This window comes from Thunnus thynnus, chromosome 11 (genome assembly GCF_963924715.1).
Source record: "Thunnus thynnus chromosome 11, fThuThy2.1, whole genome shotgun sequence".
Lineage (NCBI taxonomy): Eukaryota > Metazoa > Chordata > Actinopteri > Scombriformes > Scombridae > Thunnus > Thunnus thynnus.
The window spans coordinates 7,881,230-8,118,206 of NC_089527.1; the positions used below are offsets into that span (position 1 = coordinate 7,881,230).

The 236,977-nt window shown below is 38.4% G+C and overlaps 2 protein-coding genes and 1 long non-coding RNA gene across 6 annotated transcripts; 2 read left to right on the top strand and 1 right to left on the bottom strand.

Moving 5' to 3' along the window:
- The first annotated feature begins 28,007 nt into the window (after positions 1–28,007).
- Positions 28,008–74,079, top strand: LOC137192390 (collagen alpha-2(V) chain-like). Its single transcript, XM_067603025.1, has 54 exons — positions 28,008–28,280; positions 47,188–47,412; positions 47,989–48,008; positions 48,112–48,144; positions 48,251–48,283; positions 48,671–48,724; positions 49,831–49,923; positions 50,558–50,632; positions 54,051–54,095; positions 54,215–54,268; positions 54,460–54,513; positions 55,336–55,389; positions 55,535–55,588; positions 55,860–55,913; positions 56,131–56,175; positions 57,308–57,361; positions 57,480–57,524; positions 57,807–57,860; positions 58,119–58,217; positions 58,409–58,453; positions 58,539–58,637; positions 58,735–58,788; positions 58,910–59,017; positions 59,692–59,745; positions 59,917–60,015; positions 60,141–60,194; positions 60,324–60,422; positions 60,513–60,566; positions 60,860–60,913; positions 61,007–61,060; positions 61,219–61,272; positions 61,851–61,895; positions 61,982–62,080; positions 63,268–63,375; positions 63,577–63,630; positions 63,856–63,909; positions 64,211–64,264; positions 64,394–64,447; positions 64,605–64,712; positions 64,901–64,954; positions 65,180–65,233; positions 65,725–65,886; positions 66,332–66,439; positions 66,647–66,754; positions 66,850–66,903; positions 66,984–67,091; positions 67,416–67,469; positions 67,626–67,733; positions 69,464–69,517; positions 69,671–69,778; positions 70,051–70,357; positions 70,799–70,980; positions 71,248–71,490; positions 72,460–74,079. The coding sequence occupies exons 1-54, from the start codon at positions 28,190–28,192 to the stop codon at positions 72,604–72,606; spliced, it is 4,491 nt and encodes a 1,496-aa protein (XP_067459126.1). The 5' UTR covers positions 28,008–28,189; the 3' UTR covers positions 72,607–74,079.
- A 306-nt stretch (positions 74,080–74,385) lies between these two features.
- Positions 74,386–165,165, bottom strand: LOC137192391 (PTB domain-containing engulfment adapter protein 1). Of its 4 annotated transcripts, XM_067603026.1 has the most exons (13): positions 164,841–165,165; positions 126,588–126,673; positions 98,581–98,662; positions 88,764–88,825; positions 84,594–84,665; positions 81,487–81,585; positions 81,187–81,324; positions 80,836–80,952; positions 79,568–79,654; positions 78,523–78,753; positions 78,188–78,326; positions 77,926–78,020; positions 74,386–75,241 (listed from the first exon to the last, which is right to left on the bottom strand). In XM_067603026.1, exons 3-13 carry the CDS (start codon positions 98,606–98,608, stop codon positions 75,170–75,172), a joined length of 1,140 nt encoding a protein of 379 aa, XP_067459127.1. In that variant the 5' UTR covers positions 98,609–98,662; positions 126,588–126,673; positions 164,841–165,165; the 3' UTR covers positions 74,386–75,169. The 4 variants fall into 4 exon arrangements, with proteins under 4 accessions (XP_067459127.1, XP_067459130.1, XP_067459129.1 ...); XM_067603029.1 differs by lacking the exon at positions 78,523–78,753 and having other exon boundaries at positions 164,841–165,132; XM_067603028.1 differs by lacking the exons at positions 126,588–126,673; positions 164,841–165,165 and adding an exon at positions 103,852–103,994.
- Positions 165,166–216,747: 51,582 nt separating this feature from the next.
- Positions 216,748–219,246, top strand: LOC137192087 (uncharacterized). The gene is made up of 2 exons (XR_010930508.1): positions 216,748–217,105; positions 217,804–219,246. It is a non-coding gene; the product is annotated as an uncharacterized lncRNA (long non-coding RNA).
- Positions 219,247–236,977: the final 17,731 nt, after the last annotated feature.

Sequence of the window (236,977 nt, forward strand, 5' to 3'; positions counted from 1 at the left end):
GGGTGTGTAGCTTTCAGCCAATAACAGCGCACAGGGTGAATGTGAGGTCGGGACTCGTAGCATAGCTACTAGGTTACGTGGCTGTCTCTGTCTCTCTCCTCTTTCTGCTCTGCAAAACCCAGCAATGCGGCACCTTCCCGCAGGGTTGTGCCGAGGTGTGGGCGTGTTTATTTGCGCTCTAGAACGTAACCACCGTGAAACAATCAGATAATAGTTTTGTTTATCCGATTCACGGCTTTGTTCTCTCGCCAGTGCCTCTCTCTCTCTCTCTCTCTCTCTCTCTCTCTCTCTCTCTCTCTCTCTCTCTCTCTCTCTCTCACTTGTTCAGCCAGGGAGGAGGGGCCAGCTCTGAATGTTGTGTGTGTGTTTACAAACACCAACCAATAAATCCTGTATAGTATATCTTTATAGTATAATAAATAAATCATGACTGGATTGCATAGTTACAAACAGAGGACGTTGTGTGTTTGACATCTCAAAGAGGGAATGACTTAATCCCATTTAGGATTAAAGCTTCATTGCTATTACTTCAGGCGAATAAAATTACTTCCATTATACGGCACTATTGCTTCAAGTCTTCGGAAACGTATACAGAAATAGACGGACAGGCACACAAGGGTGGATTATCAGCCGGGCAAAGCAGGCTACTGCTCTGCTGCCTCAAATTCATGCTGTGTCACTTGGTTTGTGGTCATATGTATAATTTTGTCAGAACCTTAACATCCGCATTACCTAATCGTGGGGCCCTCCCTTTCTTGTTGAGAAGATCCATGTTCTTCCATGGTGCTCATTCCCAAATAAATGCGTGTCAAAGAAATTCCTACAAGTTCACTGACACACTTTAAACCTGGGTTCAGGTAGTTTATAGGTGTAACGACACGTAGCTGGAGCTGCAGGGTAAATATACTAAAGCTGCCGCGCATCTGCTCACATGGATAGATGGCTAGATAGATAGATAGATAGATAGATAGATAGATAGATAGATAGATAGATAGATGTGCTGCTTCTAAAAGACTTCCTGTTCTGAAACAGACATATCACTCTCTCCAAATCAGATGGCCATTTATTACAGTACATGCTACCAATGTCAACACTGCATTGTCTACTACTCATTACCTGACTGTGTAGCTTAGTTGCAAAACTAAAAAAACAAAAAAAGTCAATAGTTATTGTCTGTGGAGACATTAAGTTCTCAATAGCCGGCCATTAGAGTGGAAAATCGGCCTTTTGTGGGATATAAAACCATTCCCTCACATTCACAGCAGCAAATGTAATGTTTGAGCTTCATGAAACTTTGGATTAGTTTTATTTTTTTTGGACTTCCCACCCACACTCATCAAACACCTTTTGCAGTGGAGTATACTGTATGTTAGTCTGTCTTGTGCTGTGTTTTTTTTCTACAGTATGTTTGCCTTAATTTTTGGTGTGCGGGTTCTTTCTTTCCAGACATAACAGACATCGTGTCTTTAGCCAGCACAACCTGACTTTGAGAGTTACTTTATTAAAAAATAGCTGTCCACAGTCAAATTATTTTCCAAGTCAAAATACACTTCTATATTCATCAGGCACCACTGCTCATTTAAGAAAACACAGTCTGAGTGTATTAGATGAAACATTGTTTAGAATGACGTCTTTGTTATTTTTTTTGGAGGTGATGTATTGCTAGTGAGGTTTATAGAGAGGAGATTCAGGCAGTTATATTCAGCTGTGCAGCTGCTGGCAAAGGTTATGTGTAAATTATACAGATACAGCTGGCAAAAGAGGGAACACTAGAGCAGATCATCAACCGTGTGTCAGCTCACATGTCACCGTGCTTTGCAATAGAACAAAATGTGCACGTTCAAACAAATTTCCACAGGTGCCGGATCAAAAACCTGACGGGAGGAAACAGAAATAGCATGAATAGTTCTCAATGTTTTCATTTGACTGACAAATCTCAAATGTTACCATCCTGACAACAAGAGACTGTTTTACAAAAAACATGCACACATCTAAAACAGCACGCATTCACTCTATTTTAAGAATCTCTATGAAAGCATATGAGGTCAAAGTGAATTGAAACAGAAGGAACTTGTTGCAGCAAAAGGTATATGCTGTTATGTTTTTCCTCCAGTAGAGGGCATCCTAACTTCAAATATAAAAAGACATTGCACATAATTTAAGAGTGACTTGAATATGATGTACAGTTGCTTAAAGCTTATGATGGTATACAAATACAAATAGGAAGCATAGGTATATGGAAAAATGTCTCAAATGCTGTCTCAAACTTGCTGTCAGATTGTTATTCTTATTTTCCAGTTTCATTTTCCAGTTCTCCCTATTTATTTATAGTGAGTAGTGACAGTTCAATGCCCTGTCTAGAAAGGATAACAGATTATATGTCAGACTTCATAATGGTAGCAGGAAACCCCGCTAATGTTATTAGTTTAGAGATGTTTAAATCTGCAAGACAGACATTGCACAGCTGGAGGATCTTCCAGATGGAACACTTTCCACTGTCATTGTTTGAAGAAGAAGAAAAAAAAAGACAAATTTATAACTCTCTGTTCCCATGGTAGCAGGGATGGTGCTCATTGTGTGCAGGTTTACTGCCCTCAATTCTTCTCAGTGGATGATGATGATGATGATTTTACTCTCCCCTTCTCGCCACAACACCAGTTTAATAAGATGAACGGCATCTGAGTATTATTACTATGTGAAAAATGAACGCTGAGGGACGGATTCACAGACAAAGAATGAACACAATTACTGAATCAGCTGTGCAAAAAGCTGAATATACAAAGAAACGGGTCCTTCTCACATATCACACATTTGAATGAGCTTACAGGGGATGTAATCACCTGCTTTTAGCTCGTTTCCTAATGTGACCTCAGACAGACTTCCTCAGGTGATTTTACAGGATGTTTCATTTGGCTCTGTCAGTACGTGAAGCTCGCATCTCGCAGCCCAGGGGCAAGGCTATTTGTCAAGTGATTACAGGTCTCCCAAAGGGAAATAACACTTTAAGACCACCAGTCATTCATTGGCCTCTGTTCAAACACCTCTCTTCTTCAGACAAGGTCAGTGACAATGCAGTCCTACAGTAAGGAGCGTTTTAGTGTCTCTCAGCTCGCTGTTTTGGTTTCCGGCCCCCAACTCTGCTCTCACCAAGCTTGTGTCCAGCTGCAGCAGGCAGCTCTTTTTAGTGAAAACGTTCACTTACAATATGCTACATGAAAAACAGGAGGCCAGAACAGAACTAAAGGGAGAGTAAATATTGGACTTACATTCATCTGGAGGACAGACACACAACTCCAAATTAACGCTGTTGTTGCTCTGCAGCTGTAATAGGCAAATGTTTGCTAACACTTCCATTATAATAACTTAAGAAGGTAATAATATGACTGAATAATATGAGTGTTTTCAGCTTGTTCCACTGCAACCAAACGGCCAAAAATCAATTAATGCAGCTTTTAATGTGACAGTGTTTGAGTAAGCTAAAACAGTGTGGAAGGAATTTAATAACTGATACCCCAAGTCATATTTTTATCATGCATTTGCCATATTATTAATTTAAAAATTAGTTGAGCAAGACAGAGTGTATAGCCATGCTAGTAACTCTGTGAGGTTGTGTTTATGGGCACAGCAGCACTTCGAGCCAGATGCTAACGTCAGCATGCTAACACACTCATAATAACACTAACATTTTAAGCAGGATTAACGTCAATCTTGTTCACTGTCTTAGTTTAGCATGGCAAATACACAATAGCAGATTTTATGCATATCATTGTATCGTATTGTATATTTATTGTATCTAACCATCCGTGAGAAGTAGCTAGCTCTCCAAACAGCAATATTACAAAGCAGCTTCCTCAGTGGTTACATTCTTATATAAAATGGTTCATGGCTCATGGTTCCCTGCTTCCACTGGAATTTGATGGAGGTTATTAATATATTTTGTGTACAGACTTCCTGTCCAATAAGCAAGTCACTTCTCGCTCCTCCACTTCTCTTTGTACGAACTGCCACAACTACATAGCACGACTGCATTGTCATGTGTTGCTGCAGCTCATCTAGCAGTGGGGATAGCAACCGGCAAAGCTAAAGACATGAGGTATTTAACTGCTGTACATTACTAGGCAATTTTAATCACCTAGAACAAGGGTTATTAGTCCTGTTAGTGTGCTGTTTTCAGAGTAAACAGTGTGAAAATACTCATGGGTTTTTTTGAGTTGTAGCATAACACTCATTAAACTAATTATTGACGTTCGGCAGGATGGCTTATGCAAGTGATCATTTTTAAGTGAGGAGCCAGAACATTTGCATTGCATACTCCTCTTGTAAATAAAAAACATTTCTAGTCATTAAATGTTACCATTCTTTTTATTCAGGATATTAACGTTAACTGCAGGAACTGTTCAGAACAAAGCCTTGAATATTTTTCTTTAAGGTTACAACGGTTGATCATTTATATGATGATTTGTGTAGAGTAATGCCAGTACATGAGTCTTCTGGAAAATGGCGCAGAGTGAAGCCAAAACAGACATTTTGAAGGGAAGTTGGCAGGATCAGGACCACAAATGTGCAGATGATGAAAAGCATACCCCCTGGGAGTCCAGTTCAGCAGAACTCAACATCTTAAAGGAACAGTTAAAATGAATTGTGATCTAGTACGTGAGTCCAAACTACCATGTAAGAAAGTTATCCAGTGTGCATTAGACTCTGATCTTGAGTTAGAAAAGACAGACAATGGTCTTTGTAGGTAAGAATATTATCATTTAATCAAACTAAATCACTAAAAGAACTAACTGAAGAAGAAGCTCTGTGACAATATGGACACAACCCACAACAGGCAGAGGACAGGCTCCCTCTGAGAAGTAAAAGGGGATACTGTGGTGAGAAACACAATGCTGGGAGTAGAACAGTAAAAGAGCCGTAACACGACTTATGACTAAGCAAACAACATCTGTGTTGCCCCTGCTCCCACAAAGACCCACAGGGTTTGAAGTGTCTAACAAGAGAACAACCCAGTGCTCTGTTGAATTAGGTTGTTAACAAAAGGAAACTCATGTTTCTTTCTGGAGATTTTCCAAGAGGGTGTAAAAAAATATAGCATATAGGCATTCTTGATTTTTATTTCCTTCATCTTGTTTTTTTTAATTTTTTTTTGGTGATGATAAAATACTCCCTCCCATGCTAGGCTAAAGGAAAAACAAACCGGTTTAGGGAGGATGTGTTAGTGCCAAAAATGACCCAGATCACCAAAGCAAATACCAAAAATTCCCTGTGCAGATATCTGAAAAATGCAATCCACAATACAGTCCCGCCACTGAATATAAAACCAATACTGGCCACATGATTATAATATGACTCACTTACATATTGTGAAGTTATTAGCAATTTGTTTAAACACAATTTTTAATATAAGGGCCCCAAACTGATGAAATGTAATAAAAGGTTTTCAGACAACTCGAACATATACAGTAACTCCATGTGTAAAAACAGTGTTATAATCAATTGTTGTAAAATTAAAATGGAGTGTAAAAATAAATAAAAAGCTTTATACTTTTCCTTTAATCTCCAATCAATTGGTCAAAAATTCAAAAAAGCAAAATACTTAAATAGTAAAAGTTAAATAGCAGAGTAAAATAATATGTGTAGTTTCTGTTTACAAGTGATCAGTGGTAAAAGAGCAAAATTTAAAAAAAAAAAAAAAAAAAAAAAAAAGCATTTTTACACTCCATTTTAATGATTATTTATTGATGTAATTGGTTGTATTTAGTGACTTACCTGATAACCTTTTACTGCCTTGCCTTGGTTTTGTGTCTCCACAGTTTACACTTAATACTGAAGGTTTTTAAACTTGTGACAAACAGTGAAAATACAAAATTGATATGGTCCCTTAAATTGCTCATTGTGTCTTTAAAGTATCTGCCGGAGTCAGCTCGGGCCTAACGAGAAACATTTGTCGACCTCAGTGTATTTTATGAGTGAGCTCAAATTGTAGGGGACATCGATCGCAAACGCTGAATGCCACTTTAAAGTGTAATTTTTTCCCCACATGTGAGCCATACATCAACCCGTCTGCTGCATTTTGACAGTTTTTATTAGGATTGCAGTATAAAGCCCAAACTCCTGCGTAAACACAAACCCAGACACATCTACACAGAGGCAAACACGACTTGCTGCCAGAGAAGACCTGTGTAAACAGTGTCAAACTGCCCCCCCCCCTCCCCACTATCCATCCAAATGATCTTGTGCACAGTGTGGCACAGCCTCGTATATCTGCTCTGGCTAAACAAGGAGTTAAATTACTAGTCTGTCTAGCTGCCACAAAACAGAGGAAATTGTGGAGTCTCAGAATATTGTCAAGTCAATCACATGTCAATCACCGGGAAGTGCTTTAGTGCTGAAAATTGGAAAAAAAAAAAAGGAACCAGCAAGCAGCACCAGTTTTACTTTTTCTTGTCATTGAGCTGCTATTAGATCATATGGGGGTGAAAATCTGGGGGATAAAGGAGAAGACATACGATGCTAGTCATATGTTACAATCAAACCCAGGATACACAGCTATGCACTGTTGCAATTTGGGTCACCAGCATGTCCCAAAAAAAATGGACTTTATACAACATCCTACACATGCAGCACACACCCAACACTAACCCCGACCAGTCCAGCAGCACATGTTGTTGTGGTACTGCTACATATTTGCCCCTTATGCCTTTGTACCAACACCCACTCTCCAGGGAATGTGACTCAGCAGTTAAACATAACTTTATAGGGGGTAAACTGATTCAACATTCACCAGACTGGGGGAGTCCAGGCCGTTACATCTCCAGGAAACGAGAATAATTAGCTCAACCTTTCCAGTCGAATATGGTGAGCAGATCTCAGCTCTGAGTTCACTGTCGAACCTTCACTCCCTCCCGCATGTGTGACTCGTCAGTACTTTTTTCCAGCACACAAACTTAAAGTACATTCAAAACACGTTATAGCATGAGTTGAAGCTTTACAATAAAAAAAATCTGATAGCAGTCATTTTGTTTAAAAACAGCAGCAGCAGCAGTATATTTTATAGATGCATTTTATACAAAAAAAAATGGCCTCTGATGAGGAAGTGAAAAAGACAAACAGTGCCAAGCATAGCAAGGAACTGAGAAAAAAACAAAACAAAACAAAAAACACTGGGCAACGTCAGTTTGGAGATACAGTATTATTACTGGCAGGCTGTAGAGGCGAATACAACCCTGATTCTGTGCTTTAAAGGGTGAAACACAAAATCATACATCCTGAAAACCTTGCATGCATTTAGGCCTGGAGAGAAAAGATCTGATATTATGCATTAGTCTCATCTGCTCCTTACTACTTACATTTTCTACTGTCCAGATAGAGAGTCTAGAACAGGCAGATGCTCTCAGATTACTGCCTGATGGGATTAGAGGAATATCAGAAATCTAAGAGACAGAAATGCCTTCAGATATAATGAGGCGCACATATCAAACAAGTTTTGAGAATCAGACAGAATTGTTCCTCTCGTAAACCTCGAGTCATGTGTTCCTGAGTTGTGCCAATCTTAGAGCCCCAGAACAAAAAGAAGAGAGTGTTTAAGTTGTGCTATGCAGTCTTTTTATGTAAACATGTAGCCATAAAAAGTACTAAAAACTATCTTTTTTTGTATTTACCTAATTTTTCCAAATAAAATTTTGGTATATTCCCTGGAGATAAATCCTTAAACAAACTGTTACCAAAATAAAGTGCACTCTGTTGACAAGAATCTTGCCAGACCCAGATTGAATATCCTGTTTATGATATCTTCTCGATATCCTAATTGAGAGTGGGATTTTTGTTCTTTTCTTCATACATGACTGCATAGATACTGTGATGCTGTGAAGTAAAAAGGTGATGTGAGCATACAGTATCTGCTTCTTGTAGAGTCGTTTTTCTCATACATGTTAAAGTTTAAGGATATTGGCTTGAACTAAATACCGAGGATGCATGCAGACAGTCCACATGTGTATCAACTTTAAAGTTAAAAACACTTTAACATCCAGCTTTGTTTACTTTCCACTTCCACTATACTCAAGTTGGAAAACATATCTCACATTACCTGACAGTGTCAGTATAACATGTACTGTATATTTTTTATGTTCTAGCTGTTTACGCTAAGTAAATAAACTGTACTCTGCATGTTTTTTTTTGTTTGTTTGTTTGTTTTTTTGACTGCACCATTCTATCAAATGGAAGTATTCTAAATGTGTTGTGCTTAATTTTTAAAAAAAATTCACAATATTGCTGGACATATTTGGTTTTAAACAAAGTTGCCCTGTCAGCAGGGCAGTGGCAGTGAAGAGGATAAGATGGACTGATATGTGCATTAGGGCTTTCTGTTGTGTCTGTGCACATGCATGCATATCGATGGTCAAAGAGCAAAACCTCCTATCTGAAAAATGCACTTTTTTGAGAAAACTTGTTGTTAAGGATACCCAATACATTATACATCGTTTTTGGACTATATTACTATATTATGTGGAATTGTTTACTGTATGTTTGTATGGTTATTACGGTATTTTTAACACATAATATAGTAATATAGTCCCAAAAAAGTGTATTATGTAGGCTATTGGGTATCCTTAACAAATAGCATTCTGCAAGAAAACAACAAAGTTTTTTTAGTTTTCTCAAAAAAAGGAGGTTTTGCTCTTTGGCCATCAATATGTGGGTGTGCTTATATTTGTTCACACACTGTAAATCTGCAGATGTGTATGTATGTATGTACATGTGGAGACTATTAAGGATGTACTGGTACGTGCATATCTACACGCATATATGTATTTTGATAGATTTGTGTGTGGATAAAACTGTAGATGTTTGGGGAGATACAAATGTATGTTTATCATTATTATTGCTTTCGATTAGTGAGGTAGTTTTAGAGACTGATGATTAGATTTAAAGGAGGAGGATTTGGGTATGATGTAGGAGAAATTAATAGTCCTATGCTTGGTATATTCAAGTCAATGTAACTAAATGTACCTTATAATATACTCAACAGAGGATAATGCAGGCATGGTGGCTAAATCACAACATGTCAAATAAAATGAAGAACATGGCTTTAGTCCAAACCTATCCACCAACAATTCAAATGTTGTATCATAAAATGATGATGATGATGGTAATTTTGCTGAAAAATAGATATTTAATTATGGATAACTTAATAACGACATAAACATAAAGTTTCTTTAAAAAACAGAAACTTTAAACTCATTTGTCTGCACACAAGATAAAACAACCTGCTCAACTTCTCTCTGTTTTTTTGTATCTTACAAGTCAGTACACGACAGGGAAGGTGTACTCCGTGAATTATTGGCAAGAAAGCTCGAACACATCATCAATGCCTTTACAGTTGAAAAAAGAGATGACAAGAGACACACACTCACAGATCTCTGCAGGCAGGGTCGAACACTCCCTACCTGTACCAACTACAACCCGACATGGTTGAATAAATAACTTTCTGAAGAGCTGTCATTACTCACCTATCAGCTATTTGTAACATTACTTGCCTAAGGTTAGGTTTTCTTCTCCATCACTCAGCTCTATAGCAAGGGCGAGCCATTCTGCTTTAAGGCTTCTGTATATGTACATTAAGGGGTGTCTGCACAGGCATGTAGCAGGCATGTTGCGAAGACTTTTTCAAGGCAAACAGATACTGTTATCATAGGAGTCAAGGGAGGTTTAGGTGAAAACTTTGGCCTATTTGAAATGACTTTCTATCCATTGTAAACCTATAATTTACTGGCACGCAGAGGCTGAGAAGTAGTTTTAAGTTCCCATTTCAGTTCCTCCCATCGATAAAAAATTGATTGGATGACTTTTGTCTTCATGACATTTTTGTTGTACAAAGGTATCTTTGTAACTTTCCATTGTGAAATGCTTCACATAGATTTCCAAAAACAAAGCTCTCTTTTCCTTAGGGAATTATACATCTTCTTTCCTCTTGACTCATAGACCTCAGAGTGATAAATTACTCTAGCACATTCCAGTATGGGCTGAAGGAGACCCCCACTCACCAGACACACAGAGGTGGTTTACCCATCTGTAGAAGCAACTGGATTATGAGGACCATGGATTTTTTCCCCCCTCGGCTGTGGAAAGAAAGGGCTCACACTCCATCCTAATAAAAGCGTGACATCACCAGAGTACATGCATTTGTTTTATACCTAGTGATTATTCCGGTCTTGCAGACTGTAACTTTAGGCTCCAGCTTCTTTCCTTCAACGACAGCTTTTCTCTCTTGGTTTCAGTGAAAAATTCACTAATCACGAGTCAGCTCATGGTTCAGATCTAATTTTTATTTAAACTCTGTCAGAATGGTACACTGTGTAAAAAGACATTATTGCAAAACATTGTACAGTGCCATATTTCTTTGTTCCATACATCCAGTAAAAGTGATGATGGAGGGTTGTAGTCAGATTGTTGCCTGAGGTGTAACTTTTATTACAGTATTTACAAAGAATTTGCCATATTCACATTCCCAAGGACTATGGGGTTCATTTGACCTCATCCGCAGTGCACTGTAAGGAGAGATGGTTTTATTACCAAGGCTCCATGAATGCCTAGACTTTTTCTGCCTCCGTTTGCAGAATTACTCTCTTGCTTGTGGTCACAGGGGCTTGGACGCGTTCTGCTTTTGCTATTATACCAAATACCCCTAATTGGACCAGTGTTCTGTGCATAGTATGGTTTAAAATAGAAATGAAAGGTTCAAATAGCTCATATTGCTAAGATGAAATGGAATGTTTCATTATGTAAAACCAAAATATGTCCCATCATTTAATATGAGTCAGTCATAGTTAGGCTCATACGTCGGTGGACTAGTGTTGATCTCTTGTTACAAATTAGAGAGGGTTATTTTTATGAGCATGGATAAGAACTAAATGTCTGGCTAAAAGTACATCATGCTGGCAACTTTATGTGCGTCACCTGAGAGGTCATGTGGTTTTAACATCTTAAACAGATCTCCAGGATTTATCTAAAACCAAGTTTATCTCAGGAGGTGGATGGTAGTCTGGAGAGTGAAGTCAGAGTATATGAGAATATGCTATTTATAAATGGAAGACATGAATTGGGGGCATTGCGGTTTATTTTTGGCACCCTAAACCCCTTCGGCCACCAGGTCACCCCCAAACATCTATTTTTTGTGTATCAAACATTAATGTCCTGTAGAATTGAGAGGTGACTCTGAAAAGTTTGTAGCTTGCTTCTTTGCTGATGACAACAGCTGTATTCAGTCTGTTGGATTCACAGCAGTTACTTTGTATTCCATTGGCAACGAAATGTTTTATGAGTACTAATTTGTTTTACAAACTACATTTTGAAGGAAACATAATTGCTGTCCACATTTTTGAAAGAAAGGAACAGGACTGTGACACCAGAGACATGGGTTTGCATCCTAAGAATCATGCTTTAGTTGCTATGAGTGGTTGTTGAAAGGGGGTATTGTGGGAAAACAAATAAAATATGTTCTCATTGAGCCTTTTTCTGGTACATTTTGCGGCCTGGCAGATTATTTAAACCTTAATTTAAATGTTTCCTAATTATGCTGATAAAAAACGTTATTCGGACAGCATTACCTCTGACTCTAAAAGTATATAAGTCTGTTCCAAACTAGTTGGATATACACGTAATTTGTTGCTTTCTCCATCCCTCACAGGAGTTACATTGGATTTCTCTGGCGACCGTAAGTCATGAAATAGGAAATATCCATAAAATGTCCATAAAAATGTCCAAACCTCACCTGCAGCATGTTCCATTTTTTTGCTCAAGGTCTGTAAGCACATTAAACAATCCCTACCTTACCAGTTAATGCGCGAGATACATAAATTCTAGCAGAGATCTGTAGTTATAAGGAGGTGATAACATCACAAGGAAATAATGTATTTAACTATATTGTTTGGAACATAGTGAACATATATCAGTGGTGGAGAAGATATGCTGCAGGAGTGATTTGAAAAGTAACAAGCAAGTGAAATGACTTTCGCAGGGTGTTTGGCCTCATCCTTAGGGACAGGGAGAGGAGCTCTGGCATCCAGAAGGAGCTTGGTGTAGAAAGAGAGAAACAGGAGATAGAGAGAGAAGCCAGTTGGGGTAATTACGGTATCTGATTGGATGCCCCGTGGATGCCTCCATGTGGAGGTATTCCAACAGATTCCAATGTATTTGACTGTGGCTGAAGAGTGCATACAAAGCTTACTAGCTAGAGGACATATTAAATAGCTTAACAAGCACTGCTGAAAGGTAAGAGAATTATCTTTTTCATGTGATAAGAGTGCCTCTTAACCTGAAAAACGGTGATCTGAAGAAGTGCTTTGTTGAGAAGTGTAGTTACAGACTTCCCCTGATCTATTGGTACCTTCACACCTATCATTGTTTAAACTTTCCCCGCATGGCTAAAGCCTTGATGCCTGAGGGACACAGGGGACAGTGTCAAATTAAGCTGAAAAATATGAACTCAAGTATTTCTTCATCTCTTCAAGTCAAGTCTGGGCCCCCATCAAACATCAGCAGACACAAAACATCTAAGTGTCCTGAAGTTTCTTAACAGTTTGACAGCCATGTTGCAAGTCCTGAGGACATGCAAAGTGCTTTAAGCCTGTATAAAATCTCTGCTGCACTCACAAACATTCAAGTTCAGTCCTGTTCCATGTGAAAGGCTTTTATTAGGATACTTGGAGAGGAAAAGTTAAAGGTTTGCAATTTCTGATTAAACTTTTGAAATTTCTTATGCTAAAGTTATGGAAAGATTGGGGGTCATGAAAAAGAAAAAAAACTTCCACAGAAAATTTCATGTAATTAAAGCTAGCAGTTTCCAGAATACCTTATCACTGAGAAAGGTCAGAGAGTCATCTAAATCAATCTTACAATCATGAATATCTAGCAGTTGTCAAAATGTGTTGTACCTGCTGACTAATAGAGACAGAGAGAGTGACATCCATCACTAGTGGGATAATATGTATTGCATTATGATTGTTAGTGTTCATGTTTATGATTATCATATAATATGACTAGATGCCTTTAGCCATGCTATGCTTTAGCCAAGCCATGCAGCTTTTTGACACTGTACTAAGCATGGATGTTTTATAAGAGCTGGATACCGGACCAAAATTGGCGCCCATTCAGTCCAATAAGAATTGCTCACCTGGCGCATATGTCAAAAAAATTTTCTAGCTTCCAGGTTTGCTTCTGCGTTGTGTGGCCCACTGAATATGTACAGTAGTGTTTCCCTCCTCTGGCCCCACCCATGAGTTCCCACCCATAGACTTTACATTGTGATGACGTCACAGATTTTTAAATCACTTTTCTCAGCTCGAGGACAGTTTTACAAATATAAAACCACCATGGATCAAATATTCATAATAGAAAGAGTCACAATTGACCTTGTTTGCAGTTCGGGATGTCCTGTCGACAGTTTTAGAGATGCCTCTTTTACAATGGTGGTCTATGGGGAAAATGCTTTTTGCGCCGCAGGGGGATTTTTCGCTGTAATACCATGAGTGGTCACTGGGAAAAATTGGCTGCAAGGCTGAGCAGCGGAGCCCTATGCAGCTCTTAGAATACATCCATGGTACTAAGGCACAGTGGTGCTTTGACTGAAATGCTAACGTCAGCATGCTAACATGTTCACAGTGACAATACTAATATGCTGATCTTAGTAGGCAATATTTACTCAGGTCACCAATTTAGATTAGCCTGTTAGCATTCTAACTTTAGCTAATTAGCACGAAATACGGCATAAAGTACAGCTGAATGTCATTATTTTGCAGGTATTTGGTCATACACCAAAGTATTGGACAAATTACACCTAACAATGATGCTAGATGAAAAGTCAAGGGATCAACAAAAGGACCTCGAATATCTGTAGCAAAATTCACAACAATCCATCCAGTAGTTGTCAAGATATTTTACTGAAAACCAAAAACATCAACCTCATTTTTAGAAGAAAAGTCATGGGATTACCAAAGGCATTAGTATACATTGTCTGGGAACCACGACAAACAACATTTTGTGTCAAGTCATATAGTAGATGCCAAGCTATTGCATTGAATAAGTGAAAACCATGACCTGCTGCTGCTGCCAGAGGAAAAATCAGCGGATCATTAGAATCGAACCAAAGTCATTAGGCTTCATCCTCCGAGGAACATGTTTGTCTGCACGAAGTTTCAAGGCAGTCCATCCAGTTGTTGCTTCAGTCAGGACCGAAGTGTACCAACCCATGAACTGACCAAATAAGCATTGTCATCCATGTAGCCATGACACTAGCATGGATAAAAATCACCATGGCATTATTTGTCACTTTTATTTTATTTAAAATGGGTGAAAAAGGGGGATATAAAAGATTCCATTCCAGCACAAACAATTTGTGGTATAACTATTTATTATCTTTATCTAATTGTTAAAAAAAATCCCCAATTGTTTCTCTTTACTTTCTGAAGAGAAAGTTTTTAGAAAAAGTCTCAGATTTCATATACAATCCAAATTTGGGCAAAGAGGGAAAAACCTGGGTGGAGCTGAGGTGGGACATGGATGCAGCAACCTTAGAACTGATATGACAGGCTGAGACTCCTGTCAATCAAACAAACAAAGAATCTTCCAGCTCATTCTCTTGCTGGATAAGGCTGACCTCAATATATGTGCTTGCATTTTTTGTTGCTCTATGCTCACCATTCACCACAAGCGTCACCAAATCCTCCAAATTATCAGCCAATCTTTGGGATTAACACTTTAAAATAAGCAATTTGAGTCATGGTCATGACTTAATGAATGCCATGAAAAGCGCACATGTTTGGTAAGATGCATTGTCAAATTCTCTTAAGGCTGTTGACAGTGAGCAGTGCACACACTTCATCAAAGAGTTGGATGAGCTCCTAAGAAGTAGTCATGATTCCCAGCCTGTTGCATCTTGTCTCTCTTTCAGACACAAAGATCGTCTGACTAGCCATGATCTCATGAGAACTCCATCCACAGGGACAAACCACTTTTGGAAAAAATAAGAAAGAAGAATCTGAATCATTTGAGACTTGTCCTACTTCATAATGATTTCATTACAAATGAAAATACATGAACTGCTATGTAAGTTTTGATAATTTTTACAGTTGTGAAAGTCTTTCTTTTGTTGTACCAGAAAAGATAAAAATTACATTAACTTCTATGTTGTTTATATATTAAAAACTCCACCGGATGTTTATTTGTCAGGGCTGAGAACTCATCATCATACCATTTATATGACTGACGTACGAGAACTGTCACATTCATGCCAAATACTTTTTCTTAGAATTACATACAATACAGTATATCTCTAAAAAAAGGTGCTTTGTCTGTAGTTGAAGGTGTTCTTGGCCAGCTGTAATCTGATTGGAGACATTTGAAAGGTCAACAGTGAATAAGGTTAAAGTTCAGATAATTTCCAATTAGACTGCTGTGGTAGCACTGCACGGTTTAATGTCATCACACTTCTCAAAGGAAAAGAAAGGCTCTCTGCAGTGTAAAGCAATTCTTCCAGTGATCACACGAAGACGGACTGACGTGCATATTTTTGGCTTCTTTTGATACACTGTGCAAATGTAAAAGAAAATGTAAAAGCACCTCAAGTGTAAAAGTACTGAATCAAATCTTATGCTTGTTAAACTAAAGTTTCTTAAGTTATGTTTCTGCCCACCATTTTCCCCTTCTTGTGCCTCTCAACTCCTCTGTCTGGAAAGTAAACAAATGTCTGAGTCCGGCACTCAAAGGCAGGACTTCCATCCCCCTCAAAGATAACTAGCCAATGACTCATGCTCAGTGGTCTCAGTCCTCCTCACATTTTCCACTAGGTGCAAATCATTTCCCCACAACCATGTACAACCAAATGTACATGTGGTTAGGCATTAGGCCACTCTGAAAACCTATATACCACTTATTTGCTCTGGTTGTTTCTGGTAGTACAAAGAAGAAAATCTGAAGCTACAGGGCATTAGTGCAATCTCCCATCCTGTTTGAAGCTAGCTTTAGCCTAATAAGAAAGTATTCCATAATATTTTGGGAAATACGTATTGGTTTATGAAATATTACACAATAAATTCAGATTTGGAATGAATGTATGATGTATGAGTCTTTCTCTTGCGTACATGTTGTTAATCAGGGCCAACAAAAAATCAACTAATCACCATCTTCTGACATTCACTTTAATGGATTCTGTTAACATCTAATCCATTTTGCAGACAGAAGGCAGGTTTCTTCATTATTGCTCAACTTAGCATAATAAATATATGGTTGCAATAGTGATCTACAGCATATGACTTGATATACACACAGACACGGGGGACCAAACCTCTTTTTTCCCTAATACTTTCTCCACTGAGGTAAATTTAGTTTTTCGCTATAAATTTGATCCTTCGCTTACTTCCAATTCTAGTCCTCCTACATTACTGAGGAAATCCCTTACCCAGATTCCCTGCTGTCTACCTGGAGGAGGTTGTTTGAAAGTGTGAATGATGACTATATTGTTATGGCTTTGTTTCTTCATTTGTCACTCGACATTCCTATTGGTTGCTGTGTTTGAGAAGACTGTTGGGACTTGTTCCTCGACAATCTATTTAAGAGCATTCATCACCATTAAAAAGTCAGCACCACTGTTGTCAGTAGAAATGGGAAAGGGGCAGGGAGAGTTTAAATGGACACAAATACTTGGCTTTCTCCAGTTCAGATGGGAAGTAGTTGCCTAAAACATAGTGAACATAGTGGAGTATCTTGCAAGCTAACACAATTTATTACAATTTGGTGGTGACCTAAACCGAGCTAATGAGAGACAGAATACTAGACTTACTTTCATGAGGTGCCCTGAAACACGACTCTAAATGAATGCTAATGTAACTTTGTGTCTGCTGGATGAGTTAAAAGGTAACTATTTGCTACTAGGTTCACCATAACAACTTTATAAGGTAATTATATGTGCTTTCAGCTTGTTTTTCTGCCCCCTAGAGGTTAAAAAACAAACTCATGCAGCTTTAAGGTCTCCATTTACAAATAGTTTGCAACAGCTGAAGGATTCAACAGAAAAAGGCAAGGCAAGGTTATTTGTATAGCACATTTCAATAACATGGCAATTCAAAGTGCTTTATATAAAACATAAAAGGCATCAAGACATATTGTAAAAGCAATACAAGGCTATATAAAAAGACATTTAAATACAATTAAAAAGTGTTAAATTGGGAATAAAAATAAGCTAAAATAAAATAAGACATAAACAGGAGAATAAAAGTTACAGTGCAAGAAATGACTCAAAAGCCCCAAATTTGATTTGAAAAAAGGCAGTGGCAAATAAAAAAGTCTTCAGCCTTGATTTAAAAAAGACTGAGAGATGCAGCAGACCTGCAGTTTCTGGGAGTTACCAGATATGTTCCAGATATGCAGAGCATAAAAACTGAACTCTGCTTCTCCATGTTTAGTTTCGACTCTGGGAACAGAAAGCAGACCTGTCCCAGATGATCTGAGAGGTCTGGATGGTTCATAATGTAGCAGCAGATCATAAATGTATTTTGGCCCCTAAACCATTTGGTGCTTTATAAACCAACAGTAGTATTTTAAAATCAGTTCTTTGACAGACAGGAAGCCAGTGTAAAGACCTCAGAACAAGAGTGATATGATCCACTTTTTTGGTCTTAGTGAGGATTCGAGCAGCAGCGTTCTGAATCAACTGCAGCTGTCTGATGGATTTTTTAGAGAGACCTGTAAAGACACTGTTACAGGAGTCGAGTCTGCTAAAGATAAATGCATGGACAAGTTTTTCCAAATCCTGCTAAGACATAAGTGCTTTAATTCTTGATATATTCTTCAGGTGATAGTGGGCCGACTTTGTATTTGTCTTAATGTAGCTGTTGAAATTCAGGTCTGAGTCCATGACTACACCAAGATTTCTGACTTTCAATCATTCTTCCTTGGCTCCAAAAACAATTACTTCAGTTTCATCTTTATTTAATTGAAGACAATTCTGGCACATGCAATAATTGATTTGTTCAATGCACTTACTCGGTGCTTGTATGGGATTATTTTCCCCTGGTGATATAGTTATGTAAATTTGTGTGTCGTCTGCATAATTATGGTAATATATTTTGTTGTTTTTCATAATCTGAGCTAGTGGGAGCTAGCTCAGATTATAGTGGGAGTAGGAACAAAATTAAACACTCAAACAAAACTAAATGTAAGGAGTCAAAATGAAATGCAAAACTTTACATAAGTCTAATTATAACAAGTTAAGGATGTTCCTCTCCAGGTAAGAAAATATCATTCTTTGTTAAGTACATAATTCATTTAGTTCACACTGTATTTAACTGAAAAAGTGGAGATTTTATACTGATGATTTACTTATTGCTAAGCATTCATTTGGCCTGTTTTCTCTTGGAACTTGTGCCCTTGCTTCAAAAGTTTACCAGGAAGACTGAGGAAGCAATTCATTTCTCTTTGGGTCAACTTTGGGTTCACTGCAGCACAAGGCCTTCATATGTGGGCACCAAGAAGGGCCCCTGGTGTCGGTTACAAAGTTTGCTTCACACATACCTGAAGGAAATGTGCTTCATGCTAAAAACAACATGTCCCTGCAGTCCAGATGAGTTTTGGATTACATGTTCAAAGAAGCAAATTAGTGGAGAACACAGTTTAATCCTCAATTACAGTGAGAAAATAAGAATTTAAGGGCACTAGCAAAGTGATGTTCATTTTTTCACACAGTGAAGTGTGAAACTCAAAAAATTACTTATAGCCCAATTGCCACCATTTATATTGTCGTTAAAATGAAAATAGTTATACAGTTTTTGTAATGCAATATTTATCAAGCCCTAGTGGCTCATTAATCCCATGTAAAAAATGTAGGGTAAGTACCATGAATCAGGAGGATAGATCTTTCCTGATCTGGGTGACTGATATTACCACAATATAATATTAAGATATATAATTTCTGCAGACAGGCACATGGCTGTAGTTTCAGCAAGACAGATTTACAACACATTTCTTTTAAAACAACCGTGGCTTATTATCATGAATGTTTGTTTGTGTTAGACATTACGTACCTTGTGCATGTATTTCACTCTGTTAAGGAAATCAGATTTTCTTGTTTCAAGTTGTTATTGTCTCTTTTTTACTGGCCTCAAATGTCTTCCGGGTTGGGGATTGGGGGTTGGGACTAGATTACTTTAGCAGACGAGTCAAGACCATGAAACTGCATGTTAAGAAAGAAGGGAAAGTCATCATAGCCTTGGCAGTCAGAAGCTCAAGCTTACACTGGTGTGGAGGGAGGATTGTTGAAATACAAGAAGGAGATAGCACAGGGGAGATTTTTTTTTTCCGCTGTAGGAAGTCCGTTCACAGCTTACATTGCCTTGGAGAATTCTGTCAAGGCTTTTTTCCTGTCCAATCAGGTCTTCCAGGAGTTTTACTTTCAGCAAACCAAAGCAAAGGTTTTGTGTGATTTTATGTGAAACTGGCATCAAAATAAAAATAGAAGATCGTATACCCCTGATAATCTATCCAGATGAAAACTTTCCAATCATTTACAAACTTTTATGCTTTTTTATAATCTTGCCTAAACTACTCCAACTCTGTTTACTTTGACATTAACTAGAAAACACTCCTGTTTACAACTGGTCCAAAACACAGTAGGCTCTTAACAAGTTGCAAGAGCACACATCCACATTACCCCTACTTTAGCCTCCTTTGCAATGGTTTACAATTGAATTTGGAATCAATTTTAAGATTGTACTAATCACATGCAGTATAAAATGGTTACTGGCTCAGATCCAACCTACTCTGGAATGTACTCTTAGGTCTGCCAATAAGCTTCTCCTTGAACTTCGCAGACATGCAAAGGGTAATCATGCATTTGCGTTCAGTGCTTCCAAACATTGGAACAGTCTGCCTGTTCTGCCTGAATCTATAAGAATACCCAATTCATTGTTTTACTGTTTTATATAACTTTTATAGGTCATTTTTGTTATTAGTGAACCAGCAACAGGGAGATGGCAGGAAAAACAAATAGGGGATTATGTATAACAAAGTTCTACAGCCAGACACAAAATAAGCACATTGCAGTTCATGGTTGCAGTTTAGTATGCTCATAGGATTTATGTCCCTAAAGGATGTACTCACACCTTATGATTTACATGCAGTGCCTCCATAATGGTTAGGATTTTATTAACATTAACTGTGATCTTTCCCTAACCATAACCAAGTATTTTAATTGCCTAACCAGACTTAACCAGACCTAACACAGGAAGAAAGAACTGTAAAAACATTGGCCCTTGATCTCTAAATATTATCATTCTTGGAACAAAATGTCACCCAGCCACATCAGAAGGCAAAAATGCAGCTGTTCTGCATGGCCACACTCAAAAGCAAGAGGAAAAGCCATCATATAGAGGGGTCGAGATGCAATATATATTTGAATATGGGGATAATGGTGTACACTTTCTGACAATGTCTCCTGGAAGGCATTCATAATGTTGCACTCATTTGTACACACAAAAAAAGTGACAATAGCAGTTAAATCAGGGAAGACACAAGTTAAACGTGAGTGCAGAAGCTTTATGTGATAGACTTTGGCATGGACCCCAATTGATTAGATGGATGTATAGAGATAGAGCCTAATAATTGGATAATAGTTGAGAGGTGGAGCTCAGTGTGATGACGAAATAGGATGACAGCTCTCCACACAACTGACCAATTACTGTGTGACTGTAGGTTTCAAAAAGTTGCATGAATGGATGCAGCTCCCAAGTTCAGTAGTGTGTGGAGAGAGGGGGGTTCAGATGTTTTACCATCAAACATGCACTTCTGTTAAAGCATACTGGCATTTATTAATGTCTACTATTTTTACTTTTTAATATTTAACTATTTTTTTCTTATTGATGCTCTTTTATTCTCTGTTTTAATATGTTTTATGATAATCTGGAAAAGTTATTATACTTATTATATTATACAGCACAGCTGTATCAAATATTTACAAAAATGCCAGTCATCTATAGGTTTCTTTTTATCTTTTCATGATCATTTGGCAGCATCATATACGCTGATGTGCAACATGGACGACGTCTGCTTTTTACAGTAGACTCCATGTGCGTTCCATCTGCTCCGGCATTCTTCCTGTCCAATCCAATAACTTAGTTTACAAGAAAGAACCTGGAGAAAAAGGAATTCTGTCTTGGATTAAGATGTGATCTTTGAAAATCCTGGGATGAAACAGTGCTCGTTGTAGGTTATGTTGGACGGCTACTTCGTTGGAGGACTGGAGAGCTTGCTGTTGGTGTGTAAGCTCTGACTGCTGAGTCTGTTTATTGCAGTATTTTTGCAGGCGTAGCCTTGGAGACTTAGACACTAATTATTTCCACTCTCTATTTGAGACCAAACCAAGGTTATTTGGGTCCATATGAAGAAGCCCCCCACCCCTCCATGCCTGTCAATAGCATCAGTGAACCGGATGTTTGAAAATGCAGCAGATTATTCACCTATTGCATGGTGTGTCTTTTTGAGTAAAATACATGAAAATTTAGAACAAAGACCAAAAGTTACAACTCCCATAAATGCCAACATGCAGTATTACATAGACAGTTAGTCATTTTAATTACCTGAAAACACAAGCCTGATTGTGCTTCAACATTTAAACGTGTATTCAGGTAATTAAAGTGACATATTGTCTATATTCAGCATCACTGTATCAGATATTTTGTGCTCCAGTCATCAGCTTTGGCAACAGAGAAATTTCATCATATTAGAGGAGGAGAATGTGTGAAATATGCTGTGACGCTGTTTAGGCACGGTTATAAAACTTGGGTATTGTTAGTCATGGGATAGCATTTCACTCTGCAGACAGCCCTCCTCATTACGATGAAAAAAATAAGAGCCAATAGGAGGAGTTTAAGACTCTGGAAGGAGTGAAATGAAGAATAATGCCAGTTGTTGCCATAGATGTATTAAGAGAGCTGGATACTGCCTTGCTGCCAATTTGCCCCAGTGGCCAACCATGGTACTGCAACAAAAAAATCCACTGCACCCAAAATACACTTTCCCCACAGAGCACTATCATAAAATAAACATCCGTAAAAATGTATATGGAGGTAAAGCAAATTTGAGTAAACTATAAACCCTGAAATAGAAAATGTCCTACCTGTGTGCTGTCAATAATGGAATTTCAGATCCCAACTAATATATCTGTCTACAAAGTTTTATTCCTCTGTTGGATACAATATACAGCAAAACCTACTGTCTTATCAAGTTGATTTTAGTAAGAATAACTTTGTCTTGGAAGCGTGCTTGTTTTGTCACATACATCTTGTGGTGAACTATGATCTGACTGATGGTAACGTGCACCTGGGTTGAAGATTCATCTGATTAGCAAAAATATTAGGTTACTGCATGTAAGCGTGCCATAGCTTGATCATTATATAATGTGTCATGTTGATAGTAACATTGTATCTGTTTTTACTTGTTCAGTCCAATCTTCTCCTTTTCTCTATTCCCAGTAAATTACACTTATCTATTAGTGTCCTATCCCACCATCACCCCCTCAACACATCACTAGTTCAAACCATACCCACCTGTAAGAGACAAAAACACACAGGGAAGGTACTAATGTCAAAAAAATGTATTTTCTGTTATGTTTAATATATGTTTTCCATCTGTTCGACTGTATTGTAAGAATTATTATAACTTTTAGGCACTTCGAATTAGTAGTCAGTGGTCACAGCCATCATGCATTGCACAGAAACCCATGAAAAGTTAACAATAATATTCAGGACTCAGGATGGTAGAGAGCTCCCAAGTGCAGACAGAAGGCAGGCAGATGCAGTTCATACAACACTGAACTTTGGAAAACTTGGAAGACTGAAAACTACTGACAGACTTTAGGAATTGCACACAAAAAAGTTGCCTCACTATGTTCCAGCCAGGAGTCCTGCTCATTGCAGCTCAGAGTAGACTCGCCCAAGTGATCCCAGTGCATTAGAGACCAGATTTTTATTGGAACAGATCAAATTGGAGAATGGGAGAACAGTCGGATAAAGGAAATCAGACAGGATTTTTAAAATGTCATCTGGTAAATTTCTTGGTGGTGCTATGGTGGGGCAGTTGTAATTCCTGGGTGGGCAACAGTCCCATATAGCCCCACCCTAGCACGGCCTATGCACACTGTCTTGGCTAACTATTGCTTGCTAAGGTTATTAGTAACATCTGTGCTTTTTCTACTATGACAAGCTGTGAAAAAGGCAAATTTAGCCAGTTGCTGTATAAGAGGAAAAACCTGAGTGATGTATTTTAATTCATTTTGTTTTATCATTTAACACTCTATATAGTTGTATAGAATGTATTTAAAAAGTGCGTGAATAGCCACCAATCTGACATTACATTTTTGTAGCAGGTTGACTTGTTGAAAAGGTGGGATTTCATGAAAAAAAGAGAAAAGGTCGAGGTTGGTGTCAATGTAGATGTGAATGAAAATGATTATGTCAGTAGTTAAAGCTCAAACGTTACTGTGTAAGTAAAGTTTACAGACCTTAGTGTTAGTGGTTAATCTTAGCAGGCACTAATATAAATTAGCTGTGAAAAACAGCCTCTTTAATCTCTGTAGCTAACGTTATTGTTGCCAGCTGTGAAACACATTAATGACAGCCACTGTAGCTAATTGCTCCTTTGCTAACTTAGCTAGTTTTCCTCTGGTTGGCATCATTGTACTCTTCTCAATATTATTTTCCAGTGTTACAACTGACCATAGACACAGACAGGACCCAGTCAGCATGTCCATGTCCATGTTGTTAGCACATAGGTGTTAAGGTAGGGAAGAAATATGCCATTTCTTTCTCTCCGCAAACATTACATTAGGTACATTAGGCTTTTGACATATTTTTTGCCAAGACAAATTTAAGTTTTTAGGCTAAGGAAATCAATTTAATTATGCTACTTGGGTGAAATTAGCTGAATTAAAGAGCTAAATCGATGCTTAATGGTTCAGCTGATGTGTTGTTTTGTTTATTCACCATACTTTAGATACTGTATTGTGTTATTGATGTAGCCTAGTAATAAAGAATGTAATGAAAATCAGTTTAAAACAAGACTAAGAATTTACAATCATGCTAGTGGCTCTATGAAGCTGTAGGTAAGCACAGCAGTGCTTTGAGCTAACTGCTAACATCAGCATGCTAATATGCTCTCAATGGTAATGATAGCACGGAAATGTTTAGCAGGTATAATGTTGGCCATCTTAGTCTAGTATGATTAATTTAATTAATTTTTTAAAAAAATTTCCGCTAGGTGGGGCTACGGCCCTAGTTCTGTGTATTTGGGCTGTGAGCATGCACCATACAGTGTAGCAGAGCGCCAGCTGCTGGTGGCTACTGGCTAGGCTAGCAGTTTCTAAAAGTTTTAAAAAGTGTCCTTTGGTGGCTGCTTTCACTTATAAATTACCACCACAGTACAACAACGATCAATGTACGTTTTGCCTGCCTTCCAGGGGTAAATTATATCTAATAAAAAATCTGGCAACTTATATTGGGCATAAAATTATCTGCCACAGATCAAGTTATTTTCAGATATTTGTGTCAACCAATCAGGGGCCACCAGGAAAAGCAGAACATATTACACACACAAACATACATCGGGCAGAGAAAAGTACACCCTTCAGCACACAGACAAAGACTGTAAGCAGCGCTTTTTCATTAGTCATCACGTGTTGCTGTAATTATGTATGACTTATGTGAGAGTAATAACTGAAATTTATACACAAACACGCAACAATAACAAAAACAATTTTTCATTAAAATATGTATTTCACAGTTGGAATTACAGGAGGGCAGGGCCTTTAATGGACCACACGCACCTGCATCTGAGGCTGATGGGAATGTCATTAGTTTACCAGGTGGTACGCTAACCTAAAATGGTGAACACAGTGAGCATTATACTAGCTTAGCCTCAGCATGTTTCCATTGTCATTGTGAGCATGTTAGCATGGTGACATTAGCCTTTAGCTCAAAGCATTGCTGTTCCAAAATACAGTCTCACAGAGCTGCTAGCATGGTTGTAGACTCTTGGCTGTGTCCAAAATCACACTTACATAGTGCACTACATTAACCTTCCGCCATTTTATTTGAGTGTCTGAATGCTGAGTGAGTAAAATCTGCTAACAATCCCACAATGCTCCAAATTTTATCAAAGTGAAAATGACCATTGTGCTAATGGTAATGACGCAAAATGACGATGAATAGTGAGTGTCTGAAATCTCAATCTGCTGCTCACTATTGAATAAACTATTTAGTGTCTATTATATAAGAAGGAGCGATTTCAGACACAATCTTAGTCTTGTTTAACTATAGAAATGTACATGCGCTGTAGAAATACAGATAAAGTACTAAAGAAAATTGATCTGACCAATGCTCACTTTCCATTCTGTTGACCACACTGAATCATTTAATTTAGTTTAAAAAAAATAAAAGGAGTTTTACTTTACATTCCAGTCAAGGAAGGTCATGGCCATTTGTAATGTATTAAGACAGGAAACAGAGTTGGATAACTATCTCCAAAACCCTTGAAATCTGAATCAAAGTAATTATGCTTTTTTTGTATTAATTTTAGTGTTGACAGCATAATGCAAGTAACTGACATTTGTTCATAACTCTGTGCCTTTATGTAAAAGGAAACCAAGGGTTGTAGATTGATTTGCTTCCTATCAGATAGAATAAGAGCTCACCCAAGCGGTAGTAACATCTTGTGCTCACAAAACTCTCAAATTATGAACTATATCTGGTTTAGTTTTTGTTTGCTTTTTAAGGCAAAGTATTTGCAGATTTGTTTTTTTGCAGCAAATTATGGGTGTATACAGTGTTGCTTTGGTAACATCACTCTCCTGAAAACTTAAAACAAACTCATATGCATAGTGATAGAGCTTAAATAGTCTATTTATTTTTTTATCTTTTGTTTATTTGACCAAGAATGCAAAAACAGAGAGCAGCCTTAAGGTTGGATGGTGGCTTAACACCATTTTAACAAATGCACACATGATCAAGAGAGTTTGCAGAGGCTAGTTAGTCTAATCAGATTCAGTGAATTCCCACAGTGTATTTCAGTACACTTCCTCCTTTTATGTAGTTAACATCTACATAAAAATATGTCAGTCTGCAGTGTCAACTTTATGAAATGTTCAACTCTACATAAATGTGAAGTTTCCACATGTAAATACTGTGATTGCCTTTAGCTAGGGACACTGTTTGTGAATACAAAGTAATGTTTACTTTCTGACCAGTTGCAAAACTAACTGGTATACAGACTGGCGGGGAACAAACTGTAATTTACACAAATTGATTCCCAGAGCACCTTCCCTCCCTTTGGCAACATTCTCCATAGTGACAAAATCTTTGGCAACAGCCTGCAACTGGCAGTGTTTACAGAGTCTTAATGTCTCCTTTATTCTCAGGAAATACAGCTGATGCTTCTTGTGAATCTTCAAGCAAGGAGACTCTGAATTGGCTTGCTGACTTTTGTGGGCGGGGCTAACAAGAAAACAGCTGTCTTTCTCATCAGCTCTGCTCTGGTCTCTTGAACCCCCTTCACACACACACACACACACACACACACACACACACACACACACGCACACACACCCTATGTGAGGCAAAACCAATCACCTGATGCTTTTAGCACCTTGTGAACATGGCACACAGCTGTTTCCTGTCATACTGTTCAGGGTTAGTTGTGTGTGGAAAAGCCTGGACAAGAAGACCATAGTGTCATTTTAATGAGTTGAATATGAATGAATGTTATTTTGACTGAATTGCAAATTAATTGAATATTTATTCAACTTTACGTTTGACCGTAACTTACTGCTAGGATAAGATTTGTATCCAAAGCTTGTCCCTAAACAAGACTTAAAATAACCAGTGAAAACTTGCTCTGTAGAGGATCCTTCCACTGTTTTTTTTTTCCTCTCAAAGATGAATCAATGGCTTCTTTACGAGCCCTTTCAGTGCCTTACAGGACTCAACTACTTCCTTCATGTCTTGTGGGGAAAAAAAAAGGAATGGCTTATCACTCCAGGTAGTCTCATGACGGACGCAGCACTTTTAGGCACTTAATGAACAGACTGTGAATTTCTATGGCTTTATCTTGCAACAAATTGGATTACAGTATAATGGAAGTACATGACATGTTGTCTGTCAATGCAAGAGAAAAGTTAGATTGCCTGAAAGTTATATTACGGTACTGTATGTTAGGAATATGAATGCATATTGTGTCTGTGTGCATCCTCAATGAGGTTTTAAAGTAATCTGACAAAATTAATATGAAGTCTCATCACATGTAAAACCGCCATTGTCGGCAGATTCCATGTTCTTGACATAAGTCAAGAGGTGTTGACCTCAGATTTTTCTCTAAATTTAAACACTGGATTCTCAATCATGACCACCTACACTGATGACCACCCACAGTGACTGTCACACACAGTTTCACTTTGCTTTTTATCTCTCTTCCTTTACTTTTTATTGAAGATAGTCCGGCTGAACGATGGCACTGCTTTTTTTTTAGCAAAGAGCAAAAAACTCAACAAGCAATCTCATATGACTATAATTTCTCATCGGAAGTGAATTATAAACTCTATTCTTACTTTTAATTGCCCAGTAAAAAGGGATTGTCAGCTTGCTGTGTGTCTTTCTTGGTGCCTCACAGACTGCAATAAAACAGCACTTTTATGATGTTGTATGGCAGCCGCTTCTGAAGGGAGGCAAAAAAAAAAAATCAGTGACACCTCCGAACAAGCACATTTTTTTCTTATCTGTTCCCTGGCATCTTTAACTGCGAGTCAGTTTTAAACTCTGAGATAGCTAAACAGGCAGAAAGAATCATTGGAAAGTATGAGAACTTGTGAACATGGGTGTTGTTCTCCCACAGCCACAAAAGCCTGTGAGAGGATGGTTATGGGAGAGGGCTGACAAAAGGGGGAGGAAAATTAGGCTCGCCAGCATTCTTCTCATTTAAAGCTGTAACTACACAAAAAAGCACTCACGCAGTCTGGGCTGGGTCTGCTTGCTGCTTACAAGGAGAGGCACTCTTGTATTCATGGTGGTGCAGTGATAACCTGAGCATTTTTTTTTTCTTTTCATCCCTTTTCCCTTTTGCTTTGCACACAAGGAAGGCTCATGTCTTTCTTATAGACATGATGAGATTTGTGCATTTAAGGACTTTCTTTTTTCTGGTGGTCTCCGTAGCTCAGGTTTTGATTGTAACATGTCAAGACGGGAACAGTGGTAAGTGAACTCCTCTGCTCTTTATTTTAACACCTAATTGCTGTTGGGTATAATGTGTGAAAGTAGCTAAAGATTGTCCTTTGGACTGACTGAACATTAGCTCCTAATTTTTGTTTGTTTCTTTTGTTTTCTCTGTAACAGAAGTTAGGTGTAATTGTTCAAAGTCCTTGTTTCTGCAAGTAGTTTTAATCAATTAACTACAGAAACTCTTAAGTGTGCTCTGGATTACAGGAGAAGTTATTTAAGATGAGATAGTCAGGCAGTGCTTATTTCCCATACCCTGTTTTAGATTTGTTGTGCCAAAGAGATCTCTCCTTGTACACAACCACTTAATTGTTCCTGTTTTTTGTTGGATCGCAGTTATCGACCGTATGGAACATGTAAGTCAGAGTTCTGGTGAGGATGATCCCTCACTTGGTCATTGAATACTCTGTTTAGCTTAGAGAATATTTGAAAAGAGATGAAAGTAGCTCAAGTATGGATTATCTGCAATTGGGAAACAAGCCCTGCATGTCAGGATATAGCCCCTTTGGACATCTGTCAGTGATTGCGAGTGATGTCACCCTCAGGCACTGAAAATGTGCAGAGGAGGGGAAATGAACACCTTTGCGGTTTTGCATTACTCCTGCACCGCTCCGCCACTTTGGAACATTCATTAAGTGTTACCACAACCATTTTTTTTTTCCCCCCTTCGCACTACATAGTACATCTGCAAAAAGAATTTCAGCACCAGAGCTCACGCGTCTTTGAGGGAACACAGACTGCCTGTTAATTCAGGGCAGATGTGAGGAGACATGAGGAGGAGAGATGCTGTTGGATTCTCTGAGTCACCAAGAGGGGGGTGAACTGTGGGGCTGCTGATGTCTTCAGCTGGCAACTCCAAGAGCTGGAACACCTGAGTGTTCTTGTTTTAGTTGAACTGTGCTTCCCCCATTTTTTTTTTTTTTCAGCTGGAGTGTTTGATCTCTTGTGTCGTCACAAGGAACTCTGGTGTTTCTACGTATGATGTCACGGGCAACACTGAGCATTGGAAAGTTTACAGACTCTATTGTTTATTTTTTAAAGCTGTCATTCCCTCTGGTTAATTGTTTTTTTTCATTATATCATTAACTAAAATGAGTTGGCTTTTCTTTTTAGGTCCAGTTTCACATCAAGCAGACTGCTGCATGATAGTAAGAGCACCACCCTGTGGTGAATGCGGCATAGGGCCCAAAACGGTTTCCATGCACTTAAACTGTGCTGAAGGAATTATTTCACACTAATATAGATCCTTCCATTTAACAATTTATGGCAGCACTACAATTAAATTAAATTTTCTTGAATTATATGGACATCAACCAAGCTTAAAATGTGATACTTAAGCTGACTGTGAAATAAAATACAACTTTAGCTGGCTCCATAGCTCTCTGACATAACCAGGTTGAAAGGTTTTGAGTTCTTGTTGTCTTATGCAGTCTAGGTCAAACGCTCTCAGAGGCTTTGTTATAATCTGCTTCTGCACCCTTGTCGAGGAACTGTCTCTGTCCATATTTGTTCATGTGGAACAGCACAGGGATCTTGCAGACTCCTTTTCATGGAATTGTGGTGGAGGAGACGACTGCTTTTCGACCATATAACAAAAACAGTGGAAATTTCATGGCTTTTTGTTGACCAAAAGAACATGTGGTTCACTGGTGCTTTGAGACAATGTACTTTCATGTTTGAATGACTTGTTCCACACAATTACCAGTTACTATTGTATGTAACAGTTTTGAGTGTGCAGATTTTTTAGCATCATTTTAGAGACTATTTGTGTAGCTTTGTGAATAGAAAAGATGTTAACCAACCATATGGGGCAGTAGGAATGTACATCAAGAACAGAAAGACACATTTGAAAATTTTATATCACATTGTTCATATCCAAAATAGTCCCCAAAGTTATAAAGCAAAACCTAAAGCACTCACAATGTGTGAAACATTAAGTTGCACTGAGATATAGCATATGGTTATGGCTGCAATTACCAGTTACTCCATTTCATTGGGACTTTTATATGGAAATGTGTGTTTTAAATTAGTGTGGTTGAATGTTGATGAAACATACAAGCAGATACATTCTCTCAGAAAACTTTCAACACATTATTTAAAATCTGTTCTTAAAAATAAAAAAGAAGTCAGCAAAAGCTTGTGATGGGGTTATTGGAAAGACTTCTAAGGGACCAGATTTTGGTCAAATTTAGAAAAGAAAATATGGTGCTTTGAAGAGTGAAACATGTTTTAAGCAAATGTTGAAATTTTTAGTTCGTACAGTTATACAGGTCTAGATTAAACTCATATGTCTGCACATGTGCGGAAAGTTTGCTTGCAGAAGAACATAATTGGCAAATGAGATCAAGAAGCAGTTAAAAATCTTCTCCTTGATCTCATTTCTCACAATTGGAAATAGTGACGCCAACGCAGATTACCAGATTAAATCATAGCTGACCCTTCACACAGAACCAACAACCTACATTTGAAGAAATGATATCTGGAGTAAGGTTTAGGGATGTGAACATGGAAAAAGGAAAAAAATATATATAGCAATAGATCACTGACTCCAATAACAAAAAACAGGAGTCTGTGCCCAGAGTTTTAGCCAAAGAGAGAAATCATGCCTCTGCATGCGTATGTGTGTGTGTGTGAGTTTGAACATTACTCCTCCCAGACGCTGACATAGCTGTAAAACATCTTCAAAGATGCCACTTAGCGCTTTACATCAAAGAGACTAAACACTCAGTCTTGAGTTAAACTGTACGCCGCCGTGGCTTTCAGTCTGTAAGCAGATTTACGTTTGTCTCATCATCACCAGGTTTTTGATACTGATCGCAGCCAAAACGTAAATCATCTCAAAACGTTTTTCCCTCTACGAGAGAAACACACAACCAAAAATCTGGTATTCTAAATCAACAAAACCTACATGAGGTCACTCTGTCTCTCAAATTGGTTCCAGTTGTTGTTGCCACATCACTGACATCGCAACAAATGGGCTGTTTTCTACCAAAGCTGAAACGTCCAAACATGTGAATTCAACCAGGTCCACAGACGGCTTTGATTAGAAACACATGCTGCATTTTTGAGCTATGACTTGATTACACGCCTCTTTTCTTCCAGAGTTAAGGGGGTCGGACTCACCAGATTGTACATTGTCTTGAGTTACACGTTGGAGGAAGACAACGTTTTACCAGTTATCTGATGTGTAGCGTCTGGCAATGAACCTGGGACGTCTTGGTGGCATAGACGATGGGGCTGATAGATTTTTAATGCAGTTTGTGTCTGTGTGGACTACTTCATGGGAACTACTTATAAACCAAATTATTGCAGTCAGCAAATGGAAGCTTGGGGTGGGGGGATGACTTCCAGATGTTAAAATAGTCGCTTTGGCAGTATTTGGAAAATGTATTAAAATAAAAAAGTCTTGGAAGGGGAGGAAGTTCAATGGCTGATGTAAGATATATTGTTTCAACATTGCTTTTGGGTGACATGGATAGATGAGGAGCTCACTGTCTCATGATTTGTCTAAACAATATGAGGGGATGTCATTTCTCCGTAACTTTACATTGCGCACCACTGCAGGTTCAAGTTAAACTAAGTATTTGTTTGAAGGACATGCAATTATGGCTTCTCCTGACAGGTTTCCTGTTCCTTGATTGGTACGTACTCACCAATCTGCCCTGTGATCCACTCAGCCTGTCCATGTGGGAGGATAACAGGACAGAACATAAACACAGAACGGCCCGGGTTTCCCAAGTGCTGTAATTGTCTTAATTTCATTCTAATTAGAAGTGGTGCCAGCACTGCCATTTGTAACAGTCATAGAGCAAGAGCTCTGCCATTAAATTCAAATGTGGCATGACACAACTGATCAGATAAAACTAATTTCAGTTGATTTTTGTGCTGTTCACAGGTACAAGAGTGTGTACTGTATCCCACCAATATAGAAGAAAAGGTTCCAGATTAAAGCGGCTAGGTTCAGTTTATTTGTTAAAAGTTCTACTCAGCCTGTGAAAACAGTTGTATTATGTCTTTTGTGGTTCTGGAAGAAGCTTTGAACTTTAAAAGAATACAACCCAGATGACGTCATATCTTTAATATGGTTCTTAATGAAGAGTCTATATAACAAGCTGGAGGTGTGGTTTGGAAGACGTTGGCATTTAGGAGGCAGGGAGGGTCTAAAGAAAGACGTTATTCAGTTGCATTATGGGAAAGGTTGGATGTAGGCTAGGATATTTCAGCCACTGCTACTTTAATTTTGACCATTTTTTCTTTAATCTGTCTCTTGTCAGATTGCCAACTTTACAGAAGTGGAGTGCTAATTTTTTGAGGTACCCCTTTAGTGGTTCATGTTATCTAATTTATGCACACATTATCTGTCCCAGCAATTAAAAAGAGTAATATTGTCCATCCCCAAATGCCAGGAAAACAAACATGACCATGTTGATGCTTTTGTGGAGCCCAGCCGTTGCCGGTGCTGCAGTGCAGTTTGCTTGTACAGTGATTGTTGATACAGCTGGCTGTAGTTTTTCCAGGAGATCAGGGGGACTTTTGCCCTCTGGAGCTTATCCTCTGTAGGTTGGCAGGTCTCAGTGTAATATAGCACTCTCTCTGAACATGCTTTCTATCTCTCCCCTGGTGACTATCTCAAAGGCTGCTGTAATTGTTTTAAATCTTCCAATTTCATGAGATTCCATGTCCCACATGGGAACTTTTCTCTGGCATACAGTGTTGTGGATCAGGTAGTGATTCAGTAAAATTAGATTACAGTTCCTGTTGAGTGAATCTGATAATCAAGCAAACAAGCATCTCATTGTAACAGTAGAACATATGTGTATGAGTCAGTGTTAAGCTTTAGAAAGAACTTAAAATACAGTGCTAACATACTTTTCTTTAGGTTTGATAGCACCGTAATAATCGTTAAAGCCCAAATTATCTCATATAACCTTAAAGGCACAAAATACTTGTTAGAAATGTGATAACACTCTCTGTCAGATTCTCAAACACCAGCCTTACTTGTTTAAATGCCGCAAAATGGTGACTGTCAGCCATAATTGCAGGTTGTGGTCCAACCTAAATTCTAAGTTGTAGCGAGGTTGTGTATATCACAACTGCTGAGGGTGAACAAGAGGAGCTACATGGGCGTTGGTGGGTGACAAGGGTTAGCAATGCGGCCTATATGTTTAGGCTTTTAACAACTTGTTGGACAGCTGATTGACTTGACGGTGAAATGCCTCATATAAGTGCGGTGAAGTGCCTTGAAGAGCTTTTGAATCCAGGTGGTCCTCCTCTAGTGGAGGTCAAACAGTACAGGACTTACTTTACTGCAGTCTGTTAAATAATAAAAAGGAAATTGGTATATATGCTCACAAATTATTAATCTGTAGTGACTTTCAAGTGAACCAAAAGCTAAGGGAGTTGCATTATAATCAGTTGTGCTGTATCCATTTTTTTTTTTCTTTTCCGGAAACTGGATTTTTTTTACTCAATGATGATGATGGATGCCATGACTGAGTTGGATCACATGGTTTGGAATTCCCCTGTCCATTGTCAAGACTTGTTCGCCGTGTCTAGTGTGTTTTATATTTCTTGATCAAAATGGAATAAAGTCTTAAAACTGAAAGTATCTCAGGCAAAATGAATCATTATAATGACTGTACTGTACAATTGTCAGTACAAACATGGAGATTCTCCAAGAGGCTCATGTTCAGAAGAAGAAGAAAAAAAAAGGTTTTGTAGAAGTGAGTTCCAAAGACACATAGTGCTGAAGGCTTTGCTATGAAACACTGCCAGATCTCAATCGAGGGTATGATATTTCTTGAAATGTCATCTACGATTAAACTCATATTGTGTGCAAAGCAGATACATGTACAGTATTAGCTGGCAGTAGCATCAAGTCTGGAGTCCTGTGAGGCCCAAATATATCAGATGAGAATAAGTAAGTCTAAGGAAAGTCTTGGTATTTGGAACCAGTTTCACACTGGATCATGGTCTGTCATATCAAAATAGACTTGCTCATTCAGAGTTTCTTTGTGATAGACTTAAAGCATGTCCAGTAGGAAAGTAGGGAAAGAAGGGATGCATTCTTCTGACACAATGTGAGTCTATCCTGTCTCTTACCCACTGACCGCAATGTCCAGTCAATGTTCCCGAACAAACACTTCTCACATTGAGCCAGACCAATGAGATGTGGAAATGTCTGCTTGTAGCCTGTGACTCATGGCTACCATTTAACCTCGATGATTTCACCAAATGGGTAAAACGCTACAGCCAAGAAATGGCTGAAAGAGATGGAGTGACAGTGAGCTAAAAGGGTAAACATTAAATATGAGATGATTTTGTCACATAGCACACGCATCAAGTGTACTTACTGGTCTAGCTTTTAATAGTCTACAGCACATTGTGGAAAGTTAGAAACATTTCAACAAGGAGGACAACAAATCCAAATGTTGGCATGGTAATTTACAGTCCATCAGCTTTAAAATTATATCCATATGAATAACATCAAATCCTAGTACTTTGTGTTTCTGTAAATATACTTCAGAATTAAAGTGAAGCCACATGAGTTTTCCCAAAGAAACCGTATCCTGCAGAATAGTCATGTAATTATATAGACAAACCGTTTTCCTTTCTCGCTCAGGCTTCACTTAATCAGCCACACCAACAAATCCCTCAGGTTTACACAGCTTGAACTTTGTTGTGCATCATGCCAGTCTTTATTTACCTGAGCTACATTCGAGCTCTAAGTATAGGCTTAACTTCTGTCTTCATTTCTATTTAATCTCATACTCCTCGTTTATAAGCCTTTCACTGATGTGGCCTGGTATTTAAGGGGATAAACTTTAAATGTAGGATAAGACTGGAGAGAAGGAAACTACATTTCATCATAATTTCATATCTATTAGGAGAGGAGGGGGTGGGGGGGTGAATGGGAAGAAAAGTACAGGCACAGTTGCAGATCAGAGTGGAAAGAACAGAGGGCTGACAGAGAAAGGAGGAGGAAGAGGACAGAGAGGAGTCAAGGCAGGCAAAGAGGATAAGAGCTGAACTCTATAATGACAGAAAGAAACGCAAGAGTGAGAAAGAAGGGTATAAAAACAGTGGCAGCGAGGGAAACCCAAAGGATTGTTGGGAACATGACAAGTACTTCTTTGTAGTGTCATCCTCTACCCCTTGTACATCCCAACAGACTCCAGCACAGGAAGTGCTGTCAAATTGGAATTTCCTCTGGAAAAGCACATGTTTCAGATCTGGGTTGTTCTTGTTAATGCCCATTGTGATACATGGTTAAAAGATAAACATGAGATCAGGACAATATTTCTTTAAATTATCAATTGATATATTTGAGTGTAAATATTTTCCTGCACCCATGGGCAGTTCAAATAATAACAGTGAGGTGAAAGGCAGTAAAGTAACTGTGTCATGTTGTCTGCATCAATAGCTAATTGTGCTCAAAAGGTAGAAACCATTTAAACTTTCAAAAGGTCCTCTCATTTCTTCAACTGTCGAAATTAGGTCAGCAGTCGATTTGTTAGCTCTCACAACTAAGATTGTTGCATTTTTTCTGACTGGAGTCTGCCTTTTGGGAAAACATTTCTAAGGCACACAGCTGCTGATGACATGTTGAATAAAGTATGCAACTGTTACTGATAGAAGGGAGGAGTTTCAGCAAACAAACTACAGCAGGCAACAAATTTTGCCAAGAAATAATCTTGTGCTTGGCACTGATGATATTTCAAGAATGCTCTCAAGATGCTAGTAAAGTAGAGTTTCATTGGTTGTTGCAGTTTGGGTGTTCTGCCATAATGTCACAAGGCCAGAGGTGGGAATATTCTCCTCATACTTCTCTCATTACAGAAATACAGGTTACTGTGTGAGTGTGTGGGTGTGTGTGAGAGAGAGAGGTTTGACTACAATTAAATTATAGCAGCAAAATTCAACTCACAAGAAGCATTAAAGTGATCAATTGAAATTTAGCTAAATGCAGAATATGTAACTTGTTCCTAACAGCAGCTCCTTATATAATTGTAGGATGACTTGATTGGTAACTGTGAGTGTATAAACTGTGCAAACTGGATCTTCTTTTTAGTTTCGGACATCATTGTTATTGGTTATGATAATACTTTATTCACCACTGTTACTGTTACTGGAATCTGATGACTGTGTTACACTGTCTGGACTCAGTTCAGTGACCACACTTGTTATCAGTGTAGTGTAACAGCACAGTTCTGTAAACATTACTGGAATGATGGCAAAAACTATGAATATAAGTGTCATTTTGTAAAATGTTACTGGTCTGTAAGTACAGAAATGTGCTTTTTACCCTCTTATGCTTCTTATTCTTTCTCATAGCTGCCAATATGCAAAGTTGTCTAATTGTGATATGTACTGAGTGAGATAACTTACAGTTGGAAAATAAATCATGTAACGGAGACACTGTGTCCAAACTACTTTACACATATCGATGGCTTTCATGTCCAGTAATTTCTTGTTGATTATCATTCAACATATGCGCCAATAACAATCCGTGATAAGCTAATCTTGTATCAGCACAATACCAATTTATCGATCAGGCTCTAGTGAGTTTCACAAATGTAACCTTTTCAATGGAGATCCATGCGGTCACTACTTCACCAGCCCTCAGTAACCTCACAAAGATAAAACTGCATCATAACAGTGCCCTTCTGACCTCATCACCTCTCTCTGTCTATGTCTGTCTCCAACATTTACAAAAATGCGGGTTGCAATAAACTTCAAGGGCTCCATTTAGCAATAAAGAGAAAGTGATAAATTCCGTGTGTCCCCTGGGGCTTCAGCTGAATGATGTCATCACAGAGAAGGGGCCTCACAGTGCAGACCCCCTTTCAAGATCTCTGGGCTCAGTTATCTAACCAATAATAACCACAGCTAACACTGGCTACCGGCCAGCAGAGCCACTGCACTGTTTAACCCTCAATAAGAATGAGTCTTCTACAACTTATGACAGTCCCATGTGGTTTGTACCTGTACAGAGGCAATCACTAGAAAAATGCCCAAGCTGTTATCTCTATGTGTGGTTTTAGTTAAGCTCTGCAGACGGCATATGTTGTTGTTAGAATAATGGTTGATGTGTTGACTATCCAAGCAAAGCAATGATAGATGACTCCAGCAAGAAAAACTTGATGTATTTCACCTGGAATTAAGTCATGGTTTCCATTTCAGAGATGATCCTGGAATCAAGCATATCTCTAAATGTTTTGAGGAGTTTTTGGCCTTAACATCTGCTAAGACACTGTTTTCTTTACAGATACTGTCTCTATTCTCCATAACATCGGCTTTGTTTTGGAATTTTAGGGCTGTATCCCATTTGCAAAATGTGCTTTCTCTAAATGCTTTTACGTCACATAACAATGATATTATGGCAATAATTTGGATGATGCAATTTTCTGCATTAGGAATCCTTTGCAGGGTTCTGTGGCTTTAAGCCCTTCATTCATTCTTTCAACTTAAACCTTTCACATAAAGGTTGCAGTAAAATGTTCCTGGAATAAGTCATTTTTAAAAGAACTGATTTTAGTCCAGAAATGATTCCTTATTTATTCCTTATGTGGTTAAATGTGTGGTTAGTTTAGCTTGTTTAAGGGGAGTTGGTTGTTTAGTGGTACTGAGTTGTCAGTCTTTTAACACACACTGTCTCAGACATCATAGTTCTTTCTGGACAAGATATAGCCCAGCAAACATAAATAATGTCAACTTTGTGACCCCACAAAATGCAGTCCAGTTTAAAATGTAAATATTTATGGAAAACACCCTTTGCCCGAGGGGCTGCATATATGATACAGTGAACGTCAGCATCGTGGCCTAGCAGCTGCATCATTACTCAAGCTCGAGCTTCAAGAATAACCAGATGGAGACCGAGACAAAAAGAGCAAGTGAGGAAGAAAACGAACAGTGAAATACACACTAGTGAAAATAGGTACAATAAAAAAGAAGAGAAAGAAGAGGAAAAAAATAGAGGAGTGTGGAAGGAAAGTCCAGAGGGAGGCCGTATGCTTTCATAGGGATAAGGAGAAAGAAAGGGAGATTGGAGAGCTTAACGGGGATATGAGAAAACACAGGCTAATGCGAAAGAAAAAGTGGGATTTAAAAAAGCGCCTCCGGCAGCCATTTGGTTTGAGGAGAGGATGCAGCATCCTTAAACTCCTGTAGCACAGAGGTCAAACAAAATGTGGAGGCAATAAATCTCTCTTGCCTTTGGGGTTGCTCCTCACCACTAATATAGGACACCTCATAAAACAACTCTAAGTCCATCCCCACCTGAAGAATGATAATGGTTAAGCATGTGTATCCCATATACTGGTTTGTACAATTAATGGGAAACACGTTCGATTGAGGTTCAAGTAGACACTTAAAGTTGTGACCAAATGGTGCATTTGTTGCACTCCTATGAGTTGAACTGCAACTTTGTGCATGATATCACTGGCTTCTGCAATGAGTGTGGATGTTGCTGTTGTCTTGTTTTAGACTGTGCAAAGGAAACGGTTAAAAATAAGTTGTGTTCTTGCAACCACCAACAGTAGAGCCGAGACAGAGAAACAGAGAGAGAGAGAGATTTAGTGTCAGCACCTTGGTCTGCACTTGAAAAGGCAAACAGATGTGTTCAGCGCTGATGTAACCTGCAGACGGCATGCTTGATAATGTCCTGTAGAGCACGATTTTTAAATGTTTTAAGGGCTGTTTTACCAAAATCATAAAAAACAAAGCAAAACAACCAAAAAAACATATTTTCTAACTTTTCCCAAGTATTATCCAACCATGCAGACCATTTCAGAGTAACTGTTAAGGTTTCGAGGTATCTGTCTATGAGATTCCTGTCTCCAGCCACTGTAATGGAGGTGAATGGAATTTTCTTTGTGCTGCTCCAAACATCAAAAAATGATATTTGAAAAATTCAACACCAATGTGTCTTTCCAGCAACATTGTCCCCGTTACTCAGGGGAATCCACAGAGCAGTTTATAGGGGCAATTTCTTTTTTGGAATGTAACTCCACTGAAGTAGTAGTAGTACTTTATTGATCCCCTTGGGGAAACTGATCCTCTGCATTCGCACTGAACACTTGACAGTGAGGCCTGTGGATTATCCAGAGTAAGTTGGACACAGTGAGAAAGTATGTTTTGTGTGATTTGGGTGAACTGATCCTTTATCATCTGGCCCCACACTGACTAACATGACGCAATACAATTACATGAATGAACTTTTTGGCATTAAAATAAGGTGACCCTAACAATCTAAATTCCCATAACCCTGATAACCTTATACAGAATATGCTCAACTGACCAGTGCAGCTCTCATCTAGCAAGTTGTCAGAAAGAGGCTAGACAACTGGAATTTTAATAATCAACTTTTTTTTTTTCTTTTTAAGATTTGATTGTGAATAAATTCAGAAGCTGTAATAGTTGTGGTAAGCAGTAGAACAAAGTTAAGAATGCAGATCATGTGTTTAGTAGACATGTACAACCACAATAATGCTCTTATAATTTCTTATAATTTTTATACAATGGCCGGAAAGACTAGTTTTAATTGTATTTCTCTGTGTTTCAATCACGCAGCAAGAGCATATTGTGCAGGAAACAACTTTCTTTCGAGCTCCTCTGTGTACAGACGCCACAGTTTATTCTTTCACATCTGGCTGTGTGCTCAGTTGATATAAAACACCAGGGCGCACTGACCCCTTGTATATGCTAACGCTCCGCTCTGTAAACTGGAATGTTTGACGTCACCCATTTTCCTGTGCTGTATACCTGTTTTCACGTGGACAGGCCAAATGTGAAATTGTTAATTCATATTAACACATTTTAAATAGTTTATTTTAACTTAACTTTCACTTTGCTTGCACTGATGATATGCATTTGGCATATAGCATGGAGAATCTTTTGCTGTTGCAGTAACACCATGTGTTTGATTATATGGTCAGACCATCTAAGTATTGTATATCGACTAATTCATTAGTTTAATGTTCATTTTACTTATACTAAATAGTTTTTTAGGCACATTTCTTAAAGTACAGGTTTGAGAAGTGGTGCAGCATATTGTTCACATTTAGTAAAATGTGTCAGTGTGTTATATTTAGCTTGATCAATGTGTGCTGGATCTAGCCTGAAAGGATATGAAAACCACATGTTTGACAGATGACCAAGCCTTTGTGTAAGATTTGATTTCATATCAAACAGCTACTTGGTTAAGTTAAATAGTCATTTAGGCACTTTGCTCTGGTCAAAGAGGTGATTTCACACTAATAGATAAGCAAAAAAGCTTTATATAGTTGCAGACTGTGTGAGTTTATTCATATTGTTGCAATTTTAACCCTTTATTTTTTAGGCCAATCTAATCTATTGGGTTCATAGTGTTGTATGAATCAATTATCATCTTTTCTGTTTAAACTTTGAATTGTTGTCCTGGTGTAGCAGTATACATCAGCTTTAGAGTGTCTTCAGAGTGTCAATTTGATGGTTTAGTCATGAGAGCAGTTACATTCCAAGTTTGTTGTAACAAAATGCTGTAATTGATATGTTATTTACTAAACAGTACTGCCTTCCCTAGTCAGATGTCTGCACCGTACTTAAAGGACTAGTGTGTAGAATTTAGTGGCATCTAGTGGTGACATTGCAGATTGCAACCAACTGAATACACCTCCCCTTCCCCTCCCCCTCCAAGCATGTAGGAGAATCTATGGTGGCCGCAAAACCCTAACCTTAACCCTAACCCTCTCTAGAGCCAGTGTTTGGTTTGTCCGTTGTGGGCTACTGTAGAAACATGGTGGTGCAACATGGCGGCCTCTGCTCCCTATGTAGATGTAAAAGGCTAATTCTAAGGTAATGAAACCAATGATTCTTATTTTACAGGTAATTATACACTAATTAAAACATACTTATGAATATTATAATCTATGTCTGCCAATAGAGCCCTTAAATCCTCCACACTGGTCCTTTAATGCAGAAAAGCTGAAACAACAAAGCAAACATTAAGTGCTCATGTGGTCACAATAATCCATCAATAAACCATAAGTGAGGAATAATCTACATGAAAACAACCCATGTTGTTGAATCATGAATCTTCAGCATAGGACAAGAGCATTTTTCATGGAGTTTATTCTGAGTGCATTTCATGCCTGGACAGAAAAAGATAACCTTCTTTGAACTTTGACCCTGACCCCCAGGCCAGGCCAAAGAGGGTTCGGTCTTTAGTAACTGTTGTGTTCTGTACTGTAGTGAAAGACAGTCACTGTTCACTGTTTGCATTTTCATTACAACAGCTTGTGTTTTCTAATTCCCTTATTACAGTAAATTATTCATTTTAGAGCACACCATCTGTTGTACAGCATGTTTAGTTCATGATGAGTATGCTTGCATGCTGTAAATTTCATTGTCCGTAGGGCATGAAGACACAGAACTTGTTTGATTGGTATAACTGTAAGGACTATGGAGTCTATTAAAGGATCTCTCTTTTGATGTTTGAGAAAATGTGGCCACAACCATAAATGTTTGTTTTTGCCACATTCCCACTATCGCAGCTAATTTAATCAAAGTTCATTTTGCATATTATTACATATTCACGTGATTCACTTATCGGTGTCCATGTTGGTCTGTAATTCTAAAATGATGATGAATCAAATCCAAGGCCACAGAAAGTAAGGAGTCAGTCAGCAGAATAGATAAAGAAGAAAGGAGGGGGTGTGTAATCGAGGACGACCACAATCCTCCCAGGGCTGATCATGGGAGAGGAACAACTCATAACTGTGGTTGCCTCTTTAAGGAGGACCCATTGGAGACAGGGCCTGTTGATGGAAAAGCCCAGACATGTAATCAGTAAGCTACTTATTCATTTCAACTTTCCTGGCCTGAGCTTCCTACCCCTCCCTTAAGATACAGATTTTTGTTTGTGAGAGCCAAGGTGAAGAGCGTGTTCAAACTAGAGCACTCTTTCAGATTTCAAGGCTTGTCAAGATAGTACAGCAAATCCTAAGTGCCTCAGAATATTAAACAGACAGGATGTTTTTTTCAGGTAATAAAATCCTTGTACCGTTCATTAAAACAACACACTTAATGTGACGGATAATCACGGGGAGTTGATTCACTTTGAAGCAAAACAAGGTGTTGACATGTCAGCCAAAAGGTGGGTGTCCTTGTTTTTGACCCATTACGACTCAGGTTTTGGGCCAATATGGCAAAGGTTTTGACTGATGTTTGTGGAAAGTCTGCTTTTATGGATAGCTTTATAACTGGACCAATCACAGGTTGAGCTAAAGGTCCTTTACAGAGAGAAGATTTATGTTTGGCCATGACACCAAGGGTTTTAGAGCAGGAAAGCGCAGCTGCTGCAAAGCCACCCCTCAGCAGCTGTAACTCATCTGTATCTGGCCTAGGAATCAGGCTGTACTCCTTACGGTATTAACCAAGTCAGTTGGGGCAAGTTAGCTTCACTGCAATGGACAACTCATTCAGAACAAGGATGGAAACATGTGGTTTGATTCCATAAACTTACTGTATCATCTAGTGAGCAATATCTTTCTGAAAATGAAACGACAGTGTGGCCATGGGTTTGGGGCCTGCTCTTGGACCCAGTCATCTTTTTTTTGTTTTTTTGCTAAAGGAAATGAGAGATTTAGTTTAAAGTGACTCACTGTTTCCATAAGGTCATTTTCTAACCCCCCAACTTCTGGCTGCAATAGAGTCTCCCCAAACACAGTGTGTTATGAGTATTTCCATATTAGCCAAGGAAAATCCATAAACTATCTACCTTTTTTTGCTTCCTCACATCTGCCAGCTACATCACATAGGGAGCAACAGTAGTTTTCCCAGGTTTTTCCTCACGGTTGGGTCTTTGTTATCTGGCTGATGTCTGGTGAGCTGTACAAAATGATAGCTGGAGAGCAGACATTTGAGTCATGTTGAAGAGCTCCAGACTCCATGTTTTGAACCAGTAGAGGAAACTGTCTGCCCTCTTAGCTGACTAGTGGAAAATCCAGATCAAGCCGTCACCATCAGAAGGGAGCATGCCTTTTCACCATTGTCACGATTAAACTGTGCTTTTACAGCGTCTGTGGAAAAGTGTGGAACCTGCAATGAATTAGCTGAAAGGAGGGGAAAAAGTGAACGTCCCACTCCTCCTCCTCCTCAAGGCTTGCGGTAGGGTTTTTAAGACGACTCTGAAAACCACACTTCTCTTCCAGTAAATTTCAAACTCTTCCAACACAGAGTGTTTGAAATCTCTCAAAACCCAACAGGAAAAAATGCTTTCCAGCTACAATGTGGCTAGACATCCCTGCTGTGAGGTTTGAATGTCTCTGCAATGAAAATGACTCAAGTTAGAGGCAGTTTAAGATAACGTGTATGTACGTGAATGAGATTCCAACAAGAGATAATCCAGCGTATTTGACACTAAAAACAATATTTGAACACACACACAAGAATTCAAATCCAGTCAAGGGGAACAGCTAAGCTTGTTCTTACAAAACAAAATACCACATCATTATAATTAAGATTCATTGCTGAAGTGATTATAAGTCTTATCGCAAATAAAGATAATACACTCTTGTTTTCCACAGAATACTGGTTTTCATTTTGAACAGCCAAAACTTAGACAGTGGGGCGTTACTGGCTGTTAAAAGGCAGGGATTGTAAATGCTTAGGTTTTTAGTATCGTCAAATACTTTGCAGTTGACAGAACAATGATGGCTGAGAAAGTATACCTTGAGGTGTATTGCTAGTCAGAGTGTTGATCTTAAAATCTGTAGCCCTCAGCCAGCACAGCTGGTTGAGATAGTAATGGAGATAAAGAGCCTGTGTTAAAGTCTGATAGCTGTTGTATGTCAAGGGGTCATTTGCAGTTGTAGGACTGTCTATGGTCAGACCTCTGTGTGTAGGTGAATGTGCGTTCACATGTATGTTAATTTGAGTCCGATATGGGCCAAATGGTAATATCAGAAAGCTTTGTAATTCAGTATATGTTTTCAAGATGGAAGTAATGTGTGGAAAATCAATATGAAATTGAAACAAGTAATTCAATATCTGTCTGTCATGTCATTGTCTGAGCTAGTACCGCAATCACAGTTACCCATGCTTGTGAGATTAGATGTAATGATCTTAAGTGTGTCTGATTACATGATGCATTTGTACAGCATCCAAACCTCAGGTTTTCTTTAATTAGAGGTATTTCAGAGATTCCCGATGTTGTTGTGTTACCGCAAGTTTCAGTGTAATTTAACTTTACTTTACTTTAGCTTTGTTTGATCCTGTAGCAAGAGTCTTGATGTGTCTCATCTGATTTATAGACCCTTCACTTTAACACTGCATATTAGATGTATGAATGGTATTGAAGGTAACAGCTCAGGTAGCCTTGGCTGATGATTGAATGATGTCATAACAGTATTCGTTCATTACAAATTCCATTTGCAGTGATATCCAACCATACCATTACTGTTATTGATTACTGTCCCCAATACATACACTCATACCAAACCTGATGTATTCAAGAAAGTTTAGATGATTTTATGTTATTTGTTTATGTAAAAATGGAACATTGGCCAATACATTGCTATCAGACTTTTTCTTATTTTACACTCAAATATCAACATTGGTGCCATCAAAATAATGTCTTGATCAGGCTTTAACTACACCATGATGAACTGTAGAAGAGCAGTACTGGAGTATACAGCAAGCTTAGAACACTTAGACATTCAGCCAGTAAAGTCCATGTGAAATTTACAAGAGCATCTCTCATCTTTGTTTATTCGTTTGTCTATAGTTTTTTATCTTCCTGTACATCTGTCCTTGGCAATGTGTAGAAGTATATTGAGAGCCACAGAAAACTGGATTCAAATTACCTGTATGGATCAATATACTGGCCCATAAAATTGGTTCTTATTCTCCTCATTGATTATACATTTCTTCATTTCAGTTCCTTTCATTTGGCACTTACATGAAGTGTAAACAACTGCCAAGTATTATTTGCAGCTACTCTCTGTCCCAGGCCTGTCTAACATAAATATAAGTCTGGAAGTGAGCCATGCTGTTTGTTCCATATAAGGCCTCAGTATAAGCAGATCTGCGCTTTGATCTGATTGTATCAGTTCTTTGACATTTTTCTTGAATGTTTTTGGCAGACTGTATAGGGAGGTAGAATGAAGTCAGATTTCCCCACATGTTTGAGATCATATTCTCCCACTGTAGTCCTTAATGTCGACTCTCTTAGAATATTCAAAATCATAGCTATCTGTAGTTAGGGGTATTCTCTGCTGCTCCTGTCTCCAGTAGCCGGCCAACCTGATTTACCTGCAGTCTGAAGCTCAGAGCTGCCACCTGCTGTTTGTAACAGAAACAAGTAAAGGCTTCAGAGTCGCCTCTGGAGTCCTGACAGATTTGGGTTCAGATTACAGAACCCTTACATACAGGATTCTCGCTAAAGCTAGGCACATCCCACAGCTGTTTCCTCCATTGTTGTGCTGAATGTTAACTTTTCTGTCTATTTTTTTTTCCACATATGTCACCTTTTTGCATTTGAAGAGCCTCTTCTACTTTTTTTTGTCAGTGTGCAAGGCAAGGCAAGTTTATTTGTATAGCACATTTCAACAACAAGGCGATTAAAAGTGCTTTACATAGAACATAAAGGGCATCAAGACAGAATATAAAATAACACAAGGCAATATAAAAAGACATGTGTGGGCAATATTTCTATTAGATGACACCCCACAACAGGCCTTGTTGCTGCCTCTGCATTCACTTTACTCATTTTAAAACCTTATTTTCCATAATGTGTAAAAATAAAAACATGTAGTGTGGTCACCATTTTCAGGGTTGTTGTGAACAGAAGTGTATCTATAGCTGACATTGCTGCAAATGCAACATACAACTTGCAACATTATTTTTATGGCCACTTATTTGTGAAATACTCATTAAAATATTAAACATTCAAATCAAAGTGAATAATAAGACATCTGGGAAAGACAGTTGCTTCGTAGGTGGCTGCAGGTTTTGACTTTTGAACATGAGTCAAGATTTCGAGACGCTGCGTCTGTAGGAAATGATCTCATGTCTAACGGCTGGAGGCTTTGCTTAAACAAAGGCTCGCGTTTTCCAGAATATTTTTCCTCTGAGAGTTTGTGCAGGACACAGTGAAAACTCATTTTTATGTATGCATGGCACAATTGCATATAAAAAGTGTATGTTGTTTGTGTGGGATATACTTCATAAAGCATTGTATTCTCTTTATGTTTTTATTTTTTCTCTGAGACTTTTTCATTCTCTACCAGTCTGTATGGGGAAAAATAAACATAACATGAGATTATTATCAGTTAAAAATGTATCATCATTATTTTTTAATGATGTTATGAGACCCAGCAGTGTTGACAAACAGGATACATTGACTCAGCAACTACTCCCCCTGAGGCTGCTCCAAGGATGAATAAATTGTTTAATTTCAGGCAGCATGGTGGCTTAGTAGTTAGCATTATCAACACAGAAAGAAGGATTTGGGATGAAACTCAGCTGCTTTCATTGTTTGTGTTGGGTTTTATAATAGTATTAAGAAGAATGAGCCCTTTACCTTTTGTGCAGTGCATGCTGCACGAGCCTAAACAGGAAAAAGCAAGTAAAGATTTGATGGATGAAAGTTTATTTTTTGTTTGCCTGTTGGACTGTGTATCTTTGTTTCTGCTTTGTTTTTGAAAATGCATCTAAAATTCAGCAACAGTTTCTATATTGACACATTTTCCGATACTGTCTGAGTATGAATACTAACAAAAGGTACATTTTGCTCTGTCTTGTCTGTAATTGAGGTCTCAAAAAGATCCTAATTAAGAGCAGGTTTGCTTGGCAAGGCTTCAGTGGATAATTGACACAAAGTTGATACCTCTGTGTGTTTCAGGAGATGATGTGAGCTGCACGGCAGACGGCCAGGTGTACACTAACAGGGACATCTGGAAGCCAGAGCCATGCCGGATCTGTGTTTGTGACAACGGTCAAGTCCTCTGTGATGAAATCCAGTGCGATGAGCTGACTAACTGTGAGAAGATGATCATCCCTGAGGGCGAGTGCTGCCCTATTTGTCAGAGTGATACATCCAGCACGGGCGGCGGACAAGGAACTTTTGGTGAGCAAGCAGCAGCTCTCTGTGGTCATTTGTAAGTTTGAGAAAAGAAAAATATGTCTAGGAAAGGATTTATTTTTTTTATTTGCTACTTTACATTGCAGGTAAAGGGCACAGTCGTTTGCTCAGAAGGCCTCACACACTCATAAGCAGCTCTTACAGAAACATAATTAAGAAAAAAAGCCTAACCAAGAGGGATACTGTAATGCTTAAAGTTGGAATCAATAGAAATAATAATACCATGACCATGAAAGATGTTTTAGTTTTGATAGGACCTCCTGCTGCTAGTGAAATGATTTATCTATCAGACAACAATGGACAAAATACTGCTATTATCAAGCTGTTGTACCTCAACAGACTGTAAAGTATGTGTGACATCAGGGTGATTGTGTTAACTGACAAGTATGCCTTTGTTTACGTTGACTGACCTGCATTATCATGATAAATTTCTAGAACTGCATCACTGTGCACTCAACATCCTCATTTTTCACATGGATGATTTGTGTACCTATTCTTCTCACATCCATGGTGCGATTATGATGAAATAATGTGTTCTTTTATGTTTTCTTCTCAATGCAGATGGGGGCAGAGTCTACAAGGTAGGACACAGACGTGCTATTACTTTATCATATGTTTGCTGACGTTATCACCATCACAGAGCGTGAATTTTAAAGGTCTTGTCATTTCTGTCTGTTTATTCAGGGTCAGAAGGGAGAGCCCGGGGATGTCCCAGTTGTGAGTGTTTGATCAATATACCTTTTCAACAGGCCTACAATATTAGATTAAAAAGACACAGTCTAAATGCATGATCTAACTGGTGTTCTTGATGATTCCCCTGCAGGTGACTGGTATTAGAGGCCGTCCTGGACCTACGGTGAGCAATTTAGTTGTTGACTGTAGCATCTTCTAGGATATATTGGTTGCTTGTAACCTTGTAACTTTGTAAAGCACATTGTGCTTGAAAAATGTTCTAAAAATCAACTATTATTATGACTATTTTGCTGAAAATTGCATGTTTACCAATTTTCTGTGGATGTTCAACTACCTGAATTGACACTAGATGGCATAAGAGGACAGTCACCTACTGCATAACTTCACCTTAAAAGGACATCTGCACAACTGGATAGTCCAAATCATCTTGAGTCACTGTGAAATTTAAAGCACCACTGTGACATGTATCGAAAAACATTTCATTGTTCAGATGTGACTACAATATTATTTCTCTCGGGTTTTTATTGGTTCTTTCTGTTTATTACCACAGGGACCTCCCGGTTCACCAGGAAGCAGAGGACCCCGAGGACACAAAGGAAGACCTGTAAGTCAAATCCACAGATCACCTCTGACAAAAAGCACAACTTAGACAAGATAACAAAATTTGGTGTCTGTAGATTATACTCAAGATTCCACACATTTCCAAATGATGATCCTACCTCTGACCTTTGCTTAAAGAAACGAATGCAAACTTTTAAAATCATTTTAAGTACAGGATGTGATAAACTACAGTAGTATTTATTGGGTTATAGTGAACATTAATCAGGGGCTCCAGTGTTTTCAAGATTCCAAAGTGTTATCACCTTAAACATAGTGCAATCAAGATCTTATGTCATGCTCTACCCAATTCTGTCTGTATTTCAGTTCAATGCAGCTTACATTTTGTGGTATAGAGTTTGTTAGGATCCTCATCAATTCATATGCAGACTATTGGTATTTGTTTTGATATTTTTTGTTTTAAACATATCATCATGTACAAGTACATCTATAATCCATTTGGCACTCCCTTCATGCTCTTAAAAATAGCATTCTCATGCAAGTTGACTTGACTCTTTGATTGCTGGGGTCATGAGAATGACTCCTCATTACTCATATTATGTCAAACTAGCCCAAATGGTCAAAAAATAAATAAAAAATACAGGAGCATGAAAACATTTTTTTTTCAGTTCAAGGCCAAGGGGCAATAAAAATGTCAAAATGTAATGCAATGTGGCAAGTTGATATACATGTATGATGTGCTTTGCAAGCAAAAGTTTAGCAGGTTGATGAATGAATGTGCCCTGCTTGGTGGGGTTACAATCCAGTTGAGGGCAGCATTTTGAGGGTGATTTATTGGCACATAACCACTGCTTCTCCTACTGCACACACTTTACAGCTCATGGTTCATAATCAAACAAAAATTAAGCTACATCATGTGTATCAAAGTGGAATGACACATTCCACAGTTCATGTCATTCAAAGCAAAATGTCTTTGCTGAACTAATCAATCTTTGTTTCGGCCCTCACTAAAACAAGATAATAATAAAAACTGAAAACAGAAGTATACCTAAGTGCTCTCATGGCCACATAACAATGAATAAATGTCAGCTTGAGTGTATAGCAATAAAATGGTTTCAAATGAGTGAACCAGCATCTTTCTCTGCTTTCTAGGGACAGCGGGGCTCTGCGGGTTACGATGGGGAGCCTGGTGTTCCAGGTCAGCCCGGTGAACCAGGACCTCCAGGGCATCCAACGCACCCAGGAGTAAGTTGTGCAGGGAGCCCTCCCACATGCTGAAAATACACATACTTACACCTACTTACATGTGCTAGCTTACACAGTGAGAGCAAAAAGAAGACAAATTAGCTCAAAGGACAAGTTGTCTACCAGAATTATTGCTCACACACCTTAGAAACATGAACAAACTGAAACCAACACAGCACTTTAAACTCTATTGAGATGTATTAATCCATGACCTAACCTTGCACTGATGCCAACAACCACCATTTACATTTTTGGATTCTAGGTCAATCATTTTGAAGCAAAAACCCATACCGAGACCTCAGATGGGTTTTATAGTTAGACTTTGTGACAAAGGATAGACAGAGAGCAGACAATACACACAGGGCCACATTCATTCTCAAGAGGATCAATGGTACCTGGTACCTTGAAATATTGAATCACCTTCATCTACTTGTACTTGCACTCAGTTCACATACTCACAATGGGAAAATTTTAATCAATCTCCCATTATTACACTTATCCTTAATGTGTTTTGTTGTATATAACATGATTCCAGTTTAGCTTCTGCAGTCGTCATTCATTTGCACCTATTTACCATACAAATACTGAATTAACACATTTAACCTATACTAAAGGGTCTGTGTTTCACCTGCAGGGTCTGGGAGCCCAGATGGCTGGAGGGTTTGATGAAAAATCAGGACATCCCCAGGGCATGTTAAGTGGCTCAAGGGTAAGAGGATGCATGCAAAATATGAGCAAACCTAATCTGTCACTCTTTCTTAAACCACTTGACAAAAAAGCAGACCAATGCACTATTTATCTTTTAAAATTAGGTTTGATTCTGTAATGGAAAATTCTGCGTGTAGCTGTGTCAGAGAACAGTGGCATGTTGGCAATTAAGAACAGCCCAGAGAAATAGTGTTGTACATTTTTGCACTGGTTTCAGAATACTTATTTAATACAATGCTTATTTAATCGAGGGTCTAAGGATTGAGACTGTCATTTGTTCAAACAGATTTGTGATTTTGAGCTATGTGTATGCAAAAAGACTAAAGTTGATTTGACTAGTTATTAAACTGTCAAAATCAAACATCTAAGCCAAACAATTAGCAAACCACTATCTATCTAAAGTCTACTTTAGTGGAAGTCCCCCTCCACTCAAAAAATTGTTTTGTTTTGCTCATTATCACTTAGATGTTCTGCTGCGCTGTGCAGAATGGTGTATGTTAGGATTGGGTAATATGTCAAAATTTTCCTACCAGTCCATAAACCGGCGATTGCTGATAAATTTGCTGGTCCACCTGAAAGGTGAGTCCACCGTAAGTGAGCCTGGTCAGTCAGGTTAGCCATTGTCGCTAACTTCAGGGCTAACCCCCTTCACTTTAATCAACAGGTGGCGAGCAAGACACTGGAACTTACTTGGTTTAAGGAGTTGTAGCATTCATTCACTGACAATTGCCTAGACTATACACACTTTTGCGCACGTCTCATAGTGACAGAGTCAACTTCTAGCATGTAGCTAACTAGAAAAAATGTTCTGCTAGCCGTGATGCTAGTTTTCACTATGTTAAACTGCACTGACTTGTGCTGAAAACATTAGGGATCTAAAAGTCTGCTAGCTGCAATGCTAATTAGTGCCATGTAAAATCCCATTTGATCATGATAAGTGTTAGCATATTAAAAAGAGGATCTGAAATGGGTTTGTCTGCCCAATCTGAGTTGAACATAACGAAAAATAGCTTCATGGCTAAGGGACATTTTCTCTAGTTAGCTACATGCTAGAAGTTGATTCTGTTGCTGTGAGATGTGCTCAACAGTCACAGCTATATTCACAACTATACTGCTAACGTCATACTCATATAGTAAATTAGTTAAAATTGCGCAATAAATTGCCCCTCCCCCCCAAAAATAGATCAACTCAGCCAGTTCTCTTTATACATCCATTGCCAGTCGCCGATATATTCGTCCAGTCACCCACCCAAGTATGTGCAGAGTTTGACTGTAGAAGGCTTTTTTTTCATATTCATCTGCTAAAAGTGGAAAGTTTCTCTTACCTTAAATCTGAGTTTAAAGCATGCACTGATGATTTCTGACATCAAAACGGACAACTAGTTTCGAAACCAATCATGGTCCAGTGTGCAACTTACACAAGTGTGATGTGTAAACTTGAAGCCTCCAGTGCACAAACACTGAGAATGGACTTTGCAGTGAAGTAGGAGACACCGTGTGTCCAGCAGTTAAACTTTTGAAATGAAAAAAATATTTGTATATTCATAGATTCTGGATTTTTCAATAAGGGAGAATGAGTAGATGTAATTTTTAAACTAGGTAATTAAAATGTTTTGTGGAAAAACCTTATCAAACAAAAGATATTCAAAGTAGACATATGTTGATAACAAATTGAGATCTGCTCAGCTAGTTTCTTAGTTTCGTATTGTCACCACATTTCTACTTTCACTTGATTTGATGGTTGATGGAGTCTTAAGAGGGTACTCTGTCAATGTAGTGATGCACTATAAAATCAGAGGACTTGAGAAACAGTTGAGATGCAGCAAGCACAGAGATATCCTAACTTTAGCTCCAAAAACTCTGTATCCTACACTTCCCATAATGCAACTCAAAAGCATCTGTCATTACACCTTCCACCCTTTCTCCAAACTTAATGCAAGATAACCCCGATGTCATCACCAGGGTTATTTTTTCAGACTTTAGTGCTCCCCAGAGTCCTGCCCTGGGTCGGGTACCTGACAGGTAACCTGCAAAAAAGTTGTGTAACAGGTAAAAAATATAATTATATAAATTCAGGGGTACGGGCATGGGTTAAAATTAACTAAATACAGGCAGGTAGCAGGTGGTGGAGCAAGTGGAGCCTGTCAGTGGATTACTATGAAATTTTGCTCACTGTTATAAGTCATACAAGTAAGCAATCATTATAACATTAGTATGCAATCATTGTTAAGTGTGTTTGTGTGAGAGAGAAAGCACTGTGGTATCTATGCATCTGTATGTGTGCACTGGCATGTGTGAATGTCAGTGAATGTGCAGTAATACCGTTCTTGCAGTCACAGATTATGACTGTGCAACAAGTAAAAATAAAGCACTTTAAAGTGAGTGACTGTGTAGCCTATGTGTTTAATCATGGGCCAGATTGCAGGTTTTATATGTACGGGTCCGGGTGGTCCGGATGATATGGAGATAATTGCGGGTAACAGAATGGTTTTGGTACTGAGCTTTGCGGGAGTGGGCGGATGCGGGTTTGCAAAATTGGACCCATGCAGAACTCTGGTGCTCTCCCCAGAGCTACAGAAGACATTGTACAACATTACATTATACACCTTTCACAGTCTAAACAATACTCCCTGTGACAAGTAGACTAAATTGGATGTGTAAAATCTGTGTTAGTTCTCCTTTAATCATAAACATTGAGCAGTATTGTACCTCTGGTTTTCAGCAGCCCACTCTCTTAAATGTTGGTGCTTCCCACACCTAATCAAAAGACTTTTTAAAAATCAAATGTAGAGAATGTATGATAGATGCAAAACCCTGGAACATTGTTATAAAAGGTACACAATTGAAGATCAAATTTCAATTTTGAGCATCAATATGCTGAACTTTGTGGAATATCTAACTTTTGAAACTACAACACTTTATTTTACAGTCTGTAAGTTTACCTTTACTTTAATTAGCCAGTACATTATACATGTTAATGTACAAGTATACTATTTTGGGAGAACACCATACAAGGACAGAGGAGATATGGTTTTACGTTTTAAATTGTTTTGTTCTCTTGACCTTTTAGAATGACAAACATTTTGATAAGGGTTTTAGTCTAGTAAAATGTTGGCAAAGTAACAACACATCTCCCTGAGTAGAATATTTTTGGTATGAGTGGGATTGGACCAGTAATTAAAGGACAGCTCTCTGTTCTCTGACAGCAATTTGTTCACTTTCTCCATGACAATCAATCCTCTAAATGAATCCATACTTACACTAAGTGCTTCAGAGACTGCACATCAATCTAGTACTTCCGTGTATTGTTCTCATGTTGTTGCTACAATCCCATGGGGCACGTTATATTATTTCTGGCCTTTTATGTGAATTAGGGTAATTTCTATTCATCAATTGATTTAGTATCTTGTTTGTTTTAGGGAGAAGCTGGAGCAAGAGGACCTCCTGGGCCAAATGGTTCACCTGTAAGTCCACATGTTCAACAAGATTGATGCTTCTCAGTAAAAAGCGATGGCATTTTAGTAGTTTGTTTTGCTTCCTGTTTATCTTTTTAATGTTTTGTTGTTTCCTTTGCCCCCCTAAGGGTGTGCCTGGAGGACAAGGACCTCCTGGAGATGTTGGCGATCCTGGACATATGGTATAACATCATTCTAATGTACATTCTGTGTCTATGGTTAAATCATTTTTGTATGTGAATTACATCATTTTGTTGTTAATGTACTGCTGCTTAGACAGTAGGACTGGCCTGAATATATTATTATTTTACTGTGAGAGAGTTCAGGAGGATGGGTAATTGCTGGATGTTTATGATCTGACTGTGTGTTTCAGGGTCCTTCTGGCCAAAGAGGACCTGAGGGCCCTCCAGGGAAACCAGGTGAAGATGTAAGTCACATTCTGTCTTACTTTAAGCAGACTGCAACAGGGTTATCAGCATTCAATCTCCTGTTACACATGAATACTATTGTTTCATAAAATTATAATCAGTAGGAAAGTTAGAAAAAACATCCAGCCTGGAGCGTGGGAGTGTAAATCTGTAATCATAAACTAGTATTTCACACAGTGCAGGCCTGGCTGAATTCTTGTTATTGTGAAGAGGAAAATCCTTGAGCTGCCCAGTGATTACAAGGAGTCAGATTGTATACTGACAAACTTTAACTGAACTGTCAAAGTTTAGAGCATTGTTATAATTACCTGTCATCGGTGACTTTTAAGCTCTTTGTTTTTCATGCCAAACTGACAAGAAGTTGATTATCCGTTTCATCCAATTTTTGTTCATCCAATGTTTTATAGCATTATGTTGCTGTTGTTTTCCTGTCATGGGTCTGTGAGACAAAATTGAAGACTAAATGTAGGTAAAAGTGCAGGTGTCAGGAGAAACTGAAAGCATTTGGTTCCTACAAGAATACAACATTATGTGTAATTAAGTGTCATTTCATCTCGATAGATTAAAAATGTTATGAGAAAAAAAAATAGTAGAGAACAAACTATGGAAAACAATGGACAACATAAACTTTTCATTGAGGATGGTGTACCTCTGTTTGTATGTGAGAGTCAGTTCAGATATTGCTTTTGTTTGTCAAAAATCTCCCGCAGTATAACATGCTCCAACCTTTCTCCAGAATACCAAGCATGTAGTTAGAAGCTGGTGGCCTTTATTGCAGCCCAATAAGTCTGTAATATGTAAATATGATGTTCCTCACACAGGGTGAAGCAGGCAAACCAGGAAATTCTGGAGAAGTTGGATTCCCTGGATCAGCGGTAAGCTTCTCCATTGCTATACCTTCATCATATAACTACACATACAAATTGATTATTTAACTAGATCTACTTCTTACGACTCCATGCTGTGTTTTGTTAATACATATTCTGTGGATATAACTGATAATGCTGTTAAATATTTCAGGGATCTAGAGGGTTTCCAGGTACACCCGGGCCTCCTGGACTGAAGGGTCACAGAGTGAGTATAATTCCTTTCAAATATTAATGGACATTCATGAACCAGTATTTACATATCCTAGAACATTTGTTCTTTTTCTCTGACTTAACTATAATGAAGTTGCACCACAATTACTTTATAAATGTACTTTCATTTCACAGTTTTGGTAATTTTTCTGCATGCCTTCTGAAGAAAAATGTTTTATCTTACTCAGCTCTGCAAACATAGCAGAAAGGACAACAGGGCATGTAACATTTTTCTTTTTTTTGTTGTTTTTAATTTTTGTTAACAGGGGCATGGTGGACCACCTGGCCAAAAAGGTGAATTTGGAGCTGTTGGATCCAAGGTATAAACAAAAATCAAATAAAACATATTTTCAATTCCAGTCTGTCTGCCAGTGATTACCTGATTCATTGTTGATGAAGTAATACCTGTTTGACTTAATTACATACGGTAACTGCCCTTCTATTAAGGCCTGTAAAACATTTTGCCATATATTACTGCTCTCCTCCTGCAACCAAATGACCAAACCAAACAACAAATAAGTTTTCTTTGGTTTCTAGGGTGCTACAGGGCCCCCTGGTCAAATGGGAGGACCTGGACCAATGGTAAGTAATATTCTCAAAACAGAATCATCTAATGTTGATGTAAAGTCATCATAGAGTAGAGCTAATGCTAATGAGTCTGATTGCCCCATTGGTTAGTTCAATCAATCAACCAATCAATCAGTCAATCAGTCAATCTATCAATCACTAAAACTTTATTTGTATAGCATCTTTCATACAGGCTAGTGCAGTTGAAAGTGCTTCACTACAGTAGATAAAATAGTTTAAAAAGACACAACAAAACAAAGACAAATAAAATTGAGAAGAGGGATAAAAAAAAATACATAATAATATTAATAATAATGAAGTCACAGATAATAATAAAATAAGTTAATAAAATAAAGTCTATAAAATATTCTTAATCAAAAGCCAGGCTGAGGAGGTAGGTTTTAAGTTTATGTTTAAAGATTTCAACACTTTCAGCTGCTCTCAGATCCTCAGGCAGACTGTTCCAGCAGCTCAGAGTGTAAAAGCTAAAAGTTGCCAACTAACAGCCTCGTGCCAGAGGACCTGAGGGGCTATACTGGTTCTTACACTGTAAGCATGTGAGACATATATGCTGGTGCAAGACCATGACGTGCTTTAAAAACAAGTAAAAGAGCTTTAAAATCAATACAGAAACTGACAGGCAACCAAAGTAAGGACTTTAAAAGAAGTGTAATGTGTTCTCTGCTTCTGGTTCTAGTCAGCACTCGGGCTGCAGAAAGCTCAGTATCACACATGTGAATATAGTTTATGTCCCTTTACAGTATGTTCCACTACTATGTTACCAGGACAGTAAATCGCAGCATTTGTGCTTCTGTGTACAGAAAGCTTGATTCCCACACCAATGGTTCTGATAACTCTGAATAATTGTTGTAGTTGCATGAATGAGTAAAATCAGACAGGTAGGCAGTAAGTAAAGGTGTTTATTGGTCAGCAGTGCCAGTATATTCCATCTTCCTAGTGTTAAAAGATGGAGCAGCCCATAAAGATTATGTGTTATGATTCTGATTTTGCTGTCTGCTCTTATCTTGAATGAGGCAAGGCTATATCCAGTGTACAGTTTAACCCTGTGAACTATCTTTAAACTCTGAAAGTGTAAACATTTGCAGTGAGTGGACAGCTATAATTAATCACTTTCTGTGTACGACAGGGTCCTGCTGGGATGCCAGGGGAGAGGGGACGCTCTGGACCCGGTGGTGCTGCGGTAAGCATGAAATCATTATGCATCAGAAACTTTTGCTATCATGATTCTGCATTTTTCTCTCTAATGTTGCAGGTTTTGAAAGTAATGGGTGTCTAAGCGATGAGTTTTTGTCTCTTAGGGTAAGCGCGGTCTACCTGGTAACATCGGAAAACCAGGTCCACTGGTAAGTCAGCATTGATGCTTATAATGTGCTATCCTTTTTTGTTTGTTTGTTTAATTTAGTTTTTCCACACTTCAATAAATGTGAATGCAAATTATTTGTTGATAATTACATGTCAATTTCACTCGATTGAAAAGATTAATAACTTCACAAACAGACTGATAATAAGTAATGGTATGGTAGCTGTACCCTGCTATACCTGGGTGACCAGTATGTTTGTATACTTCTATGTTGTATAAAGGCACATTTTCTTATAGTCTTATTGTTGTTATTCTTGGTTAACAGGGTCCCTTGGGTCTCAGCGGCCCACCTGGATATCCAGGAGGCCCAGGAATGAAGGCAAGTACAGTAAAACACACAATACACACAACACTCCCTTTGGTTATATGCTCAGTGTGATGGGCCCAGATAATGATTTGATTTTTAACAAATCATTTATTCACTTCTCTTCATTGTATTACTACATTATAATTATTGATTATTAACCTATTAACATTATAAGTTTTGTTTACAGAATATAAACTACACAACATACAATTAAATGTATTAGTGCCACATTTCTGTATGTTAATTGTACTTTGTGATTGTCTTCCACAGGGACAGCCTGGCCCCACTGGAGTCCGGGGTCCAGAGGGTCCACAGGGACAAAGAGGAGAGACCGGTCACCTGGGGAGAGCTGGACCAGTTGGCCTCAGGGTTAATTTCTTACTTTACTCATACTTCACACATCATACGCATCACATACTGCAGATCATGAGGGAGTTATTCATGCAGCACCTTTGATCAATCAGTTGTGTTGGAAAACCAGCCTAGGTTATTACTATACTTAACAACTCAACATGGTGTGTTTCTTTGATGATCTAATTGGTGATATTTTGTGTTCAAAGGGACCCATGGGAACAGATGGTGGCACGGGTACCAAAGGACCAGTGGTATGTACAAAGTTTTTAGTTTAAACAATATATTTACTCTTAATGTTCATGTTTACACTGAGGTTACATGGCTGACTCTCCACAGGGTAATCTTGGTCCACAAGGTCCAGGTGGCCATCTTGGACCCCCTGGCCCACCAGGACCTCAGGGAAGCACCGGTCAGCCTGGTATCAAAGGACAACTGGTATACTGGCTCTAGCTTTTCTGTGTATAATCAATTCTTGCTAAGTGAGTTTTTTGATGTGTAGAAGACTCACACTTTTTGCATGTTTGCGTAATAGGGAGATCTTGGTGTGCCAGGATTTAAAGGAGAGGCTGGACCCAAAGGAGAACCTGTAAGCAACTAAATCTACTATGCTTTGTTAATGTCTCTTGACATGGACATGTAATTGAAGTAAGGGGATAGGTAAGACTGGTTCTTAATTTGATTTTGTGGCTTGTGTGTCAATTTTGTAGGGTCCACCAGGTGCTCAGGGAGTGCTTGGACCTCAGGGTGAAGAAGGAAAGCGAGGAACTCGGGGAGATCCCGGTTCTGTTGGTCCCCCCGGTCCTGTCGGTGAAAGAGTGAGTCACCATTTTTCCTCCTACTGTAATATTCATCAGTCAGAAGGCTGTGCACCATTTTTCCTCCTGCTGTAATATTCATCAGTCAGAAGGCTGTGCACCATTTTTCCTCTTGCTGTAATATTCATCAGTCAGAGGGCTAAGCTTTAAGGACAGGGGTCATCTCAAAAATGAATTCAATAGAAAAAAGTAATCACTTTGGGAGTTAACTCACTTTTGGTAAATTGGTTTGTGAAATTGGAAATGCTCCCACTTATGTGTAAAATATGAATATATTGCCTTATGGATGATGGTAAATTAAGGCTTGGTTGGTTAGCGCTGTCACTTCACAGCAAGAAGTTCTGGGTTAAAATCTACTGATGTGGAGTTAGCATGTTCTCCTCGTGTGTGTGGGTTTCTTCTTGGAGCTCTGGTTTCCTGCCACAATCCAAAAGTTGGCTAAACTGAAGAATCTAAATTGCCCCAACACTGGCAACTGCATCTCCATGACCCTGAACAACATAAACCTCTCATAAACGTTCTTTAGAGAATCAACACAAGATTTTGATCTTTTTGTTTGGTTTGTTTGGTTTGTTTACTCCATTGATCTGGTTACATACAGGTGTAACCCAGCTTTCGTGAGAGAATAATAGTATAACTGTGATAAAGAATCTAAATCATAATCTGTTTTTCAGGGCGCTCCTGGTAACAGAGGATTCCCTGGTGCTGATGGGTTGCCAGGACCGAAGGTACAGTTATTGTTTCTAGAAATTGGTCTAATTCTGATTTTATGTTTCAAGCAAATGGGGCAAGAAATTATACGTTAACGTGGGAGAATTTGTGCTGTAGATATTTTCTTTGGAGCTCAACTTTCAGTCAACAAATTGAAATAATTATCATCTATATTTTTCTTTCTAAAGGGTGCTCAGGGAGATCGTGGAACATCTGGCCCTGGTGGGCCAAAAGGTTCTCTAGGAGACCCTGGCCGTACAGGAGAACCTGGTCTACCAGGTGCAAGGGTAACACTGAAGACCTTAGCATTTCACTTTTTAGCTACCATATCTGTCAATTCTTCTATTTATCCACTTTAATTATTTGTTCTTACCCATTTCCAATGCTTACATTTTCAATCTCCTCCCCAAAGGGTCTTACTGGTACCCCTGGAGTCCAAGGGGCAGAGGGCAAGCCAGGACCACTGGTAGGTCACAGTCCTTAATCACAGATTAGACATTGTGCATACAATGTGTTTTTGTTACAAGCATTACAAGTTAGCTGCGATGAATCATAGGGGATGGTTAAGTCAAAGTATGGTTTACTTCTTGTTTAGGGTGCCCCAGGTGAGGATGGTCGTCCAGGCCCTGCAGGGTCCATTGGAAACAGAGGTCCCGCAGGAACTATGGGAGTACCAGGCCCCAAAGGCTTCACTGTAAGGCTGCAGAGTCACTCACACTTTGCATTAATAGTCAGTCTGTTTCTCTCTTGTTTTGTTTCTAATTCAAATGTTTTACACTCAAAGGGTGACCCAGGAAAGACAGGTGAACAAGGATCTGCAGGAGTGCCAGGTCAAAGAGTGAGTATTATTTATGAATGAAAAAATTTGTTGTTTTCTTTGTTTTGCAATCAACAGGGAGTACGAGGAACAGGATGTATTAGCACAATAAAGACTTATTGATAGCATGTTCTGTCTAATTTTTTGTACTATTTTTCCCTTTCTTTGATTTCCCAATGATGTACTTAACCACAGAAGTCCTTAGGTCTTCTGAAGTTACTTAAAAACCCCACATACACCTTTTGGAAATAAGTCTACCAGTCCCTTCCAGATGTGGAATAGGCAGGTTTTTTAATTGTCATTTTTGTCTTTAGGGTCCTCCTGGGAAAGATGGAGAAGTTGGGCCTGCTGGACCCCCTGGCCCATCTGTAAGTGTCTGCTTTCTCTTTTGTTATATTCATGTCAAACATTTTTTTTACTGTTATCATAACTAACACAAAAACTAATGTCTCTTTTCAAAGGGTGTTGCAGGAGACAGAGGAGAGCAAGGCCCTCCCGGTGTAAATGGATTCCAGGTGTGTAATTGTTCTTTGCTGGTGGTAAAATGTGAGAAAGTTTATGAAAATGGACTTAGATATGAAAAGAAGAGGCAGCAATGAAAATTATTAGACCTCAATCTGTGCTACAGAAATGCTCTGATGGTTATGTTCTGACTGTTCTCTTGTGTTCTTAGGGTTTGCCTGGAAATCAAGGCCCCCCTGGAGAACCTGGAAAACCAGGTGACCAAGTAAGTACAACAAAAGCTATAAATGCTGCTTTAGACAATATTACAATTGATTTAACCTCATTCCATCCAACTTACTATCTTTAATGTTTTTTCACATTTGAAATGTCATATTAGGAGCTTGATAGGGGTCAGCATAGATGGCGCTATTAAGAGGCTACTTCCCCAAAATTATCACTGAAAAAATTGAACCTTCAACAAAATCATGATTTTATTTGGGCAGTAACTACTGGCAAAAGGCTAAGCCTTCCCTAAATTTACTGCTGGCTGTTATGCACCCTACACTGCATACTGGTAAAGTTAAAATAATGAAAACACCTGTGTCAGCAGTTCAGCGGTTGAAAAGACAGCAGCAGGTTATGTAGGCCTGAAGTTCGCGACACCTGACCATGCTCGCTTAAGGTTGACTGACCTTTAAGGTGGACAGGCTATCCTTATTTTAGTGACAATCTCAGCCGCTCCTCCGAGTTTTGCTCAGCCCCCCAACCCCACACCCCAGTCACCCCGTCTCTGACCCTTAGCCTCCCCAAGCATAATGTTCATGACCCTACGTTAATTGCTCCATTGTCTGTTTCTTTCAGGGTATTCCTGGAGAGCTTGGTGCTGTGGGTCAAATTGGACCAAGGGTAGGTGAATGACACCATGCTGACTTGCATTAATTTTCATTTTTAGTGAATCTGACTACCTGAAACTGATAGTATTTCTTCTGCAGGGTGAGCGTGGAATTCCTGGAGAGAGAGGAGAAATGGGCACAACTGGTCTGCAGGGACCTAAAGGAATCCCTGGTGCACCTGGTCCAGATGGGCCAAAGGTACTGTACAACGCCGTCACCTTTATGTGCAGTGAAAGTAAAAGGAGAATACTGAGTGCCAAATGCCGTTATCAGAAATTAAAGGCATACTATGCAGGGTTTTCCTAAAAATATATGTATAGACTCATACAAAAATAATCCTACTCAATCATCTCTTATGACCCACTAGTAGTGTGTGGCTGTATGTATCTACAGAGCCCCTGCCCTCTGCCTGTATTTTCTTTCTTTTTCTATTATTTTGCTTCAGTGTTTCCCCTACTTCTCTGTCTCTCCTCTGCTGTGTGCAGAGTGCTTCTCCTCTGCTTTCTGTGTCTATTTGACCAAGGGCGGGGCTGAGCTACACACAAACACATACACACACACAGCTATGCAGAGCAGAGAGGCCACAGCAGACAGGATGAAGTGTGTACCATGGCTACATTCACCATTCACACAAAATCTGGTACCTTCCTGCAGGTTTGTGTGGAGGTGTGGGTGTGATTATTTGTGCTTTAGAACATATTTGCCAAGAAACAAGCAGAAAATGTTTTATTTCTCTGATTCACAGTTTTGTTCTCGCTACCGCTGCTCATTCTCTTCATTCACTCTCTAGCTCGCTTGACCACCACTGCTCTCTCTCTCTTTCGCTCTGATGTTGTTGAGCCAGGGAGGAGGGGCCAAATTTGAGTGCTGTGTTTACAAAGAGCGACTGAAAAATCCTACATAGTATGCCTTTAAAGACATTTGCAAGAGGTGGAAAATACCTGCAAAAAATATAGTCCTGAAATAATTAACTGATTAATTGATGAACATGAAGAAGGAAATGCATTCAACAAGTTTGCTAGACCTCAAGGATGGAGAGAGATACTGAATACAAACATAATATTTGTTTTGTTTGATATTTTTATATCATTAATTGAATGTGCTCGGGTTTTGAACTAACAAAACAAGTTTTATGGAGCCATCAACTTATCTCTCTAAGCTCTGGAAAGTTGTTACAGTTTTTCACAGTTTTTGGACAATTTATGAACCAACAACTAATTGATTAATCAAAAGTGAATAATCATTGGTGAAGTTGAGTATATAAGTATAGTATAGTATAGGTAAAGCTAAAACAAAAAAAAGTATGTTTGATTGTATATATTCAAAACATGCTCAATACCTGTAAGATATTAAAAGCCTGCTAACTTTGGTGTTTGTCACTGAAGGGTAGCCCTGGTCCCCCTGGTGCACTTGGTGATGTGGGTCCTCCAGGTCTTCAGGGAATGCCAGGAGAGAGGGGCATCTCTGGCCCGCCTGGACCTAAAGGTGACAGAGTAAGTGAATCACAATTTTCTTTTTAATGTCAGTAATTCTTTGATATGGTTTACTTACATGTTATACTGCTAATCAACTAAATGTATCTCAGTGCACAAGGGGTTTATTTATGGGGATTTGGAGTGCTGATATGTGTTATTACTGTGTACAGTAAATAAAAAAAAACCTTACATCTTTGCTGATGTCTGTCTCTTGTATAGGGAGCAATTGGTGAGAAAGGATCAGAAGGTACACCTGGAAATGATGGAGCGAGAGTGAGTAATGTTTCTTTCACTCACTGCAAACAAATTTTGTGTTTGCTCAAGCAGGAATCAGGAAGTTCCATTTTACACTTGGAAGAAAAAAAGAGCTAAAACTGATTATGTATTAGTGCAAGCTTGAAACTTGTCACAGCTTGCTCAAAGAAATGTGTCCACTGACTTGACTGCACAACTTACTAGTAACAGTAGTGCTAAACCGGATTTCTTTACTGTCAACAGGGCGCTCCAGGTCCGCTTGGCCCGCTAGGACCCGCAGGGCCCAGTGGTGAGAAGGTAGAGTATTTTTTCTCACACATCTTAAGAGGCTGCTTGAATAATGAACACAATGAATAAAGGTTATGACTGCATAAAGTTAAAGTTATTTGGGGTGGAAGTGTTAGTTCCCATGATGCCCACTATATGCCTAAATCCTTCTGCTCATTTAATTTTCTTGGCTGCATCTGACTTTATACTCCAGCTTGTAAAGGACAGTTTTTGGCTTGCAGTGGCAAACATAAAAATACTGGATTCATGGGACAGCACAGTTTCAATGACCAGTTGCATTACTGTCAGTGAACTTGTGACATCTTTGCAGGGAGAACCTGGACCCAAAGGACCACTTGGACCTGCAGGATCCAGAGGAATGCATGTAAGTAGACCTGGCCAGTGTTTTCAGCTTGTACATTAAGTCTGTTTAGGCAATGTTTATTGTACTGCAGTAATTGAAGCATACATTATTACAGAGTGCTTTGATGTAATAATTGATCTTCAACTGCAGGGAGCAAGAGGTGACCCTGGCCCAATCGGTGCTGTTGGCTTTGCTGGACCCCCTGTAAGTCATATTTTACATTGTATATAAATTACATAATTTTCTTATGAAAACAATCCTCTCTGCTTTATTTCCTAAAACATATTTATGTCCTAAAGTGATCCTTCAAGAGGTGACGTAAAACTGATGTATTCTTTCAACTATGACTTACATTTTACAGGGTCCTGATGGTCAACCTGGAGTTAAGGGAGAGCCTGGAGAACCAGGCCAGAAAGGAGATGCTGGGTCTCCAGGACCTCAGGGCTTGGCCGGTGCTCATGGACCTCCTGTGAGTCGCAAACATATAGAAACTACATGAAATAGTTGTTCTGACACATTTTCATGATATCTTAAATGGTGTCATCAGTCAACTTTGTACTTTTAATTGGTCCATTGGTGTATGAATTCCTTCAAAAATATTTTGTGCAAATAATGCTGTATGATAAGTCATTTTATAATAACAAGTTATTTTTGTAGGGGCCCATTGGTGTTGCTGGACTGAAAGGAGGAAGAGGAACACAGGGTGCACCAGTAAGAGCATTTCATAATTACAGAAGTGTTATGTTAAGGTGATATTAGATGAAAAAGAAATGATTCCATGAGCAAAGGAAGGGTATAACTCCTGATTGTTCAATTCATCTTACCTCTGACATGTTTTTATAAAAACTTTAACCACTATATCCTAAGTCTCTACTCTTTTTTCTTTTTAACGTGTAAAGTATTATCTAAAGACATTGTGTCATTTTTTGCTCCCAGGGCCCCACTGGTTTCCCTGGATCTGCAGGAAGAGTTGGCCCACCAGGCCCAACTGTAAGTACTCAGTGTGAATAAAACACAGTTGGGATAACAGGAAGAAATATTTGTCATATGAGCTTAAAATTCACCAATGTCTTCAGTATTGTAAAGCATCGCAACTGTGCATCTGTCACCAATCATGCACCCACCTGATATGTGCAGTATGTACAAATATTTGTACTTTAAGACCTCAGTATCCTTTAAAGGATCAAAAATGGTTGTCAGATTGTCTAACAGCATCTGAAATCCCCTTTCCCATGTGTTGGTGGTAGGGAGGTGGCTGTATCTGACAATTTTTTAACTTTCCAAAACAGACAATCAATTCAACAATCACGCACACTTTACACAGTGATTGGTCAGCTGTGCAGAGGTGTATAAACAGTTTTGCTTTTATATATGATAGGACAGCACTTCATACAAACTAGTTTGTTTGAAAAATATTGAGAACTTAATGCTATTCGACTGCATACATCTATGTGTCTCATGAACATAACCATTCCTGCCAGGGTCCAGTTGGAGAACCTGGACCCCTTGGAGCCCCTGGGAAAGAGGGTCCTCGAGGTCTCCGTGGAGACCATGGGTCCCCAGGAAGACAAGGAGAGCGAGGACCAGCTGGACCACCAGGGAGCCCAGGAGACAAAGGGGACTCTGGAGAGGACGGACCCACGGTAAATTGATGTTTCAGTTACTTTTACATTGTGAAATTACATTTTAGCTGCCAGTTTAATCCTGCCTGACTTACACCAAGACAGGAAATATTTAAATTGTCATTGTGTAAACACTTGGCATTGGTTTTCATTTATATAACTATGTTTGAATTGATCAAACTCCTGCAAGTTGCTAAATATATTTAAAGTTCTAATGAAAAAAGGAGAAAGTGTTTAAATTCAACTTTAACATTTTATGTATTGATCTCAGCACTCAGTTTTTACTTGAAGTGACGTGTCATAACTATAAAGTAGAGATAAAAAAAGAGATTGGGGTACAGTATATTGATTCTTCTCAAATTGAAAACACAATTGTTTTTTCAAGTTGGGATACACAGGGGTCTCAAAGCATGACTTTAAAACTTGATTTCCTCAGTATTTTTCTACATGGTGATCTTGGTTTTAGGGTCCTGATGGTCCTCCAGGCCCAGCAGGAACTACAGGACAGAGAGGAATTGTGGGTCTTCCCGGTCAGAGAGGAGAGCGAGGGATGCCAGGTCTTCCAGGGCCAGCGGTCTGTATCATTTTCATATTTGACTGAAATCCTGACTCTCCTGTACATTGACCTTTCTTTTGAATTTAAACATAAATCATATTTCACATGTAACTTTCCCACCAGTCAATCTATTGCATATTTAATTTCAGTGCTTCTACAGTATGTAGTTGGTACTGATATAATCTGTATTTTGCTGCATTGTTAGTTGCCTGTTTTATTTTTTAGGGTCCACCAGGAAAACAGGGAGGCCCAGGTGCAGCTGGAGATAAAGGTCCCCCAGGTCCAGTTGGTGTTCCTGGTGCTAATGGACCTCGTGGGGATCCTGGTCCTGATGTAAGTATACATTTTCAAATGGTTGTGGTTCGACATCACCGCAAGTGCGTCTCTAACATCTACAGATGTCTTAATGTTTTCTGTCTGTTCCTTAGGGTCCTGCTGGATCAGATGGCCCACCAGGCAAAGATGGTGTTCTAGGACAAAGGGTAAGAGACAAAGAGACCAAAACAATGACCTGTGTCTTTCTTTACATGTTGCAAGTGACTGACAGGTGATACTTTTCCAGGGAGCAAGAGGAGATCCCGGCCCAGAGGGTTTGGCTGGTCCACAGGGACTTCCAGGCACTCCAGGTCCTGTTGGTGTACCAGGTGGTGCTGGAAGGAGAGGAGATGCTGTAAGTGGAATTTTCACCTTCTTTTTTTTTTTTTTTTTTTTTACCTCTGCTAGGGCCAGAAGTTTCTGTTCTGTGTGTCAGTTTATCTGTCTGCCCATCAGTACAATACAAGACTGTGTTGAGAGATTTACACATTTAGATGATTACATTCTTGAAGCCGAGTTGATTAAAATCCTGAGGGCATGTTGGAGCGTGAATGAATTTAATATGAAGTGATAGGAATGATGTGTTTTGTATAACAAGTACAGTTGTTGGAGAGTTTTTCCAGTGTTGGCAGAGGTCTGTGGTCCCTCAGGGCTTTCTCACAACTCTGTTCATTTGCAGGGCTCAAGAGGACCTGTTGGTCCACCTGGTTCAGCTGGAAGGCGAGGATTAGTGGTGAGTCTCCAACCAAGAATATCTTGAGTTTATGTGGAATATTATGCTAGAAGAGTCGACATATAGTAGATGCTTTGTAGATTTATTTGACTAAATGTTACAATAAAAAACTTATCCATTTTAAAACAATAAACACATGAAATGTATGTATTTCAGGGACCCCAAGGACCAAGAGGAGATAAGGGTGACTTGGGTGATCATGGAGAAAGAGGGCAGAAGGGACACCGAGGTTTCACTGGTTTGCAGGGTCTTCCAGGACCTCCAGTAAGTCAGCGTGATGCTCAATAATCTGATCAGAGCATGCTGAGTCATCTGTCTTCTGATTCATCTCAAAGTCCTTCCTAACACACTTTGTGTATATAGTGATCAAAAGTTTAAATGCAGTCACTTAACTCTTAATATCTGGTTCCTTTAACTTTTTTCAACTTACACAACTATCACATAGAATCTATGATTTGCAGAGCATTTCACATAATATTCTCAACCATGTTCCTAATGAAGGGAAACATGTTTATACTGTGTCGACTTATTCGCTGTATCAGACAAAATGTTCAACCATAGTCAACATGAAGTTACATGTAAAGTGACACAGTATGTTATAACATCGAAAGTAGCTGAGAGCTGAGAGACGCAGAGTTGTGTGAATGTAATGTGGGAAAATCTATGGAATATTATTTGTCAATATTTCAATATACTCACCTCTTCATTTTATTTCAGTGTAGCTATTAAAAGTTTAGAAACAGAAATCTATCTGACTATCACAGGTGTGATATGGATGAAAATCTCTGGTATGATATAAATGACAGACAACATTTGGAGTAGTTAACAGACTGTCTAAGATATTTTCTTATCTGTTTCAAACATCTGCAGGTGTGAACAAATGATTTGCTGCACTCTGTTGAAAAAAAAAATAGTAATAACTTTATTTGTATAGCACTTTCCAAACAAAGTTACAAAGTGCCTTACAATAAAACTGAAAGCCATAAAAACTAAGCACATTATAAAAACACAAACTGAGTAAAATGGACTAAAATGCCATGAAATACAATGAGATCACCGAAAAGCAATTTTAAACGAATGGGTTTTTAACAGTGATTTAAAAGACGAGACAGGGTTGGCAGCCTTGATCTCCTCAGGCAGGTCATTCAGATGTCTAGGAGGGTTGGTGAAATGTGATCATGTTTCCTAGACCGAGTTAAAATCCTGGCAGAGGAGTTTTGGATGAGCTGGAGGCGGGAGAGGGACTTTTTGCTGATGCCAGAGAGCGGGGAATTACAGTAGTCCAATCGACTGGTTATGAAAGCGTGTATGACAGATTCCAGGTTTTTGGCAGAAAGAAATGGTTTAATCCTTGAAATGTTTCTGAGATCAGAAAAACAGGATTGAACCACTGGATTAACATGTTTATCTTGGGTGAGGTTTTGATCAAAAATGACACCAAGGTTTCTGCAATGATGAGTTAATGAATGAGATAGTGAACCAAGACTGTTCAAATTTGGTTGTTTGCACCATCTTGACCTATGATTAATATTGCTGTCTTATCAGCTTTTACCTGCAGGTACATTTTTGTGACATCTACATGTATGATGTCATTTAAAATAAGTTTAAATAAGATTGTTTTTGTTCCTTTTGGCTGTCTTAGTTTTTTTCTTAGTATTTTCTTTTTGGATACTAGAATATTTTTTATGGTAAGCAGTGTGGAGGACAAATCACTAAAACTGGAACTTTTATTTCTATGCATCTATACAATTTCAAACACTGTATTATATAATGCAGCGTAGGAACATAAACACAGATCTGATGCTATTGTATTTAGCAACAGACTTCTCTGGTGTAGCTGCCAACCTGTTTCCTGTTTGAGTATCATACAACAGGTTATAGTCATCAAACGCAGGTGCAGTTGTGCATTGTGTGCATTCTTGGGAGACCTTTTATGTACAATGTGTAAGTCATATGTATTGAGAGAATGATACATATTTATCTCTCGCTTTTAGGGTACTACAGGTGAGCAGGGAGCTCCAGGAATCATTGGACCAAATGGCCAGAGGGTAAAATGCTTCATTTACATTTGTTTCAGGAGGAAAAACTATTTTCTGAATGTCATCTTTTGCAAAAACATCATCATATTACTATATGTTTCAGTTTCATGCCAGCATTCAGTTTGGAATTAAACTAATAGTCTTTATTGAAATATTATTCAGGGACCACCTGGGCCTATCGGACCTTCTGGAAAGGAGGGAAACATTGGACAGCCGGGGCCGATGGGACCACCTGGAACTCGTGGACTCAGTGGAGAAATTGGACCTGAGGTATTATCTCATTATACAGTGTAGTAGGAAAATTCTTGCTTACTTGTGTAGGACTAATAAAAGATTGCAGCACATTTAGTGTAAAAAAAACAGGCAGTAAGATTTTGTGTGTGTTAGGAATGGCTGTAAAAAAACACTCAGACCGTCATTAAATCATTGAACATCTTTTAAACAGATGTTTAAGGCCTATTAGATTGCTTTTGCGTCTCATTATTGTATTCATGAAAACACAAAAAACAACATAAATCTTTTTCCTATCCCTAAATCAACAGGGCCCTCCAGGAGAACCTGGACCCCCAGGACCACCTGGTTCACCAGGACCTCCCATGGCGGCTATGGATGACCTGTTTGGACCACCTCAGGATTACGACTCCGGCCCTCCTCCCCCACCAGAGTTCAGCGAGGATGAGGCTATGCCCAACAGCAACTCCACCATAATGCCAGTGGATCCCGGCGTTCAGGCCACCCTGAAGGCCCTCACCAGCCAGATCGACAGCATGAAGAGCCCAGACGGCAGCAGGAAACATCCTGCCAGGACCTGTGACGACCTGAAGAGATGCTATCCCATGAAGAAGAGTGGTAAGTCTTTGGGGAGATTTTATTGCTCCAAGCAGCCAAGTTACATAATGTTTTGCAGTAAAATTGTGTCAAGTCTTACATTTAAATTGATTGTTGCTACATTAATCTTATTGGAACAAAATATTGAATATTAGGAAAACTTGTTTTTTACTCTTTAAATGTGCTGACCAGAACTGCAACAATTAATATCAATGCATTAGGAGAGACTGTGCGGTGTGCTCTATGAATTTCAATCACATCCCTCTTCTCTGTCTTGGTCCTCTACTTTATTATAGTCTTATCTCATCTGTTATTTTTCCTGTTCCTTGTCCCAGTGCTGTCACAGATGATAAATCTAGAAACATTGTAAGGGCATGTTGCCTCTGAACTGTGAACTAAAATGGCTTCCATGTAATATTAGTGATTTATTTTCACATTCATCCTGATCTTTTTGTTATTTAGGTGAATACTGGGTGGATCCAAACCAAGGCAGTGCAGAGGATGCCATCAAAGTGCACTGCAACATGGACACCGGAGAGACCTGCATCTCTGCCAGCCCCTCCAGCATACCTCGTAAAGTGTGGTGGACCTCTTCCAGGAACAAACCTGTGTGGTTCGGAGCTGACATCAACAGAGGAACACATGTGAGTGGTTAATGCAAGGCTGTGTACAGCAAAGTTTAAGTAAGAGTAGTTTCATACCTTATAGTTGTAAAAAATATGCAGTTGTTAACTGAAACATTATGAAAACTAAAGACTGAGAAAGGTGTCCTCAAAAAGAGCCTTATATGTCAGCACAACCAAAATCTGGGTAGTGTGTGGAAGTGTATTATTAGTAGTGCATGATGAGTTCTTGATGATTCGGGTAAGCCTGTTAGACCCTGGATTAACCAGCTGTATTTGTGTTTCTAGTTCTCTTATGGCAACAAAGATCAGTCAGCAAACTCCATCACAGTCCAGATGACATTCATCCGCCTGCTCTCCAAAGAAGCATCTCAGACCATCACCTACCACTGCAAGAACTCTGTGGGCTATAAGGATGAGAAGAATGGCAACTTGAAGAAGGCTGTGCTCCTCAAAGGCTCCAACGACCTGGAGCTCAAAGCAGAAGGAAACAACCGGTTCAGATACACAGTGGTGGAGGACTCCTGCTCAGTAAGTTCCCACATCTCTTCACATTATTTATAAGCTGTATCAAAGGACAAGGAATGACCTTAAATATGCTCTATATTTTCTGTCAACAAATCCCATGAAAAGACAGAAACCAAAGTGTTCCTGTCTGTAGAACCTCAAACCAATTCATTCCTAGTGAAGACTTTAAAATGGCTCACAAATAGAACATTTTCTTTTATTTCAAAGAGGTTCAGCCATCCCCTAAAACCACTGTGCAGCTTCAAGGAACATTTTAACAAATGTTAAAGCTGCAGCAATCAATTTGTTTATAAGAACAATGGGTCAAATGACTGTGTGTATGTAAATTGGCGCTCTTAACTTAACTGTTTGGTTCACTCTCACCACTCTCATCAGCATTGTCTCCAGATGTAGCAGACAGTCTAAAAAAAAAATTAAAAAAGCAAAAAAACTCTGATTAACACATTCTATGCTTTACCTGTCCATCACCTCATAGCAGACAGATAAAGGTAGCGACTAGCTGGTGAACATACTGTCGCACAGCATTTAGCGGCTAAAAAACACCAGAGACTATAACAAGAGCTAAAGGGAGAGTGAATATTGGCCTTACTGTCGCCAGATGGCCAGAAACACAACTCCAAATTAATGGTGATGTTGCTGCATGTCTGCTGGATATGAAATAGGTGTTGATAATTCACATAATTCAGTGTGTTGGCCACAAAGACAATACTTGGTAAAAATCCATTCAAGGGATTTGTTGACGATAAGGAAATATAAAACATATGCTAAAGGTCTTAGGTTGCCATGAAAAAAAAATCCCAGATGAGATTTATTTGTCTGATGCAATAATGCTTTATAAAATATGCCTATGTGTGCGTTTGTGTGTGTGTAGTCATTAAAACACAGTTCACTATTTTATTGAGATGTAGCATTCCTTATTGTAGAGAACAATGAAGTTACTGACTGAACTTCTGTTTGTCTTCACTTTTCCAGCAAGCAAATGGCAACTGGGGCAAGACAGTGTTTGAGTACAGGACACAGAAAACAGCAAGACTTCCCATTGTGGATATTGCACCTGTGGACATTGGTGGCCCAAATCAAGAGTTTGGCATCGATATCGGGCCTGTGTGCTTCTTGTAAAATCGTCAGCAGGGATGCGTCAAGGAGAATCCTGAGACTATTGAACTGACAGCTGACGCGATCAGCCACATTGTACATACGAGTACTGAGGACTATTCTGGCCCTGTGGCAAGATATTTATTGTGCCTTTCAACCCAGTTCAAGACATCAAAGATTTGTAAGTTAGATGAATGTTTGGAATTTACATAAATTGGTAAAAAAAAAAAAAAATCAGAATCATTCCTCTGTCTTATTGTGTATGTTTGACTTCAAGCTTCCTGCGTTCTAAGCTCACTGTGGTCTAAAGATCTAATTTCACAAAACAGAGTCCAAAGAGTTACCAAAGATTTATGAATCTGAAAGCTTTAAAATGTTAATTATAACTGCTGTTTCATAGGCCCAAAACCATTCCACTGAAGCCTATCAAATGCTTTGTCCCACCACTACTCGATCTCATAGATTTGTCTATTCTTTTTTTTTTATTTTTAATGTTTGAATATAAAAAAAAAAACAAACAAACATTGTGGTGCTATTGAGGAAACTAATCTAGCCGCTGATGCGTTCACCAGCGCGTGTATTTTCTCCAGACAGTTTTGATGAACCAGTGTCTGTATCCAGTTATTTGAAACTCTGTACCGGTCATGTAGAGCATTAAAGAAACATCATGACTGTCAATTCCTCAGTGTTAGCTACCTCGTCACCGAAACTGAGAAACGATGACACTACATGTAAATCTTTGTTTCACAGGTGCTGTTTTGTAAGTAGTGTGATCCTTGTGCACTTCTCCCGGCTACGCGGTACAGGGCAGGGTTTGGGGATGCCAATAAAGATCTTTCTGTCAATGATGGAGAGACGAATGAGGTATCATGTGAGTGGTGTGTGGTGATTTGTAACTTTTTTTTTTCTCCTTCAACTGCAATATCGGACAGTTAAGGTAGCACAGAGTATTCTATTTTTATGCATGTCAGTTCCCCCCCTTTCAGTATCCTGGACTTATATGCTCTTGAAATCTTTTTTTATAACATTTTTTATAGAATACGGTGGCTGTGAGTGCCTGTTTGCTTTGTATCTCTTGCTATGCAACAAATTAAACCAAATGCCTGTTAATCCCCCAAGCTCCTGTCCTATTAATTCAGGTATAGCTAGGTCATTTCCTTTCAGTTTGTCTTTTTGCACACAAAATCTAATTTTACATACTGTAATGTGTAGATTAAAAAAAAAGCAAAACAAACAAAAAAAAACATTTATGTACTTTAAAATATTTTCACAGTTGTTTTTTAACTTGAGCTGTTGAATGTGCCTTCAAGTAATGCTATTGTGACCATTTGGTTCTTATTTGAGTATATTTATTATAGATTTGTAACTTTTGTGAGGCGTGACTGCCTGATAACACTCTAGAAGCAGAGAGGAGAAGAAGAAATGAGGAGGAGGAGGAGGCTTTCCACACTGGAAGCAGATGAATTTCATCCTTTGAAATAAACGTTGAAAATACTTCTTTCTGCCTGTTCTTTGTTGAGATGAGTTCATTTGGTCCTTGATAAAACTTTTTTTTCATCATAGCGGAATATTTTCAGCCTTTGTGCAGCATGAAACTCATAAAATCAGTAACAAAAGGTAAGAAAATGTGATGTCAAAACCACAGAATGAACATGGATTGATGAAGTCAGAGTGACCTACTCATCAAACTGCATCGACACATCAAATCACAAACTACAAAAAAAACTTTTTTAACAGAAGACGAAACATTTTTAACAGGAAACTCATAGATCATAGTTAGCAATAAATGAAGGAGTAGTAACATTTTTTGCAGTAACATTTTTCTTTAATAACTGTAACAGCAAAGTCAATGCAACTAAAAGTAAAATAATGGGAATATTACTGTGTATGAACAGAGGTCCCCCCCCCCAAAAAAGTGCCTTCTGGTGCAAGAGAAGAGGAGACTAAAATGATAAAAGTAAAAATATGACAAGTAAATACTGAGATGGCAAGTCAAATTTGTGAAATGCAAAACAAAAAAAAACAAAACACAATTCAATACCAAAAACAACAGGTAGAAAGATCAGTAAGCCAAAAAAAAAAAAAAAAATGTCAGATTGGATTAATTAACAACATAACGTGCGAATTACTGTTGAGTAAAATATGTGCTGTTATGGGCAGGCTGCTGTAAGTTCATGTTAATGATACAGGTTTCATTTATTTTCTTGCCGGCTTGTGTTTGGCATACAAACAGGAATGTGTTAACAATACAGAATTCAAATGGTGCATACACACAAACTGTCTCATAGGAAAATTCTGCCACTGAGTGTACCATTGGACATTTTTCGACTATTTACATCTCTCATTGCCTGTGCAAGCAAAGGTACTCAAAACTACTCCTTCCATAAGTTTTTTTTTTTTACAAAAATAGTTCTTTTCTATAATGGATCTGAGTTTACCTTGAAATATCGAAAAAACCAATCTAAATGCAAATGCATATAAACCTCAAGATGAAAAGTGTGACATCTCGACTCATCTGTGGAGTGGATTTTGGCACTTCTTCATACAAACGAGTTAAAAGTACGCGACAAAGAGCATCTTCTTGGCATCAGCAGCGGCTGTCTAGTGGGTCCAGAGAGAAGACGGTGCCCTCTAAGGTTAGTCCCATTTTGAACCCCTCCTGAAAGACAAGCCAGACAACAGCTGTGACCAACAGTGACTCTCTCTTAGATTACATGTCTCAGTTTTGTTGATAAACACAAAGTTTGAATGATGTTGAGATTAGAAGCAATGGGAAAATAAAAATATCTATAAACATCCGAGGGCAAAAAAGAATGAAATGCTAAACAAAATAAAGAGTACAACACTGTTGCACTGTCATGCTTGGTCATGCGTTATATCTGAGATCATAAACTCAAACAGAAACAATGAGGCATGCATCTTGATGGAGGAAGCACTGGCGAAACCTCAGCTTGAGTATCTGGTAAAAAATTCACTTGTAGCTGTTTTAATGTGTTTTCTTTTATATGAATTATTGATTTGATTATGGTCCCAATAGCAAAAGCATACTTGATAGATAACACTGTGTATATAATACATCATGGTACCTCTAAAGATTTTCATGCAAAAGGAAATTTTACAGCACAAAAAGTATTTGCTCACTGTTCTTGTTCATAAAAGAAATAACAGAAGCTCTTCAACTACAGAGCAAGAGCTGGAATAACAAGTGCAATGTGGCCTGTTCAAAAGATGAAAACATTTCACAGAAGATGGAAGAAGTTGTTTTTTTGTTTTTTTTAAGTGACACTGGTGGGTTTTGTAACTATGAGAGCATGCGGCAGGCTTTAGAGCATACAAGACAAAAGCACAACAGCACAGAGCAAAGAGTACAAACCATCTCTGCCGCTACAAGTGAAAAGCACAAGAGATGAATTCAGTTGTTAATAATTAAAGCAGAAGAATAAGTTTGACTCAAGAAAGTGTGTCAATGCAACACTGCCTCCTACTGGTTATTGTTTAACAGTTATTTTGCAAACAGAACCACGAAAGTTGGGGTTGGAGGGTTGAACGACAAACTGCATTTCAGCTGCAGAAGTCGTTATTTTCTTATCATGCTATACTTCACTACCTTACATTTTCATGCTTTATGCAGACCCACAGAGAATGACTGACTGCTGTGGATCTGACATAAACAGCAGCAGTAATAATTGTCCGACTGCATGCTGGTTCTAAGCTGCAGCAGTGGTTCTCAAACTTTTTTCTGTCATGCCGTCTTTTGGGAGAAGAAAAAGTGTCGTGCTTCCCTATTCCACTGTAAACCAATTAAAAAGGCAGGTTCACAATTGTTCAAGTCTGTCTTACATCAACAGTCAGGTGTCCATATGAACAGTGAAAGAGGTTTTCCTCGTTGTAATCATTCCTCCTGTTCATGTTGGCTATTGAAAGATCCTCTTCAAATGCGCTTTTGATGTAAGTGATGGAGGCCAAAATCCACAGTGTGTCCACACAGACATTTAGTTAGTTGAAGCTTATATGAGGCTTCAGCAGTCTGAGTTAGTCATATCAAGCGGATATCTGCCACATTTTTAGCATCAAATTCCCTCTTTGTGTTTCCTCGGACAGTGTTTCCCTGTTGAGCTGCGGTGGAAGTATAGTAACAAAAAGAGGAACTTTCACACTAAAAAGACTGTAATGTTGAAAGATATCTACTTGATTTGACTCATTTGGACTGAAGCTTCATATTAGCTTCAGATAAACTTTTAAATACATTTTTGCACAGAAGGAGGACTGTGGATTTTGTCCCCCATCACTTACATTGTAAGTGCATCATGAAGGGATCTTCTAACAGTCAGTATGAACAGGAGGAATGATTACAGCAAGAAAAAACCTATTTCAATGTTCATTTGGACACCTGACTAAAAATTGTGAACCTGCCTTTTAACTATTAACAATCCTGGGAGAGTCAGTGACAAATGAGTCAAGTAAGTTGAACATTAAACTAATATTATGAACAAAATGAACTTTAAGGTTTCATTCCCATTTAACTCACATGAGTAAAGTTAAAACTTTTTCCAAGCTCCTGCTGAAATGCTGCTGTTTGACTTTCTATTCATGCTTCCAGACAGCAGGGTTACAGCTGCTTCTGGTAAGCGACAAAATAAATGAAACCAACAGTCTTGACAACAATAGCTGTCAGTTTCCTTTTCGTTTTGTTCCGATTTCACAAAAATACAATTACAACTACCACCTGCTCCTTCATTGAAATGCATAAAACATACTGGGTATTACAAAAAAGACTTTTTTATTAATTCAGTTCTAAATGAATGCCTGATAAATGTAATTAAAGAAATAAATCTCATTCGCCACAGCTGAGGTCATTTAAATTGTACATTTACTGTACTCAGCATTTTTTAAAGAAATATAAGCAGGAATATAGAATTAGGTAATCCCTCACATCTAATTGTTTTACCACTCTACTGCACAAACACCACTCTGCTGTGACAAACACCATCTATTTTAACATGAATCATTTTCATAAACAAGAGTTCTGGTGTTTCTTTACGGTTCACAAGGGGGCAATTAAGGACAAACTGTCCTGACATTATACAGCAGTGATGCCACCACTGTCAGACAGCATTAGGGGGTTCTCTGTTAGGCTTGGCTGAGGTATCCTGCATGAAGCAAAAAAACAAAACAAAAACCCTGTGTTCGTATAAGCAAGAGAATTTTTTTTTTATCTTCAAAGTGCTGATGCTGATAATAGGACAGACAGGAGGCCTGTGTTTCACAGTTCAACCAGCCTCCCTGCAGTTCTAAAAAAAAAAAAAAACTATGTGGAGGAATCAGACGCAGGCAGCCGCTCACCTGCATCTCATCCAGCTTTGACTGAATATCTGGAGGGAAGTCAGCTGCCCCGCAGGTGAATGGATCAAATGGCTCAGCACCAAACAGGTCTTTCCCTAAAAACACAGGGAGCAGATAAACATTATACTGACAGAAAAAAACAAGAATCCAGCTACAATCCCTCAATTCTAACTCACTAAACCAATTATCCTAAAACAACAAACAACAAATACAAAATATTATTCAAATCTTATGATGAGAAAGTGATGAAGTAAGTACTCACTTATATCTGGTGGCAATGTGGTTGGTGGTGGTGGTGGGCAGCCATTGCTGGTCAGTGTGGGCATCAGTGGTGTCACAGGGGAGAAAGGAACCATGTCGAAAATGTCTGTAGACTGTGGTTTCATGGAGATACTTCCTGCCTGTATAAAGTGGTAGAGACGGTTAAGAAAAGGTCAGGAGTTCTTCTACGTTTGCTCATGCATAAACTACACACCTATTTTTGCACAGAAGCAGGAGAAACAGCACAAAACAAAAAGAAGAACAAAGGCGGGGAGAGATAACAAGGCATCAGGGAAAGCGACAGAGCAGAAAGAAAGAGAAGCGTAGGGTGTTTACGCGAGGCCGCGGGATGCTGCATCCCTCGGTTGGCTTAGGAGGAAGGAGAGCGGGTTTGGCAGGCGGAGGAGTTAGTAGCCCGGCTGACAGGTTGGATTCCGGCGAGCTCATAGGAGTGAGTGTGACAGAGGAGATCTCCAGACAGGAGAGCGACTTGATGCTGTGACACCAGAAGAGAGAGGAAGGCCTCTGCAGCATGTACGCTTCATTAGCTGCGTTAATGTGCAGCGGCTGAGAAAAAGAGTGCACACAGAAAATGACCAGAGAGGAACAATATTATTCAGTATTATATAGCTGGAGAGGTTCAGGTAATTGCATTCGCAGGCTGTCACAAATACTGGCATTTGCCCCAATTAGATGGTGTATGTTTCGCAGTCCTCATACGACCAATCAAGTGTGTAATTACTTTGCTTCAAACATAGCTTAGACCCCAACCAACTCCCTGCAGGTAGACCTGGTCATTCAAGACCTGAGTTTAATCACACACATTATACAGTATCAGCAAACCCAGCTGTCCGTAAAAATACTTTAAAAAAAACTTTTGAACCAAAAAGTTGTGGTTGTGTATGTTTGGTTGATGTGAAACATTTGAATTATTTTAATTTATTTTAAGGTATATTACATTGGCAAACTGTTTTAGTTCATTCAGCAGGCATTGCGATTAAATTGAAACTACAGTATGTGACTTTTGACATAACAAATCACCCAATCTTAGTCTTGAATGAAATGAAAAGTTGAATTCATAAGCAATAAAAGGCACCCTTGTTCAGTTTAATACACTTAAGGGTTTTGCTGCTGCAGCCTAACTTGGTGTGGTACGACCATTAGCTTATGGTGGCTAATGTTAGCTAGTTTAGGTAGATATTGCATGCTGTATCCCTCTTCTCTACTTGTGTTAGTGTTACCCTACATTTTAGCAAATAACACTATATCTTAATTGTCACTTAAGGTTACAGTGGCTGTTGTAACCTTGGCTCGATTTAGTATGTAGCATCTGTTGAGTCTCTTAACTGAAGGGGTGTGTGTCCGTGCGGTTTGTCCTTACTGGTGGCACATGTGCTATCATCAGCTGTTCTTCAAGGTCTTGAAGTTGTTTCTTTAGCTCAGAGTTTTCCGTTTCCAGTTCTTGAATCTGCATAAAAAGAAGAGAAATCATTCAAATTATAGATAAACAGCAGTATGGTGTCTTATATTGTTTTACAGAAATCTTCATAAAAGATAGTGGAGGGGCAAGATTTTTTCATGATAAAGTATACTGTTTCTGTCCTGTGAAAACCAATATTTCCAAAATGTAATTTTTCATCAGCTAATAAAAACAGGTCTAAGCCTTTTTCAGATAATCCTGTGGGTTTTGAAATGGTTTAAATAAATCACATTTGGAGAAACGTTATTGTCTCTGGAAAAATGGAATGGTCAAAAAAATGTATGAAATTTTAAACAGTTTATAGTGTAGATAAAATAACTCTCCTTTTGATAGAATCAAATAAATAAGCAAATCAAAGGTACTTCTTCGCAGAAATACCAAAATATTGAAGATATATTCGGACAATAAACACATTTATATCGTCTGATGTTATATTTATCATCACATCAACCAAATCTTTCCATAAAACTTTAAACATGTAGTTTGATCATGAATGTTAGGACTTCTCATCTGTGTTAGAAGTTCTAAAAGTACCATGGATGAAATCATAACACCTGCTGAGTTTACATGTCTCCAAGGTCTGTCTCCATGACAACCGTGCAAAATCTGCGCACTGATGAAAACACTGTGATATGGTGAAAAACTTGAAAAGCTAATATGTGGACCTGGAGTTGGGCAAGGTCAAGAATGGTCTTCGATGTTTGAACATGTACAGTAATTTTACCTTTGATTATCTCTTTTGAGTAATTTATGATTAAATGCCAAGTTTACCATATTCTTTGTGTGGGAAATACATTTTATTAAGCTTATTACTGTTAAAACATAAAACAGAAGTCTTTTTAACTCCTGTTGTAGAGAGTAAAGCAGATGTAAATATTCATAATTCTCTATTTATATTGGGATGGCTGCACAGTTCCAGCAGTGTGTACAATAATCCAATTACAGACTGGGTCTCTAACAACAGAGCTTACTGTCATTAATATTAATTACTGACATATTTCATCAACACGGCTTAATTGTCCACACTGGGTGATTTAAAACAATCAATAGAAACAAGCTCTGCATTAATTAATAGAAATATCAATGTGTCAGCATGATGGTACAAGTTTTCAAAGTAAATTAAACTCTATGTGAGAGCAAATAAGCTGAATCAACGAGACGTGATGTACTCTTTTCTGTAGGGTTCCAATCTGTTTCCTGGTTTCCACATCTTTGCCTCCAGACTCCAGGAACTTCTTGTAGGCCAAATCGAAGGCCTGACCGATAGTTAGAGTTATCTCTTCTGCCTGCAACATGACAGAAACAAGACTTGGCTATGATATTTACCTAATTGTCACAGCAGCTAGGATTATACAGTTAACACCATCATTGAATGTTGATTAAAAGATGTGCAAATATCAACAGCTAGTTAAAGTAAAAGCAATCAAAACTTGTTTAAGTCAAAAATAAATATTGTATCAAATATGTTACATTGGTTTCAATGAAATGAAATGGAAACTATCAAAGCAGAGAGCACTTACACACTTTTCACTGTCAAACACATAGCAGAGGTGTTTGTTGGACTCGGAGTCTTTGCAGATAAAAGTGAATATCCTTTTATCAGTTTTGTCATCTGCACAGAAGGATATTCTGTGTAACTGACAGTTATGCTGCACATCCTGGAAAACAAACACAATGCATATTTATTATTTACTGACTTTACAATCATGTTCAATTCCATCTTCATCTACACAATGTTTATTGTTGTCTGTAGAACAGGTGTCAACATTACAAGTACAACTGTGAAACATCCAAATTTAAAATATAGGGTATGGACTCACTTTTGTCTTGGGATCTAGTATCTTCACGCCATAAATGGAAATCTGCAATTCCACTTTAGGGGTCTTCTGCCCCTCTGACTTCTTGATATGCCTCTGAAACTGCCAATTGGAGACATTAGGTTAGTTCACCTTATCAGTGGCCTAATGACATGAAATAGCACAACGTCTGTCAAAAAACATCTTTAGTATCCAGCGTACATGCTTTAAAGCTGTAGTAATTACATTTTAGCCACTAGATGGAAGCAGACCAACCTGTAAACTCCTTTTTAAGTTGATACAGTGAACATGTTAGCCAATAGTTGTTTTTTTTTGTTTGTTTTAACACATCCAGAATGAATGGAACAACCTAAGCATTTATCTTGAGCCATTTATCTGTCTACTTGGCAAATATAAATCTAATATTTACTCTCCTTCTAGCTCTGTTTTTGGTCTCCACCAACCCCTGAGGGAAATATCTGCTAAATGCTCCACTGTGTTCACCAGCAAGTCTCTCAGTTTGTCTCTCTGCTGTGTGGTGCTGGGAATGTAGCTTATAGTGGATTTATTAAAGCTTTTCTATAAATGAAAAACAGCTGTTTGCTACAGCCGCGAACGATTGCCGACGAGAGCAGTAAGAGTGAACCAAAACACTAAAGTCGCCATAAAACGAAAACATTGCGATGAAAGAGGCTATGACGGTGAAGTCGGGTGACAATTTTTCTGGGTTCATAGAGTGACCCCTTTTTTACATAACACAACTTTTGGATCAAGTGTCATTACAGAAAACATTGATAATCGCAGTTTTAATTTTGCATAAGTTGAAGGAACATTTACCACAATAAAATTAATAGAAGTCCCAAACAACACAGAAAAAAACATAAATGGCAGCATGTTATCTTTAAAAGGGGGATGAGAATTTGTTAAGGAAAGCATAAGGTTAAGTGTTTTACAGGAAATTAACAGATGAGGAAATTAGGCAAATCTATGATCCGTTTTATGGGTCGTTCTTTCAAGCACCGCCAGAAACAAATTGAAGTCTTTTATAGTTACTGAGCCAAATGAAATAAATACTAACATGACTTGGCAATGAGTTTAGGTCAATAATGAAAATGTCTGCTAGAAAGGGGAGTCACTGTCAGATGTTGTATCATATCATATAAGGACACTTGCATGTAATTAATACATGTAAAAATAAGGAATTTGCAGCTTTAACTTTTGCCTGATTTTACTTACCAACTTGAAGCCATGTGATGACAGAGAAAGTGTGTGTGCATTTGTGAAACAAGATACTGTAATATTTTTACAGCCTCTAACACTTTGATAGTTATCGTGCTGACTGATAAGACACTGCAGTATTTCACCAAAAGCATGAACACATGTCCTCGAAGGCTGTCTCTCAACTCTTTTTGCAACGCTTATTTTCATTTCGCTTTATCTTTGGAAAGATAACTTAGCCTGTCCTGACTGCCAGTGTATCTGGGAGTGTAACTATGGTGCCTTGCTCCCCAAACAGACTTTCAAGATCAAATGTAATTTAACAATGGAGGTATGGGTTTGGGAAAACAAGCCTCCCTTACAAGTGGCCTCACAGATTCAACTCTTGGCAGGAGAAAACAGAGGAGAGGCCAGCAGGCAGTGAGCACAGCCACATTTCATGAAGCTGTGAGAAAGGAGAGTTGTCTGAGTTGTGGCTGTTCACAAGGCTAGCACTGCTAGCTTGGTTAAATTTCACTAATGTTGTGGACCTGAAAGTTACTCAGTTTAAGAGTCATTCACTGGGGAATTTTACTGAAACTGGGCCCTACATCAGAAAACTAAAACCTTAAATAACAAATAAGAGTGTTTGCCAGTGCTTTCCAAAATCACCCACTGAGCATATGCTGATGCAGCCCTGACATATGGCAACTAAGGCTTCTACTAAGATAAGGAGATAAATATGTACTCATTAAAGAAAACCAATGTTGACTTTTGGTAATGCAATGGGACTTGAAGCCTGGTCTCTGGGGTCAAACTCAAACACATTGTATATCCACCTCAAGCTGTTCTAACAATATTTTTATATTAACATTGAGAATAACCTCACTTACTGTTATACAGAAGAGTTGTCCATTTACTCATCAAATGGGAACAGAGCAACATTAGTATTCATTTACGGTCGGGTTACTGGCCACCTGGCAAAGTCCAATATTCATTCTCCTTTTAGCTCTGCCAGATATTTCCCTCAGAAATATCTAGCAAATGTTTACCAGCTTGTCGCTAATCCTGTCTGTCTGCCCTTTACTGCGGGGCAGGTAGTGTACAGTGGGATTATCAAAGCCTCAGAAAAGGAAACAAGGCTGATGAAAATGGAATTTGTGGAACCAAAAAGAAAAAAAAAGACCTACAAGCAAAGCAGAAAAGCTCCACAGAGCTGAGAGGAACTGCAGAGTTGGTGATTCTCTGAGGGTTAGTCACTACAAGAGACACCTTTCTTGTTACATACAGTGATTTAAGCAATTGTTAATATATGATAAAGCAGCTTCGATGCAATGTAATGCATTCATTAATGTCTATTTCTATAGCACCGGTGTTGACATGAGTGGTGTTTACACTAAAAATGTAATTTAGTGTTAAGGGATAATATTGTTTCAAGAAATCTTTTCCCCATTAATATGCAAATGTAGGCAGCAGCACCTAATTAGATCATCTAATTCATATGAGGCACCAGTGATGGAGATTATTAAGAGTCAAGTTTTTTTTTTTTTTAAAGTGTCACTGAGTTCTGTCAGAAAACATGCAAAGTAAAACGTGCATGTTGCTGTTTCAAGAATAAATTATGGTTAGAGGATTCAAGCACACGATCCTAATCAACCTGTTTCATGGCAGATAAATTTAATTTTTTTAATTAAATTTTACATGTACTCAGAGAAGGTTGACTGAACACACAGCTGTGCTGATCCAGCAGTTATAGGCATCCACACTTGGGAGCTAAAAAACTCCAAGGACACCTTGCCAGTAGCTGATGAGGTGGGGGAGCAATTCTCACGCACTCCCACAGTACCTGCTCTGAGTCTCCTATCTAATCTGGTCACTCAAGAACACACACTCTGCCCTCTAGGCTACAGCTTAGTCTGGAGACGGGCTTTTACCTTTAGCTTTCTGACTGCATCCTTAACAACTTCTGTGCCTTTTGGGGCTTCAACTTCTGTGTTTCCAAGGAACTGGAAAGAGGACATAAAGACATACATCTATGTTATGACAGTAACACATAATATATACTGTGCTGCATATAAGAGTTTGGTGCATTAACTGACATAAGAGAAGACATAAAAGACATAAATCAGGGGAATAGAAATAGACTGTGCTCATTGGTGGTAAGATGGAGAGCAGATTTCTATCACATTGAATCTTAATTATGGATAAAGATTTAATATTTTACATTGGCATGCAAATCACTGACATCTGAGCCATTATCATCCTGTATTTGTCATTTTAAGATCAAATGAATGTCGATAGTGTTTGTATCAAATTATTCCTGCTCACATCTTTCAGAGGCATAAACACGATTTCACTCGCTAATGTACCAAAGCATATGCCTTATCCATGTGACAAATGCAAATGCACAAAACACACAAAACACACATACGCACACACACACACATGCAAACACACATACTGGAGCAGCACTTCTGCCACCCTCCAACAGATGGAGCCATTAACCTTTGTGCATCAACACCGTGCTTTCCATCTGGCAGGAGCAGCTAGTAATTGTTCCAGTCACACACACTGCTTCAGTGCCTCCTGAGCTTAATGCGAGTAGCCTGTTCGAATATCAGACTTCATAAACACTGGTGTCAGCCCCTTAAAGGTTGGAAAAAACAAAATAACAATGTCTCCCACTGGAACGTAGCTCATGGATGGATTGTGTACAACAAATCTGTGTGAAGCCTTCTATGACTCGGCTTTGCTAATGTCTACTACAATCTGCAGCTTGGCTTGCAAAATATTGTCTTTGTATTAATGCAGAGTGATGCTATAGCCAAGAAGTGAGTTTTTTTGTGTTGCACATGGTCTGTTGGTTCTACAAAATAAGCTGTTTGTCTTGTGTTACCCACACTGATGAACTCAGCAATTAGTTATTATTATTCTGACAGCAATTTCGTGTTCTTGACTATGATCCCTTTGCTGATGTTTTATAGTAATATAGAAATGTCTACAGAATTAAGAAAGCTCTCAAAATGTGTAACTAATTAAACCTGCCATGAAGTGAATAACAAGCAGTGGAATTCTGTGTCTACGTGGAGCCATTAACTTTTCACATCTCTAAATGCAATGAGACAGGAGAGACACCACCAGAATGGCACTTATCAATAGGGCCAGAAAACTGATTGAGGTTTCATATAAAAGTGTCAGCACTCTTCACCGCTGTGACAAATGTACTCTGCACTCTTAAGGACATGTCTGAGAGCGCCGCTGACAGATGCCCAGAATAGAATGGAGAAGCACTTGTTCCTGACCAGTGCATTCTGGGCTTTGACTGGGGAGGTTTCACAAGGCGAACCGAGCTCGGAGGCTCATCCATCAACTGGTGCATGCAGCTGAAAAACAAACCATCCCCTGCTAATTCCCCAGAGTGAGGATTCACACTTTAGCTGAAAGGGACTGTGCACTCTCAATACACAAATCAAACAAAATATGCACAGAGAACACACAGATTTCAACCTTGTGATAGGTCTGTAAAGTTCATTGAGATGGCACAATAAAGAGCTCAGAGCTAAACTCTATGTACAGCCTTCTACTCCTGATTGAAAGGTTTTCAGACTTTTTTTGACAAAAAAAAGGAGAAGAGGAACTGTGTAAAGGGCAATTTATGTCATTTGTGAATGCGCTCTGATTGTCGATGCCAAGCACACAAATTGCAGCAGCACAGAAATCTTGCCAGCTGTAGTCCCGAGGTTAATAACACTTGTTGATTAGAGGGTAGCAAAAACCTGTTCAAGCTGAGCCCCCAAAATACCAACAGCAGCTTGGTACAAGAGTCAAATGCAGAAGGGCATCTCAAAACACCAAAATGTCAGACCATTGAAACAGATGGGCTACAGAAGAAGATGACAGTCTCTTCACAACAAAAAGCTTCTATGATGGTCATCAAAATTTGATTCATAACAGGAATATTCCACCTGGTCTGACAAAATCATGGTTGCGGTTGTGATATGCTGATGATATTGGAAATTTGGCACACAGTATACACCAGTTGCCAGGATTTTAGAAATACTGAGTTCATATCAAAGTCCTCCCCAAAAAACCCTCCCAAAACTTTCAAAAAATGTTTCATATAATGTTTCTGTTTGTTTTATTCAAAATGGAGGAGTTCTTTGAAGGATATTTCTCTGAAAATCAGCTTATAGGGCCTAAAATAACATAATAATAATAACGTCTCAGAGCTTGGTCTCTATTTTTCCAATAATTACCACTAAATTACACAGTTCCTTCCAGGAAACTTTCTAGGAAACTATTGAATCCTGAGAAATGAAGCATTTCAAGCTGAAAAAATAAGTAGACTCATCGATAGAAAATGAATAAACTATTCTGATAACTGATGAATCATTTCAGCCGTTTTTTTAAGCAAAAATCTGTTTGGTGGCAATTCAAGCAATGTCAAGATATCATTTTGGGAAATTATAATGGACACGTTTCACCATTTTCTACAAATTTTATGGAGTAAACATTAATAATCACAAAACGAATCAGTTAATGAAAATCTTGATTACTCGTTAGTTGTAACCCTAAAAGCATTACTGTTTTATTTCTCAGCACAAAAGGTCTGAATACTGTTTCAAAGCCCTTTCAGTGCTGCCACAAACAACATTGTGGGGACAGAATTTTTAATCATTAATTTCTTAATAGTTTTGTCGGTGTAAAAGTAGTCAAAGTCAAACATATTGAGTCTGAAAATACCCACCATGTGTACGTTTTCAACTGCACTATATAAACTCCCTAAAATGATGCTAATAACCCCAAATTCCCAGAAAAAGGAGGGATTCTACACTTACTAACTAGAAGAATATGTAGAAAAATTGCTAACTTAGCTTATATTCAACAATTCTGAGTGCTTTGAACCAGGGAGAATAGGCCAAACACAGTCTCTCAGCACTTTGACACTCTCTCATTCCCTCCAATTCCTTCAGTAATGAGTGTATATGTGTATTCAGATCTCAGCAAATTTAGACAAACAGTCAACTCATCAGTGAAAACTGACAATATGCAGACACTATGGGAACTGACATTATGCTTTGATTTCAGAGATATGTCTTCTGGCAGTTCCCTCTGCTTCTTTGCTGCACACACTGAGGGAGCTTCAGCAGTTTGGGGGATGTGGTAGTTTGGAGTTCCACCTCGTTTCCATCATAACATTTCTGAAGCACGGGATGTTGGCTGACAGTTTCTGTGCCTCATAGGAGAGAAACTCTTTGTTGAAATGAAGCAGAAAACTATTCTGACAGGGAGGCGCTCCCCGAGTGAGACAGTCCTCCTTCAAGATGTGTTTGTTGGATGTTTGAAAAAGACTTTTAAAGAAGTGTTTTGTAACTAGCCATGTTTCCAGTCAAGACCAAATGTACCAAGTTATGCTTGTGTCAGGACCGATAGTTTTGGCTGGTTTTGACAGAAGCATGAGTCACTTTACAGAAACACCCCCTCACTAACACATTCCTTAAGAAATAAACAGATCAACATGGATAAAACACAGACAAACTCTTTTAAAATTAAACTTTGACATGGGGAATTTTCCCCTTTCCACAGAACTGAGGAAAACAGCTGCTCTGGAAGATAAATAAGGAAATATCAGCCCTGTGACAGCTCATACTTAAAGTCTAGGAAGAAAATAAAATACATCACTATCAAAAATCTAAATTATTATTGTCAAATATGTCAGTGTTAAAGGTGGCAATTAGCAATTTAAATGGGGTAAGGGGTGTTCCATGAGGTGCCTTCCTATGAAAATGTAGGCACCTGATGAAAGCAAACCCAGAGACAGCAAAGCTCATTTGCTGGACGGACTGAGCTGCTATTGCCATCAACGAAAAGCCTGGTTGTCTCAAGAGAAATGCATCTCCTGACTGAGAAGTGTCGGTTTGACAGGGCAAACAGAGGTGAAACCACAACAGAAAGATTTTGTTTTGTTTATTTTGTTTCTGTGGCAAATCTGTTTTGCTATAAAAGCTTCCTCGCACCATTCTTTAACAGCAAAATGCATTTATTGTTTGACTTTTTTATAGTCACACTGCTCTCACAGTGCACAGTCAGATGGTGAAACATACCTTGGCATTGTAGGGTATGTAATGCTTGGCCAGTGCCTCCGGGGTGTGCATCCATGATTTATCTGAAATGATACAAACAACTTACTCAATAAAGCAGTCGTAATCAATGGTTTCATTCAATAAGGCATGGCAGAGGTATAATTAACTACATAAGTGGGTAAATACCACAAAATTAAACATGTGAGGACTGATTATTGTAAAACAAAGCACATACACAAAACCTTGACATCACAGAAAAACTGAAATATGCATAAAATAGGAATCAAAGATTGGAGTTTTGTCTTATGAAAGTATTTTTTTATTTGATCTGTATTTCATATATAAATCTTTACATAACCAGGATAGGTTCAATGAGTGCAATGCTTCTTTTTCAGGAACACCTTCCCTCACTCTCATACAGTCACACACATTTGCACCTGGAAGTTCCTCAGTGCAACCGCAGTCTGATTTGTTGGTCAGACCCCACCTGCTGCTCCACTGTAGCAGCAGGTGGGGTTAAGGGCCCTGGCAATGTGAGGCACCTCAGCAGTGGTAATTAGGCAGGGACAAATGCTCTTCCCACTTGCCAACCCTGATTTGTCCTGACGAACAGGTGATCGAACCTGTGAGCTTCATCACAAGGCGTGTTCTGACTGAACTCACAGCGATGTTTAGAGGTGGCACGATTGCATTTGACGTAAATTTAAAGGCGCAAGTGGAGGTGAACGGACATGAATGCGCTCTAGGTGGCGCTAATTAATGTGAGGATGCATTTGAGTGAGTAGAAAATGTTTATATGTTTTATTAAGACAAGATAAAGAAGAGGTCAAATTTACACATTAAAGGAAAACAAAAACTCTCTTTGCCTTCAATTTGAACATACTTTGAATGTTCTGCGTACATTCAGGACATTCCATATTCATTATAAACCAAATAACAATGTGCTTTATATGTGGACCTGAAGGTCACCAAACAACTATTTCTGGACAGATTCCACTAACAATCAACAGCAGTAATACTGTATTTTCAAAACTATTTCACTGGGTAAATACAATGAAAAATGAGCATCAAACGATTTGAGTTTTAAGAATATAATTTTTGAATTATTATCACTCAGTACACACAGATAATGAATTGTTTAAAAATCTCCATAACAACTGCCTTTGAAGATTACACCAACACAAAGTGAGCAGCGGATCAGAGATCATTTTGGGTCATTGATAGCACGACCCAAAGCATCCCATTATACTGTCTCCAGCATTCTCTTAATTATCCACTGATTAAGGATTCTTTTCTTTCTTTCTTTATCTCCCATTTGTACAGGCTTATCGCCCTGTTAATGAATCTTGTGACAAAAGATGCACAACTGTGACCTCAGTGCACTCTGCTCCTGTATGTTGATTGTGTTAATCAAGGCATTGCAAGGTGAAAAAGATGTGAATCAACTTTACCATGTCCTCTGCATAAGTATGCTAATGACTTTGTGTACATGACGTTGTTGGCTGAGTAGCTTGATGAATTCAACGTCTATTCTAATTAGTGTTAATTTGGTGCTCCGCATTTGCTTAATTATGATTGCTTAGGTTTGCTAATCTAACATATTGCGACCTAGTCTCACATCAAAGTGTATAATAACTACATTGAACCACAGTGCAAAACGTATTTGTTTCACAACAAAGCGCCCTTGATAACTCAACAATACAGCTGCCAGCTACACACAGGAATGTGGCAGGAAACTTATGTCAGCCATTTTGTTTGTTTTCGCAGACAGAACCTTGACAGTCATGTGACCTGGACACAGGCTAATAGAAAACAATACGCCAAAAAAACGTAGGCATCTCACAATTTTAGAGCTTTTATTGTGAAACTAACATATTTTGCGCTGATGACTAACATAACTATTACACATTTTGATCTGAGACTGGTTTGCATATTATTTACAAGGGAACCAATGGGCAAACTTTTAATTTACGGCAGTTTATTGTAATGGCAGGAAATGAATAAACACAGGAAACAGCAATATGCAAAGATGGCGGTCTTTATACCTTTGGTAAACATAAGCCTTTCCCTCAACTTAAATTGTCCTCCTTATAAGTTTACTTAACAGCTGTGCAATGAGATTATCCCTGCTTGCACCTTGCAGTCTCCTCCAAAGTGCAATCAATTTCCTAGTGGGACTCTTGAATGAAAGTTGAAGGAGGGATGATTTAGCTTCTCCTTTCTTGTACAACTAAGGAGGCAAAGAAACTGTAAATTCCAAAAGAAAGGACAGAGAAAGGAGGAGAGTGGTGAAGGCTGACACAGCGGCATGGCAGGTAGGCTGGCATTTTTTTTTTCAAGGCGTCAGCACACACTGTTCTGATTAAAGGGTGGGGAGGCATACTTCTTTCTTTCTCTTTGCAGCATTAAATAGCAAATACATGAGCACAACACAAGTGGCAAAAGTTGCAAGTGATGCCTTGGTCGCCCGAAGGGATGATTAACTGCTGGCGCGTGAGGATGAGCTGGCGTCTGAAGGTCAGTCTATGTGGCTGAGTTGTCAAGTGTTGGATGAAGATGAGGGAACATTCAAGGGATGACAGCATGAAAAGTGTCAATGCCTCTCTGTCAAACTGGAGTGTGCTTCACACAGCTCTCTAGAGATGGGGAGTACATTGCTTCTCTGTGCTCTCTTGTTTCCTGGAGAAGCAGTTAGCGAGTGTGAAAGCATAAAGGTCACAAGTCCTTCATGCATGTTACACTCCAGCAACGACTGTTATTAGCAATAGCTGCCTTCATGTTTCTGCTTTCACATCTTGAGGGCGGGTCTCTTCTGAAAACAGTATAATTTTCCAGCCCTTACTGAAACAAGTGAGGATTACATTAGGCAGCGACCATATAATGTAAGACCCATGGTTAGTTCTTATATGAAGTGTTTTAGAGACATTTGTACACCCCCTGAGATCTTTTTCACGCTTGCAACAATGCAAAACTATGTTACACCAATTTGGACTCCAGTCTTCAAGCTTCAAACAAAAATAAAATAGAATTCTCTACGTAGTTGGTTTTCTGACACATAATCTATCCTCCACCCTGAAATCCAGAGATTTGTCAGCGGTAACAATTTTGTTTCATTTCAAAGGCTTCAAAACATAAGTTTATAAAAACATTTAACATAAGTTAAATGTTTTTTCTAGCATACAGGGAAAACATTTGGCTTATTTCAAAACCTACTTGATCTATTCTACTCTAAGTCTGTTCACTGGTGCCTAAAACACTGCCCAATGACACCTGCTCTAATTGAATGAAGTAGACAGATATAAATGGTTCATCGTTTGGTGTGAGGGAAAAAAAGAAAAGAAAAAACAACAACTACAACAAAAAAAACAATAAGTACCTTAAGCTAGCAATGATTCCTAAGCAATTCAAATAAAAAGCCCAGGAGCAGTGATGGATCTTATCTACTTTTTGAGAGTAGCTACACAAATGTTCCACAAACTGTATTTACATGTTGTGTTGAGCAGTTCACACATCAAATTTCACTAAGTTATGACTGAGATGTTAGCAATAATGCTTTCAGTACTACTCTTTTTACAATCGATAATTCATTTCATGGAACAAAACCTGCATTGCTGGACTAACCTAATTTTAATTGTGATGTACTGGAGCAAAAGAGACTGACACCTTGCACAGAAAAAAAACCCAGCACACACGGCAATTTGTGGATGAAGTTAACCTTTGATCTATTAGACCTATATCGCTCATGATCTCTTCTTATCTCCACACTAACAGCTGTATTTTGCTCTATCTCACACCTCTTTATCTCATGTTCTACTGTGGATTCAGGAACTGGGGGGGATAAAGGGTGCTTACAGTCTTTCATGTCAATGAGACAGGAATCCAAAGATAACAAGTGCTCCTCCACTTAAAGAACTATTATATATTATTACAAAGTCTTCAGCTTTATCAAGACTGCAAGTTAGTTCAAGGAGAAAATTCCACAGGTAAAAATAAAATCTATATAATATGTACAAAGGGTCTGCTTTAAACTGGCAAACAAGATGCTTTCAAAAGATATATTCCAGGAGAATATGTACCAGTGCTATTGCAAATAATTTCCAAAGAAAATGTGTTTGATGTCCTCCAAATTTACGAAATTGAGTCTTTCTTTGTCTATTTGTCTATTCAAATTATCTGGTTGCTTTTACTGTGGCACTTTGCAGTCTTTCACCTTCTATATACATGTGAGGGACAAGTGGAATACAAATAAAGGACACTAATATCAGTTCTAATATACCACCAGCATCACTAATAACAACAATAAGAGTTATATACAAGGTTTTACATAGAGCTATTATTATTGCTAAAGTGTTGTGGTCACTCCTCTTTAAGATTCTCCACATTTAGCCCTCACTGTTTAGAGCTTGAGTGCTGCACTGTAAGAGCACAATTTTTCTATAGGGCCACAAGACATGAGCAGGCAATAGCTTAATTCACTGCAGTGCTCAATCAATGACACACAATGAATTTGCTGGGTATGCACAGTTCTCCATCATGCAGAAGACAACTTCAAATGGGCTCCAAGTAGAAAGGACCTTTACCACACTTTTACTGAGACCCAGTAGAAAAGTGGGCTACTTTGACATACAGCATTTCATTTTTAAACTGTACCACTGTCTGGGCACAAAAATTCATCCAGATACAGTATGAAGGCTGGGTTAAATACTAAAAAGGCTATGCAAAATGTTCCAGTGACATAGAAGCAGTAATAGTGCATCCTTTGAGAGAATCTCACTATGGGTTTGTCTCCGCTGTATACAATACAAATGAGGCGATCGACAAAAATGTCACCACCTCTCTGCAGTTTAATGCAATTAAATGCAACAACACTGCAATCTACGTCCTTACAAACTGAACCATCACCTCTCTGACAGTAAAACCTAAACATCACAAGCTTCAAGGGTTCCACTCAATATAAAGCGAAGAACAAATGCAGCAAACATTGCTGGTACGAAGTAATTCAAGGTTCAGGGCTAATACAGATTAGACAGAGCCAGAAAAGTAAATGCCCATGATCCATAATCATGGTCATATGCCTGAATAAACCTACATGGTCTGAGCAGACATTCAGACAATGACACAGACACTCCTTTTATATCTTAGTGTCCCTTGTAGTACAAGGCAACGAGACACACATACATTACACCACCAAAAAAGAGCATTATTAAATTATTTGTCCTACAATCATATTAAAAACAGTTGCAGGGTACATTTCTGAATTGAGCTACACTTAGTTATTTATATTGTCTGGCAATTCAGTTAACTTGGCCCAAAGGAAATTAAAAAGCCCGTGTATCCTCTGCATCTAATTTTCTGTATGGCTGCATTTTGTTGATTCAATCATAATGATGGATAGCGGACATCTTACCTCAATAATAAAAAAAAATACAACATCCTAAAAATGATGTGAATATCACAATTCAGATGAATAAGTGCCTGAAGCACATCTGTGACCTTATGTGACATATGGCGACTGACGACAGTTCTCAGGTTTCTCGCTGTACTAGATAAATGAAGAAAATGAACATGACAAATCGTTCCTTTGTTTTGTTTCAGCAGTTGAGACACGCAATTAGGATAGTTTTACTATAACTGTATGTATAATTCTATGTTAACTTGAGGAAACGTTACCAAAATACCTAAGAGACTCCAGTTCCCACTGCTGCAAGAAAATCTAGGGCAAACACTGCACTGTCCTCGTCTACTGTATAATCACCAGTACATTGGACCATTATATTTAGGCTATTCTTCTGCACTAACATGACTAAAGTTAGGCTTCTGTTGGTGTGACAGTATTGTATTATATTTATTACTGCAGTCAATCAGGTCAGATATGATGCAGCACATCACAGTGACCTGCAATGAAATTAAGTCCACGTTCCACATAAGTGTAGACCAAATAATAGGAACACATCTCAGTTTGACACATTACAATTGAACAACACAACAAACTACAGCCTCCAAAGTGACCATAAAGTTGAATCAACACCTCTCTAAAACAATAACTGAACATTATAACCTTCACTCATTTCTTGCAGGGCTGTTGTATTAGACTGCATTAGTTACCTTGGTGCCAAGGTGTGCCAGACATGGAGCTGAGCGGTTCGCTGTTCACTTGTTTATTCAAATTTTATTAAACGTGTCACATGTCCAAACAACTTAACACCCGACACTTCACTTCCTTGGGTCCTCAGCAGCACGCCCACCAAGTGTGAAGTCAAGTCAGAGCCCTGAAGCCCCGCCCCGCTGTGATGTGACAGTGTTTATATCAAACAGCCCCTGCTGCACTCAGGCACAGAGAGTTGCTCGCTTGTTTAGTCAAAGTTTATTAATATTTAACATGTCGTGTGTCCAAAATGCACCATATTCAACATCGGACATCCTTGGGTCCCCAACAATACAACCGTCAAGTGTGAAGTTGATCGGATGAATGGTTCCCGAGATACGTGAAGGACACATATATATACATACAGACAGACAGACACACAGAGATTCCTTGCTTTTTAGTTAGATAAACTGCAGTGCCTGTTCAAAACGTGTCTGAGACATCTTGGAGTAAGTCTTGAACGTACAGTACATGCCAAGTTTTGTTCGCAGTACACAGTTCAGTAGGAGAGTTTAAGTCTCTTAAATGTTTTTAAGTCACTATCACTACAGATGTAAACCACAATGTGGGTTGTAATGGTAGAGAAGCGCTGTCTGTATTTCTGCTTGTTGACTCCACAGGCAGAAGAAGAAGCAGATCGAGAACCACTAATCCAAACAACTTCACACTTACCACTGCACTTCCTAGGATCCTCAGCAATACACCTGCAGAGTTTGAAGTCGTTCGGATGAACAGTTGTCGAGATGCGTGAAGGACACGCATACAGACAGATGGACAGACAGACATTCCTTCCTTTATAATTAGAAGTCAAAGCTGATAATTACTGGTGACAACTTGGTTTGGTGTGAACATAAACATATGCGTTGTGAAACTGTGACCTCTCAAAAAAATTGACTGCATGAAAAATGCGTGACTAGGCGTATCGAGTAAACTGGCAACTATTGTAAATACTATACTGTACCCACAAGCTTGTCAACTTCCAAGTCACGAAAGCACAAGTCAGAGTAGGCTACCTTGCTGGTACATAACATGTTAAATGAGTTAGGTTTTCTGAACAGCTGCTGTATGGCTCTCCAAGAGGTACACGTGAATTTCGTAGAGTTCAACTATTCAATGCAAGTCAGGTCCAGGAGAACAGGGCAATAAAGATAGGAGATAAAAAATGATCAAAATCCCTGTGGGCATTACCTGCTAGACGTGATCACATCCACAAAACACAGCCAGACACAGAGATAAAGCGGGAGATAAATCAGCGGAGTTGATCTGTTGTCAGTGCCAGCCTTCACTTTCTCAGCCAGCAGCAGCAGAGACAGTCGGGACAGGTGCAAAAATTAATAAATAAATCATAAACTGTTGAACATTTATACACCTGTTGGACTGTACGTTGACTATTTTTTTGGTGTATAAAATAAAATAAATTTAAAAAAAATGATAATGATAATGGAAGTGAGCCAAATGCAACTGTGTTCTTTACACATATTAAGAGTTCAGCAGAGACTGAATAATTTACACTAAAGTGACATCACTGGCAAGAAAACCTTTGTTCAGCCCATGTGGGAAGTTGTCAGCTGCAAATGAAATGTTGCATATCAGATGATAGTTTAGATCGATGACAATGTTTCATCCACAATTGTAAACAAATAAGATGAAAAATTGAAAAAGGCATGGTTTCAAAGGAATCAGATCACTGTATAATGAGACAATCTCAATTCTACCAGGCTGGTCTGAACCTGTTCTCTGTGTTATGGTTTAAAGTCCTCCCCAGAGGAGCGATTGCGCTATTCATCCTCTTATCTTCCTCATCTTCCAATTTCCATTAAAAACAGTTCAAGATACCCGCTGTTTCAAAAACTAAATTTAATCCTTATACAAATGCTTCCATTCAAATATTTGTATGAAATCTTTGGAGGATCAACTTTGAGGCTATTCATCAACATTCAGTTTCTTTTGCAACAGGAAACTTGGAATAGTTACTGAAGCCTATAGAGCACACATTGAAGTAGAAAAATACACTGTTCATACACATAAATGGCTCCAGATATATATTTTTTAAAAATACTATGGTTCATGCTCTTAAATAGAAATGCTTGATATTCATGGGAGGAAAAAAACCTTTCATTTTACTATCTGCTGTGGACCTTTTGGCACCGTGTGCCACAGAAAGCCTGTAACAAGTGTTGCAGAAATTAAATCTATAAAGAAGCTCGAGGGTCAGACATCTGTTGGTGTGTAGATGTCAGACTGTATGATGGAGGTCAGAAAACCATTTTCCTTCCTTTAGTGAGAATGCTTTAATTTTATGGCAGATGGGTGACTGGATGCACCCTTTTCAGTGCAACATAAAGAAACGGACAGTGTGTGCTAGCCTGTCTAGGAGCGTTTGTTGAGAGAACAGTTTACTATCTATTTTAAAGTCTTTCCATTTTGCAGGGGCCCTCATTATCTGTCTACTAGCAAAGCTAACTTTCAGAACGAGCCTTTTACCAACTATAATTTACTTTTTCCAGCATACCATCACAATAAATGCACAGACAAGCACAAACGTACAGCCTAAGTATCTGCTGATATTCACAGAAATTCAATAACAGTTCAAATGAAAGGAATGGAGCTGCATTTCCATATTATGCAATCAAAGGGGAGTCTAATATAAAGTGAGGAGGGAGTATTTGCCCTCGCCGATTACCATATTTAGCTCCTAAAATAGAGGACCTAATGGGAAAAAGTGAATTATGACACCTAAATATCATTAAAGCCCGGCGCACCACCTGGGCCCCGGACACTTTCCTCAACACTGTCCAAGGCTTCTTCAGGTCTGTTGATTCACACCAGAAGAGTGAGACAGATGGTGGTAAACACATCAAGCTGTTTTGCAAACTGCAGTCCCAAATATCCCCTCCTCCGCATTTGGGCAGGGTCACCTCAAGACTCTGTAGTGTTGCGCAATCTCTTTAACTGTGTAACACTTACTCACATGCAGGGCGGGATGTTTATGTTGTTATGCTTGTTGCCCATTTAGTTTTAATGTTTGTTGTACTCTGTTTGTATTTTGTTGTCCTTCAAAGCTTTATGAATAATTTTATGCTTTGGCTGCTTTATTGCAGCCTTTGAAGTCAAACAGTGCATCTAAAAAAAAAAAAGAATCATTTCATCGGCCAAAAATACTAAACATAAACGTAACTCAGTTTTGGGTTTTTTTTTTTTTGTTTTTCATTGGGAGCTTTCAGTGTGCAGACTTTATAGTCCTGCCAAAATAATGATTTATGGCTGAAACCGAGAAGACCGATCCTCCAATTCAGATGTGGGGTATTCACCAACAGTTTTTGTGCAAGATTCACAGAATTGGTCTCTGGCATCACAAATACACACAGTAGCGACAAATACTGTAAATCTTGGTGATCGTAAAAGCAAAACAGTAACAGTGAGTGCTCCATCTTGATAAAAAAAAAAAAAAAAAAAAAAAAAACTCTTAGGCTTCTGTTATCTCTCTGCCTTGGCTTGTGGAGAAATTCTTTTCATTATTCAAGTTCGGGAACAGAATAACATTTAAAATGAGTTTCGCTGATACTCAGATGGTGCGACACATCGAAAACGTTCAGCATTATATTAGCAGAGTAGCAATAGAAAGTCAGTGTAGTGAGAGAAACAACTGCGTATCTCTCTCACTCCATGTCAGCATTAGCTATTTCTGCTTACCTTTTTTCCTGTTGAAGGCGCGGTTCATAGTGGAAAATGTAGCGTCTGCGAGGTCCCTTCTGTGTATCTGCCAATATTCCACCTGGAGAAGCAGCAGAGAGAAACGAGTTAAAAATGGTTTTGACCTCAAGCCTTTACTAAAAAGGCAGAGAGTCTAAAAAGCTGAAAGTCTGAAGTTTTTTTTTTATTTTTTCTGTGAAAATCCCCACCCTCTGAGAGTGAGGCAATGTTCAGCCGTCAGAACATATTCCAATTAAAATCCCAGCCCTTCTGCATTACAATTGTTTACCACTGGACCTCATTATCAGTATTATCATCTGTCTTTATTTCTAACCTTGTGATGTTGATAATAAAGTACCTCAGTGTACTGCAGACTTTAACAACATAGTGTCCTCTATCAAAAGCAAGTAAAAATGTTTATCTTAATCCATGTTATGTTGTGTTCTAATCTGTGTGTGTGTTTCTATCCGAGCGCCACTTCAATTCTATCACCAATACACTAGACATAAACATTTACAAGACTTAAAAACTAAAACCTGATGCAATAAAGTTTAGTCATCATAGGAGAGGCCAGCATCAAACTTTGCGTGTAATAAAATTATCTCACATAAAAACAACATTGGTATGATTCTACCATAGTCTGCATAAAGTAAGAGATGAATGTGGGTTGTGGTTAAAGACAGTTTTTCTTTTTCCTCTGTTTTCTTTGTAACTGAAGCAGCACTCCCTGGATATGCCTGAACACTGTGACTGGTACAGTGCATTGGATCTGTGCTACATTACAAAATAGCAATTTATTCTACAAATGCAAAATGTCCACCTCCATAGCGTCTCCAAAGAGTGACACTGTGCTTTGACTGCTTTCAGGCCTTTGCATCAATTCCCCAAGATAGCTCAGCAATCTAGAGGACTGCAAGGACAAACTGTCCAGGCCTAGGTAGCTGTCAGCCTGTTCCACAATCAATATGCTTTACTCTTTTACTATGGGAGAATATGCGAGGCCTGGCGCAAAACAGCTTTCAATCTTTGCTTTTCCAAACAAATTAGCTTCTGCCTAAGCAAAAATTAATTAAAAATTTTCTAACTCTGACATTTTCCATTTATCAAGGGAAGCCTGAGCCTAGAAAAACAAATCCTACTCATGCCCAGGAACCAAACTGCCAACATACTGTGCTCTCCAACAAACACTTTTTAGAAACTAGATTTTATTCATGAAAATGATGTAGGTGCTCTACATGAACATCCTAGTAGATCCAATGGAGGGATGTAGGTAGTCACACAGAGGAGTATTTAGCAAGTAAATATTTTTAATTTTTCTTTAAAATCTCAAGTTTCACATGATTCACTGCACCAACTTTCAGTTAGTGTTAATTAAAGTATTTAAAGGACCAGTGTGTAGGATTTAGTGGCTTCTAGCAGTTAGGCTGCAGATTGCAACCGACTGAATACACCCCCATCCCCACCTACCCCTTCCAAGCGTGTAGGAGAACCTACGGTGGCCATGAAACTCACGAAAAATGCAAAAGGCTCTCTGTGAGCCAGTGTTTGGTTTGTCCATTCTGGGCAACTGTAGAAACATGGCGGTACAACATGGCGGGCTCTTTGGAAGAGGCCCCCCTCCCTATGTAGAATGCGCACCTCACAGTTCACACTGTGCCTCGCCTCAAAAAGTAATATATTTTGGATTGTTTCATCACCTGCCACTGCAACAAACTCTGAGGACATTTATTCTTTGCTTTGCCAATCTATGGTGCACAAAAACCAATTATGAGCTTGACATAAATAATGCCATTCAGAAAATAGGCTTTATCAACCAATATTCCTAGGGGGCTGAGAAATTAGGTAAAAACGGATGAATATCTGAAAACAATGCTATCAATCTAACATGGGAGGTAAATGGGTCATTAGCTTTGGCTGAATAGCAGTAAGGTGCCACTAGAAAATGATGGAGTCAGGCTTATTGACTCAAATATCTTTTTTATTGCCGGGAGGAACCGGTGACAAACAAACCATCCTTAACAAAGATGCATCCATAACAGAACTTCAATTATTTCTGAATTTGCATTAAAGAGGCTCTGCAATGATAAGCAACTGTCTCCTTGAACTAAAAAAAATGAAAAGCCCATAGCTGTGCACTGTACATAATAAGGCAGATAATGATATATGGGATATAACAGAAGGAAGTGAGGTTTGCAGAAACAATGCAGTACAATATATGTGGGTTCTCACTGTAAGGGGATATTTTGCTGCAATGGAGGCCCTGGAAAGGGCTGGAGAAAATTTAAATGGAACAAGCTTAAGGGTGGAGACTGGGACATTCCTAAGTCTGCCAAAACAGAAAATCTTTGCTGCTGAAAAAGACAAACTTGTGTTCCTTATTTACAAGTCTAGAGCTGCTGTTGAAAGCATTGCATTGCATAGCAGATGGAAAAGGACGTAACAATTGTTTACATTTCACCAAAGGTAGACAGGGTGAATTCTGCAGATCTCAGCACCAAACTACTCTGCAATATCTGAACTGCCAAATTAAGACCTTGGCAGTAGTGGCCTTGGTACTTAGCCTTAGCATTTCAGAGAACCTACTTTTTTTCCACTGTTTCCTTCATCTTCAAAGCTAGTTAGATATGTTTTCCTGCATTAAGAAAATGCATCTTCCCTTTGATGGTTTCTGGTATTTTGTATAGTAGCATAATGTTTTTTTTATATAAAATCTAGGGAGAGAGAGAGGTGTCAGAGTGGGTCTGCTGTGGCAGGAAGCATGGAGGGGATTTGGACAGCCTCTCTTCATCTCCCTTATGCACAAAAATGTAATTTTCAGCCAACAGCAGCACTGTAGAGGTGTGGTGCACCTGAGAAATTCAACTAAAACAACATTATTTAAGAAAATGTAATGATAATAAACTCAATGGAGCTGTGTTCCAGTGTTTTAAAAAAGCACAGCAAAGCGTTTTTGACAGCTGGCCTGCTCTGAGTAAAATGAGTGACAAAAAAAAGAAAAAAAAAAGTCCAAATTCTTTTATGAGATATAGAATCATTTAATAAATGTCTTAATTGGCACTATTCCCAATCCTGTGGATTAGTTTAAGACATCCCTAAAGGCTTAATCACACCTGGCACATCTGCATCGCGTTCCAGCTCCGACGCCATTTTCTTCTGTCCTCCACACGGCGTCAGAAGCAGAGCGTTTTAACTCTGGACAAGCCAGCTGCTGCTATAGTAATTACAGTAAAACTAATTAATAAACTTAACTGCTTGATTTTGTTGACTTACTCAGATTTTGTTGATTTGGTCATTTTCCTTGATTTCTGTGCTTCTATTCTGGGTAAGTAGGTTACGTAGTTAAATGGTTTCTTTATTTGTCTCTTTTAATTGTGTTTAATGTTGATATACAATGGGCAGTCTGCGCAGGATGTTTTATTTTGAAAAATGACCGGATGCTCTATGCTGTTTCTGTGTCTGACTTCCTGCCCAGCTCGATCTGCTCTGTGCAGCTTGATGCAGCTTCTGTCAAAAATAGACTGAGCGCGTATGTTTAACGGAGCTAAAAAACGCTTCTGGGATGCTTCTGAAACGTGCTGCGGCGCGTCTGGTGGGATCACGAGCATTGACAAGACTGGCCGATCAGCTCCAGTGGCCCCGTCATAGCCGGAACATGACGCAGACGCGTCTGGTGGGATCAAGCTGTAAAAGTCACTATTAAGAGCTTTAAGTTCTTAAAGCAAAGACTGCTCTCATTCTCACAACCCCGCAGTGGAAAGGTCTGGCAGCAGACAAAGCCCGACTATCTTTCTGTTTGTTTGTGACATAGTGTGGTGTAATGTAGTGCCTCATCTGACACCTGACTGTGATGTCACTCAATTTGATTGACAGCTGCAGTGTTCGCCTGTTTTAATAGCTTCCTGTCTGGTGATTCAACAGCAGCCCCTTGGGAGATCTGTTGACCCTGACACACACACATGCACACACACACAGACACACAGACACACAGACACACACACACACACACACACACACACACACACACATAGAATTAACACTGAGCTGCAAACTTCCTCAGTCTCCCCTCGATGTTCCCCAGCTGCATTGGAAGCAGCAGGTCAGGTCTGTTCAATTCCCCACCAGAGGAATGTGTGTATAGGTGCAAACACATAACTGTGCACATTTGTGTGTCCTTACACATACTGTCTACATGAAATGTCCTCACAGTCAGAACCCATACCTGGCTTACAGAATACTCACTTGACTGATAATACACAATTTTGCTCCAGAAACACTGCCCAAACATGAATGTGTCTAATAACAAAAGGAAAATGAGCACACAAACAACAAGAGCAATTAAAACCATAAAATTCTGTTGTTCTAAGTTAAAAGATGATACAGAAATACATGAGGTCTAACACATGAGACAAAAAAACTCCCAAAAAACCCATAACATTTAAGTGTATAACCCCTTGAGTACATAAACAACATGTACGCTGAATTGTTTTTATGAACTCCCAGTAAAAATACGAGCCAGCACTTTTACTTACTAGTATCATCCTCCCAAAACAAGTGAGAGATGCACAGCAAAAAACATGTCCAGGGTTTAAGAATTCACCTTCAGTGACTCAAACATTTGGAATTTAGCTTGGGAAAGACTCTTTCTGGAAAACAGTGCGTCCTACTTTGACCCTGTGGAGTCCTCTCTCCAGCCCAAACAACAACCCGCAAGTGAAAATTAATTGGAAATGCACAAGTTTGGGGAAAGAAAGATAATGTTTAAAAAGGCTTATTTAAAAAAAAAAAAAAAAAGAAAATGTACCGTTCCATTTTGAAATGCCTCTCAGTCACTCACTAATCTGACTGATATGCACTAAAAAGGCAGCAGGCTTTTAACATGGGATAGAAGCATTCACTGTGGTCCCAACATAATGCCACAGCCGGAAAGAAAATCAACAAAGATCCTTTGTTTTCTTCACTTGTGCTCTCACCCCGGCTCAGGAATCTTGCTGGCTGAGTGCGGCACATTAGACATCGCAACTACAATCTGTTTATGAATTTAGTCCCAGAATTCCTCAGTTGAATCAACCATGGTGTCTTGGTGTCTAATCTGAAAGCCAGACTCCCTCACACAGTCTGACGCTTTCGCTGTTGTATATCAAACTCAGCGCCCTGACTCATTCTTTATCAAGCAAAAGCACCGCTGTCCTTTACAGAGAGTAGAAAAAAAAAAGATCTATGTAGAGAAACATGCAAACAACAACAGAGTTGAGGTAAAAGCTACTTACTTGCCTTCAAAACTAGAGTGGAATAGTGGAAAGGAAGTTCCAACGGATCTTAATAGTTTTCAGCTGTGGGCCAGATGGTGGTACACTAAGGACTGCAGTAAAGAGAGATGATGGGGTTTGCAAACTCAACAAGAAGCGTTTGCCTAGACACATGATACTTGACATTCAAACCCAACTTCCTCCGCCCACAGTTCGTCCAGAAGGATTCTTTTTTTTAAGTTTTGAATGTGCAAAAAAGAGACCCCTTTCGACAGGAACCGTTCCACTGAGATGCACTGTGGCATACCAGACATGACCTATAAAAACCCAACATGCCAGAGGTTTCAGTCTGACCCTTTTTTACTGCAGTATGTGATTCATCATCACACTATGTGCACTGGCAACAGCCTTATGTCAACCTCTTCACATCAATCAAAACAGCAGTATGGCCAAAACATTATGAAGTAAAAAGTCATAATACCTTTCCACAACACAAAGCTCTAAAAGCCTTCCCTGTGAAATTATGTCAACTTTATAATACCCTTTCCTTTTTCACCACACTACAGGCTCAGAAATTTGTATCCCTGCAGCTTGTTATAGCGCTTTAAAATGTGATCCTTAATTGTCCTTTTTTTTTTTTCCCCCCACATAGAGATGAACTGCCTGAGAGAAGCAGAGGTCAGAGAAAACACAGAAAACACACATTGTTAGAACTGACAAACACCTGAAAGAGAAACCCAATTACTCTGCTTATTGAGGTTAGGGCAAAGAGCTGTGAAGTGGGTTAATATCTGCACATCTAGAATCTCATGCAAATTGTGTTATTCTGGGGTCTAATCAGGACAATGTGTGTCTGACTCTGTTTTCTGGATGTCTCAGTAAAGAGCAGCTACTTAAGGAAGGGCTACCGAGCAGTTTTTGAAGAGTTAAAACAATTTTTTAAAAGATTGATATGAACAGCAGATGTATAATTTCAACTGAGACAAGACTTTACAAAAGAAAAAAGAAATTCATAATAAAGGTGAGACTTTATTAAAGAAGGATCAAAAGGGAGTAAATGAGGGAAGTAGTAAAAAAAAGGGGGATTTTAAATATTGAGCTTTAGCAAAAATGGAAACATTCATCCAAATATATGAGCGTATTTTTGGGACCTTGATGAATTCATGTCTGTATTAACACTGACATGAATGTATAGGTGCCAAACGTGTTTTGTATTTGCACACAGACTTCAAAGAGCTGCTGTTGTGTATGTGACATGTAGCATCTCAGAGGAAAATTTACTTTGGAGAGGCTATGTTTCAGAGAGGATCCTGATTTTAAAGACACACTACTAAAAAGACCAAAAAAAAAATGGTCACAGCCAATTTCCAAAGGTCATTCAATGCGACGGAAGGCATTTCTTGTGCTTTTAAAAAGGTATTTGGTTAGAGATATAGCTTGGTCAGGGACTTTGGTGATGGTGTGTGTTTTTGTTGGCAAACGGACCTTTAGTTTCTGCCTGAGAGAGCGTTTAAAACTGGGAGGGTCTCAAGACTTGGGCTTTCTCTGTTCACACTTTATTTTTCTAAGGGTTTTTCTGTGCTCTGCCCTATATCATTTCATGTTTGTGTCTTGTATGAACAGCTGTGGTGGGGTAAGGGAAGTGGCTGGCCCAGACACTTTCCGGGAAAGTCGAGCCCTTTATGCTACACACACACACACACACACGCACACACACACACACACACACACACACACACACAAACACACACACACGAATAAAAAAGGGGAAGAAAAGTTTAGGTAAAAATGCTCAATTACACAGATGGAGTGGCAAAATTTATGTTCCGTGACACTTTTTCATTTATTCCTGTGTTTATCTGTGTACATAAAGTATCATCATGGTCACAGCTTGCCATTTGTCATTTTTGATTGGTTGCCAGGCTTCAAGAGGCCATGTCTGATCTAATATGAGCCTGTCAGAGGGCAGCAGACGCCGAGGAGAGAAAGTAGAGATGCGAGCACATGAGAGCGGCACTCTGCTGAGGAACTCCTTTGTTGAGACTGTGATGGACAGTGAACTATTACCCTCATCCTTGATTTAGTTTGTTAACTCTTGGTTAACCTAAATGAACTGAAACCAATGTGAGTTCAGTGGACTGTTGGTGAGTGTCTTCAGTAAATGTACGGTTGCCTCGACTATGGTGCATTGCTGTCAGGGGGTTTCAAAGACGAGTAAAATGTCACTGAAATGCATGTTATTGGGATTTCAACTTGGCCGTTAACATAGAAGCAAAGAGATATTAGACAACAGCGAAGAAGCTCGACAGACATAACAACTCAAATGGATCTAGGTCGACAGTTGAAAACAATACCAATGAGTAATGTTTTCAGACTTTGTTTAGAAACTAGGCGATGGCATCATACCTTCTTCATATTTAATGTTCAGTTGCAACATGTACTTGGAGAAAAATCAAGTAGAGAATACCACAAATTAACATACAGAAGATTAAAACATCTTTATCCTGCTACTTCTAAGTATTTCAGCGTGAACGTTTACATTTCCTGTATAGTTTACAGATTTACACAAGTTTAGCGTTCCAAATATTTCACTCCTCGCTTGGGATGTGTGTGTGTGTTAGTGGAAGTGGGGAGTGGATGGAGAAGCAGGGATGTACATCTCATTAAGATACATCTCAGTGGATTTTCATTGCAGCCTCCGCATGATTTGTGTTCCGTCTACGCAGTAATGCAAAGTAGAAGTGTGTGATAGCAGCAGTGTATTTTCAGTTGGCATGGCTAGTGTGCGTCCCTGCACCACTCACTGCACCAAAAAATTATGATGACTATGGCCGAGAGTGAAAGCAATCATTTCCATCCGCTACTGTATCACACGCAGTCTCAACTAACACAAGTAAATGTTGAGTTGAAATGATTTATATCCAAACTGACCTTGATATGAAGCCTAATACTGCAGGCGGGAAATCACTATAATCCCTGGATAAGTGTCACTTATCAGATTATTCTGTCAACCAAGCATTTTAAAATCCAAATACAAGAGGCAGAATTTATAAGTAACCAGTGACATGTACATACACACTTATTTGGTACACTCAGTGACACATGCAATGCACATAAAATGCGCATACACACACTTTATTCCTAAACTTGTGCATACATGATATTTATGAAATTCCATACTAAGACACTGTTACAAGTCAACTTGCTTATGTTTTTTTTTCTATATGTGAAGGTATGTGTTGTTGCCCTCAAATGACTGAGGAAGAGAGGAATGACAATTGGTGATCGTCATCATCATCGAAAGGTAGGCTGTATATTTGTAAGCAGCTGTACTATTACCTTACTTCACATTTATCAATTTTGCTAATACTAGGGGAAACATTCAGATGTCCGCTGTTTCCTTATGTGCACACTCATTCACGTTAATTACCGTACATGAATATACCAATTAATTAATGGGCCTGCATTAATTACCTATCAGAGTACTGACAGGCCTCCCTGGTCTGCACTACCGAAAACACAGCTCACGGAGCGCGACTCGTTCGCTGCCGTGGAGCTGGATGGATTCACTCTCATCAGAATGGACTGAAAGTCCAGCTCCCATAAGAGCAAAGGTGGAGGAGTTTGTGTGTTCATTAATGAGAAGTACTATAATCCAATCCACATTACAACAAGGCACATGATTTGCACTAAAGACATTGAACTCTTAGCCCTTAAAATACGGCCACACTACCTGCCACGGGAAATAAATCAGTTCCTGCTGTTCCTTGTTTACATAGCCCTATCAGCTGATACAAGCATAGCAGCCAAGACGATACATGACCTTATATCCCAGGCTGAGACTGAATCACCCGACGCTGTAAAGCTCATAATGGGAGGTTTTTAATTCAGGCAGGATATCTGGAGCCCTACCATCTTACCACCAATATGTCACACGTCCCACCCGCAATGATGCCTGTCTGGATCTCTGCCACGGAAGCATCCCTGGGATGTATTCTTCCAAGGCACTACCACATCTTGGGGGCTCGGATAATAATATAGTGCAGCTGGTCCCAGTCTACAAACCACGCTTGCAGCGTGACAAGACAAAAAAGGTGGAGATTAAAAGCTGGACTCCTGATGCTACTGAAGCTCACCACTACTTTGAGTCCACTGACTGAGCAGTGTTGGTGGACAGTGCTGCTAACCTGGAGAAGGCAGCAGACACTGTTACGGATAACATTTGTTTCTGTGAGGAGCTTGTTATCCCTAAAAACAAACCATCGGTGACATGGGAATTAAAGGGGCTCCTCAATCAGAAGAAACGAGTATTCATGGAAGGAGGTAGCAAAGACTAAAGGAAAAACAAACAGAAGCAAGTTAAAATCAAGATAAGGGAGTGTAAGGCTGCCTACAAAGACCAAGTGGAAAATTACTTTAAAGAATAGCAGGAGGGCCTGGCAAGGCTTCCAAACTATAATGGGTTACAAACCAAAAAAAAAACAAACACATGACTGTTGATAATGACCTCACTTTTGCAAAGGATCTAAATCCTTTCTGTTGTAGGTTTGACGTGATTTTTTGTCAGCAGAACATGGCATTAGACAGTATAGACAGTATACAAACTGTTGATACACTGATTGCAGTAGAGGATGTCACACAACACTTCAAACGTGTCAACCTGAGGAAAGCAAGCAGGTAGGACGGTGTCAGTAGCAAGGCACTCAGGGTTTGCGCAGAACAGCTTGCAACACTGTTCCAGTGGGATAATTCCAGACTTATGGAAGAAATCGCTGGTTATACCAGTACACAAAACCAAAAGGTTTGTAGCACTTACGTAGGTCTCTATGAAATACTTGGAGAAAATCATTAATAAACACCTTCTCTCTGATGTCTCACCTCTGCTAGACCCATACTAATTTGCATATCGAGCCTCTAAAGGTGTCGAGGATGCGCTACTGGTCATGTTGACTAACATCTATGAACACTTAAAACAAGCAGCCTTGTGAAAATCGTGTTTATTGACTTCAGCGGTACGTTCAACACTATACAACCTCACCTCATGGTGGAGAAGTGGGCGAATATGGGGTCAGCTCTCAGCTGATCAGGTGGATTAACAGTTGTCTTGTAAACCGTACACAACAAGTAAAGTTCAATTCTGCCATATCCACACACAGAAAAGTAAGCAGGGGCGCTCCACAAGGCTGTGTAATTTCACCAGTCCTCTTCACTTTGGAAACTAATGCCTGCCGAGCCCTGAACCCAGCACACACATTTATAAGTACGTGGATGACACCACTGTACTGGGTAGTGGTACTCCGACAATTTCCTGGATTTAAACTTGAAGAAAACAAAAGAGACGGTAATTGATTTTAGAAGGAACAAAACTACACTGCCTGCTACAAAAATCAATGGTGAAACAGTGGGATTGGTCACAACACACAATACTACAAAATTGAAATAGACAAACTGTGCCACTTCAAAAATCAGGAAACTGCAGCAGAGAATGTACTTCTTACACAAACTTAACTACTTTAATGTAAAATATTGGATTTTACAAATGTTTTACACATCAATACGTCAGAGTGTTCTGTCTTTTGGTCTCATCTGTGTGTTTGGTAGTATGTGGAAACAGGACTGAGCCAGGCTGCAAAGACAAATTAGGACAGCAGGAAAAATCAAAGGCATTGACCAAGAAACAGCCACAAGCCTGTACACCAAACTCATCCTCCAAAAACTAGAAAAAAATCTCACAGGATAGAACAATCTGACCTGAGGAAAGAGACTTCTACAAAGAAAATTCAAAACAAGTAGATACAAGAACTCTTTTATTCCTCAAGTCATTAGCCTGTATAACTTGCAAGTTTAATTAATAGGTCTCTTAGCTGGGCATTAGCACTTTTACACTTTTATATCAAATTGTATTTTACTGTTTTTGGATGGATTGTTTTTATCTGATATGTTGTTTTTTATTCTGTCTCAGTGTGATCAAATGTGTTTTATTTATTATGATTATACTATGGTCTTACTGGCTATTCTATTGTTTTTACTGTGGTTTCTATGGTGCTTTTATGTCTGGTGCATTGGACCAAACCAATTTCCCCAAGTGGGATAATAAAGTTGATCTGAATCTGAATCTGAAAAACAACACAAACATCATTCACCATATAACATACTGTGAATGCTTGAAATTATTATGAATGGTGTACTGTTCCTACTTGCAGAGCCTGCAGTTTAAGAGTAAAATGAGAAGTTGTGTTGATTTTCCACAGTGCTGACCACATTTAGGTCTATAGTGCAGGCTTGGATTAAAATACATACTCAGTCATGTAGCACAAAAACCTCTACCTGCTTTTTTACTATAAAGGCTCCATAAACAACTAATTAGATAGGCTTATTAAATTAAGTATCTGAAGCCAAAATAGTCTCTCACAACCCAAAGATAGTTGTTAACTTTGCTGATGTTCCTATAGAGAAGACGTGATGAAAGTTCATCTCTCTTCAGTGTTGACATTTCAATGCAAAATGTGTATTGTTGAAGTTTGAATTATACACTAAGTGAGACAAAACAGTCACAATTATGGTATGATCTTAACTTGATGGACAAGATTACAGGCTAGTACAAATGAGTCACATTGAATGGTTAAGAGACATGGGGGAGTGTTTATATGGAGAGGAATTGAACTGGATGGCAGTGTTTAAACATAGAACAGACATTTTCAGAGGACTGAATGGGGAAAGCAAAAAAAACAGTTTGAAAACACACAATAGATTAAGAAAAGAATATATCCTTGATTTGTTAAGGCTGTGTGTAAACAACAGGTATAGGACAGTATTCTGATATGACTGCATAGCGCAGTATTTAAAAATGCTGAAGGTATAATTTTCAATATTGTGTTCTGTTGAAAAACAATACAATCCATAATACTTTTTGATGCTGCGCTATGAGACAGCTCTTGTGCAGCAAGTGTGGAAAGTGAAACAATATTTTGTGCTCAGGAGTGTACAGCATATTGGTGGTCATGTGATGAGATACACTCTGAGAAAATGGAGAAATAAAAAAGAAAGCTAATGTTAACATTTGTGTCTATCATTTAGTGTCAAGGAGAAATGCAAATGCACTGTTCAGCAATGCTTTGTTTTCAAGCCAGATGACAAGGATCAGTCAGTCAATATTAACTATCCAATATGCAAGCTTTGCATGAGGATTGTGCAGCTGTTCACCCTTTTCTTTTTTTTTTTATAATAGCACAATAACACTGTATACCCCAGTGCATGTGGAAAGAATGTGTTAAAAAATTGATACAGCCCAATCTTTATTAAAGTATTTGTCTTTTTTCTTTACTTTTCAGTACTATTATGGCTGATGTGGCAGCACTTGATGCCATGAACACCAGTGGATCTTCAGGATGCAGAAGGTTGATGGCAATTCAAGAAGGCTCATTCTCTATCTGCTCAGGGACCTCTCAAGGCAAATGCTTAGGCCAAATTCAATGACATATCAGACCCAGAACATTCATCCTCTTTGATGAATGGCATGCCTACAAGGGGCAGCTTTCCCAGTACGGATATGGCCAGTATTCTGTCTGCCATAAAATGAATTTTGTTAACCCAGAGACCGGTGCCCCTACTCAGCATATTGAGCGTGCATGGCAGAATTACAAGTTGGAAATATGGCATCATAGAGGTAATCACACTCCTGAGTCACTGAAATTCACCTCAAAATGCTAAAGTGGCACCACTGGTTAGGTATATGCTATTATAATGGTGTCTTAGGCAGACTTTTCCATGATGTATAAAGACAAGTCAAATAAATATTAAAGTGTAAGTGTTTAAAACTTGTTGGATTGGGGTTTTAGTTTGTTGAAGTTGGTAATGTTGTTTGGCAGCCATTATGGCCCATATTGTGTATTGTGTATTGTGTAACGGGAATGAATCTTCAGCATTACAAATACTTGAAGCCAGTATGTTTGGTGAAATGTAGATTTTGAAGTAGCATTGTTGAAAAAGGGTTGTAGGTAGCAGTGACACAGTGCCAGTGGACTTGCTGAGAGTGGGTGTATATGAGGTTGGTTCCAGGACGCTGGAATTCACTGTTGAGCCTTCTTGAGGTGTCGTGGACCGAACTCTGCCCACTTGATAACTCAAATGCCATGTCTCCTCTCTGCACAGCTCAACCACCCCCTGCAATGTTTTCAGTTAATTTTGGGTTAATTTGTCTTTAAAGTGTCTATTATCTCACCGTCTGGAACCTTCTGTTTGAGGACATATGTATATGAAGATCCTATGCAGCTTCCTTGCAAGGTAAGACAGCGATAGATGGTGACAGAAAGATGGTTCATCCAGTCACCTGCCAAGTATTTTTTGAAAAGTAACTGCCCTTTTCCAAACAGTTACCAATGACAACCTCTCAAATGGTTCTGTGTAACAAACCATCTGGTGTGTCAGGTTACCAAAACACTTCATGTTATGATTATGAAGATGTTACAACTTTAGTTGACACTGTTACAATATTTAAGGATGTCAATATGGCTGCAACTGAAATTCCATACTAAATTTAGTATGCTGAAACAATATGTGATATTTTTTAGTATGTCCGAAACCTTAGTATGAAACCATAGTACGTGAACTGCATACTGTTTCTTGGGGAATATTACAGTATGCAAGCACTGGACACTACACCAGCATACATATTCCACGATGCAATGCAGTAATTACAGTAAAAACAACATAACAGACAATGACAACCAAGGCAGCTCTGGAGCTTCAGTTTAAGTCTAAGTATAAGGCTTTCACTTTTCTATGTGTATATATATTTTTAAAATTAGTTCAGTTTAGCCGGTAGAGGTGAGGTTGGCACGGGTTACCATGGTTATGTGTCTCCAAATGGCAAGGAGGCTCTTTGGAAGTGATAATTACAGCTCAGTGTGTCCAAAAAGATACATACTACTGTTCATTCACACAGAAATATGTTGAAAGACAGTACAAGTATTGGGTATGTAGTGCATAGTATGTGATTTCGAATGCAGTGTGTGAAATGACAAAATTGTACCACTGTAGTTGGGGTCAATGGAATTATTCATGACACTGTTAAAAAACATTTGACAGTGTAATAAAACTTAATGACATCTATATGACAAGTCCAAATTGTACCACTGTAGTTGAGGTCAAGGACACAATTAATGACACTGTTTGAAAAGCATTTGACAGTGTAATAACACTAAATGACACTTCAATGACTAGTTGGAATTATACCACTGTAGATGAGGTCAAGGAAAATATTCATGACACAATTATAATAGTCCCATGGCAGCCAATGTCAAAACCAACCATGTTAACCATGTTAAGTTGTCATAACAAAGACATCTCAAACACTGTGAACTTTGCATAAAAATGACATAATTGACCAAATGACACTTACTGACAACAGTGATAAACATTCATAAAGATTCCTTCATGTTCGTGACAGGTGTCATGTCATTGTTATGACAGTGTCATGTCAGTCTTATGCACACCCCATTCAAATAAAGTGTTACTGACAATGCTAACATACTGATGTTTAGCTGGTCTAATGTTTACCATTCTAACCATCTTAGTTTAGTTAGCAGGCTTTTAGCATTTGCCAATGAGCACTAAACACAGAATATAGCTGAGCCTGATTGGAATGTCATTAGTTTTGCAGGTATTGGGTTATAAACTAAAGTATTGGACAAATTAAAATTTTGATGATGGCACTAGATGAAAAGTGAGGGGATCACCAAAGTCATGGGGATTAATCCTTTGGCCACCACGGATATCTGTGCCAAATTTTATGACAGTACATCCAATAGTTCTTGAGATATTTCAGTCTGGACGAAACATTGCCATCTTTGGAGCCACATCTGTAGCATTAATAAAAACATGGATGCCTCCAGTTAACTAGGTTTTGATGTAAAAGCAAAAGGGAATAAATTAATGTGGGGACATGAAAATATAATATGCTGCCAAAAATAGATTATTTTGTAGTATGTCAGTGTCAAGGTGTCGCTATGAATACCCATGAATAATATGAAATTGTAAAAAGTAATGCTGCTGCCAGCCTAAAAAAGTGCAGGACATTAAGTAAAAGGAGCATAAACAGACTTTTAACTGTCCAATCATTTTGGAAGACCGGGCACATTTTCAAAGGGTAACTACTGTGTCAACACCACAGCTGTGATTTCCTATTCATTAAGTTCATCTATTCCCCCGGGCAACAGTGATGGGAAAATACTGTAAGTGCAATCTACTGTCACAATTGCCCTCGGGCTCTATTAAAGTATATGTGCACTAATTTCACAGCTGTAAATTACATTCATTGCAGTCATCTAACCCTAACCGCCTGCTGTTAAAAGCTGTTTGGGCAAATAATGTACTACAGGCATTACATCTCTATACTTACCTTATGTAACTTCTCCAATTGTTTTTAAATGGTATAACATAATAACTGTAGAAAGAAACAACAGCTGTAAACATTGGGTTATTCTGAGTTTTGGTAAGACTGCAACTATTGATTATTTTCTTGATTAATTGATAATCTAAAATATAAGAAACGAGTGAAAAATGCCCATCAATGTTTTCCCTTCCTCACTCCATAATTTAAAAATATTCAGTTTTCTATTGAAAAAGACAAAGAGCAAACAGCAAATCCTCACAACTGAGAAGCTGTAGGATTGTTTACTGCTTTTGCTGGAAAAAATGAAATAAAATACATGATTGCTCTAGTTTCTTTCTGCTATTCCCACTTTTTCAGCCAACTGTCCTATGTAAACTAAAAATATACATAGACTCTTGAAGCCAAGGCGTTGCATGATGTCTAGTGAGATGTGCACAAGCGGCAAGCAGTACAGCTGTGGTACTGCTGCTTGCAGTAGGCACTGCAGATCCTCTAAGCCATTTGATGACTCCAAGAAAACTCTGAACACTGAACAACATTGAAGTGACTAAGAGAACCTCCAAATTCTCTCATGAAATACAAATTAAATTAAGTTTCAACAAGCCATTAGGCTTTTAACTGCTACCTCAGCAACCAGAATGAACACCAAAATTATTTGCTAGATCAATCAAGCTGGTTCAACCTAACCCGATGTCCACAGTACTCTATGGATAATGTGGGCTTTGAATAGAAGAAGGAAGCTGGCTTTTTATATAAATGGCTGCTCATACAAGCTTCTCAAGCAGCAGCAGCAGCAGCTTCAGTCCTCTGTAAGTGTCTACACAGGATACGTTCAGGCACAGTATTGAGTGCAGGTAAGGCAAGTTTTGGCAACATTCAGAGGCAGAGAAGCAATCATTGTTAAGTGTGTAAAACAGAATAAAAAATACTTGAAGCATAAAAATACACAGCATGTGCAATGATTAAAGTAGAAGCATGACTTTTCCATCAGACAAGAAAAATGCGCCTGTAACACCTCCTATGTAGACAAGCCTTAACACTGAAACCCTCCAGTATCCAAGGTCAAGGTCACTTTTTCTTTTCTCCCTGAGGGTAAATTTGTCTCAGATAAAAGGAATCGCTACAACAAAATCACCACAATAAAAGCACATTAAATAAGAACACGTTCACATACTGGCTTACGAGAAAAAATGACCAAGCAGATTAGTATAAAAACCATTCACTCTATTAAAAACTACAAAATTTTAAGGCAAAAAACATCTCAAAGCATACTTACCTTGGCAAATAAATTTCAAACAAACATTTCATTTCACATGCTTACAAAACAAGCACGACATCGGTGGAGAGCAGCAGTTATCTGAGTGCCTCTCTGCCCTTCTGTCTATCCTCCATGAGTTATCCATTAATAAGTTTAACTGACAGAGGGACAAGTGAATGTTTATAACCGTTGTGCTTCTACAACGGGACCCTGTACCTCCCTCTACAACCCATAAGCAGATACTTCAACACATGAAAGGGGTCAGATAAAATTCTGTTGGCCTGCCGAATAGTCAATCCATTTTCAGCCAGTTGGAAAGTTTTTCTTGAGCAGTTAGTTGTTGGCAGGCAAAGCCAAACCTCATAGCGCATTAACATTCACTAAAAAAAGGAACACATCACACTGAAATCAATTTGCCTCCAAACTGTACAACAGGAAAACAATTGTGCTTCTACAGCGGGACCCTGTACCTCCTTCCACAATCCATAAGCGCATAATCAGAATTGAACACATGAAAGAGGTCAGATAAAATTCTGTTGGCCTGCCGAATAGTCAATCCATTTTCAGCCAGTTGGAAAGTCTATCTTGAGCAGTTAGTTGTTGGCAGGCGAAGCCAAACCTCATAGCGCATTAACATTCATTTAAAAAAAAAAGGAACACATCACACCTAAATCAATTTGCTTCCAAACTGTACAACGGGAAAACTCAATAGGGTCATGAACTGGTCTTTTTTTTGCTGATTCTACACTAGGAAGCTAATTAAAAGGGACAAGCCATGCAATACCATGAGGTAAAAGGTGAAAGCAGGAGGGTGTCTACTGCTAATGTTCCTCATGTTACTGCAGAGCTACAGACTTGGTCTAGACAGCTCAAAAGGTCATGCAACATCTGTGGTTATGCTGTGCTATTGATGTGAGTAAACATTTTTTTTATTTATTTCACTGTTTTCTTATGTAACCTTTAGTCTTTTTGCAGCAGGAATCTGGCCACATATTGTATTACGCCGCAGCATCACTTTCTGACCCAAACAGCTGATCTGTAATACAGTACATAGTATGCGTAGGAATACAGAAGTTCTATGGTTGAGAAAATGTAGTGCCAAAGGAAAGGGCTGCCTCATGGCAAGGTTAAGCGGTGAAAATATTCTCAATATAGTGTACACTTAAACTGATATTGATTTTTTTTGGGCGGGCCCTTTTTAGATGGCTAAAATATGTTTTGCTGCTGGCTACGTCCACAGCTGTACATTGCTTAGCTTCCACACTGTTATGCCTGCCTGCTTCTCCAAACTGGGGGGGGGTGCAGGTAATACACTGACTATGGATAAGTACCTCATACAACCAACCCCACTTCAAAAAACCTGAATTATCCCTCTTAAGTGAGTACAGTTAACAAGACTGTTACTGAGTACAGAACTAATATATATGAAGAAAGGTAATAATGAGTCATGATATCAACAATATAGTATGTGGATTAATTTCCCTATTTGTGTATATAAATGTATATATATACATACATATATACATAGAAGGGCCTGTTACACATACAGTAATAACACATGCTTTTATGCTTTTATATTGGGGTTTTAAATAATGCAGTCATTGAATCCATGTTTTGTTGTCCCAGTTTTTAATGGGGTAATTTGGGCAGCTCTGTTGAACTGTATTAACCTGTCGATTGATGTATGTCAGTGTATCTGTTAGTTGTAGCTCAACATATCACACACAGTAGATTCAATGTAAAATGCAGCTTTGCTCTGTAGATATAATATTGCTACCAAAAATTCTCATTGCACTATTTCCGTATTACAATACAATACAAACAGTGAAGACTCTTCTTACAATAAAAATTACTGCAGCCTTGGGAAACACTTAAGCTGTGTCCAGGTTCTTGATGAATGGATGGATGGATAGATGGATGGATGGATGGAACAGGTACATAAACACAGCTGCTATGATGAGTAAGCAGACAGACTTAAGGATGGATAAGTGGTGATATTGACTAATAGTCCGGTTATAAATAAGGTACAATATAAAGGCATAAAGTGCTGAGGATTAATAATGTCCAGGTACAGTCAAATATTTCTCTTGGCATCCGTTACATACATTTCCTACAAAGAGGAATTCAAACATGTTTTTGTAGTCAAAGAAAACCTCAACGTAGGTTTTTTTTTTCTTGGAATCTTAATCCACCAGATAGGTCTCTTGACTTCACATCATCTCTTCAAATACTCCCACCTTTCACCTAAGTCAACAGAACAGAAACGTGGAGGCATATCAGGTGGTTCAAGGTCTCTGCAGGATGTGCTGAGCTTGTGGATAGAAATATGTTGTTACAAACAATGAAACCGGTCAAAAGTCAGAATTCGCTTAGAGGTTAAGAGATCTATTCAGATTGCATTTAGCAAGATGGTTTATAGTTTGGCTGACTCACAGAATTAACATTAATTAGTTTAATTAATCAATTAAATTGCTTATCTCTAAATTACATAAAAAATGGACAAATTGTGATACACAATGTCTAAAAGGGTCTAAATTTTCATCTTCTCTCATGGCGCCCCCTTTAAGCTGATTAGCTTATCTTTTAAATGGTGAATCTGTGTTTAAGGATGCTTCATCCCTCCAGGTTTTGTCAAAATCAGACAAGTGATGACTAAGATTCTACTCTAGATAAAAAGTTTTGTAGATAGGCAGCCACAGCCATGATCCAAGTTTTGTCTTACAGTATGTGTATATGGATTAAATGCAGACATTGGCACACATGCCTGGCTTTATATATACAGTACCACTCAAAGGTTTTAACACACTTTCTCATTCAAGTGAATGGGAAGGTGTGTCCAAACTTTTGACTGATACTGTATATACACTCACACATATTATTATCCTTTGAAATTTTCAAATTCCTTTTAATCACACCTAAAATGGAGGTGAATACTACACTGAAAAGCTGTATTATATGATATTTTATGAGTCAAGCTGTACCACACCTATACCAGGAGGAGGAGGAGGAGTGTCACTCATGGTTCTGTTCTGTTTGCACTACAATAATGATACCGGATGATTCCATCAGGGAGCAGCAAAAGTCATGGAAAATTGTATGGCAGTTAATAATTTATGCTTTTCTGTGCAGGGGAGCTGTTGGGAGGTTAATGAATTGTATCAAATACCTTTTGTCCGGATCACTGCATTTTCTACCTGTGTAATCTAAAATGATGTTTAAGAAATGCACTATTTCCAAGTTGATGGACTGAACATGAGTGGCAGAGTGCAGGCAACATCAGGTAGCATGTGTTGAAGAATTTGCACATCTGACTTAATGTATTATTGCTTAATTATAATTATTATAAAATATTCCTGTAAAGCAGGTAAACGTCTTAAAATCTGGAAAAAATGGACTAAAACCATATGTTCTATAGAAAAGAAAGGAGGACATTAATGCAAGGGATTGGTCGGAAAAATACATGTATTCAGACACTACTACTCAGACTCTAGCAAATCATATCAAAAGAATTTTTCATTAGCAAAGAGCTACAGAAAACATTTAGATAACAGGCTTCTCATTTTCAGGTGGCCATCACTGTCTCTCGTTAATGTCTGTAACAGCTAAAATAAAAAGTTTGTTCTCTGGTGAATGTGCTCTCTGAAGCCAGTGTCTGTATTCATCCAAATCAGTCGTTTTAAGAATCTCCCAGATGAATGATTAATCGATTATTAATTCCCATTAATAATTTAACCAATTAAAAATATATTAACTGATTAAATGCAGAGGGCACGGAACGTCAGAAAACGATCTTTAGATTTGCTGTAGTACACTGTTGCGCCACTAGGTGGAGCCTCTTACTTTTTAATAAGGTTGGGTTCCAGGTGTGTTTGGTAACCGCCTGTAAGGGCCACCGTTTTCAAAACTAACGTACCTCTGTGCTGTTGAAGGAAGAAAAAAGTTGCAGTGTACCTCGATCTGCTCACTGTGTCGTGTTTATGAACACTTAAGCATAAGGCTGTGAAAGTTCCACGGAGTTGTTGTCTGGTGTCTGTGTGTTTTAGCTGTCTGATGCTAATGCTAACACAAAGCTAGTAGCTGTCTGATGCTAATGCTAACACAAAGCTAGCATCTTGAACAGAAGCAGCTGCTTGGTTAATGCAGGCTGAGAGCTGAGTGTCAGACAGCAGGACTCTAATTACACACGTTTCCAACAAAATCAACACAAAAGTGATGAACTGTATAAGCAGCACTCCCCTGCTTTGAGTATAAATGTGTTTTAGTGGTGGCAATAAATGGGCTGATGAAGTCGGAAAGACAGTATTGTTCATCCCTGGAACATCCGTCCAGCTGGACAGCTGTTTCCAGCAGCTGGACTAACGCTACAATGAACAACACACATCAATCCATCACGTAGATCAGTTATGCAGATTATTTTATATTAAACCAGTCAGACTGAAGACTGTTGTGGGGAGACTAGAGTAACCTATTTTACATGTATTCAGTAAAGTTACAGATTAATCATTATTGAAGGCTACAGCAATTTTGATTAATTGTTAATTAATTATTAGGTCTGTCCAACACATCCTGTCTGATATAATTAATGTCCTCTGGTGAAATTGCAAGTTGTGCAGCTATTTCCTGTGTTTAATACTTTGGATTTTGTTGGGCCAGTTGTTGAATAGCGACAGACAAGAGCTCCATAGTTTTAGATTAAGTCATTATTTTGTTTTATTTAGTTTATCATTCGAGTAACTTGTTGTTTACTTGATCTGTTCTTCTAAATCCTAATGTAACCTACTCTGACTTTGCGTCAAACACAGGTCACGTTAGTGGTTAAAAGGGTTTTATAATGGAAAAATGTCCAAAATATTTAATGAAATATAATGATTAACCTATAATCGGTTGTTAAGGCGGCCGACTGTCAGTTAAAAAAAATGCTAAAATTTGCATAGAATCCCAGTAGATTATAGCTGTTAATTAAATGTGTCAGATACATATAATTAAAATTTCTGCTCATCTCATTTTCAGGGTGTAGGTTACAGGTTACAGGTGAACATTAATTAGACTGCCACTGTAGTGTTTCTGCCTGCACATCCAACAAGAGGTGAGGACACAGTTGAGTTGAGTTATATTCGCCTTCAGTTACTTGCAGAAGTTGAACCTAATAAGATTTGGAAGGATTCAGAGTCAATAAAAGGATTAAATACTGGATTCAAACTCAGTAAAACACTATCAAACCCTGTCCCTAATAATGTCACATCATGATTAAAACAGTTGTTAATATGCTTTGTGAGGAAGGAACATTATGGAAGGAGGAAATAGGGAGCAGTAAACATAATTTTAATGAAACCAATTTGGCAGTTAGCAGTGTTTCAGCTGTACAGCCCACACAGAAAGTGCAAACAAGTGAAAGACATCTCCACTTTCATACTGTCTTTAGGACATATTTGATACAACTTGGTGCCATTGAGATTGAGAATTTGAACGTCATAACACAATGCTTGAGATGTGCCTGTGGTATTCCACGGGGAAACAAAAATCTGTGACAAATATGGATTTTGCTTGCAGATACAGTAAAGTAGGTGGTAGTAATCTTAAACATATATCGATAGCAATATCACACCTTTGCCCGAAATGTTTGTGACTGCGGCTCCCCGATATTCTCTGGTAAATGATAGATGGATGGATAGGGATATGTGATGCAAGTCTCTGAATTTCAAAGATTGGAGCACTTTAGTGTATCTTTCAGATGGTTCTCCAGATGGGTGGGATCAGGAAGAGTAAAAATATCTTTGAATGGCATATATGAAATATGCTTCTGACATGTTTATCCCTTGAGATGTCTGCGTAACTAGTGATGGCAGACCAACCTGTTTTCAAATACTTTACAGTGTAGTTGTTACAAGCATGTATTGTACTGCAGGCACTTATTTTATGGTGTCTACCCAATGGTACCAGCTAATTCTATTCTCCTTCCCTTTCATGGTGAAGGTCCATAACAACATTTTATATGAAACCATGCCATGAAAACAAGATTTAAGAATCAGAATCATGAACACTGTGTGTGATCCACACTTTCTACTATTGTACTATTTCTTGGGTATTCTCTTGTTTCTTTACTTGTTATCAGAACAACCCCAGGGAACTGCTGAACATTGTGCACTAAAGCTAAAAATAACCCCAGTTGGACCTGACAGAGGAATTGTGGGAACTTTTCCTTTGAGAATGATGGCTTCTAAAATGTATGGCACTGTGAGCAGCATCATTACATCTTTTAGCTCTTCTTGATAGTAGTAATTAAGGATTCAGTCTGTGACAAAGCTACATCAAGATAACCTCAAGAAAAAAGTAACCATAGATTAAAGAAACTATAGCAAAAACTGAATAAATGAATGAAAATTGAATGAAAACACATATACAGCCTGACATGGCATCTCAATGCCTAAGTTATGAAAAAAAATACATCCCCAGCCTCAAAATCTCAGAGAACCTAGAACACTTGAAAACCTAATAAGGTACAAAAGATAAGTACTACCTAAATTAGGAAAAAAGAATATGTATTAAGAAAGAGAGGGAAACCTTCTTCACAAAGAGGAATCATATTACAATTACTGCAATAAAGACCTTTTCAGTAGTGAGTGTTATGGAATTTTCCATCTTTAGGGGTTATACATTGGATTACATTGGGTCAAGCCTGGGCCTTGAGGTCACACTACAATTCTTAAGTAGAAAGAGACATTCTCTCCTCGAGACTCTGAGTAACTGTCTGTGTTGTTTGGGGAAGTGAAAACCTCCCTGATAAAGGGTGAATCAGCATTGCTGTGGTTACCAAGGTCAGAGGGGGCCTTCCTAGAAAACACAGATAGGTCAATGCGAAGATTACATGGCAAAATCAGACATTCAAACCAAAATGTGCTGACGATGACCTGAAGTTCCATGCAACGTGACCTGAACTAACACGGGTAAAGTGCAGTTCCTTGTTTAGAAACTAGTGAACCAATTAGACTTTTTTTTTCATATTGTAGGCTGATCTGTCACGGTTAAAGACTAAGAGTCAGACCTTCTGAGGGCAGAACAGGAAGAGACAGCATCTTGTGCAGAACACTTTGATGTTAACTGTTTCAGTTCTCTGCTTGGCCAAGTGTTTCAATAAACATTCTCAGCATTAAGACATCAAAGGCTCGTGTGCACTTTCTCCACTGAGGTGCTGACCATCGCTCAATATTTCCACAACAGTGAGGAGCACATATTCAAAACATAACCTGTCTAACAACTAGAATCTTAAAGTTGGAGTGCAAGATTTATGTCTCCCCCTTCTGGCAGTCAGAGTAATTACAAAAACACTGTTGACACTTGTTTACGTCATAGGCTCTGTTGTAGCCTACTCCGCCACTACTGTTGTGGCTGTAAAATGGTGGACAAATTGTTTTCACTATCAGAATTTGATCCATTCGGTCCGATAACATTTGGAAAGTCTAGAAGAGCCGTACAATTAAATTATTTTATCCACATTCAAGTTAGTAGAGAGCTAACCAGAAGTTAGCCACTTGGTCGGCGGAAGTCTCTAGTGCACATGCTCTGAACATAGAGCATGCACAGTATGCATTCATCCAGCCAGTGTGGGAATGTCAAACTCTACACCATCAAACCCGACAATTACAAACTCCAATATACTGTGACATACAGAGAGATTTACCTGGTGACGAGGGGCTTAATCAGCATTGTGTTAACTCGTTTGGCAAGGACTTGAATGTAATGAACATTCATTTATATGTAAAAGTTCCACACTGCAGGTTTAACTTCTACCTTTAAACCTTTAAGCCCCCACAAAAAAAATTATGCTGCAAAAAAGTACTGGCAGATGGATAAACTCTTTGTCAAGAAATAGTTCCAATACATAACTCGCCCTAAAACTACAAATTGTCATTTTTACATTTCTGTTTATGTACAGGTTAAAACACATAAAATACATCATATAAATAAGTCTACTTTAGAGGCATTAGTAGGCACGTTTTTGGACTTTGGACAGAGTTAAGCTGGCCATTTCCGCCTGCCTTCGGTCTTTACGCTAAGCTAGGCTAATCATGTAATCACTCAGGATCAGTACTTAACTCACAGACGTGGAATTGATCTCAAGCTTGTCATTTAACTCTTGAAAAGAAAGCAAACTCAGTCAGGACAGATTTTAAGATTTTAACCCTTTATTGTAACATTGTATTTTAGTTTGGCAGTGCGTCAGTGCTCATGTGATGCCCTGAAACAAATCTAAGCAAGCTTGGCACAGACTGTCCCTGAGCTCACAACCCCCCCTGGCAGAGCACTACTAAGCAGGGGATATTATATATGACAAACATCCAAATGGTTTCACTACAAAGTGTGTATCCATGTATCAGTTTGAGGATTTTTTTTCCTGAAACTTATCAGGCAAATATTCTACCCTCAAAAACAATCTTCAAAGCAAAAATGCAATTTCAACAACAACCCACGATCTGCCCAACTTCCATGTCAGCAATCGACACGGGAAAGCATCATTTATAAAATAGTGCATCACTGTTTTGGGTACAAAACTCATCACTGGTTTCAGAGTAGTTATTCTACTTTAAGATCTGATGGAGAAGTCTGGTTCTCAAGTGGACTATTTGAATTGCTATGGAGAGCAAACAGCTCACAAAGCACAGCATATTTGGAGGGGCATGGCTGCTTCTTCAAAATGTTTGGATAAAGATTGTACAAATCTGTCAGGGTACCGTCATCTGGAGTCATGATGAATGAATTCTTACGCTGCATCCCAGATGGCAACAAGTATGTCCAGTGCCTACTCAAAACCAACAGCAAATTATTTCTCCTCTCTCTCAGCTCTCTAGAACATAGAATCTGGAGAACTCTTGAAAGAAAATGAGGTTTGAAGTTGTAGCAACATCATTTCTAAAAAAAAGAAAAAAAGATACAAATCTTAGTATGAGTAAGACAGAAACCAAGACTGTGTAATACAGTGCAAGATGTTTGATAGCAGGTACCTATTACATTTGCAGTCACCTCAGGACCGTGGACATGTTTCATAGGGAGTAAAAATGCTACTTTAACTCGTGTGACACACTCATAAATCTTTAAGAAGAATTCCAGTGGCCCATTTATGGCCCAAATCTACCTCAATAATTTACTTCTAATCTACACCCCTGTTTCTGCATGATAAGACATTCCCCAGCTTCAATGTAAAGTCTGCACAAAGTAATTTATACAAGGCCATATTTTACTGTCAGCAACTGTTTTAAGTGTACTGACTGCTTTAGAGAGCCTGGGAAGCTTTATTTTCATGCATGTTTACACTCACTGACACTTAAAATGTACATGGAGTGCATGGGAGGTAGACAAGGCCCTCAAGACAAGCCAAAAGGTCCACGAACCTTGGATGGGACTTACATGATAAAAGACTTACTGCAACCATACAAACTGTTCTCTTCTCTACAATGCTGCCATCCTCAGAGCAAGGAAACATCAAAGCTTCACATTTGCAGCATGAAACTCTAATTTTGTCTGCCTCTTTATCACTCTCTGACCTGACTGTGTCTCTGAAATAACACCTCAAATCGAAGAAGAAACAGTACTATGTAACCTGGACATTTCACTTGACAAAAACATGTCACTATGAACTGGGTGACAAAGAGTAAGGATGCTATGCTGTAAAAGAGTCCATGATACAGTATGTGACATTTTCCTTTTCATCACTTTTTTGCTGGTTTGATCATGGATATTAATTGAAGACAATGCCAATATGAGAGATTTAGATCGACAAATTAGATAATAAACATTCAATACACCGCTCGATGTGCAAGCATGCTGTATAATGCACATACATGCTAACATATCTATTGTCCAGGTGTATCAAATTCTATAGTGCACATTTTTAATAATGTTTCACAGCATCAAAAAATTAACATTTACATTAACTTCCTTTTTACATTAAATTTTCAAGTTAATCAAAATACAACATGTTTTGCCACAGATAAATCTGGTGATCACAGGTTGCCGGTTGTCGTAGTAACACAAGAAACTTTCCAGCATTCAAGTTTTACAGGTGAAATAGAGACTACCGGAGCAAGTAATGGAATGATTTGTAAAAGCACATAAATGCTGATACATATCAGCCTTCAACACGGTCTGAGATGACAGAACCTGAGCTGACAGTGAAAGTCACTTAGATCGCAGCTTTTAGTGAACAGGAGAAGCCAGCTGTCCCACACCGGAATGAATCACATGCAGGGAAAATCTATCCAATGCTACAATGATGCCATTGAAGGTTAAGAGACATTTTGAGACAAAGACGTTGAGTACTTAAAGCCACTAAGAGGGTTAAATGAAAAAATCAATGCATGATGTCATGTGTTAATGCTTTTGTTTTTGTCCTTGAAAACCTAAAATGTAAATAAATTCAACTTTTGAACAGAGCAAATGAGATATATTTAACCACTTAGCATACTTAACTTTTTACTTGTTTATTTTAAGTTCAATATTTATCTGCAAATCTTCTTAGCAGCATAAAACAGCTCTTTAACAGATTGAGAATAGGTCTATATTATTTCACTTAATATTCATATATGATATATGCAACATATGGTGTGTGTGTGGGGGTATGCATGGAGAGATGCCCTGAAAAAAATCCTTATATAAATATATATAAATATATTAAAAAAAACAAGCAAAAAAAACAAAAAACACAGTGTCTGTTTTATGTTAAGATATTTACAAGTACTGTGTGAATTTTAATGTTACTCTTAAAAGAATAAAGTAGTCACTGACAAGCAACGTTTTCTAAGAGGATAAACAGGATGGCATCAAAATGTCACTTCACTCCTGTCTACACTCCATCAAAAAGCAAAGAGACCCTGACGAGAATATACACAGCTGAATATGGTGTCAGAGCGACGTGTGAGCGCTACCGCATGCCATTACTGTGGCTGTCTTTTCTTCCCACAATCACACAGATTCACTGATCAGAACAATAAACAGGTGCTTGTGCATTGGGAGGATCTGGACTGGAGGATGAGGGGGAGTCTGAAAAAGGGGGACTAATGATACCTTCTTAGACAGCTTCGGGATGTGTAAGATAGCAGATGTTATGGAGCCTTACTGTTAGTGTGGACTGTTGATGTTCAAGTTTCTTCGCTGTGCCTCACTCATCTACAGGCTGATGGCTTCTCATTAGTGCTGCATCTTCTGTAGGCAGGAAGAGACAAGAAAAAAACATGTAAAAATCAAGGTTTTACAGATGAACGAACACTGCAGCAGGTCTACCCTCTGTAGTGATTATATTAAGCCGTTTAATCAAATCTATACAGTTATTTATCTGTCTAAAAGTTATTCATTTGTTTCATTTAGTGTAACACATTTTATTTCCAGGCTGGAACAAATAACCATGTGTTTCAGTTGAAACGAAGGCTGTGATAAATAATGAAAAGCTTATGTTTTTGTTTTTCTGTGTCCTTACAACATCAAAGTAAAGATTTTTTTTTTTTTTTTTAACTGGATTGTGTCGACTCTCAGGCTGACAGGACGGAGGAAGAGTGAGCCTTACATTAAAAAGAGGTATACCGATACACATCACCTGTCAATCTCGTCAACACTCGCAGTACTGTATATCTATTAAACAACACAAACCGCAAATGAACTCTGGGGATACACACACAAGTTTTTGTAAAGAATACAAAGAAATAAAAAATAAAATAAAAGAATATTACTTTACTGTGTACTTGATGACCGAGATACTGACTCAGCTCTTTCCACTGGTAGCGCAGGAAAAAATGTTTTCATTCAAGCACCATAAACTTTTCCCTTCTGTTCAATACTATGACGCATTTTTATTCACGAGCTGTTAAATTTATAGTGGCGTGTCAGATGTGAAGGTTTGCGAGCTGTCGATGTTTATTAATAGTTTAAAGAAAGCGTTGATCAATCGCTCTCAAACATGCAATGATTAAAAATAATCTGTGAAAAATGACACTGAAAGCAAAAAGCCTTTCAACAACTGGCCCCGTTTGCTAGACTGTTATATCTGTTTCATCTACTAGACCCTCAGTCCCTCAACTATCTTCTCGCATGACTGATCCTCCAAAACCATCAGTGAATTTTGGCCTTCATCAGAAAGATTAAAAATGTTAGTAACTCAAGTTCAAATTAGTACCTTAAAATGGGACACTTTTTTTTTTTTCAACAATAGAGCTGGCTGTCTGCTTGCTTGAAAAACTGGACCCAAAAGTTTTCTATGTGTTACCCTGTAGTGCTGCATAGTTATCATGTCAGTGCCTGAGGAATTTGTTGCAAATGACATTCAGAGATAGATATAAAGGGCAAAGGGTGTGCAGGAATGTGGAAGGTCCTGCATTAATTTGTTGTCTGTTTGTGAGATTTTGTTGATATATATACTGCTGGACATCATCCATATACACACAGGTTTGGTGCAGGTAATGTAATTGTATGTATGTATGTAGTTTTCAGTGAATACTGTAACTTTCACTAAGATTTTGAGTTTATAAATTGTATTGCTCGGCCCTGCAAGACCATTTAAATAGCATCAGATACATCAGCAAAAATCTGACATCCACATTCACAGAAAGAAAAAATGTTTTCATTCCCTGCAATGAAAAGTGGCAGTTGTCCAACAACTATGTAGATTAGGAAAAAGGAATTAAAAAAGAGATGAGGACAACTCTGTTTAAGGGTTAGTTTCCAGTCAATATTTATATTCTGAGATTCTACTGGAATATCTTTGCATGATTTACAGTTCAAAAACTGCTTATTTATCTTATACTGTCTCTTTACGCAGCCCCTCAGTTCAGCCTCTGTCTGAAACAGGCTGTTTTAGCTCCTGTCTCTTTACGGGCCCCCTCCTCGATGAGCCCACTCTGTTCTGATTGGTTCGCTTCAGGAAGCTGTGTCTCAGCTGACTTCTAGTGGTTAGGGAGGCTACGTGAACAAACGATATTAGTAGGATTTCACTTCTTTTTCTTGTTCTTAAAGCTAAATGGAAATTTTTCAAATACATCCAGACATGTTAAAACAACCCATGGAACAACCTTAGCAACAAAGGCTACGTAATGGACAGCTGTTTGTGCTCATGTGTGAACAATCTTAATGGTAATATTGCAAACAAAGCCTTCAGAACAGGCTGAAGCCCTGGCTTTGGACTTTCAGGAGGCATTTTTTTCATAAGTTCACGTCAAGTTTTGGACTTTTGACCATAGATATCCCATTGCAATATAAAATTAATAAAAAATCACGAAAAGCATGATATGCCCCTTTTCATTTTCAAATCCAGAAAACCTACCTGCTTCTTACTATCTCTTGAGAATAAATACACTCTCAAAATCAAATCCATCTCGGCAAAACCAAAGCTGACATGATAAAAATGTCTTTAACCCATCTCCAGCTGAGGAATAATGTAAATTGGATTTTCTTTTGCATTTCTCTCAGTGCTTCTGTGTTCAAGAGGGAGCCTTTTGGCATTGCATATATATTATACTGAAAAATGGAGAAGAATAAATAAACAACTGTCATTTGTATCCCGCCTCAAGCAATGACTTCATGTTTTTATACAGTATAATGAATCTTAACAAGCAAACAAGTGTTTAAGATTCAATGCACACTGTGAAACTTAATGTTATGACAAGTTCTAACGATTTCATTATTTAAATTTAAAGTAGTACATTTGCTATGGGATGAATAGTTTGGTCTGTACTGTATGTACCGTCAGGAAAACAACCCTCCATAGCAAGCGACAAAAACAAAAAGACAATTGTAATGCTGCGTTAAAGAATGTACTCGCCCTATAATAGGAACACATTGGACAAACATGAAAGAAAATGGCAGAGGATCATAGCACTCTTTCGTTGAAATTTATCCCGTTCCTCCTCATTAGTGGAAGCAACTCACCCAAAAATCATAATTAAGATATACTGGCAATGAGAAGCTTGAAGTCCCGAGGACTGGGGTTACTTGTTATGAGCGAGAGAGGTCTACTGGATTAATCCTCTTTGGCAGGTTTTGACAGCAAAGCAGAAAGTAGACTCCAAAACAAAATAAACAAGCCTTGATATAGAGTCTCAAGTGAAGTCAAGTTTACGTGTGTGGTGTAATATTAACGCATTTTAATAAAATATTCACATCTCCCAGACTTTGACTTTTCCTAAAATAATGTTGTGTAGCACCCACTAATGTTAAAAATAGTGAAGATAAATCCAGATTAAAAACACATTTATAGCTATAAGCACCACCAGATAACATTTACCCCTATACGACATGCATTCATCTCAGCGTGGGTTTATGTTTAAACATTCTAAGTTGCTAGGCAACGGAATTCATTGGAGTGTTTGATCTGACAACTACGTCAAGTCATAATTAAATCATAAAAAGAGCAGTGGAGGATGACCTGCAAAAAAAACCTTCGCCAAGTGCCTGAAAAGCAGGAAAGCTGACTGTGGAAAATGCACAGTCAAGGTACTGAATGTCTGCACAGAGTGTGTTTGAGGGACATGTAGTGTTCAAATGAAGATGATTTAGCCTACTCACAAACGTTCATTGTGTGTAAAACCTATTTTTAGTTAATTGATTATTCATTCATTTTTGTTTTGACATGTTAACATTTATTGTTTAAAGGCTATTTAGCCTAATTTGCCTGTTGCCTTGTATTATTGTGTTATGATATACATTTAAAAAAATCTTTAATGGTTACCTCAAGTATCTTGGTGATGTTTTCTTATTCACACATTTCGACATTAAATCACCCATAAGTGTGGTGGTTGTTTATTGTTGTTATTATTATTATGGCTCATTACTGTCCATTTGGGGTATTCAGGCTACTATGGTAATTTAAATAACATGTCATCTCTTTATGTGATGAATGCTGTTTTATAATAATATCACACCACCCAAACATGTAAATATTTTCTTCTAATACCCATTTTCCATTTCTCATTTTAGACTGATACTGACAGCCATGCAAAGCGATTAGTGCTCTTAAAGATACAATATAAAACGAGGAACGAAACACAGGTGATGATTAAACATCTAATTTCATTTCATCGTGAAGCTCTATAACACTGTGTCCAAACAGCCTGCGTAGCGAAAGCAGTATGTTCGCAGAGAAGCAGCAGCAGCAGCAGCTTCAGTCCAGATGCGTTCAGGCGTAGTAGGTCACCCCGGAATTTGGCAGCATTCAAAGCCCAGACAATACACAATCACTGCAGTTATGCATGTAAAACAGGAGAAAATAGACTTGAAGCATAAGTATACGCTATGGGTCAAGGTTGCCTGCACAAAGTGAGTGAAATGCAAGCCAATACGCGGCCTGTGTAGACAGCTGTATTGATTTAAATGGGAGTGTATCTGTGTAGTCTGCATCTTTCTGTGCACCGTGCAAGGTGACTAAAAGCTCCCCAAAAAAAACCCTAAATACATTCTCCTCAGAAATTGCAAAGAAAAAAAAGATACTTATCACAGAATAGGTCTAATGTTAATGTAGTAAAAGCAATGTAAGAAATATAATAAAGGAAGCCCAAGAAAAGTGAGTAAAGTTCACTTGAATAAGTTTGATATCAGTTCTTCACTTCTCCATTACCCAGTAGGAGGTGCAGGAATTAGGCAGAAGTGTCAGTGTTTTAGTGAATGTTGTCATGGTGGGCAGCATGGTTTAATAACCCTGTGTCATATACTCAGATGTAATAATCCTCATTAAAAATGAAAGTTTTTGTAGATCTTGAACCTTCCCTGTGGGGTTTTATAGTGTGAGCTTCCTGATAGCAAAACACCATCATGTGGGCAGTAGCTTAGATCCAGTATGTAACATGCTGGAAGTGGTAGATAAGAGATGGTGGGCATACAGATTGCACCAGGCTGGCTTCGGCCCTTCTTAAATCCTGAGGGGAAGAACACTGCCTGCATTGCAGATGTCACGTTCTGTGTACAGAAGGTGCAAGCTGGCATTTTAAACCTGCAACCTGACCTACACACAGAAACCACAGACAGTCAAAATGTATCAGCTTTTGAAACATTTGAGGGAAATAGATAACCTAAAATAACTAGAGGTGACTTTCTGTAACTCTTAGGCTTTCTAAATAGCTCATCCTTCATGGAACATTAGTGCTCTTACGGCATTAAATGACAATGGGAAAAGATTACGTATGTGTGCTTTAAATAACACCATCCAGAAATACGCAGGATTTCATGTGCAGCTCTTGAGAAATCCTGCAGTGGAGATTTCAACCGAATAACAATTTCAATAAAACTTTGGCCCCCAGATCACTGATAATTCTAGTAATGGAAAGTCATTTTTTTACAGCCTGGATCTTATTTTTATAAATTGGGCCATCATTCATGCTGTTTATGACATTTTATTCACCAGCTTTATTGCTGAGAACAGGCGAAGTGACTCTGTGACAGAGTCCAGTGAACAAACAAAAGAAGCAGTCAGACAGTCAGATAGAGTAATCCGTTTGTTTTAATTAATTAAATTTAATTACAGTCCTTTTTCAACAATCATTTATATTATGTTCATAACGAAAGTGAAGATAAAGAATGAAGTACCTACAGTATATATAAAAGGTTCAAAATGATTTTCCTTCTGGGAAACAGCACTTACAGGGGACCTCTTATGCTCTTTTCCAGCTCTATCTATCTATATTTATTTATCTATATATCTATTTATTTTTATTCTGGTACTCCACTAGAGTAGCTTTGCATGATTCACAGTTCAAAAACTCTTTATTTATCTTATACTGGCCCTTTATGCAGCCCCTCAGTTCAGCCTGTGTCTCTTAACAGGCAGTCTTAGTCCCTGTCTCTTTAAGGCCCCCCTCCTGTTGAGCCCACTCTGTTCTGATTGGCAAGCTTTCCGAAAGCCTGCCAAGGGGCATCCGTACGGTTCAAAAAACTCCTTATTTATCTTATACTGGTACCTTATGCAGCCCCTCAGTTCAGCCTCTGTCTGAAACTAGCTGATTTATCTCCTGTCTCTTTAAGGCCTCCCTCCTGATGAGTCCACTCTGTTTGGATCAGCCAGTGTCTGGAAGCTGCATCTCGGCCAACTTCTGGAGGCTCATGAGGTTACGTAAACAAACAGTGGTAGTAGGATTTAATTTGTTTTCCTTGTTTTTTACTCAAAATGGAAACTTCTCAAATACATTTGTTCATGTTCGAGCCCGAATCCAATCCGAAATATGCGAGTGGAAGATGCAAACAACCCATGAAACAACCTTAGCAACAAAGGCTACAGAACGAACCATTTGTGGGCATGTATGAACAATCTGATGTCATTACAAGTTGGAAGTAGAGGTAACATTGCAAACAACGCATTCAGAGCAGGCTGAAGCCCTGGCTTTTGACTGTCAGGCAGCATTTTTTCATACATTCACCTCAAGTTTTGTACCTTTGATCATGTTTAACATAGACATCCAACATAACCGTATAAAAATAACAGAAATCACAAAAAATATGTCCCTGTTAGGACTTCTCCAGGCATGTTGGCCTAAAATCTGAGGTTTATAGTTCATTCTTGAGACTGGAAACAAAAGTTGAGAAAACAATCTCACCACAAGGTCTATTTAGTAATAGGAGCTGTTCTGGGGATTTCAAAAATGAACAACATGGATGTGCTCAGAAAAAAATGGAAAAAATACGTTGAAAAACTATGACACTCATATGCCACATACTGTACTATATGAAAAAAAAACAACCTTACAGACAAACATTGTCAACATACACTCTGATGTTCATGTATGAATGCAGACAATCATGGGTGGCATGAATGTATATCACATTAGGGCTGCAACTAATGATTATTTTCATTATCGATTAATCTGTCAATTATTATCTCAATTAATCATTTAGTTTACAGACAGTCCCATAACAGTGAAAAATGACGATCACTGTTTCCCAAAGCCCAAGGTGACATCCTCAAATGTTTTCTTTTGTCTTGATTAACATTCCATAACCCAAAGATATTTGGTTTTATAGAGGGGTAAATAAACCAGAAAAAAAATCACGTTTGTTTTAAAATGTGTTGAAAACATTTGTTATTAGTCTGAATCCCCAGATCACAGCAATCAAATTGTAGAGTAAAATGTTCCAAGAAAAATGGGCAAAAACACAAAAATGAGATCCAGGAGGTAAAAAAAATGATATTTTCATCACTTGAGTTGCAACTGAGAAGCAGGCGTCATTCAGTGAATAAAGCATATGGGGAAAAGAAAATTGAGTTTTATATCCAATGAATAAAATAAGGTCTGCATAAGTCTATTGAAAAGCTGAGAAATATGTAAAAGGTGCAAATACTGTTTATGCCTGTGTCATATACTGCATCTCAGAAGAATAGAAAGCTTGCCGGCACACACACACACAAACACACACACACTCACAAACGCTACAGAGAATTTTGATGCAGCAGAGCCCTTCTGCATCTCTTTCGGTGTGCTTTAGAAGAAAGGGAGCTCACAGCAGCTTTAATGTACAACCTGACCCAGTTAAAACACTGATACTCCATGTCAACTTCAATCAAGCTAGGTTGAACTGTAATTCCATGTGACCATAGAAGAAGTGGTGGCTGACAAGCAGATGCAACAACTGGATCTGTATTATTGATAAAACATTACAAGCACACCTCCCCCTGATTTGGAATAAACATTTGGTAGAAGCCCTCCACATATCTGTTTCTGCTGAGCAAGACTAACCACGGTAAACATGTTTACTTCAAAGCGTGTAAGTGAATTCTACTGTTTTCTCATGTGGTTTGAGGGTTTCAACAGACAACAAATACCTCTGGCTGAGCATTACACTCAAAGCTGCAAAGAGCTTTCTCCCTTTGTCACAGTGTTGACACTTACACAAGCAAGCTACCTGAGAGAGTCACACTAACAGACCAGGCTTTTTAGACACAGAATTTGTGGTGTACAAACATACACTAAGAACAAATCTTTGTGAATGTTTTAACTGGCAGGTATTGCAAGACTTGTGAGGAAAACCAGATGATCCACGAGCACATTCTTTTTTTTTTCCACGATGCTAATGGTTTCTGAATGTCAGTGACCCTCGCTGTTTCCCCTGTCTCAGCAAAAGGGCTAATATGAGGTATAACCCCCCCCCCACATCTAAGGCATGGGTAATGGAAGAAAACAGGATTCTTATCTTCAGTGGAAAAAAACTAAATCTGCTAAAATCATAATATAAATCATGTTATGCAGATCTGGCAGATAGAATTAAATTTTCCTCATTTTGTGCTTGTTAGTACTTATAACCTAGCACTTTTTAGCCATATTGGAGAAGTTTTGGACAGATTTGAGACACAAAAGGACACCTAGGTACACTGCTTACTAAGTGCCCTGTAAAACACTTTTACAAATCAACCTAAAATTTGGAAAACTTGTGGACAAGAAATGTTGGAACCAAGAAATGTAAAATACGAAGAGTTTTATAATTCATATTTTAGTTGGTTCACTGTAAAACAAACTAAATCAAACATTCTTTTTTTCCAGAAATAAATGTGTAAACAATGTCTGATATTTTCACGGAGAGAAATAAATTCACTTATTTGTGCCGATACACTTAATGGTATTAAGTGACTTCTTCGATTTAAGCCATTAACCATGGTCCTGTGATGTTTACATGAGAAGTTATTAAGTATTAAATAGAGGTGTTTTCTAATGGTGTCCAGTCTTTCCCTCCTTTTTTTTCTACAATGTTAAAGGGATCGCCAACATATATCAATCAAAATCATTTTGACCTTTACAAGAACGATGGGATGAGATACACAAAGGCCACAGCTTCTTCTACTTGTGGATTTAAGAAGGGAAAATAGGATATCCGGATAAACTGAAGGGCTACTAGTGATAGAAGTGAGAAGTTAAGTGTTTTAGAGTGGCGAGGTGTTGGAAAAGTGTGAATGCATCTGTCTTGCATATTTCATGTTCACTCCTCCTCCTCGAGTGTAACTATATTGCACTGGAAGTGTCCACAGGGTCCTTCCTCTGATAACAGCAGCTAAGGTGAAACTCAAATTACACAGAAATTAGCTGTAGTTCTCACTCTTTCATTAAATTGACAGGAAGCAGCAGCTTGAGTGATTTAAACATATGTGATTATACAGAGGGTCGAAACAAGATGTTGAAGCATTCATCTAATCCCTGCTCAGTTCAACCACTGAATGATCTCTGTGGGTGAGAGAGCATTGATCTGTGTGGGGGAGAGAGCATTGATCTGTGTGAGAGAGGGAGTAGCATGACTGAGAGCCAGAGAGGATAAAATTTTTGCTGTTCACAGTTCAAAAATATGATTTATCATGTCTTTGTGATAGTTTATGGATAATTGTTACTGAACTGCTAAGATTTATAACTGATTCTTCTGGCGCGCTCCAGTAGTTTACTGGTTAGGGCGTATGCCACGCAAATGCAACATCCCTGATTCCAGCAGGTTGTTGCATGTCATTTCCTGTCTCTCTCTCCCCTTGTTTCCGATCATATCTCAACTGTCGCTATCCAATAAAAGGCATAAAAATGCCCCAGAAATATAAAAAAATAAATTCTTCTTCTTCTTGAGGTTTTGGCAGTTACCAAACAGCTTCAGGAGCATTATCACTACCCTCATTATCCATTAATCTGGCTATTTATTTCTTCAATTAATCATATTATCTATAAAATGTCACACAGAGGATAGATGCCCGTCACAATTTCTCAAATTCTAAGAAGATGTCTACAAATATTTTTTTCCCAAAACTCCAAAATATTTTGTTTACTACAATATAAGACAAGGAAAAGCACCTAATTCTCACACTTGAGCAGCTATAACCTTGAATTTTACTTGCACGATTAATCGACTAGGAGAATAGTTGCAGATTGTTATCTTAATTCTCGCCTGAGTTTTATACAAGCTCTCGGTGTCCCTACATTTTTTCAACAATTCAAGCAGGTCTGGTGTTGTTTAAGTTGCAGCTGTTTCCCCAGTTGAAAAGAACAACAACCTAAGGCTGCAACTTACGATTATTCATTATCAATTAATTTGCTGATTATTTTCATGATTCATCGTTTGGTCCATAAAATATCAGAAAGAGTGAAAAAAAATCTTTAAATGTCTTTGTTTGTCCAAACAACACTCCAAAACTCCAAGATATTTTCCCTTTACTGTAAGTACCAACAACTGAAGACTCAGGCAATCGGTTGAGCTCCAGGAGGATTTTGAGACTCTAGCTGAGTCTGGAAAATGTCTACAGTTTATCTTGTCCAGTTCCTACTCAGGGGACTGGCTGTGAGAATTTTAGGACATCAAACCTGGCCTCTGATCACTGCACTGGCTGCCAGGTGATTTTAGAATTGATTACAAAATTGGACTTATTATCCAAAAAGCACTGCATGTCCTTGGTCCACAGAAACTCTTGACAGGCTTCTCAGAAATGAGTCAGACCTCTTAGATCATCTGGTGCAAGATATTTGGATGTTCAGTAAGGTAAGTCTAAAGCTGGTGAAGCTACTTTTTAGTTTTTAGAGCTGACATACATTAGAATCATTAAATGTGCATGAGATTTGTTCCAATGTTACATATTTTAAAAGCAAAACTACACTTAAAACTTTCTTTTTCTTCTACACAGTTGATTACTTTGGGAGTTTTGCATTTGATTCTTTTAATTAGCAAAAAAGCACAAGCACAGAATGTACTTTCATTTGCTTTTCTGTGAAGTATATTTCCCTTCAAATAAAATGGACTATATAAACTTGCTTGTTTTTTTGGATCACTACTGGCTTCCTGCCAATCTTGGTCACATACAGACTTCTTTCTGCAAGTTAACACATTCTTTTTTCTACTAAATGTATTGGAAACTGTTGCATTTAGCCTACTGTTAGACTTTGTCTGTCTTTAAGTCAAAATCTATCTATTCTCCCACATCCCCTGGGGCCCAGTTGTCAATCCAGCACCACAGGGGTTCTGCTCTGGTCATCTCTGCTTCCTGGCTGTGCAGCTAGCACTCTGCAAATCCTCTCATCTCAGCTCAGAACATTCCTGTGCAGCACTCTGCAACAAGCTCTCAGCCTCACAATTGTGTACAAACCAAGAAACACATTACATGAATAGCTGTTGTTTACTAAATCATACACACACTGTGTAACTTCCGATTATCAGCATTATTGTATAAAAGTAGAAGATCTGATAGATCCCCAAAATACAGGCACAGAAACACAGCCATGGATTCCCAACTTAACAATCAGACGGGTCGACTGCTGGCAACTGCATAAAAAGCGCTTTTTGATTTTGATCTTTTTGATTTTCTGAAAGTAAAAAACTATATATATATTTTTTACCATTTTTTACTTTGACACTACAAACCTGTCCGAAAAGTAACAACTACACTTGCACTTCACAGTAAGTCATGTCATGGAGGCTAAGCTGCAATTTTTGACACCCTTGCATTATTCACTCAGAAGCCTTGCTTTTACACTTACTGGTTCTTCTTGAGGTCAAGCTCAGCGGTGCCTTTTTACTCCCAATGTTCTAAATCTATTCTGGGAAAAGTGACCTTTTCAATCTGTTGACCTTTGTAAGCATCACAGCAGCCGTGATGTGTTGACAGCTGACTTCAGTTTTGATTTTGAATTTGACAGGAACGTGGTAGACAACAGGTCTAAGTCACTGTGATGGGGAATTGTCAGTTTTCATTATTTTTATTGTCTTCTTTGTAGGAGAGAGCAGGACAGTGTAAAATGTGCTGCTCTAAAGATAAATGACAATGGGAAACTTGTTGAGTAACTCTTCTAGTGTAAAACACAATAGCAGTTAAAAGTGTCAGGAAACTCAGAAATGGAAGAAAAGGAAGATGTTGAGATGGATTACAGTACTCTTACATTTAGTAAACCACTTACTGAATACATAGTTTATAATGGTGACGCTGTATGAAAGTGGGGCTGGTCGATATAACCTGAAATCCATATCACCGTTAATTGCTACATTTAGAGACTATTTCTGCATTCATCTGTGCACAAGTCCTTGCAGTGGACCTCTTATTAATTCTTTATGCTGAATAATAAACAGAAAATCACTGATTTTAACTGAGTGCAGTTACTTTAAATGTTCAGTTGTTAGGAACCCTTTGGCATGTGTGTGCTGAAACTGAAAAAAAAGTAAAATAGGCTCTGTTTCACATTTTTTTCAAATACAAAATATATTATATAATCACATTATTTAGAAAATACAAAGAGATTTAAATGTGTGACTTCCATTATCTCATCCCCTCTGGGAATTGTTCTAGGCTATGGATTACCATTAGAAAATGCAGTTTTTTTAGTTCAACTGTGAGATTATTTGTAATAACTTTTTTGTTTTTGGGGGGTTTTTTCATCTTGTTTTTTTTTTGACAATGCCTGACAAAAGGTCCCTGTTTCATCCGAGTGTTGCTCCGTTAAATTAAATTTGCTGGGAGCAGGCCAGTGTGCTGATATTTTGTTTGACTGTTGCCTTCAGTTTTATTTTTCCAGCACCTGTAGAGGTTTTTTGGATGTGCTCTACAATCTGCTGGTCTTTATTTTGTTCTTGGCCATGAACTCATCATATTCAATGACACGGTTTTGATCCGTGCGATGGAACAAATTGCTGGCGTTTCCACTTGAAAATACATTTATCTTTAGACACTTAGCTTCATTTTGTTGTATATCATGTTTCCTGTAGTAAAAGTGAGCCCATATGACTGACTTGGCTTTTTTTTTCTCTCCACAAGCTCATCCTTATCTGCACCCATAACCCTAGCTGAGTTCATTTCTATATATGACATATGCTGCGTGGGCACTAATAGTTGATTACATTGAACTGCTTGGTGGAACAAAAGCTACTCAACTTCATTCTCCTTCCAAAATTCTGTTGTGAATGAGTCCACACAGAGAATGAAAGCCCTACACAGAAGACTCACTTTTCTGTGTGCAATACAAAGCAGGATGAACTGAACTTCACTGGAGTGGATTCCACTCACACAGTGAAAGACAGACCTCATGCCAACACGATGCATGTACGGGCCAGTGGCCAAAACAATCTGCCAAGGGGCTATCCTTCTCTGTCAGTGTACGGAGTGGCTGACAGGAAATAGCCTTGAGGGTAACTAGGCAAGCGAAACACATTTTCAGACTTCTTTCAGCTCATCTTGATTTAGTGGTTCAACTCAGGGGTCAGGATTCCTCAGTTCTTACCCAGAGTTCATAGTCTCTGTAGGGCAGAGTAAAAGCACCTAAACCAACCGAAAATGATTTTTCAAATGCTGAGTGAATTATTAAGCTCATACTTGGAAAAACAGTTATCTCTTATATCTCTTGTATTGTATCTAACACACATTATAGCTGGTTCAACTAACACTGAGCCAACTGCATTAATTCATTATGATGTACACTTTTTAATCACACTCCAGATAACCATGCCACAGTCTGTAAAGAACAGCTGCCTGGCTAACTTCACTACTTTGTGCAATCTTTTAATGAACACTGCCTTTTAGCACTGAATAAAGTGGCCCCTATTAAAACTAGATCAGCTCCTTTGATCAAGTTCTCCCCTTGGATAAATGACAATATTCGCTCTCTAAAAAGAGGCTGTAGGAGAGTCAAACGCCTGTGGAAATCCACCCGACTACACATCCACTATCTTAATTTCAAAGAACTTTTAATGTCTTTCAATAATGTTGAAAAGCATGTTAGAGCTACCTACTTCTCTAATCTTGTGTCTAACATCAGCCTAATCCCAAAGTTTTATTTGACACTAAATATAAGTAATATTGCTACTCCTGCATCACCTGCTCTTCCAATTTTTTCCAATTTGAAGAATGTATCACATTTCTTTCTTTCTATGTGGGCAAGATTGATGACATAAGATTGAATATTTTCCCCTCATCTCTTGCTCATCTTGGCCTACAATCCTGGAGAGTTTTTCTCCAATAACAGTCCAAGATCTTACTAGTTTGGTCATCCGTATGACTTAATCTCGCCCCCTTGACATTTTACCAACATCTCTTTTTAAAAATATCAATGGCTCCATTGGTCCTGCTGTGCTCTCTATAATCAACAACTCTCTGTTATCTGTCCATGCTCAGTTCAAACAAGATGTTATTCAACCACTTCTTAAAAAATCTAACCTTGATCCTTCTCTACCCCAAAGTTACAGGCCCATCTCCAATTTAAAAAAGTTGTTGCCAAGAAGCTCACAAGTGCAATAGATGAGCATATCTTTCATAAGTTTCAGTCTGTCTTCCGCCAGTTGCACTCAACAGAAACAGCTCTTCTCAGAGTCTCGAACGGTATGTTAATGCATGGTGACGCGGGAGAATGTTCGGTGTTGGTGCTGTTGGATCTCAGTTCAGTTTTTGATACTGTGGACCACTGTATCTTGCTTGAGAGACTTGGGCAGTGGGTGAGTATCTCTGGGTCAGCTCTGCAGTGGTTCCCCTCCTACCTCTCTGATAGGAGTTTTGCAATTTCTGTTGGCAATTTCGCTTCCTCATCTGATACTCTGTATTGTGGTGTGCCTCAGGGTTCAATACTTGATGCCTTGTATATGCTTCCCCTTGGACAGATAATAAGGCACTCTAAAGGTATCTCCTATCACTGCTATGCAGATGATTTTTAATTGATACGTCTCTTTTAACCTCAAAACATAGCTAAATTGTCAGTTTTAAATAACTGCCTAAACACTATAAAAACTGTATGGCAGAAAATGTCTCAATGTCTTATTTCTGCCACTCCTCGTCTTACCTCATCGATTAAATCATCCATAAGAAATTTAGATGTCACTATGGACCAGGCTCTGATTCTGGACCTGTCAATTGTCTGATTCACTCTTGTTTTTTCCAGCTGAGAAACGTTGCAAAGCTCAGGCCCATTGTGTCTCAAGCAGAGATGAAAATGTCAATTCATGCTTTTATACTGTTCCGTCTTGACTACTGTAACTCCCTTTTTATGTGCCTCAGCGAAACATCCCTGGATCGTTTAGCAAGTGGTCAAAAATGCTGCTGCTTAACTCCTGACCAGGTCCTCCAAAAGGTCTCATGTGACACCAATTCCGATTGCTCTTCACTGGCTCCCCATCAAATTCAGAATCCAATTCAAAGTTCTTGTGACCACCTATAGAGGTCTGCAATGGTCAGGCACCCGTTGACATTAGAGATCTACTGCAGCCCTATGTCACCAGCAATGGTCCTCTGATCAGGGTTTGCTGGTTGTTCCTCTATCTAGTCTTAAAACTAAAGAAGACTGTGCTTTTGAGGTTGTGGCTCCTAAACTTTGGAAGTCACTCCCTTTGGACTTAAGATCTGTGGACACTGTGGACAACTTTAAAAAGTAGTCTATGCTTTACTTTTTCTGTGAAGCACTTTGTGATGTCTTTGCTCTTGAAAGGTCCTACATAAATAAATTACTTACTTAATTAATGGCGTATGTGTGATCGGAATATAGAAAAACACTAGAATATACCCTTGCATTAAGTATGCCCTCCCTGCAGGGCTTTTCAGGTGAGCAGCTATTTAAATGACACATGAAAACAAAAGCAGTAGCATACTTCAGTATTTTCTCAAATGTTCATGTCATAATGAGAAAAACAATCTGAAGTTTGAGTTTGTTTAAATCATAACGGTAAAACTTGTCTCTTTTCTAGTCTGCTTTAACCATATGACCCATTACAGCTTTCACACCAGTGTAGACCTACTAGACTGAGGACGGCAATTATGCCCACATATGAAGATACTTTAGTTTTAACGCTACATTATGTAACAAATGAATTATGTCATGCTCTTTGACAGTCCTTCTACAATCCATATTCATCACTCGTCATTTAGAAGCCAAGATGAATAAGCTTTGAGAAAGAAAGAAGGACAAATAATGGCGGCACTTTTCCACAAGGATGGTGCCTACTGAATCAGTGCAAAGCTCTACTATAGAAAATAGGTTTCAGGTCAATACACTTCACTGGCCGGTAAACCTGGTTACCGCCAGACTCAATAAGCACAGAAGAAAGACAAGATACTGTAGCTGTGTCCTAGTTCAGGCTCTGTTTCTTCCACATTTCTACACCAAATATGTCATAACTGCAGCCAAAGAATGTGGCATTCATTTGTTCGAATGTGGGGGACATATTAATTTTATACTTCATAATCCATTGTGGGCAGGTCAGTTGTTCAAGGGGATGATGAGAAACTGCTCTGTTGAAAGGCAGCACTCTTGAATATTCCTCTGGATCTGGCCATATGAACATTTGTCTTATATGACAGCTCAGTGGACTGTTAGTCAAACCAAACAAGAAAGTTGAAGATGTCACCAAGGGCTTTAGGAAATTGTGATAATAATAATCGGATTATTGTCTGTTTTGGTTCAGAACCTGAAACAAAAAAGCTTAACATTTCTAAGAACTCCTCACTACTCAGAAATGTATTTGCCTTTAAGCCTAAGAAAGCAAATCCAGCTGTCTTTGACTTAGTACTTTCAGACACAGCACATTTTTGGCTGGACCGGCCACGGACCAGCCCTATAACTGAGTGAGTGAGTGAGTGAGTGATGAAGTTACACCATTGGTTTGCTGGCCGAGTGTTGGAGTTTCTGTATTGGCCGTTGCTCTTTCAAAATGAATTGGTGCAAGATGATGGAAGCAGAGGACAGCAGAGCGAAGTAGAGCACCTGTGTTTCCTGCTCCGAGTTCTGACGCTCTTAGCTCTGGTGTTAAATGCAGCGATGTCGGCTAAACTCCTGTTTGAACAGACACATATCAGTGTCTCTGCGTCTCCTCCACCGTCCAGTGTGATCGACTCTCCAGCTGACAGCGCTGTCAGCAGGCGGCAGGAGAGATGCTCCGTTTGGATTTTATAACTGAACTAATACCATGACGCAAACTTTTTATTTCTTTTGATGTTTTAACATCACAAACAATGAACAGCAGTATTAAAACACGAGTCCTGCAGATAAAACATGTGACTCATGTAGGCTGTTATATCAGTTTAGTGTGGGGCGGCTGTTCTGCAAGTGTGCTTGATTTGACTGTAACTGCGGTAACCAGGCGGAGATGAGCCTCCTGAATTTGCAAACAAAATACTGTCAAAACTTTCATTTTTACCGCAGCCTCCATAATTCTCAACCGGGAAAGAGACAGAAAAAAGGCACATAGAAGCATTAGGGAGGGAGAGCGCACAGTTAAAGCACCCCAAATAGCCTATCACTCTGACAAAACACTCAATACAGAGTGAAAAACGAGAGATACTAACCGAGTGAATCAGATGAAAGAGCAGGGGGAGTTAACAGATAGGTAATTAGAATAGTTATAATTAGAATTAAAGTAAGTTCTCTTTCAAATCAAACATCATATGATATCAGTGGAAAGTATTGTTCTTGCAACTGCATCTATAACTGCATTTTTGCTACTTCAGTATACTTTAACAACAAATTTTACTGGGACCACTACAGAAAATTGCAGATGAATATTTAATATCCAGGAACTCACATTATAGAGGCTACCACTGACTGTCCCTGTAACAAATCGGCCACAATCTCACACATTGACCATACACAGTCCAGCTATATTCTAGGTTTTGACCTAATCTTGTTAAAAATCTTTCCACCATGTTTCTGGAACACCAAAGCAATCACTTATTACTATCAGAGGGATGATGTTCTCCTTCAAATACTGCCATGTGAGCGATTTTCATCAATATTTAATTGCTTGAAATGTTTCCTGACAAAGGAATTCAGAAGCTCATTATGGAAAATGGATTTCAGAATTCCAAACCAGGGCTGCAGAAAAAGCACTCAAACACAGTGCATTGTTTTCAAGTGTGAAACAAGCTTTCTTAAAATATATTCAAGATTTTGCCGAAATGCATTATGGGCAAGTCACAAAGCTAATGTTGCATTACATATTTCAGTGATAAACACAAAGAGAAATACTTTTAACATAGTGTATAAAAAGTCAAAAACACATTCTTTAACTAAATTATCCAAAGATGTTACGAAAGGTGTTATGAATTGTAAGCCTTTGTGCAACATGAATTTTAATCAGCAGCCCAGAAATATTTCATGCCATTATCATAAGCAACAAACCACTGCAATAAACACAACAAAGCCATCTGTGCAAACAAACACGACACGAGGCCTGCCAACATCAAAGTGGTTATTTTGAGGTAGCTTTATCAAGAGACCTCTCCTAGCCGGCACTTCATCTTACGCTAAGTAAATAAATGGTTATGGGCCACAAAAGGATCAATATTGGACGTATTTGACTTGTCTCTGACTCTGTAAAGTCATTTGCTTCACTTTATAAACACTTTATGAATAATAGAGCAGCCTAGAGGCCAGTGAAAGTTAGTTTTGCACTTCACATCAGAGAGAAACAGCTACAGAGAACAAGTTTTTTGATATGTATCTTTAGTTTGAGGTAATTATTCACAAAAAAGAACATTCCATGTTTTACACGTTTTTATTTTGGTATTATCCTTTATGTCAAGTGCAATAAACACCATATCTGTCTGAGATCAACTACAATGGGGGTACAGGTACATCGCTAACAGTGGCAATGATGTTAGAAATGAGGGCATCATCTCATTTATTCATAGGCTAAAAAGGGGAAAGCCTGGGCTGAGCTTGTTGACTGTAGACGGTGGGGTGGATGGGCACACAGGCAAAGTGATTAGCATCCATCACTGTCTGTTCCTCTCAGACAGTGGGAGGGGAGGATGGGGGGGGCTGTGACAGATGAAGGGAACACAATCAGGGGTGAAACTGCAAAGCATGGCAGAGAAAGAAGACTGGGAGGGAAGCGGATGAGCCTGGTCTGCTGAAACGAATGACAAAGTTAGGACACCAGCTTTTAAAAGGTCAAGATAAGGACAGAAAAAATGTGCTTTGGGAAGATGACAGGAATCTGAATACCCATCGCTTGTGTGCGGGAAAGCTAAAGAGGCTGCATTTGTAAAACTTGTCACCTGAGCAAAAGCATAATTTAAATTTTAAAATAAATTTAAACACGCATCTATTATGAGACAAGGTCAATGAAGACAAACATAGGTCTGTGAGCATTTCTCACATCTTAACACTGCACACTATAATCCAAACTGACAGAGGAACATCATGGTCAGAGGCGCTATCAAAAAAATATGCAAAAGCAAATGTAGGGTATTTGCACATGGAACAGGGCTGCGAGGCGTGACCATTCATTCATATTTTGTTTTCCCTTCAAGTAGTGGCTCTCTTTTGGTCACACTAGTGTGACTAAGGACCTCGGCTAAGTGTCTGAAATTTCTGACTTCTAATTTTCCTCATGACATGGGAAGTTTCAAAGCAGTACTTTGGGTTTCTAAAGTGATTCGGGAATGGGCTGTTTCTGGTAAATGACAGTCCATTATAAAAAGACAAAGCTGTAAGAGCTCCATTTGTTACTGTTGGCATTTTTCATTCCCTGGATACTCAGTCTGCCAGTACGTAATCAAAAATTTGAGGTTGAAATTACAGTCAATTTGCTGTATTTGTTGGGGGCCAATATAAAATGTTACAGTGTGCTACCTTAAGCCAAAATATTCTTGGCATATGATGTTATATCAACAGCCACTAAGACAAGATGAAAAACTTCAAATGGTATTAAATCACACTTTGGCTTCTATTATCTTATTCAAGTATATTTGGAACTCATTCTTACAGTTTTAATTCAGCAGCGTTTTGCAATATGTGTATCTTTACACTTTGTAACATATTCTTTGATATGATAATCATTCTATTATCCCGTGTCTTTTCTTTCTCCACCATCTGTTATGAGCTAAGGTGTATTTACAGGCATGCCGCAGTGTCCAATCAATAGAATGTGGAGAAGAAGAGGCTTAACCAATGTGTAAGGTTATATTCCCAAATAGCAAAAATCAAATGACATTAGTTAACACTAATGAACACAAACCACACTCAAGATTCTCAGCCAAAACCCAACAGAGTCTAGCAGCACCCGACAGGTTCAGGTCGGCTCTGCCCTCAATTAAATTCTAAATTCTCTTGGGTTTGATCAGGTCAGGTTATTTTACTCATGGGGTTCAATATTATTTTATCAAAACAGAATCTTCCTTATCAAATTTTATAAGGCTTACCTTTCATTTAAGGTTTACATTTACAAGTAAAGGTTTTAATAGCTACAACTCAAAGATGTCTAATCACATTTTGTTCGCCGAAAAGGGAGAAACATGACAGCTTTTAGTTGCAGCCTAATTAATGTTCAAAACCTATATCTACAAGCTGAAAATGAGATGAGCAGCATAATATATGAAATGTTATTTATTTGAATGTAGCTATAGGCTACTTTACTTCACCAGCTACTTAATTTTAATGCTTAAAGTCCTGATTCAGAGCTATGAAGCTAATGAGATTAAATGTTAATATGATATGAATCAAAGTTTAAACTGGGAGATTCTTAGATTTATGTGAAGTGATCAGCTGATCATTTCTCTAGAGGAAGGTCTTAACTCTTAGTTATGTGTCTTTTCACTCATAAACAATCTTTGAATGAATACAGACGTCAGCTGCAGAGAGCATATTAACTGCAGAATGACATTTACTATACGGAGAAACCTGCTAACTATATGGTTTTTTATTGCTCTTTGCAAATGAAAAAGAGTGAGGAAAGATACAAGGTTCCATATGAGATTTGTTAGCATTGGAGCTTAACAAACCAGGAACCCGATCCAAAACAGAACTGACTATTGGTACCCATCCCTAGTTTAATCATAGTCTGTTTGGTTGTGACTATATGAATACAGTCTAACATTTATTTTTCATTACTGTCAAACATTTCCATCTAATAGAAAAGAGATTATGGTTTGATTTGGAGCTTTAAACTCATAAGACTACTTCTCAGACTGTCTGCATTGAGTAATGGTACTTAAGATTATCTCCTGATGCCACAAACTGAAAATGTTAGTGGCACTTGTATAAAAAGGTCGGGAAAAGGTTGTAGAGGCAAGTTAGAATTGTAGTTTGAGGAATAAATAAGTGCATTTAGAATAGTATAGAAGACCGTTGAGCAGATATTAGGTATATTATATTAGATAATGTACAGTAAGCTTCAATATATTTTTGTTATGTGTAGTCTAAGCTGATATACAGTAAGCCTATATCACATACAAGTGTGAAGAAACCAGCCTGGAAGTTAGATCCGACATGAGGGAGGCAGTTAATGGATGAGAGTATGTAGCACAATCTCCTCCCTCTTTGTTGCATTTCGACTAAAATGGAAACAGAGCTACGGAATCTAACTGTGGAGAAGTAATTATATTTTGAATCTTGAGTGCGAGGAGAAAACAGCATATAATTCAGCTTCATTTTCAATTTACAATTCTTCCTGGAGAATGATCTTAGCTGCTGTGGTGATGGGCCACAGAGACTCTATGTAGCCAAGCTTGCATCAACAATCTCAGACGAGTTTCCCCCCCAGGTCTGTATCTCAGCTCCTGCACAAAGAGCTAACCCGTACCCCTGTTAGTGCTGCAATTACACACTAGATTTCCTCACTGGCCTCATTTTTGGCCATACTGCCAGACAAGCTTTCCAAGCAACAACCACCAACCAGGCTGGTGAGCTGGAAAAAGCACAGAAACAACTGACAGAGACTGAAAACAATCTCTATTTCAAACAACTCAGTACATTTGACAACAGTATTGTTTTCTGAACATGTGGAGGACTGTGACACAATGCCGTTAAATATAAGTCAAACTCTCCAATATCCTAAAATGTAGATTTATATGAAGTTATTAGTGTCATATAAGTAATGTCATTAGTAATTTTGTTAATCTGAATGAAACATATATTAGTTTGCTCTTTAATAAATGTCTGACAGGATCTCTTGATTAGAAACTGTCGTTTTATAGACGGCAGACATGATTTTTGTTGAATTAACTAGATTTTTGCATTGTGTTTGATGACACTATTTCCGACTGAAATATCGTTTAATATTATAGTTTTTCTTTCTTTGCTGTTAAATCATACATTTGATTGCATTTGTGAGAGAGTTAAATTGACACCAATAAGGAAATGAGAGGTTGTGCTGTTTTAAATTGTTACAGAGACATCAACAAGCTTTTTCAATCCATTTTCATGCAGTTTTTGATTGTACTGATGGGCTATTTTAATACAGTATATTGTAGTATTGCTATCATTAAATCCACTAATATAAAAAAGTGATAGGTTGCTATGATACAAAGATGTCAGAAATGTCCAGAACAGAACCTGAACAGATTCAACAATTCTTCTCATGTCGACACCGTTACGTGATGTTAATCATCTACCAGAGAAGAAGACAGTGAAAAATGTGAAACTGTAGATTAAGAATTAAACAACATGGCACATGCTGTGTGAGGAGAAGCCTGGTTGGAAGGATAATGATCAAACATACTCTAATCCAACTGTCACTTCTTTGAAGTTTGCAAAATCTAGATCAGACTACAATCATCTCACTGTTACAATCTGATAGACAAAACAACAGGCTATTTTTTTTTTTTTTTATTCTGCAGCTTGATGTCTTACATTTGAAAATTGGTCTGGTCATTAGATACAAGACTATTATGTACAGCAGATGAGCAAAGGAGTGTATGACTAGAAAAAAAAGATTTCATATCTTATACTCATTTCATCACAAATAAGCACTGAGACTTTATCACACTCCAGCTAACAGGACTGAGAGTCTACAGCTATGCTAGCAGCTCTGTGAGGCTGTGCTGATGCAGTGGTGCAATGTCAAGGCTAACATGTTGTTTATCATCTATAATGTTAATCATGCTCACCATCATTATCATCATTCACAGTCATTAATGAGCACTATACACAAAGTACGGCTGAGGCTGATGGGAATCAAAGTATTAGGGAAAAAAAATTGACCTGATGATGGCGCTAGAGGAGAAATTAAGAGATCAACAAAGTTATTAACTTCATCCTGAAGGTCTGTAGTGAATTTTATTGTCTGATAATTATTGAGACACTGCACTCAAAGCACAAATGTCAACCTTAAGGTTGCAGCAGAGTAAAAATCAGGGCACCACCAAAGTCGGCAGGATTCATCTTCTGTTCAGGATTAATATCTGCACCAAATTTCCTGACAATCCATTGAATAGTTGTTGAGATATTTCAGTCTGAACCAAAGTGTTGGACAGACTGACATTGCCATTTCTTGAACAATGCTGCTAGGTGGACACATGTTATCAATTAAGCCCATACGACACTGGATTTTTGAGGCAGATATCCATATTATAATATACATATTTGAGGGTTTAAAAGTTTATTTTACTTTTATTTAAAGTTTATATCACCTAGCAGCTACCATATATCGGCTGATAAAAGTGCAACGAAACAAACTGCATAATAGTGACACTGTTTATAAATGACCTTATTTAGTTTCTTATTGCTTAGTGAGCTAAAATTGATTCAAATTCTGTTGACTGAACAGTCAATATTTCCCAAATTGAAAAAAAAGAATTTGAGTTTTCTTATTTCTTTTCAGAGAGCTGGTTACGTCATTGCACTTAAAGCAAACTGTACATGAACGTAATATAAAATATTTTGTGAATATTTATGACGTCATCATGGTTTCTGTGAACAAACCACAATGATGTTGGAAAGTGACTTCACTGGGATAGCCAAGTATATGTCAAAGTGATAAAGAAGGTTATGTTGTAGTAAACTTGGGAGCACAAACAACAGCCGTAGAACAACACTGAAATTCTGACTGTGTTTGCAAAGGGAGGCGGCACTGTAATGAGCCCAAATAAATCTAATTAGTTTTAATGTGAATGATCTTTATGGAGGAGGCTTGCAGGCTGATAATGTAGAAGAAAATAAATAATGTACTTGAGAGGGATAAGTATTTACTCCAGACTGCAGCCTTGGAAAAACATCTAGGACGCATAAATAGCCATTCAGGCCTGCAAGGATGAGATATGCCGTCTACTCAGACAATGAACAGAAAAAATCTGCCTCCTAACTAAAGTGCTAAACAAAACCAATAAAACACATAACTCCTGCCAATTCATTACCAGGAGGAGGATAATGCAGTCATGTTGTCTCAAGCGGATTAAAAAAAAGTCAGCTGCAAAAGCACTGAGGCCTGCCCCTTGAAATTAATGGTACTCATCAAGAAATAAAAGAGCCATAAAAAGCAGTCTGTTTCGCTCACAATGGGATGACTTCTTAAATAAATTGGGGACGCCTTGGACTGGGTAGCGCCAGTGATTTCTTTGGAGGTGTTGGATCATGAAGACATGTTATTAAGCCAAATTGGAACACTTATACCAACAGTGTTAGTCTGTCTCCCTATGTGATTTGCTCAGAGCCATCAGCTCTAAATGCTGTTTGTCAGTTGCATAAATGCTGAACTGAATCTGCGATCGTATGATGAAATGCAGATATCCAATGGCTTTATCGATCCTGTACTGTGTTCCTCGGTAATGTGAATTAACAAGAGATGCAGGGCAACACATGGAGGGACCTGTTGTGCCAAATTTCTACATGATTGGGATACTCAGGTGGTATACCCGAGTACTCCTCCATAAAACAGAAAAATCACAGTATTTTTTTGCACAAAATACATTACGGGCCTTTCACCTGCAACTCTTCATCTAACCAGTTCTGTGGCTGCAATATCTTATGCATACGTACTTAACAACATTCAAAATTAATCAACTCACAAAAAGGTGCAGAAAAATAAACATGTTTTGATGTTAACCAATTTAAATCAACCAAGACTTAGCAGTTGGTTGCTAACCCCTGACAAAAGCTTACAGTACTGTTAATGGTCCGGACTTTTCAGTTTGATCTGAACCAAAATTACAGGTGTGAAACATCCCCCCGGACCGAGGTCCAGACCAAACAGCCAAGCCTTGGTCCGACGAAAAGAGATGGTCTTGGTCTGAAGACATTATAAAAAGTTAACTAGAAGAAAAACTCATAAAAATGCCAACACTTTCCAGGTATTTTCAGAGAGGATCAGAAAGAGAGGATATGAGAGGACGGGGGAGCAGTGACACCTGAAGATAAAGAAACTGTGGGAGCATTATACAAAGGTGCTGCTGGTATTAATACCATAATAATATTATTATAGTGGCAACAAAATTAATCTGTTCAATCATTTTTTCTCCATTAATTCAAATGGGGATAGAAGTCAACCTGCCCAACTGATAACTAATACACCAACGCCAGACACCCATGTAGGTGATGACGACAGGATGAAGGTATGTCATGTAAAGTTCTTTAGTGCGCCGCATAATTGCAATGTGAAAACAAAACTAACCGGATCAAATGTATATACATGAACCTTGGTTCAGACCTTGATACGGACTTTCAGGTGTGGAAGAGCCATAAAAGCCTTTCAGAGGTTTGCCAGTGATTTTATTGCTTTTCAGTGCAGCTTGACAGATATTTTTTCAGGATTTTCGATACTAATATTGATATGTATTGTGTGTGTGTATGTAGTGAGTGGCACTTTTTACAGTTTCTAAAATAAACTTGTCAGAGCTGGTGGACAGCTACGTAATGGTGACACAGTTTCTAAATTACCTAAAACATAACTTTGCAAATACACCTATGATAAGCTAATATTAGCTGATAATGTCAGCCATGCCCATGTGTCTGTCAAGCTCTACGTTTCATGTGAAAAACAAGAGGAAACGTTAGGTATGCATTACAGCTCAGACTGGTTCTAACCAGTTCCAACAGCTTGACAAAGGAAAACAGAAAGCAGTGAAGCTGTTGTCTGTTAGATGAAGGTGAGAACAGACAATGGAACAAAACTCGAAGAAATGCAACTCTTTCATTTAACTTCTGAAAGCTGAACACAGTCAGCAGTCTAGTCGCCTGCATTACCACACATGTTGAGCCAATCACATTAAAGTGGGGGCACAACTCAGGTAAGGATGAAGACTGGCTTGGCTCCATGCAGGACCAAAATTTTGCTGGTGAACAGTAACCCGCTGCAGAGAGGTTGTTATACAGTCTTTAATAGACCTACTTTTTTTACATTTACTTGAATAGTTTTGGGATCTGATGAATAGTATTTAACAGCGATGTTCCAAGCTGATCCTAAGGACTTCATCGGGCCGATCCCAACTTATTTCAAAGGATAAAATGAAGCTTATCAAATGCCGTTCCTTTCATTACTGCACTTAACTGTGCTTTCTGCTATCCTGTACAACAACTTACAGTGCGAGTATTTCACTCGTATATGCAAATGAAAATTAGAGTGTGTGATTGTGAAAAATGATTTAGTAACACTGGGGCTCTGATTCTGACATTCTGTTTAGCATAATACATGGATTCGCTAAACCCTGACTCTTAACTCTCTCTCACTGGCAAAGAGTAGCAGTGTACAAGACATTCAGGCAGCAGCTTCTCATTTTTAGCTGGCGCTGACCGTTGCTTTCGCCGGTTAAAATGACGAACGTCAGTGGCAGAAGGTCATATCGGCTGACCCTAATCAACATTAGAGTAACTTGATGGCAGGTCAAAACTTGGCTGTTGTCAGGTTTGTGTGCTCTCTGCAGCCAGTGTCTGTGCTCCACCAAAGATCATTTGTCAGGGAAGAACATCCACTCTGTAATGCCTCTGGAACCTTTTGTTCCAACGACTCCAACAGAGTGATACATACGTCTTCTCTTTAGTGGATGTCAACTTCGGGAGTCACGTTCTGTTTATTTCAATGTGCCAGATACATATCAAATCAACATTGAATATCTTCTTCTGCTATGTAAATATAAATATCAGATCAGACTCGGAATATCAAAGGACTCAGATCAGGATTTGAGCCAGAAAAACTGATTGGGATATCCCCAGTATTTAAAGACAGTAATTTTACTTTTATGCAAGTATTATTTAGATATTTAAGCCATGTAACAGTACTTTTAATTGGGCAGGACATTTGAGTAGTCTCTCCAGCCCTGGTTTCATCCTATATGCAAAAGCCATGAAAGTTAAATAGATGGGAGACTGTTATACTTCCTATATGTATTGTATGCATGTGGCACTTTATTCTTATGGTGAAGTGGCAGCTTGTCCTGTGTGTCTCTCTGGCTACACGTATTATGGGAGTTTGATAAAGATGATGAAAACGGAGGCAAAAGATCACTGTCTAATTAGAGCTGCTACTAACCATTATTTTCATTATCAATTATTCTGTCGTTTTTTCTTGACTAATTGAGTAGTTGTTTGGTCCTTAAACTGGTCGATCACTGTTTCCCGAAGCCCACTGGGACGTCCTCAAATGTCTTCTTTTGTCCCGACCAAAAGTCCACAACCCAAAGATATTTAGTTCACGATATATATAACACTAAACCAGAAAATATTCACATTTGAGAAACTGGAATCAGAGAATTTGCACATTTTTTTCTTAAAACATGACTCCAAATGATCCAAAATCCAAAATAGTTGGTGATTAATTCAATAGTAGGCAACTAATCGATTAACTGACTAATGGTTGCAGCTCTACTTCTAATTAAACTTCAACTATTTTTTATGTACCTTTATTTCTCAATGGATTTCCAATAGCTGTTTTATTTTAAATGTGTTTATCAATGACTTATTCAGTAGTGCATTTTATTTTAGCCGGCAAGTGTTTTCATTGAATGCTTGAGCAAAGTGAAAGAGTTAAGTGAGGCTTTTATGTCTGAGTGGATGGTTTATTCTGCACTACAATATGTGTAAGCCATAAGTCAAATAAACTTCCACAGGGTTCTTGATCAAGCACAGAGCTGTAAGAATACAAATTTACTCCAAACAATATCCATCACCCTGTGAATGTGGATTTTTGAAATATCTTTAACCACTGACGGGCAGAAAATGGAACTTAACAGCTTTGATTTCCGCAGTAAATTAAAGGTCATCTCCTGTGAATGTGTCTAGAAGCCGGCTGTCATGATAAGGACAAAGGTGTGAGGAATGATACAGAACGTCAAAACGGCAAACCAATTAAGCATTCAGTCCACGTCTGCTGTGTCTATTTATAGTTACAATCACTATCAAATTTTGATAGCTATGAACGTAAATTGTGAGAAGCTATGTTTATCATCCCATTAGCCTATCTCTTACAAAGGCAGGAACACATTCATCAGGAAATTACACTGCAGAGAGACATTCATTAATCAAAATGTATAACCTTATCCATGCCTAAACTATGACAAGCACCTCATTAACATTCAGCTATGACCCACCCCTCAATGACACAAAAACATCTACAAGTCATAGGTTCCTCTTACTAACTTTAAATATTAAGACTGTGTTAACACAGACACTCTTTAAAATTAACAGCAAAATGACACACTGAAAGAATAAAGCAAACAACAACCAAACATCTGAAACCGTATGACTAATTTCAGATTTCCACAGCATTTTAACTTTATAAATGCCATACACTACTGGGACAAAGAAGGCAAGAAAGTTTAACAGAGAGAGAGAGAGAAACAGCACATAGAGCCAAAGATGTAGAACACATTAAATCAAATCAGTAATTGTGATTTGCCTCAAATCAGAGGAAGGCTAAAGTCACAGTTTGAAAGCAATAATGTAATGAGGCTGATGGGAGCTTTCTCATCAGTTTGACTGCTCATTTTCCTCTGTCATCGGCTTCCCTTGTCTCAGTTGTGATTTACTAACAAGATCAATCCGACCTACCCTGGAGACAGTGACAGACATTTCCTGCAAATAACAATGGGCAACAGATGGTTGTGAATACAAAGGCACCTTTTGTATTTGCTCACCTTTTCTTAGTCTGTCTTAGCAACTGATGTTTCAAGGGGACCTATTATGCTTTTCCTTATTTTCAGTCATATATCTGATGTTACAATGTCAGATGTTCATATTAAATGTGGCCAAAGTGTCAAATAATGAGGTATCATCTGCTCCACACACACTGCATGAGTTCACTGCTCTGCTCTGCCAACATTATGGTGTTTTTTCATTGTTTTTTGGGGGTAGTCACACTCTGAGTGTTTTTCCATTACACAGCACAGCAAAGTAAAATAAGTTGTTTACCTGTTGGAGGTGTGCTGGTCGTCTGCAGCTCTTCAAACATCATCATCACTGTGGCTGTTTCTGCTTGTACTATTCCTCACTGCATTATTTCTAACTAATCTGCTGAACAAATAGCTCCAAATATCTCCATATGTTGTCATTTCGACCGGTTTTTAGCACTGCTATCATAGCTACTTCTGTGAGTAACACGTTTCATTTCTTGTAAATTCTTTACAATAAAAGTCTACTGTTATTGAGTCATTTAAAAGCTTTTAAAATGAAGCAGGAAATGTTGGGTTTTCATCAGCAGTGATTTAACACGACTCTAAGCTAAGACTGCATGTTTGAGACAGAGGCTGAGCTGAGGGGCTGCATAAAGGGCCAGTATAAGATAAATAACAAGTTTTTTGAACTGTGAACCATGCAAAGCTACTATAGTGGAATCCCAGAATACAAGTATAGAGCTGGAAATGAGCTTAACAGGTCCCCTTTAAAGGGCTACGATAAGATACTGTACTCACGTTGTACTTTCAACTGTACACAACTCAAATATTGCTGAAATTACTTTCAAGTGACATGTTTGAAAGGTTCAGAGTTGGAACAAATTTAATCAAAAAATAAAGCAGCAACAATTCGAATGATGGCGTAATCATTTTCATAATTTTTCAAGCACAAGGTATCTCAATAGTGAGATTTTACTGCTGATCTGTTTAATATCAATGTAACTTGAATATGTTTGGGTTTTGGACTATTGATCAGGACAAAAGCTATTTTAAGAAGTCAGTTTGGAACTTGTGGTGGACTTCTTCCACTATTTGCTGACATTTTATAGATAAATGATTCATTTGACCATTGTGACCAACAGACATTTAATTTTAATCATGGAATTATTCAATAGTTTGCTATGTATCCACTTTAATCCATCATCTTAATCAACATCTACTGATATATAGAGTAATCAAGAAAGGATCTGCTGGACAATTTGACAAAAATGTCTTGGCACAAGCTCCACTCCCTGGAAATTTTTGTCATGGAAATGGTTCAGTTGTTATCATTTGGCCAAAAGAGCCAAAATAATTTAAGATGTTTTTTTGTTTGTTTTTTTTTTGGTCAAACTACTATTTTGGAAGTCAATAATGAACTTTCAAGCTCAACTATATTTCACGTTATAGCCTAAAGAAACCAGAAAATATTCACATTTGAGAAGCTGGAACCAGAAAATGTTTCCAAAGAATGACTCAAAACGATTAATTGATTATCAGAATAATTGGCTATTAATTTAATAGTTGGCAACTATCAATTAACTGACTAATCGTTGCAGCTCAAGATTCCATAAACATGCAGGAGTGCTATACAGGCAACTGGACTGTTCCTCTACCACAATAGGATTTATTTCTTGTTTCGTAACTGTTCATTTGACATTTATGTTTCAACTTGTGTACATGGTGGCTGACTGAGCTGAAAATGTTTTCTTTGGTTAATCTTGTGAGGCTTCAACATGATGATGTTTACCGGCTTTTTTCCTCCACTAGCAGAAAGCAACAATACAATATATGGAAAGTGATTTCTAGTGTCACTGAGCACAGTTTACAAAAGCTCTACTACATCATTGGGAATTACAGAAAATCCCAAGTGTTTGGCAACAAGCCAACCCTACACAGAGGCTAGTGTTTCCCCTATAATTGTACAGGCCTGGCAGGCTGCCAGGCCAATGAGAACCCCCGCCAGGCCAAAAATATATATTTTTAATGCCAAAAATAACGCCAAATATCCATTCATTCAGAAATCAATAGCGTTTGGGGGCCTTTGTGCAGCGTTGTTCCAGAACGTGAGTCAACATCTTTGTTGTTGCCTGGGAAACTCTTGGTAGCATAGCTCCTTTTAAGGAGTAGAGCAGTGTGTAATGTGTGTGTGTGTAGTGAGTGAATAGTTGAACGAGTGCAAGCGGCAGAAAAGTGATGGATGAATGTGAGCAGAGCACAGGAATCGGTTAGCAGTAAGTTGTCAATCTGGCAGTAAATGTTCAGTATAGGCTACAGTGTATCAGTTAACAAATGCTGCAGCTTGTCTAGACAAAGAAAAGTGATGTGTGTCGTTTCCCCACCTGGGGGTTAGCTCCAAAGTTGGCAATAATGGGTTAGCCTAACTTGACAACGCTAAACAGAGAAACAGAGAATGGAGAAATGTCTGACTGCTGAGTCTCTCTAAAGTTTTTCTGAGCGCATCCATCCTCCCACCACCCCAAAGCAGTCAACCTAAGGGAAACACTGGAGGCAATGCTTTAACATTTTACAAATGAAAAAACTATTATTTAAAGATTACTGTAAGGTTAAAGCATGCAGTGTGTTAAATAAGCATTCTTAGATTACTTTTCAAACTTAAATTAATGTAACTTTGCATCAGTCTGTGATTAGCAGACTACTCTGATGAGATTACAGAAGTTCAGCGTGTGTAATTAACAGCTTTGTTAAATGCAATGGAAATAAATTTCACACTGAATCCACACAGGAGAAGGTATAATTTATCAAGCACATGTGAAGGTTCCAACACATTATCAGAGGCGAAACAGATCTGCACTGACTGAGCTACTGTTTTCTGCTGCCTACCGTTATTGTCAGCACCCTTAACTTTGACCACATTTGCAGCTGACATTTCCAAGTACTACCAATCAGACTGAAGCTTCATATTGTATGGCACTGTGAAGAAATGCATATTCTCATCCTGTGTGTGCGTAAACCTCACTAGATCATAACACTAAAATCTTTCCATTATCTTGGGAGGAAAAACTATTGCATGGCAAGTTGTTAAGACTGCAGTGTCTGAGGCAATAAATGCTGATCATGTAGAGACACCTCAAGGCACAACTATGGTAAGTTTTTTACAGAAAACCCATTTCCATTCTGGTCTGTAATGTGGTATCCAGGGAGCAAGGCCAATAAGATGGTTCATTTATCAAGCTGAAAGTTTCATTAAGACCAGCACCTCGTTTCGTTCACAGAGTTGGCAGATTTATTTACCCTTGACTCATATGGCTTTTTGAGGGAGCAGGTCCAACTGCTATAAACAGTCTGTCTGGACATGTAAATGTCCATGATACAAGGTCTTTTAATGTTGTTTTTGGTTTGAGGTATATTTCATGTAGACCCACTTTCTGTTATTGGGCATGATTCTATTACGTTATGACTTCTGCATACCTCTTTAAAAATCTCCTCCAGACATGTTTTAAAACATATTAAAATACTCTGCTATGAATAATAATAACATGTTTTTTTCACAAAAATCTCTGTTATTCTAATTACCTAGATAAAAACTGCATCTACATCTTCTCCCTCATTGTAAAACCAACATGTTTAGGTGAGCAAAGAGAGAATTTCCACCTTCAGGAGATGAATGTTAAAACAGCCTTCTAGTTTCAACTTCTGCATCCACCTAAAGGAATAATACACAAAACACACTTCTGAGATAAGTGGGACTTTTCATAGTTACAAAGCTGCGGTTTCAATAATTTATTCAGTACCAGTACTGAGAAAGCCAGGCCAGTGTTAAACTGAAAAAAACAACTAAAAACTACACTAAATTAACATTATACTGAACTGTACTGTACAGGGTTCCAGGGTAATGTTTTCCCTCTTATATATAACTGTATTTGTAAGGGCAATTAATCAGGTGTTGTGACCCACCTCAAACTGCACATCAAACGACAACCAATCTGGCTGAAATTAGGACCAATTGTAAAATTAGTCAGGGGGTAATCAATTCAGGGATAAAATACAGCTTCATGCACCCGTCCTCACAAGAAAAAACAAAAGTATAGGTCTATAATTCAGTCCAGCAAAAACAACTTATAGTTATGTTTACGCCATCTAGTGGCCGTAGTAATTATGTCTTGGGAAAGTGACGCAGTTCAGATGACATCAATATAAGGTGACTTGATAAGGTGATTTTGCCTGGTTTAGGAGGCAGGTTGGGTGAATGGCTAGATAGATGGTGTATTCTGCTGCAGAAGACACTGTTTGCGGGGACAGTCGGGACATTTTTTTAAAAACCGTAATATTGTGGTGTTTACCATTGCCATGACAATGAAGGTTGCGTAGCTTTATGGAAGTATAAAACATGTTTAAAGTGATCATTTTAACCCAAACCATGATCTTTCCCTAAGCCTAAACAAATGGTTTTTGTGCCTAAACCTAACCAGACCGTAACCACAGCATTGCCATGCCATAAAACATCATTATTTTTTAACTGTGATTTGTGACAGTTTTGGAAGTGCATTACTACGGCCGCTACATGGTGTAAACATAGCTATAGGTTGTTTTTGCTGGCCTGAATTTTAGACCTATACTTCATTGTTGAGGATGTGTTGCTTAAGCTGTACAGTGTCTGCCCAGCTTTATGCTCTGATTCTTCAAACGATGTTATTTTTACCACTTGCATTGTTTTTAGAACAAATTCCTTGTGCAACTTTGTAGAAGCAGGTTCATTTTTTAAAATCTAGTATTAGAGAGAAATAATTATACCAGTACTAACAATCTCAATGTCTTCTTTCTGTGAAATATGTGACTTCAAATAGAAAACTGGTCCAGCTCCAGCCAGCTAAGGGGATGCAGTAATCTGGCCTTTTGTGCTTTGTCATTATTTTGATACATTATCAATTACCCCTGTGAAACATTAACATCTGAATAATTTAAATTCAACAAAAATATTTAAATGTATTTATACAGCTATTACTGTAAACTGTATTGCCCAATTTTCTAAGCCAACTGTACAGTAATATTTCACAAAAATCTTCAAGCATCATATATTATTACCATTTCAGTTAGCTACGTGGGTGTAATAAAATGATTTATGCTGGAAAAAGTAGCACAAAAGTGTTATTTTCAGCTCAAACATCAAAGAACTGAATGCAGGACGTACCTTTTCAAGTGTCTGGGACTTTAGCTATATTAATTTTTTTTCTTCTTCTTGTGAATCTCAATATACTTCCAGGATGACACATAATATGAACAAAGAAGCTCCATTAGTACTAAAAAGGAGCCTCTATTTAACGAAACATTACCAGCCTCATCCAAGAAAAAAGTAAGACAGAAAAAACAGAACAGGAGTATAGAAAACAGGAAGTAACATGCACAGACCCAAGATCCCCCCAACTGTCTCATTTGCAAAAGCCCTTGATTAATTGAGATGTATAATAATTACAAAGAGGATTAATTCAATCACGGAGATGGTGAGACAGAAGGCTTTGACATTTGTGGGAGTCAACACCTTGGCCAAGCAAGACAAAAATATCAATTATCTTGACTAAGGCAAGTCACTGGTGTGGATTTAACCTATAAGAAGGATTTTGTTTTGACATAATGGCAATGTGAGAATGGAGTCTTTCATAAGCAGCCTTGTAATCTTCCTGCTCAATTTTCATTCCAGAGGTAACAGCTGCAATAGTCATAGTGAATGAAAAGCTGTTTGATGTTTCCGGCTGTATATGAGGCTGAAGTCACTTTCAGCAATCTGACAGCAAACAGCCCTAGGTGGAAAGATGAACTTGATATAATAGAGTTTCTGGTGACAGTGAGGAATGGGGAGCATGGGCTCATAGTAATGATGATATCAGTCACTGTGTGATCGTGCGCTGATAGATGAAGCGTTTGCTGAACCTTCTGAAGCCAGGCAGGGAGTGGTAAACACGAGTGCTGTCAACATAACAGTAGCAATACGCTGATTTTCTTAACTATCTACCTAATGTGCCGAGATAGTCCTTTCTCAGATGTGATCAATCAATATGTAAACATTATCACTAGTCTACAAGATCAACTGTCTAAGGGTATTTTCAGACCTGCCTTGTTTAGCCCAGTTGACTCTCGTGTTGTTTTCCCCCTTGGTGTGAATGGTGTGAATGGTATGAATGGTGTGGTGTTTGGGTAGCTCTGAACACATCAATCATACTTGGGCGCGGACTAATACAATTGTTTTCCGAGATCCTTTGAGGAAGCGTCCAATCCTAAACGTATTCTGGAGCAGTCCATTTGCGGACTGGACTTGCACAATGAAGAACATTATATTTGGCTAAAGGAACTTATATCAGGTCCTCCTTCCTGTGTTTACATCCTTGCTCCCGCCCTAGACACAACTAACCAATGAGCCGAGTGAACGTTCTCAGCTGGCTTTTAGTGATGCGTTTTGGTTCGCTGGAATTTTTTCTGTGTGAAAAGAAACCGAAGTTTACCCAATCATTCACTGGTTTGGACAAGACCAAACAAACTATAGGTTTGAAAACACCCTTAGAGACATACATAGACACATGGAGGCAGGGATCAGTGCAAGCTGACAACACCCATAAGTCTGTACATTCATCACATATCAATACAATTGATAGAATTCAATTGTTGCAGCCATACACATTTGTTCTGAAAATCAAATATGCATAACAGATGCTTTTGTTAGGCCACTTCTAAGCAAAACATGTGAATAAATGTGAACTTCTGTGTCAAAAATACCAAAATTTCTTGTTCACTTTGCAAACCAAACATCAATTACAAATTAATAACAGAACACAATAAACTGTCACATGTATCTACAATGTCTTATGGAACAAAATGAAATAAAAAGCACCTCTGCTAGCATCAGAAGAAATTATTACACTTCTATGAATTACATTATTAGTCTTTAGGGAAAACAAGCAGAGGCGCTACATCACAGCAATTTAATAAATGAAATCAATATTTAATGAATGAGGTGACTGTTTAAAACGTCATCTACAGTAGTAACTACATTAATATCGAGAAATGTCACCATCTGTCTGATTACTTAAAGCCAGTGTCTGACTACTCGGGAGCCAGTGATGAGTGTAGTGACGTAACCGACCCCTCTAAACCTGCACTCTTCTCTGAGTCATAATTTGGTCAAATCTCAACACACATACTATTAAATCACAACTTCCTCTCTTACTCTTTCAAATACTAGTTCTGATATCCACTGATCCATAAATCTTCTCAGCAATCCTGTAAAAAAGATGTTGTTTATAACTGATCTTATATAACTTCATAATAAGCTAATTTACACTCTTCTTAATTGTACATTCGTGATTACTATACAATGAGGTGCTGCTGGCAGGAAATGCAGCACAGCTTTCCATGGTGCAGTTTGACCAAAATGTAAAGACATACAGCCAAAAAATAAGCCAACTTGATGACAACATTATACATCACCCAAAGCATATAAAAATAAAATCAACAAGAATGACAAAATCCATGAAGACATCCTTTTTTTTTTTTGGTTGTTATGTTTTTGTATGCTGTCAATATGTTTAGACAATTACAAGGCACAAAATGCCCATTAAAAGCGGTTCTTCTATCTCTTGAACATTGACACTTCATCCATTTACATATCAGTATTCACCATCAGCTGAAATGTCATGCCTAAGACATGTAGTAACTATGCCAAACATAATCACTACATGTCTAAAGGGAAGTGAAGTGAAGCCCAAGGAAAAAACAATCAAAAGGTTCAAAAGGTTAACAATCATAAGAAGCTAGAGGGACCGGAGATGAACTAAAAATGTGTCCTTATGCATCTGTGTGTACTCCACTGGTATGATATTTCAACAAAATGTGTTTTATTTAACTTCAATCTGTATTGTTTGTGTTCATTATATCGTCAAATAATGATGAATTACAGGGATTTCGCAGGAGATGTTTTACTACTTGTGCAGCTTTGCAACAACACCAACATCCCATGTTTTGAATCCGTGGCAATATTTGTCTCCACAGTGAACCGAAAAGTAATTTCAAATGCAATTGGGTTGATGGCATTTGGACACAAACGACAGCAGACCTGTTTACGAAAAACAATATCGCTCTGCAATATTTCAACAACACTCTTTACAGCTTTGAGGTGAGAAAAAAGGCTCATCCAATATAATAAAACACAGGGTGGCAACACACTGAGTGCCAAGACTGTTCAGGCTGAATAAGACTGTCATTTAATTTATATGACCTTTATTTAACTCTGTTTGAAATCAGCTCTCCATGGCCACCTTGTTCTAGTCCTGTCAGACCGGTGGGAACCTGAAAAGCTGTTGTCCTGAATTGCAATTTGTAGAAGCCGCAAGGCTAATTCATGCTGATTTTCACAGCATTTAATATGAGCCACTTGGAGAGCAGCTAATCAATTACTGCTACCAGTGGCTGAAAAACACCACCAACCTGATAAAATGCAGACTAGTGAACAAATGTACATTTGTGAAACAATCATTATTGCTGACTTCAACAAGTCTCTAAAAACCTGTATTTCACAACCATAGAAAATGGTGACTCTTCAGCCATGAAATGAGAACTGTGAAATAGACACCAGAGGAACTACGCACGCAGATCTATCCTCAAAATACTGGGTGTATTCATTATTGAAGTTATTAATATCTCACAGCACACAATGGCAGACAATTTACAAAGCTATCATCATGTTGAATGCCAAGTTCTCAGCTGAAAACAATGTAGGCAGAATATCTGATAAGTAAGGATGAAATGAAAATGTCATTAAATATATCATTGTTCATTTTGAAGGTTGAGAGTCACTCATGTCAATATGCTTCCCATCCCTGTGAAAAGACTTCAAGCGAAGCAACATCCCAAGTCTTCTATAACACACATGCATCCTCTATATGGAGGCTGTCTATACACTGTCAGCAAATATATGAGCTAAACTCTGGAATACTACCTGAGAATATGTTTTATATTTAATCATTTTCTTAAGAACAGATGTTTTTGGAACTACAGCAGCTTAACAGAAGACGCGCATTCTCGTTTATATTTAGCTACAGACGGTGTAAGAAGTATAAAACGTCTTATTGTTTCCCAATGTAGCCTTAATCCATTATTACAATAACAGAAAATGTCACCGCAAATGCAAATGACACCGTCAGCTGTCGGTTTGCCACGAAAAGGCGAACTGACAACAAGCATTAATAGGGTCCGAATGAGAAGGTGACACACAGAAATTCAACGTGTTTTTCAATGAAAGTGACAGCTGGGGAAAAAAAGTAAAACATTGTCGAGCAAGCTACAACTCGACATAACCACAGAGTCCACCTTGCACGGACTTGCGCAACAAAGTTTCCCGTTAGAGGGGTGAATATGATTCAGACAACTGGAGCCTATTCTGGGATATTAAACAAAAAAAGGGAAGGTATGAAAACATGTTCAAAACAGCCAGCAGCAACAATGTCAACTTCGAGTTTTTTTAACGGCAGGCAACATCCCAGAAGCGAAAGTATGCACCAACAAACAAAAGATTGTTGCCAGCAGCCGACAAAACTCGACCGCTAAGTCGGAGCAGCGAAAGGAAATATCAGCTCTGATAGAGAGAGGAAGAAGAGAACCGCCTTTACTTACACCGGAGCAAAGAAGAAGTCCAAGCAGTCCCCGTAGGAAAAAAAAAAAAAGCTCCCGGTCCTCTGCGCTCCACAGTCCGAGCTCCACATCCAGCAGTCTGTCGCCCTCTCCTCCTCCTCCTCCGCTCGCCTCTACAGCTGCTCAGTAAGTTTGCTGACGTCAACAAGCACTCAGTCTCAACCGGCAAAGCTCTTTGGTCGCAACTTGAATAATACATGGAAAAGGAGGGGAAAGACGCGACCGGAAAGAATCGGGGAGGCAGGCACCACGACAATAGCCATATTCATTATAAAAATAAAAAAAGAAAAAAGAAAAAGTTAGGAAGCAGCTTGTAACGAGGCAGGTGCTTTATGGGAGTTTCTGCGCAAGTATTTGGATATAAAAAAAATATAATTACAAAGCAAAGATAGTTGACACAACCATAAAAGCTATGCAGCTAAAGCTAATAGGGAAGCAGTTTTTGTTTCCCCAAATTTGATTTATTATTATACATGAACAGACAAGTAATTAGTTAAATAAATAATATAGGCAAATTAAGATAAAACATTGATAATTCTGTTATGGGGGTTTTCCGAAATGTATGGAATATTTTGTCATTACAAATCGCCTAATTTTCTCAACCTTGATACAGTTCGGTTGGCTGCTTCTTAAATCCAGCCTTCACATTCAGGTGCAGCATGTGTCTATTTCAAAATAATAAAACTATAGTGGTCAGAGTAGTGAAAGCTAGGACCCTTAAACTGACACAAATTAGACCCTCATTTGATAAGATTTGGTCACAGGGTCCCCCATCTGGTAAGATTTTTGGTTTTAGATGTTTTATTACAGAAAGTGTATGAAACTCATGACCAAAATAGTCATATATTCTGCCACTGCGTTACTTATGGATGGAATTATAGTGAAAATAAATTATTCTCCTTTTTGCTGAGGCCCCTAAGCCCCTTCAAGGATCCCTGGTGGTCCCCGGACCCCACTTTGAAAACCATTGTCATGGGGAATGCCAAAATCACTGTAGATGGGTTGTGAATAATTGTGTATGAGGAAGCCTGGCCAGAATGGCTAGGAAGGTGGTAGGAGGCAGACTCAGACTCTTGTTGAATGAGTAAAAACCAATTTATTCAGTCCAGTGTAACAAAAAAAGGTGTCCCAAAAGATTAAATGAATACAAGCAAATTAAATTTAACTGGCTCAACTCAGGATAAAGCAAACTAAGGTATGATCATGTGCATTCAGCTACACTGTCATCCACTAACTTCTGCTCCCCCTAAACCTACATCTCTCCCCTTAAATAGACCCTCCAATCTACCAGGCAGAACCACATTTATTGCAGGGGGGTCCTTTCCCTTATATTTCCCTTATAACAGTGCTACTTGTATCAGTCAACAATGTTTACACAAAACACATCCATAGCATAAACCTCAACATGAGCCAAAACAAGCAAGAATCATATAAATGATAAACCAAACATTTGACCAAGTAAAATAAATCCCCCCATACTTGGTCTAACCCAGTGACATCACTGGAGATGTCATCCAGTGTATAAATACAGGAAGTGGTTAGGCACCGTCTCATTTAGTCTCTGTAACACATGGTGAGTGTGGTAAGTAAGAAAGAAAATGATTAACTAATGGAACGCAGACCTAAACCAATAAACAGTAACTGAACTTAATACTTGTCTGTTTTATTTTAACCAAACATGTTGATAGTATGTAAACTGTAACCAAACATAATGCAAACCACAAACAAACCTGGGATAGTATGTGTCTGCAAGTTACAGATTCATGATGGAACTATGGCTAAAACAAACAATTAACACGCATGGTGATATTAGTAAACAATATGGCAGTGATGGTGAAAATGGTGACAACTGGCGTGTTTTTGCCCACTTTGTCACATTGTGTTAAAATTAATTATTCCATTTAAGCAATTTGCAACATTAAAAATGTTCTAGGCCAACAGTCAGTTGGGTACCTTTCCCAGCATGTGCTGTATCTGCTACTTGCAGTAGGAGGCATTTTTTCTAATTATAAATTGGTGTAATACATTTTTAATCAAATTTTATGTTGAAATAAATTATTGCATGCTCATAGAAGAGTGCACTAAGTGGAGCATTTGTTCCCATTTACTTTTGGTGTCTAGATACTGTTTCCACACAAAACTTGAGTAAGATGGTCCGAGTCAACAGAGAGAGAGAGAGAGAGAGAGAGAGAGAGAGAGAGAGAGAGAGAGAGAGAGGAAAAAAGGCGTGTCATGGAAATAATACATCTCTGATATTTGTTGACCTCCAGAGGAGTCTCTAATGGAGGTTGAGAGACAATTAGGAATGTATTAGGAATAAATGGGATGCTTTTGGGCAGTGCCCATTCTGAAAAAAATAAAATAAAACAGTTGTGTTTCAAATAACCAAATTGATAAAATATGAAAATATGTCCTTACTGTATGGGTCATTTGGGCCGTTAACCAGCGCAGTGGAAACCCAGGGTGATATGTTTTGTTTATATATTTTTATTTTTCCCATTAGTAAGTGAGCGCTAACAGCTTGTTTTAATTCTCATTTGGCTAAAAGTGATTCATACATGAATATGTGTTCTGTGTTGCACTTGGAGGCTAGACGTGGACTTTATTAGTTATCCACACATAATAAACAGCATCCTGCTTCTATGGTTGATTGAAAGTTCTGTTGTTGCCTCACAAAAAATGGCATCAACACACCATTTCTGTTCGACTGCCACCTGTTTGTGTTTGTGAAGAACAAATCTGTCATGCTTGAATAGGCTTAAATTGTGGAATTAAAACGTTGTTTGCACATTAAAGGACCAGTGTGTAAGATTTAGGGGGATCTATTGGCAGAATTGGAATACAATAGTCATGAGTATGTTTTAATTAGTGTGTAATCACCTGAAAATAAGAATAGTGTTTTGGTTACTTTAGAAAGAGCCCTTTTATCTACACAGGGAGGGGGTCCTCTTCCACAGAATGTGTCTACAGTAGCCCAGAACAGACAAAGCAAACACTGGCTCTAGAGAGGGACTTTTTTGTGAGTTTTGCACAAAATACTGCTGTTTATCTAACTTGTTATAGGTATAAAGGTTTATTCCACCCAAATACTGATTTCTGTCTTTTTATAGGTTTAAAGGTTTATTCCACCTGAATACTTCTTTGTGTCTAACGTATAGTTTTAAAGGACGGTCAGACACACACACACACAAAAGCCCCAGACAGTAACTGTATGTTAACAGGAAACTAGGAATAGACCTATTTTTGCAAAATACAAGCTCCAGACAGTAATTGTGTCTTAACAGGGAACTCAGGGGGAGGCTGTTTTTTTCCGGTTGTCTGTTTGTTTTTTTAAATAAAAGCCCTATAGAGTTACTGTGTCTGACAGGAAGTTCAGGATGAGACTTGTATTTCAAAATCAAAGCCTTGAAATGTTAATAGGAGCTTACCAGGGGGCCACAGATAGGGCAGGAATTTCAAATTAGTGATTCATCTCAGATTTCTGCTTTTTCAGCAATGCTTTGCAATTTGTTCTTCTTCTGTTTGTTTTTTGGTTGACTACTACTTCTTCATACTTTAAGCTACAGAAACCATTCAAATGTTAAATTTGTTCTTTCAGAACTTTTATGTGTCCATTCAACTTTTTTCTTCCCTTTACACTTTTTAAAATATTAAGCTTTTTCAACAATTTAGCAATGCATGGCGTAGCAATAGCAATGCATTCCAGGTCATAGATTAATGCAGTTTAGCTTCCAATTCTAGCAAGTCATTTCACACTTCTGCATTTTCAGTAATGCTTTGCAACTCTAAGTTCTTTAGGCCAATGCCTTTTCTGTTCCAACATGTTTAGCAATTCAGTTCATCTGCGTGATATTAATACAAAGCATTTGTTCTTTCATTCTTTTCAGGCAATTTATTCCAACTTTTCCATCTTTGAAACTATTAAAGTTAAGCTTCCAGCTTTTCTATCAATGTGTTTCAACTCTTAGCTTCTTTATGTAATATTTCATTACATTCCAGCTTCCACGTTTTTCAACAGTGCAATGCAATGCATTTGAGCTTTTAGCTTTTTTAAATAAAATGCATTTCAGATCTCTGCATTTTCAGCAGTGCTTTGCGATTCATTTCATCTGTCAGCATTCACACTCATTTTCCCCAGTAAGTGCTAATCTAGTTTGTGTTACAGTCCTAATTCCTAATTATTCCAGTTAACAAGGACTTCACAATGAAATGCTTAAGCGACTTTTTAAATACAAAATGTAACTATTTATGTGACATACCAATACAATAGCTGCTTTCTGGTGAGTCAGGTGATTAAAGCCTCTTTAGTCCTAGACGTGCACCAAACACAATACGGGGGGATTTATTTTATTTAGTTAAATGTTTGGTTTTGTATTTATGTTATTTGCACTTACACCAACAACGTCCCATGTGCCCAACAGGTCTCAGCGTGCCCTTAGAAGGGCATGCTTCTCAAAATATATGAGGAATGTTTTTAAAGTGGTATCTAAAAAACTAAAGTGCATTAGTATTCATACTACATGGAGAGGTGTCCCATGTGGAAATGCTTAAAATATTAAAACATGGGACCAATAGCGCCACCATGTGGTCAATTGTTATGTGTTTCACATAACTCATGAACTTTGAGGCGTATCAAAACAATATTTGCACAGTGTGTTCATTGGACAATGCTGATTCAACTGATATAGGCCACGCCCCTTTGTGCCTGGAAATATTTTCCGCCATTAAGGATTTTTTTTAGGATTTTTTGCTTCTGTTGGCACATATTTCATCTAATCTAAAGTAATTGGTTGCCAAACTTCTGAAGGTGTGGATGATGCCCTTAACGGGCCAGAACTCTTCAATGTTAAATTGGATTGCAACCAAATTTGGGAATGTTGTACATGAAGCCACACTGCACAAGTATTACATTTGACATAATTCTACCCACAGTAAAGTAACATTATAACATGATATTTCTGCAATTCTGTTGTCTTTAATAAAGTGAAACTTGGTGCACAAATTCTCCATGAGAATCTGCACGACATACTGAAGTATGGCACCAATAGCCCCACACTGTGTTCATGAGTAAAACACCACCATACTATTTATTAACTGCCATATCTCGTAAATGTAATTTACCATGGTAACCAAATTCTGCATAGTTGTACAGATGGGGATGCTGAACGAATGTATTGTATTTGCAGCAATGCTTTTCAAGTTATTTCAGCTGTCAGCATTCACACGCATTTTCCCCAGGAAAGGCATTTCTAGTGATCTTTTGGTGTTGTGTGTTTTGATTTATGGTGTAGATTAATATTTATGATAGGATGTTGTAGATGAAGTAGACTCAGGGCTGTCATTTTCACTGCATCTCATTTCATTCCTTAAGCACTCAAAACAGATTCATTCTCAAAACAAAATCCAAATAGGTCAGCCGCTGTCTCCACGGTGACAGAGAGATTGGCTTTGCACAGTCAAATAGGCTCTTGTTTAAATCATTTACAAGAAAATTAACTTTATGTCAAGGCAGCCAAAGTCTGGCTTAGATATTTCACAGAGGATTATAGAGCTTGGTCTCAAAAGAGCTGGCAGACAGTCAGCTTCAAATGATTTCCCCTCGTCTACAGTTTGCTAAAAACGTATCAATATCACAAGAGAATCGCCTCAGGTGCTGTCACTGTATTTACAGACTTTTCCTCAATGACCAACTTCAGAGACTCTTTTGATGACATTGCAGATACTGTATATGCCTTGGCTTCCAGATCTTAGGTTAGCGCCGACACTGTTTTGCACAATGATGGATTAAACTGTCCATGATGATGTGAATATCTGAATTCTGTTTTAGGGATATTTTCCTTCTTTTTTTTTAGCATTCCTATCTTGTATATGTTTTTAAAAAGTTAGCAGGCAGTCAGAGTTTAATAGCCTGTGAACAAGCTCTAGTGCTTCATTACTGAATACTCTGTTGATCTTTAGCTCACCTTATGGTTACCTTAAGTTTATTACAAAACAACCACAAAACTACCAGATGATTGCTTTTAGCCATGCTACCTTCATGCTAAGTTCATGGTCTCCAGAAGATGAATCCTAATAACTTTGGTGATCTCCTGACTTTGCATATAGCACCACCATGAGGTTCACTTTTGTTTTTTAGTGAAAGGTCTCAACTATTGGTTGGATTGCCATGACATTTGGTACATTCATGTTCCCCACATGATGAAGTGTAATAATTTTGGTGAACCCTTAACTTTTCCTTTGGCATCATTATATGTTTAATTTAAACTGTCCAATACTTGGTTTATGGCCAAAGCATCAGCATCAACTGTTTTGTGTTTACTGCTAATTTAACATGATATCACATTAAATTAAGATGATGAACATGGTAAAAATTACCTGCTTAACATCAGTGTATTAGGTTTGTCATAGAGAGCATGTTAAGCAACGCTGTGTCTATACAGCCGATAACATTGTACACTCTTGTTTATATGATTTGTGACACTTTATTACCATGGTAAAATCTTTTTTTTGATTGTAAGATTGGCTGGTGATATTGTTAAAAAATCAGTCTTTGTGTTAGAGCAAACACCAGAATTAGGTGAATACCCAAAAGTTGTATACTACTGCATATTAAGTATGTAAATTAATAATCCAGCGTTAAAAGTTGTTTGCACTCGTGGCTGTGTAGTATACTGCTGTAGATGTACAAACAGCATCATCCACTTTCTCCCAATTTTCGTCAGCAAACTTCCCTGTTTCACTGTGCACGGAAGAGAAAAATATGCATTCTCTGTATAGCGTCAAAGCCTGCTGGTTTTAACTGAATCCTGCCAGTTGATTGTTTTCGGCATTTTTTAGTTAACAATCAGCATCACATATATTTTTTGGGAAAATATTAGTAATTCACAGTGTCCACTTTACAGATTAAAGCTCATACAGAAACCAGTTTCCAATTGCAGTCAAAGTCATGCTAGCCGTGTGGCTCTAGGAGAGGCAATGTCAGTTTGTTGGTTTGTTAGGTCCAGAGGGAAATATCTCACCAACTATTAGATGGCTTGCTGTACAAAAAATGTACATGCATTCATGGTCTCCAGAGGATGAATCCTAATGACTCGATGACTTGGTGATCCTCTGACTTTGCATATAGCGCCACCATTAGGTTAACATTTTTTGTTTTTTAGTGAAATGTCTCTATAACTATTGGTTATATTAAAAGATTAGGAATACACAGTGTCCACTTAACAGATTCATTCTTATACAGAAACCAGTTTCCAGTTACACTCAAGGTCTTGCCTAATTCAACAGCAGCTTGTTTGAGCTCCCTCTGTTTCATATTGTTATTTGCAATTCCCCTACCTCTATTTCATATTATTATTTGCAATTCTCTTCTCAGGCTATAACAGTAGTCTATTTTCAGAAAATACCTATCATCAACACACCAAATCTATCCATTTCCATCTGGTGAGACAAGACTGCGTATTAAGAGCAGGGCAAAAGACAGATCTCATATCCATCATGGTTGCAGCTCATCATGCAGCCATCAGGAGAGATCACCGTTGAAATGATTAATGTAAAAAAGTGCACAAGCAGTGCAGCTTTCCTTTTAGTTCTCCTTCGGCATAGATGAAAATGGAATAGCTCCGTTTGTGGAATTTAACTCAGGAAACAAGAGCCATAATTGCCAATATATACACCATTAGTTACTACAACTTCAGAGGCACGGCACAATAACAATTCAAGTTTTATGGCTTAAATGCCAGCTAGTGTATAGGTTCTATTTTCTGCCTCGCATTTCTGTCTCAATGTAGAGGCAGGGCATGTTTTGTTTACAATGTTTCTCTATTGCTTAGATACTTAAGCTTATATGCTTTGTTAACAGACACTTTCTCAAGGCCTCAAAGTACTTGTTTGGTTACTTTGAAGTGTTTCTTTGTTAGTTATTCTCTTATAGTACAGTGGAAGGGTGGCTTTTCATACCAAACTTTGTTCCACAGAAGAAAAGGGAATACAGACACACATACAGTACATACAAGCAATTACATGCAACATAGAAATGTGTGATATTTACCCATTAAAAAGGTCTAAAAAACACTCTGAAGAAGACAAGAAATACTAGTTATTGTGCTGTATATCTTCTGTATAACGTACATTGTACTAGAATTACGTCAAACCAGCTTTTTTGCACAGGATATTTCAAATTCTGCACTCCTGTGATCTGCTGCAGCAATAATTGAATTTGAAATCCGTGCAGCAGCATTGTGAGCTAGGGGTTGTTTCAAAAGTAGAGCGTTATACCCTGTATTTCCAATCTCATGAGGAGATGAGAGTATTGATGTCATTTAAAGCAGCCATTAGGGAACTGTGCTTTGGCAGTCTTTTCCCGCTTTGTCTGATGTTATTGGCTAAAAATTTCACCATGATTGCATGCATTGTCATGCCTTATTCACATCAATTACTCCTTTCTCTCTCTTCCCTCAATAGATGTTCAGGATCCACAGAGAGAAAGGTGAGTTTGCGAGCACGAGTGAGCTCCGTTTATGCTGTGCAGTTCTAAACAGTCACAGCATGATAATTGTAAAAAGTCATCACTAAATTTTAATGGATATCACTGCTAAAATGGAATCCTGCCATGATCGGAATTTACATCATACTGTCTTCCAAAGATACCTTTGCTGTCTGGCAAGTCTGCAGTTTGGGCTTCACCCTGAGTTTCAAAGTTGCTGATCACAGTTATTAAAATTAGAACTGGTAATATTATTCTCTTTATAGAGAGCAAGACAAGTGCAGTGCTACATGCCCAGCCTGGTGGCAATATCCTAATAGCTTCACTAGGCGAAGAAATGGTCTCTCATGAATCATTGAAGGATGAAGAGTTACAACACAGTGGCAGCAAAACAGAATACTGAGGAGATTTGATGGAAGGAAGAAAATATACGTCTGTGTCATTATGAAAACTCCTGCAGGAGTAACATTATAAACCTCTATATCCAGCCAGCAGGATTTTGCATTTTAAAATTTGTGTCTCAATCAGTCTTGTAGCTTTGTTGCAATGTCATCATGTGGTGAAGTCATCATCATTATCAGCTGTTTTCAGTTCTGTTTTTCCATGACGGTTTAACTGAGTCTAACTGAAACAGTCACGTTTTTTTTTGTTTTCTTTTTAAGAGCAAGTAAGTTTCATCAAAAAGACATCCATATTTAATGACAAAATACACTGTAACTGCCCTTCAGAATGAGACATATAAGCGAAATCTGATCTGACGCCCTTATCCGCAGGATGGTACGATTTGTCAGTGTCTTCCGAACCTTTTAAAATTACAGTTGCAAAAACATTTTTTTATCTATCACCACTATGGTCAAGGTTTGGTTAAGCTTAGGCACAAACAAGACTTACTGAGAGTTAGGTAAAAAAAAAAACCCCTACTGTCTTAAAGGGTAGGAGACAATCATGGTTGTGGTTGAAAAGGAACCAACTTTGACTGTTGGTAAGAAATGGGAAGCAAACCATATTCTTTCGTGTCAACCTCTTCCCTTTGTGGATTCTGTGGCTCTATATCAACATCACACTATTTTTTTCTCCTTTGCTCCTGAGCAACAAGAGTCATAATATCTACAGCCCCTATACAGTGGGGATTTGTCGTTTAAAGGTAAACATGTCGATTTTCGACATTTGCTGAAAGGATTGATGCTGTAGCATTCCCATCAGACACTGTAGCAATCTGCAGTCAATACTGGAATAAGTGCAGCACATGTGATATATGCAGTATCTACCAGTTACCAGTTTATTCATTTATTATCTAATTTGGCTTTTAATCTTTTATTATTTCCTGTTGCGAAGTTACAGTTGTTGGACTGGCAAAAGGTTGGGTTTCTCTGGCAGACGCTGAGTGGTTTTCAGGTGTCTCTGAATCAAAATAAGCAAAGTACCAGCCAAGTACAGTAGCTAATTGGTAAGAATGGAAGGTGAAAGTCCATATAAGTTATCGTTAGATAGGTATTACTGTGCTGGAGGGGTTGCTCCAGTTTTGAAGGTTTTGCAGACTACTGCATTTTTGTGAACTGTGATGAACTGATAATGGACCAGTCTCTCTCTCTCTCACTAGCACAATTAGTGCTAGTGTCACTTTGCCTCTCTTCTCCATCCTTTGCCATTTTCAGTCACTGTTCTGTATAATTAGTGTGGTTCCTTTTGAAAACAGTACGCATCCTCATGTTCAGCTTCTTAATGTTGTGTAAAACATTATAAAATTGGTATTTTAACAGTTCTCAGGTATAAAGTATCCTAGCAATTTGAAGTAATCATAAATTGACAATATTCTGTCACATTTATTCAAACTCACTTTATAAGTTTCTCTTTGCACCCAAACTTTGATTCCCTGCAGTGTCCTTGGTAATGTTTACTCTGCAGCTAAAAGTTTATTAAGTTTTTACCTTGACACTTGGCACAGATGTTGTAGGCTAGTCAGTCTGCACAGTTGCATGCAGAGTCATATATTTGCAATCTGATCTGGGAGTCATCTCATGAAATTTTCAACATGCAAGCTGATATTTTAAAAAATGATCTAGTTTTCCTTTACTCTTATTGACACATCTCATGAATAAATAGTAATTGAGTTCTCCTGTGCAGGCGTGTGTGAAAATGGCTCTCACTTTATGTATTATATACATGCTAATCAACAAAGAGCAGAACAAAACAGTAAAATACAAAAAGACACATGAGAGGCTATTTGGAACTGAGCATGAAAGCTCTGAGCGTGATCAAGCCTCAGGCAACTCAGACCCAGAGGGCAAATACAAGTAAATCAAATCTCCATTACCACGCTGTAGAGTCAATGTGTTGCAGATGTTATTACCTTCATTATTGCTCTCCACGGTGCAACACAGAAGAGGAGGAGCAGAAATGAAAATATTTATAGCAAAAATATTGCTATAAATTGTTTTAATTTATCAATTAACTTCTTACAAAGTTGAGTTAACAGCAGAAACCTGAATGAAATCAATATTTGCTGTGAGCGGCTTTGCCTTTAAAACAGCAACAGTTCTCCTCGGTTCACAGTTTTTCATGGTAACTTGCAGGTAGGTTGTTGTAACCATCCTGGAGAAAGAATGTTCTTCTGTGGATTTATTATTTATTTCTCAGGTGCTTCTTCATGTAATCCCAGATTGACTCCATGATGTTGAGATCAGGGCTCTGTGGGGGCCATACCATACCATCTGTTGCAAGACTCATCATTCCTCTTGTCGCTGAAAATAGTTCTTTATGACTCTAGCTGTATGCTTGGGGTCATTGTCATGTCATGAATAAATTTGGGACCAATCAGACACCTCCCTGATGATATTGCATAATGGATAAGAATCTAAACATCTAGGGTGCCTAACACTTTTGCACAGTACTGTATATATACATATATACATATATTTAGCTAGTTTGAACCCTTTTAAATGTTGTTTGTTATGTGTGAGTGCACCGTCAGGATTTCTACTCAATTTCATTATACACTGTGAAGTGACAATAAAGGAATTCTATTCTATTCTATTCTGTTCTGTTCTGTTCTGTTCTGTTCGGTTATAGCCAAAAACAATCTATCAGATGTGGTAAACCTGTTTAAATGAGGTAGTGAAAACTGTCATCATTAGACCATCCTGCACCCAAAATGGAGAAAGGTAAATTACTCTGTAGATTTCAATTTCAAATCATATGCATAGGTCTCATTTCCACTGTTCTGTTTTAACCTTTAATATCCCACAGGTACAAGGTCGTGCTTATCTACTCCTTGTATCCACTGCTTTTTTTAGTCTATCTAAAGAAGAGACGTGCCAAATCATATTTTTAAAAAAAATTTTTTTAGCAATAATATACTTTGTTACTCTTAATGACATATTAGGTCTACACAAATTAGTTCTCATCATTACAGATTCAGCAAAAGCCATCAATCAACTTACAAGCCATCTCTCTCAGAGACTGATTTAGAACATCCATCCCTTTCATTTTAATTGACTCTCTTTAAAGACACTGCCAATTTGTGTTCTTGTTATCAGAGGCCTGCAGGCCCAAGAATTACCTCAGCAAAGTAAAACCATTCTCCATCAGTCAGCAATGCATGATAATCCTGGAAATAAAAACCTCTGCGTGATGAGTGAATCTAACATCATCCCAGATATGCAATACATATAGAACAGATATTATGTCGCTGTATGCATGGAAAACAGATTTAATCCCCCATGTATGCTGCAATGTCAAGTGTTAACAGGACGGAACAGACGGTACAAAAAAAACTCTTAAACCTGTTTTATTAGCTTATTCCTTCATATACATACATAAAATGCATTTTGTGACCTGCATATTATTGCATTAAATCTTTACAGTGTTGTAGTGAAGACTGTCAAGCTTTTACATAACATAAACATTTGCCTTATTCACATTAAAATTCCACGACCACAGAGAAAATTCCATAGAAAATATGAGAAATATTACTGCCACCAAAAATGGCCCACAAAGCTGTCACTGACTGCAGCGTGTGTGCAAATTCCTGGAGCCGGTTTCTAGATTCTATTATCACATTATGATAATAGGATGTTCTTCCAATTGTATACTGTAGATTTCAGCCATTTGGCTCCTGTGCCCGCTGAATCAGGTGCTCTGGCGAGCAATGTACCTTTGCTAAAAGCAGGCAAGTTGCCTTTAGTAGAGGTGGATTAGAGCAGAGGATTAGAGGAGCTCACTGTCATTTTGGTTCAGTGCATGTACCGGGCTCTGTTCTTGATCCCAACTGTAGCTTTGAGTCCTTGCGGCTCTGTGTGGCCACGTGACGCCATTCTAGCGTAAAACTGAAGCATCCAGCTGTGACTCTAACCTTTAAGGATGTGTTATGTAAACTTTTAGCATGAACTATTCTTCGGCACAATGTGGTGGAAAAATAAGCTAATTGCCTGGGATTAAAAAATATAAAAGCCAGGGATTCTGTTGACAACATTCTGCATTGTGAAGTAAAAACCATAAAATCCTTGTGGTGAAAAAGCATGTTTTGCTCCAGTCAGCCCCCAGACTGATGTTGCTTCTCTTAATCTTTACATGTCTGACATGATTTTGCCACTGTCACATAAAGTTAACACAGCGTTTCCAATAATTTGGCTTCCACAGCAGTTTTAATCACTTTCTATGGCAAATTTGACGAATACAAGATGCTGAAAATTTCTTGGGCTTTATACAACGCTTAGAATATCTTTTTGAGCTGCCAGTTTGGTATGCTTCACAATATGAGTGCTAATGTTACCACTGATGAACAATGAATGTTATACATAGTTATTCATATGGATTTAAAGGAATAATCTTGCATTTTGAGAAAAATGTGTTTAGTTTCTTGCCAAGAATTTGATGAAAAGATCAATGTCCCCCTTGTGTCTGCGTGTTAAGTATCACTGTGAAGCCTGGAAGTGATTAGTTTAGCTAGAAGAAAGGGGAAAAACAAGCCTGGCCCTGTCTTAACGTCCAACTGAAATCACTTTTGGTTTTCCCCTTTTTTAATGTATTGGTAATAAGAAAAAAAGGTCTTTGAGGAAACATCAGAAATGATGAGTGCTGTTGTTACACCTGAGGGCTCGTTCAGACTGACATTAGCTCTGCGTGAAGAAATGCAGCCCTCTTATTCATTTAAATGGGGACAATGTGTTGAGGCAGCGGGGGCTCAGTAAAACACTGCAGCGGTCATCTGGCAAAAAAGTTGAATTGGACTTAACTTTTGCCACAATGCAATGCCACCTCACCTGACAAAGCGCATTAGCCAATCACTGACATGCTGTATTTGACTGTTTACCTCTGCCTATGATAGATGACTGATCTTACTGCTTTATGCTGACAGTATTTCTTATCAAACAGGGTCTAAGCACAGTGATTAGCTGGGCTAATCACCTCATGGCACTAGCTTCATACATACCATAGACATGAGAGTGGTGTTGATTAAATAAAGTGAATAATTAAAGTGAAAAATTAAATTTCCAATGAATTAAATAAGTAAATTATATTCAGAATAATTAATGAAAACAACTTAGGCAAATTATGGTAGAACAAAGAGAGTGAAAACTTTATACTGTAGCATAAATGTGTGTGTGTATGTATGTGGAGGGAGATTTAGTCATCTGAAGGTCTTTATTTTCTTGTCAGCGGAGACTGCCTGCCTCCTCGTTGCAGCCTGTCTCTTGAGATATTCAGCACCGATCTGTGTTATTTCCTCTGACTGTAAGTGTGGTAGTACAGTACAACTGACAATTCATGTCTGCTGGATAAGAATTGCTGTGACTGCTGTCTGAGGCATCAAAATCAAATTTTGCTCTGCACCTTCGCAGAGGTTCAAGGTGGTTTTAACCAGAACAAAGTCCAGGCTCAGTTTACAGTCTGCACATCCTTAATAGCTTGGAGAACTCATTATATAAAAGTCTGCGCTGTTTTTACATTTACCCTTTCTCATAAACATCACTCTCAAAGGTCTGGTTGCATAGTCAAAATGCCTTGAAGGGGCTGTTGAAGCATTTCCAATTTTGCCTTTTCTTGCTCTAATGTGGAAAATGTATAGAATGAAAAAAATTACTATTGCTCTGTTGTACCTCTCTTATACCTTGATATACTATGCTACTTTTCTGTGGTGTACTGCCTGTTCCAGAGAATAAAGAACTCCACTGGGATCACCCTGAAGGGCATCATGGTTCGCTGCCTTATGACGTGCCATGAGCTACCACGGTGCTGCTTAGTCTTTCAGTGTCCATTTAATGTAGTCTCTAGCATCAATCTATAATGTACACAGCTATTTTAACACAGCAGTGACCATGACTTTCTCAGCAAACTGAATTATCTCAACCGTAATGTATAAAATGTGTTTCTGCATGGCTTGTTTCCACTAATAAGGTCATATGTGGTACCCAGTAGTGACTTTGAAAGGGATTTAAAGGCATATACAGTCACAGATCCATCGGTCATACCGTTGAATGTGGCTTGTTTCAGCTTAGCTACCCCAACTCGTTGCTTGTATGACAAATCCAAGCCTTTGCTTTGAAATAAAATGATTGAATCCAGAGATATATTATGCAGAAGCGTTGTCGCTGATTCATTATCCAGCCCTGTACACCAACAGCATGTAGAGAAACAGAAGATCAAAGGCCACGGAGAGATAACTTTTCATCTTGGTAATGATGAGTAGGTGCTACTCGTTCAATGAGTGCATTGCAGACTCCTGCATGTTTTATTTTTAACCTGGGAAGCCTTAAATAAAATATAAGCATATGGAATATATAGATGTAGGCAACCCGGAGAATTAATGATTTAAGATGCAACGTTTAGCGCTCACTTTAAGGGTACATCACAAAGGGGGGTTAACGTGTACTGTAGGTGTGTGTGTTAAATGTGGTGTATTTCTTTGTCACTTTGAGTCCCATTTAAGTGGGACCTTGCTATTAAACAATAATATATTTAGTAATGAATGTTAGTATTCTAACAGACAATAGACAAAACTCTTTATCAGTGTTACAGTAGAGGCATACCTACAGTAAACTACTCATTTAGATGATAAAATGCAAATCAGTTCCTTATAATGTAAAGATTGGTGAATTTTTTGAAGGCCAAATAAGTAGAAAGGTCACAGAAATCCTCCAGCATGATGACAGTTTGTGGGCTTTTGTTGAGCTAATCGCAGTTAGAAGTCCAATAGAGTTTGTAGTGTCGATTTGTGTTTTGAAAAGGTACGTTATTGGAAATAGTGGCTTTGCTGTAAATGAATTGATACATGGTACAGAAGTTGGCATCAGTTGCCATCGGTTGAGAATTGAAGGCAAATCTATCACCATCATGAGCACAATTTTCTGTCACAAGGCTTTACTGATCTGATCTGTTGGGTTTGATGGATGTCTGTTTCTGTTTGGTACAGTAAAGCATAATAATTTGTGTTCCAACAGGATTTTTATCTGTGAAATGACTCTAATCATAGTTTAGCTTTTATCAAATGTGTTGTCCTCTGTGTTTACTTTAATATGTGCTCCTTTCTGACTGTCAATACTGAAAAATGTCTATATTGGTGGAAATATTTTGTGTCAAGGTATTCCAAGATTAAAGCTCCACCAATCAATATGTTTTTTTTTTGTTTAGTTTTTTTTTATCAACAATGGATCAAAATCATTATGTATAATGAGAAAAATGCCAAACCCTTTAAGAATTAAAACCCAATTCTGCAGTTGCCCTTAGCTCTACTTTTCAGTGTCTATCATCTCATTGTTTTAGTTGTAAATGGTAGACAAAAAAACGAAAGGTACAGTGAGTTAAAGAGCTTTTTCACCTTGTTTCTAGCTGAAGAAGTCAGCTGGTTTCAGTGAAAAAGCTCTTAAACCCATAACCCATTGTACTGTAAACTTTGCAGAGCGTTCAGCAACTAAATAGAAAGATATTTAGTTGGTGTAAATCAAAATGGAATGAATATTGGACTTATATTTGTCAGGTAGCCAGAAACATGACTTCAAATGAATTCTAATGTTCATCAGTGTCTGCTGGTTGTGTGAATAAGCAACTGTTTGCTAACATAATAGCCATGACAACCTGTTTTGTTGCCCCCAAATGGCTAAAAAAATAAATTATTGCTGCTTGACTGTAATGACAGCACTTGTAATTTTAAGTGTCATCTTTTCAATTTTGCATTTTTTAAGGAAAATCTTAACATTTAGCAACTTAAAGGCTTGGTTTGGTTTAGTTTTAGTCTCATAAAATCATGAATACACAACATAGCTGCAGTACATTTGCAGGCAGAACATAGATGGATAGTGTGAAATGTGATTACACAGAATTGCACAAAACTGAAACATATTCCAGGATAAAAACACTAAACATGGCCATAACTTTTTCTCTATTGAGGTCGTGGCCTCACCAGGTTTATGATAACAGAACACTAAACCAAACTATGAGGATAAACTGCAGCTGTGTGACCATTTCATTTTTCAACAAAAACTATTAAAAACTCAAAGAGCCAAGCATACCATTGCACCGGGTGGCATAGTCTTTCATTACAGTGAAAATTGCCATGTGTATTGTAATGATAAAATGTGTTGCAATGAGATAATGGCATTTTTTTGATATAATGGAACATTTAATACAGTATAGATATAGATAGTGTCTTTAATCTTGTAAAAGTTGTGACCTGCAAATTTTGATTACCACAAGTATTCCTATTGAATGTACTACTATTTAAATATTAAATATATTTGCTCATGTCAAATCTAATCAGTGCAATTAAAACAAGTTTTTCATCACAACTATTTTTGAAACATCAAGTGCATTAACAAAAGGGGTGGATTAGATATGTAATTAAGTGTGAGTGCATGTTTACTCATCCTCCTTGTGTGTCATTTACAAAAGTTGATGAATTTACTCATCCATCTTAGGCAGATTTTGCTACAGGCACATTTATGAATTTGTATTTGTGTGTCTGCTGACTGTTAAGGGGAATAAATATCTGTTAAATATTTGTTTGCATGTGTGTCGGTGTTTGGGCTCACTGTGGGTGTACACATGCATACTGTAAATGAATGTATGTGTGTGGATGGGATGCTGTTGTCAGCCTTAAATCTCTTTCTCAGTGGGCGATGACCCAATGTGTTCACCGCACAAGATGGCACCCACAAGCACAGAACACATGGAACTGGAAATCCCATTAAAAATGGGTCAGTTGATAAGAGAGATGAGTACATAGCGCTCCAAGTGATTCCCAATTTCACACCTCAACATTTTTCTACTTTTAGGGAAAGGAAGGGGGTGCACTTGGAAAGTGAAGAGAACTGCAAAACGCAATGCAACAAATGACTGCAAGAAAGATCCCACCAAAACAAAATATCGCCAAGATTCATCCTCCTACCTCCTAGCTGTTGTTTCAGGTCCATGGTCTGCAGAAAGGGAGCAGATTGCAGGGGGTTTGTCCCTCCATCAACATTGTTCTCAACAAACTGTCCCAATCCCACTAACAAAGCCAAGACATGCCACTGTGGCCATAAATTGTTCCTTGCTGGGCTGCGGGTTATGCCGCCTGCTGTTTTGGCTGTGTGTTGTGGATGAGCTGTATGCTGGTGATTATTTATTTCCAGTGTTTCCCCCATTCTGTTCACACTGGCAAAACTATAGATTACATAATTAAAGCAGCATTAATCTTTTTGCTTTTCTTTTGCTTTTTGGCCACAGGAGGCCAGAACTGGGCAGAAGAGCAAAATTTGCATCATTTGGAGTGATGTTTCTGGCAACCCAACAAATGTAAGTTCAATATTCATTCTCCCATTATTTCTGTTTTTTTCTCCACCAACTGTCAAGAAAAATAGCTGCCTCTTTAGCTGTTAAATGCTCCACTATGTTTACTAGCTACTTGCTAGCTGGTGAGTATAGTTGAGCATATCTGCTAGTTAGTGCGAGGCAGGTAGCATACACTGGGTTTATCAAAACAGCTGCCTGCTGTGGCTGCAAACAGGGTTGATGAGGGTGGAGAGAGTGAAACACAACAGTGAAGTTGTGGGCCCTAAAACCAAAACAGTTCATTAAAAGATGCTAAACCTGTAAAGCTGAACTACAGAGTCAGGTGATAATTATCATATCATATTAATTATGGATTTGAAATATTGCTCATAGAATACTATTGATGAGTACAGCCTTAAGGTTCAGCATCTACAGCACACAAAGGTAAAGAAAAGGTCATGTCTTTATGGGTGAGAACTGCATGTGACTAATTCAACTACAGAAAAATTCTCATAAGTAAGGGAGGTGGGTAGATGTTAGAGCATAGACTGCATAAACAAGTCACCATGACTTCACCCGTTGGTTCGTGGACTCGCATTTTGAAGCCTTGAGTTTGGCATTTTGAACTCGGATTTTTGGACAAGAGAGTGGAGCTGAGCCTAGCGCTAGCCGCTAGCTTGGTTAGCACGATGCATTTGCAGTCTATGGTTAACTATGATAATGCTAATACCAATGCTTCAGGTTCTTCCCATAAAAGGGGGTGTTTGGTGGGTCATTTGACTCTTTTTCCACAAAAAATGGACTGATTGTGTGCCGCCTACTTCAAATAGGCTAAAAGACTGATCAGTTTTCTAATCAGTGTTCTAATAGCTGCAGTACCAGCAGTGTTAAATGGACTTGGCAGCAAATCCGGTGGTAAGTGAAAGGGTGGCGCTTTTTGGAGCTGATTTAAGTCAAAATTCAGAACATAACCTGGACCAGGTTAAGTTTGCAGCATGAGTTACCATGGTGATCTAGCCAGGTTAAAAGGGAGCCGCCTTCATGACAAACCCTGGCTTTAGGCTCAACATACCTCGCTAACCCACTAATCTCACTTCATAGTACACCCCTCCACTTGCGCTTGAGTAATGTTGAAGTACCGTCAAAAAGGTAGTCTGACATCATCACAGCCAGGAGGTGGAGCCAATGCTGACAGTTCAATTAGGCTTTTTTATTTATTTATTTATTTATTTTTACTGTATATTGTTTCAAAAATGTTAAAATAATGTCACATATTAAAATTTTCAAGGTATACAAACTTGAACAAAGAAATACTTTCAACAATTCTGCCAAAATAATATGGCATAATATGATAATATTTTTGGGTGGAGTATCAGTTATATCATAATGCACTGTGAAAAAAGTTTCACATGTATCAAATGAAATGAAAGAAAGGAAGAAACGAAATGTAAAAAAAAAAAAAAGTACAAAAATGCATATGAACAATCAAGTCTGTATTATGAGTAAGAAAATAAATATTTCAAGAGGTAAAATGAAATTCTAGACATGTGAAGTTGAGAAACTGGCCATTGCTATGATTAAATCTGGTTGCTCAGGGCTGAAGGTTTCTGTTCCTTGGCTGCAGTTTGACTGAATAAGAGTAAAACCTGGCTGCCTGTTCTGTTGGCTTTCCACAGAATCCCAGTTATGCACAAAAAAAAAAAAAAACACCTCAACACTCTCTTGTTTTGCATATGCCTCTTTAAATATTTCACACAGTCAGCCAAAGTAAACAAGGCAGCTGAATGGGGCCGTTTATATCTTAGAGAAGGATGTGTTCCTGTTGTCAATTATGAAACTTTTCCCTCCCAACTGCGAAGAAAATTATGAATTGCTCTGTAAAAAAGATGAATTTGGCCTGAGTCAAATCAGGAACAAGAGGCTAGAGGGAGCATGCTGTATTGATAAGGATGTTTTGGTGAGAATGGTTTGTAAAGGATAAATTATGGCTCAACCAAGAGAGGTGAAATTGTTTTCCAGCAATTTCACTTCTCATTATTTGGAGTCTCTATTTGGAGAGCCTGAATATCGCAGCTGGTAGTGCCAGCTCGCTCACTGCTGCAGGCCAGTAGGAAATCATTACTTAGCTCAGCCATTGATTTTTCTCATGTCTAGAAAGATGTGCCAGGGAAAATATGAGCAGCTTTTAAGATAGATTGCCAGCATTCAGAGTGAACTTGAAGGACATTTTATCATGACAATACATTGTGTCCAGAGGTATATGGAGTTGACTGTTTCCAAACTCTGCTGGCCTTGATATGCTGCACTTTTGGTCTTTGCTTATTTGCTGAAAAGAAATGTTATGTTATTTAAGAATACTGTATCCCCATACAGACTTAACTGTGAAAGTCAGTATGTAATGCAATCAAAGAATATTACAGTGTTATGAGTCAATACCCAGTAAGAGCAGCTGTATCATCAATCATATCAAATCAAGGCTCCAGCAGGGGCTCTTATATTTTAGTGTGATCCCTAACTAGTTGAATGTGGTGCACATTAGCACGCATTTACACTATCATGAGAAAGATTTTACAGCAGGGTGCCGGCAGATTGGCTCATTAAGAGTAATCACACCATATAAGACTTCACTATTAAGATTCCCTTTGGGGGGGGGGGGAAAGTTCATAAAAACACAAACCGGATTTTCGATGAACACTATTTACAGTCAGATGTGTTAGTCATGCCTGCTGCCATTAGACGTGCATGATGGAAAATGAAATCAGCACAATAAAATCACATTATATTTCCCACCTGTCACCCAGTTTATGAAGTGTGATGAAGCAGCCAAAATGTTTATTTGATGCATATTAATTCAGGTCAATGAGCATATGATGTATGTGTGTGTGTGTGTATGTGTGTGGTAATTAATTACTTCAGCATATTTAAAGCACTCTCAGCAGAGAGAAGAAGATCATGGTGGAAAATTGAATATTTCCTTTGCCAAATGTTGTTGAAATATGAATTTCTTGAAGAATGAGCAAAGAATAACAGCTTTGTAGGCTACACAACATACTGGTCAGTCTAAGCTCCATTATAGTGACAACTCAATGACAGGCTCCTGGAAAGCCAATCCAAGCTGTTTATTGTGTGTGGGAACGGCCTGCAGCAATATCACAGTGGCCAGTGGAAACTCATCTTTTGGGAAATGAAATGACAAATCAGCAGATGAAGAATGCATCTACAAATATTTTTCAACATATTTCCTCACTGAGGGTTTTTCTCCCCACGGCTATTCTACTTCTAAATGCCAGCCAAAATGGAAGAAGTAGTGAACAAACAAACCAAAAAAAAAATCCACCTATCACAGCTGCCATTCATTATTTTAGAGTCCTACTGGATTTGGCCCTCTGCTTACTCTCTAATATGCCCTGAGTCCTAATGCATTTTGATTTTTTATCAGGAGACAAGAGCTGAGGCAACTGTGGTGCCCAAAAGGGAATGGTCGATACTTGCCCAGTGTGGCAAGCTGCTAAGTGGAGCCTCTGTGGCTGCTATGGAGGTACTGTATATCACCATAGCTATCTAATTTCCCAGCCTCACTTAAGGGACCAACAAGGGCAATTTTCTGCTCTATCAACACTTCCTTCACTTTTCGATGAGCTGAGACCACATCCCTTGGCTGAGGTGTAACAGAGCATGTTAGCTGCAAAGAGAGACAGAGAAAGAAGGAGCCTGAGAAAGCCTGAGAGAGGGAGAAGATAAAAGAGGGGAAATAAAACAAACGTGCAAAACAGCACAACAAAGCTGCTAATGTCCAAAAAAATATGCAAGAATGTGGAGCAGGGTGTTAATGAATCTTGGCAATCCACCAGCCAAGCATGTCCCCAGTGGAACGACCCACTAACAAAACAAAAGAGTGGTGATTTGTCCATTTTCTTCTTTCCAAAGCCAAATGGTCTAGTGTAGACCTAGTTTTGAAGCCAACATGGTTCGGGTGAATGAAGCATTCAGGGTTTTAGCATGGGCCAGCAATCAGCCCCTCTCCACGCCTCAAGTGAAAAGCACAGTGCTTATTATCATTGTGCACGGCTGGAAATGATACACAGTGCAAGCATTCTCAGCAAGGCCACAGTGGCAACCTACTCATTAGGAGCTCTATGGGATGAGATGCAGCTCACCGCTTTGGAGGACATGATTAATCTGATTCAAAATGCACATCCAATAATCCTTTTAGTGTTGCACTGCTTGATTAAATCTAAGATTGCTCTTCAGCTCCATCAAATAAGACATCTGAATTTACTTTGAATTCTCTTAGAATTAAATTCAGATACAATTTCATGTACAGGGATACTGTAAGTCTGCTGATATTCTTCATTTTTCCTCTAACAAATCCCATTTAAAGACCAAGAAAAGCCAGCAACAAATTGACCTGACTAACAAGTATTGCTTCCTAATCCTCTGTGCTATAGACCTTTGTTGTACAAAGGCTACTAAAAACACATCGGTGAGCCACACTGTTGCACTGGGTGACATGTTCCTTCATTACCATGAGCATGGGCACAGTACAGTAGTTTATTTTGAATCCCACATACACCGCCCTACTGCTGTAAATACTCTTTGTAGCTGAAAATAGTCTGCAACAAAAATACTGTTCATTCCTGTTTGAGTGAAACTACAGTGCCTAACTGTTATAGAAAATAATATTTATCCTTATTTAAATAATAAATGAAAGCATGGATTGAGTGCCACAGACAGGCTGGGGATGTGGGAAAGTATTGAGTGATGGACTAACAAGCTGTTGCCTTGAGGGCTTTTCATTAAATATAGAATATCGCCAGCCTTTTCCTTGAAAGAGGAACTCCACATTAAGTTTTTTTTTTTTATTGTGCTCATCACTGGTGATTTTTTCAATACACATATTGTGTGCTCAAAACAAGCTTGTATACATCTCCTTGCAGTAGAAAATTAACAAAAGTCAAATTCTGTGGCGCCTCCTGAACTGTGCTCGTCCCCAAAAGAAAAACAACAGTATAGTTCAAAAATTCAGCTGGCAAAAACGACCTATAGTTACATTTGAGTGACAGACGCCATCTAGTGGCTGTAATAATTATGACCCAGAGAAGGGATGCAGTTCAGATGAAGTCAATATAAAATGACAGATTTCCATATTTGGAGGTGGTGGGTTTGGTGGATGGCTAGATAGATAGATAGCAAAAAGTGGACTTAACTGCAGGAGACGGTTGTTTGCTTCCCGTTTGCAACCGCAAGTGTCATGTTTCCAACTGCGAGTCAGGACAGTTTTTAAAAAAAAACGGAACTACGATTGTCATGGTGTTTACAGTTGCCATAATGACAAAGGGTGCCTAACTTTAAGGAAGAAGTAACTTTGACCCAAGCCATGTTCCCTAATCCTAACCAAGTGGTTTTTGTGCGTAAACCTAACTAGACCTTAGCCACACCATAAAACAGAATTATTTCTTAACAGTGACTTGTAACGGTTTTTGAAAGCGCCGATAGAAGCAGCAGATTAGAAAAACGCTCCTATGGGTCGTTCTGGAATGCATGGTACAATCAACCTATGTGATCATTTCATTATGAGGATGTGTTGAAATGTTATGTAATAGCCAAGACTATGAGGTATATTTTAGACTAAGCGCCTACAGGGCTGGCTGCAGCCAGGCCCAGCCGTGGGTTCAAACTAGTAAGGCTTGAGATCTCCGTGATATGTCATGGGAGAGGGTGGGAGATTGCTTTCTTCTATTGAACGTCCCCCACCTCGTGCGATCATTCCAAGGTGAAAGTGCCTGACAGTCGGCAGTATCCATGCTAGCTAACTGAATTCGTCTCTTGACAAGCCTCCACACACCTAAAACCCAAACCTAGTACACACTCCACGCACTGCGGTTTTTAGATATTCTGGCTGGGAGGAGATTGAGGGTGTACATACCACTGCCATGTTTAAACACACAAGTAGTACTAACACATTTTATTTTCATCTTGTTTTCAGCTTTATGATCTTTACAATGTGAACAAATATGTTATTTTTGATTTTAATTATGGTGCAAAATATGAATAAGCAAAATGCAATCTAAATTGTTGGGTTGAGTAAACATAAATCTCATCTTTTGTGATTAGTAGATCACTAAGGGTTTGAACCAGTGTACCATGCGGTATCAAGATGAATTCTGCAGTATCTGTGTCTTGAATATTTGCAAAATGTTATGTATTCTTGTATATTTATGGGGTAGTTTTACACTATAAAAAATCCACCTAAACCCATGAGTAATGGTACTGTATAAACTAGACTTCAGTTCAAAGAACCTGACGTGCTGCTAAATAAATATATAAATAAAAGCAGTACCTCCCTGCTAACTGACACAGTGCACACATCTGCTAAGATTTCCATGCCAAATCTTCTTCCCTGCTTCCCTGGCTTGCCGCGGGCAGCAGGTATGTCGGCATATTGTACCAAACACAGAGACTGTACGCTGTGACATCCTGTACTGCTCATCTTTGTGACAAGAGTGCATTGTATCCTGAGCTGATGTGCAGGCATTGAAATTGTTCTGGGGAACCACTTGGGGCACACCCTGGTTCCAAGCAGTCTTCTGAGGGAATAGGGTCTACTTTTTTTGTTACCAACAAGTCAGAAACAAGAAAGACAGTGGAGTGTTTTACTTGCTTTACAATGAATAAATGAAACTTGAAGTCACATAGCAAATAAATATACTTGTGAGAAATGTACAAAGGCTTAAAAATCAGATCTTATTACTCAGGTTTGGATTTTAAATCAACATTCAGTGCAGCTCACAGTACAGCTAAATGACACAAACTGCAGAGGAACTGGGCTGAATGTGTAGGCTGGCAGGGCACATCAGGATTTAATAATTGAACTAATAGACTCTGCTGGCTGCATGAAGGGACTGGTGATGGTCTCTGTAGTGTCACCATTCCTCTTTTCTTTCCAACACACAAACACCACAGCTGACACCCTAATACCAAGCCAAAAACACAACAAAATCCACCCTGAGTTGTGTGTTTCTTTCTAATGTGAGTGGCGAGCTGAAAACCTGGCGAATCTTGTAAATGATATAGAATAGGTTGCTGAGAAAGTGTAGATTAAAGCTAAAATAAGTAGTGTTGTATGAAATGAATATTTAGCTAGAATATATGTTGCATCATGAGTGAAAAAAAAAGTCTAACTTGGACTGAAAATGTCCAACTTTGTGCCCCACCCAGTGGTAGTATCAAAAAATACACTGTGGCAGACAACAAAGCTTTCCATCAATAATCTTTTAAAAATGACAAAAAACATACAGTTGCATTGACATCTACTGTAGTCAATCATTTTCCCTGCCTGAAAATGAGATGACCTTACTCACAGTAATAAAATTCTGCATGAGTTGAGACTTATTTCTTGATAACATAAGTTAATTCACCTCTCTGATTGTCGTCTATCTTATTTTAAACTCAAACCTTGCACTCTTTTGCAATGCATGGGCCATGTTATTTATATTTACATACATATACAGTTTATACGTATTCTGAAATTGTATAACACCACAGTGGCCCAAAAAGCTGTTGCACATATATCACACAATGTTATGAAATATCACACAACATTATAAATGTTTCTCTTTTTAAGGATCTGTTGCCCCATGTTTGATGATTACAGATAATCGTCATACTGTGACAATCTTAATGGTATGCAATAGTGCACATTCCACAGAATCATTAATGACCTATGTCGTGTTCTGTTAGTCTCATTTGCTGCTTTTATAGTCAGTTAGTGCACGCTGCCAGCCAGTTGTTGATGAGCCAGAGTCCAGCCAAACATCCAGGTGCAGCCTTGAGGACAGGACAGCTTGAGCTGCACTAACTGTAATGCATATGCAACTACAAAAAAGTCATATTATAATATAATAACTCCTGCTACTTAACTTATTGGGTTAATTAAAGTCAATTTGCATCGTTCCATTGACTTTGTATGCAATCGCACGGCATCTAAAATTTGCTTCATGTTCTGTTGTACAGTGAAGAAAGGCATCTGCATTTTTATCCATTACAACAAGCCCAGGATCCTAAAGCACTGTTATCAATTACTGTATTACTATGTCAATGTGTTACTAAGTTACACTATTATTTAGTTAATGTGTTACTAAGTTACTCTATTACTAAGTTACTGTGCTACTAAGTTAATGTGTTACTTAGTTACTGTATTACTAAGTGAATGTGTTTCTAAATTACTGTATTTATAATTAGTCATTTGTTTCTGCCCAACAATGTTTTCTTATAGTTCACAGTAAGTACAGAAAGTTACTGTCTCTTCCTCATGAGACACCTGCTTCTGACCAGTTGTTGCTACATCTGTGTCGCTGTCCCCGCTGAGCAGAAGGAACAATGTCTAATTATTCACGCTGCTCCTCCACTGAGCATTGAAATGATTGGTTGAAATTACAGATTGGATGCCTCTTTGTGAAACATTGCTGCGAGGGATTCTTAGCTCGCCAGGCTATTTTGAACATGGCCACCATGTCAGCACATCCCCTCACTGTAGTAGCCAGCTGATGCAAATTTGACCTTTTTTATGTGTTCTGTAATTGTGCAAATAGGCATTCCATGTCCTTTACCTTGACCTTAATCTGCTATCACATTTGTCGTTTTTTGAAGGTCAAATTGTATGGGAGGGAGGGAGGTGGAGAGAGAGAGAGAGAGAGAGAGAGAGAGAGAGGGGTACACTTGTTTCACCAATTATGCCTCAATTCATGCATCCTGCTTCTTTTGACTGGTACTGTATATTACATCAGTACTGTCAAGCTGTTACCGTTGAGCTACAGCTATAGGTCCCCTGTTGCTCTAAATAAAACATATGAGAAAATGTGGTTTTCAAATATGAAAAATGATATGGAGGGATGAAAGACAAGCAGAGGCACTTGTAGAATTTCAAATTGAAACATTTAATGTCATCTGATATGTGAAGTGCTTGCATCTTCAACCAGCAGCTACTATATGAATACGCTGCATATTTCAGTCCCTCCAGGATTTCACTTGAGTTTTTTGTGATTAATATTATTATTGTGGCCAAAATTGCTTTTCTCAAAAATATATACAATACAATACACAATATGCAATACAATTCATAATGTTTTATGTGCTCTTATTGCAGTAAAATTGCTGGAATTGGGAAAAATTGAAAGCAAAAGAAAATAATACCAATGAAGAGTCATATGAAATCACTTCCTTTGATAAAAAAGCAAGCTGCATATTACAGTAACAACTATATTTTAATGCTAATTTTTAAATATATTTTCTGAACATGAGAATCGTGGGTTCAAAGTTATATAAAAAAGAAAATACTGCACTTGAGTTCCATTTATAAGCCTTTATTAAATAAACTTTCACCTCAACATTAGCATCAAATAAAATCAGTCAATAGTACCATTAAAATAAATCCTTTAACATAAAAATATAGTTTAATTTCCAATGTGCCCCTTTTTTTATGTTTGAAGTAGATTATGTCCACCTTTGCTGTCTGAAGAACATCAACTTGCATTCTTCTGACTAACTGAATACAAACCTCATTTAGAAACATATGGGGATTGTTTTACATGGTCTATGGCAGTTAGTTTTGTTGGCAGGTGAGACTCTTCCACCTGAATGTGTGCCTAAATCCTTCCTGAATGCATGGTGCGTGCTGCGATGACGTAAGTTACCATGACACGAAATGTGACAAATTGATCCAAATCACAAGCGGTCTGTTGATCTGGACATTTCATGTGGAAAAGTTGTGGTAATTTACCTGCAAATACCTGCAAATATTGTAGAGTATTCTTGAATTTGCCTTAATAATTTCCTGGAGGGACTGATATTTCATCTGCATTTTGTGATAAAGTGGATGAGAATACACCATTTGTCCCTACTTTCACCCTCAATGCCACATAGCTTATAAATATAACCATGCTTGTTAATTGTTTGTTTAGCCATATGTCCATGATCAATCTGTAAGTTGCAGACACATACTATACCGGGTTTGTTTGTGGTTTGCATTATGTTTGGTGACAGTTCACATACCAGCAACATTTTTGGTTAAAGTAAAACACCGACAAGTATTGTTAAGTTTAGTTATTGTTCATTGGGTTAGTTCACATTCTTTCTGTGTTACTTACCACACCCACCATATGCTCCACAGACAAAAGGAGGAGGCACCCAACAATGTCCTGTATTTATACACTGGGTGACATCATTAGTGATGTCACTGGGCTGGATCATGTGGGGGGTGGTAGTGAATTATGTTAAGTAAATTGTTTACTGTGACTTTGATCTGTTTATGTATGGTTGCAAGTGTGTTATATAGTAAGCTATGGGAAAGTGTTTCACCTTGGAGGTTAGTAAGATGAATAACTTTATCTCTTACCTGTTTTTAGGAGAGACATGGGATGTACCTGCAGCAATGGTACAGCCCAGATTGACTCTGATGGACTGCTGATGGAAGGGTCTATTTAAGCAGTTGCTTTTTGGCTGTCGGGGGGGTTAGTACATCAGTGTCATATTTGACCATATTTTTTTGTTACACATGTAGCATGGTGCCACTTTTTCTTGTAAATAAACCTCCTCGTGATACCTGGAATAGGTTTCCTGTGTCTGCCTCCTACCAAGTGACCAGCCACTCCGGTCAGGCTACACAACACATTTATTCACCATCAACACTTTTGACAAATCTCTTCTGGGTGCAAAGTGAACGTTTTCCAAGGTCAAAGCACTTAACAGTATACAGAGAGAAGTGATTTAGACTTAGTGGTCAGCTATCCCTTCTCTGACACACTCTAAAGTACATTTGTACACAACAGAAACTTATAAACAGGCTTGGGTAGATGATTAAAGAGACCATTTGAGAGGTGTGAGTAGGTGTTGGGCAGCAGCTTCAGCCCCATGAGATATGGTTAGCACCAGTCTACATCAAGACCTGACCTGGGGTCTAACACTCAGCAGACCTTGCAAAGCTCACTGTACCATGGTAGCATGTGGAGTGTATAGAGTATATAATTGGAAAAAGCTGAACTAGCAGCTCAGGCTGAGTGGTCAGGCTGGAAATTAAGAACTTGAACGGTGGAAATTGGCTGGTGTAGATTTATGTTCACATCCTTTACCATGTTATTCAATAAAGACGAATTAGTCCTCTAGGAGGTATAAGGATATAAAAAATGTTGAAAATTAATAACAGCATTTTCAGATAATTCTGACAAGCACTCATCATTTTCCTTGGAGCTGAATCATCAGGTAGCTGCATGATACACACTCAGTTGAGCAGGAGAAAACAGATATGTGCAGGAAAAAAAAGAAGGATGGAATGAGCAGGAAAGGTTAATAGCTACTGTCTAGAAGCTGATTTGGCTTGTAGATGTTGCTGATGGGTCAAGATTTGCTCCTGAGAATCTTCAACTTAGTCTCATATTTTCACTTTACTTTCATTATGTTTTATTGAGCTCTTGATGTAGTGGAACATAAAGAAAGGGTTTTTGTTGCCTAACCTTAACCATACCTTTACAATATTTTATTTGCCATAACCACAGTCTTTACCCAACATTAAGCATACCATTATGCGTGTGCAGATATTGTGGAAAGAAATCATTTTAATGGGGTACTTCAGTGTTTTAGGAGTGTACTTTCCTAGAGTTTGGGGACTCAAAAGAGACAGATTAAAAAAATGAATGGTCAAAATTGAAGTAGCAGAGCCCAAGAGGTCTTGACTTTTAGTATAGGTCAAGTTCCAAACAAACTGGATCAAATATTCTCCATGATGTATCTCACTAGCATCTGTCGTTAGCCCATACTTCATCAATGCCCACTTATTTCATTTCTGTCTGAAGCTCAAACCGAGTTATCCCTGATGGAAAGCTTTCTTTTAGAGCCACAAAACACATTAAACATTTGTTTCACCAGGCTGAATATTACTCCTCATGTCAAGTTAAATGGGCAAAGTTGTTGCAGTGGCCCTTTAAAAATGTTGGCATTGAATATTAAAAAAACATTATGTCTGGTAATAAGGCTTAGAGAAAGAGGTTGTTATAGCAATAATAACAGTTGCATTTCAGTGAAATGGATCATGGGAGGCACTTTCTTTACTGACAAATGCAGTTGTGGTGAGTAACTTTACTCAGGTAGGTCAAACTGTATGTACTCTACAACCACACTCATCAACCTGTTAGCGTGGTTTCAATAATGCATTCAAATGATTAATATAACATATTTACAAAAAAAATATCACACTTTACAGCATTAGAGCAGAAAAGAAATAGAATACATAAATAGAAGTGTACTGTTAAGTGATTTTTTATGGGATATTCATGTGAAAATGACACTCAGATGGTAACAAAAGAACAGGTCCTCCTGTCTGCTTTGAGAACATTATTTATAGTGGCCCAAAACACTGTTCATTTTCTCCATATTTACACTGGCATCAAAAAATGATAGGTTTACTGTGTCTGTGACAATAAATAAGTGCAGGGGATTGCATGAAATTAATCAAAACAAAGCAGTTTCAAGCTTCATCGAGTATTTGATCTTTGATTAAATGAAAGCATGTCAATGTCGATGTATCTACAACACTAATTATGTAACTACAACTGCAATATTTTCTATAAGTGTGTCTGTCTGTGCCAATTGAGTGCAATGTGTGAATGCACCCTCACAGATCAAGAGGCTGCTTTTATTATTTCAGCAGCATACTGACATTTGAATGTGCTCTCACTCAATTTTTGTTGAAGAGCACGACAGAGGTGGAGAACAAAATCAAAGAGATGGGGCTTGGCACTGTCAGCGGCAATAATGTTGATGTCACTGTTGGAGTGCTGAAGGGAATCTGGCTTCTTTGGCACCCCGGTGCTCATCAACGTACATGGGGTTTCAGGGAGATTGGAAACATCAATCTAAGAGACAGAAAGTGGTTTTTGACTACTCACTGTTGGCGTTTCTCTTATTCCTAGAATACAGAGACAACCAGTGCCCCTGGAAGGCATTGTTCAGTTCAAAAATGACGCAGCTTACAATAAATTCATATGTGCATGTCATAGAATAATACTGTATATTTTATTCTGACAATATTTCATATGATAGTTTGGAGCTTTTAATAAATATTTATGATTTATGTGGTTAACATATATTCTATTGGGAAACTTTTCCACCAGAAGGGAGCTGCTTGTACATTATTTATCGTTAAGGCTCTATCATTAAAGCTCTTGTGGTGCAATCATCAAATCCATTCTGCCAACCCCAAAGAAAAAAACCGCCAAACAACACAGCCCTCAATGTGCACAGATCAATTTATCTCCTGCATTTGCCAGATGAGAACAATGCTGGGGGAAAAAGAGACCGAAATTTGTGTGATGCTCCAGCCCCCCCCAGGGAACCTGGACATGAGACGATGCAAGCGCTCCCCTTTTTTTCTGCTCCCAAGGATAACCAGCTTAAATCAAAGTTCAGGCTCAAAGAAGCAGTTTTTATTTTTCAACTCAGAATTTAGCTTCAGGGTGAGCTATGTTAAAAACCAGAAAAACTAAACAAAAATGGCTTCTCACCCTTTGTAGAGTTGCTACTATACAAAAAATATATGGAGAGAAATTATAGGGGCATCCTGGTGGCTTCAGGGTTTTTGGCACTGACCTTATAATTAACGAACACGCCCAAAAAATATTTTACCAAACAAATGTGTTAAACTGACAAGTTCATGTTTCATAGTATACAAATGGACTACAGGATTTATGAATGTATATGATTTGTGAATACATTTTTGTGATCACAAACAGGGGCGTCACACAGTTCCTTTTTATGAGGGACCACAGTGTCGAAATGTAAATGTAAATGTTCACACCAATCCAAGCTGTTACCAGTAATTATCTGCTTTGGCTTCTATTTTTATGATCAAACCGCCCTCCTATCAGTAACTATCTACAACTATCATTGAATTACACTTATTAACCCTATATTGCATTTTATAACAATATTGAACAAGGAAATATCAGAGAAAAGGCTTTAAATGACAAACATTAGCAGGTTAGCTAGCCAGCACCATTAATTATGTAATGTTGAGTAAAGAAAGCTCAGAAACAATGTAGCTGCTGTTTTTACTGACACTATTTTGCTCTTGACTCTGTAAAAATCTCCTTGTGTCTATCCCCTGTTAGGATGCATTTCAGTGCTGCAAATTTGTTTTGACAAAAACTATAATTTGGCTACTAATAATAGCGAGGAATGACAAGCTAACACTCATGCTAATTACTTGTGGGGTATAGTGAAAACCTCTGATGCTGAAGTCACTTTAAACAGGGGAATTCTGAAGCTCTAAGTTATTTACTAATTCATCCAAATCATAATGTTTTATGGAGTGAGTTGAGATTGGTTATTCATATCTCACTCTGCACTTAACACAACCACAACAAACAACGATTCTACACTACTTCCACAGCTATGCAGCTGAGTGTCTCTGACAGCTCTGCTGTACTTTTTAACTGGAAGGAACCAAGAAGCTTAAAGGACAGATTCACTATTTTTTTAAGTCCTTCTTAAAACAATAGTCAGGTGTCCAAATGAACATTGAAATAGGTTTTTCTTGCTGTAATCATTCCTCCTGTTCATACTGACCATTAGAAGATCCCTTCATAATGCACTTACAATGTAAGTGATGGGAGCCTTCTTCTGCACAAAAATGTATTTAAAAGTTAATCTGAAGCTAATATGAAGCCTCAGACATTCAAATGAGTCAAATCAAGTAAATATCTCTCAACGTTACAGTCTTTTTAGTGCCAAAGTCCCTCTTTTTGTTACTATACTTCAACCACAGCTCAACAGGGAAACACTGTCAGAGGAAACACAACGAGGGAATTTGATGCTAAAAAGAATGTAAATGTGGCAGATATTCAAGATTCGAGATCTTTTTCATTATCACTTTACAACACAAGGTTGCACAATGAAATGTAGTCTGTAGCCTCCCAATACCACACACAAAAACAGAAACCACACAAATGGAACAACAAACAAGTCACAAAAACAAAACTATTTTTTATGTTGTAGTGCAGAGGATGACTTGAAGAGTGTCACAACCTGAGGAGAGAAACTGCCTTGTAATCTGGTGGTACGACAGCAGATACTTCTGTATCTCTTGGCAGATGGCAGCAGGGTGAACAGGCTGTGGCTGGGGTGGGTATTGTCTTTTAGTATCTTTTGGGCTCTATGCAGGCTCCTCACCTCACCAATATCACTGATGCTTGGTAGATGGGTACCGATGATGTTCTGGGTGGTTTTAATCACCTGCTGCAGAGCCTTCCTGTCTTGGGCCATGCACATCCCATGCCAATTTGTGAATTTTCTTAAGTTCCCTTGAGAAGTACAGTTGTTTCTGAGCTTTTTTTTTATTAGGGTGGAGATATGTGATGTCAATGACAGGTTCTCTGTGATGCTGATACCCAGGAACTTAAAACTGTTCACCTGCTCCACCTCAGCTCCACTGATGTAGACAGGGATGTGTGTCTTTGCCTCCTTTTTTCTAAAGTCAACAATCAGCTCCTTGGTTTTGTTGACATTGACCAGTAGGTTGTTCTCTGTGCACCATACTGCAAGATTGTTGATTTCCTCCCGATATGAACTCTCATCATTGTTTGAAAACCAGCCAATGATGTTGGTGTCATACACAAACTTCACAACAGAGTTCTCTCCATGTTGGGGGTTGCAGTCATGGGTGTACAGTGTGAATAGGAGGGGGCTGACCACACAACCCTGACCACAACTTGAGCACTAGGGTGGAGGAGGTGTGACCACCAATCTGTACTGTCTGTTTGTGAGGAAGTCCACTAGCAGAGTGCAGAGTGTGGTACTCAAGTCCAGATTGCTAGGTTTTCCAATCAGTTTCATGGGGGAGATTGTATTAAATGCTGAGCTGAAATCAACAAACAGCATTCTGATGTAGGTGTTGTTATTTTCAAGGTGTGTGAAGACTGAGTGGAGGACAGTGGAGATAGTATCCTCTGTGGATCTGTCGGTCCAGGCTGTCTGGGATGTTGTCTTTGATGTGCTGGAGAACCAGTTTTTCAAAGCACTTAATCAGAATGGGGGTGAGTGCCACAGGGCGGTAGACGTTTAGAGTAGACACTACAGACTTTTCAGGTACAGGGATGATGGTGGCTGTCTCAAAGCAGGTGGGAACACTCTCCTCACACTCTCCTCCTCACTCACCCTCCTTAAAAATGTCAGTAGTAACATCAACTAGCTGGTTGGCACATGTTTTTAGTACACAGCCAGGGATGTTATCAGGCCCAGCAGCTTTATTCATATTCACTCTCAGCAGGATTCTTCTCACATCCACTGTGGATACTGTCAGTGTCAGGTCCTCTGGAGGTGGAGTAGACTTTACACCTGACTCTTTGTTGAGGATATCAAAGCGAGCATAGAATGAGTTAAGCTCATCTGGCAACGTGGCCTCACATATTATGGGGGCACTGCTGCTTTTGTAGCCTGTGATGTTCTTGATCGCCTGCCAAGTATCTTTGGTGTTGTTGGTATTGAGGTTTCTCTCCAGTCTCTGCTCATGTCTCTGCTTTGCCTCCTTGATGCCAGCTTTCAGTCTTGCTCTGGCAGTGTTGTATGTCCTTGTCAGGCAGCTTTTTTTGGCTCTGGATAGCGCCCTCACCTCTCCATTCATCCAGGCTTTCTGGTTGGGGAATGATTTTATTGTCTTTGTGATCACCACATCATCAACACAATTGCTGATGTATGATGTTACTGTTGATGTATATTCCTCAAGACTGATGTGGTTGTCCAGGGTGATGGCATCTCTTGCGCCAGTGAACAGTGAACATATGCCAGTCTGTGCACTCAAAGCAGTCCTGTAGAGCTGATGTAGCTTCATCTGTCCACACTTTAATAGTTTTTAATGATTAAGAGTAAGTATGCAGGAGAGGAAGGGAAATATGGTCTGATAGACCAAAATGGGAACAAGGAAGGGCTTTATGGCTGCCAGGAATGTTTGTATAAACATGGTCCAGGGTATTAATTCCCCTGGTGGGGATGTGGACATGCTGGTGGAATTTAGGTAAAACAGTTCTGAGGTCTGTTTGATTAAAATCACCAGCGACAATAAAAATACCATCCGGTTGTTTTGCCATGTGAATGCTGATGACCTCATACAATTCCTGTAGGTTATTTTTTGAATTTGTATCTGGAGGAATGTAAACAGCAACAACAAACACACTGGTGAATTCTCTGGGCAGATAATATGGTCGACATCTCAACATTAAAAACTCGACATCTGGTAAATATTGTCCATCTACTTTGACTGTGAGCACCAAGCATCATTGATGTAAAAACAGAGTCCACCTCCCCTCCTTTTACTGGAGTCTTGTGTTCTGTTGGCGTGGAACCCAGTCCACCCATCAAGTGGGATGTTGGGATGGGGCCAGGTCTCTGTAAAGATGTAGACACAACAGTTTCTGATTTCCTGTTGCTGAGTTAGCCTGAGTCTTATTTAATCTATTTTATTTTCCTGCGACCGGACATTAGCCAGAAGTAGGCTGGGTAGAGGAATAGCCTTAGGTCCAAGCTGGGTTAGCTTAGCTCTGATCTCAGCTCTCTTCCCTCTCTTTCTGGGGGATCGCACTGCTGTGGTGATGTGTGGTCTGGCTGGTCTGGCTGGGTGTTTGGGAGACGCCTTTGGCAGTGATCGTTTCAAGGTCCACTGCACTTAATGCAATCCCCGCACCTCCTTTTCTGACATTGTCATACATAATATGTACTTCAATAATAAAGGCAACAAAATAGAAAATAATAACAAAAATGTAGCAAAGTTTCAGGCAGCTACTGGCCGCTGCATCTGCATGTTTCGCCATTGCCATTTTATCTACATTTTTTTCACCCTTTGAGGTTTAAAGGTGCAGTGTGTAGAATTTAGTGCTATGGTGTGGAACAAATTTGGCAGAAATGGAATATAATACTCATAAGTATGTTTTCATTAGTGCATAATCACCTGAAAATAAGAGTCATTGTGTCTTTGTTACATTAGAATGAGCCTGTTATATCTACAAAGGGAGCGAGTCCTCTTCCATGTAGCCCGCCTGGTTGCACTGCCATGTTTCTACAGTAGCCCAGAATGAACAAACCAAACACTGCATAACAGAGGGCCCCTCGCATTTTTTTGAGTTTCCCAGCCACTGTAGAGTTCTTATACATGCTTGGAAGGGAAGGTGGGGGGGCAGATAGGACAGGTATTCAGTTGCAATCTGCGACCTCACCACTAGATGCCGTTAAATCTTACACACTGCTGCTAACTAGCTGGTGCTCTTTTACTTATATCATCTTGTTGCCCACAACTGGAAAATTAGCGCCACCAGTTGTGTATCTCGACAACCCAACCACAAATATTTGCATAACAGCAATGGATGGAAATGCAAATTATTTTAAAATTCTCTTTTGCTGATTTTCTGGAAAATCAGTCAACCCTTGTGCTATATTTGGTCCCTGCCACTGGAACACCTAAATAGAGTGCACACACTATTAACATTATTAGTTACACCTGTGTTTCAGTCAAATTAAGTCAAAATCTAATCATATATATGTGTATATATATACATGTTCCAAAATTACAAGATTAATCTCCCTAATACCTATCCAGAAAATGCTAGTGCAGCCTCAAGCTGTCAGTTATCTATACACAAGTGAAAGACCATCTGTCAGCCTGGATCACACTGAAGATGACAAGCTGCTGGTATTCTCCGAGAGCTGGAATTAGAAAGCAAAGCCTAGGCTACCTGTGGTACGAGTTGCCAATCGAAACACCTCTATAATCACTTGAAACAGTCAATCACACAGCACTGCCTGCAAGTCATCAGCCACACACATCCCAAGTCAGATGGGAATACAGCACTACCAGCAATTCCATAAACTGCAAAATGAACAAAAATATAACATAAGGTTGTAAAAGCTGTAACATCAGCAAAAATAATCTTTTATTTTCACATAAACTCTCATAAATTATCAATATAATAACCACCACATTTTAAATGTATACTGTATATACATATAAAAACAAGGACGTTGACCACACATCGTCCCGAATGGTGTCATACATATGGAACAGTGTTTCAATGCATATAGATGGTGTTCAGCACTCCGGGGACCGAATGAGTTCAGGGTAGTGCTGTAGATATAGGAAATCGATACAAGTAAGACGTGGTCTCATACTGATGCCTTCAAAAGGTCTCATTTTCCATACTGTACCAAAATTCACAGTTCTCAATGCACACCTTCTATCCTGTGATTGCTCATTATGTCTTTGATAACGAAACAAATATATTTTCCGTTCGGGCAGTGAGATATAGAACATGAAAGAAAACATTTTACATATTAATAAATACCAGCAAATAGATCACTCTTCACTCTTTCTATTCCTTAAAAAGGTGTCTTACCATTCATCCCAGCAACAAAGCTTTTCCTCACAGATGATTCAAGGAATTTCAGATGTAAGTGCAGTTTGAGGTCTATTGGAAAGGCCAGTGCAAATATGCTGTGACCCAAGAGATTTACATAATGACTAGAAAAGTCCTTTTAACAGTTGCCATCAACAAACATACTGTATGTATGACAGAGAGTGTACATGTACTTGTTATTCAAAGGAAGTACACAATTGGATACAGATGTGAAACAGTCCAGCATCTGCCTGCCAAATCCAACACTCAGCATGAACTAAAAGCAACAAAGGGGCCTTATTTTATTTACACAGTGTCGTATGGTGTTTCAACATGCATTCTGATGTTAAGGACATGACTCTGGATTTTCTCATTATAGTAATTCAAGGCTAATATAACACTCATGGGGAACCTACTGTTGATTAAAGACAGACAAAAACATATATATTTTTTTATTTCAAGGATCAAATTCCTCATTAGTGATTCAAACATATTCTTAAATAACAATAGGGAACATATGAGGAGCATATAAATGCATACATATGAATTTCAATTTTTGTATGATATTCAATTAAATGTTTCTTCAAAGTACTATGTGTGTGAACTAGATTGTTAAATGTGGATTTAGCTTTAAAAAAAATCTGTGTTTTAAACCTAATTTACAAGCTCAGTCAATATAGACTGTATAATAAAGGCTGAAGCAGTGAAAGATGGTGTAACATATGCTTATGTTGCTTTCAATCAAATAGCTTAACACTGGAACCATATGGTAATATTTATTGAGACAGCAAAAGAGAAATATTTTGATTATTTGACTCTATTAATTGCGTAGCATCTTCATTAAACATATAAACATGAGATGGTGGACTCTAGCAGTGGTGGACAAAAGCCAGTATGTGGAAGATTTAGCCTCTCGGTTGAATCTCTGCAGCAACCTGAGGATTATGGTGGTGATGGCAGACGTGGTGGCTCAGGTCTAGCATACAAAATGACAAGATCAGCATGATAATGAAAATCCAACAACTGAATGGCACATTGAATGAAGGCAGAATTGTGAATGAGGGTCTCAGCTCGGGAAAACAAAAGTGACAGACAATCCAGAAATTTAAGCAGGAGCAGACCACATTCAGGATGCCTTACCTTACTGGTGAAGGGTGTTGGGGTTGTATGCAGTCTGACAGGAGTACCTGCAGACACTATACTTACAGCTGAGTAAAGGTACTGCCAACTGTGTTTTTCAAGTAAAAAAGTAATTTGATAATAATAATAATAGATGCTTAAGAAAACATTGCATTCGTCAGTCTGATTCATATCTGATCTCTGGCTAAGCGACCTCTGTCAGAACGGTCAGATTGGAATTCATATGTTTTTTTTTTTAACATCTCACGCGCATATCACCTGTCGTCATCGTTCAGTGTCAGCACCTCAAAGCCTGGGAAAAACAAACATGGGGGAGAGCAACACCAGTGTTTATGATTTGAATGTCACTTACAAACATGAATGTGAACCATCAACACAAAAAGATCTCATCTGACTCAAAAATCTGAATGGAGAATTAAGGCCTGTTATGTGAACAAAAACCAGCTACTGTTCTTCAATGTAAAGATACAATATTCATATATATACAAGATCCCCCCCATTATTATAGAAAGCATAATAACCAGTTCATAACTAGTATGTTTCGATTCATAATTTGTATATACACATATCTTTTTTTCTTTTTTTAAGTATCATGCTCATCTTTTGTACTGGTGATGCAACTAGGACGACATTCATTCCCATCTAAGCCTTCAAAGCCATTTATCATTGTCAAAATGAACAGGACATTTGCCGGAGCCTTGGATGCCCAAAAATCCTCCTCCTAATATGTTGTATCTCAAGAACCTTGTTAAAGTATTTTAAGAAGCTAAACTAAAAAGGCTATTGTTGAAGAGAGGCCTTGAAAATAAATAATAGATGTTCAGATGAATTGATATTTCCGTATGTTTTGCAGGCGACTTAGTTCTATTTCAGGTTTCTATTTTAGGTTTTGATGTCATCTAATTGTGTTGAGTGTAATGTTGATTATTTACTGTACAGTGTATGTAATGTAAGTGTAAAAATGTATTGATTATTCTATCAGGAAATTAACACTGAATCATTATTATTTTTTTAAAGATAGCTTCTAATAACTCAGGGCAAGTCAGTTTAAATACATGAGACAACTCCCATGATTCTCATCTAACTAGAGCTTTGACCCATCATCTCTTCACTTATTTATCTATGATCAATTGAGAGATAAGAATATAGGTCAGGTCTTTCTACTCATGTGTTAATCATATGCATTATCTGAGACATTGCTGAGCGGACTTCGATGAAACCGATTAGTACACATGCTAGAGGTGCTACTTTGGTCATTAGTTTCATCATGTGTCATCTGCATTCAGTCAGACACCCCTGATTGAATTTTAACAGGAACAAGAGGTATGAGCCATCTCATCATCACATGTTCAAAACTACACCGACTGGTCCTAAAGAGTCACCACAATCAAAGGGTGAAGTTTGAGGAATTTGTTACTGACTGACTATGATTGGGACAACAACATTCACAGTCATGGATCCAGCTGCCTTTTATTATTCAGATATTGTATTTCTAAGGATAAATAGGCAAGTGCAACAAAACTATCTTAGTCTATAAGTAGTGAGTCCTCTGATTACGAGAATTTGCAGAGTCAAACCTTGCAATCATGGATCCCATCTGTACTTTTTTTGCCGGTGTTTTGGGTGATTTCATTTTGTGCCACTGTGTCCCTAAATCCATATTAGACACTTCTGCACCTCATGATTTACACCCAATGCCAGCGTTCAATGCCAGTGCAGGAAGTACAGTGCTTTTTGTGTAGTGAGGTGGAACATAAGGGTGTTTGTGGAGGTTGGGGCTGTAGATGGGTGTGGATGTCTCACTTTTTTACTTCCCATAACCACAATACTTGAAGTGTTTTTTAACCATACCTTAACAGTATGTATTTTTCATAACCACAACCTCTAGAGGGCACTGAAAAAACTCATACAGGTCGTTTTGAGAGTCATTGGAAATAGATCTATTTTGTCGTTTTGGTATGAGGATGTGTTGCTCGGGGATCGATAAAGTATTTTTGATTCTGATTCTGATCTGTGTCACCTGCATTAAAACATGTCAGTCCAGCCAAAAGAAAAAGAAAACACATTCCAGTGTAATTTCTGACAAATTGTATCAAAACTAAATAATAACAGTTGAGCTTGTAAGGAAACCTCAAGTCGAGTTCTTCATTCAGCACAGAACACAAATATGAGAACATTAGAGCTGCAACGACTAGTCAATTAATTGATTAGCTGTCAACTATTAAATTGATCGCCAGCTATTTTGATAATCAATGAGTCATTTTTTTAAGAAAATAAATGTCCAAATTATTTTTTTTCAAATTAATTTTTCATCATTTTCTGACATTTTATAGATCAAACAACTAAGCAATTAATTGAGAAAAAAATGGACAGATTATTAATGAAAATAATCATTAGTTGCAGCCCTAGAGAACACTGTAAAACACAAGCACAAACATTATAGATAGATATATAGATAGGTAGTATATATATATAAGGATAAGAAAAGGAGCAAAATAAAATAAACTTACATTATCCAACCCTGACACATCATCTATTGCACTATTCTCTACCACCTCACAATGTGATTTTGTAGATCATCAAAATGTATTTTTCACTGCAAATGACTGAGCTACTAAAGATATACAACCCCCAAACATGAATAAATATAAAAGTATAGAGTGAGTGAGTTAATGAATACCTGAGCAGTGCAAACATCACAATGTTTTCGTCTACAATATCAAAATCTATATTCAGTGCAAATGAGTGTTCACGACTAAAGATATCCAACCCTCAAACATGACTAAATAAAATAAAATAAGTTTTGCTCTCTTTTCTGCAACTTTGTTATTCACAGTGTAACTTTCTAAGAACATCATAGTCTATTTCTCCCTGTGTATGAGTGTTGCTCCAAGGAAACATGGCCAACCTTAAAACATTAATGAATGCCTGAGCAGTGAACTGGTCTCTGCAACTTTTTTATTACATCATCATCCAAAGACATGATAATTTCTTTCTCAGTGCACAGGAACATGAATACCTCTAGGTGCTTCTGGGTTAAAGTCTGTTTTTTTTATGAATTTCACTGTTGAGAAGCTTCTCTCACAGGTTACTTGTGTGACTGACAGTGTTAATAGTAACTTGCAGGCCAGTCCACTCACATGGTAGGCTTCAATAAGGAGACTGAACTGAGAGAGGATGAGATGAACACACATGACACGGTTTTTGCAGGAGGAACAAATGTTGCTCTCCAGTTCTACATCCTGCTGTTCCACTGAAGGATCCTCCTCACTTATATGTGGCATCTCATTGGCTGTCCTGAGAGTGTAACCAGAGGGGACATCTTTAGCCTGTCCCACTGGGATGCAAAGTAGAACAGCTCACATTTGCTTATTTCTTCGAGAGCTGAGTTTAGGGAGCCCATTTTCCCGTACTTGAGCAAAGTTTCTAGGGTCTAGACAAGCAAAATCTGAGCAAAGTTTGGCATTAGCAGAAAACCTCCTCTGAATACTGTCTGTCACAGTGTCTACAGTGATGTTGTGGACCTTTTGGCTCTTCTTCTCCAAGCTCTCTTGGCATTTTTTGTGCTTTTTTTTGACCCTTTTCTCATTAAAAGCAGTCTGCACTACCAGCTCACAGTCTTCCTTCTCCTGCAGCTTTCCATTGGCCTGTAAGTATTTTGAAAGAGGAGATATATGCTTAATATATATATATATATATATATAAGTAAGAGTTGAGCAGTGAGCACTGTCTCATACATAAGATTTGAGCTGTGCGCACTGTCTCATACTTCAAAAGGGCTTCTATGAATCCCTTTGCCTTGCTCCTCACAGTTGGCTTTAGTCTACTGTCTTCTAGAATGGCGTCTAAAGTCATAAACACGTCAAAAAAACAAGGCTTCCTGAGGATTCTCGAAGCACTCAAACACTTTACTTAGAGCCCACCAGCTAGGGCACAGTCGTCTGTGATGCCTGTCCTGACTCATCTTTTCTCACTTCTGCATACGCTTGTATGACTCTCTTATGAACACTGCTATATCATTAAGCAATGAAAACAGTGATGCACTTTCCACTGCATCACTGCCTGTTGTGTCTGCCAGTACAAGATTCAGAGAATGTGCAAAACACCGTATATGAATCTGAGTAGGAGACTGCTCAGACAGAAGTGTAGAGAACCTCTGATACTGTCCCTGTTTATTAGCTGCACCATTCATTGAGTTGCTCCCACATGTGCCGATGGCTATATTGAGCTTCAGTAATATTTGTTTCAGTGGCTCTGCAAAATGCTGCCCTGTAGATGATTCACAGTCCACCATAGCAATCAATCTTTCATGAATGACATCTGTGACATATCTTTGTGTAATAGAAAACTGGTCCTTTGAGATGATATCTTGGGTCGTATCTACTTGGACTGAAAACATTCCCGCCTGCCTAACTCCCTCTGCAATGGTGGTCTTTATCAGTTGGCTGATGGCATCCACAACTTTGTTGATTGTGTCTTTTGACAGCAGGGTAACAAAAGATCCTCTGTCCTTGGTGCCAGTTTCATGCTGCTTCTTACTTTTCTCTATGCAACTGTTTACATGCTGTTGGAGGCAAATGTCATATTTGCTCAAGAGTACAATCAACTCAAGGATGCTGATTAACAATAATGTTTTCCAAACTATAAGTAGCCTCAGCTTTATCTCCCCTGTAGCTAAGGCCACATCTATTATAACTTTAATGACATCCACTATGTAATGACATTTGGTTGCCAGTCAACAGGCTTTTCACATTTGCCTTTTTTTACATTTAGAAAGTAAACATCTGCACTATCTCTATGGATCTCACAATCCTTTGGCGAATATGTTTCCAGGCTTTCATGCCTCCCTTTATGAAAGGGCCATCACTACTCAAAGGTGCAAATGCCAAACAGACAGCACAGGACAGAGACTGGTTTTGTTCACAGTGTGTCAACCAGTTGCGGTTGGTGTTTGTTGAGGATGATAACAAAAAAACATCTATATCCTGTGACTCAGGGTGAGCAAAGTAATCAAGACAATCAACAGTCTCATCTTCATGTGTCTTTTTCTTAGCTTGTGGTTCAGGAGTCTGCTGCTGGCTTTAACTAATTTAACATGACTGAAACAATGTTTTTCCATGCCAAAACATGCAGTCTTATTTCATATTCTTTTAATCTCATTCCCTTTCAGTTGTGGTCTTTGTATGCTATTCTACTATGAATGATAAAAAGCATAATAGCTCACTAGTAATATGTGGGTATAAATAGTGGTGATATTGAAACTAATATATCTGGTCATGTGAGATTGTTCACACACTGTGATACAACAGCTCATCTGTGCCTTCCACAGCAGGGATCCCTCTGGGCACATTACTGGGTTCTGGCACTGCCTCTGACACTAAATCAAATTAAAAAAATTAAAGTTGTTATAATTCTCAGCACAAGTCTCTCCTCCCTACCTGCCCACTCTGGAGATATGGGCTCATGGTTGGCACTTGGTACAACCTTATCTTCACCACCAGCAGCAAACCAGTCTACTGTCTGCTGCTTAGAGACTACAATAGACGACAAAGTGCCTCACAGGTAGGTGGTGTTGTGACATACCATTTTGTATTTAACAAGCACAAACAGTTAATCGTATCGTTTATGACATAATGCCACACAATTACATGACACTACACTTGAATTGTGGTTTGTAGGCAACATCATATTTTGTTTTTGCACACCTGACATCATCACTGTATCCTAAGCTAGCATACCTGTCTCATCCTCACCATAAACCCTCTGTCCCTTCACTCTCAAGCCACAAGCTTGTTTTTTTAATCATAAACAAGTTGCTTATTTTGGCTTATTTTCAGCTCCCCCTTTTCTCTTTCTACTCTCCATCTTGTCTTTTTTCATGTCTTTCTTACATCTTCTAACCGCTTCTAACCATGGACTGTATACTTCAAACGGTTACCAATTTGTAATTACATCATCACTCGGGTGACTCAGGTGAGGTCACTCTCATCCCCCCTATCAGCATCAAGTGTTTGGATGTTTCTGTTCAGCTGATCTCAGTTGACCTGTGTTTTGAGGAAACAACTAACAAGAGTATCAGTATGAGTGTGTGCGAGCGTGCGACACAGAGCAGCCCACGCTTCTGCGAGTTTAGCCTACATGATCCATTTATAAAATTATTGTGTTTACCAGCCCCAACAGCCAGCCCGACCCACCGAGAGGATTCCCGTTTTGCCCAATTAGCCATTACGTGCCTGGTCGTACCTTCAAAAGTATGACTCGAGATATAATTAACCTGGAATTATTCTTCAAATATACAGTCATAAAACTGACCATCCAGAAATACAGTGCTTTCATTACAAATTGTCTTTTGACAACAGTCCAAGCATTTGCTTTTTGCTTTTTCAATTTGCTGATGACAATGGGCTGATTGCTGGTTAATGAGGTTACATGCTGGCCCTTTTATTTTTATATCTTCTTAGTATCCTTCATAGTATTCTGGCTAAGATTGATGATAAGAATGATTAAAAGCAAATGTCATACACAAAAAATATCTGAAAATAAGTTGCAGCTGTTGAGAACACAATACATGTGTGCTGCAACCAGCGTGACAATCCTTGGCAGGTGACGTGGCAATTTGTCACCAAGAAGACCATGTGCATGTATTCCTCAGAGAGCTGTTACACTCTATAAGTGGTCTAGTTTTAATGTGCTGTCAAACACATTAATTACACATTGCCCACAAAATCTTTCAGCCCCTCTAGCCCTAGCATCTGGCCAGTAATATCAGAGCAAAGCAACAGCTGAGGGGAGCTTGTGTCAGAGGTGTGAGGAGGTTAACACAGAGGCACTGGCCCTGCATTAATCACTGAAAGGTCAGGCAGGGAAAGGCCACACAGAGCGAATTACTCCTGACTGGATTTCAGGTGATCTGAATACCCATGAACTGAGCAACCACAACAGCAGCAAAATGCAATCAATGTGATGAACAATGTGATGCTATGCATTCATTAAATTGCTCATGCACTGATTTAATGATCAGCAAGTCTGTTTAATTATGTTATAGGTTCTCATGAGGAGACTCCTTACCAGAAGAAAGACAGCATTGGTTGTTTATTTAAATTCTGAAAATGACTTTTGTTTACATTTATCTGATCATGCAACCTACTGCGTCCTTGCCAGTAACGACTGTCTGCCCATTGAATTAACGTAAATGCTCTTATATCACTCTAAAAACTCACAGGCAACACACTAGCGGTGTATGATGCAGCCTCCACCTACCCCCATAACCTAGTTGGTTCCCACTAATGTTAGCCTGAAGACTTGGCCCTTGGACAGAGATTACATTTAAGCTTCAATGTTCATATTTTCAAACAGTATATTTCAGTTTTAACATTACAAGAAAAAAAGTGACAAACATAAGAAACAGAAACTTCTTCAAATCGAATTATGAAACAATAGTTGTGAACAGAGTTTTATCTTCAAGAAACCTGAAACTCCACAAAAAATTGTAGTTAGCTAGTAAGTAGTTAGCTACTAAGCTAGTTAGCGGTTAGGATAGTTCCCTTAAACTTTTGTTTTCGTGTTTTTGGTTTTAAAAAGGAAAAAAAAAAACTTAAATATAGAGTATTGTTCATCATGTGGTAAAATTTGGACAGGAAAGTTTGACAGGCTGCCATGTTACGATTGTGAAACTATGATTGCACAATTACTGTTCTTGGGAGGGGTTAAGCCAACGGTCAGTTGACACATATCAAATGATGCAACGCTACAGGGCACAGCCGACATGTGTTGCACTTTGGAAAAGGTCAGACTCGATGGTCAGGCACACAAAGCAGATTACTTTGTCATGAAGACTGCAGATTGTGTCTCGTCTCCTACCGGTCATCAATCTTGTTTCCTTTCACCTGTGAAACATGATATTTTTCTTACCTTGACCAAGATGGCTACTGCACTTCAGTGATTTGTTTTAATCCATTTCAGGAGCAGTCAGTGGCACACAAGGTTAAAGTTTGTACTTCAATCAATTTGCCTCCCACAGAGGAAACTTGTCACTTATGAAAAGGCATGTGTAGAAGAAAAAATGTTCTTTTTATTACTGAAAATATTTAGCAGAAATTGTTGGTAAAGCCATAGTATCATGTGATATCTAATACAATACATGTACCATGTATGGGGCAGCTGTGGCTCAGGAGGTAGAGCAGGTCATCCACCAATCAGCATTCATCCACTGTTTTGATCCCCAGCTCCTCCAGTCCACATGATGAAGTGTCCTTGGGCAAGATACTGAACCCCACATTGCTCCATCAGTGTCTTTGTGTGTGTGTGAATGGGTGAGCATAGAAACATTGAGGAAGGCAGCCTCTGCCATCAGTGTATTAATGTGTGTGTGAATGTTAGCGTGTATTGTAAAGTGCTTTGAGTGGTCGATAAGACTAGAAAGGCACCATCAGGGCCTTTCTAAGCTCAGTGGCCCAGTTTGGAAAGAAAGTTTTGGTTTAAAGTTTAAACCTTGAAGTGAAACAACAATGAAAAACATATGCTGTTAAATAGAAAAAAAATAACGTCCTGACAAGGGAAATCATCAATCTGGGAAATTGGGCAGATGTTCTGATTAAGTTCCAAAACTTCTAAATAAGAAAATAAGGAACCAAAAACTACTTCCCCCTCTGAAAATTAACTTTACAATTTTGGCTTTACTGAGAAGCAACTCTGAGGTAGAGCAGTGCATAAAAATAAAACACAGCTCATCATTCATATTTTCTTCCACTCAACCTTTATTATAGATATATTCACAAGTTGACGGCTCAAATAAGAGGGCACATCTATTTATGTTAACTCTTGTGAAATGTTGAACAGAAAATGAATATTTGGCAGGGAATTTTTTATATTTAAAAGTCAGAAAATGATGAATAGGATATTGCTATACGGCTGAAAATTGAGAACAAATTGGAAATTGGGAAATAATGTACCGAGAGAAAGGTTTCAAATTAGAAAGATCTTTTAGATGTTTCTGTTCCTAACTTGTATATTTAATTCATATCATTTCCATTTTGTTCTTTTATGCTGTATGTAGAGCTTTTCTGTGACGATAACAAAACCAAAGTAAGCACAGATTGCGATGCATCCAGATTTTGTTCACCAGTGTCTAACAGGCCTAAGTGCACATTTATCTTAATACGTTCACAGAGAAAAAAGAAGTCTCACCTGAATTCTCTCCACTTTGCTTTCAAATAAAACCGATGCATGAACGAGGCATTGCTAATCATTTTGGACAGATGATACTATCTCTCTAAGTGCCTTCCTGTCTTTTTGTGTCTCTCAATCTGTTTGTGTCTGTACCTCTGTGTTTATCTTTCAGATTGTGTCTCTTGTGTTTATCTTGCTGTCTGAGCCTTGCCTTTTTTTTTTTTTTTAAAGGCAGGGTTTAAAATGGCCCCTAACACTTAAAAAGACATTAAACAGGTAGCTCAGATGTCAGATGAGACATCTCATTCAGGGAGATAAATGGATGTCTTCCACATTGAAGATTTTTTCCCCGTGTGCTCACATCGTGGAATCTTTGATTGGCTCAAGGACAAATCTTGAACAAAGAGTGAGCTAACAAGGTGCTGGATCACATCAGAAAATTACTCTTTCATTTGACCCCGAGGTGACTGCTAGTTGTACTGAAGTTCCTGTGGTTTATCTATCACTTTTGCAGCATCCAGTAACCATTGCCCTCTATTTTCTTCACAATCTTTCCCTAACAAAGTCTTTTAGTTGCCTGGCCTGATCACGTTTGATATATTTGGCGAGTGTTGCGATGGTGTTATCAACAGGTGAAATAAAATCTATGTTGTAGGTGTGACTGGTGTAACCACTGCAACAAGTTCAAGGTATTTTCAATCCTGCATTGTCTACACCCATGTTTTCTAGCTCGTGGTTTTCTTCTTTCCTGCCTTTGCTGGTGCATTGCTGAGTTTCCTGGCACGTTACAATTGATGGAATAGTGTGAAACCATTGGAGGGACCGCATATTACCTCACCCTCAGGCACATGTGTGTGTATGTACGTCCTTGTGCATGAGACAAACAACACAGCGACCTATGAATGTGCTCCATAGCACTTCTAGAGGTCAGAAACTCCACAGGGTACCTTTAACTTCAGTTATAGTAATAAAGAGTGGGGTGTTTTGTGTTTTTTCTTTTTTTTTTTCTTCCTGGATGTCCATCATAACTGATTGTTTTACCCAGGAAATCTCATTTCAAAAGCTGATTTTGGAGCCTGAGTGAAATCCTGTTTCACCCGAGAAACAGCATTTGAATAGCAGAGCACTGGATAAGTGCTGTAATTTCAAAATTTAGAAATGTTAAACTTGGAAAATGTGTTTCTTATTTCATGATGAAAACCTAATTTACAGTAGCTCAGAGAATTCCTCCTTATCCTCATTTTATACACATTAAATGACAAACTTTTATTACTAAAAGACATTTTGTTTTTGTAAGTAAAAGAAGTATATATTGAAAAAAAAAAACCCTCTGTTTTAAAGGTTACACCCATGAGCAGTCTACCAATCGACATTTCCATGGCGCTCTCATGTGTTTTTAATGATGCAGCCATAAGTAGGAGAAAAAAGAAAAAGAGAGAAAGCCGGGGGACAGAACAAGCACTATTTAAAGGACCTATCTTCCACAGTCTGCCGTGCAAAGAACATTTATGAACATAATCCCCCGGCTCCCTTCATGCTATTTACTGCTGCCGATGTGTATGAGAGACAGAGCACTGAGAATCTCATTACAACCGCTGTCACTTCCCTCAGGTGTTGTGAGTAACGACGACACCTCACCCACTGACACTGCAGAATCCATCGCTGGCGATTAAAACCGGGGTGAAGTTAGAAATTGATTCCTCAGCTCAATTTTGCAGCTGATCTTGCTTTAATTGAGTTACAGGACGACGCATGAGTATCCTGCCTCGTGGCATCACTGATACATGAACTCATTGGCTCGCTGAAGTTGAAACTTTCCTCTATTTTAGAAGCGGAGGGGGATCTGTCAGCCAGAGAGATGAGGTGAGGTAGTTAATAATGTGAAGATGTGGTAGATATAAGATTAAGTTCCACAACTTCATTAGGTTGAAATGATTGTCTTACTGTGACCCCAAACTCACAAGGTAAATACGTTTTCCATTATTAGTTGTCATGTTTGTTAAGACAGAACGAAGAGATATTTTAGGTGCCTGTTGATTTGTGTGGGAAGGCAATTATTTCACGGATGAAGAGAATATACTTTGACAGATTCACTTACCTGGAAACACTTGATTATTATTAAACACTATTTTTTTAATATTTTTGTGATTTGATTATATTTTAATTAATTCATTAGCTGATTCATACAGCACACCATGGGTTTCAAACTGGCTCTGTGTTGCCAAAACTTCCTCATTGCTGTTAATTATTGTCGCTACGCCTTAAGAACCTTTCAGATTCACCTCTCCAAAAGGGGAAAAGGGGAAGTCCAACAATTTTAAACATTCAAGTGTTGTTGTGTCAGATGGAGGCCCATCAAATCTGATAAATTGCCACATTGAGGAGAAGTGTCACTTGAGGAAAATGTAAAATCACACTATGTCATTTTGACATAATCTTGTTTGGAGGCTTAGGAAAACCATTTTTGTGGTTCCACCAACTCTGTCTCCTTGAAATTATGTTTATATATGTCTAAATTGTTTTCCCAATTACGTTGCATCTGCAAATGCATGAAGACACAAAAAATAATTGCTACCTGGATTATGTTCTCAGGCAGTGTTGTTTCCAGTGAATGAAGCACTGCATCGCACCTCGAAGTTGCTCGGTGGAGGTTGGGATGGATGGTGGGTGTACAAGACACAGGATATTGACAACAGAGCCCCGAAGCAGTTTGGTGGCTCGCTTAAAAGTTAATTAACATTGTGTTTCAAGTCATTGCAAACTTTTTTTCTGTATTGTACTGCAAGATCAGAAGTTTGGTGGAAAAATAAAAGACCTAAGTTGTCACTGAACATTTCACTTCATGTTCAGTTTCAACATTTTTGCGACTTGCCAAATTCTTTAATTAAAGGGGACATATTATGAGTTTTGTGATTTTCTGTTATTTATGTACTGTTATGGTGTTGGATATCTATGCTAAACATGGTCAAAGGTTCTAAACTAAAACAGTTTTTTCTACCTTGCAGACGAACTGATGTCAGCTCATCATGCATGACAATAAACAGCCGTCCATTCTGTAGCCTTTGTTGCTAAGTTTTTTCATGTGTTGTTTGCTTTGTCCACTGAAATTTTGGATCAAATTTCGGCTGTACTTGTAACTGTATTTTATGTAAAAAAAACTAGAAAAAGTAGTGAAATCCTACTGCTACTGTTTGTTTCATAGTTTGTTGCATGGTTTGTTTGTGTAGCCTCCAGTATATCTCTTACATTGTTGCACTGAGTAACACAATTATGAGCTCTGAAGGTAGCAGCAAAGTCTGCAGCCAAATTGCCGTTTAAAATGTGTGTCTGTGTGATCTTTTCATAGTTTTGAGCTATTAAAATTTTTTTAAATTTTCAAAATTGAGTGTAACATCCCAGTGTGTATTTTATTATTTACAGATTTCTCCAAACTGCTTTCTTCTCAGATTTGATGAGATCATTATTGTAGGTTATTTTAACATTCGATAATCCCTCTAATTCCCTTGCTACAGAATTCCTTAACACTGCAAAATCATTTAACCTATTACAACATGTTTCTGGCCACACACAACTGTGGGCACACCCTGGATCTTGTTTTTGTGCTTGACCTGATTCTGAACTCCCTACATATGCCTGTCTGTTTTAGTTTCTGATCACAAATGTATAATTTTTGACTGGGTTGTACAGTCAACAGTCATCAGTGGTCTTGGATCAAATTTCAACCTTGAAGTTTATCACTCTGTTCAAGTTACCTGCCCTGTTCTAGTGTTTGAGTTCAACCCTGCGAGATCTCTTAGATATAGTTTTATCCAGTGCCACAGAGCTATTTCCCTGTTGGATAACTCCATCAGGACCCACGGTGACAAAGGCAGCAAGAGGTGGGTCAGCCACCACAGCAGCTGGGGCAGCCATTACAGCAGGACTTGTCCACATGGGGAGGAGCAGCATTAGCCACGGGAACAACATAAGCCACAGGGACATCAGCAGGGTGAACTGTGACATCAGCCGGTAGCATGGCATAGGGATTTGAGAGGTTTACGGACAAAGACGAGGCAGCTCAGAGTCTTCTCGTCTTGCCACATCTAACTACCACCTCTGACCAGGTAGCCTGTGAGCTGGGAGTGGAACAGGAGGAGGGCCAGACGTGACGAGGGGTGCCAGAGGATAGTATCCAAGATGGCTGAGTTCATGGCTGGGATCGTTTTGGCCTGTGTGGCTGCAGTGCCAATAAAGAGAGTCCTTTTTTGCAGTTCATCTGACAGCCCTCAGATATCCTCCTTGAGGTTAGTAATGTCTCCTTTTGCTTTTAGCCAGTCCTTGCAGGGCATAATAAAATTAAAATGGTTGTTAAATATTGACAAAAACTCCAGGGAGGCTTTTCTAATACAGATACTGTATTTATTCTGAACAGAATATCACACAAGGTTGAAGTCACAAGTCCTTCACAGTCATGTAAATTAAATGCTATGACTAGAAAAACAAATCCCTAAATTGCCCTCAACGTGCTGTCCGTTCTGTAGCCTTTGTTGCTAAGGATGTTGCTATGGTTGTTCCATGGTTGTTTGAATTGTAAACTCGGATATTTTGGATCAGATTTGGGCTGGAACATTTACCTATTTGAGAAAAGAAGTAAAATCTGACTACTATTGTTTGTTTTCATAGCCTCTGGAAGTCTGCCAAGGGCAGCTGACTAATCGGGTCAGAATGGGCTCATTGGGAGGGGAACCTTAAGGAAACAGGTGCTATGGGGCTATAAGATAAACAAGGTGTTTTATGAACTTTAAATCATGCAGAGATATTCCGATAGAGCCCCAGATTAAATATATAGACGTGGAAATGTGTATTTTATATCCTCTTTAACAAAGAGTTATCTTCACACCATTGCTTGAATATGAATTAATATTTGAGTGAAGTTTGTTAACTCTTTTTTCCCTCAACCTGGTATCAATCTGGTTTTGTTTGCCTTCTTGCCGGAGAGCAGCTTGGCTGGGGAAAAGTAACGGCAGAACAGAAGGGCTTGGGTTAATCCTCTGTGCCACTGGGAGAGTGTGAAGTGGGCGTGAGCCAGCAAGCTGCAGGTCTGCTGCATCTCATGCTGGATGCCAACGACTGGCCCCTGAGCAGCATCTCAACTCTCTGCTCCAGCCCATGCACACCCTCGGACCCCAGGCACTGATCCCACCGGTGTTTGTGTATGTGTGTGTGTGTGTGTGGTGGTGTGTGAGAAACAAAGAGAAAGAATGAAAAATATGGAGTATTATGTGTGCTGTCCTTGGGGATAACACTGTGTTAATGAGATGAAAAGGGTTCCTTTGTAAATGGTCAATTGCTTTATAGTTAAACAGGTCTGACTGATGGAAAAAAATGTTAAAAATTCACATGGTATGTTACATCATATTCTCAAGTTGCTAAGAAATGTGAAAACATGTGATAATGTAGGGAAACCCAGGCAGCTAATTAGCAAGAACAAAAAAAGGGCTTTGGCAAATGCTACAATTCAATCAACTTCACATTTTTCAACAGCTCTTTGATGTCAATATTTGACGGGCCTGCTGTGCCTCTCACGTCATTCTCCTCACAAGACCAAACCTATCAGGAATGAAACTGTGCCTCTTTCATTCTGAATGTAATTCGCTTGAAGGTCTAAATCTACAGTATATGCAAATACAAACAAAGGGATCAGCCACATCACAAGTGCATAAAATGTGAAGTCAAAAGTCAAATATTCTGTAACTAAGTTGGATGTTCTTTTACCTCTTATTATATTCCTGTACCTTAGCCAATAAATTTCCTTTTTCCTTTTCACAGATTAAAACATTGCGTAAGATCGTGGAGATTTTCATACTTCAGTCCCAAAATGTAGATAAAATGATGACATTTATTGACAATGAGTCAAGACAAAATGAGACACTGACAAAGGTTGAAATATTATCTGTAATATACAGTAACTACTAAAAATTTAACAGTTCAAGACTCACTTGGAAAAAGTTTTGTGATTAACTGTATTCAAATAACACAGCAACATATTTTCCAACTGGAAAAGATGTTGCGCCCTGGAGTAGAGTTCCTGTCTACCACAGCAGAGACCCAGAGACCCAGAGTTCAATTCCTGGTAGTGATGCTGACAGCTTAGTGCTGTGGTCACAGATGGTCTTGTCTTCAAGGTTCTTGTCTTGACCTTGTTGCTGCATTAGTGACTCTTCAAAGCTACAGAGTTTATTTCAGTCAGCAAGTTTTATAATATGAAATTAACTTTAATATGAATCTATTTTGTATTCTCTTTTCTAATGGCCGCTGTCCTTGCCATGCAATATATTAGGGATGTGCAGAGAGCCCAGTATTTGTATTTGTATCTGTATTTGTTGAGGGAGCAAAATGATTTGTATCTGTATTTGTATTTGAATAAAAGTGGAAAGAGGCTTAACTGTTTTTGTTTTTATTACACTTTTAATTTTAGAAATTAAAGTGTTACAATAAGTGTAACTTCAAAGGCAATTATTACTTTGCACTTTTCATTTATTGCCTATTTTTTACAACCTAACTTTGTGGAAAGGAGAAGGGGAACAACAGGTTATGGAGAGTCTTTAAGAGCACTTTGCATGTGTCAGTAGCTCAGCTTTATCTCTGGGGAACACCCCCGACAAATAATTTTTTAAATATTTGTATGAAACAAATATTCGTATAAAACTCACTATTTGTGCTTTGCCGAATAATGTATTTGTATTCGGGCACGCCCCTACAATACACTTAAATCAACACTACCTTCTCGATCCAGCCTCTATCTAATACAAGTAAATGGCTGTAAAATAGGCCTTCAAACCAATAAGACAATGGGATTCATGAGTGATTGACTGAGCCCAAACAAGGCAGGCTATAATTGTTTGTATTTCCAAAAAGCAACAAAAAAAAAAGTAGCTTATCATCAGAGAAACAGAAACTCTATTCCACTCTTTTAACAAATAAAGTATTAAATCAGGTCCAATATTAGTCATTGCCAGCTCCACTGCTCCAGTCCAACAGATGGAAGACACAAGACAATAAAAGGAACGGTCAATGGCGAGATGACACAGTAGGCTAAACTGTGGGATATTTATATAAGCTATTATGTTTACGGAAAATACAAATGAATGTTCATTAATGTTGGATTTAAATGTTTGACTTTAAATAAACAATGATCTTTCTGCCTGGTGAGAAAAGAGACAATTAGATCAAGTAAGTGGCCAAATTGAGCTGTTAGATGGATTGTGTTTTCATTTCTGATTCAATTTGTGTTTGAGTAAATGTTAGAGTCCTCTGTAGTTGGAGTCATTTAGTGCATCAGGATATATGACAACACTGCTAGTGTGTAAGCATAAGCCCTCTGTGCCTCCAGCCCCATCCAGGTAAATTATGACCATCTGCCACTGCTGCTGACTGGGCATTGTTCACCTCAGTTCCAGGGTCAATGTCATCCTTTCAATTTTGGTATTTTCAATATTCTTGTATGGGCACATGTCCCTGTAAGAAAACAGCATACAGCTTCAGTAAACAGCAGTCTAACTGCTAACGCTACTTGCTTCGTGTCGACTGGTAACTTTACTGCCAACACACGTTACCTTCTTATACCAGTGGCGAGGTTTGAGGTGCCACCTATATATTTTATGACAAAACTTTTGGAGACTATTGTTTGTCAGTTCATTTTTATTTCAAATTATTTGTCTTTTAATATCTACACCCCTCCCATTTAGACCACGCTAGAAGAGAGGAAACACGATGAAAAGGAACCAGAAAATGCAATAAGCAACATTTTTTTATAAGTGCAGTAAGCTATTTTATGATGAGCAAACAAAAGAGAAATACAATTCATCATTATTATACCAAAGCATCATAAATGGGGTAAGAAAATAGGCTGTAATATCATTTTCCAATACACTTTCTTGCTTTTAGTCTTTATAAAGTTAAATCACATTAGTGCTAAAGAGACGCCTCCGCCAGCCTCCTTCCTTCATCACAGTCAAGTTTTAAAATCAAGTAAAGGTCTACCTCAGATCTATATCTCATTAGTCTTTCTTTTAGTATTTGAATGAATTCTAATAATTACCAAGTACCAGCAGGTTTCAGCCTCAGGTCTGTATATTTATTCATATTTATATTCCCCTCCTTTTTAGCCAATACAGTTTTTTTAATGCCTGTAATTGACTGGAGTCTTTTCCTGTGGTGTATCTGGGAAGATTTAATAAATGAGATGATGTCTTTGGCTCTATTTCATAATTCTCTGATGAAAATTGATTTTGTAAAATTCTGCAGCCATTGTCAAAGTCACTGTGTCTTCTTGTCCTTGTTATAAAAATACATTGTTCACCTTCAGGGCGCACGAATGCTGTCTACTTTCATAAATCGGGCAAAGTTGTCAATTTGAACATGTCTTCCACACACACAAAAAGGTTTTTGTGTAAAGCAGCAGCAGGGTATTTTTTGTGTCATGGCTTTTTTTTTGCTAAATATACAGTAGCCCTTAGTTTGACATAAAATGAAATGAAAGTGGGCATGGTTTGATGGTTTGTGACAATCTGCATTCCACTGACAAAGGAAAGCATATTTAAAACATCAGAAATCAGTGGTGGAAGAAGTATTCAGATCCTTAAGTTAAATAAAAGTGCCAGTACAACAATGTAAAAATACTCCATTACAAGTAAAAGCCCATTCAGAATCCCTAAATAAAACTAAAATGTACTTGCTTTGTGAGTCATACTGTATCTTATCATATATTACATTATTTGATTATTATTGCTAATGTGTAAGTGGCATTATACTGTTGTAGCTGATGAGGTGGAGCTAGTCCTGACTCCTTTAAATACATAAAAACATATATTTTTAAAATAAATTCATTGTCTGAAAAGTAACCAGTAAGTCTCAGTTTAGTGAAGTGAGAAGTTTTGTGGGTGTCGGCACTCTGCTGTGGTAACCACAGATTTCTCAACTCACCATTTCTAAGCTACACCCTATTTTTGAAATCATGACTTTCTCTGTCCAGGGACTGAGAAGCAACAAACATGTCGCAATCATGTGTTATCGAAATTTCATTATGAGGGATTTTAGGCAAATGTGATCACCTAAAATTCAAAATGATTGTAAAAGTTTTTGCGAGCAGCCATAATTCCTCCAACTGCAACACCTGGCCCAAACACATGTCTTAAACAGCAAATGTGAGCAGTTGCCAAATTCAAAAGTGTACTTTTAAGAATTTGGAGATACAATAAACTCTGTAGAATTTCTGTTTGTGAAGGATTAGTATGCAAATAGGATATGAAAGGAAAGAGTGGGCTTCCTTGTGGTGCTCCTGTTGCCTCCTACAATTCATGCGGTCTGGATTAGCAGCTTCATATCGTCTGGATGTGAATGACTGTGCGTCTCTATGCGTCAGCCCTGTGATAGACTGTGTCTTGTTCAGGATGATCTGTCCCAGTGTGAGTAAGGATAGACTCCGGGCCGCCAAAACCCTGCACATGACAAAGGGGTAAAGAAATTGAACGGATGGAGGAAAATAGATGAAAATATCCATTAAAAAATATGATCCATGATCCACAGTTTGCGTTCACTACACAGACAAAACCAACCCATAATCCTTGTCATCTTATTCTGTTGTTGCCTTAGAAAAAACACAACTAGGAGACATTTCCTAAATAGGCTAATGGACAACAAAGTGTGAGGAATGAAAGTGTTATTACATCTAGTGTTATAGCATGTCATGTTATCTGAAATATGTTCATGCACACATGCAACATATTGAATAGCAAGCAGTCGGACTTGCAGTATTAAGTACATAGCAATAACATCTAGAATGTGCATTAGGTTTGTTTGTTTGTTTGTTTGTTTTGTTTAATTGTTGTATGAAAGACAGATTTCCACCAAGATTTTGGTTTCCATAATGCTTTATAACAATAATCATAACACGTTATAAGGCATTTTATAATGACTTATATGGTCAAGTATCATAAAACTTCATAATTTCTGGTCACTCACTGATATATACATATTTTTCAAGGATCATAGTGTATTATAATTCTCATTCTCTCCTCCTCTCTAGCGCTGCATGCTATTCCGTGCTAATGCTTCTTGATGAGGCTTGGCAGATGCATTAAGGAAGTGTAACCTCAAAATAGATCTCATAGCGGCTGAGCAGCTTTTCATCTAGTTGAAAGGACTGAGGAGAAGGGGGTGGTGGTGGTGGGGGGGGGAGAAGGAGTTTAAAAGAGAAGGGGTGAGATTTATTTATTTACTTCATTAATCATGTTGTTGAAGCCTGTGACAGGTAGCAAATGAGGGATTGAGCAGAGTATTGACAGCATGCATAAATAAGGTCCCACCAGGATTCTGTCGGAGTACATACAAGAAACATGTCAAAAAGGGAAAAAAAGGATGCAGCCCCAGACCATACATGATTTATAGTGATTACGATATGATCAACAGTATAGTTACAGATATTACAGCTATAAGTAAACATTACATTATGCACTAAATTTAAAATTTTCTTGTCTTTTTGTTATCTTGTCTCTGTTTTCATGGTGTCCGTTTCTGCTGTTTCCATAAACTGTCTCATCTCATGACATGGTTTCCTCCTCACACTTTTTGTGTGTTTATTTGTTTTATGCCTCCCACTGGTATGAACTGCACCCTGATTTAGGCAGCAGGTAGCTGTGTTTTTTTTTTTTTATTTGTAGCTTACCAAGAGATAAGTCTGTGTAGCAGCATCAGATCTGACAACAGGATGTCTTGTTTGATTAAATGAAAGACAGCCCTCACAAGCAAAGTCCACACCACTGAACCAAGTAATGTTTCTTCCTGACAACCGGCACCCTCTGGAGAAAGGCATTGTTGATATACGACAAGGCCCACATATAAGTGCTCTCCATGCAATGCAAGGATTTTTTTTTTCTTCAGTAAGGTCACCTATGATGCTGCAGATGGAAAATATGTTTGATTGATTTACTTCGTCTACAGTACCGTTGTCATAAGAGAGGAGTATTGATCAAACAGAGTGACCTGACAGGTTAAAAATGCATTGAAACATCAACTGTCTCTCCAAAACACTATTTGTCTATTTTGGGGAAAAAAACAACAATGAAAGTAACATTGAATGAAGTTCATCATTCAATATCTTGAAATCTACAGCATTTATTAATGTGGTTGTTTAGTCATTTTGACAACCAAAGACTTATAAATACCTGTTTAAATGTTATAAATCAGTTTTAATGTAGGTTTTAAAGCTGCACTAAACAATATTTTTTTATATAAATGATGGATCATAATTACTATCCATAATGGGAAAGGAGTCACTTGTAGTGTTGAACCACAAGAGAGTTATCGTCCAACTCTATAGTTCCATTCAGAACGTAACGTTATGGTGTCTTTTATCTTATTGTTTTGGTTTTTGGGCAAACCTTGTTTCAGAACAGGCAGCTGCTTTCAGCTGAAAAGCTCTAAATAATTACTGTACACCACCTGCCAAGCACCAAACGGCTTACAAAGTAAGCACCTGCAGTACCAGTCAAAAATCAGCACACACCTTCTTATTCCCTTGAATGAGAAAGTGTGTCCAATCTTTTGACCGCTACTGTAGCTGGTGAACGTAGTGGAGCATTTAACAAGTAACCAGAGCTAAAAGGAGAGTGAGTATTGATTCATCAGGTAGACAGAAACACAACTCTAAATGAATGCCAATTGTGCTGTGGATCTGTATTATCAGGTAATTGTTAGTGTGGCTGGATTGAGTGAATCAGCTGTGCGCTGATTACTGGGTGGTGTGCTCAGTGCTATATCTAGGCAGGTGTCTGTTCTTTGGATGCCTCTCTGGAGCCTGATTTCCATGCGGCTGGCATGTGCACAGTTTGGTATTACTGGTGTGTCTGCTGTGTTTCCTCACAATCTGGTCTCCCAGCAATGGTAAGGTGTGTATTTTTAGAGTCTTCCTGTGCTACACATTAATAGTGTGTGTTATTGGCATTATATCTGCTTCTGCTCCTTTATTTCACGGCGTGGTCTGCTCGTCTCCTGGCTGCAGACCCATAGTAATATTGCCAAGCCTCGAGCCCTTGCTCAATGCAGCTTCGTCTTTGTCAAAGTAGACTGGCTCAAACTTATTTCACTAATTTCAGGCCCCTTCTATCTGGCCTCCAGCTAAACATAACTCTTTATTATGTACTTTTAATTCAGGAGTAGTTTCCAGTTGGTAATTTCAGTGTCTCATGCACTAAGCAGGTATTTTTGAAGCCAGGCTCTGCACTACAGTTGGTGGATGCTGTTCTGTCTTTATATACAGACGGGTGAAAAATTAAAGGAAAAACTGGTCCAGGTCTGAATGTTTGACCCCTACAGTGAGGGGATCTGGTGGCTCTGTTATGCTTTGGGGGGCATTTTGCTGGCATGGTTTGGGTCCACTTGTCCCCTCAGAGGGAAGGGTCACTGCAAATCAATACAAAGTTGTTCTGAGTCATCACCTTCATCCTATGATGAAACATTTCTATCCTGATGGGAGTGGTCTCTTCCAGGATGACAATGCACCATTTCACAAGGCACAAGAGGTCACTGAATGGTTTGATGAGTGTGAAAATGATGTGAATCATATGCTACGGCCGTCACAGTCATCACATCTCAACCCAACTGTACACTCATGGGAGATTTTGGACTGTTAGACAGCGCTCTCCACCACCATCATCAAAACACTAAATGTGGGAATATCTCTTTGAAGAATGGTGTTCATCCCTCCAGAAGATTTCCAGAGACTTGTAGAATCAATGCCAAGGCTGGGGAATCACGTCTCAGTCAAGTGTTCGGGTCGAGGTGGCGTAATTGACACTATTAAAACTCCTCCCGCTCTTGCCACACTAACACCATAACAACTTTATACAGCTGAAAATATGTCAATGCCGTCTTTACAGTTTGTTATCCTTTTTTTTATTGATTTCTTTAATGAATGAATGTAATACACAAGAGAAAATCACAATATAATAAAAGGGATATTCATTTTTGCTGGCACTCACATGATTAATACTTTTGGGTTACAAATGGACACTTTATGTTACAACAAAAGCACAACACTTCCCTTGTTTGTTTGGCTCGATGGTTTCTTCAGAGATTTCTGGCTTCCTCAATTACTTTTCAAGTGGGGAGTTTTGTCTGCACAGAATGTCCCCATTACTGACATTTCACCTCCGGGTTTGGAGAGCTCCATGTAATGACAAAACTGTTTGTGTCTTGCTGGTCCTAATTGGCAAGGTGTGTTGCACAGTTTGCCACAGTTTTAAAGGTTCAGCTCGCACTGAAGCCATCAGTACAACAAATCTATGCTGTCACTGTAAAGTGCCTCACCGAAAAGACTGCCATCCAAGGATACGGTGTGAATAATAATATTGAACGTATCATTTACGGAGTGAATCTATCCAGTGGATGGGTCAAAACCCATTTCATCTCCTTGCTTTAGGTCTATGCAGACAAAGCTTAGACGATCAAGGAGGAGATGATTAAAATGGGTTTAGAGTGTTGGCTTTGCATTGCCTGATGTGATTGCATCATCTCAGAAGAAGCCTATTATTTGTGCAGCAGAGCGGAGCAGAATAGCTTGCAAACGGAAATCACTGCCATTTGGCAAAATTTTTCAAGAGGATGGCCTATAATTTCAGTCTCTAATGTAATTATTTCAGCATAGCCTTATCAGCATGTCCTCCCTGACTGAAAGGCAGACTGGTTAATGTTCCCTCTCACACATTTCCACGTGAACCGGCTGCATTAATCACGTTTGTCATTTATGAATGTGTAACAGGATGAGTGGGACTTTGCACCGAATGACCAGCTAACAGAGGGATAAAAAAAAAGTTCAGGCATTAGAATTTCTCAAGGTTTTCATTTCGCTGCACATCCATTCTGAGGGTGGAAAAGATATTCAAAGATATTCAAAGAAATATAGGGGAATGCATTTTCAAATGCACAGTTTTATGAGTTATGATCATTGGCTTGCAGGCAAACAGGGTAATGGCAGCATATACTCGACAGTAGACAGCACCTCACGGAGACAATAATAAAAATAAATCATAATAATTAAAATAATAATTAAATCATCTGCAAACATAAAATGAGAAATTATGAGATCATTAAAAACACAACATGTTTTTACAGTCATTTAACTGTCAGAACAAATCATCAATATACAAGTTAAAAAGGTATAGAAATAATATACGACCTTGCCTGATTCCATTACTGGCATGAAAAGAACCAGATATAGTTCTCTCCTACAGTACATAACTGTGGGAACATGTTTTTAGTTGGGGGAGCGGGGGTGTTCTGCTCTTGAACACCCACTCTGTGCAGTATGGGGTCCATATACTGTAAATCACATCTTGACAGGACTGTAAAATGACATTATGTCAGCCAAACAATATGACATTTTGAAAATTGCATTGTTATGACATGTACTTTGACAAACAGTATGAGCACACTGTCATAGCACAGATATGTCACTCATTAAAATGCCATATAGAGAGCTGCTGTTGGTTGAAAACTGCCTTTGAACATATTATAAGTATTTTCTTCATGCTGTAGAGGCTCTCTGAATCTGATGAAAACCATTCTGAGGTTAGCAAAGACAAAATACTATAGGACATTATACAAAATATTACCAATCTGGCAACAGTACAAATAGCATATACCTCAGCCACCTGGATACATGGATGCTGCACTTGGGGATGGGGCTGTTGCAGCATCCTTGCTTCCCGCAGCTTTGTTCTCCTATCTAACCTGCATGGTTTGATAAGCACACTAAGACTCCTCTTACACTTAGATAATCAAAGGCTTTCACAGAAGACATGTCACAGTGGGGTAAAACACAAGTGTAAATAATTAAATGATTGATGGCTGAATGACAGCCATCAATCATCTGCACAGGGTCTTGTGCATGTTGGCTCACTGTCACACTGCCATCGCCTACTGAGACGCTTGAAAAGAACAGCACCATCATTAATGTGTAACCTGTGGTTTTCTTACTGTGACAAGTCAAAATGTCTGCAATGAAAAAGGCTTATTTGTTAAAATAAACATCATAATTGTTCATAATAATTCTCTCAATCAACTAACTAGGGCTAAATGCCTATTGTTCTCTCTCCAATTGACTCCCATTCAAATAGCGTCAACTTCTCGCTGGAAATACTAATATATTTTTTTATATATTTATGTTTTTTTCATATTTTTCAATGAGTCATTATGGTCTTGCTAAAGTCGTGCCCTCTAATAAGTGTACTGGTGGTCATTTTGAAAATTATTGCTCTGTTTATAAGATTTGAAGACTTACTGATTGATTGACAGCTGTGATTGACAGTTGGCTCACCTGCTGCTCTCCCTGGCTCTAGGATTTGTGCTGAGTCTGACTTTCGGACCTTCTGTTTAAAGAATAAACTGCGATTTTTCTCCAGACTATTTTTGTTGACTCTTTTTACCACAGCAGGCAGCAGTTTTCCAAGAAAAGCTCGAAAAACCCACAGTACACTACCTGCTCAGCACCAAACAGCAAGCAGACACAGTTAGCGACTAGCTGGTGAACATAGTGGAGCATTTAGCAGCTAAACAGCCAGATATCTCCCTTAAGAGTTGGTAGAAAGAAAAAACAGAGCTAAAAGAGAGAGAATATTGGACTTACATTCACCTGGTGGACAGAAACACAACTCCAAATGAATGATAATGTTGCTCTGTAACTGCTGGATGTGTAAATAACCAATTACTTGCTGACAAGGTCAATTTATCAAATTAGGTTGTTATATCATAACCCATGACAGTGTTGTTTCTGCTGCCCCCAAGAGGCCAAAAAAAATCAGTTAATGGAGTTACACTATCAAGACCCTCACAGGATGCTGTCATGCATTATTTCCGCAAGTTTAATGTTACTTTATTATGATACCTTGCCTATTAGCAAAACCAAAGTAGCCAGTGTTAGCTCAAGTGTGCACCACTGGGTGTTCTCAGTAAGCTAGCATTTGATTCAGTTGAATGGTAGCTGGGTGTGTTTCCAGAGCCTGAAAGGCAACACCCCACACTCCTTATTTGAAAAGTAAATAAGGAGGCTCCAAATGGAAAAGATAGCTCCGACCATATGCTGCAGGCGATATTTTTTTTCCCAGGATGGCCAAGTCATGACCCTTCTACTCTGCCTCTAATTGGTTTACCCTGATATTCTTACCCTACCCTAACCAATATCACTCCTCATGCCTAAACCTAACCAATCCAACCAACAAAGGCAATGAGTACTAGCCAATCAGAGGCAGAGTAGAGCGGGTCATGACTTTGCCATCCTGGGAAAAAAAATTGGCCATGCTGTAGCTCTGGGCTTTCAATCAGGCTCCAATGCAAACCACTGGGTAATGTCATACCTCGCTGCGTCCATCTTTATATACACTCTATGATTATAATACAGTTTACAATACCAGCCAAAAGTTTGGACGCACTTCCTCATTCAAGGACATGGAAAAGTGTGTCCAAAGGTTTGTATATTTCTCTGTCTTCTGTGAGTGCTCCTCAGAAAGTGTGGACAACTTTTCAGAATACATTATTACCACACATGGTTCTTATGATCCACTTGCTCAGGTTAATGTTCATCCCTGGAAGACTCAGTGTAAGAAAGCTGACTGTTAGCCTGACCTTCTCATACTAAACCAAAGGAAGTGAGAGTAATTGATGATCAGATGTTTTAAATGGGCAACAACCAGGTTTATTTTTGTAATTCAGAGCAAAATTGTGTTTTTCTTTCTTTTCTTTTCTTTTTTTTTTTGTGGCTGTAGAGTTTTTAAAAATATCAATAAATCTTCCAAGCTGACACAAGCGTTAACAGAATTACTGTTTTTTCAATGTTTCTAATTGAACACACAAAGAAAAAATCTTATTGAGGTATTAAAACTTTAGAGGATTATATTATCCACATTAGCTAAGGGATTTCTTTTCTGTTAGCAGTGCTGCAGGCCCATAATGATTTGTTGGCTACTTAACAGACCTGGAGTCACAAGAAAAAATACATTGTCTTTGTGGTCCATGTATAATGCACTTGTGGTTAATCATTTTTTTGTAAGCAGAGCGAGAGGAAGGTTTAATTCAATGTGAATATATTTTCCTTTATCTGAAACGTAGCTTTATGTTTGATCTCGAGACAGTGTGTTTCAGCGAGGTTTCTCAGTATTTCAAGATGAAAACAATATTCTTTCAAGACCAGATGCCTGCAAGCACAAAAGAAACAATAATAATGTGTGTGTGTGTGTGTGTGTGTGTATGTGTGTGTGTGTGTGTGTGTGTGTGTGTTTCTGCGTTCTTGTACTTGCTTGTACTTATGTAATCCAACTTGGAAGCTTATTACTCGCTGCACTTTCAAATTGAATTTTTTTTTAGATCTGCTGTTCTATCTTAAAACTCCGAATAAGCAAAAAACTTACCGACTTCATGAGTATTTTTATTATGTCTGATTTTCAATCTCCTACTTTTAGTTTTGCCCTGTAACCACAATCACATATTCATAGTTTAAGATAGAACAAGGCTCTTAATTGCAGAGCAAAGTCTTTGTACTCTGATTTCTGTATGAAGTCATACAGTGAGTTGGAAATCTCCTTAGGGTCCTTTGTTTGACATGAGCCTAGTACATAAATCCATTTTAATCAAGTTCCAGTGGACTTTTCTTTCAATGTGTGCAAGCAATCTGGCCTATTCATGCTGCGAGAGATATATATTTTTCCATGAAGTGAAACTTCCATGAACTAGATGCAACAACATATGCTTTTGCAGAAAGTGTATGTGTTGAGAGGATTGAGAGAAAGAGGTAGTTTTTCTTTATCAATGACAGATTTTTCAGGAACTCGATATGACAGCTTATTTTTTGTCTCTGGGTTTGGATTACTTTCAAGCCCAATAGGCCTTTGCATCCAACTTTTCAACATTGTTCCTTCACAAGTTGGTGTTGGCATTATGACTGCGATACTTGATGGTAGTGAGGATGATATACTTAATGGTGTTTGATTTTCTTTATATTTACTTGCATAACTTAAATGTTAATTGCACAGAGGAAAGAAAATCCAATTAAAATGCATTTTACCATCAATGCACTTTAATCCGTTACCACCCTAACTTGTGACATTTAGCTCAAGCAGTTTTCTCTGCATATTACTTATACGGGAGTCTAAAATCTCCCTTCTGATGCAAAAATAACTCATCATCTCCTGGAGACGTAATTAAAGCATTCAGGTTAATGCAGCCTGGATTTAGATGATGATCAGAGAAGGCTATAAACAGTAATGTACACTGTGATGCAGTGTAACTTCCTCTTGATATCCAAGCAACCAAAGCTTGTATTTTAGCCTGAGGTGAGAGCGCTTTTATACATCCCCCTCTGTCAGTGTTGATAACCGATTCCAAGTTTCAAACATAACAGTAGGTGAGGCAACCAGCACTGAATGACTGAACTGTTCGGACAATTTGTAACGCTGTGGTGGGTGATATAAATTGTTTGGACTGTAATCGTGGCACCATTTTACATCAAAGAAAGCTGCTTATTCACTGGCCATTGAGCCCCAAGAAGTTACAAAGATTATATTGAGACAGATAATGAAGTACACCAGGTGGTTACAGAATCCAGCACAGGAGTTTCACATTAAAGACAGCAGGTGTTGGAGCTGTGACTCATGCTCTCTACCTTGATTTATAAGTGGCAGCATATTTCAACTCACATGGCAAGCTTGTACTCAAGTATCTGCTTTTTCATCCACCAGCTATGGGCCTATGACTTCACTCATGAAGGAGTGCCGTTTTAAAGTCCAGTATTTATGAATGTGATGTGTTACTTGAAAATAATAGCCTTTAGCATTACTCCCCTTGTAAAATTACTCATCATGAGTTGTCCCACCAATGTCATTTGACTATTTTTAAATGTCTTTTCATTATAAGTTGAGACATGTTTGGCTGCAGCTAAGGATTTCGAACAGAGCGAGACTACAAGTCTTAGTGGAGCCAAACAGGTCATGACAGAAAGTGGTCTTGAGTGGGGCTTAATCTAAGTCTTTTGGGTAGAGCTGCAATAGGACAGAAAATGATGGGCTTTAAGGTTGTGTCAACCCACCACGAGCTACAGAAGTTCTGAGACTTTGTGTACTTCTGTTAGTAGTGTATATGTATGTATGTATAGTACCAGTCAAATTTTTGGACACACCTTCCCAAACTCTTGAATGAGAAAGAAACTTTTGACTGGTACTGTATAAATGAGGATATCATCCATTTGGTCCTTAGTTTGTAGATGCAAAAACTGCAGGGAATTGGCTTGTAAGTCCCTGACTAACTCAGAAATCCACACTTAGTGTTTGGCAGCCTACAGATTCTCCTCAAGGGGGGCTATTTGGTCATGGTCAGACCAGTTCTCATATCAACTTGCACCACCTTCAGGAAAGGAGAGTAATAGCAGCAGCAGATGTAGACATGTTGTTGCCGCCCTCCTAAAATACTGGTTTGCAGCCTTTTTGTCTTTTATAGTACCAGTTCCACCAAAGAGTTATGTTTCCTTATGAGATAGTTTAATTTTAATAGTCTATACAGGCCTGAAAAGGTAAAACAATTAGAGAAAAGACCAAGCGGGTAGCTCCAGGTCTGAAAAGTGAAGCCAATGCGGAAGTGCCTTAAACCTGCATTCTTTCTTATGGCCAGCAGGAGGTGACTCCACTGGTTGCTAAAAGAAGTCCGATTGTATGGAAGTCTATGAGAAAATGACCCTACTTCTCACTTAACCTCAGTAAACTGTTTCCTAATGAGTTTATGGTCTCAATCGCTAGTTTTCAAGTCTTCTTCAATACAGCATGATGTTCATTTTGTAAATTATGGTCCCATTTAAAGTAAAATAGATGATAAAGCAGTGTATGCTTTAGGGCGTGGCCACCTTGTAATTGACATGTCACTACCATGGTGACAACGTTGATTACATACCATAACCATGGTGTAACCCCAGATTTACAGAGTATAGGCATAGCTTCTGCTATTTCACAGTGTGTTTCAGGTCATGAAAGTTAATTGTAACATTTTGGTCGCCTATAAAAGTCTTGTTCAGTGTTTGGTTGTACTAATAGACCCTCTAGGGAGTTGGCTGTTCAGTTTCTGTGGTAAATACATTTTGTTTTAATGGTTTTAGGCCTGTTTTTCTCTAGCAAAAATTAGCATTAGCATTAGCATTAACACAGTTTACCATAGACTGTAAATGCACCGTGCTAACCAAGCGAGCAGCTAGCACTAGGGTCAGCTCCAACCTCTCGTCCAAATATGGTCACTTCTGGCCTCAAAAATCCAAGATGGCAACGGTCAGATTGAGGTTTCCGAACGGCAGTCCACAAACCAATGGGTGACATCACAGTCCATATGTTTTTTTTTACAGTCCATGGAAAAGACAGAAAAATATAATTTATTATTTATATGCTTTATCTTCTGCTTCTTCTTTTTCTATATAATTTATATATATATATATATATATATATATATATATATATATATATATATAGTATTGTATCACACTTTGTGGACAATACAAAATATTTTTTTTCACCATAAAAAATATATCTTATCTCTCTAAAACATAAAATAAAAAGTTTAATAAGACATGAATTTTTCATTTATTTTTCATTTATTTCCTATTTCCCTAAAGTAATTTAATGTAAGTTATTTTTTCTACCAATTATCAACATATATGTCAATAATGCATCATTTTCTTTTGGTGTCTGCATCTCTATATGTACATATTATGGACAGAAAAAAATCTGAAGTTAGTGAGAAGACAGTCCATGGGAACAGAGCACACAATGACATCATTTCATCCGCTACAAAGCATTAAGTGTTAGGAATCTTATTCTCCAACATATTGTTTCCAAGTGAGAAATATTGAGGTCATGATATCGTGGGAAAATTAGCACACAGGAAATTCCATCAGAGCTTTGCTGTAGATTTGGTGACTTTTGCTTTTCTCAATCCAGAAGTTTTCCACACAGAAGGTGGGGGGACCACTGAGGCAAAATTTCCCTGTGAGTGAGTAATAGTGCTGCCTGATTAGTCTTACAGACAGACGCATTCTTGTCCACTGACATCCCTCACATGTGCACAAATGTAAAACCAAGCACACACACTCAGAAAAACACTCACAGACAACGTGCCAAGATGGTGGACTGGTGTTTTACAAGTGTTTCAGTCTTATTTTCATCCTTCAAGGCAATTTTTTCCTCAAAACAAGAATAAATCTGCCATCTGGGGTGAGATAATTCATTTGTTCTCAGTGCAGATTCAGGAATTTTAGGAGTGAGTGTTATTATCTTGAAAACATTTAGCCTACTACACATTTAATGTTAATTTGCACTATTTTTATGTGCACACGCATCAGTTTTCCATACATCTACTGCTATATTACAAATGATCATAAATAGCAAAAAAAAAAAAAAACAAAACAAAAAAACAACAACTATCGTGCCTTCTTAGTCTGGATATAAGGATAACTGGGAAGAACCCACTAATCATGTTTGGCTCAAACGAGATTACTATGAAGGGAAATTATTATATGGTTAATTTGAGAACCCAAAATGCATTTTGAAACATATTGCTGAATGGGTTACATTATCGTCAAACATATCAGATAGAACATTTTTACTGTTTTTATGGTCTGTATCTGCAAAAGGTCCACTGCCAAAATTTTCCGATCAGTTATTCATAATATTTTGGCACCTGAGAATAAGCAACTAAAAACACTGAAGTTTAGGAAACAGTGTGTTAATAGCAATATTATTTTGGGCCACTTGTGGGCAGTAAATTGTGAACACAGCAATGACCATAGACTGTATATAAAGATGGACATAAAGAGGTGTGACTTTTTTTTTTTTTTTTTTTAAATTTGTATCCAGCAGGTACTGAGCAATAATTATTTGGTGTTGTGTTCCTGTCCACCTGACGAATGTCACGCGCAGCACCAGAAAGTTTAACATTAACTCTCCATTTAGCTCTATTTTGGTCTCCTGAGGGAGATATCTGCCTCTTTAGCTGCTAAATGATCCACTATGTTCACCAGCTTATCGTTAACCATGTCTGTCTGGCGTTGGAAGCTATAGGCAGGTAGTGTGCAGTTAGTTTATCAGAGCTTTATTGCTGAAAACAGCTGCCTGCTGAGGCTGGACACACGGTTGATGAGAACAGTGAGACTGGAGCACCATAAAGGGAAGACGTCTGTCTTAATAGTAGTGAGAAGCCTGCTGAGTGTGTTTTCTGGTCGCTTTTCTTTTTCAGGGAGTAATCACATAAAACACTTGTAAAGTTTCAGTTCTGTCCTTCTCTCCCACTCGCTGTCTTGCTTTTTCTAAAGATTTGAGAAGTCAGCTAAATAACAGCATGTTAACCTCTGCAACATTTAAAGAATGTATCATCTACATCAGTACCATTACTCATTGGTTATTTATCATTGAAAAGGTAATTACATTACTCAGCTAAATGCTTATTACTAATTACTGCAAAAATAATTAGTTGTGTCACTTGTTACATTACTTTCATTAGTCAGCAGCACAGCTCTTTTAAAAGTGCCTTTAAACAACCCAAACCCACATGTTGCATCCAATTTATTTCCAAATACAAAAAAGGGTTTGCTCATCCAAATAATCCTCCTGTTTTGGCTAGCCAGCTCCCCACACCTGTTTGTACTGGAAACAAGAAATCACATCACTATGATGCAGTACTAATGGGAAACATTTTGTCACATTTTACTGAACTATATGAATTTCACACTTCCTGCATTGACCCTGAATGTTATCATTAAGTATAAATTGCTATTGTGTGATAATTGCAAATGAATCAACCACATATGTGCAATATGTTTTAAATCTGTATGAATACAGCAGGCTGCACTTCGGAATGAGTAACCTTTATTTACGATGACATACTACTGACGCACTATTATTATATAATTCTCAATGAGGGCATCCAAGTAGTCGATACTGGCGCATGTGAAATAAAATAGTGACTCAGTTTACTCAGGGTGGGTTGATGTGATTTAATTGACGACTCATACAGTTAATAACATCTCCTGGGAAGTATCACAGTCAATTATTTCACTGACATTTAGAGAGAATTAGCACTTTTTATCGTTTTATTATTGTATTATCAAATCTTTATTTGGCAAAGGACGGAGGCCTGAACATGCTCTTTTCCCACTACTGTACCAGACTCATTAAGTCTCACACAGAGTCACCAGGGAGCTAACCAGTATGACCAATGTCTTCAGTTGCTGGCTATTTATGAGCTCCATGAGAGTAGTTGGGGTTTAGGCGGCTGGCTTGATGGCACCTCAGTGTCCCCTCAGGGAGAGGAAACAAATATTAACTTTCCCTGCACAGATCTTCCCAGCTGTTCTGTGGGGATGAACCAGAACACCCTGTCAAAGTCTTTTCCGGAAAGACAGCTCGTCTTGGCAACTGCAGCAGCATCTGTTGATATTAGTACAATAAATTTGAGTGTTTCTATCAGTTTTGGAGCTCTGTCAGTTTGCAATATATTTCACTTTGTTTGACTGTACTTAGGGGTTATAAAGAGTGCGAGAGACTAAAAGTGTTATTAGAATTGTTGTACATCCCATTTAAGACCAAAAGCCTTAGTCAAGACTTTGAGTATAGTGACAGTATACAGACAGGTACAGTATTTTACAGCAGCCAGAGTGGAGGTGTTCAGACATGTACAAACAAACCATTACCACTGAATCCTCAGTCTTCCTGTGGGCACCCATAAGTGGATGTTGGTATGATAATGACTACATAGTAAATCATAGTTGTAGTAATATCAAATAAGTTGTTGACAAATACTGTATATTAATAATTAAAATGCTGCTTATAACTACATTATCGTGCATAAAAATGCTAAATCTGGGTACTTAGAGTAAAGTGTGACCATTATTTCTTGGCTTCCTGGAGTCTCTGTTGATGGCCTGACAGCTGGTCCTGGTTAGTGTTACAGTGCCTGTGTGATGTTTATTTTTCTGTTATCAAGATATTTTATTTTGAGGTTTCAATTTTGTCACAATTATTATAGCGTGTGGCCATGTGGAGTCTCGGAACATGTGGATTAGCTCAGTTTAATGTGGCTTTAACACATGCCACTGC

Excerpts from the sequence above, each read along its gene's own strand:
- LOC137192390 (XM_067603025.1), top strand. The coding sequence starts at position 28,190 with ATGATGAGATTTGTGCATTTAAGGACTTTCTTTTTTCTGGTGGTCTCC. Across the intron at positions 55,589-55,859 it reads CTGGACTGAAGGGTCACAGA|GGGCATGGTGGACCACCTGG; the intron begins GTGAGTATAATT and ends TTTTGTTAACAG. Across the intron at positions 64,955-65,179 it reads GAGGAACACAGGGTGCACCA|GGCCCCACTGGTTTCCCTGG; the intron begins GTAAGAGCATTT and ends TTTTGCTCCCAG.
- LOC137192391 (XM_067603026.1), bottom strand. The coding sequence starts at position 98,608 with ATGAACCGCGCCTTCAACAGGAAAAAAG. Across the intron at positions 80,953-81,186 it reads TGTTTGACAGTGAAAAGTGT|GCAGAAGAGATAACTCTAAC; the intron begins GTAAGTGCTCTC and ends GTCATGTTGCAG. Across the intron at positions 78,021-78,187 it reads CACATTGCCACCAGATATAA|GGAAAGACCTGTTTGGTGCT; the intron begins GTGAGTACTTAC and ends CTGTGTTTTTAG.